Consider the following 288,358-nt stretch of genomic DNA (forward strand, 5'->3'; position numbering starts at 1 on the left):
CACACTCAAAGACTAAATCCATTTAGACACTTTTTGTTTATAACCAGGATTTCTTGTCAATTTTAACAAAGGAATAGGAATTTTAATTTTTTATAATTCCCTTTATACATTAAAAGAAGAAGGAGTATTCTTTTCTACTTTTGATTGATCTTGTGTTTGATATTGTTGTTGTGAAGATAAAGATTTTGCAGTCTTATATTGTGGCACATCAAAAGTAACGTTATTTGGTTGTCTAGCTGGATTTTGTCTAGGTCTTAAATCATATCTTTTATTAAATTGAGCAATTAGAAATTCTAAAAAAAGATTCATATTTGGAAACTTTAGAAGAACCACATTGTTGACTAAATATTGATTTTGGTTCACATGAACGATAGTACCATCAAAAGGACGAACAAAAAAACAATTTATATCATTTGCAACTTGTGTTATTTCCTCAATATTTTGTTCATCAATCATTAATGGAGGCTGAATTTGTTGATCTGTATTAGGTCTTTCTCTTTGTAGAATATGGGGTTGAAAAGTTGTTCTAAAAGGTCCTAAAGGTCTGTTCACATTTTGTTGTGTTTGTATAGGTTGATTTTTTATTCTAGAGATTTTGTTAGATAAGTTTATCATCATTCTAGTGATCCCATCAATTTTATGATCCTCTTCTTAGTTTTCGATGAGGAACCAACTTCTTCTTTTTCCTTCAACTTTCTCTTTTCCTTCTTGGCTTTTTCTCTCAACTTCCTTGATGTTTCTCTATTAGCCTTGAACTAAATTGTACTTGTCTAAATATCTGCCAAGGTAGCTGACTTTGTTTCTCTTAAAATTAAAGGAAAAACATCATCAAGGGATTTAGCAAATATCACTTTAGAAGAAGTGGTTGATGGCTTAACATCTAGTGGAATTTTATTGTAGATTTTGTTAAACCTTTTAATAAAATCAGATACTAACTCACCAAGGTTTTCATTTATAGTTTCAAATTTAGTCAAATAGTAGACAACGCCCTTTTTAATTCCCCATTAATTAATGAAGATGTTTTTAATGCTTTCCGGTGATGAATTGAATCTCGTTGAAACTATCTAAACCATATCCTGGCATCCCCTTCTACTGATTGCACAAATAATCTCATGCATACATCTTCATATTCTATGTTTAGATTATCTAAAAATCTAAGAAGGTTGACGAATGGTCTTCTGCATTTGTTCCAATTTCTCCCTTGAACTTCAATAAATGTTTCATCTATCCATCAGGAAAAGCATTCAGAACACCCAGTAGCCTCAAAGGAGCATACCTTGCATTCAAGATTAGTCCAATTCCAACCATTTTTTGTTGTGGAATGGAATGGGATGCTTAGGAGATGAAGGAATTTTTGGAGATTGTTTCTTGTTGGCATTATGAGACAAGTGTTGTCCTTGATGGCAAATCACACTGATAACAAATCATAGTGCAGAAGGATAGCAGCAAGGAATTGATGATCAGTCTACAAGTATGAAGAAAAATATATACACGCTGGTTCACTATATACCATGTCGCGTATACAAGCAGGTTCACTATATACCAAGTCGCGTATACGCAGGTTCGCTATATACCAAGTCGCGTGTACACGCTGGTTTGCTTCAGTAAAAGCGCGTGTATGTGGAAAACTTATCTTTGGTCCACGGCGGTTATTCCTTGGAAGTTGTGCCTATGGTTTTGGACCTTGGTGTCTCGACGGACGTGTTGATCCCTAGTTTTAAGGCTGATGGTATTGGATTTCTATGGTTTTGGCTCTTGGTATTGAACAAGGCCTAAGGCTATATAAGGAGAAGGAAATCATTAGGCAAGAGCATCTGAAAAGGTCTTGAATATCTGATGAAGTATTAGATCCAGTATGCAGGTTATTGGTTGATGAGGTATTGCTGGATCTGAGCTAAGGAGAGATCTCACCGGTTGATGGAGAACTAGATCTGAGGAGAGATCGGGATCAAATGGTTTGAAATGAACTATCCTTATATGGTTGATTATGCATATTTCTAGATCTGCATACTGACGCAATGTTATGTTCTGGGTATAACTGATATCTGGTACAGCTGCAAGTTATGAAAAGTTATTTTTAGATCTGTACGCAGGTTGTCTTTGGTAAAACCGCGTGTATACGCGGGTTGCCTTCATTGAAGTAGCGTATATCTTTTGGAGCTTGATTTTTGGGTTGTAGCTGGATCTGACTGTTATTGCAGAGTTCTGTAGTCTGCTCTGTGTTCTGGTGACTGGGTTTGACAGGGCTTCAGTGGTTCAGTGATTCAAAGATTGATGATGCTAGTATTGGTTGCTTTATGCTTCAATGATTTGTGAATGAATCATGGTCTTCAGATTGTAATGTTGTGCTTCAGGAATATCCAGTCTGAAAATTGATGAAAAGTGGTACCTGAAGGAAAGAAGATTGTAGGCCAGCACCTACGTACTAGTATCTTAGCTAGTACAAGAGCAAAGGGGGTTGGAGCTCCCTTCCAAGGAAGTTTGGAGAACGAGAGAAGGTTGAAGCCTTCTGCAGGTTGTAGCCTGCGTACTGGTATAAGGCTGCACCAGTACAAAATATTGTAAATTGAAGTTCTTATTAAAGAAAGATAGAGACGACTTGCAGCAGGTGGTTTTCACCCACATTGGGTTTCCACCTTATATCATGGTGTTCATGTGTGTGGTTTTTGTGCGATGATCTGTTCTGTTATACTGCATCTGTTTACTCTTAATATGGTGAATAATGACCTGATGCACTTAACTGAAGATAAACTAACAGAATTATAAGTTTTCTGGTTATACGCTGTTTTCTTTAGACACAGTAGCGTGTACACGCTGGTTCACTTAACTGAAGTAGCGTATATGTTTCTGAGCATTGAAAAAGTTTTATTGATCTGATAATACTGATTCACCCCCCTCTCAGTATTATTTCCAACAATTGGTATCGGAGCGGGTCCTTCAGAGAAGCTTGATCGCTTGAACGTAGATCGTTCATCATGAGCAACTACGAGAGAGAAGCATCAATCAGGCCACCGGTTTTCGATGGGACAAACTTCAATTATTGGAAGGTAAGAGTTACTGCCTATCTTCAATCTCTTGGTACAGAAGTTTGGGACATCATAGAAACAGGCTACGCTTTTCCTTCAGCTACTCCTACAGATGCAGCTGAGAAAAAGAAGTATGAAACAAATGCGAAAGCAGTCAGTACCCTATTAGGATGTATATCCCAAACGGAATTCATGAAGGTAATGCACTACAAATCCGCAAAAGAGATATGGGACAAAATTGTCACGAGCTATGAAGGAGATGAACAGGTAAAGCGTGCTAAACTTCAAACTCTCAGGATTCAGTATGAGACTCTCAAGATGTATAATGATGAAAGTGTGGCTAACTATTTTCTTCGGGTAGATGAGATTGTTAATTGTATGAAAAATTTGGGTGAAGAAATAAAAGAGGCTATAGTGGTTGAAAAGGTTCTAAGATCATTGTCCCCCAAGTTCGAATCTAAAGTATCTGCAATAGAAGAAAAGGAAAATCTACGAATTCTTACTATGTCTCAGCTACATGGAATTCTAACTGCTTATGAAATGAGAAAGGGAGGTCCATCAGATAGAAGAGAAGCCGCTTTCAAGGCATCAGGCAAAGAAGATTATTATGAAGCAAACCACGTCCCAGAAGAAGAGGAAGAAGAATCAAATTTTGTCAGAAATCTTCAAAGGGGTTCTGGAAGATTCAGAGGTAAGTTACCTTTTAAATGCTTTGCTTGTGGAAGAGTAGGTCATTATGCTGCAAAATGTCCTTATAAGGATAAAGGAAAGGAACCTGCTAGATGGAACAAGAAACAGAGTGCAAATAAGAAAAGCTACTACACTCATGAAGATAGTGATGGTCTATCGAATAGTGATGAAGATGAACGAGGTAATGAATATAAGTTGTTAATGGCATTTGAAGATGATGATTATATGGATGCTATAGATGTGGATAACCTTTATGATGAAATTACTAGACTCAAGAGATGTATAGAAGAAAAGAATATGATCATTGATACTCTACAATTTCAAATTGATGAAAAGGAAAAACATCTTGAAAAACTAGAAGGTGAAATTGTTGGCCTTAGAAAAGAGATTGAGAAAACAAAAGCTATTAATCTTAAATTTGTTAAAGGATCTGAAACCTTGGATGAGATTATCAATGTGCAGCGATCTCCTCTGATCAAGACAGGTCTTGGATATAATGGAGAAACATCTCAAGCCTCTACCTCTAAAAGTTATCTTGATGCAGCAAGGAAAAGCGAGCAAAGGCCAAATAAAAGTAATCAGGTGAATCAGGGACAGTTTACCTCAAGAACAAATAAAGACCATCAAGAAATTTGGGGACAAACTGCCTTAAGGACAAATAGAAGCTACAATCAGCCACAAGTAAAATCTTCCCAATTTGCTCCAAGAATAAATAGAAGCTACAATCGGTTGGATGATAGATCTGATTATCGCAGAAGTTTCTTTAATGGCCAATGTTTTTCTTGCCATAACTTCGGTCACAAAACAGCTCAATGTGTTGCATACAAGACAATCATGACTAGAGAAGCTCAAAAGCAAGGGAGAATGACTGAAACCATGAAAAAGACTTATAACAACTTTTCGGTTCTTGAAAATGAAGTTGAATGCTCTATTTGTAATAACTTTGGTCATGAAGACTCTGAATGCAGGAGCAGGTTCTGGAAGACAATTCAGAAGGAGCAAAACTCAAATGTCAGAACATGGAGAATAAAGGAACCACAACCAGAAAGATGTGGGATAGCCTTTTATGCAGAAGGTCAAGAAAGTCTATGGTACATTGACAGTGGATGTTCGAAGCATATGACAGGGGACAAAGAAAAGCTTGAGTCATATACCGCATTAGAAAAGGGGAAGAAAGTTTCTTTTGGAAACGATATCTCTGCAGCCATAAAAGGAAAAGGTGTGGCTCCATTGAAAGAGAAGGTCAAAGCTAGAAATGTTTTGTATGTTGATGGATTGAAGCATAATCTTCTGAGTGTCAGTCAGATGTGCGATCAAGGAACAGAGGTAATATTTAGATCAAATTGATGTTTTGTTCGTGATCTTGATACAGGTAAAATAGTGATCAAAGGAAGAAGGACTCCAAATAATCTATACATATTTGAAGAAGGACCACAACAATGCTATTTGAGCAAGGATGATGAACACTGGCTATGGCATCGAAGATTGGGGCATCTAAGCTTTTCACAAATAAGGAAAGCATGCAAATATCAGGCAGTTCGTGGTCTTCCAGATATCAAAATTCCAGACAACACTATATGCAAATCTTGTCAGTTTGGAAAGCAAACCAGAACTAACTTTCCAGAGAAGGAAGGATCAGCTAGCATGCCTCTTGAGCTAGTACATACAGATACATGTGGTCCATTCAGAAAAAGAACACCTCGAGGAGAAGAATACTTGATATTATTCATTGACGATTTCTCCAGGTTTGTCTGGTTAGGACTTATGAAGCACAAAGATGAAGCATTCGAAAAATTCAAATCCTTCAAAGCCTTGGTTGAAAATGAATCAGGACACAAAATTAAGTGCCTCAGATCTGACAGAGGTGGGGAATTTACCTCAAACGAATTTTTCGATTTCTGTGAAGAACATGGGATAAGAAGAGAATTCTCTACAGCTAGAACTCCTCAACAAAATGGGGTGGTGGAAAGAATGAACAGAACAATCCAACAAATGGCTCGTGCTATGCTTGATGAATCAGGTACTCCCACAACTTTCTGGGGTGAAGCTGCACATGCTGCGGTTATTATTCTTAACAAAACAAATGTCCGAGTAAACAGCACTCAAACACCTCATGAGCTCTGGAGTGGTGAGACTCCTTCGGTGAAGCACTTCAAAATATTTGGGAGCAAAATGTTATATTAAGAATACTGATGAGCAACTTGGAAAACTTGAACCAAGAGCAGATGAAGGCATTCTTCTTGGTTATTCTCCATATAGCAAAGCATAAAAGTGCTACAATAAAAGACTTGGCAGAATTGTTGACAGCATTGATGTAGTGGTTGATGAGAAGGGATATATTCCTAGGCAAGTTCATCATGAAGACATTGAAGAAGATGAAGGCTACACTCAAAGGCAAAATGATGAAGAAGAAGAACCTCAAGAAGAACCAGAGGAGCAGGCAAGAATAGAAGAGAAGACTCCATCCAGATATGTTCAAAAGAATCATCCAGAATCTCAGATTGTGGGGCAGAAAGAAGCAGGAATACAAACAAGAAGAAGAATTGCAGAAGCTTCAAGCTATTTGGCATTACTCTCTTCCACTGAACCAAAAAATGTGAAAGAGGCATGCAAAGATGAATGTTGGGTTAAAGCAATGGATGAAGAACTTGAGCAGATCGAAAAGAACAACACTTGGGAACTGGTTCCTAGACCAAAAGATAAGAATGTCATAGGGACAAAATGGGTCTTCAAGAATAAATTGAATGAAAATGGAGAAGTAATTAGAAACAAGGCCAGACTTGTTTGTAAAGGGTATGCGCAGCAAGAAGGGATAGATTTTGAAGAGACCTTTGCTCCTGTAGCAAGACTTGAGGCCATCCGAATGTTCCTTACTCTCTCAAGCTTTCAAAACTTCAAGGTATTTCAAATGGACGTGAAATCAGCCTTTTTGAATGGAGACTTAGAAGAAGAAGTATATATTGAGCAGCCAGATGGTTTCATTCTTGGGAATGATCCAAACCTTGTATGCAAATTAAAAAAGGCTCTCTATGGTCTCAAACAAGCTCCAAGGGCTTGGTACTATCGATTGGACAAATATCTTCACCAACAAGGCTTTTCAAAAGGATCAGCAGATAGCAATCTCTATATAAAAATTGAAAATAACAAATTGCTAATACTTGTTGTTTATGTAGATGATATTATCTTTGGCAGCAATGAAGAGACTATGAGTCAAAACTTTGCCTTGGTTATGCAGAAAGAATTCGAAATGTCACTACTTGGAGAATTGACATACTTTCTTGGATTGCAAATCCAACAAAATGAAGGAGGCATCTTCTTGTCTCAAACCAAGTACCTCAAGCAGATCTTGAAGAAGTATGGCATGGAAGATTCAAAGCCAGTATGTACACCTATGGTTACGGGATGCAGCCTCAGTGCAAATGATGAATCAGCAGTAGTTCATCAACCAACTTATAGATCCATGATTGGGAGTTTGCTTTATTTGACAGGTACCCGACCAGACATCATGCATGCAGTCGGAATAGTTGGGAGATTTCAGGCAAATCCAAAGGAGACTCATCTTCAAGCAGTGAAGAGAATCTTCAAATATCTTCAAGGGACACAAAATTATGGATTATGGTATCCTAGAGATACAGATCTCACACTTCATGCTTATACAGATGCAGATTGGGCCGGAAGCGTGGATGACAGGAAGAGCACAAGTGGTGGTGCTTTCTTTATGGGCTCCAGATTAGTATCTTGGTTTAGCAAGAAACAGAGTTCAATTGCCTTATCTACAGCTGAAGCAGAATATGTGGCTGCGGCATCTTGTTGCACACAACTTCTTTGGATGATGCAGACCTTGCAGGATTTTCAAATCACTTGCACTTCACCAGTCTCTATCTTATGTGATAATACAAGTGCAATCAGCATTTCAAAGAATCCAGTCATGCACTCAAAGACCAAGCACATACCAATCAAGTACCATTTTCTTCGGGAACAAGTGCTTGAGCAGAAGGTCAAGTTGGAGTATGTTTCTTCTAAGGAACAAGTTGCTGATATTCTCACAAAACCACTGCCCAGGGAAACTTTTGAATATCTCAGACAAAAGCTGGGAGTAGTTGATGCTTCATTCTGCTGTTGAAGCTTGTCTGTCCTACAGAAAATTTGGTATACGCAAGTTACGTAAGGGATATCCGCGTATATACGCCGATTTATGCTGGGAAAGTTGCGTGTATGGTGTACGCATGTTGCAGAAAGCATATCCGTGTGCATACGCCGTTTTCTGCAGGAGAAGTCGCGTATATGGAGTTCTGAACAACAAGGGCAGACTCCAGTCGGAGAAGGTCTGAGATGGGTATGCCAGAACTCTTCAGGCACAGGTTCAGGGGGAGCTGCAGGCACAGGTTCAGGGGGAGCAGATTAAAGCATTGTTGGCATTTAAATGCTTTTGGTTCTAGTACACAACTGTTGTTGGTTTCAGGAGAAGGAGCTCAGAAGGAAATCTTGGTTACTGATCTAAAAAATGTGTATCAGATGTTGCTTGTGACTTTCATAAGTCTTGGTCTAGATTTGTTGTCTCTATGTCATGTATCTCTTCTGTGATATCTCTTTTATGGTGTCAAGGTCATGTAACGGCCTATGTTGGTTTCCCCACTATGCCTGGGATGAATGATGTAATATAATTGGTTGTTTCTGATGTATCCCCTCTTGGTTGGGAGTATGGATGTATGTATTGAGTCTTTTGGTCCCTTATGGTGTATAAGTCTTGGTTTCTTTGAAGAACATCTTTTGCAGATCTTGCCTACAGTCAGAGGAAGCATGTTTCAGCACAGCCAAGCAAAGATATCAGCAGGCTGTACTCAGGGGGAGAACAGCCCTTTGCCCTTGATGACAAAGGGGGAGAGTGATTTGATTTGGTATTGTTGCCATCAAGTCCAAAGGGGGAGATTGTTGGCATTATGAGACAAGTGTTGTCCTTGATGGCAAATCACACTGATAACAAATCATAGTGCAGAAGGATAGCAGCAAGGAATTGACAATCAGTCTACAAGTATGAAGAAAAATATATACACACTGGTTCACTATATACCATGTCGCATATACAAGCAGGTTCACTATATACCAAGTCGCGTATACGCAGGTTCGCTATATACCAAGTCGCGTGTACACGCTGGTTGGCTTCAGTAAAAGCGCGTGTATGTGGAAAACTTATCTTTGGTCCACGGCGGTTATTCCTTGGAAGTTGTGCCTATGGTTTTGGACCTTGGTGTCTCGACGGACGTGTTGATCCCTAGTTTTAAGGCTGATGGTATTGGATTTCTATGGTTTTGGCTCTTGGTATTGAACAAGGCCTAAGGCTATATAAGGAGAAGGAAATCATTAGGCAAGAGCATCTGAAAAGGTCTTGAATATCTGATGAAGTATTAGATCCAGTATGCAGGTTATTGGTTGATGAGGTATTGTTGAATCTGAGCTAAGGAGAGATCTCACCGGTTGATGGAGAACTAGATCTAAGGAGAGATCGGGATCAAATGGTTTGAAATGAACTATCCTTATATGGTTGATTATGCGTATTTCTAGATCTGCATACTGACGCAATGTTATGTTCTGGGTATAACTGATATCTGGTACAGCTGCAAGTTATGAAAAGTTATTTTTAGATCTGTACGCAGGTTGTCTTCGGTAAAACCGCGTGTATACGCGGGTTGCCTTCATTGAAGTAGTGTGTATCTTTTGGAGCTTGATTTTTGGGTTGTAGCTGGATCTGACTGTTATTGCAGAGTTCTGTAGTCTGCTCTTTGTTTTGGTGACTGGGTTTGACAGGGCTTCAGTGGTTCAGTGATTCAAAGATTGATGATGCTAGTATTGGTTGCTTTATGCTTCAATGATTTGTGAATGATTCATGGTCTTCATATTGTAATGTTGTGCTTCAGGAATATCCAGTCTGAAAATTGATGAAAAGTGGTACCTGAAGGAAAGAATATTGTAGGCCAGCACCTACGTACTAGTATCTTAGCTAGTACAAGAGCAAAGGGGGTTGGAGCTCCCTTCCAAGGAAGTTTGGAGAACGAGAGAAGGTTGAAGCCTTCTGCAGGTTGTAGCCTGCGTACTGGTATAAGGCTGCACCAGTACAAAAGATTGTAAATTGAAGTTCTTATTAAAGAAAGATAGAGACGACTTGCAGCAGGTGGTTTTCACCCACATTGGGTTTCCACCTTATATCATGGTGTTCATGTGTGTGCTTTTTGTGCGATGATCTGTTCTGTTATACTGCATCTGTTTACTCTTAATATGGTGAATAATGACCTGATGCACTTAACTGAAGATAAACTAACAAAATTATAAGTTTTCTGGTTATACGCTGTTTTCTTTAGACACAGTAGCGTGTACACGCTGGTTCACTTAACTGAAGTAGCGTATATGTTTCTGAGCATTGAAAAAGTTTTATTGATCTGATAATACTGATTCACCCCCCCTCTCAGTATTATTTCCAACATTTCTTTGGGGTTATGGGATTTTTTTATAGATTGAGGATGGATAATTAACCTTTTAACCTAAGGAATGCTTATTTGTTGATCTCCAAATGCAAGGGATTAGAATAAAATTTAAATTCCTTTAGAGGATAATTAGAAACAGAAGGAAACATATGAATAACATAGTAGATAAAATCGGCTAGTTTAAGTTCAGGTAGTTGTAAATCAAGTTCAACTTATAAGTCAAATGATTCTGAAATTGACACGGGAAGTTAAAATGATTCAAGTTGGTTAACCAATAGATCCGTTTGTAAATATATTCCCTTATAAATAAGATCTAAGACTTTTGGAGGTAAATCAGATAATTTAGGTGGTGTTGGGATCCATTCTAGTTGATCACGTTGTGGAACTAACTCTAGGGGGAAACTAGAAGATGATGCTTCAAGTCTTCTTCTAAGAGAAGAAATCTGAATAAGTCTCTTTGGATCTGATAATGGTGGAAATAATTCAGGATTAGAATGAGATTTGGTATGCCTCTTAGTAGCTAGGTTTCTAACCAATGGAGTACGACAGGTGAAAAAATTTAGCCTACAAAACTCTTATTAACCATTAAGAGGAAAGATCGATTGTTGTCTATTGATGGTGTTGGACTGCCAAAATTCAGGGGATCTCCCCGATATGAAGTCCCAATCATACCTCACACTATTTGGTGTAGGAGTCACATCTCCTATAAAGGCCCAGTTTCCAAATACTTAAAGATTTGCCTCAGCTCTAGCTGTCAGCACAAGAGAGTGATGCAATGGTATTTTTGAAAATCATGGTGAGTGTGCAACACAACTATGTCTAGGTTCTCTTACTATGAAAGGGGGGAGAAAAGTGAGCCTATAAGTGAGAAGTAATAGTACCACCCAGGAAGAGACACACATGAACTAAAAATGTCTATCCAAAATCTAGCGCAATATTCCACAGCGGACACGACAGTTGTTAAAACCAATGAACAAGAGAAGATTCGTCTACCATCCAACAGAGTAGTGCACAATGGATGTGACAGTCATTATAACTGATAAGCAAGGAAATCTTGTCCAGTATCCTACAGAATAGTCTACAAGGATGAGACAACAGTGACAACCATTATAGAACATTCCCAACAAGATAAGCACTAAGATAACCGAAACAATTCAACTATCTTAGTATATGTGAAAGCAAACATGAAATACAAATGTTCATAGAATAGTCTTACAAATATCCATAAGTCATGCATGAAAATGTTCTGGCCTAAAAAGGATTCTATAATTAAGAAAAATTTCTAAGGCACATATTTACATTATACATCAGTAGCCCCAATAGTGGTACATTTAACCCACTTCTTTCTCCTCAAAGAACTAAATGATGTCTATGATTCTTTGCAGGAGGATCCAACTTGAAAATTCATTTGCTTATACAATGAGGGGGTTATATATAACCAAGGGTTGATGCTTACCCCTTGTGACCCTTTTACTACCCTCATGATTGTTCAACTTCCTTTGAATTTTCAACTTACATGACTCTTCATATTCAAGTGTGTCCATTGGACTTCCACTTTACAATACATTTGATTTACAATAAACATGGCCCACAATGGTGATGTGGCATATGAAAACTCATGACACGACTTGATGTGACATTGTTGAGATGGATTGGCTTGATGATGTGGCAATGTCAAATCACTAGTGCTGCTGAGTGGAAGATGTGTTCTTGGATGTACTTTCTCTTCTCCGCTGCATATCTTGATGATGCGGGGTCTTCAATGATCTTCGGTCTTGGAAGATGGTTGCACACTTATTTCATTTTTCTTGCTCTTGGTAGGTTCATTTTTCCATTTGACTACAAGTGAGTCTTTAGAAATGCTTCCTCTTTCTTCTCCTTCTTCATCATCTCGTCATGATTGGACAATGTACCTATTCCTGCAATTCACTCATGACGGGATGACATCAATCTGAAAACTCCCTAATCTAATATGATGCATTTTTATAGATGAATCGAGTGTAGTACTGATGACAGGCAGAGAGAGAGGGCCTAGTAACTGCGCATTGTGCAGTTCCAAGTGACAAGGAGAAAGGTTGATCATTGAGACAGCACAGAGTGTAGCTCAGGCTTGACTGGGGAACTTTTGAGCACAGTATTTAATAGGGAGAAAAATTGCGTAGTGGCCACTAGGAGTCAAGATTGCACATATCAGGAAAACAATGGTTGATGCAGAAGGGACGCTAGGGGAAAAATCTACGCAGTTTTCAAAGGCAAGGAGGACTAGGAAACATAGAGACTTGGAGCACAAATCTGCAAAGTTCTTGAGGTCACTGAGCTCCTTTTGAGGGAGGACACTGGGGAAAACATATTTGCAGTTCTAGAGGTGAAGGGAGGCTAGGTTCTCTGTGCATTGTGTTGTTCCAGGAGGCAAGGGGAAGATCTTGAGGACTAGAAGTGCGAAGTGTACAGTTCAAGTCAAACTGGGAGGAACCACTGTGCAATTTTGGAGGTCAAGGGAGACTACTAGGATCTAGAATTGCACAGTACAACTGCCCTGAAGGACAGTGATTGTGCACTGCAAAATTCCAGGTAGCAAGGCCACAACACTAAGGGTGCACAGTTTAGCTAGGGTCTAGTGCAACTGGGTTGCCTGGCCGAGAAGATTTTCATAAAATGGCTAAGTGCAAGAGGGAGATAGACTTGTTATGAACTTGAACTTGTGATCACACACTTAGCATACTTTGACGACATGACAACATAGACCACCAGATCAAAAATAAATTGTGTGATTGTCTCATAACAAGAAGCGACAAGTGCGCCACTTGAGATAGAATTTAGGATGATCGTGACGAAACTTGTGTGATAGTGCTTAAAACTTTGTGTATGAGTGCAACAGGTGTTTACATAGCTAGAACAACTTGTATACACAAAGACCAACCTTCGAAACGACCAGAAAAGGTTCGCAAACCTGACATATCAGTTACACATGCCAAAAGAAAAAAGCTCATCCAAAAAGAAAAAGGGGGTTAGAGGAATTTAGGAAATCTCATGAAATGAGCTTAAGTGTTTGCAACAATCAAGGGGAAGAACAAGGAAGGCTCCAAAATTTGAGTGCAAGAAAATTTTTTGGAGGTTGTTGCAACTGCTACAACACTTTGCGACACACTGGTTGAATTCCAGCTTCTCTGTCTTGGTTATTTTATTCTGTGCAAGGCCTTGGTCTTTTAGGGAGTATTGATTCATCGTGTAGATTACTTTGGCTTCCCCACTTACCCCATGGGAAAACATGGTCCATTGTGTACCTTCTTAGTTGAACACAACATAAGATCATCAAGAACACAATGTTTCGAATTAGGAAAGGTAGTTTAACTCGCGAGCTTAATATTTTCAGAGTATTGTTTTTCTTCTCTCATGTTTCTCCATTGCCAGTAGGCCTAGATAGTACCCCGATGGAGTCACATAGGAACACAAGCATTTATCCACTTCCAACGAGCCTGGACAGTACCTCGGTGGAGTTGCTTGTTTCACCTCTCTACGCAGGAAGCCTTTCTCTTCTTTCGCCTTTATTTATTTATTTAAAGAGAATTGTGCATCGAAACTTATTGATTTTGGGACGGAAGAGGGATCCCGACTTATTGACAGCAGGAGATGTTGTTCCTTCAAAGAAGCATATAAATGCCTCTGATTTAGGTTTGCTCGTTTTTATCTTTCCCTTCTCCATTTCTACAAGTTGGATAGTCTTTAACACACCAAAGAAGAAAACTAAGTATAGGCATGAGGTTTCCAGACTAGACACAAGTTCATTTTTGGACCAAGACTCTCCTTACGAATGGATCGTATTTTCTGTCAGAAATTCATCACCCAAAAGATAAAACCAACATAAGGAAGACACATAAAGGGCTTGCCAGTCATTATTGTTAGGCCCCTATACTACTAGTGTAACCCATTATTGTTATTAGTACAACCCCCTTATTATATTGTTGTACCCATGTAGTCCCCATATTGTTATTATTGTGCCCCATAGAAGCCCACTAGTGTTATTATTGTGCCCTAACATTATTATTGTTATGTTGGCTCTGATTATATTATGAACCCTTAGGCTCCTATATATAGAAAGGAGGTCTTGTCATTTGTATCATCCAAGAATTGTTCATTTTTTTAATGTAAAGGAGTTTGCCCCCTCGAAGAGGCTGAATTCTAAGGTGTTCATCTATCTTTTCTATCTTTTTCTGAGCTAGTTTCATAACATTTGGTATCAAAGCTTTGAATTCTAGGGTTTTGCTGCTCCAAACAGGTCATCGTGGCATTTGTGCTATAACTTTGTTTCTGTGATGTTTCAGGTGCTAAAAAAAAACCCATTTGGTTTGAAATCATTCTAAACCTCGGGTCCAAATTTCAGATCTTTTTGCACTATATTTGCAGAGATATGATTTGAGGAAATTGGCCTTTTTGCAGACTCCTGAATTACATTCCAAACAGGTGACCTAGGGAAAATAGTCATAACTTTCTCTCTGAGCATCAGATTGAAATTTTGTAAGAAGTTACAGAAAGAGGACAAACTATAGTTTTTTTTGTTTATTTTTCAGATCCAAAGGTTAACACAGTGACACGTGGCACGTCGTACAAGTTCGCTCTACTGAACTAGTATATAATCAGGTCACCGTGGGAGATTTGGCATAACTCTTCCTTGGAGAATCCAATTTGGATCATATTGGTGGCATTGGAAAGAGGACACAGAGGGCTACCGCAGGTCACAATTTTAGAACTGGAAGATCTGAAATTACAGAGTTACAGTCATTTCAAGATTGAGCTTCTAACATCAAGAAAAGGCAATATGACGAAGTTTGATGGGAAGGATCCGGTAAATTGGATACTTCAGATGGAGCAATATTTTGATCTGCATGTTGTACCACTATTAAAAAAGATATGTATTGCATCTTCATATTTAGAACCGGATCAATTTTTATGGTTTAAAGGGCTTTGTTCTCGTAAACAACTTATTACATGGTCAACTTTCACGGAGGAGATGATAGCACATTATGAGGATACAAAGAGAAACACCTTCTTTAGAGCAACACCACAACAAATGGAAAGAGAAAAAGGGTTTTGTTACAAAGTGTAAAGTAAAATTATGGCAACAAGGAAGTCTACCCCTCATAACTATAATAATGGAAGTGTTGTTTTTCCTAGCCTTCCACAACCTACAAGGGTTACACCACAACAATTGGAAGAAAAAAGAAAAAAAGGGCTTTGTTACAATTGTGATAGAAAATGCACTAAAGGTCATAAGTGTGCTGAGAAGAAATTATTTTACATAGAGTATGAAGAGGAGGAAGAAAAGGACCAAAAAACATCAAAAGAAGAGGATATGCGCCAAGACCCAACCCCAGAGAAAGAAGAAATGAATCCGCCCATATCTTGTAAAGCATTGGCAAGAATTACCACTCCTCAAACTCTCAATATAGAAGGACATATCAAGAAGAAAAAGGTTCAAGAAGTGAAAGATCACATAGAGAAAGAAGAAATGAATCCAACCATATCTTGTAATGCATTGGCTAGAATTACCACTCCTCAAACTATTAAGATAGAAGGACATATCAAGAAGAAAAATGTTCAAGAAGTGAAAGATCACATCGAGGATCAAGAAATGAATCTGACCATATCTTGTAAAGCATTGGAAGAAATTACCACTTCCCAAACTCTCAAGCTAGAAGGACATATCAAGAAGAAGAAGGTTCAAATAGTGAAATATCAGGAAGAAAAGTATCAAGAAACATCAAAAGAAAAGGATACTCACTAGGAACCAACACCAGAGAAAGAAGAAATGAATCCGACCATATCTTGTAATGCCTTTGAGTGTTTTTATTTTTTGATCTTTGGAACTCTCACCCTATTTACTTGACTTGCACTTGATCGGTTCTTAGATTACATTAGAATCATCTTGTGTTTGAGAATTCTCTTGCATAGATCACATTTGCATAATTAGAATTTTCCTTTTTAGAATATGAATGAAAAATGTTCATAGATTACATTTGCATACTTTTCAAATGAATTGTGCATAGATTACAATTGCATAGTTCACATTCTGAAAAATCAATCGTAGATTTAGATCAGTTTTCTTTGATTTGAATTTACATATTTTTATGCTTGTTTTTAACATACAAAAATAAAAATAAAATAAAATAAGTGTTTTGGAATTGATTTGCATTAGTTTTTCTTGATGAAATTGGTGCATTAGAGAATTTGTTATATTTTCTCTTAGTGGTCAATTTTTTGCATTGTTGGAAGTGAATGGAAACTCTCTCTTTACTTTAGTTAGGATTCATCAAATTGAAAAGATTACATTATCATATTCGATTGCATTCAGTTTTGGGTTGGGTCATAACACCATTGGTTTCATATCCATTTACCCTTTTGAGTAATAACAACCTAAATAACACAGCGCTTAATTAAAATTCATCTAGTAATTTTTACATTTTTAGGGCTCTTTCCGCCAATCTAGCTTAGGCTAGTATCTTGGAGTAGGGAGTAATTAACTCTCCAAGATAGTTAAAACAAACAAGTAGTCGATCTTGCGGTAGGAAAGAAATTCCAATTGTTACATCTATGCTCTGGGAAGCTCCTCTTAAAGGAGTCAAGCACGAGGTCATATCCGAACCAGTGTGGTAATCAATCCTTCCTCATTGGGAACGATAGAAGATATACACGTATTAAAAATGGTAAACCTCGGATTAACCATTGTCGAGGAGCCTGGGGTCACTTTTTGGTAAACCTTGGATTATGTCAAGGAGCCTTCAAGGGGATTGAGCTTGCTACTCTGCCCTTGCGTGTGTGTTGGATCACAGACTGTTCCCCCAGGTATATTTGTTTCTGTTGGTAACCATAGTGACCATAATCTATAGGATTCTTTCCTAAGGTGACGGTGGAGGGAAGATCCCACTGTACCTGGAGCAAACGTCAACTAGACTCACTTGGATTTTCTGGGGGGTTCTCTTCACTTGAGACGGTTTAGTGGAGAAACTTGTGCAAGTCTATTCATTAAGCAGGTTGTCGAGGTAATTGTTCCAACCGCCATTTCTATATTGAATTCTGCGACGTTGGATTTCATCACCAACTAGTGTTTTCAGTACGGAAAGTTACTATTTGTGTGTGGTTTGACCCCTAGATTTGATATCGCGTGTTAATTTGTTTGTTTTTACTTTTAGAGACCATATGTGTGAATTGTGAATTTTAATTGTTAGGTGTGAATTGTGAATTGTTAATTTTAGTTTTAAATTGTTAATAAAATTCACTGAAGTTGAATATAATGGCAACTATTCCAGAATTTACCAACCAAGGAACCCCTCTTAACGAGAATCCTAGTACTTTTCCTTTCTTTGGAAATGTTGGTCCTCCTTATATGGCTACTTTGTCATTACCTGGATTTACAATAGGTTTACCGATATGGTTATTTTCAACTTCGTTGGCCCCAAATACTCCAATTGTTCCACCTCAACCGAATGATTCACCTCAACGGAGTTCACCATCTCAACATCACCAACCTTCTGTTGACCCTTTACCTTCTTCGCCTAATTTTTCTTCCTCCATTTCTTCCTCTTCGCTTGGTAAAATCCTTGACGCTAGTAACCAGGTGGCTAAGAAGAAGAAGAAAGGGAAGAAGAAGAAGAAGAAGAAGAAGAAGAAGCAGGATAAGAAAGAAGTCAACCAACCAACCATGGCTGTAAGTGTTAGTTGTGTTGAGGAAACCTCCAACATGCATCGTAAACCCAAATACCCTTGCAGGCTTTGTAAGGGTGACCACTTCCTTATCAATTGTCCTGGTATTCCAAAGGTCTTGGAAGTATGGTCAAAAAAATCTCATCAACTTTCCATTGATACATCAACCAGTGATAGTTAGGTTCCTAGGAAAAAGGGTAAAGTTAGGTTTCCGTGTAAGTTATGCAAAGAGAGTCATCAAAGTCACATTTGCCCTCACATGGATGAAGCCTCAAAATTGTTGGAAAACCTTATTGTTCCACAACAAGAATTTTCAATTAGTTATCGTAACTTTATCCCAACCTACCGTCAACTGATGGGGTGATTGATCTATTTTCAAGTACAGTCAATCCCACTCTTCCATTGGAGAGTGAAACTCATATCACTCAGGTTGATGATCCATTAGTTGATCAAGTGGCCGATTCAATTTCATATTTCGTCGATCCCACTCTCCCTTTAGAGAGTGAACTTCATACCGCTCAAGTTCTTCTTGTTACATTAGATTCTTCTACGTCGGGGGGCATTTCACCTGTTTCTACAGAACCCCCTCCAAGTACTAATGTATTTTCCTTTGATTGGAATAGACTGACAGAACCTCGTCTTCCTTCCTCCATCCCTTTCCAAATCATTGTCAAGGCTGGTGGTAGGGACATACACCGCACACAGGTAGATGAAGATGCTTCGGTTAGTATTTTATCCTCAACTGCTTGGAAAGCTTTGGGTTCCCCTCAGCTTGCACGTATTACGCAGAATCTGAAAGCTTTTAACAAAACCATTAGTGAACCTTTAGGGATCCTTCCTAAGTTTTCTATTACCTGGGAAGGTAAAACTGTCTGTATTGATCTTATGGTAGTTCGAGGTCCCTTGGATTTCAATTTACTCCTTGGGCGAGACTATGTTTATGCAATGAAAGCTGTCGTATCAACACTCTTTCGCGTGATGTCTTTCCCTCACAATGGAAATATTGTGACTGTAGACCAGCTTTCGTTCCATAGTCTTGTTTAAACTACCAATAATATGACACCCCTAAATGTTCCTTATTCTAAAGTGGTATCTACCCCGCCACGGGTTAATTATGTGGCAATTGGTCCCATGTTTTCAATTACCGATGTAAGTGAGCCTCTCACTGCTTGCTCGTCTTCCTTTGATTTAGATCCGGTAATTGACATGGAAGACTCTATGGGATTACTTGAACATGATGTTCTTATCCCTTTTGAGTCCCTTGACATGTGTTCCTTCCAGAGAACTATTCTTCCTTCTGATGAAGACCTCTTGGAAGCCATGATCAAGTTGTGTCCATTGACATGTCTTTCTTCCAGTTGGAAGCCATGATCAATTGGTTCGAGGAAATTTCCTTTTACTGTGTCAACCTCGTTAAAAAATGAATTAGTGAGTGTGAGGACAGTTCTTTTCCTGTGTCAACCTCATTAAAAAATGAATCAGTGAGTTCGAGGAAAGTTCCTTTTACTGTGTTAACCTCGTTAAAAAATGAATCAGTGAGTATGAGGACAGTTCTTTTCCTGTGTCAACCTCGTTAAAAAATGAATCAGTTGGTCAGAGGATAGTTCTTGTTACTGAGTCAACCTCGTTAAAAAATGAATCAGGTATGAGGATAGTTCTTTTCCTGTGTCAACCTCATTAAAAAAAATGAATCAGTAGGTTATATAGGTAGATTGTACAGAGTAGTCATGAGCATAGTTCCTTGCCTTGTGTCAAGCTCGTTAAAAAATGAAACAAGGAGTCATGAGCATAGTTTCTTTTCCTATGTCAAGCTCATTAAAAAATGAAACAAAGGGTCATAGGTTGTTAGGTAGATTGTAGAGAGTAGACTTGAGCATAGTTCCTTGTCTTGTGTCAAGCTCGTTAAAAAATGAATCAAGGATTTTTAGAGCATAGTTCCTTGTCTTGTGTCAAGCTCGTTAAAAAATGAATCAAGGATTTTAGAGCATAGTTCCTTGTTAGGTAGATTGTAGAGAGTAGACTTGAGCATAGTTCCTTGTCTTATGTCAAGCTCGTTAAAAAACGAATCAAGGATTTTAGAGCATAGTTCCTTGTCTTGTGTCAAGCTCGTTAAAAAATGAAACAAGGATTTTAGAGCATAGTTCCTTGTCAGGTAGATTGTAGAGAGTAGACTTGAGCATAGTTCCTTGGCTTGTGTCAAGCTCATTAAAAAAATGAATCAAGGATTTTATGAGCATAGTTCCTTATCTTGTGTCAAGCTCGTTTAAAAAATGAAACAAGGGTTTTGAGGATACTTCTTTTCCTGTGTCAACCTCACTAAAAAATGAAACAACTCCCTCGAGTCTTTCCAAGATCTTGAAAGTAAACCTTCATTCCATCCACCTGGTTGAATGCAATGAAGCTTGGGGAGCATGTACCTCATTTTGCGTCGTTATGCTGGGGGCATGCGAACTTACACAAGCATATTTTTTCGTTTCAAGCTTGTGTAAACATGAAACCGAATCCAAGCAGAGTTATCTATGGTTCAAGCTTGTGTAAAAATGAACCTATACCTGATTTACATCTTGTGATTGTTGTTTTTATCTGTTAAATTCTGATAGATAAGCCTTGGTTGTTTTCATTCCATCGCCACCATCTCTTTGGTTGATCATATGCTTTCACTTGGTTGTTTACCCTTCCAAAGGGACCGCATCTATGAGTGGTTTTATTAGCCAGCCTCTTAACCATTACATGTTTAGAGCAGTTCCTCCATTGTTGGAACCAGTTGCTACCTTTATATCACTCGTTCCTCGAGGACGAGTCCTCTTTAAGTTCTTTTCTAACTCGTAAAATATGAAAAGATTGCCGAGTTTTTCTTTTAAACTCGTTAAAACGGAATTAAAAGGATGGTCCACTTACAACCCTTTTCTGACAGTAAAAACATGAAAAGATTGCCGGATTTTTGTCGTTTCAAATTCGATATTGTTTATAAAACGACGTGTCATTGATCGCTTTTTTACTTTTTTGGATCAGAGACACTAATATGAAAAGTACTCCTTGATCTTAATAATCAAGCGGTTATCTCAAGTATTATTTTATACTTTTTAGGGCTTGGGAGACACAAATTTACGAAAAAGGACAACCATGGAGTTTTCTTAAGTTTTTTCAGACTCCCTAAAATTGAAAAAGGCTGAGTTTCTCCTATACTAGACTCGTTAAAGTTTAACAACAAAGGACTTGTTCAATTACAAACAGGAACGGACCACTCCTTCTTAGGGTTCAAATTTAAACTAAGTTGGACTCATCCGAAGGATGAGCTTATAATCAAGCAAATTTTATCCTCCTCAAGCTTGTCAAAAATAAAGAGGTACTTGCCAGAAATGGTGGGGGAAAAGAGAGAAAAATGAGCCTATTTGTCATACTTTGTGTCTCAGAAAAACATTTAACCACTCTTGAACACGACACTTTTTATTCACCTGGGTTGGGAAATCCTTTACCTAACAGTTGATCAAACCATATTGAAAGTCTTCAGCTGGTTTCTGGGTATTACCTTTGGGTCAATTGTCACCAAACCATCTGCCATGTCGTTATGTGCTCATCTGCAAAATATCTATCATCCATCTTGACCATCCCTGAGTCAGTCGTTGCAACTATATTTCTTCAAACTTGATCTATGATTTCATGTTGTCGGCTTGCCTACAACAGATCGATTTCTATCGACTTCAGCTCATTATCTAGAAAGATGATCTAGAAATCGTCAGTACCTTGGAATCTTCATGCCTCAAAGGCAGGTTTCTCGCCTTTGAGGATAGGTTGCATCATTGACCTTCAATCAAAGGATTCAGTGACATGTTCGACATCAACACATTTATTCACATGTCATGGATTGTACTGAGTACTTTGAGAGCCATTGACATTAATGGTGGTTTCTCTCACACTTGTTAACAATTTACATCATTGACTGGTAATCAAGTGGTTTCTACCATGTTCAACCTCAACACATTCATTCACATGGATAGAATCATACTATTTCGGGAAGTAGAAATCAAGACCCTGGATCTAGTTTCCACCATCCAGGCTGCGAGGAATTTTGTATTCATTATACAGTGGACTATTCATAAATAGATGGCTGCATCCTACTGTGTCTACATGTGTCTATACTTGTGATGTATTACAAGATCATTCCTATATCAGAGCAGTTTAGTTAGTTTTCTAGTTAGTTTTGATCTGAGTATGGGGATGCCTACTGTTATCACCTAGAACTGCAGTCACATGTACATAAATTTTATCCAAAATTTCATTGTCAAAAATGGGTGTCAAATGGTTGTTGTCCTATGTTTACTACTTAGGGGTCATGTTTCTAAATGATATTGATGTGAATCATTTTCAAAAATCGTTAGTCATCCTCCATCATGATTGAATAAGACATGTCTTATCTTGTATACGTCACTGGTCCTTTTCGCATTTTCGCAGCGCAGTTTTATTGGTTGATTTTGCAGCGCAATGATGTTTTAGCCTTTTCGCAGCGTGTCAGTATCCAGCCATTTCGCAGCGCATTCTGCTAATTTATAACTATCTGCGCTACGAAATCGCGGATTCGGGGATTTTGCAGCGCAGATTCTTAAAATGTTATGTCTGGGGATGAGTCATTGTGTCCGTCCAGTTATTGTCAGTTGGCGTACCTTCTAAACACTTATGAGCCATCATTCCACCAGTAGGTTCATAGTCATGCACATTAAAATCATTCAAATGGTTTTGTCATGCATGGTCGTGTTATAATGTTTGTTAATAATGCATAAAGTGGTCAGCTTGTATGATAAGTTATTTGAATTGCAAATGAGCCTGAGCCTCTTCTTCAAAAGAGCCTGATTGCAAGCGAGCCTGTGTTCTAAAATTTGAATTTGCCATTTGAGTTGAGGCTGGTGGTGTTTCTCTGTGCGAAAGATTTCAAAGCGTAATGGAGAAGAAGGAGCATCGGTCTGGAAGGTGTCAGAGGGCAGAGCCTGAAGGATTGGATCTTGCATTGAGGGATGAAGGTGTAAGAAAAGCTTTCAAAGATGCTGGTTGCTGGAGTTTCTATGAAAAGCTGAAGGGTGGCCACACTCAGGTAACAAAATAATTTACCTTGAACTTTACAGGTTTAAATTCTAAAGTGTCTATGTTAGAATTCCCAGTATCTCCAGAGGCTATTGCTAATGTGACTGAAATTCCAAGAGGGGGGCAGGAGTGGTTTAAAAACTTCAAATTTGATATGAACCCCTGCAAAGAGTTCTTGAAAGAAGCCTATGTGAATGAAGATCTAACCAAGGCTGTGCCTAGAAGCTATGTTAAAGAACACTATGCTATGCTTCTTACCTGTATTCAAAAGTATTTAACCTGTGAGGGCAGATATAACAAAGTCTATTCCTATCATTTTAAGTTGTTGCTGCATTTTACGGGTAAAGCATCTATAGATATCCCATTTTACTTGTTTCGTAGCCTCAGCAAGATGTGTGACAAGGTTCAATTGAGAAAGGATGATTGTGAAACATCATTATTTCATCATGGTCTAGTCAAACTGTTAGTGTTGGATGCTCTTCAAAAAATTGGTAGGGATTGGAATTCTTTCATCTATATGGCTGGTTTCCAGAGTAGGACAGGCCTCACCCCACAGCCGGTTAGAGAAAGAGAAGAATTAATGGAAGAACCTACAATAGCTGAGCTTAGAAAGGAGGCTAGGGATAAAAAGAAAACCAAATCTCAGTTGAACAAGCCAGTAAAGCCCTTGGTTATTAAAGAGCCATCTCAGCCATCATCAAAGGAAAAGGTTAAGCACAAGAAAGATGTACCTGGATCAGCTGGGTCTGAAAGTGTATCAAGAGTTAAAACAAGAGGTCAATTAAGCAAAGAGAAGGGCAAATCAGTAGCTGTTGAGGAAAGTCCAATATCAAAGGCCAGCTTAAGTGATTTACTTGAGGCTATTGAATTTGAGCAGGAAGAACCGGTGCATCTTGAACCCATGCATATTGATTTAACTCAATCATCACCTGAGAGCACTAAGAAATCAAAAGCTTCGAAGAGACTAAGGTTTGATGAACCTAGTGAGGAGTTTATGTTCAAACCACGAAGGCCGGTTACAAGGAAACAAGTTAGAGAAGCTGAGAAAGTGCATAAAGAAGAGAAAGCTGTAAAGATGCCCAGAACAGAGGTAATTGAAGTATTGACCAGAACAGTGGAGGCAGTCAAGCATAAAGACAAGAACAGAAAGGTTATTATTACTCAAGGAGGAAATGTTATAGCCATAAAGAACCAAGGGGGAGCAGCAAAAGGTGAGGTTGCCCAGGTAAAGAATGTCACTAGGGAGCTTGCTGTCAGATATGCCAACTATCGAAGAGTTGTGTTAAAAGGTAGCAAAAACCTAGTGGGTCAGGTAGATTCAGTGGCTGATGTGTATACATGGACGGTTCCAGCCCTCAAGCAAGCTAAACTCATCAGAAAAATGAACGTGAGCCTGAGAGCTGAAAACAAGGCTTTGAAAAAAGAGGTTATAAATTTGAAGACGCAGCTAGGTCAACTAGCTCACTGATTTGAAGAAAAAGGTGACATTCTTAGTTTTGGTCAATTTTGTTTAAGCTCCATTATTTTGAAGTCATATAAGTCTTTGACACCTGTAGAAGAAGTCTGAAGAGTCATAAGTTCAAGCAAAAGACGCCTTAGTGCAAATATACTCTGTTTTAGCAAAAAACAGCAGTTTCGTAGCGCGCTACGAAACTGCTGTACGTGTTGTTTTATTATGAAAACAAAGAGTTTAATGATGGGACCAGCAAATTTTTGAAGAAAATGCCTAAGGAACATAAGGGAGACCACATAAGACTATCCTAGCTATTCAGAGAATGACAAGTGTACCTTTTTAAAAAGGTGAAATATTTTTGTCTTTAGTTAAACCTTGATAAAGGTACTTTATTACCGGTTATTAGGGTTCTGATAGGAAATGCATACGGAGATTTTGGTTTATACACCTGTTCAGTCAACAAGGCTTCCAGCACATTGGGGAATATGGTGATGCTCGTAATTTTTAAGGAATTAAAGAGCTGGGAACATGTTACTTAATTTGTGAAGAATGATGGGAGACAAGGACCGGGAAAACAGGGGACTTATCTTGAGGATTAATGAACCATCTACGCAGCCAGTATCCAAAGCCAGCTTTTTCATTGCATTCTCCTCCAAGATATCTCAGCCAAAACAGAAAGAAGACAGATGTCAAGAATCAAGAAGGAATCATGCTACGAGGAGGACAGATTTTGAGTTTTGATCAAATTAGGACTCTTTGTAATTACAGTTCAGTACTTATGTATTTAATGAGTTAGTTAAACAGAAGATAGGAGTAGTTAATAGCAACCTTCGAGCTCCCCTCATGCTGGAGGAGGAAGCTCAAGGTGGTTAAGAATGTATTCCTATATATAGATCAGACTTGGATGTAATTGGGGTTGGATGTTTTGATAAAAGACAAGACTATTTTGGTTTATGTATAGCAGATTTCAGTAATGCAAATGACTGTTGTTTCTTCTCAGGATTCACAATAGATCTAATGGTTCAAATGTATGATGGTTTATTCTCTTTAGTGTTCTTGTACAGTTTTGTTACTGCATAATCACTCAGAACTCATGTGTCATGCTCTGACTTCCTGTATGCTTTGGCAAACTGTGTTTTATGTAAGTTATGTTTGAACATTAGATGTAAAGTGCCCTGATTTCTATGAAAGGATAGTGTTTTTTGTTTGCTGAGATGTGTGAGACTCCATAAGCCCAATGGGAATCACTTTGATATTTGTCCAGCCAGCTTATTTTTCATGTGTTTTTTAAGAGTTAGCCATCTTTCCTTGTCATTAGTCAATATTCGTAGTCTGTGAGAGAACCCTCTCTGACTAAGGAGGCTAAGCCTTAGTCTAAAGCCTGGTTTGAAATAGTTACACAGAATCTTGCTGATTGGCAGCCTTCAGTACCTGATTTTGTGATAACACCTACCTCAGCGATGATATGATCTCATATATATATATATATATTGTATTGAATGTTTTTACAGGTTCCAACCAAGCTCTCCACAAGATGATCCTCGAAATGATAAAGTACTTCACTCTTATTAGATGATAAATGAAATCCTCATCTACTACAAACTTCGCACTTTAGGGGCAAATTTGTTACACAAAATATTGTCACCATGACTTTCTATAATCAATGTGGGTCTATCATCACTCATACTGACCTCCTATGCAAGTCTCAAACCTCGGCTCTTCATGTCAAAGCCTTGAAAATGAGAGAAAGTTCTTAAAAATCAATAAAACTCTAGTTCCGCACTTTCTCTTACCAGTACCTGCGGTCCCGCACCCATTGGTCATGTTACCAGCGGACCTGCCCACTCTGTCTCTAAAGGAGTGGGTGCGGACCCCTGTGAAAGTCAAAATGGCGCAAGTTTATTCTTAAAAAACTCACTTTGGGTTAATTCTGGATGTTTCTAGAAGGAATCTTGACGTGGTTAGTTCGCTCCTAGGTGGTTCGTGCATTCCATAACTAAAGGAGCTAACCCCTTGATATGAGGAGTTTATCCCTTTGAAGGAGGGATTTATCCCTTTGAAGGTGGACCTAGTAACTTCCCTCCTATATTCTATAAATTGAGGCATTGGGCTGGTTGCTAGAGAGGTTAAAAGCTGAACATTTTTGAGGGTAAATGTTGTTGGAATTGAGACTTCCTAGTTAAGCTTGAGAGGAGAGATTACATACCTTTTGGCTTCTTTGGGAAGAGATTGAAACTTGTCAAAGAAGAGGAGATTCTTGCTGGACCCTGGGAGGAGCTTGTATAGCATCAAGGCACCAAGGTTGTAAAGTTCTTCTTTGATTAAATTTAATACAATCAGATTCATTTTTCTCAATAAATTGTCTTCTATGGTTTATTTCATGAATTCCTTGATCATCATGATAAATATGGTTTATTATATTGGCTATGCAGGTGCTATTTAATATGTGTGCTTGTTTGTGTTTGCAGATTCTTTACAAAGGAGCTCATTTGGATCAATGGAGCGTGGCTTCCACAAACTAGCATTGGACCCGAGGTAGGCCTAAAACACCTAGTAACCTTTATTTATAAATCTCATATTTAGAGAAAGATATAATTTGTTTGGTTTGCTTGTCGCTAGATATCATTAGATACTAGGGAGATCGGTCTTGTCCGCAAGAACGATTCATCCGCCCGACACACTTGCAAGTTTCCTTGTGACTGAATTGAGCAGGAAATAAATGAAGGGAAAGGTAAAACAACTGACAAAGGGAAAGGTAAAGCACCTGAATCCACTCATTATGTTGTGGCACATTGAACCATTGGAGTAATTGAAGACTTATTCAATGCTTCACTTGCTTCATGAAAGGATGATTGGTTGCTTGATTCAAGAGCAACTTTCCACATGACGTTTAGGAGAGATTTATTTGAAGAATTCACTGATAATGTTGAAGGAGCAGTATACTTTGCAGAAAAGTCCAAAATCAAGCATCGGGGCTTAGTGCCATCATGCTCAAACTGGTTGTCTTCCCGAATTTCTTCTGCATGATGTTATATATCTCGCGAAGGTGAGGAGAAACTTGTTGTCTTTGGTCCACATCCACCATCAAGGACACTATATTCATATATTTGATGGCAAGGTTGAGGTCAGAAAAGCATCAGATCACTCTCTTGTCATGAAGGGGATAGAAGAAGAAATACTTTTGAAGTTGCAAGGAACCTCTTCTTGTGCACATAAATTTTCATACAATTCACACTATGATGAAGGTACATTTCCATCAAATCTTTTATGTCATACTAGATTTGGACACTTGAACTATGACAAACTTTGTTTGTTGAAGAAAAATGGTGTTACTAGTTTGTCTACAATTCCTAGGAAACTTAAGCAATGTGATTCTTGTATCTTAGGAAAGCAAAGAAAGCAGTCATTTCATGATTATTATTCCAGAACACATAGAAAAATTGAACTCACTCATTCTGATTTATGTGGCCCAATGCATGTTCCTTCTGTAAATGATAATAAATATACGATGGATTTTATTGATGACTACACGGGAATGTGTTTTGTTTATTTATTGAAGAGAAAATTTGAAGCTTTTGAAACATTCAAGAACTTTCATGCATGGATTGGAAATGATGAAGAATCTCATATTAGATTTATTCGCACTGATAATGGAAAATAATACACTTCAAATGAATTTGAAAACTATATTTTCCAGCATGGGATCAAACATCAAACAATTGTGCCCTATAATCCCCAACTGAATGGAGTCGATGAAAGAATGAATAGGACAATCTTAAATATGGCATGTTCTAGGATGTTTTTCAAGAATGTTAAACTGATGTTTTAGGTTGATGCAGTTTTATGTGTTGTGTATATAAATAATAGGTGTCCATCTAATGCTATCAAAAACAAGACTCCGTATGAAATGGAGTATGGCCACATTCCTTTGGTGTGGGATCTCAGAGTTTTTAGTTCCACCTGTTGTGCCTTGATACCTAAGGAACAGAGAAACAAACTTGGTGCAAGGAGGCATAAGTGTATCTTCATGGGCTACTCAAATACCTCCATAGCATACTATCTCTATGATGAAGTCAATAAGAATTTCATAATATCTAAAGATGTGATATTTCTTCAATCTTCCAAGGCTGACAATGTTTTTGAGTGACAACTTGATCGCTTGGATAGATTCAAACATGCAAAGTATTTTTCAAGAATTTGATAGTGAGATTCCACATCTTGGAGGGGGGGGTGGGGGGGGGGTTCCTATACTATATCAATCTGTGGAATATTCTTTTGCAACACTCTCTCCCCCACATGAAGCTCTAGCCACTGATGACACTTTGAGTGATGTGATTGAAAGAATTAGGAGACTAAATCTTGATTTGGCCCCAACTCAATCAACTGAGCAGTCTGGACCATCTCAAAAAGGTCCTCCAAAATGCCAGACAAAGACACTTGAAAGTGTTCATCCTGATGAGGTTGGAAAGACAGGAACAAGAATCTCAACCAGACAAAATGGAGGTTGTAATGTTGTCCTCCCACATCTACCCAAGTAAAAATCCAATTGAGGTATGTTGAAAATAGCAACAAGAAATGATAAAAATAGAATCCAGAATATTCCAATTTTAATTTGTCCTTGAATTAAAATTTGAATTTAGTCTCACCAGCTGCTTGGAAAATAATTGATTAATTCATCTTGAGTTAATTAGTTGGAGAAATTCAAGCTAGAAGTCTTGGTGAAGTCATGCAATAGTTATCCCTTAAATTAAGGAAGTTATCCCTTAATTAAGGAGATAAGGATGAGTTATAATTGAGTTGTAATTAGTTAGTTCAATTAACTGAGTTATGTCAAGTTAAATTAGTTCCAAACAATTTGAGGGACTAATTGTGAGTTCAATCAGTTAATGCATGCATGCATGCAACTAGTGTACTCCAAATAACTGAAGATTCTCTCATAAATAATTCATGCATGTCTATTCAGAGAAAGACCTAGTTGAGATTAAAGATAGGGACAGTGTACTATCAGTTGCTAGAATTTTCCTACAAGGGAAACTCTTGCATGCAGAAGGAATTCATTCCTTAAGGATTGCGGAGTTTTACAGGTGTGAGATCATTGTTACACATGGTAACTGCTGGATCACCCAGGGAAAACTGCGCAAGGAAATAGGAGGCTTGGAGGGCAGAGGAGAAGGTTTGTGAGAAGCCTTGTTTGTTTGTGAGCATCTAAGAGGATTGTACTGGGAGTTGGCTAGCCGTGAGAGCTAAGGCTTTGTATAATCTCTATGTATTTCCACCTTCATCTGTGAGGATTGTATTGAGAGATGGCTAGCTGTGAGAGATAAGGCTTTGTATAATTCCTATCTATGATAACACATATAGTGGAGTTTATAGCTAAGGTTTTCCCCTGAGTATTTTTTGTGTTTCATTTTCATTGATTCTTCTTATTATGGTTATATGTGTTCAACTCTGACTTAGCTAGATCTGTTAAGCTTCTGCAAAGCAAATTGATAGTAGAAGTAGATTATAGTATTTTGCTTTGGTATATTGCATTATCGAGTTAATCTACAACAAATTTTCTAAATTATCTCAGAGCGAGATTTGTAGAGAAACTTTCTACATGGTCTATGAGGTGGATGTGTAGAAACTTCTACAAAGTAAACATGTGAGGATAAGTTACTATGATATGATTTGACCTCCTAAGTCACCTTAAGGAAGTGGAACCGACAGAAAAAAAACCATACAAACCTTCAACATCAGCAATAGGACCCCTAGGAATCATCCCAACTTTTATGCTAACCAACCCTTGGGTCCCGCTGAGATTTTAGACGAATCAACCCTTGAACGCTCCAATGATATGGGTGTGACAACATCCAGGAGGCTCTGGATGCTCTCATTACAAGGCATGCCAACATTCAGGGACTATTTTTCTTATTGTTGTACCAACATCCCCAGGATTTGAGCCACTTTTTAGGCCCAAAGCCCAGGTCACTGCCTAGAATTGAATGACACCTTCAAAATAGAAAGATAAAATTGAAATAATGATGCAATTTCAAATACTTGAACAATCCCTTGACTGGACCCCTACTAGCCATGATAGGAATTTCGTCAAACATGTCACAAATATGTAATGTATAGGTGTTAATAACAAATCTAAGCATAGGGGTATCATACTCATCTGAGGATCGCTAAGAAGCATTGATTCCTCAACACATTAAATTCCATTTCATCTATTAGGTAATAGATACATTGTTTTTTCATTTACAATTGAAAACATGATGACATCCATACATAGCCATTGTCATAATACATATTCATATCCAGAATAATAGGGACAAAAATACCAAGGAAACAACAACCATCTAATCCACATATAAACCAATACAATACTCATAAAATAACAAGGAGAAATAACCTCTTATTAATGATGAAAAGGCCAACCAATTGTGGGACTTCCATGAACCACCCGACCATAGACATGGATAATCCAAAACTCTCTTCAGCCACTCACCCCCGTGCCATATTCCAAGCATGAATGTGGGATCTCGTAAAACACCTCAATCTAAAATCAGCCAGGGATTCTAGATTCCAACCACCTCAACCCATAAAACAGTGATTCCACCTTAGGGTCATACATCACCAAAACCATCATCAGATTGGTCTCTACCCAAGCCTTCGAGGGCTCTAGAGTGTTTGTTCCAACCAAGGCTTCCAAGACTAGTAACTCAACCCACAACTTATTCCGACCTTCCAGAGCGATTGTCCAACCATGTCTTCCAAGACTAGTAACTTAACCCACCTAGGGCTTCTAGTGTATTTGTCCAACCAAGGCTTCCACGACTAGTAACTCAACCCAAGTTGTTATAGGTGTTGGGTAGCAGAGGCCCTGCGTAACGGTTTTGGGGCTCAAAGCCCATAATTTTGGGTAAAGTTAGGGTAAAGGCTCCGCGAAATGTGCAGAGTACGAATTATAATGAGTCAAGTCAAAGGGATGTCCAACGAAATATAATGTAAAATAATGTAAGTTGAGTCGGCCATGTATAAATAGAGCAAGGCTCTAGAGTTAGGAGTCAGTTTTTGATATGCATTTTTGATCTGACATGTAATGGGTTTATGAGGCAAGAAGTTTTGGTGCGTCTGTAATTCTGAGTAAATGGTATTGGTAGATAGAGGCTCTACAGCTGTGTGCGCAGAGGCCTGGTAGAGTCTACAGCTGTGTGCGTGGACCCCTGCAGCTGAGTGCACAGGGTGGATCTGGGTGTACTGAAGAGAAGATTAATAAAGATAAGAACTTCTAAATCATTGTGTGTTTTCTGCGGATCTGTTTACTGCTTATGTTCTAAATTTGTGTATTATCTATTTATGTTTGTGCGCATCGGGTTTTATTATTAAATGTTTGCTTAAAGACTATTATAAAAAGCTCAGATCTGTAATAATTTCATTAATAAGCAAGTATACCCGCGCAGATCTACGCGAGAGTCTGATAACACTACAGAGTGGCGTGAGGCCACAGATCGGTGCGCAAACCCTCTAGACCACATCAAGACATCCCAAGGGTGCCGAAACCTGGTTCCAGCACCCTCCCCTACTAACTTGGGTGAGACCTCAATCGGTGCTCCGCAGGCTATTTCCGAAAGGGCTGGTAGCTACGGGATTTGTTTGGCTAAATAGCTCTTCGGAACCTGGGTCAGGCCCAAATAAGCTAACAAATGGTTCTGTTGCTGGGACTGGGATCTCCCTAAGGGATGTCTGATGCTGGGACACTGGAAACCTACGAAGAAAGAGCTTGAATATTGGTTGGATCAAAAGCTTCATGAGTTCGTGGTTCAGGAAAACAAAAATCCAGGGATATCAGAAGAACAGTGGTTGGATCGTTACATATACACAGATATCCACGAGATCTTCTTCGCGACATTACCGATAGAGTTGTATGAGTGGATCGAGAGGTTAGATGACAGCGTGGGAAGGTGCAGACTAGGTCAACCTACTATGTGGACCCCAGAAGTGGTGCGCAGGTTAGAAGCATCTGAAGACAAAATCGCATGCACAGTAGATTACCCGGTTGGATCGGGTAATAGGAGGGTTTATCACTGAGTTTGCAATAGACACAACTGTGAGTTACAGTGAAGCAGAAAGGCGCTTTCTTCAAGGGTCGCGGGATAAGTATATCAATTCATTGAATACATGGATTAAAATTTTGTTATGTGAAAAACAAATTATGTGAGCTTATTAATGTCTGGCGTAACGCGAAGCGGAGGAGGCTACCAAGGAACTGAGGGATTAGAGAACAGTCCCTTGATTTCTATTTCTTGAGAAAGCGAGGAAGAGCTCATGGGGTTCCCTCCAAGAAGTGCAATTTGGTTGATGAAGGGGCACTTTCCACTGATACCACGTCCACCCACACCATCACCTACTTCACCTATGTCAAATCCACCTTCACCGACCCCACCCCCGCCACCACCGAAGGTCTGGATGGCGAGCGCAGTCAAGTTTCTGGTATTTAGGGTTGTAGAAAATGAGGAACCAGGTTAGTTTTCGTTTATGGTAAAGGTTGTATGGGAAGCTCAAGGCATAATGGATGATAACATCAAAAAGGCTACTCTGATTAGCGCACTGCAAGACCGTGCGTTGATGTGGTATATAAAGTACTCAAGCGATCATCTGAATGCGGGAATAGCAGCGATCCAGGACGCATTGAACAGAGAATTTGGTCAACCAAAATCAAAGACACAGTCAGTCATCGGGTTCAAGGAGATCGCGATGTTACCTGGTGAAACCCCGTGGGATCTAGATCAGAGATTGAAAAGCACCATCTGTGAGGCTAACATGACATCGATGGATGCGCGTGGTTTGTGGCTTCTTTGACACCACTTTGGAGGACGGCGCTATCACAGCAAAAGATCTCAACCCAAGTTGAAGCATTAGAAACAGCAATGAGGTTGCATGAAACCCCAATACCAGATCTGGGGTTGGGAGTTCAGCAAATCCACGCACAGCTACAAAACCTAAGCTTAGAAATGCAAAGCTTGAAGAAAGAAAGGGCGACCCGACCAGAGGCACGTACAGAGGTAGAATACATTAAATGCAAAAGTCAAGGACATGACAAGGACCACTGCCCCGTCTTTGCAAACTATCTAGCGGAGGGGTCCCGATGCCATTAAAGTTGGAGGTACAAGCAGGTCCAAGTGCGGCACCCGCTCTCTGGTGCACGATTTGTCAAGTGGGTGGAAAGCATGCAACAGACAACTGCCACCTGTTGCAGAAGTATACCCAGACCCTGCAACAGTTGTATTGCAACTTTTGTAGATCAGTGGGTCATGATGAGCCAACGTGTCGAAGTTATGACTAAATTATGGAAAGGACCCCAGCCTACCGAGTGCGGACTGAAGCGTGAGGTTTCGACCCAGCCGTAGGGCGACATAGGAGATTTCAAGGACGTGGCCGAGGAACAAGAATGGGGCCTGGGCGAGGGCGCGGAAAACTGATTTTTTATAACTGCAGAGGACCAGGACACTGCACTAACCCGACGAGGATGTCTTGTCCATACTGTGAGCAGTTTGACCATGAAATGGTAGATTGTCGGATGTTAATTTCCCAGATGCGTGAAAAGGGAGTGTTACAGCCCACCAAAACTCAAAATGTCCAAATGCTGAGGTTGGAACCTCGCAAAGAAGACCCCAGCATAAACATGGTATGGAGGAGCGGCACGACCCCAGAAGGAGATGCGTGGAAATAGTTTACAGAAGATGCGAAGGGTCATGATGCCCCTACAAGGGAACCTGACTTTGAGATAGAACAGGGGAAGAAGACGCTTAAGGAAGCTCAGAAGAGTTTCATGGAAGTCTCTACTCCAGGTAGACGGGACCCAATTGAGCCAGGGATGGATCCCTCTATGATTACTACCTTTTTAGGGACATGTATGAAGTTGTTGCGCGACAGTAAAGCCGTTAAAGGACTACAAGAGTTGATCACTAAGTGCACAGGGTCGAGCGAGCTGCACATAGTCTGGAAACGGGGAAGACATGCTCTGCGCACTGGACGTGAGATGCGAATGACAGCACAAATCGGCGAGTACGAGATGGACCAGGTCATCTTGGATTTAGGGTTGGATGTGAATGTGTTGCCTAAGAAAACATGGGAATGCATGGGCAAGCCCGCACTGCAGTGGTCTCCGATTCAACAAAGGATGGCCAACCAACAAAAGATCTTACCGATGGGCCAACTGCAAGGGATGACAGTGGACATTGAAGGCCTAAGTACGTAGACCGACTTCAAGGTAATAGAAACTGTTGATGAGAGCAATCCCTACCCTGCATTGCTAGGAATCGATTGGGCCACAGACATGAATGGGGTCATCAACTTAAAAAGAAGGAAAATGACGTTCGAAAAGAAGTCACTACAGGTAATAGTTCCGCTGGACCTGGCTGAAGGAGAGCGCTACACCGAACTAGTGCGCGACGAGGACAGTGACGCTGAACTGGACTGCATCTACCAAATAACAGCGCAAGATCAGGATAGGGTGAATCCCATAGAGGATGGAAGGATCTCATGGGAGTGTGATAGTTCCTGCACATCGGATTCAGATGAGGAGACTGAACAGTGGCAGAACTGATTGCATGAAGTCACGACACTCAACTGTAATATGATGATTAGATCATTGCGACACGTGACCACTGAAGTAAGACAACAGCCAGCGGATAACGGTGCAACAAATGAGGGGCATTTCTTCAACCTTGGCACCTCATTCGTAGCCCAGAAGCAGCATGGTACGTCGAAAGAAGTGTCACGTGCACCAAGGTAGTGTGCGAAGAGGAAGGTGAGATGTAGAAGGCGGTTCCAGGTATGGATTGGAGGACGTGTGTGGAAGCCACGTTGGAGCAGGGTAGTCATCCATCGACAACGAAGGTTACGGTTGTATATTGCGCAACCATTGAACCAATTGAATCTGTGCAGAACAAGGATTCGTTGGGCCAATAAGGGAACTCTACATGGCTGGATGGGCCATTACCCCTACAGTCCGACCTAAACACAAAGACCTGCGCAAAGGGATTCTGCAGATATAGGAAGCTATTCGGCCTGGCAAAATGAAACTTCGCGAGTTAGAGGAAACGGGGGCCAAACTACGAAAGGAAAGTGCGAGGCTGGATGAAGAAATTGATAAAATAAAATTAGAACTCACCCACATGGGCCACGCGAAAGAGTCATCGGGGGGACCAGACATGGCTGGCTCTCCTACACTACTAGGACAAGCCGCGACCCTACTAGCATGGTTGCGACTGCACCCGAGGGCATAAGGGAGCACAGACCGCAATCTGCTATCAGACTCAAAGGAACGCGAAGGGTGCCCGCAGCCCAGGCTAGTAAGGAAGTGGAAGACTCGTACAATGGGTGCGACCACCTGACTATCCGTAGGAGGCCTAGTCTTAGCACTCTGCGCATTTGGAAGAGGGCGCAGGACTATAAAACAGGCTGCAAGAAAGATGCACGATTTGGCCACGACGCGCAAGGCCGGTCAAATGCATAGGATGCATCCGCGTACCAGGGGTTGCACTGCCGTGGGAGAGGATGGAAGACTACCATTGCAGGTACTGTTCATGATAAGATGTCCCATTTAAGACACGAAGGAGTGGGTGGTGAGAAATTAAGGTGTAAGGGTAACCGCCAAAATCGCATTAATGAGCCATGAAGAGGGCGGGCGGCCGACTTCGAATTTGAAATCATCTATAACATGCAAGTAAAGGGGCACACAACAAAGAGTGATCATTTGAAGAATAGGATGCCCTGGGTTCAAGCCGAGCGGAGCAAGATGAGTGACAGACTAATAAAAGAAAGCCCGTGGTTTTAGGTAATGCCAAAGTAATTTCGAGAGTCATTCCTCAGGTCGATAAACCCCACCAAAGAGATTCCACAGAATCCCTCACTGTAGGTAGCAGAACTCCCTAAATCACCCAGGATGTTGCGGACCAAGAAGGACCCCCAGATACTAGGAACCATAAGGAGGTCACCGTGAAATTCGTGCTTTAGAAAGCTCACAATGGAAAAAAAGGGAAAAGTTGTTACAATTGAAAGCAATGAGGAGGAAGAGGGACCTTCGACATATGTCAAGGAAATAGACCCCGACGAGGAAACTATCCAGCCCGTACGCTGACCCAAGTATGTTCCTCCAAGCAAAGGGAAGGCTAAGGTCCCTACCAATCTGGATGAAGTTGACAATATACTCATCACCCCATCTCTCCCAAAAGGGGTTACAGTTGAAAGCACGGTGACTGGCCATATTGCGACAATGAAATTTGAAGACTAGGGCCTTGTAGATACAACAAAATTTCCCCATTTGGTGACTAGTGAACTGATGGAGCAGAGTGCGGAAGGGACGGTCACAACACTTCAGTAGAAGAAATGGCTGCGAAAGGTGGAGAAAGCTGGATTGTGCTATCTCCTGGCCATTCCCCACTTTCTCTAGCCTCCTATTACAATATTGGTCATCAGGCAGTTGCTCTATCTAGTACATGATGGATAATTATGGATCGACCAACCCATCCCCATCACGGCCGAACTCGTTCATAGGATCTCACAGCTTCCCTGCGAAGGAAGAGACCCCAGGGAAATTGTCGATAAGAGTGGCAATGTGACAATGAGAGAAACCATAAAAAAGAAATATCAACTGGAGAAAGGGCAGTGAGGCTATGCTATCGATATTATTTTGAACAAAGCAGTCCACGTTGCTACCTAGTTGCTGGTAGGGAAAGTGATGTGGAAATGTCGTGGCAACGAGGTTCCAGCGATAGTCATTGTGCTAGCTGAGGAATGCGCAGCTGGAGAACAGTTCAATTGGGCGTAGTTCCTTTGTGAATAGTTCCTGACCAACTATAGGGAGGTCCAAGAGGAGGGAAAGACCTTCCACTATGCGTTGTTGTTGTTGTCCATTGTGCTGGTTACCACTGAATTACCCAAAGACAATCAATTTCCCTCCTTGGACTAGGATTGGCCAGAAGCGGCCAAATATGCGTCACTCTGGGTGACAAGGGATGCTACAAGAATCCAGGGCATCAAGATTTTCTGGATACTGATGGATGCAAACATTTGACAATGGATCACCCAGCAACCCCGTCTGTCCAACAAAATATATGACAGAGTGAAGCACATCGTCAAGTTTAAAGCAGACATTCACTTTGTCTACATCCAGGCACACAAGGACCCTAACCAGATGTCGACCACACTTCCTTTCCTTGCCATTGAAAAAGCTATCGATGCGGTATTGGATACCTGGCCACCGGAATGGCACGGACCAGATGCGGTGGGGCGCAATGAGGCCGCTATCTAAAAACATAAAGTTGAAGCTAAGAGCGAAGCACAGCAAAAGAAGAATGAACAACAAGCTACAGAGGTTCCGGTGGCCTGGGAGGAAGCACAAACTTCGACATACAAGGCACCAGCAGGAGGGGCTACGACGAAAAAGGACGAGAGTGGTCAGCAGGAGCCCACACAGCTGGCCACGGAGATAGGGATGAAAGGAACACCATCAACTACCACGGGTGCGCCATTAAAACAGCTGCCACCAATATAACGGACGAAGTCGTTGAAGAAGGCTAAGGCGTCGAAATGGGACGGAGAACTGACCACATTAACTGAGGGCGACCTAGGTGACATCAGGGACACAGTTCACGAAGTCACCTGGGAAGCAATTGACGAGGCCATGTCGGAGAAACAGATTGTGTTGGGGGAGCTCCGCGTGCAAATGCAGGAACTTGGGACATGGGCAGCGCAGATGGGAACCAACGCTACTCATGGGGTTACGGGTATGTCAGCCACTGAGCAGCTTCTGAAGGCCCAAATGGCTCATACTATCGTGATCCCAGCAAGAGCATTGATAACAGAAAATGCAAAGGACAAAGTTATCGTAGGACGGCTTACGGGGCTTGAATTAAACTTGGCTTCCCTCCTGGGTGAATGCTTGTACCAGCTCTAGGACAACACCACGATGGAGCTCTGCGTGAGGGAAGGACACGCGAAACAAGTACTCAGCGAAAAAGAATTAATATAAAACAGTTGAGCCTCTAATGGGATGAAGCCGTCGCACAGAGTCAGCAGTTGGAGAAACTTGTAGGGGAAGCATGTTCGTGTGCCCCTGAGCTGGAGATTGCGGCCGAGTTGCCTGTTGGCATACGAATCCACAAGCTGGCTAGTGGGTTCCGTGAAGCAAAGGAGGAGGCCGCGAGGATTCAGTTGGATCTCAGCTTGCAGATCGCAGAGCTGAAACTACAGGTACAACCTTCGACACCACCAGAGGTCACCGAGCAGCACAAAAGCATCATTAACTCCGGGCAGGAAATGATCACACGTTCCATGAAGGAATGCACCGACTTGTTGGCTCAGTTTCTTATTACGCTCACTTCACTCCAGGAAGATCCAACCTTACAGCGACTGGAAATAGAGGCAAGGGAGCTCCAGCAAGCCTATGATACTGTCAGAGGGACCACGCAGACGGTTGCTATTACGTAGTGCTTGGCCAAGATGAGGGAGGCCCAAGCCCTGAAAATACAAGCTGATGCTGCCCGACAGAAGGAAGCGTTGATTAAAGCACGTCTCCAACCATGGATTGATGAGGCATTTGTACTTTCCACCGCAATTGAGCGTAAGGTGGAACATATGTAGGCAGAATATGCACTGGGGGAAGCAGTTGGGACAGAGACTGATGTGTCAGTGACATGTGTTGAACAGGTGCAATAGATGGCGGAAGAGTTTGCTACAAGTACAAGTGAAGCACAAAAGTTGTTCACTGACCTCCGCGCGAATATTGTCACACCAGCCGAGTGACTTGGGACAAGTCACAATGATTTTGTTGGGGGACTGTTGGGTAGCAGAGGCCCTGTGTAACGGTTTTGGGGCTTAAAGCCCGCAATTTTGGGTAAAGGTGGGGTAAAGGCTCCACGAGATGCACCGAGCGCAAATTATAATGAGTCAAGTCAAAGGGTTGTCTGCCCAAAGATAATGTAAAATAATGTAAGTTGAGTCAGCCATTATAAATAGAGCAAGTCTCTAGAGTTAGGAGTCATTTTTTGATATGCATTGTTGATCTAACATGTAATGGGTTTATGAGGCAAGAAGTTTTGATGCATCTGTAAGTCTGAGTCAAGGGTATTGGTAGATAGAGGCTCTGCAGCTGTGTGGACAGAGGCCTGGTAGAATCCGCAGCTGTGTGTGCGGACCCCTGTAGCTAAGTGCACAGGGCGAATCTGGGTGTACTAAAGAAGAGATTAATAAAGATAAAAACCTCTGAATCATTGTGTGTTTTCTGTGAATCTGTTTACTACTTATGTTCTAAATTTGTGTATTATCTATTTATGTTTGCGCACATCAGGTTTTAACATTAAATGTTTGCTTAAAGACTGTTATAAAAAGCTCAGATCTATAATAATTTCATTAGTAAGCCAGTATACCCACACATATCTACACGAGAGTCTGATAACACTGCAGAGTAACGTGAGGCCGCATATTGGCGCGTGAACCCTCCAGACCACATCAAGACATCCCAAGGGTGCGGAAACCTAGTTCCAGCACCCTCCCCTACTACCTCAGGTGAGACCTCAGCCCGCACTCCGTGGGCTATTTCTGAAAGGGCCGGTAGCTGCGGGATTTATTTGTCTATATAGCTCTTCCGAACCTGGGTTAGGCCCAAATAAGCCAACAATAGGACTTTCAGAGTGCTTTTCCAAACAAGGCTTTCAGGAACTAGTAACTCAACCCAAACTAAGGAAACATGAGAACCAACTAGAAAAAGGAGGAAATAAACCCACAACACCATGGCTATCCAGAAAATGGAAAGGCTAGGCAATCCACTATCAATCCAGGAAGTCCTCCATGCTAGTGACAGATCATGACCAATAAACCACATGCATATGCCATGCATGCCAAAAATAGTGAGGAAACATACATGAAACTCAGTATCTACAAGAAAAACACGTTGTAGTTGCTGATCCTAATGTCCTCTTGCACTTTCCGACTCTTCCCTTGCATTCTTGCTCCAAAACTCCAAGTATGCCACACCCTCCAAGAGTTCTCCAAGAAAACTCTAATTGTTCAAGAGTGAGAGAGAGAGAGAGAGAGAGAGAGAGAGAGAGAATAATGAGAGAGCTCCAAAACTGAACTAACAAAAGGTTACAAACTGATCCTCAAAAACCCTTTTATCAATTAGGCCTCTATTTTCTTCATTTTCCATTATTTTCGTTCAATTTCCTCCTCACATGCAACATGTGACCTTTCACCTCCCTTTTCTCTTCATTTGCCTTATTTTCAAAAATAAATGTGCCAAAAATTCCATTTTCCTTTTCCAATTTCGTTAGCCATTAATAAACCAATGAACACCCACACTAAGATGTTTTGCGCAACATTCAGCTTGGAATAAGTGTTTGTAACAGCCTCCCACATCTACCCAAGCAACCGTCCAGTCTGGGTAAACATGCAACGAGAGGCCACTATGATATGATTTGACCTACTAAGTCACATTAAGGAAGTGGAATCAATGGAAACACACCATACATACATTCAACACTAACATTAGGACCCTCAGGAACCAATCCAACCTTTCTGCCACCCAGCCCCTGGGTCCCACTGATATTTTGAACCACTTGACCTATGGATGCTCTCATTCTATGGGCATACCAGCATCCAAGGATCTTTGGAATCTCTCACAGGCCTGCAAGCCAACATCCAGGGACTCTTTTTCACAATGTTGTGCCAGCGTCCCCAAGATTTGAGCCACTTTTTCAGGCCTAGAACCCAGGTCACTGCCCAGAATTGAATCACACCTTCAAAACAATAAAATAATAAGGAAATGACAGTGTAAAGGAAATCACTTGAATGAGACCTTGACCAGACCCCTACTAGCCATGACAAAAATTTCATCAAATATATCATGAATATGTAATCTACATGTGTAAATAACATATCTGAGCATAGGGGTCTCATACTTAGCTAAGAATCACTAAGATACATTGATGCCTCAACATGTTAACTGTCATTTCATCCATTAGGTCATAGATACGTTGATCATTCATTTACAAGTAAAAACATGACGAGATCCATACATAGCTACTGTCATAAAACACATATATAACCAACATAATAATAGGAGAAATACTAATGAAGTCGCATCCATATAAACCACATATAATCCAGTATAATACTCATAGAAATACAAGGATAAATAACCTCATATTGGTGATGAAAAATCCAAACCCAGGATGGGACTTCCACCTTCCACCCGACCGTAGAATGGTTGGGCCAAATCTCTCTTCCGCCATTCACCCCCATGCCATATTTCAAGCATGAATGTGGGATCTAATAAAACACAGTGATCCAAAACCATCCAGGGCTTCTAGAGGTCATCCACCTAAACCCATCAAACTATGATTCCATCTCACGGTCAGACATCACACACTAGGGGAATTTTAAGGGCTAAAATGGGCCTTCTAAGGAAACCATAAAATAATAGTGGAAATAATAAAATAAGATTAGATTGCATCATCAAATTTTAGAGGGAAAAACAGAAAAAACTATTGTTTCAACTTATTTCACTATGGGTTTACTCAAATTTTAAGCGGAAACACTTGTTGGATGCAGAATTTGATTCCTCATCTAAGGAATGCCCATGTTTCATAATTTTGATGGAACCCACTATACGAAAAATGAGCAATACATGAAAATCATTATTGCAATTACGTTTTTTCATGTATTTCACATTTTTCGTGTAGTAGGGTCTATCGAAAGTATGCAACATGGGTGCTCCTTGAATGAGGAATCAAATTTTGCATCCAACAAGTACTCCCACTCGAAATTTGAGTAAAACCTTAGGGAGATAAGTTGAAAATATGAGTTGAAAAAATAGTTTTATTATTTTTTAATATTTTTACTTTTTTACTCAAAAAATGATGAATCATCACCCATGGTTGACATCATCATCTTGAATCATGTTAGTTATTATAAATTTTATTTTGGTTGTTCATTTTTCTTAGGAGGCCCATTTTAGACCTCAAAATTCTCCCAATGCCATCATCAGATTGGTCTTTATCCAAGCCTTCTAGGGCTTCCTGAGCATTTGTCCAGCCAAGGCTTCTAGGTGTTGGGCATTGGATACCCCCACAACATGTTTATGGGGCTCAAAACCCAAGTTTTGGTCAAATGCATTGTAAGAATCCATGAAGTATGGGTGCCGAGCGCGATATGTATGGTTGAGTCATAGGGTTGTCTGCCCTAAGTCATGTAAAATAGTATAATGTAATGTTGGCCTACCCATGGTTCGTGGACCATGGGATTGTATAAATAGAGTGAGGCTCTACATTGTAAAGTAGCAATGAGGAAAAGCAAGAGATGGAATAATCTATACGAGATAGCTCTGAGTCTATAAGTCCGAGTCTTGGGTTGTAGTAGTAGGAAGAGGCTCTGCAGCTGAGTGCACAGAGGCCTAGTAGACTCCGCCGCTGAGTGCACGGACCATTGCAGCTGAGTGCGTAGGGTAGACTTGAGTTTGTAATTGAAGAAAGTTATAATAAAGAGAAGTTTGATTCCAATATTTTGTATCTGTTCTTATCTTACTTTTTATGCATTTAAGTTGTTTGTTTATCGCGCGCACTTATATGAATGTTGAACACTGTTAAGTATGCTTGGGCCCGCACAAATAAATTAAGTAGCTGAATAATAATAGATTAAGGATAAGGAATTGGCGTAATAACTTCATCACATCACAATCAAGGCTGCGCTAAGGCAGCATCGCAAGCCGCGAGGGGTAGATAGTTGCGTGAGGCAACGTGCACACAGGGTCAAACCATGAACCTCCCAAAAAAAATCAGACATCTCTAGGGTGTGGAAACCTGGTTCTAGCACCCTCCCATACTACCTCGAGTGAGACCTTTGTCCGCACACTGTGGAATATTGCCGAAAGGGCCGGTAGTTTTGGGATTTGTTTGACTAAATCATCTCCGAACCTGGGTCAGGCCCATACAAGCCAATAAATGGTTCCGTTGTCGAGACTAGGATTTGCCTAAGGGGTGTCTGATGTCGAAACACTGGAATCCAATGAAGAAAGAGGTTGAGGAGTGGTTGGACAAGAAGATTCACGAGTTCGCGACACAAGAAAATAGGAATCCATGAATAGCTAAAGAACAGTGGTTGGAGCGCTACTTATATACAGAGATCCACGAGATTTTCTTTGCTTCCTTTCCATCTAAGCTATATGAGTGGATCACGAAGTTAGCAGTCAATCAAGGAAGGTGCAGGCTTGATAAACCGATCGCATGGACTCCAGAATTGGTGTGCATATTAGAAGCCTCAGAAGAGAAGTTCGCGCGCGCTGTGTACCATTGGATCGACCGAATTATAGGTGGATTTATCATTGAGTTTGTGGTAGATACGAGTGTCAGCTACAGTGAGGCGAAACAACGCTTCCTCAAAGGACCGTGAGGTAAGTATATCAAGTCTTTGAACACTTGGATTAAGATGCTATTGTGTGAAAAGTGGGTTATGTGGATAAATTAATGTTTGGAACTACGTGAAGTGGGAAGACCTATAGAAACGAAGGTAGCACAGGGATAGAGAATAACCCTGTGATTTCACCGCGAAGAGAAAGCGAGGAAGAGCTCGCGGAAGTTTCCCTGAGAAGCGTGGTTAGTCTGATAAGACAACGGATCCTGCAATTACCACCTCCACCCACACCACCACCCATCTCACCATTTTCACCTCCATCTCCACCCACCCCACCTCTGCCACCCTCACAGTTCAGTATGGCGAGCGCAATCAAACTTTTAGTATTCAAAGGAGTAGGAAATGAAGACTCAGACTAGTTTTGGTTTGTTGTGAGGGCAGTATGGGAAGCACAAGGTGTTGTGGACGAAAATATAAAGAAGGCTACATTAGTAACTACGTTATAGGATCACACACTAACGTGGTACATTAAACACTCTAATGATCATCCAAATGCAAGAGTTGCAGAAATTCAAGCAACGCTGAACAAGGAATTTAGTAGGCCAAAATCGAAGACACAATCGATTATTGGATTTAAGGAGATCACGATGCTCCCAAGCGAGACAACCTGGGATCTGGATCAAAGGTTGAAGAGTATGATTCATAAAGCCAATATGGCATTGACGGATGCACAGCACTACACATGTTTTGTAGCATCACTATCACCGCATTTAAGGACGACGTTGTCCCAATAAAAACTTGATACATAGGATGAAGTTTTGAAGATGGTAATGAGATTGCATGAGACCCCTAATAAGATTCTAGGTTGGGCGTCCAAAAAATCCACGTGCAACTACAAAATTTATGTTTGGAAATGCAGAGTCTGAAGCAAGTCAGGACACCACGGTCGAAGGCGCGCGAAGAAGTATGGTGCGTGAAGTGTAAAGGTCAAGGGCATGATAAGGACCACTATCTAGTTTTCGCAAACTACTTAGTGACAGGAGGACCTATGCCATTAAGACCAAAGGTGCAAGCAGGACCCAGCACGACGCCTGCATTATGGTGTGTGATCTGTCAGATAGGAGGAAAGCACAATACAAATTGTCACCTGTTACAGAAGTAAACGCAGATGTCCCAATAGTTGTTCTGTAATTTTTTCAAGTTAGTAGGACATGATGAGCGCACTTGCCGTATCTACGAATTAATGATAGATCAGATTCATTCCTATAGAATGCAGACCGAAGCGCAAGCCATTGATATGAATGCAGGGATGGCGCGTGCTGGATTTCAGGGGCGCGGAAGAGGGAGAGGAGGAATGGGACCAAGAAGGGGTCACGGACAATTGATTTTGTTACAATTGTGGAGGGGCTGGACACTACGGTCGCGATTGTACGAATCCGATGGGAATATCATTTTTGTACTGTACCCATTTTGATCATGAGAGGGAAAACTGCCCTACATTGATAACTAAGCTGCGTGACAAAGGGGTACTCAGCCCTCCCCCGACTCAGAATGTACAAATGATGAGGTCTGAACCGCGTGAAGAGGACCCAAATATAAACATAGTACATAGAAGTGGTATCACGACAGGAGTTAACAAAGGTAAGTCACCTGAAGAGAGTGTGTGGGTTCACAAGGCTCTTGCGAAGGAACCTAAATTTGATTTAGAGCGTGCGAAGGAGAAATTCATGGAAGCTAAGAAGAGATTCGCAGAGGCCTCCACTTCAGGTAGTAAGGATCAACCAGAATCAGGGATGGATCCTTCAATTCTCACTACCTTTCTGTAGACATGCATGAAATTGTTGCACGACAACAGGGCGGTAAAAGAACTACAGGAACTAATCACTAGGTGCGTGGGGGAAGCCGAACCGCGCATGGTCCGGAAAGTTGGAAAGCATGCATTGCGCACAGGGAGGGAAATGAGATTGATTGTGCAGATCGAAGAATATGAGATGGATGAGGTGATTCTGTATTTAGGATCGGACGTGAATGTATTGCCAAAGCAGATATGGGAACACATGGGCAGGCCTGCATTGTAGTGGTCTCCTATTCAATTACACATGGCTAATCAGCAGAAGATCATACCGATGGGGGGACTGCAAGGGATAATAGTGGATATTGAAGGTGTGAGAGCACTGGCGGATTTTGAAGTGATAGAGATTGTTGATGATAGAAATCCCTATCCTGTGCTACTGGGCATAGACTGGGCCACTGATATGAATGGAATCATAAACTTGAAGAAGCGCAAAATGATTTTTGAGAAAAAGGCACTATGTGTCATAGTACCGATAGACCCTTCCGAAGGAGCACGATACACTGAACCGGTGCACCACAAAGATAGTGATGACGATCTCGATTGCATCTATAAGATAACTGCACGAGAACACAATTGGGTGAATCCAACTGTAGATGGTAGGATTTTGTGGGAGCATGAAATCTCCTGCACTTCGGATTTGGATGAAGAAATAGAACGTTGGCAAAGTCAGCTGCATGAAGTGACAACACTCAACTGTAATACAATGATGAAATCACTGTGTTGTGTAACAACAAAGGTACGCGATCTGCCAATGTATGATGGGTTGATCGCGGTGGAGGAATTTTTGAACAAATTTGAGAACACAGTACCAGAACAGTAGTGGTTCAATGTGTTGAAATGGGCACTACGCGCTATGCCCGCAATATGGTGGGGTACGCATCAAGTAAGTTTCGAGAATTGGTACGAATATCGAAGAATGATGAGCTTACGATTTGGAAAACCCCAGTTAGTAATAAGAACTAGTTGTAAGGGATAAAATAACTTGTGCACAGACTTTCCCAATGGAACTAGACCTATAACATGCAGCTTGCCCCAAGCACACCAGTCTCAAAATAGAAAGACGGAACAAGATGCAATGGCAAAAAAGGCGGGTCGCACTGCTGACTATCTGCGGAGAAGTGTTCAACATTGTGTGCGAAGTAATAAACAGGGTAACAGGGTACACCAGGTACGATGTACAAACTGGGACCTGCACATTCCAGTGATCCAATGGGCCTATAGGACAATGTGAAAAACCCTAACCACGGAATAAATCCTAAGGTTGTGGAATGAAGAAAGGGTCGTAATCTCTGAAGAACCTTCACAGAAGACCCCGCATGAAATGGTACCTGCAGAAGGGATAGCGCGCGAAGCCCCAAAAGAAGAAATCACATAGCTACATGAAAGTCAGCAGGTAAGACTTCAGGAAGCTATTTGGCAATGGGACCAAAGACTTCGCGAACTTGAAAGAGACTGGGTACTGCTAAAAAAGAAGAGCATGTTGCTGGACGCAGAGGTCAAGAAGTTGGAAAATAAAATGAAGAAAGTTGTTTTCATCGAAAAACCCAGGGTGATACAACAATATGCACACACCCATATTGATAAATGGGAGGACTATCGCCAAGAACTAGTCAGTCTGATGCTGTGGCTTGGACCACATATCGTGCAACACAGAAATCAAGGAAACGCGCTACCACCAGTAGAGCGCGCGGCGAGACCAACAGAGGAATTTTTGTGGACTATCCTGTGGGGTGAAATAAAGCTCTGCAAGGGGGGTGCAACCACCTAACTAGCCATCGAAAGAACAGTCTCACTATTCCAGGCAGTTGAAAGAGAGTGTGGGACTATAAAACAACCTGCTAGGGAAATGCGTGAAGATGGAGGTTCACGGAGAGCCAGTATGTCCCAAGGTATGGGCCCGCGCACAAGGAGGTGCGCTACTGCACGGGTAAACTGGGAAGTGACCATTGGTGTCACTGTTCATGACGAGATGTTCGAATTAAGGAAAAATGGAGCGAGCGGTGGGCAATTAAGACAACAGTTATGGATAAGATTTTGGAAAATCTGCCGCCAAGGGAGCATTGATGATCCAAATTTGGGGGAACGGTTGCATTCAAATTCAAAAAATGCTATAAAACTCCAAGGACTAGCGACGGAACAACACTTGGTCATTTGAGATTTGAGCAGTTGTAGAGTGTTGAGTGTCGAGCATTCTTAAACTCCTTGAGTGCATGATATAACATATCCAGTGCAGACACGATGACTGTTACCAGGCCAGGGGTAGGCTTTGTAGAAGATACTGTCAGTAGGGATGTGTAGCCCCATCTGGTTCGCATTGATCCCACAGATGCAGGGGTTGCGCCAGAGATTCCGAAATCACCTCGGACGCCAAGGCCAAAGAAAGACAAACAGACAATGGGGCCAGTTTGTATGTCCCCAAGAAATTCGCGGTTCGGTAAACTATCCATGGAAGAGAAGGGAAAGGTTGTCACCATTGAATCAGAAGAGGAGGAGGAGGACTTGTAGGACCTAATTGCCAAAGTAGAACAAGGAGAAGACGTGGAGGAAGACGTCCCGCTGATGAGGTCTGCAACAAAGTTACCCGCGTATGCCCTCCATGGAAAGGGAAAGCTAGGGTACCCATGGACCTGGAGACCATGAAGAGTGCGCTCCAGACCCCACTTCTCCCTGATGGAATTACTTTTGAGGGTCTGCTGGTAGGTCGTGTTCCTACCCTCAAATTTGAAGATTAGGACCTGGCGTACAGCGTGAAGTTCCCCCACTTAGCAACGGAGAGCCTCATGAAATAGAAATCAGAGGGGCCTGTTAGTGTCAATCTTTGAAACCTTCCACCAGTGATCAAATATGCTCTTAAAAAGTGGTCTTAGGGTGTCAAAGTCAATTTTTGTCATTTCAGTGAGTTTTCAAGTAAAATTTGGTCACCAGGTATTAAGTCTAGGATTTGTTTTCACTCCTTCCAAAGTTTTCCAAATGTCAGTCCATGTCACCATTCAGCTGAGTGTACCATCATCTAAAGGGTTTTCATCATCATTTCAGGTTCCAATGGGTCATTCTACACCTTGTTCATGCTTCAGTTGTACTGGGTAAGGCTCATTTCCCTCTCCTAGGGTTTTTAAGGTAATTTCTCTTGGATGGTCGAATCATCAACAAAACTTGTGTCCTGATGTTCATACACCTTCCTCTATCCTTAATTTACTTTATTAAACACTTCCTGTCACTGATATCCCTCAAATTCTTCATTTTCCCACAAACCCTAGTTTCTTGCTACAATTTGACAATTTTCTAGGCTAGGCCTGTGTTTAGCCCTTTTGGACCCCTTCCCTCACTCAATCTTTAAAATTCCACTTTTCCATATTTCCTAACATCCCTCCCTACATTCAAAAATTTCCTCAAGAATTTAGAAGCCCCTTATCCCCTTCATTTCTCTTCATTTCTACAAAACCCCTGTTCCACACATCGGGGTAGGTTTTACTCAAATGATGTTTCTAAGAAATAGAAGATGAATTTGACAAAAGTGAGAGAGTTTTTTTTCCATAATAGGATAAGGAAGAAAAACCTCCTTCACTTTTTACACAGGTGTCATGGTTTTAGAGAAATGTCAAAAATAAAGTTGCCTCAGGAGGGTTGTTGCACCTTTGGAGTGTCCTTGGGAAAATCAATATTTCTCCTAGCCCGGTTAGCCAAATGACTTTCTTGATGATTTAAATGATATCAAGTCAGAGAGAGATTTCCAATGAGCTATCATGAGCTCCATTTGGAGTTAAGAAAGACCTTTAATAGTTGGCTGCAACAACACTTTGCAATTAGGCAGCCTCATTTTGCACATTTTGACCAGTCTTGGGAGATTTGACTTTTGGCAGGGAAAATGACCTCTAAATTGGAAAATTCAAGATGTTCTGGAAAGTAGACTCGATAATATTTCCAACGAGATATCCCAAGCCCAATTTGGACACCGATAAAACCTTCAAAACTGGTCTACAAAAAGGTGCTTCACACCTAACAGTCGGCGCTGTGTATAGAAAAGGCATTGCGCTTCTGTTGCAGGTTTTCTATTGAAATTTAGTCTGGCGCTACGCATAGCAAGTGTGCTACGCACCTGTTCCTTGGCGCTAAAAACCTATTCCAAAAGCAAAAATGCATCAAAACTCCTCCAAACATTCAAAAAATCAAATTAAATCTTGTTCCAAGTAAGTAAAACATTCCTCCTTGCTCAGGGGAGTTGTGTTTGGTGCCTTGGATGTTTTTGGGTTCCTTTTAGAAAAACCCTAGATAAATAGCTAACAAAAACCCTAGCTCATTCCTAAATCCTCTCTTGCAAGTTTTTAAAGGTCATTGCTCTTCTTTTTCACTTCATCCATGTTGAGCTTGGCAAATACCATGCCCTTTCCCTAACATCATCAACATTCACTCCCTAAACCCCACTCCCCTTTACCAAACCCTAGCCCTATACCCTAATTCCTACATCCTATTCCTTCACTACATCCACTCCATTATCAAACCCCTCATCCACATTCATAATACCATTCTCTCCCCACATTTCCCAAAAAGAAACCCCTCCTCCTAGCATTCACTTCCTATATACACTACTCACCTCATATTTTAAAATCTCTTCATACTCATATGCTTTCACTTCAAATTCATAAGCATGGAGACAGATTCAGATTATGAGAGGGAAGAGGAAACTCTCAGTGATTCTTCCAGAGAAGCTTATATACCAAGAAAGCCACACCAAGGGGGAAAGATCATCCAGGAGGAAACTATCAGTCTCAAGAGTTGCTTGCTTGTCCTCTTGCTATATCTAGTTTTAGACATCATTCTTGCTATGAGCTTGCCTGGTTGTTTTTAACTCATCTACATAATAGCAAAGTGAACCTTGATGGTTTCTCCTTCACCTTGTCACCTACCACTATCTTAGAAGCAACAGGCATTCCAAATGTTGGTGAACAATGGAACAAAGGACAGTATGTTGATAGTATAATGAAGAGGCTTAAGGCTAAGTTGAAAAAGGGCCTTAAGAAATAAAAAATAGCATGATAAACTCAAATCTCTTAGCTGAAACATCATTGGCTCATCAAACCACTTAACAAGGGTCAATCATGCCAAATTTCAAGAAATTTGGAGAAAATTTTGACATTTTTGAATTTTTTAATCTAAAAAACAGGCTTTTGCTTTTGTTGGGGGCATCCATTTGTAAAAAGGTTTGTATTTTTGGAATCAACATGAAAAAATATGCATGCTTAGAAATGGTTGAGAATTTTGGACAAGTTCTAGGTCTCCAAAAGGGCAAAAACCACCCAAAAAGTGCCCTCTCTACCACTTTTTTGCCACACAGGAAGAAGTCTTGGGAGATTCCATTTTTGGAGGAGAAAATGGACTCCAAATCTAGAAATTCAAATTGTTCCAAAAAGTCGACTCACCAAGTTTTCCAATGAGCTATTCTGCACCTCATTTGGACTTCGGAAAGCCTTCCAAAAGTGGCCTAGAAAAAGCGCTTCACATAGGATCAGTGGCGCCGCACATAGGAGGAATTTTTATAATTTTTGCCTAATTTTCCAGAATTTCGCCCAGTTTGACTATCAATTGACTTTTTCTCTTCTCCTTGGTAAATTTGTAATAGTAAATCATGTAAGATGATGAAAATTTGATGAAAAATTACTTGAGGGGGTAGATACATTAGTTAGAGGTAGTTTGGGGTTGAATGAATCAGTTTCCATAATTTTAGAGGCAAGTTGTTCCACTGCCTATTTTCTAGTTCCTAGTTTAGATGTTGTTGAAACAGCTCCTTGACTCATGGATTCGAACCCTGATGGCTAGCATAGGTGGTTTGATGCCTATATCATGTACTTTCTTAGTTATTTGTAAAGGTTGGACTCTTGTGGATGCTTTGAGCTTCATTGTAAATCACTTTTGCATTTTGGCAAGGAAATGAACTAGGCTTTTGCAGCATTTTGTGGGATTCTTGTGGTAATGTCTCTTGGCATTGTTTCTTCCTTTATTATTTATTTTCTCTTCTGTGTATATGTGCCAGCATCTACTTCTTTCTTCGCAACTAAATGAATCAAGATAAATAGGTGGAATCCATTGATATTCAGTGCTCTGCCTTGAGGATACATTTAGTTTTTTTTAATGTTTTTTGTTGCTTGAAGATGACTCATGAACTTTGCATGCCCTCTCCAACTCCTCACCACTCTTTAGACTTACCATCACATCCAATCAAGGATAATTTTAGGGGCGAATGTTCGCCCTTTGGCGAAATTAAGGGGTTTTAAATTTTTAGTGGGCGCATATTTTGTATCATAGTACATTTTTACAAATCACCTCAAATAGCCCACCTTATTTTAAGGGAGAGGGTAAAAAAGGTATATTTAGCCCTTGAAATTAGGACTTACAACCTTCCATTCGCCCATTTTCAAGAATAGGTTTTATTTAAGTGAATCCATTCGCCAATTTTCAAGAATAGGTTTTATTTAAGTGAATCCTATGGGCCAAATACCATATTTATAAAAGAGGTATGGTAAATTAATAAAAATATAAATAAATGAGAGGTATGGTAAATAAATAAAACATTTTTTATATTTACTCCATAAGTCACCTTATATACACGTAAGGGTGTAAACAAATAAAAATATAAGTAAAGTGGAGGTATGGTAAATAAATAAAACGTCTTTTTATACTTACTCAAAAGTTATGGTAAATAAATAAAAATATAAATAAACTAGACGTATCGTAAATAAATAAAACCTCTTTTTATATTTAGTCCATAACCCTCGTTCTATTTATGAAGGCTCAAGAAAGAGGTTTTATTTAAGTGAATCCTATGGGCCAAATACCATATTTGTAAAAGAGGTATGGTAAATTAATAAAAATATAAATAAACGAGAGGTATGGTAAACAAATAAAACATTTTTTTATATTTACTCCATAAGTCACCTTATATTTATGAACACTCAAAAAATGGGTTATATTTAGGTGAAACCTATGGCCAAAATACTATGGGACAAATACCATGGGCTAGATTGTTATTAATACCATGCAAAAAACCATTATTAACCCTAATATTAGAATTAATAAAAATAAAAATGGCACATGGTATTGACCCATGGTATTCACCAAAATGGCATGGTATTCACCTGGAATGTAGCCTATTTAAATGGGGGAATTAAACCAGCATGTAGCCTATGCTAAGATTCACTAGGACTTTACAAAGCTTTATTATTTAGTGAAAGACTCGACAAGATCTTACAAGATTTTATAATTGAGTAAAATATTCTAATAAAAATAAAAATGGCACATGGTATTGACCCATGGTATTCACCAAAATGGCACATGGTATTGACCCATGGTATTCACCTGGAATGTAGCCTATTTAAATGGGGGAATTAAACCAGCATGTAGCCTATGCTAAGATTCACTAGGACATTACAAAGTTTTATTATTCAGTGAAAGACTCGCCAAGATCTTATAAGATTTTATAATTGAGTAAAATATTCGCCATGCCTGGTGAGAGATTCGCCAAAAAATTATATATACATATTATATTATTGATAAAATCGCCTTCCATTTTTCCTATATACCATGGAGATTCGCCCATTTATTATATTTATAAATTTAGGGGGGGTTCTTAAAATTTTCCCTGCATCCAATTCAAAGTGCTAAAACACTTGTCTACCTCACCCCATAGAAACCTCTACAAATCTGAGTTGATTTCTTGAAACCAAAGCTGCCTTCCTCATTTGATCCAGCAACCAATCATTAAAATCAATCAAAATCCTCTGAAAAAATATACCTAGCCTAAAATCAGCATTAATTTTCAATCATCTCAAGCCCTAGTTTCCATAATTTAATCAATATTTACAAGGAGAGAGCCTAGTGCATGATGGGTACTTATGGCTGGAGGAGCCTATTCCCATCACGACCAACCTCATTCATAGGATTTCTCGGCTTCCCTATAAGGGAAACGACCCCACGGCGATAGCAGGAAAAAGCAGCAACTTAGCTCTTGCGGAAGCCATGAAGACCAAGTATAAGCTGGAGAAGAAGAAGAGGGGTTATGCAATCACCAGCATCAAATATAAAGGGGTGTCCATGGCCACCCAGCTCTTGGCTGGCAAGCTGATGCAAAAATGTTGCGTCGATGAAGTACCAGTGCCAGTGGTTGCATTGGCAGATCAATGCGCGGAGGGGGTCCAGTTTAACTGGGTTGAGTTCCTCTGTGAAGAATTTTTGACAAACTTCAAGGAGGCTCTGCAGCCGTGTGCACAGAGGCATGGTAGAGTCTGCAGCTGTGTGCGTGGACCCCTGTAGCTGAGTGCATAGGGTGGCGCTGGGTGTACTGAAGAAGAGATTATTAAAGATAAAAACTTCTGAATCATTGTGTGTTTTCTGTGGATCTGTTTACTGCTTATGTTCTGAGTTTGTGTATTATCTGTTTATGTTTGCGCACATCAGGTTTTAACATTAAATGTTTACTTAAAGACTATTATAAAAGGCTCAGATCTATAATAATTTCATTAGTAAGACAATATACCTGCGCAGATCTACGCGAGAGTCTGATAACACTGCAGAGTAATGTGAGGCCACAAATTGGCATGCGAACCCTCCAGACCAAATCAAGACATCCTAAGGGTGCGAAAACCTAGTTCTAGCACCCTCCCCTGCTACCTCGAGTGAGACCTTAGTCCGCACTCTATGGACTATTGTCGAAAGGGTCGGTAGCTGTGGGATATTTTTGGCTAAATAGCTCTTCTGAACCTGGGTCAGGCCCAAATAAGCCAGCAATAGGACTTTCAGAGTGCTTGTCCAACCAAGGCTTTCAGGAACTAGTAACTCAATCCAAACTAAGGAAACATGAGAACCAACCAGAAAAAGGAAGTAATAAACCCACAACACCATGGCTATCCAGAAAATGGAAAGGCTAGGCAATCCACTATCAATCCAGGAAGTCCTCCATGCTAGTGACAGATCATGACCAATAAACCACATGCATATGCCATGCATACCAAAAATAGTGAGGAAAACATACATGAAACTCAGTATCTACAAGAAAAACACGTTGTAGTTGTTGATCCTGATGTCCTCTTGCACTTTCTAGCTCTTCCCTTGCATTCTTTCTCCAAAACTCCAAGTATGCCACACCCTCCAAGAGTTCTCCAAGAAAAATCTAATTGTTCGAGTGAGAGAGTGAGTGAGAGAGAGAGAGAGAGAGAGAGAGAGAGAGAATAATGAGAGAGCTCCAAAACTGAACTAACAAAAGGTTACAAACTGATCCTCAGAAGCCTTTTTATCAATTAGGCCTCTATTTTCTTCATTTTCCATTATTTTCGTTCAATTTCCTCCTCACGTGCAACATGTGACCTTTCACCTCCCTTTTCTCTTCATTTGCCTTATTTTCAAAAATAAATGTGCCAAAAATTCCATTTTCCTTTTCCAATTTCGTTAGCCATTAATAAACCAATGAACACCCACACTAAGATGTCTTGCCCAACATTCAGCTTGGAATAAGTGTTTGTAACACCCTCCCACATCTACCCAAGCAACCAGCTAGTCTGGGTAAACATGCAACGAGAGGCCACTATGATATGATTTGACCTGCTAAGTCACATTAAGGAAGTGGAATCAATGGAAACACACCATACATACATTCAACATTAACATTAGGACCCTCATGAACCAATCCAACCTTTCTGCCAACTAGCCCCTGGGTCCCACTGATATTTTGGACCACTTGACCTATGGATGCTCTCATTCTATGGGCATACCAGCATCCAAGGACCTTTGGAATCTCTCACAGGCCTGCAAGCCAACATCCAGGGACTCCTTTTCACAGTGTTGTGCCAGCGTCCCCGAGATTTGAGCCACTTTTTCAGGCCTAGAGCCCAGGTCACTACACAGAATTGAATCACATCTTCAGAACAATAAAATAACAAGGAAATGACAATATAAATGAAATCAATTCAATAAGACCTTGACTAGACCCCTACTAACCATAACAAGAATTCCATTAAACATATCATGAATATGTAGTCTACACGTGTAAATAACATATCTTAGCATAAGGGTCTAATAATTAGGTGAGAATCACTATGAAACATTGATGCCTCAACATGTTAACTGTCATTTCATCCATTAGGTCATAGATACGTTGATCATTCATTTACAAGTAAAAACATGACGAGATCCATACATAGTGTTGTAGCTCTGATACCACTTGTTATAGCTCTGACCCAAGAAATATTATGATAACAGAAATAAACCCAAGAATAATAAGATTGAAATAGATAGAAATGATTTTCTTTATTGATCAAACCCTTAAGGTAGGGAAAACACCATACATTCACTCCTTAAGGAAGGAGAACACTCCACAAGCCATATGCATGTTCATACAATAATCCTTGACTATATCTCCATGTGGAGTCTCTAGCCTCTATATAGGCCTCATACATATAATACCATGGGTCATTACCATGGTTCCCTCATACCATCAACTAATACCATGGGCCCATTACATTATTATTAACTACTTGTGGTCCCTTACATGATATGGGTTAACCACCTTATTTATTACTATGGCCCATCCCATTATTACATTATTACCTTGGGTACCTCCCTTAGTACCCCATATTATCCCCCCTAGGTATATAACATTCCACCCCCCTAAGCATGTTTCGTCCCCAAAACATGGGAAGAACACAAATAATAAGATCTACTCAAAATAGTAGTCCACTGGTACCATGCACATGCATCTAGCCATCCAAGAGAAAGGTGAGCCCTCGATCTCGCTGGTGCCTCGCTCGCTTGAGATGGAAGTTGACCGTGGCAGCTCTTCTGTGTTGATGTGTAGTAGGTGGATCTAGGCTCCTTGCTATCCATCATACGGGGGTTGTTGTCCTTGTGGCTAGTTGGTTGCCATCTTGTTGGTTGTTTTCTTGCGGGGTGATGTGGGTGATGATATGTTGAAGTTTTAACCCACGGTGTCTTTTTCTTTAATTCACCCTGTTGTGGTGCCTATTGTCGTGTCTTCTTTTCCAATATGACTTCAACCACTGAGCCCTCCTCTGATGTATCAGTACCTGTAACCTTTTCTGCTTTAGCTTCTATTTGTGTTTGATTATCTATCATCATTAGCTCATCATATAATATGTCAGACTCTGGAACATCTTCTGCTTCCGCCTCCTTGGACTCTACCTGTTTATTAATGGAAATATCCTGTAATGTAATTTTCTTCTTTTTATACCAGAGCTTCAGGAACTTCTTTTGTACATTAATATTGATAGTACCCACTAATTCCATCCAAGGGTATCCCAAAACAACATCCATGTTATCCATATCTGAAGCATAAAAATCACCATGGAACACATACTTATCCATAGAAATCTTCAAATCCTTGTACACTTGAACATCATCATCATCAACATGTGTGTTTTCAATGTGTTTTGCTGGCACTTGCAATTTTTTTGCCAAGTTGACATTTATGAGATTTTGCTTGCAACTCGGATTTATAGACACAATGATTTTCTCCTTCTGAATCAATCCATGAACCTGCAATAAGGAGACACATGTAGCAAATAACCCCTTATGTGTCTCATTCTCCTTTTTTCTAGCCCGAGAAATCGGCCGAGTGTTGAGCCTCAACCTTGCACTCATTTACCTGTCCTCCCAACAGCTTTTCCCTATTCACTTCTCTCTTCTGACATCATTTCCTCCATCAACTTGTTCAATTCATTGCATTATATGTCTTTTAACATGATTTTTTGACTGTGCTAATGATTGACTGTTTGTTTAGAATTTTGGTACATGTTCTGCAATTCCGCAGCTACTCAGCAATTCCGCAGCTGTTCAGAGATTCCGCAGCCTTTTTGTTGTTTTCTATACTCCACGTGTCTTCTCCAGGAACGAGCCACATGGGCACGTTGGTATGAATGTATACATGGATCGTATGCTATTGGTTGGGCCAACTCAGTCACGTATGCCCCTAGTCAACGCAGGAGTACCCACGGTCAAACAGTTAAGTTCCAGACGGTGGCACGGCTCTGCGTGAGCAACTGAGACACGGAACCACAGCTGGCACTTCCTCCACGCCACGAAGACAGCAAGGGACAGGATCTAACCATAGATTTACTCCCCATGATGACCGTTTCCTCCAAACGTGCACGGAGTTGCCTGCGTGTTGCTGCGTAGTTAATTAGTTAAGACTGTAGTTTCTTAGTTTACGCAAAGGACAGTTTGTCCCTGTGCCTATAAATAAAGCGTTTGCCAACTCTTAGAGATTAGCTTTTGGATATTGTAATTGCTGTAATTGTTTTAGTTATCAAACTTCGTTTTAAAGACTGTTTCTACAGCACTTTTTGACTGTATTTTGACATGTTGATTTAATATAAGAAGACTGTTTTTGCTCATCTCTGTGTAGCTGATCTTTAGCTGGTTGAGTGGATGGAGGGCCCCCATCTATCGCAACCTATGTACAGTAGCATTTAACTTTATTTTCCTGCCTTTCTTTGTTTTCATTTTCACATGTACAATAATGTATAGTTTGATTTCTGCAGTTTTTCGTTTCTTTGAACATGTATAATAATGTACAGTTTGATTTCATGCCTTTACATTTCCAACACTTTTCAGAACTGATCAGTTTGCTTATGCAGGTGTGTTAGGAACCCGGGATAGTGTGTTTTTATTTCTTTTTATCACTGATGGTATTTGAAGTTGTCTTGTCTTAGCTGCTGGTTTTTACCTTGCTTACGCAGTTTCATTGCTAGTTTACTTTATCAAGTTTTTGACAAGTTGCTTACTAACCTTTTGATGGTCTTCTCATCATAATTGCCTAACTTTTATTGGACCAAAATATCATTGAGTGACAGCTTGGTTTGATTAGCTTTTTGACTCATATTACTGATTTCTTCTTAACTGTTTTTCACATGAACAATTACAGCTAGAGGCAGAGTGTTAAGAAAGAATGAAGTGTTATGATTTGTCATTTAAGTTTTGCAGTTAAAGTAGTGTTTTTCACTTTCCATTAAGTTAACATAGATGCTATTTTTCTTATCAGCAGCATAGATAGTGGACTAGTGCCATTAGTCACTTTGTTTAAAGCTTTGCTTTCATTTGAAGTTTCAATTCCATTGCAAGTCACTTTTCAAGCTTTCTCTTTAAAAAGTTCTAGAAGCATTTAGTAATCACCATATACACACACACACACTCATCTATTTATAAATCCACCACTCCATCTTAAGAAGTTAAATCAACCACAAACATCATCTAAAAACGACAAAAAGAACTAGGAAAGGTTACTTAAGTACATACTGTACATATCACTTCATCAGCTTACGAGCCCCGGGTTGACAATTAATGATAGCAATTTAGACAACACTAAATTGACCAAACATTTTGGTGCCGTTGCCGGGGAAGTGAAATTAGGTAGCCAATTCTAAAAAAAAAAATTAAAAAAATTTCAAGAAAGGGAAATTGATAACCTCTCAAAGTATGCTCTCCTCTTGCACCTAGAGTGATCTGGAGGATCAGAAAAGAGAAAGTTATTGGTTTAATAGTTTCTTAAGTATGCTCTCTTCTTGCACCTAGAGTGATCTGGAAGATCAGAAAAAGAATTATTAGCCTGACTTGAAGAAAAAATTAAAAAAATGACATGCATAGAGCTAGAGATTCTAGGGGAAGGTTTTTAGCTAGAGCCAAGAGTTCGATTTTTACAAGTCCATCTACTTCAAGGGATAGACAAGAGACACCTCCCTTATCTCCAACTGATACTCCTAGCCCTAGGGTTCCCGGAATTCAAGAAGCAAGAGTTGACTCTCCCATACCTTCCATCGAGTCTGAAAGAGATCCTTTCCTTCTTTCTCCAGAGAGGCAAATCATAATTGAAGAAGTAGAAACACCTGAAGAAGAAGTAGGGAATCCTTCTCATACACCCTTAGTAGAAGAACCAGAAGACTCTGAAGTCTCTGGGGAAACTACCATGGCAGAAGAAGAAGCACCCGGATTTGGTAGAGGTAGAGGTAGAGGAGGAGGAGGAAACAATGGAGGAGGTAGAGGTAATATTGGAGGAAATAGGGATGGGGATAACTCATTCGGATTCCCTATAGTTGATGAGGATTCCCGAGCCACCATGAAGAACATCTCACCATCTGTCCTCCCAAACTTTCATGGATCAAGAAATGAGGACCCTGAAACATTCTTATTTGAGTTTGAAGTCGTATGTAGAACTTATGACTATTTGGATGATACTCAAAAACTCAAATTGTTCCCTTCCACATTGAAAGGACAAGCTTTGAAATGGTTCATGGGGTTAGTCACGCAATCCATTAGGTCTTGGAATGATATGAAACAGACATTTTTGGATAGGTACCTGGACTATTGTATGCCCACCAACCACAAGGATGAGGTATTTAAAATGGTACAAAGAGAAGATGAGAATTTGGAGGAATTGATTGAAAGATTTCAGTATAATTTGAAAAGAGCAAAAATGAGTAACTTGGATGAAGAGACCTTGAAAGCCCTATTACTAAAAGCCATTAGAGATGAATGGATAGATCTTTTGAATATGATGGAGAAGGGAGATATAGCTCAGCTTCCACTTTCTGATATAGCATAATTATGTGTCCATCTCTCAAGGGGCAAATCAAAAACTCAAAAAGGGCCTAGAGATCCTTCTCTCCTCAGAGCAAATAAATCTGCAACTGGATCAGTAAGTAGGGCTGAGATCGGCAATATGCTTGATGAATTCAAAACTGACATCTTAGGGAGTCTGAGTGAACAATTAGACACCCTTAAGATCCACAATAAACAGAAAGCAGAAGCCGAGGCCTTGGCCATCTTTTGCCCGAAATGTAGGAAGAAACATGCTTTAAGGGAATGTCCCTTGGAAGCACAAGTTGTGGAAACATGTGTAATTTGCTCAGAAAACCATGAGACCAAGGTTTGTCCTTCAATCCCTGGGCTCAAAGCAGTCTTTAAAGAAGATCCAAATACACTTGAATCTCTCTGTTTTGTTGCAAGGAGACCTTGGCAGGGGCAACAAAATCAAGGGTTTAACAACTCTATGAATTTTCAACCCCAACCAAATTGGAATCCTTGGCAACAACCTTGGCCTCAACCTCAAAATCCTTTTCAAGCATGGATGCAAAGCATGCAAAATCCTTATGGGAGATTTGCTCAATTCTATCAATATCCTCCATCTTTTCAGAATCAGCAAGCTCCACAACTTCCAAATCAAAATCAACAACTATCATTACCATTCCCTCAACAACAACAACCTTCTCCACAAAATCAAAACTCTCAACTCTTACTCCAATCCCAACAAAAGTCAAATCAACTTCCTTCTCAGCCATTGCCAAACCCCAATAATAGGAACCCTCAAAATGCTTACATGATGGAAGGTCAACCATTCCCTACCTATATGATTGTTCCTCTCAATGAAGTACAACTCAGATCAGGTAGAATCTTAGATCAACCTTCTATAAATGTTCAACAACCAAGCATTTCTGAGGAAGAATCTCTTAGAGCTAATAAGGGTTCTGAAGCATCCCTTCAACACCCAAACACTCAAAAAGAAAAAGAAAAATAATCAACCCCCACAACTCCCATAGTTGAGCAACCTACATCTGTGGCCACACCTCCTTTTCCTGAAAGGTTACAAATCGACAAAGGAGTGGAGAAGCAAATTTGGTTGCCTGACTATAATTTTCTAGATGAATTGAAGAATGTCTGTATCAAGATTCCCTTGTTACAAGCCATTAAAGAGATTCCCATTCTAGCAAAAACAATAAAGGAGTTGAGCCTTAAAAGACCAGGAAGGAAACCAAGAGATACCAGAAGGATCCACCTGGTAGGAAAAATTGCAGACATTATGATGGGAAAGATTACCATGCAGAAATATGTAGACCCCGGTAGTCCAATTGTCAAAACACATATCAATGGGGTAGAAATACCAAATACTTTGATTGATTTAGGGGCTTCTATCAACATTATGAGTAGACAGACCATGGACCAGTTAAAACTTCCTAACCTTCTCTTTACACCTACTTTACTGCAGCTTGCAGATAGATCGATCATTAAACCTGATGGTGTATTGGAAGACATTCCAGTCTCCCTAGACTCTTGGGAATATCCAGTTGATTTTATGATTTTAACTCCCAAGAACAATCTAGGAGGACATCCTCTTATTTTAGGAAGACCTTGGCTGGCCACAGCTGATGCTTTCATAAGTTGTAGGTCTGGGGATATGTATATTTCTGATGGCAATTCAACAAAGAAGTTCAATTTGTATCCTCCAGCGAAAGCAATTACAGAAATAGGAGATAATGAGTGGGTTGATGATGAAGATACTATACAACCTGTCTTTACCATTTCTGAGATTAGTGAAGATAGTCAAATTCTGAATACATTAGAAAATTTTGAACCATCTTCAGAATATGACTCTACACAATTTCAGTTGGATTCTGACATAGAGTGTCTATCATCTAGACAAATGTCTCTTTTCTCTATGGAAGAATTTGGTAGTTCTGCCATCGAAATCTTTCCAGGAAAAACATTAAACATTAACAAAAACTTGGAAAAATTCCAACAGGAAGAGCTAACCAAAGTCTTGCAAAGACATTCTACTGCTTTTGCATGGGAGTATACCGACATGAAAGGTATTGACCCTAAGACTTGCATTCATCACATCTACATTGAGGAAAACAGTAGACCAATCAGACAACCTCAAAGAAGGATGAATCCAAATCTTAGGGAGATAGTGAAAGAAGAGCTCCAGAAGTTACTCAATGTAAACTTCATTTACCCTATTTCAGATAGCCAATGGGTTTCTCCCTTGGTCATAGTACCTAAAAAGAATGGTAAATGGAGGGTTTGCATTGACTACAGAGAATTAAACAAAGCAACCTTGAAGGATCACTTTCCTTTGCCCTTTATTGATCAAGTATTAGATACTTTAGCAGGTAAAAAGTTTTTCTCATTTTTGGATGGTTTTAGTGGTTACAATCAAATTCAGGTAGCACCTGAAGATCAAGACAAAACCACATTTACTTGTCCTTGGGGAACTTTTTCTTACCGAGTACTTCCTTTTGGATTATGCAATGCACCCGCTACATTTCAAAGGGCTGTACTAGGAATTTTTTCAGATCTAATTCATGATTTTGTAGAGGTCTACATGGATGATTTCACAGTTTATGGTAACACATTTGAAGAAGCATTAGAAAATTTGGAAAAAGTTCTAATTAGATGTAAAGAAACAAATCTTTCATTAAGTCATGAAAAGTGTTTTATGATGTTTACTGAAGGAATTGTTTTAGGACATCATATTTCAGGAGATGGAATTAAAGTTGATAGATCCAAAGTAGAAGTCATCTCCAAGTTACCTGTTCCAAATTGCCAGAAAGATGTTAGAAGTTTTCTTGGGTTTACTGGATATTATAGAAGATTTATTGAAAACTTCACTAAGATAGCATCTCCTCTTTTCAAATTACTTACCAAAGACTGTGAGTTCAAATGGGATCCTGAATGTCAGTCTGCCTTTGAAACTTTAAAGACTAGAATATCTGAAGCACCCATTTTGAGAGGGCCAAATTGGAAACTCCCTTTCCACATTTCTACTGATGCTTCAGATACAGCTCTAGGAGCTGTTTTGGGACAAAAATATTTGGTCCCTTATGCCATTTATTACACCAGTAAAAATTTGACTCCCACCGAGTTAAATTACACTGTGACTGAAAAAGAATTCTTAGCCGTTGTTCATGCAATCAACAAGTTTAGACACTACATAACCGGCTATGAAACTTTTGTCCATACTGATCACTCCGCAATTAGATATCTCATGAACAAACCTATTACTAATGGCAGAGTTACAAGATGGCTTTTACTTTTACAAGAATTCAACATTACTGTGTTAGATCGACCAGGAAAACAAAACATAGTAGCTGATTTCTTGTCTAGAATCCAAAACACTAATGAATATTCTCCTGTAGAGGATAAGTTTCCAGATGAATACTTGTTTGCAGTAACTACCAAGACCCCTTGGTATGCAGATATTGCTAATTATCTAGTTACAGGGAAGCTACCTCCACACTTATTTCCTAATGAGAAAAGGAAAATCATTCAGGAGAGTTCACATTATTCTTGGATTTCTAATGAATTTTTCAAAACAGGGCCATATTGTATGATCAGAAGATGTGTTCGGGAAGATGAAATGCCTGACATCCTTAAGGCATGTCATGATGAACCATGCGGCGGACACTTTGCTGACAAGAGGACAGCCTATAAAATCCTTTCTTTAGGATATTATTGGCCTTCTCTCTTTAAAGATGCAAAGAAGTATGTTAGAAGGTGTGACAGCTGCCAAAGAGTTGGGAGACCAACTCCTTCAAATGAAATGCCACTACAGCCACAGGTATGCATCGAACCCTTTGAGAAATGGGCTCTAGATTTCGTTGGACCTATTAATCCACCATCTAAGCAAAAGAAGTACATATTGGTTTGCACTGATTATGTTACTAAGTGGGTAGAAGCCAAGGCATTGCCTTCTGCCACTGAAAATTCAGTTGTTCAATTTCTTTTTGAGGATATTTTTACTCGTTTTGGTGTCCCAAGAGAAATTGTGACAGATCAAGGAAGCCAATTTACATCTAAATTGATGGAGAAGCTAATGGAGGAATACAAAATCAAACACAGAACATCTACTCCATACCATCCGCAATCAAATGGTCAAGTGGAATCTACAAATAAAGTCCTTGAAGGCATTATCACCAAGACTGTTCATCTTCATAGAAGAGATTGGGCAGAAAGGCTTCCTGAAGCCTTATGGGCCTATAGAACTACATGGAGGAACACAACAGGACATTCTCCATATGAACTTGTTTATGGGAAAGAAGTCCTGCTCCCCATTGAGTTCCAAATCAATACCTTCAAGATGGCAGTTCAATTGGGGATGAGCCTATCAGAAGCTCAAAAACACAGAATGGACCAGCTAAATGAGCTAGATGAAATAAGACAAGATGCAATTCTAAGGACCGATCTAGTTCAGCACCAAAGAACTAAATGGCATGATCGACACATCAAAGAAAGAAAGTTTCAGAAGGGAGATTGGGCACTATTGTTTGATTCCAAGTTTAAGGACTTCAAAGGAAAATTTCAAAATCATTGGCTTGGGCCATATGAGATTGATGAAGTCTTTAAAAATGGAGTAGTTCGAGTGAAGACCATTGATGAGCTTCAGACTCCTCTCATTGTGAATGGCCATAGATTGAAAGTCTACCACAAGCCACTCTCAAGGGAGGAATTTGTTAAGTTGTTCCAAGAAGATTCTGCAATGAGGCTAGTGGAGAAGAATTCTTCTCCTCCATCAGCCTGATCTTTGTTTCTTTCAGTTAAAAAAAAAAAAAAAAAAAAAAAAAAAAAAAATCTCTTGTATAAGCCTGAAAACCAATCTTGGATTGGCAGTCTTATGCAGAAAATATGAAGTGAAAATCAGGGTCACCTGACACTTTATATTTTCTCTTTTTCTGTCCATCTCATCCATCTCATCCATCTCATCATTTTCATTCCACTTCATTTTCTTTCAGTCCATTCATCCCATCTCATTTTCACCAATAAAGTCCCTCTCAGGACTATTCCATTCAGTCAAGTTGTTTTAATCCTCTTTGTGCAGGCAGAAAAGTGTTGCTGCAATTTCCACAGCTAGGAGCCAATTCCGTAGCTGATATCAAGATTCCGCAGCTAATACACTCTGTTCCTGCAACAAAAACAAACTCTGTTTCAAAAAGAAAAATCTGCAGTCAAAAGCACCAGCATCATTAAAGAGCAAGGACACATGGCATATACAAAGGCAGCAATAAATCAAAGGTTAGGGATCAAAATGTAAATACATGAAGGTATGTTCTAAATTTCTAACTAACAGTTATATCATTTATGTATGGTTTTCGGATTATGGTAGGAGGCACGTAATGTAATGATTGACAAGATCCCCATCCACTCCTCATAATCCTCATCCATTATGCTGCGTAATCCACCTCACCACCTTCCTAACGGTTCCCTAATCGCTGTGATTTGAACTTAATACAGCTTGCTCTCTCTCATTAATTCTTCGTACCAGAGTGACGTGTACTGTTGTACCACGGCTCTCCAATTGATCAGTCCACAGCCAAGTGTACGCAGCCACCCGACGTTCAGGGATTTGGCCGTTGTATCCTCTACCCATAACTCCGCTTCTCGCATGCATAACCTCATCTTCGCATTGTTATCTACGCCCTCACCATTTTCACTCTCGGTTTCATTCATTACGCTGTTTCACCGTGAACATACTCTGTTCTATTTTCCTCACCTCTCCGCTCAAAACCCTGACCACCAGTCTCGTAATTGCATCACGGCCATTCTGTTGTAGCCGTAATACCACTGCTGACCATTCTGCTGTAGCCGTAATACCCACTGCTGAGCACTGTTTTTCCCGTATAGCTCTCTCTCCAGTATTCAAATAACGCTGCCAGAGCAGCAAGAGAGCTGGTAACCGAAATGGGCAAGTTATTAAGAGCAGAGCCGGAAGGTTCTAAATTTTTAGACGGTTACCCACAAACGAAGAATGCCCTGCAGAAGGCCAAGTGGTTAAAATTTATTCAGAAGTTCAAAGGATATCACAAGGAAGTTACCAAGGCCTTTGCTCGGTCGTTTGATGGAAAAACAAATACTGTGGAGATTGGAGACCTACAATTCACTGTCACAGAGAGCAGCTTGGCTCAAGCAACTCCTTTGCCTCGTACTGGGGAACGTTGGTTCAAAAATCGAACTGTTGAAGGCCAAGAGTGGAAGAACATGTTGAAAAATCCATGTATGGATACCACTATCTTCACCAAAGGAATACCTGTAAGTGTCATTAAAAAGGAATGGACTGCCTTACTTTTGCTAGTTCAGAAATTTTTAACATGTGAAGGCAGATTTGGTATAATGTATGTTTATCATACAAAGATAATGATGCATTTTATGGGTGAACATACCATCAATCTTCCTTATTTCTTCCTAGCTAGTCTAAAAAAAATGAGTGCCACTGTTCAGAAAAACGTGGGAAACATTGAGCCCCACCTATATCACCATGGACTCATTAAAATCTTGATTGAGGAGCAGTTAAAAATCAGAAAGGATACATGGGAGAAATTCCTTGTTAGAAACCATTTTCAAGAGGTAGCAGAAGCCTCTAGTAGCTCTCCTAGTGTGCCAAAAAGAAGTAGAAGAAAAGGGAAAGAAATAGTTACTCAAGAAGAGACTGCTGCCCAAGACACTACTGTAGAAGTTGAAGAAACTGCCCAAGACACTGCTGTAGAAGTTGAAGAAACTGCCCAAGAAATTGTTACAAAAACTCTTCAAGAAATTGCCCAAGAAACTGTTCAGGAAACTATTCAAAAGGAAAAGAAAAAGGGAAGCAGAACAAAAAGACAAAAGGAGGATAAAGGGAAAGCTATTTTGCAAGAGTCATACCCTTCACCTGAACCTTCAAGTGAAGAAGATACCCAAACATTAGCTCATAGGCTTGCTCAGCTTCATGAAACTGCCAGCTCCAAAAAGAAACAAAAGCAAAAACAGCAAGAACCAAAAAGTACTAGCCTACAAGTAAGGAGAAGCAGTAGACTTATACAGAAGAAGAGTGTGACTAAAGAGAAACAGTCCCATTTCATTGATTTGGGCACACCTGAGAAGACTCCAATTCAGCTAGCTATTGAGCTAAGTCCTCCAAGAGAGGAAAGTCCTTTCCAGCAAGAGAGAGAAAGCAGTTTTCAAGGATTTGAATTTAGGCCAAGACAAACACCTGACATTGACCCTGTCCAGCAGGAGGCATATGATTATTTGGAAACATTAGAGCAATCTGTTGCTGGCCCTAGTACTGTCTTGCCCCTTGAACAACAGGTTCAATCTTTGAAGCAAGAAGTATTTGAGCTAGAGGTCCTAAACCGCCACATCAAACAGGAAAACGAAGCACTGAAAGAACAGAGAAACGTGGACAAGATGATCCACGATAACACAATGCTTCATTTGGGTCTTTGGCAAAGAAAGAACAGGAAATTGAAGAGGAAATGCAGGAAATTGAGCAGAGCCTTGGTCAACTTGAAATTCAGGTGCTTGGTTAGGAAACCAAGAACAAATTTGGCAACAGGAAGGAAAAGGAGAAGGTTGGATGTCTTGGCAGAGGCATCTCAACGTATGAACTGAAAGATTATTACAAAATTTTGGTTGCATGAGGACATGCAACACCCTCGCAGTGGGGGTATGTTGAGCCTCAACCTTGCACTCATTTACCTGTCCTCCCAACAGCTTTTCCCTATTCACTTCTCTCTTCTGACATCATTTCCTCCATCAACTTGTTCAATTCATTGCATTATATGTCTTTTAACATGATTTGTTGACTGTGCTAATGATTGACTGTTTGTTTAGAATTTTGGTACATGTTCTGCAATTCCGCAGCTACTCAGCAATTCCGCAGCTGTTCAGAGATTCCGTAGCCTTTTTGTTGTTTGCTATACTCCCCGTGTCTTCTCCAGGAACGAGCCACATGGGCACGTTGGTATGAATGTATACATGGATCGTATGCTATTGGTTGGGCCAAATCAGTCACGTATGCCCCCGGTCAACGCAGGAGTACGCACGGTCAAACAGTTAAGTTCCAGACGGTGGCACGGCTCTGTGTGAGCAACTGAGACACGGAACCACAGCTGGCACTTCCTCCACGCCACGAAGACAGTAAGGGACAGGATCTAACCATAGATTTACTCCCCATGATGACCGTTTCCTCCAAACGTGCACGGAGTTGCCTACGTGTTGCTGCGTAGTTAATTAGTTAAGACTGTAGTTGCTTAGTTTACGCAGAGGACAGTTTGTCCCTGTGCCTATAAATAAAGCGTTTGCCAACGCTTAGAGATTAGATTTTGGATATTGTAATTGCTGTAATTGTTTTAGTTATCAAACTCTGTTTTAAAGACTGTTTCTACAGCGCTTTTTGACTGTATTTTGACATGCTGATTTAATATAAGAAGACTGTTTCTGCTCATCTCTGTGTAGCTGATCTTTAGCTGGTTGAGTGGATGGAGGGCCCCCATCTATCGCAACCTATGTACAGTAGCATTTAACTTTATTTTCCTGCCTTTCTTTGTTTTCATTTTCACATGTACAATAATGTATAGTTTGATTTCTGCAGTTTTTCGTTTCTTTGAACATGTATAATAATGTACAGTTTGATTTCATGCCTTTACATTTCCAGCACTTTTCAGAACTGATCAGTTTGCTTATGCAGGTGTGTTAGGAACCCGGGATAGTGTGTTTTTATTTCTTGTTATCACTGATGGTATTTGAAGTTGTCTTGTCTTAGCTGCTGGTTTTTACCTTGCTTACGCAGTTTCATTGCTAGTTTACTTTATCAAGTTTTTGACAAGTTGCTTACTAACCTTTTGATGGTCTTCTCATCATAATTGCCTAACTTTTATTGGACCAAAATATCATTGAGTGACAGCTTGGTTTGATTAGCTTTTTGACTCATATTACTGATTTCTTCTTAACTGTTTTTCACATGAACAATTACAGCTAGAGGCAGAGTGTTAAGAAAGAATGAAGTGTTATGATTTGTCATTTAAGTTTTGCAGTTAAAGTAGTGTTTTTCACTTTCCATTAAGTTAACATAGATGCTATTTTTGTTCTTATCAGCAGCATAGATAGTGGACTAGTGCCATTAGTCACTTTGTTTAAAGCTTTGCTTTCATTTGAAGTTTCAATTCCATTGCAAGTCACTTTTCAAGCTTTCTCTTTAAAAAGTTCTAGAAGCATTTAGTAATCACCATATACACACACACGCACTCATCTGTTTATAAATCCACCACTCCATCTTAAGAAGTTAAATCAACCACAAACATCATCTAAAAACGACAAAAAGAACTAGGAAAGGCTACTTAAGTACATACTGTACATATCACTTCATCAGCTTACGAGCCCCGGGTTGACAATTAATGATAGCAATTTAGACAACACTAAATTGACCAAACACCGAGATGTTAGCCAAAGAAGCCACCAGGGCCATCAAAGATGAGGAGAGAGATTGGTTGCTCAGAGGATGAGCAACACTTTCAGTAGGGGGGTGATGATGAGCCCCAAAAATGTACAATTATTTGGGCTCATTCAACCTCCTAATTTGACTTAATCCACCATTCTCATTAGTTTATTGCATGTTTTTTATTATTTTTATGCTAATAGAATGAATTTTGTTAGTCATTATGCCAACAAGTCTAATGGGTGCTTTGTGTAGCCTTTTTGGTCAATTTGGAGACAAAATTGAAGGTCTTAATGAGCACTTGGCAACCAAATTCGTGGGAAGACAAGCTAGAGGATTTGTAGGAAGGTGTCCCCTTCATTTATGGGCCCTTGCCTCGAATTCTCCACCATTAGCTCGGAGTTCAAGGGCCACCGAATCAATCAACACAAGGGCAGCCAAGCAAGTCAAGTAGGACTGCTGTTAACTCCAAGTTTTGGGCAGCCGAGTCCCTAAATTTTAGGAGGACTGTTGGGTCCTCAAATTGTATAAATAAGAAGGCTTAGGGCCTCATTTGAGTTAGCCAGTGTAGCCAGTGGATGTTAGCTAGTTAGCCAGTAGATAGTAGTTAGTCATTTCATAGCCTTGTTGTAGTCATTTTGTAATTCGATTTGTATGCAATAGATTAGCTTTGCTTTCAGCTCATTCTCAAGCTCTCCTTGTGGACAGTTTTGATGTAACTCTTCATTCTTGATTAATAAAGATGAATTCAGCTTTGCACCAGCTCTAAATCTCTCTTGGGAGGCTGTAGCTCTTGGGGTTGGGCCCATCTCAAGTGCCCAGTACCTCCCCTATTTATCTTTATGTGTGTTCGCTGCGTTCTTAAAATAAAATCTGCTCTTTAGATCTTGCTTTGTTATTTTGGTTGTTTTTGTTGGTTAAAGTAGCTTTTTATGTTTTGGAATTGATTGGTAGGAGTTTGTCATGCATTTAGATCTTTCGAAATGTTCTTGCTCACGTGATGTACATGGTTCTCTTTCCAAACGAGGCTGATGTTTATTCATTTCATTGACAGTTAGATTAAGTTAGCTAGGACTTAGTTTGTTTGCAAGAATTCATTGATTCGGTTGAATGTGCATTGTGCAGGGCATCTCTATCACTCACTCACATGGTCAAGCTTCATCAGAGCCATCTGATTCATCCCATATCTAGGCTTCTCGCTTCACACCCATCCTCTTGCCCACGTAACCCTACCTTCTTCTCCATTGTTGTCTCAACTACCTTAAAGCCAAATCAGCCTTCCACATATCATCTCACCACTCCATCCATCAGTTCCTGGGTCACTTCAGACCCCCATCCTACCTCCATAACCATCCATGCATCTTCCATCAATCACCCATCCTCAAAAATCCCATTTCGAAACATCCTGTAGAAGAATTACAGAACATCCTGTAGAAACCCCTGCAGACTTCCTATAGAAGTTCATAAACACGGTTGCATGGCATCCTGACTTTGTGAAACTCTCTGAAAGGATGATAGGGATCCCTTAGACCCTCTCCGAGTCTTCCCAACCTTTTCCAAGCATTTCTCCTCGATCCACCCCTGCACAGTGAAAAGCCAGTTAAAAGCACATGCATGATAATTCTAATAACTTAAACAAAAATACAAAAAGATGTTTTCTTCAGATAGTGATAACTTAGACACATGCATTTTACCTTCTTAGAAGTAATGGCATCTCTTTCGGTAGTTTGCATGCTCTCCTTTGCATCGGTAGGACTAGCTGGTAGAATTAGGGTTTGCTAGGGTTTGTGTTTCTTTTTGGCTTTCAGTTTCTTTCCGCAAGTAGATTAGCTTCCTTTGAGTTAGCTTTCATCCATCAGTTAAAAAGCTTCTTCTAAGAGCTCATAGAAGTTGGCTTGAGCCCCTAGCAGACTTGTGCCAGCTGACCAAGTGACAGCTGCGGCAAGAGCTAGTACTTGTGCATACAGCACCGTCGCTTCCAAGTTTGTTACGAACTACCAGGTTGATAAAATTAAAGAAGGGAGTTCCAGGAGTTGTAGAATTATTGCTACAATACTGGGGCCCACCATCTTTTTGGCGCCGTTTCCAGGGAAGTGTCAGAGTATTGGTGATTGCCGCTTTTCTTCTATTTTCCACTACAACCTTCTACTAAGTAGTTTATTTCATTTCCATTATGAAATTTCATTTATGCAAAAGTAGATTAGAATTTCCTGCTTTCATAGATTAGCATTTCAATTCTGCAATTTCATTTCTTCAAGCGTAGGGTAGCATTTCAATTCCGCAAGTGTAGCCTAGCATTTCATTCTTGCAATTTGATTTGAGCAAAATAGATTAGTCCTTTCCTGCTTTCATTTCAATTCCGCATTTTCATTTTAGAAAGATAGTTAGTTGCAGTTCAATTTTTTCAGTTTTGCATGTAGAAGTAGAAAGAAGCAAAAATCAACCAAAAAGATTTCATTTCATGCCTTGTAGGAGTAGAGATAATTTAGAAAATTATTTGCACAACACCCCCCACTGCTTCACACAGCCAACCTTCTCTTTTCTTCGATGGTTGTGACTAAGAAGAACCCCTGGGTGGACATCAAGGCATATTTAAAGAACCTCTAGGGGAGAAGAAGAAGGAACCATTCCTCTGGAGCAAATGGCTACAAGCAGAAATGTTGGGAGCAGTCCCTTATCCAAAGATGAATTTGAAAATCAGATCGAAGGTTTCAAGAGTGATATGAGGTAGTTTCTTGCCATGCAATTGGATACCTTGTGGATCCACAAGAAGCAAGAGGAAGCCAAGAGGGCTTTGGTCATCTTTTGTCCTAGATGCACTAGAAAGCATCCTAGGAACGAATGTCCAATGCACTCCCTAGAAGTGTGTTTCATCTGTGAAGAATACCATCCTATAGATCAGTGCCCTTCCTTACCCAGAATCAAAGTTTCATACCAGAGAGCCAAAGGAGCCACTGAATCACTCTATTATATGAACCAAAGGAGGCCGCATGGACCTAGATCTTATCAGCAAGAACTGCAAGGGACACCTGAGACCTATTATGACCCCTACCAAGCCACTTTCATGCCTTCTTGGGGTCCCCCTGCTCATCCTTCCTGGTTCACACCTCCTCCTTGTTCCTTCACAGATCCATATTATGCCCAACCAGTTGCTCATTCATTTCACTCTTGTGCTCAGCCACAGCCTCAGTGGAATGCACCTTATCAAGAGTGGAGGCCCCAGTACAACTCTCATCCCGCTCATTTTCCTCCACCACCTGCTCATCCACAACCATCGCCTCCTCCTCTGCCAAGGCAACCCCAAATGCCTACCCAACCACAATGCCATCCATCTCCATCCCAATTTCACACCTCCACTCAACTACCCGTACCATTTCCAAAGCCATACAATGGAGTAGCTCAACCCAATTGCAAAGCTGAGGCACAACATGTGCAAATGACTCCTTTTGAGCTCAATGATGTTCACCAAAGCTCAGGAAGAGTGTTGCAAAAGAGAGGATCTATTGACAACATTGAAGGACCGAAGGAAAAAGAAGATTCAAAAGAAAAGATCATAGAACCATGGGCTGCACTTGATGAAGAGAAGGCATCAAAATCAGAGCTCGAGAGAGATCCCTCATGGTTACCATCAAATCTTCCATGTATTCAAGAGAAAGATCAGCAAAAAGAGGAAGATGAGAAAGTCATGTTAGAAGGTGACATGTAGAATGATCCAAATCAGCAAGATGACCAAGGATATCAAAGCTATATTGAGATATGGTTTCAGAAGGTCACTAAGTTGCAGCAGTACTCTCCTCCTCAGCTATGTTTTGTACTTTCAAAGTCAGATCATTTTGTCTCTGAAAGTTGGATAGTTGTCAAAGCATGCATTCCGAGCCTTTACATCATCTTGTCTCTAATCTCAATGTGCACATGGCTCTATTGGAAGTATTCTTATACTTGAAAATGATTTTGTTTTTCAAGTAGGGTAGGGTAGAAAAAAGAAAAAAGAAAAAAAAGGAAAAAAGTAAAGAAATGAAAAAAAATGAAAATAAGAGGAAAATAGAAATCTAAGGTGAAAACCTCCTCGGAGGCGCCTTAGATTGGCTCATTGATTGAAAACCTCCATGAGGCGGTCAATGGGTTGAAAAAAAAAGAGAAAATAAAAGGGAATAAGATCTTTGGGTGAAAACCTCCCTTGGAGGCGCCCAAGGCAGGCAATTAGGGTGAAAACCTCCATGAGGCGCCCTAGTTGTTTTTCAAAAAAAAACAAAAGAGAAAAATAAAAAGAAAAATAAAACTAATTCCATTGCATAATTGCAGGTTGCAAGAAGGACGTTTCATGACAGGAGGAGCACTCAAATCAAGATCAAAGGAATTTTTCTTGTGCCTTCTACAGGAAGCTCTGTATTTCTACAGGAAACATCCTGCAGAACCTTTGGACGAGCCAAATCCAATTTCAAAAGTGAATCTAATGGTGGGAATCTGTTGATTAGGCCTACAAGCACTTGTGTGTCCATCCCTTGCCTTTCTCCATCATTTTTTCCACCTCCTTGTGCTTCTCATTGTGCTTCTACAGGAACTTCCTGTAGAAATTATGGGAAACTAGACATGGATTTCAAAAAGTGGTTTGGCGAATGTTAACACCCAGGTTGTTCCCTTTGACTCTAAGGGAATACGGCCGGGGTAACCACTAACCAATCTTTGGATTACAGTGCCTAGCCACACTATAATCAGAGAGGGCTCTCTCTTTATAATTTGTCTCTGTTCTGTGGAGATTTTAGGCTAGCTATGAAATGAGGGTGTCTAGTTTTGTGCTTTGGTTGAAGGATGTCTTTCTGTAGTTGGAGTGTGCAATCTGCAGATGAGTTTATTTCATTAGGCAATGGAGTCTGTGGCTACAAGTGTTTAGAAACCTTGAGATGATTTACTGAAATTACAGGGCCATTTAAATACTTCATATAACAAAGTTAGATTATGATGGTGACATGTGAACAACCAGTGGAAAGCATTTAAGAATTTTCCACTAAAGCTGGGGTGTGGGAAAGAGATAGATGCCTCAGGAGCGAACTTGAATTCCTGAAAATATCTATCACAGTGAGAGATATAGCTTGAAAGTGTAGCAATTAAGAATTACACCTTATTTACTCTATCTGGAAGAAAACATTTATAACAGCTTAGATTGAGTTCAGGGTAATCTATGATTAAATCCTGGAACTATTCTTTTACTTTGCCATTAAGTGTAAAACTCACAAACATGAAAGAAAATGAAAGACTAGAAAACATTTAACGCAGAGGTTTAAAGAAGACTTATTGTGCTATGAAACATGCAGGAATCCTGTAACATTCAGCCAGCCACCACAGTGCATCAAGGAACACAGAGCTTTGGAAATTCCATCCACCTTTTGTATTATTTCTCTGAGAGTTGTACAGCAACAGAAATATAGAAATGAAATCAACAACAACCCCTTGCAAACTCATGCGAAGGGGACTTTATAGAAATGTTTATACAAAATATCTCAGGCATTGAGTCATCTGAGAGAGAAATATCTTCATTACTTCGTACAGAAAAGTAGAAAAGAAGTTATTACAGCTTTGAATACAACATAACTGCTCTTTAAGTCTGTCAGAGGATATTTTGACCTTTGGAGGTCACTGAGTCGGTTGGAACGCTTTGCTTTAATGCTGGAAAATGTGTCTTTACGTTTGCTGCGCTGTATCTTCTCGGCCCTGCCACCTGTGACTGTGCTTGCTGCTGTGGTGACCGAAAAACCCATCTGAGTTGGCTCAGCCTTTCATCCTTCCTTTGTATGCTTATCTACCAAAATTTTCCGTGTGTATGATCACTTATAAATTTGAAAAAACTTAACAATACAGGTTCTGGCTTGATAATATTAGTTGTGTCAATCTATTCCAGACTTCCTGTGTGGGCAATTGGTGCTTCACAATTGCCTCTATGGTTTCATCTGCTTCTGTATATTTAAAGAAATTTGGAGGCACATCGAACAGATGATTGATCTCGTTCATGATGAAAAACAGGTTTTCCACCCTATTGTAGAGAGTCTGCCCTGATGCTGGCCCTGATTCTGCTGAAGTGCTGGGCTGTCCTGCAATTTGACTTGCAGTAAAGGCATTGACCCTTTTAGCATAATTTTCATGGGTAAGCAGTCTTCCCACACTGCTTAGTATGCTGGGGAGGCCTCTGTTTTGTAATACCTGAAACCTGTCCATGAACCTGTTGATTTCGGTCTGCATATCTTGGGTTCTCCTTTCTAATGTTCCAACCAGGTTTCTTAATGTCAGGACCCTTTTAACCATTGAGATTGTCTCAGTCCTGTGAGCAATTCCCATGGTGGTCAGTTGAGAGCTTGTCCTGTTATTTAATATGTTGATCATCCTATTGGCAGCATCAGGCATGTTGCCAAGGCTTGCTCTTGCTCTGTGTATCTCCCTATTGCCTTTGTAATAAGCGCTGACTGCTCATCTATGGTCTCAATGAATTGCCACTGATCAGTAATGGACTGGCCAATATTGGACCACAGGACTGTTTTGAGCTCTGCTGTCACCTTATCTAGTGTGAGCTCTTTCTCAAGCTCAGTTATTCTCTTTTTGAGAGCTTTTATATCTCTTTCCTTCTCAGCCACATTCTGTTTGCTCTTATCATACCTTTCATTTACTTTAGCCAAAGATTCCTTGGCTTGATTAAGCTCTAACATTTGAGCTTCCAGGACTTGAATCTCATTCTGAAGCTTCTGCATATCCAGACTATGAGTCTGCTCTGTTGTTGGTGCAGCTGTCGATGTAGTTGGTGCTGTTGGTTCTGTTTGTTGAGGAGGAGGAGCAGTAGTTGGAGCAGCTTCCTCAAGGTTGATTACTTCAGGAGGTGGCTGGGAGGTTTGACCTTCTTCTCTTTGTTTCAAGGCTGCCTGTAATGCTGCCTTTGCAGCCTCCGATTCTCCCAGCTTTTCTTGAGTTTGGATTAGCTGCTTGTACAGAGATACCAACAAGGTTGTGGCCTCTTGATCATGTCTTTGCTGGGCAACATCATCTGTTTGAGGGTGAATTGTGGCTGGGAGTTTGATCTTTCTCCTCAAAGCTGCCATGTCTGCATCCCTCAACTTTAATATCTCTTGTATGCCCTTGATATCTTTGGGATCATGCCCAATCTCTATGATGATGTCTTCTAAGGACCTAATTCTGTTGTCCTTTGCTTGAGAGGATGCTTTCTCCAACTCAAGCTGAGCCGCTGTGTTGTTAAGGCTACTTTGTAGCCTGTAATTATCCAATGTTTGGTCTGCTAGGGAAGCATAGACCATCTCACCCGTTTGCTTATGCAATTCTATTTTGTCCATTGGGTGGATATCCTTGGCAAGGACCTCCAGGTTGGTCCTCAAGTAGTCAGAGGTAGATTGGGGCTGCACTGCTGTTGGCATAAAATGACTCATGATCATTTTGCCTTCCTGCACATCATATGCAGACATGAGTCTTTGTTGATTGGTGGGAGCCATGTTTAACAGATGGTTATACAGCTGTATTTTGATGGGCTCATTTCTCCTCTTAATGTCGATGAACTGTTGTTTAATGCTGAGTCCACCTTCCCTTTGCTGATTTGAGGAACTCACTTCTCCTCCCATTGCTCTATCCTGTTCCTGTTGAAAGGAACTTGCTGATGCTTCCCTGCTGGGTGGGACCATACCAAAAGACTGTCCCATTGGCATTTCTTCCTCTGAGAAGGGATTGATTCTCTGTCTTTTCTCCCCATGAGTTGTTGATGTTGTAAGGGGAGTCTCTTTGTCCCTTTTCCTGCTTGTATCCTCCTTTTGTGGAGTTTGGAGAATTGATGCCTCAGCTGAAGTTTCTTGCCTTGGAGGCACAATTTGTTCAGTGGATTTAGGGGCTTCCACTGTTTGCTCTCGCTGGACAGGCTGCTCCTGTCTTTGTTCTTCTTGTTGTTGGTGTTGTGTTTGTTGCTGCACTTCCTGCTGCATCATTTCTTCTTGTTGTTGCACTAATGTTTCCATTTGCTCTTCAGTCATAGGAGGTGGCAGTTCCATCTGCTTTTCTTTGCCTTTGCTGGATGTCTGTGTAGTATTCATGGCAGCTTACTGATGTGTTGTTGAGGATGAGGCAGCTGCTCCAAGTTGTCTTTGATATGAGAGGGGAACCTGTCCACAAGTTTCCAAGTCAGCTTCTTTTTGAATATTTCTAGCCTCTCTTTCTAGCAGCTCTTCACTAGTAATTTCCTCTTCTAGGGTGCCCTTTTTCCAGCTCAATGCATTGGCATACTGCTCAATCTCAGGAAGCCTCCTATGTGCATAGGTACCCAATTTGTATTTTATCCTCCTGAGGGAAACAAAATGATTGGGGTCATAGGGTATCCATTCAAAACTAGTTTGCAGTTTGAGGGCCTCTAGGATACTATTTGCCTCTTTCCATCCCTCCTCTCTTTTGTTATATAGGAAAGGGCCCAGCTGGCTCCTTACCTTCAACTGTGCCTTCTTGTTCTTGCTTTGGAAGTGGAGGTAGTCGGCAATCCCAAATTGCCTGAAGTATTCTAGGGCAAAAAGTCTCATAGGGACATACCTTGGCAGCCTATAAGGCTTCAACTCACAGCCATATATTCTGATCACTGTGTGGTGTTGGTAAAAGTACCAATTACCAATGCTGTAGGTTTTGGAGAGATGGAGAACTCTCCTCATGTCATCAATTAACCTTGGAGGAGAAACACCATACAATAATGTCATAGCTGGATGAATGAACAAGTCTATGAACTCACAGTATGTGTATGGTGATACAGAGGTGCAATGAAAAACTGAGGTCCAAAACACAACTGACCTTGGATTCCCCTGGGCATTAACTTGCTTCAGGGGAATGAGGAAGCTGCCTGGTTGATAAAACAAGAATAGATGGTAAATGTATGAAGTGTATCTGAACAGTCTTTCCCTTTGCAGATTCATTAGCTGGTCATGGATCCTATCTGCAATATATGTGGCATAGTCATAATGTACAGCTGGAGGCTTTCCAGGAGAGAATATAGACAGAATTGCCATTATACTATCATCCACGTCCTCCACTCCCCTGAACCCTAGGACATAGCTGATCAAATCCACTAGCATTCTGCCCAATTCATTTAAGTATGCATATCCAATAGGAGGAGTTCTGATGGCTTCAGAGCTTGGTTGTATGAACAGCTGATTGATTTTGATGATCTGGTCATTTGACAACTTAGTCCCCTTCTTTATAAAGTTCTGCATGTAGAGGGGGGTCAATGGTTTTGCAGTGTGGAAATGCAGCATCTCATTTATGCTCTCTGGGGTGATATGGAACAGAATTGAGCCTGTGGGGCTGAGAACAGCTCTTTGGCATGGATCATAGCACTCCTGGCATCTGTGGATCAATTCTGGCATAGGATTTACCTGGGGGAGGTTGTAGATGGGCAAGTTTGAGTCCCAAATGCCTAGGATATCAGCTCCACTAAGGTGCTGGGCTTTCAACTCATTTAGCATCTGAATATTATATTTAGAGCCTAATGGAAAATAGTCTAACATCTGATAATCCACATCTCCCAGAGCTTTCCATTCTAACTCCCTTTGAGGGGTATTGAGAGGCTTGATGTTCAGTGCAATTGGAGTTTCCATGGTCTATTAAGCTTCTGACTTGCAGGTGAACTGGTTGAAGTAAGCAAAACAACACAGAGGTGATTCCTTTCAATGGAAGTGTGAATTTCAAGGACCAGAGGGTGAATTGAGCACACAGCAATTGAAATACTGTTTAACGGATTGATAAAAATAAATAGCAGGGCTGACCATAACTTTTCTAAGGTGAATTTAGCCAGCAGAGGTTTCTAGCTCACGATTGCGCGAGCTACCTGCGAATTCAGGTTGATTCAGTCAAATGCAGGTTTCGTAAACTGTTTGTTGCCTTGCCAGAGGGAAATAGGTATAGGTTACTGGATACTAGACGGTGAATTCAGTGTTTTAACACTCCCTTAACAGTTTGTTTGTAGAAATTTGGATAAAAACCAGGTGCAGAGAATAATTTCGAGAAATACCTTGCGGATTGCCACTAACAGTTGCAAATGCAGGTACGACGGAGGCGCCCGCGGTTTCAGAGTCGAACGGTGCAGGTTGGCGCTGGTATGGTCGTCAAATACATGCAGGAACAACAACAGTCTCTTTCGGAAAAAGTAGAAAAAACACGAAATTTTGGCCTAAAAATAGATTTTTTTCATATTGGTGCCTTTTTGGGATGACGTCAGCATGATGTCATCGGGTGGGGTCGGAGTCGGATGACGTCAGCATGACGTCACCGGTGATGTGGCAGGTCCTGGTTGGTCCATGGATATGCTGAAGTGGCGAACATGTCAGCGAAGAGACGGATGAATGAGGTGATGCGATGGCGGGGTGGCAGCGACGTGGCTCTGACGTGGGCATGACATGGGACCAGCAAACCGGGTGGTAAGTGAAACAGTGGTAACGGTTTTCTCGGACCGCTTACAATACGGCCCCGGTTTTGTCAGAGGCCGACTCGAGAGACTGAGAATGTGACGCGTGGCCGAGGACTGACGTAACCCTTCGTCAGTTTCTCGGGTACTAACTTTCGGGCGTGGGGACCAACCCGATATGCATAAAGGCCGTCCGATCAGAGGCGCTCGATCGGACGACTGACGGGTTGATGAAGTGATCGAGCGATACGGAAGGGGGGCGGGATATAAAAATATATTTTTTGGGATGCGCGCTTAGCGGAAGACCATTGGGGTATGAAGGATTTCGATGGTTTTTTAATATATTTTCAATAAAACCAATATAGCGCCCGAACCATTGGATAACATAAAAAATGGGTTTTTATGAATCGTTTTGTCCAAATGCGCCCGGTGCTTAGACTTTGGATAAAGGAGAAAAAGTGGGTTTTTAAAGTATTTTTGCCAATGAAGTAGGTTAAAGGGACAAAAAGGGGTTTTTAGCAAGGTTTTTTGGGTTTTTCTAAGCAGAGGGAAGGTGAGAGCTTAGGGGAAAGGTTGTTGCTCATAAGCAGAGGTTAGAGCAGCCCTAGGAGAGGGTTGACCACAGTCCCAGGTGGACTAAAGTCTCCCTTTAGATAGACATATTTAGCTATAATGCTAAAAGGAGGATATTTATAGAATGTTTTGGGGTTTATACACCATGGTGTTAATAATACTAGGGAAAGGGTAACATAGGGGAATTACATAATAGAGTTAGAGTTAATATGGGGGAATATGTGAATGAAGGGGAAAAACTACTAAGTTTACTTGAAACTTACTTAGTTTTAGGGAGTAGATCAAAATGGAAAGAATTTTAGACAAGAAATGTGGCTTTTCAATGAATAAAACCACCATCAAACCTCAAGTTTTCTAAGCAATTCAATTGATGAGGGGATGTTAGTAATGAGTGGGAAAAGGGATAACTGGGAAGTTAGACATGCTTCTTTGTTTTTCTTTTCTCATCTTGACCATGAAGGTTAAATCTGAAATGAATACCACTTCTGCAACCCCATCTACTTACCCAGCTATTTTGCCTAGCATTTTTTGTTTCTTCTTGGAGGGTGCACTTAGGCTTGCAGACCCTTACTTGCCTTTTCTTTTCTTTGGCTTTTTCTTTTGTTTTTCTATCTACTTCTACCCTTATTTCTTCCAAGGTCCCAGATTAAGCTGTTGGGAGCCTTTTCTTCTCTACCTGAACTACTTGTCTGCCAAGATTAAACAGTTTGGACAGACTCCTTTCTCTATTCTACAACTGAAAATTTAAAACATGACATGATCCAGTTTAGACTGTTGGACCATCCATCATAATTTGAGTCCCCATCAAGCTATAAGCACAGATTGTATTCTTATGGAAATATGTGATCTTTGCATCATCAAAGCAGAGCATATTTGGACCTTTTCATTGCCAATCATGAAATATGAAACCTATTGGTATAGGTAGCTAACAGTGAACATGGTAGCTTCCTCAAGGGTTCAGAAGTCCTCATGCAATCTTCCAACTCCTCCTCCATCATCTCCATACCTGCATCACAGCCCAAGCTCAGTTTTTCCTTCCATGCAAACATTTGCAAAAAGCCTTGAGGCAAAAATCCATAGAACAAAATTTGTTTTTGCCATAACTTGAAAACCATGCATCCGTTTGACAAACTGTTTTATGGGGAATTGTACAAGGGTGATGGAAACATGCTTGAGCAGTTTCAGCCAATTCCGGTGCACGGTTTCCAAGAAATCAGCCTCCATCACCATCAGCCATTTTTGCATTTTCTCCATAACCATGCATCCGTTTCAAAACCTGTTTCATGGGGATATGCATATGAGTGATGGTAACCTACCCAAGCAGTTTCAGCCGATTCCGATGCACGGTTTCCGAGAAATTGATCTCTGAAATCTTCAGCCATTTTCCATTTTTCTCGAAATCCGTGCATCCATTGATCACGATTTGCTATGGGAGATGCATAATGATGATAGGAACATGCTCGTCGAGTTTCAAATCAATCCGGTTTACCGTTTGAGAGCAATGGCGAAAACAAGTTCTGGTTTTGTGACCATGCAGCAGCAGCAGCTTGAAGGTGCAGATCTAAACGTGGAAACAATTGCATGCAGCTCAGATCCGGCCAAAGGACACCTGCACAAGGAAAAGCAATCAAAAATCATCAGTCAAGCCCTCATGCAATCAAAGGATCCAAGCATGCAGCAGCAGAATCAGAGCATGCAACAGCAAAAAGCTTCACAAGCAGCCGTTTGACTTCAGGTACGTGACTAAACCTTGTTCATCTATTACATGAATCTAGTCTAAGCATTGCATGAACGAATGGAATGGCGAAATTAAGCCATGAATGTAGCAAGACACCCAGTTCTCTAGCACTCACGAGAAAGTCACGCAGCATGCACGGGTCAGTCATGCACGTGAAATTTAAAAAAAAAACAAAGACAGTGTGGGCAGTCTAACTCCAGTGCAATTGATGGATGAGATTACAGGCAGAGCACACACAGTTAACCACTGCGGTTCATGATAGCACAACAGTTGCATGGGCCAGCACACGTCATTTCCACCTCACTCCACCAACAATCACGCAGACATCAATGAGCGCTCAGCTGTTAGTCAACTTGCACACAACTGGAAGTGTGGATTTTGTTGGTAATTTTTATTAGCACAAGAGCAGCCGCCATCAAGATTGCTACAGAAAGCTCTGATGCCATTGCAGAACTACAGTTTGCAAAAACACACAAATGAGGGGGCTATGGAGCATATACAGCGGAAGATTGCCAGAACAGTAAATGCAGATCCATCTGCAAAGTTTTGTTCAATAGCAATGGAAAGTTCATCTGGAACAGAAGCAAGAGAAGCTAGAGCCGTTGATTTTGCAAACAAAAATGTGATGGCTATGACTGGTGCAAAGGTTGAGGAAGAAATTTCTGTGAAACAAGGGCCGGTACTTATTTGACTGTTGAAGAAAAGAAGAAATTGAGATCCGGTGTTAAAGTGAATTTTGACTTTCTTTCTAACCACAAAAAACTGCAGTTTACACTGACTTAGGCATTCAGCCTTCTTCCTCATCACTTGGAAGCAGTAAAAGTTAGATGGATTTGATTAAAGCAGAGAGCCTCCCTGATTTGAGTACTTTATCTATTATTCAGGCAGGTTATAATGTCATATCAAGTATCTGGTGGTTCTATTCTTTCATTTCTTCATAAAAGTCTCTTTGAAGTATCAGCACAAAAGGATGAACCCGCTAGAAAAGGCAGTACAAGCATAAAGAAGCATCCAAAGTAACTGTGAAGGATTTCCACAGAGATGGTGCAAAACATGCCATGAAAGATCAGGCTGATGACAGATGTTAAGAAAGAAGTCAACGTGGATGCTGCAAGGATACCTTGAAACAAGCCAAGTTCGAGCGCTTTGACAGAGAGCGTTCAAAGGAAACAAAAGGGAAATGAACAGAAAGCTTGTCAAAATCTAATTTTAAGAAAAGAAAAAATGCCTCTGAGCAAAGACTGCGTTTCAAATATTGTTGATACACAACTTTTTCAAGACCAAACTGCAGGAGTATTATGTCGGTTTACAGTATCCACAGACCCCGATTTACAACTCAAAGCTGCTGGAGCTGATGTTATTCTTGTAAGGGTTCTTCAATCTGATACTCCTTTAGCAAAGTGCAGGGCAGCCATTTCACTTGAGCAATTTTCACAGAATTCAGGAAATTTGAGCCCACCAGTCAAGAAAAAGCAAGGTTTTTTATGTTTCTTACCTTCTTCTGTTAGGCGGTGTAGAGTTCATAGAGGTGTCTGTTCAGATTAGAACCTCTTTCTGTCTTGTTGAGGCAGAGAAACCAGTTAAAGGCCTGGAAACACTTTTTCCCATCCAGCTTTGGCATGCAATATCTATTCTCAGGCAGTTCATTGTACTTGTGTGCTTTTATAATACATTAGACTTGCCATTTGTGTTGGATTCGTCAGCTTTCAGGTAGCACAGTTCAAGGAGAAAGCACCCTCATCCAAGCAGGCTAAGACAGTGCCGACTGTTTCTACAGGAAGTTAGCAGACTGTTTCTACAGGAAGTTAGCAGACTGTTTCTACAGGAAGCCAACGAACTATTTCTACAGGAAGTTTGAAAAGAGGGAAGCCAAAGGAGAAATCGGCCGAGATGTTAGCCAAAGAAGCCACCAGGGCCATCAAAGATGAGGAGAGAGATTGGTTGCTCAAAGGATGAGCAACACTTTCAGTAGGGGGGTGATGATGAGCCCAAAAAATGTACAATTATTTGGGCTCATTCAACCTCCTAATTTGACTTAATCCACCATTCTCATTAGTTTATTGCATGTTTTTTATTATTTTTATGCTAATAGAATGAATTTGGTTAGTCATTATGCCAACAAGTCTAATGGGTGCTTTGTGTAGCCTTTTTTGTCAATTTGGAGACAAAATTGAAGGTCTTAATGAGCACTTGGCAGCCAAATTCGTGGGAAGACAAGCTAAAGGATTTGTAGGAAGGTGTCCCCATCATTTATGGGCCCTTGCCTCGAATTCTCCACCATTAGCTCGGAGTTCAAGGGCCACCGAATCAATCAACACAAGGGCAGCCAAGCAAGTCAAGTAGGACTGCTGTTAACTCCAAGTTTTGGGCAGCCGAGTCCCTAAATTTTAGGAGGATTGTTGGGTCCTCAAATTGTATAAATAAGAAGGCTTAGGGCCGCATTTGGGTTAGCCAGTGTATGTTAGCTAGTTAGCCAGTAGATAGTAGCTAGTAGTTAGTCATTTCATAGCCTTGTTGTAGTCATTTTGTAATTCATTTTGTATGCAATAGATTAGCTTTGCTTTCAGCTCATTCTCAAGCTCTCCTTGTGGACAGTTTTGACGTAACTCTTCATTCTTGATTAATAAAGATGAATTCAGCTTTGCACCAGCTCTAAATCTCTCTTGGGAGGCTGTAGCTCTTGGGGTTGGGCCCATCTCAAGCGCCCAGTACCTCCCCCGTTTATCTTTATGTGTGTTTGCTGCGTTCTTAAAATAAAATCTGCTCTTTAGATCTTGCTTTGTTATTTTGGTTGTTTTTGTTGGTTAAAGTAGCTTTTTATGTTTTGGAATCGATTGGTAGGAGTTTGTCATGCATTTAGATCTTTCGGAATGTTCTTGCTCATGTGATGTACATGGTTCTCTTTCCAAACGAGGCTGATGTTTATTCATTTCATTGACAGTTAGATTAAGTTAGCTAGGACTTAGTTTGTTTGCAAGAATTCATTGATTCAGTTGAATGTGCATTGTGCAGGGCATCTCTATCACTCACTCACATGGTCAAGCTTCATCAGAGCCATCTGATTCATCCCATATCTAGGCTTCTCGCTTCACACCCATCCTCTTGCCCATGTAACCCTACCTTCTTCTCCATTGTTGTCTCAACTACCTTAAAGCCAAATCAGCCTTCCACATATCATGTCACCACTCCATCCATCAGTTCCTGGGTCACTTCAGACCCCCATCCTACCTCCATAACCATCCATGCATCTTCCATCAATCACCCATCCTCAAAAATCCCATTTCGAAACATCCTGTAGAAGAATTACAGAACATCCTGTAGAAACCCCTGCAGACTTCCTGTAGAAGTTCATAAACACGGTTGCATGGCATCCTGACTTTGTGAAACTCTCTGAAAGGATGATAGGGATCCCTTAGACCCTCTCCGAGTCTTCCCAACCTTTTCCAAGCATTTCTCCTCCTTGATCCACCCCTGCACAGTGAAAAGCCAGTTAAAAGCACATGCATGATAATTCTAATAACTTAAACAAAAATACAAAAAGATGTTTTCTTCAGATAGTGATAACTTAGACACATGCATTTTACCTTCTTAGAAGTAATGGCATCTCTTTCAGTAGTTTGCATGCTCTCCTTTGCATCGGTAGGACTAGCTGGTAGAATTAGGGTTTGCTAGGGTTTGTGTTTCTTTTTGGCTTTCAGTTTCTTTCTGCAAGTAGATTAGCTTCCTTTGAGTTAGCTTTCGTCCATCAGTTAAAAAGCTTCTTCTAAGAGCTCATAGAAGTTGGCTTGAGCCCCTAGCAGACTTGTGCCAGCTGAGCAAGTGACAGCTACGGCAAGAGCTAGTACTTGTGCATACAGCACCGTCGCTTCCAAGTTTGTTACGAACTACCGGGTTGATAAAATTAAAGAAGGGAGTTCCAGGAGTTGTAGCATTATTGCTACAATACTGGGGCCCACCAACAGTTTCGTCAATATTGCTCAGAATCCCTATAATGACCTGTTTCCAGAAATGGAACAATTATTCTGCATCTACCCATGTGATAGTAATCTTGATCCCGACACTTAAAATTTCAAATCTACGCTGCAACTCTCCCACCGTCACCAAAATTTCTGCAAAAAAGAGCTGATTTTAAATCAGCGATATCTCCCTCATCCGGACTCCGATTCGACTGATTTTTTTTTTTTGAAATTGGGTAATTTTTCTCAAACAATTCAGATCTACAATTATATTTTGAAGATCTTGCACCAGGATGTCCAGATCTGTGCCGCAAACTCGCTGCCCCGAAAAATTGTCAACAACACCACTGATTTTTGGATCAGCGATATCTCCTTCATCCGGACTCCGATTCAACCGATTTTTTTTTTAAATTGGCTATTTTTCCACAAAGAATACAGATCTACAATTATATTTTGGAGATCTTTCACCAAAACGTACAGATCTGATCTACAAACTCACCACCCAAAAATCCCTGCAAAAAATAAAAAATAAAAATAAAAAATAAAAAATTCCACTTTTGTGCCCAAGAAAGTGCTCTGATACCACTTGTTGTAGCTCTGATACCACTTGTTATAGCTCTGACCCAAGAAATATTGTGATAACAGAAATGAAAATATAAGATAATGCAAATAAACCCAAAAATAATATGAAATGACTCTTTATATCCCCCCTAGGTATATAACACATAGCTACTGTCATAAAACACATATATAACCAACATAATAATAGGAGAAATACTAATGAAGTCACATCCATATAAACCACATATAATTCAGTATAATACTCATAGAAATAAAAGGAGAAATAACCTCATATTGGTGATGAAAAATCCAAACCTAGGATGGGACTTCCACCTTCCACCCGACCGTAGAATGGTTGGGCCAAATCTCTCTTCCGCCATTCACCCCCATGCCATATTCCAAGCATGAATGTGGGATCTAATAAAACAGATTGATCCAAAACCATCCATGGTTTCCAGAGGTCATCCACCTCAACCCATCAAACTATGATTCTACCTCACGGTCAGACATCACACACTAGGGGAATTTTAAGGTCTAAAATGGGCCTTCTAAGGAAATTATAAAATAATAGTGGAAATAATAAAATAAGATTAGATTGCATCATCAAATTTTAGAGGGAAAAAAAAAACTATTGTTTCAACTTATTTCACTATGGGTTTACTCAAATTTTGAGCAGAAACACTTGTTGGATGCAGAATTTGATTCCTCATCTAAGGAATACCCATGTTTCATAATTTTGATGGAACCCGCTATACGAAAAATGAGAAATACATGAAAAACGTGATTGCAATCACGTTTTTTCATGTATTTCACATTTGTCGTGTAGTAAGGTCCATCAAAAGTATGCAACATGGGTGCTCCTTGAATGAGGAATTAAATTTTGCATCCAACGAGTACTCCCACTCGAAATTTGAGCAAAACCTTAGGGAGATAAGTTGAAAATACGAGTTGAAAAAACAGTTTTATTATTTTATTATTTTTTAATATTTTTACTTTTTAACTCAAAAAATGGTGAATCATCCCCCATGGTTGACATCATCATCATGAATCCTGTTATTTCTTATAAAGTTTATTTTTGTTGTTCATTTTTCTTAGGAGGCCCATTTTAGACCTCAAAATTCTCCTAATGCCATCATCAGATTGGTCTTTATCCAATCCTTCTAGGGCTTCCTGAGCATTTGTCCAACCAAGGCTTCCAAGTGTTGGGCATCGGATACTCCCACAACATGTTTTTGGGGCTCAAAACCCAAGTTTGGGTCAAATGCATTGTAAGACTCCGTGAAGTATGGGTGCGGAGCGCGATATGTATGGTTGAGTCATAGGGTTGTTCGCCCTAATTCATGTAAAATAGTATAATGTAATCTCGGCCTACCCATGGTCTGTGAACCATGGGATTGTATAAATAGAGCGAGGCTCTACATTGTAAAGTAGCAATGAAGAAAAGAAAGAGATGGAATAATGTATGCAAGATATCTCTGAGTCTGTAAGTCCGAGTCTTGGGTCACAGTAGTAGGAAGAGGCTCTACAGCTGAGTGCACAAAGGCCTAGTAGACTCCGCCGCTGAGTGCGCGGACCCTTGCAGTTGAGTGCGTAGGGTGGAGTTGAGTTTGTAATTGAAGAAAGTTATAATAAAGAGAAGTTTGATTCCAATATTGTGTATCTGTTCTTATCTTACTTTTTATGCATTTATGTTGTTTGTTTATCACGCGCACTTATATGAATGTTGAACACTGTTAAGTATGCTTGGGCCCGCACAAATAAATTAAGTAGTTGAATAATAACATATTAAGGATAAGGAATTGGCGTAATAACTTCATCACATCGCGATCAGGGCCACGTTAAGGTAGCATTGCAGGCTGCGAGGGGTAGATAGTTGTGCAAGGCAACGTGCGTGCAGGGTCAAACCACGAACCTCCCAAAAACCATCAAGCATCTCTAAGGTGCGGAAACCTGGTTCCAGAACCCTCCCATACTACCTCAGGTGAGACCTCTGTCCGCACATCATGGAATGTTGCCGAAAGGGCTGGTAGTTTCGGGATTTTTTTGGCTAAATCATCTCCGAACCTGGGTCAGGCCCATACAAGCAAACAAATGGTTCTGTTTCTGGGACCGGGATCTGCCTAAGGGATGTCTGATGTCGGAACACTGGAATCCAACGAAGAAATAAGTTGAAGAGTGGTTGGACAAGAAGATTCACGAGTTCGCGATGTAGGAAAACAGGAATCCACAAATAGCTAAAGAACAATGGTTGGAGCACTACATATATACAGAGATCCACGAGATTTTCTTTGCGTCCTTTCCATCTGAGCTATATGAGTGGATCGCGAAGTTAGCAGACAATCAAGGAAGGTGCAGGCTTGATAAACGGATAGCGTGGACTCCAGAATTGGTGTGCAGATTAGAAGCCTTGGAAGAGAAGATTGAGTGCGTTGTGTACCATTGGCTAAACCGAATTATAGGTGGATTTATCACTGAGTTCGCGGTAGATAGAGTGTCAGCTATAGTGAGGCAAAACAACACTTCCTCAAAGGACTGTGAGGTAAGTATATCAAGTCTCTGAACACTTGGATTAAGATGTTATTGTGTGAAAAGCGGGTTATGCAGATAAATTAATGTTTGGAACTATGCAAAGTGGGAAGACCTATAGAAACGAAGGTAGCATAGGGATAGAGAATAACCCTGTGATTTCAGCGTGAAGAGAAAGCAAGGAAGAGCTCACAGATGTTTCCCCAAGAAGCGCGGTCAATCTGATAAGACAACGGATCCCGTGATTACCACCTCCACCCACACCACCACCCATCTCACCATTTTCACCTCCATCTCCACCCACCCCACCTCTGCCACCCTCACAGTTCAATATGGCGAGCGCGATAAAACTTCTGGTATTCAAAGGAGTAGGAAATGAAGACCCGGACCAGTTTTGGTTCATTGTGAGGGCAGTATGGGAAGCACAAGGCGTTGTGGACGACAATATAGAGAAGGCTACATTAGTAACTACATTGCAGGATCGCACACTAACGTGGTGCATCAAACACTCTAATGATCATCCAAATGCAGGAGTAGCAAAAATTCAGGCAACGCTAAACAGGGAATTTAGCAGGCCAAAATCGAAGACATAATCGATTATTGGATTTAAGGAGATCGCGACGCTCCCGGGCGAGACCACTTGGGATCTGGATCAAAGGCTAAAGAGTGTGACTTGTAAAGCCAATATGGCGTTGACAGATGTGCAACACCGCGCATGGTTTGTAGCATCACTATCACCACATTTAAGGACGACGTTGTCCCAATAAAAACTTGCTACACAGGATAAAGATTTGAAGATGGCAATGAGATTGCATGAGACCCCTATATAAGATTCTAGGTTGGGCGTCCAGAAAATCCACGTGCAACTACAAAATTTATGTTTGGAAATGCAGAGTCCGAAGCAAGAAAGGACACCATGGCTGGAGGCACGCGAAGTAGTATGGTGCATGAAGTGTAAAGGTCAGGGGCATGATAAGGACCACTGTCCAGTTTTCGTGAACTACTTAGCGGAAGGAGGGCCTATGCCATTAAGATCTGAGGCGCAAGCAGGACCCAGCATGGTGCCTGCATTATGGTGCACGATCTGTCAAATAGGAGGAAAGTACAATACGGATAATTGTCTCCTATTACAGAAGTATACGCAAACATCCCAACAGTTGTTCTATAATTTTTGCAAGTTAGTAGGACATGATGAGTGCACTTGCCCTAGCTACGAATTAATGATGGATCAGACTCATTCCTATAGAATGCAAACCGAAGTGTAAGCCCTTGATCTGAATGCAGGGATGGTGCGTGCTGGATTTCAGGGGAGCAGAAGAGGGAGAGGAGGAATGGAACCAGGAAGGGGTCGCGGACAATTGATTTTTTTTACAATTGCAGAGGGGCTAGACACTACGGTTGTGATTGTATGAATCCAACGAGAATATCATGTTTGTACTGTACCCATTTTTATCATGAGAGCGAAGACTGCCCTACATTGATAACTAAGCTGTGCGACAAAGGAGTACTCTAGCCTCCCCTGACTCAGAATGTACAAATGATGAGGTTTGAACTGCGTGAAGAAGACCCAAATATAAACATAGTACACAGAAGTGGTATCACGACAGGAGTTAACAAAGGTAAGTCACCTGAAGAGAGTGCGTGTGTTCGCAAGGCTCCTGCGAAGGAACCTGAATTTGATTTAGAGCGTGTGAAGGAGAAATTCATGGAAGCTAAGAAGAGCTTTGCAGAGGCCTCTACTTCAGGTAGTAAGGATCAACCAGAATCAGGGATGGATCCTTCAATGCTCACTATCTTTCTGGAGACATGCATGAAATTGTTGCACGACAGTAGGGCGGTAAACGGACTACAGGAACTGATCACTAGGTGCGCAGGTGCAGGAGAACTGTGCATGGTCCGGAAAGTCGGAAAGCATGCATTGCGCACAGGGAGGGAAATGAGATTGACTGTGTAGATCGAAGAATATGGATGGATCAGGTGATTCTAGATTTAGGATCGGACGTGAATGTATTGCCAAAACATACATGGGAACACATGGGCAGGCCCGCATTGTAGTGGTCTCCTATTCAATTACACATGGCTAATCAGCAGAAGATCATACCAATGGGGAGACTGCAAGGGATAATAATGGATATTGAAGGTGCGAGCGCATTGGCATATTTTGAAGTGATAGATATTGTTGATGATAGAAATCCCTATCCTGCACTACTGGGCATAGACTGGGCCACTGATATGAATGGAATCATAAACTTGAAGAAGCGCAAAATGATTTTTGAGAAAAAGGCACTACGCGTCATAGTACCGATAGACCCTGCTGAAGGAGCACGATACACTGAACTGGTGCACGACGAAGATAGTGATGATGATCTTGATTGCATCTATAAGATAACTGCGGGAGAACACGATTGGGTGAATCCAACTGCAGGTTGGTAGGATTTTGTGCGAGCGCAAAATCTCCTACACTTCGGATTTGGATGAAGAAATAGAATGCTGGTAGAATCGGTTGCATGAAGTGACAACACTCAACTGTAATACAATGATGAAATCACCGTGCTGTGTAACAATAGAGGTATGCGATCTGCCAATGTATGATGGGTTGATCGCAGTGGAGGAATTTTTGAACAAATTTGAGAATGCAGTACCAGAATAGTAACGGTTCGATGTGTTGAAATGGGCAATGCACGCTACGCCCGCAAGATGGTGGGGTACGCATCAACTAAGTTTTGAGAATTGGTGTGAATGTCGAGGAATGATGCGCTTACGATTTGGAAAACCCCAGTTAGTAATAAGAACCAGTTGTAAGGGACAAATTAACTTGTGCACACACTTTCCCGATGGATCTAGACCTATAACATGCAGCTTGCCCCAATGCACACCAGTCTCAAAATAGAAATACGGAAGAAGATGCAATGGCAGAAAAGGTGGGCCGCGCTACTGACTATCCGCGGAGAAGTGTTCAACATTGTGTGTGAAGTAATAAACAAAGTACACCAGGTATGATGTACAGACTGGGACCTGCGCATTCCAGCGATCCAATGGGCCTATAGGACAATGTGCAAAACCCTGACCACGGAATCAATCCTAAGGTTGTGGAATGAAAAAAGGGTTGTAATCTCTGAAGAACCTGCACAGAAGACCCTGCATGAAATGGTACCTGCAAAAGGGACAACACACGAAGCCCTGAAAGAAGAAATCACACAACTACATGAAAGTGAGCAGGTAAGACTTCAGGAAGCTATTCAGCAAGGGGACCAAAGACTTCGTGAACTTGAAAGAGACTGGGTATTGCTAAAAAGGAAGAGCATGTTGTTGGGCACATAGGTCAAGAAGTTGGATAATAAAATTAACAAAGTTGTTTTCATCGAAAAACCCAGGGTGGTACAACAGGATGCACACACCCATAGTGATAAATGGGAGGACTATCACCAAGAATTAGTCAGTCTGATTCCATGGCTTGCACCACATATCGTGCAACACAAAAATCAAGGAAACACATTACCACCAGTAGAGCACGCAGCCAGACCAATGGAGGAGTTTCCGTGGACTATCCTATGAGGTGAAATAAAGCTCCACAAGGGGGGTGTGACCACCTGACTAGCCGTTGGAAGAACAATCTCACCATTCTAGGCAGTTGAAAGAGAGCGCGGGACTATAAAACAACCTGCTGGGGAAATGCGCGAAGATGGAGGTTCACGGAGAGCCAGGATGTCACAAGGTTTGCGCCTGCGCACAAGGAGGTGCGCTGCCATGCGGGTAGACTGGGAAGTGACCATTGGTGTCACTTTTCATGACGAGATGTTCGAATTAAGGCAAAATGGAGCGGGTGGCAGGCAATTAAGACAACAGTTATGGACAAGATTTTGGCAAATCTGCTGCCAAGGGAGCATTGATGATCTGGATTTGGGGGGAACAGTAGCATTCAAATTCAAAAAGTGTTATAAAACTCCAAGGACTAGACACGGAACAACACTTGGTCATTTGAGATTTGAGCAGTTGTAGAGTGTTGAGCACCGAGCATTCTTAAACTCCTTGAGTGCACAACAGAACATATCCAGTGCAGACACGATGACTGCTACCAGGCCAAGGGTAGGCTTTGTAGAAGAAACCATCGGTGGGGATTGTTATAGACATTTTTGGGCACTACAACCCCAATCATGAAATGTCCATAAACCAAGGGCTCCTAAGTCCCTAAAAGTGTTGTTCTAACCCCTAAAGGAACAAGGTCAACAGATTGCAGCTTCTCCCAGAAGTTCTCCATGAAAAACTGCTCAGAATTGGTCAAAACAGGATCATTTCAGTTGCTCCACTGGCCAAGTGCGTTGCATCTCACCTAAATACACTATGTGGGTGTGTTGCATTTCAAAAATACCTTCAATGGGTGCGATGGGCGAGAAATGACAAATGGCAGTGTCATTCCGTGAGGTGGAAAGGCAATGGAAGCTTCCAGAAACTTCTCCTGTGACACTTGCCTCACTGAATTTGACCAAGGATGAGTAAGAGATCATCAATCTCCAAGTGGAAGAAAGAACTATCAGAGGGAAGACACTAATCAAATCATAAGCTGACTCATCTCCATTACAGATGTCTATATATGGATCCCTCATCCCAGAGATCCAAAGACTGGAATTTTGCATATTGTAAGGAATTGTTGTTGGTTTCTTGAGACAAACATCAGATTGTTGGGTGATCTAAGCTTTGTATGAGGTGAAGAGGGGCTTCTTTTGCTGAGAGGTTGATGCTGGGTCAGAACAACTGGTTGTAACTCCTCTTGGCTCTTTCTTGTTTATCAATAAAAGCTATTCCAGTTTTCCTCCATGCTCTTGTGTCATTGATGTTTGCTACATTTGTATGGTCAATTTACATCTGATCCTAGATTGTTTATGATTATAGATCCATGTCTTTGTATAGTGCTATGCTACTGTGATCTTACAGGTACTTTGTGAAGCTGGGCGTGCAAGGGAGCAGGTAGCTAAAGACTATCAAAGAAGAGAGGAATCAAATCAGGAGATTAGCGCAAGACAGAGGTTGGTCTTTCTGTTCCTCTCTATCTATAATTCATAAAGGAAAGACGAAAGTAGCTTTTCTCTGTTTGTTTCTAAGGCAGCTGTCACACCTTAGTGGGATAGAGTAGTTCTATATAGACACTTTTCCCTGTAACAGGGATGCATAGCCCCATCTGGTTCACGATGAACCAGCAGATGCAGGGGTTGCGTTGTAGATTTCGAAATCACCTCGGATTCCGAGGCCAAAGAAAGAAAAACAGACAATGGGTCCAGGTTGTATGTCCCCGAGAAATTTGTGGTTTGGTAAACTATCCATGGAAGAGAAGGGTAAGGCTATCACCATTGAATCAGAAGAGGAGGAGGAGGACTTGCAGGACCTAAATTCCGAAACAGAACAAGGAGAAGACGTGGAGGAAGACGTCCTGTTGATGAGGTCTGCAGCAAAGTTACCTACGTATGCCCTCCATGGAAAGGGAAAGCTAGGGTACCCAAGGACCTAGAGGCCATGAAGAGTGCGCTCCAGACCCTGCTCCTCCTTGATGGAATTACTTTTTAGGTTCCGTTGGTAGGTCGTGTTCCTACCCTCAAATTTGAAGATTGGGAACTGGCGTATAGCTAGAAGTTCCCCCACTTAACAACGGAGAGCCTCATGAAACAGAACTCAGAGGGGCCTGTTAGTGTCAATCTTTGAAACCTTCTACCAGTGATCAAATATGCTCTTACAAAGTGGTCTTAGGGTGTCAAAGTCAAATTTTCTCATTTCAATGAGTTTTCAAGTAAAATTTGGTCACTAGGTATTAGGTCTAGGATTTGTTTTCACTCCTTCCAAAGTTTTCCAAATTTCGGTCCATGTCACCATTCAGCTAAGTGTACCATCATTTAAAGGGTTTTCATCATCATTTCAGGTTCCAATGGGTCATTCTACACCTTGTTCGTGCTTCAGTTGTACTGGGTAAGGCTCATTTCCCTCTCTTAGGGTTTTGAAGGTAATTTCTCTTCGATGGTCGAATCATCAACAAAACTTGTGTCTTGATGTTCATACACCTTCCCCTATCCTTAATGTACCTTATTAAACACTTCTCGTCACTGATATCCCTCAAATTCCTCATTTTCCCACAAACCCTAGTTTCTTGCTACAATTTGACAATTTTCTAGGCTAGGCCTATGTTTAGCCCTTTTGGACCCCTTCCCCTCACTCAATCTTTGAAATTCCACTTTCCCATATTTCCTAACGTCCTTCCATACTTCCCAAAATTTCCTCAAGAATTTAGAAGCCCCTTATCCCCTTCATTTCTCTTCATTTCTACAAAACCCCTGTTCCACACATCGGGGTAGGTTTTACTCAAATGATGTTTCTGAGAAATAGAAGATGAATTTGACAAAAGTGAGAGAGGTTTTTGTCCATAACAGGCCAAGGAAGAAAAATTTCCTTCACTTTTTACACAGGTGTCATGGTTTTGGAGAAATTTCAAAAATAAAGTTTCCTCAGGAGGGTTTCTGCACCTTTGGAGTGGCCTTGGGAAAATCAAGATTTTTCCTAGCCTAATTAGTCAAATGACTTTCTTGATGATTTAAATGATATCCAGACAGAGAGAGATTTCTAATGACCTATCATGAGCTCAATTTGGAGTTGAGGAAGACCTTCAAAAGTTGACTACAATAGCACTCTGCATTTAGGCAGCCTCATTTTGCACATTTTGACCAATCTTGGGAGATTTGACTTTTGACAGGGCAAATGACCTCCAAATTGGAAAATTCAAGATGTTCTGGAAAGTAGACTTGATAGTATTTCCAACAAGCTATCCCAAGACCAATTTGGACATAAGAAAGGCCTTCAAAAATATTCTAAAAAAATGCACTACGCACCTGGCAGTCGGCGCTGCGCATAGAAAAGGCGTTGCACACCTGTTGCAGGTTTTCTATTGAAATTTGGTCTAGCGCTGAGCACAGAAAGTGTGTTGTGCACCTATTCCTTGGCACTTCACACATGTTCCAAAAGCCAAAAGCGCATCAAAACTCCTCCAAACTTTGAAAAAATCAAATTAAAGCTTTTTCCAAGTAAGTAAAACATTCCTCCTTGCTCAGGGAAGTTGTGTTTGGTGCCTTGGATGTTTTTGGGTTCCTTTAAGAAAAACCCTAGCTAAATAGCTAACACAAACCCTAGCTAATTCCTAAATCCTATCTTGCAAGTTTTTAAAGGTCATTTCTCTTCTTTTTCACTTCATCCATGTTGAGCTTGGCAAATCCCATGCCCTTTCCCTAACATCATCAACATTCACTCCCTAAACCCCACTCCCATTTACCAAACCCTAGCCCTATACCCTATTCCCAAACCCTAATTCCTACATCTTATTCCTTCACTACATCCACTCCATTATCAAACCCCTCATCCACATTCATAATACCATTCTCTCCCCACATTTCCCAAAAAGAAACCCCTCCTCCTAGCATTCACTTCCTATATACACTATACACTACTCACCTCATATTTTAAAATCTCTTCATACTCATCTACTTTCACACCAAATTTATAAGCATGGAGATAGATTAAGATTATGAGAGGGAAGAGGAAAGTCTCAGTGATTCTTCCAGAGAAGCTCATGTAAAGCCACACAAAGGGGGAAAGATCATCTGAGAGGAAACTATCAGTCTCAAGAGTTCCTTGCTTTTCCTCTTGCTGTGAGCTTGCCCAGTTGTTTTTCACTCATCTACATAATTGCCAAGTGAACCTTGCTGGTGTCTCCTTCACCTTGTGACCTACCACTATCTCATAAGCAACTGGCATTCCAAATGTTGGTGAACAGTGGAACAAAGGACAGTATGTTGATAGTATAATGAAGAGGCTTAAGGCTAAGTTGAAAAAGGGCCTTAAGAAAGCAAAAAGAGCATGATAAAATCAAAGATACTATCTAAAACATCATCATCTCATCAAAGCACTTAACAAGGGTCAATCATGCCAAATTTCAAGAAATTTGGAGAAAATTTGACATTTTTGAAATTTTTAATGTAAAAAACAGGCTTTTGCTTTTGTTGAGGGCATCCATTTGCAAAAAGGTTTGCATTTTTGGAATCAGCATGAAAAAATATGCATGCTTAGAAATGGCTTAGAATTTTGGACAAGTTCTGGGTCTCCAAAAGGGCAAAAAACACCCTAAAAGTGCCCTCTCTGCCACATTTTTGCCACACAGGAAGTAGTCTTGGGAGATTCCATTTTTGGAGTGGAAAATGGACTCCAAATCTAGATATTCAAGTTGTTCCAGAAAGTAGACTCACCAAGATTTCTAATGATCTATTCTACACCTGATTTGGACTTCGGTAAGCCTTCCAAAAGTGGCCTAGAAAAAGAGTTGCACATAGGATCAATGTCGCTGCGCATAGGAGGAATTTTGCCAGTTTTGCTTGATTTTCCATAATTTCGCCAGTTTGACTATCAATTGACTTTTTATCTTCTCCTTGGTAAATTTGTAATGGTAAATCATGTAAGATGATGAAAATTTTATGAAAAATGACCTCAGGGGGTAGATACATCAATTAGAGGTAGTTTGAGGTTGAATGAATCAGTTTCCATAATTTTAGAGGCAAGTTGTTCCACTGCCTATTTTCTAGTTCCTAGTTTAGGTGTTGTTGAAATAGCTCCTTGACTCATGGATTCGACCCCTGATGGCTAGCATAGGTGGTTTGATGCCTATATCATGTGCTTTCTTAGTCATTTTTAAAGGTTGGACTCTTGTGGATTCTTTGAGCTTCATTGTAAATCACTTCTGCATTTTGGCAAGGAAATGAACCAGGGTTTTGTAGCATTTTGTGGGATTCTTATGGTAATGTGTCTTGGAATTATTTCTTCCTTTTTTATTTAGTTTCTCTTATGTGTATATGTGCTTGCATCTACTTCTTTCTTCATAACTAAATAAATCAATATAAATAGGTGGAATCCATTGATATTCAGTGCTCTGCCTTGAGGATACATTTAGTTTTTTTTAATGTTTTCTACTGCTTGAAGAGGACTCATGAACTTTGCATGCCCTCTCCAACTCCTCACCAGTCTTTAGACTTACCATCACATCTAATTCAAAGTGCTAAAACACCTGCCTACCTTGCCCCATAGAAACCTCTGCAAATCTGAGTTGATTTGTCGAAACCAAAGTTGCCTTCCTCATTTGATCCAGCAACCAATCATTAAAATCAATCAAAATCCTCTCAGAAAATATACCTAGCCTAAAATCAACATTAATTTTTAGTCATCTCAAGCCCTAGTTGCCATAATTTAATCGAGATTGACAAGGAGAGAGCCCTCTCCCGACGTAGTAGGGCTAGCTACCAGGTTAAGCATGGTTTGATGTTACCCTAGACCTGCCTTCCTTCAGCCTGAGGTAGATTTAGGCACTAACAGGGCCGATTATTACTTTGGAGCTGCGAAAATAATTGCATGGTGTAGAGAAGGCTGGGTTGCTCCGTCTGCGATGGATACCTCATTTTCACCGCGCGCCCATCACCATTTTCATCATCATGCAGCTACTTTGCCTAGTGCATGATGGGTACTTATCGCTGAAGGAGCCTATTCCCATCACGGCCGACCTCGTTCATAGGATTTCTCGGCTTCCTTATAAGGGAAACAACCCAGCGGCGATAGCAAGAAAAGGCAGCAACTTGGCTCTTGCGGAAGCCATGAAGACCAAGTATAAGCTGGAGAAGAAGAAGAGGGGTTATGCAATCACCAGCATCAAATATAAAGGGGTGTGCGTAGCCACCCAACTCTTGGCTTGCAAGCTGATGAGAAAATGTTATGCCAATGAAGTACCAGCGCCAGTGGTTGCATTGGCAGAGCAATGCTCAAAGGGGGTGTAGTTTAACTGGGCTGAGTTCCTTTGTGAGGAATTTTTGATAAACTGCAAGGTGGCTCAAGAGCAGGGTAAGACCTTCGACTATGCGTGGTTTCTCTTATCAATTTTGTTGGTTGTAGGACAACTACCTGAGGACAGCTAGTTCCTGACCATTGAGTGTGGCTTGCCAGAGGCCGCGAGGTATGCCTCGCTCTGGGTCACGAAGTACGTGAAAAGGATTCATGAAGCTAAGGTCTTCTGGGTGCTCATGGAGGCGAGCATTCGACTATGGATTAATAGGAGGACACGCCTGTCCCCCACGGTGTATAACAGTCTACAGAGCTTTTCATATTTCAAAGCGGACATGCACAACATATATGTTTGGGCGCGAAAGGATCCAGTAAAGCAATGGACGAAGCTCCCGTTCATCGCCACTAATGACATGATCTTCGCGTTGTTAGAATCTTGGCCTCTTGAATGGCACGCCTCGGACTTGGCCAAATTAGAAAAGGCAGTCGCACAGAAGTAGAAGGAAGAAACCAAGCTCCGCGTCACGAAGCTGGCCGAGAAAAGACGAAATGAAAAACAGCCGCGGAGGTCAGGGAAATTTGAGAAGCGACAATGGCGTCCGCAGAATAGAAAAAGGTCGATGAAGCAACAATAGCTGCAAAGACCGTAGAGACCATAACAGCGCCACTAGATGAGGCAGGTGAGGGCCCTGAGATGTCTAGTGGGTAGGAGGCAGAGGACATCAACATGGAAGAAGAGAGCGCAGATCCAGGAACCACATCAACCTAACTCAAACAGCTGAGTGTCTTAGAGAGATCGGGTCCTAGGAAAAGGGTCAAGGCATCCAAGCTGGCCATTGCCCCGATCACCTTGACAAATGGTGATCTGTATGAAATCATCGAAATGGTTCATGATGTCATAAAGGAGTACCTCCAAGAAGTCATGACAAAGTAGCATATTGTGTTGGGGGCACTAAGAGCGCAATTGCAGGAACTACAGGTTCGACCCCCACAGGAAGGAACCGTGGCTACATACGTCGTGGAGGGCATAACAGTGGTAGAACAGATGCTGCACACACAAATGACCAACATTGTCATGTTACTGGAAGGTGTGCTGAGAGCAGAAAATGAAGTTGACCAAGCTGCGGTAGGAAGGATCAAGGGACTGGGCTTAAACTTGGCTGCCCTTCCGTGAGAGACATTGTACCAATTACAGGATGGGATCACAGTCGAGCTTTGCGCCAGCGAAGGTCGCGCGCTACAGGTACTGAGTGAACAAAATATTAACATCGAATAGATTAGCCTGCAACGTGATGAATTGGTCGTGCAGAATCACGGACTGGAATAGGTGGTAGACGACGCTTGTAGAAGCGTCCCAGAATTAGCCATCTCGACAGGTGTACCCGTAGCAGAGTGGATCCACAGGCTAGTGAGTGGCATCCGCAAGGCCAAAGCAGAAACGACCAAGGTTCACCTGGAGCTGAATCTACAGATTGCCGAGCTGTGGTTGAAGGCGCAACCCTCCATGCCCCCAGACATTAGAGAGAAGTGTGCCAGCGCTATCCAAACAGGGCTGAAGGAAATTGGATAGGCGGTACAAGACTGTACCGGTATGTTCGATTAGGCTTTTGACATCCTTACATATTTGTAGGAGGATCCCAACATACAGCACCTGGAAATAGAGGTGCGCAAACCGCAGGAGCAATACAAAAGTGTCTGAGGGACTACGCAAACAGTCACCCTCACTCAACGACTCACTAAAATGTAGTTGGCAGGGGCACTAAAAGCACAGGTGGACGCTACGAGATAGAAGGAAGTAGTTCTTAAACCACACATCCAACCATGGATCGATGAGGCCTTCACCATTACGATAGATATTGAAAGCAAGCTCGCATAGATGCAGGGGGTGTACGCGTTGAGACAGGGGTTCGGGCCTACCCACGAAGCTTCAGAGGAACGCTTGCAGCAGGTGCAACAAACAGCAGAACAGTGTGCTGCAAACCTCCGAGCAGCGCGGGACCTAATAGAAGGACTCGGTGCCAAGATCTTCGTGCTGATAGAGTGACTCGAGGGTGAGTCATGATGTTTGTGTTGGAGGCCTTTTTGGCATCGGATACCCCCACAACATGTTTTTGGGGCTCAAAACCCAATTTTTGGTCAAATGCATTGTAATACTCCGCGAAGCATGGGCACAGAGCATGATATGTATGGTTGATTGATAGGGTTGTCTACCCTAAGTCATGTAAAATAGTATAATGTAATGTTGGCCTACCCATGGTCAGCAGGCCATGGGATTGTATAAATAGAGTGAGGCTCTAAATTGTAAAGTAGCAATGAAGAAAAGAAAGAGATGGAATAATGTATGCCAGATAGCTCTGAGTCTGTAAGTCCAAGTCTTGGGTCATAGTAGTAGGAAGAGGCTCTGCAGGTGAGTGTGCAGAAGCCTAGTAGTGTCTGTAGTTGAATGTGCGGATCCCTGTAGCTGAGTGTGCAGGGCGGAGTTGAGTTTGTAATTGAAGAAAGTTATAATAAAGAGATGTTTGATTCCAATATTGTGTATTTGTTCTTATCTTACTTTTTATGAATTTATGTTATTTTTTTATCGCGCTCACTTATATGAATGTTGAACACTGTTAAGTATGCTTGGGCCAGGATAGATAAATTAAGGAGCTGAATAATAACAGATTAAGGATAAAGAATTGGGGTAATAACTTCATCACATCGTGATCAGGGCTACGCAAAGGTAGCATCGCAGGCCTCAAGGGGTAGAGAGCTACACGAGGCAATGTGTGCACAGGGTCAAACTGCGAACCTCCCAAAAGCCATCAGACATCTCTAGCATGCGGAAACTTGGTTGCAACACCCTCCCATACTACCTCAGGTGAGACATCACTCCACGCACCGTGGACTATTGCCGAAAGGGCCGGTAGTTTCAGGATTTGTTTTGCTAAATCATCTATGAACCTAGGTCAGGCCCATACAAGACAACACCAAGAATGTTAACTCAACCCACATATTTTACTGGGATTCTAGAGCATTAACTAGGGATTTCAGGACTAGTATCTCAACCCATTAAGGGCTTCCAGAGCATTTGTCCAACCAAGGCTTCCAGGACTAGTAACTCAACCCAAGTTGTTATAGGGCTTCCAGAGCATTTGTCCAGCCAAGGCTTCCAGGACTAATAACTCAACCCAAGCTAACGAAACCTGAGGACCAACGAAAAGAAAACAAGGAAAATAAATCCACAATCACCATGGATATCTAGGAAATGGCAAGGCTAGGAAATACACTGTCAATCACTACCATCCTCCATGTCCATGACAGATCACAACCAACAAACCACATGCATGTCAAAACTAGTGAGGAAAGCGAGGAAAGCATACATGTAACTCGGTACCTGTTATCGGGAAATCTAGTGTCTATGCAGAACTGCTAGTCCCACTAAGGCTGGTAGCTACTTTAGAAACAAAAAAACTAAAACTACTTTCGTTTTCCTTTATAATAAATAGATAAGAGGGGAATAAAGGAGACCAACCTCTGTCTTGCGCTTGGTTCCTTGCTTGATTCCTCTCCCTTCTGGTAGATCTTTGCCACTCGCTTCCTCATCTACCCAGCTTCAAAGAGCACCTGTAGAATCAAAGTAGCATAACACTATCCAAGAACATAGATCTATTATCATAAACAATATAGGACTAGATATATATTGACCACACAAATGCATATATTATCAATCATACAAGAATGTGGAGGAAAACTTGAATAGCTTTATTGATAATCAAGAAATAGCAAAGAGGATTACAACCAATTGTTCTGAACCAGCATCATCCTCTCAACAAGAAAGCCCTTCTTCACCTCATGAAAAGTTTAGATCACCCAAAACTATGATATTACACCAAGAAAACAGTAGCACTTCCTCACAAGATACAAAATTCTAGCCTCTGGATCTCTGGGATGAGGGATCCATATATAGATGTTTGCAAGGGGGGTGAGTCAACTTTTGAGATTTGATTAGTGTCCTCTATCTGATAGTTCTTGATTCCACTTGGAGATTGATGATCTCTTACTCATCCCTGGGCGAATGAAGAGAGGCAAGTGTCATAGGAGAAGTTTCTAGAAGATTCCATGATCCTCCACCTTGCAGATTGACCCTGCCATTTGTCCACTCTCGCCCATCACACCCCATAGAAGGGCTTTTCAAGATGCATCGCACCTCCTGTGTGTATTTAGGTGGGATGCAGCACACTTTGACCATGGAGCAGGTGAGATGGTCCAGTTTTGACCAGTTCTGAGCAGTTTCTCATGGAGAACTTCTGGGAGAAGATGTAATCAGTTGACCTTGTTATTTTAGAGGTTGGAATAACACTTTTAGGGACTTAAGATCCCTTGGTTTATGGACATTTATGATTGGGGTTGCAGTGCCCAAAAATGTCAATAACAATTGCCCCCTAAAGCATGAGGTCGTTAATCTGTTCTGATGTCGGGTGAAATGCTTTATCATGAGGATCTGAAGTTCTTTCAAGCTGGAAGGCGACCTGTAATAAGATAAAATACAATACATTATCTTCATAATATTTTCATGATCTAGCTGGGGCAGGCATTCCCATGCTCAGCTTTATAAATTCATTTTCATGTACATAAGACAGACAATCGTCTAAGTGTAGACTGATGATTTTGGTAGAGCCATCATCCCTTAGGTTGGATGATTATCTGTGCAATAATGATGTACATTTGATGTCTTTATTTTCCTGAATATATATCGTAGCTCGAATAGATGAAACTAGATCTGGGGTCTTCAATCTCATTCGATCTTCACTCAAAGTACAAGTCGATCCATGTGAGAGATGTTCTGGAGTCGAACATGGAAAGACATCACTTGATTACCAATCAATGATGTAAGCTCTTAATAGGCGCAAGAGGAATCACCGATAATGATGATGACCTTAAAGGTACTACAGTACAATTAACGTGGTGTGAATAAGGGACTTGGCGTCGAACACCATGCAAAATCTTTCGGTCGAAGGCCGTTGATGTAAACCTGTCGTCGGAAGTGAGAAACTTGCCATTGAGGCATGCAAGCTTCAAAGTACTGAAAGGGTTGTTCCTAGATCGACTTCTTGGATAATGAGCTAATGTCAACAAGAAGCGATCCATCATAGGATGGCCTTAGTGAATCCCACATCAATGACACGGAACGAAGCAAATGATTTAATGGAGGTGAAAATGATCTGGTGATATAAGGTTCAGGGTGGCGGTCATGAAAGAATGGAGTGTAAATGTATTGCAGTGGGTGAGACACAGGTGAATTCTCTGAGCGACTTCTCTTGAACATATTGGTGACACTGACATGATGGATTGGTAGCATTAACCCCAAATATGGATGGTGTGACGGAACCATGGTGATGTGACCAGTGAATGGAACAACCCAACCCGACTCGGATGCGGAGTGAAAGTGTCATGTTCAAGAGCGACTTGCTACCAATAAAGTTTCTTTAGGTTTTCTTCCCAATTTTTCCCCAGTCATTGCTGACTAGTACCTCTTTATTTTTGTCAAGCTTGAGGAGGATAAAATTTGCTTGTTCTATAATTTTCCCTTCAGGAAAACCCATCACTATGTTTTAACGAGCCTAGCGATAGTGAAACTCATTCTTGTCTATATGGACAAGTTTGTCGCTATTCGGTTTTAACGAGTTTAATGACAAGGATAACTCGGTCCCTTTCAATTTTAGAGAGTCTGAAAAAGGGATGTAAAGAAAACTCCAATAATCCTTTTTCATCATATAATCCCTTGAGTCTGAAAAAGTATAAAATAATACAAAAGGGATGAATTTTCGGTACTTTTAACGAGCCAAAAAAAACAAGCGCTCGATCTTTTTGTGTAATAATCCATCAAGTCCAAAAAGATTAAAATCTAAAGGAGGGATAGCACTTCCGGTCACTTTAACGAGCTGGAGAGGCCAATGGCTCGGCAATCATTTCATATTTTACAAGTCAGTTGAAAAGAGCTTAAAGGAGACTCGTTTTTTTAGGAACGAGTGATAAATTCGGGTAGCAGCTCATTCCAGGTAAGGTTCGGAATTTTCCAATCACGGCAGTGTCACAAGGAAGGCTAACAGGACCACTCTTCGCAGCTATTCCTCAAAAAGGGTAAACAATCAAATGGAGGTGAATGATCGGCCAATACAGAGTGGAGGTGATGATGAGAACACAACCAAGGCTTCAAAGGCTGGTGATAATACATTCACGATGGTTATTTACCGGAAATTGGTTCATTTTTTAATGAGCTTAAACTCTGGGGGAACATTTTCTCATTGCTTATGTTTTTTTTTTAACGAGCTTGAATTCCGTGTTAAAACTGCTCGATTAATCCAGTCGTATAATAAGGATGTCTCATATATAAAACGACATTTTTTCAAAGCTTTGCCCCGCATCCTTTCTTTATGCAAGTTAGGAAACGACCAATCCTACGAGTTTAAAGGGTTAGAGGACCTATAAATTTAAAAAATAAATGGTCGCTATTTGCTTGCATGTCAAAAGGTTTGCATGCCCCCAGGTATAGTGAAGCAGAGTTTCAATGTTACCCCTCAATTTGCAGACAAAACATTTGTTTTATCGGGAAAGGCCTACCTTTTCCAGGTTACCCTTCAATTTGTAGACAAAACATTTTTTCTATTGGGAAAGGCATACCTTCTAATGGAGGTATCTTTCCAGTCTAATCCCATTTTCCAAACTGGATGGGTGTGTCAGCCAGTCATATATCCTTCGCAGAAACCTACCCTATACCCAAGGCTTTCCTGTCGAAACAGGCCAGGGTGCATGCCCCCGGGGTTTCAGTCATATCCTCCGGATCACTCACACTCATCAAGAGGACAGACTGGGGATTGATGAGACATTCCTTGCGTGAAAAGACCATTCAGGGTTGGTGTATGACTGTTTGCTATGTGTGAACCGGGGAATGAAAGTTGGTATATGAGCTTGACCACTCTTCCTTCATGTGGAAAACACATTACTCTAAAGAGTGAGGAGACAATGGCTCCCATGCAATAAATATAGTCTCTTCCAAGGAGTAGATTATAATCTAGGGGTCCTTAGACTACCATTACGTTCATGTGAACGGTTTTCCTTCTCAATGTTATCAGCACATTGGGAAGGATCCCTAACAGTCGACTAGTTCCTTTGTCAAAGCCTGTTAGATTTCTCATCTCAGGCAAAAGCGATGGTGAACCAAGCGCTTTCCAAGCAGTTGATGAAAGGATAGTCACAAAAGCCCCTTCATCTATGATGGTACCGGCCATGACCATTCTATATATTTGAGCAATGATTCAAAATGGTACACTAGCCAGTAAGTGGGGTCTTCCTAGTAGATTCCAATCGAAGGAAACAACTAGGTTGCTTGGAGGTGGGACCGAATAGATGGCTGGATACGACTCTGACGAACTTCCTTCCTGCGGTAAAGGAACGGGTAGACTTCCCCCATGTTCATCGGAGTCTGTGCTTACGAAAAGAATTTGGACGGTGTCATCCTTGTTCTCTTCGGTGACTGTATCATCTGAAGATGGATCCTCTGAAGGCAAGACCGGGTCAATTGCCGCCTCGACCTTTTGACTTTCGTCTGGTGTGGATTCAGATGGTTTATCTTCAATGGTAGATGCTTCGGCCGACCACAAGGGCGTGTCAGCCAGATTTTCAACTAGTGATGGACTCGGCAAGAGCTTCTTATATCCAGGAGGAAGTCGTAACGGTGAAACCGAACGGTCGTCCAAAACTCTTTTAGCCTCATCTAAGAAGGGACAATGGTGGATGGCGTGATTGCCTTCACACAATTTACAAGGGAATTTACATCTTCCTATTTGTCAAGGGGCTTCACTTTCACTAGTTGACGGTGTACCTTCAAACATGATCATCAGAGGTTGACGACACCGGATTGTGCAAACGAGGAGACTAGTCCCTTAAGATCTAAGGAATGCAAGGAAAATCTCGATGATAGTGGTATCCTTTGCAAATGACACATGGCGATTTAGGCCTGGATGGTGCAGTGTGTGGATTTTTGCTAGACGATGCCTAGTCCCCCATTTTTGCCTTTGGCTCCTTCTTCTTCTTCTCTTTCTTCTTCTTCTCCTTCTTCTTCTCGGTTACTTGATTTTTGGCTTTACCAGCTTCATCAAGCGAAGAGGAAGGAGGAGAGGAAGAATTGGAAAAAGTAGAAGGTTGGGGGGCAACTCTGGTATCGTTTAGTTGCTGACTTAATTGTTCAGGAATCACGGTGTTCTGAACGACAGAGGTTGAGAAGAGCCATACAGACAAGCCAATTGTCACTCCTGGAAGCGACAATATGGCCATATGGGGCGCACCAACATCTCCCCAAGAAGAGAAGGGACTAGGATTTCCCCCAAGGGGAATTCCTTGGTTGGTGGGCTCCATTTTTCTCAACCTAAGACCAACGTAGGAAAGGTGATATTTATTCCGATTAAAATAAATTTTAGACGCTTTGACACAACTTGTTGTTTCAATTTTTAAGAGTCGAGAAAAAACAAAAGATGACTCTAGTCGCCTTTGATTTTTAATGAGCCTGAAGTGACAAGTGCTCAGATGGACATTTTCCTTTAAAGAGTCTAAAAAGGAATGAAAGAGACTAATCTGGAAATCTAGACAGAGGGATTACCAAACCAATCACAAAACTGCAGAATAATTTTTACGTTACAGCAGTCAATCTTCCCGAATGCTATGTTCAGTGCATTGTGATCAATAGGGCGGCAGACACGGCTTCCTATGGATAAAGGATAAAGCCTATTGTGGTCTCCCAATATATACTTGACAGTACGTGGGAGCACAAGTCCATACTGGCACTTATCGTCTCAAAGTGGAGGAATCACCCAACCAACAATGAAAACAACAGTTACCAGGCTTTACGACACCAGAATACGTCTCTAGCCTAGACTTCTAAATGTTGTGCGTTAGGTTCCAAAGCATTTTTAGATTCATTAAATTTATTTTACAGTTGATCTTGCTTAAGAAATTTTCCTTTCAGGTTCACCGCATGATGTAGATGTACAATTCCTAAAATGCAATCTAAGATGATAAACAGTCATTTAGTCTTCTTTTTGCAATGAAAATCCTAGCTACTAAGGAATGAGAGATGACGTTCTTTCAACATAGAGTAGAAAGCACACACTATATGCTCTGTCCTAAATCAAACCAACAAACATTCTAAATGCAAATGCACGTGCATGTATTTGTTTTTAGCCTTCTTAATGTGTGAATGGTAAAAAGAAAGCTAAGCGCAAATCTGAATTATTTTTCATAGCGACATTACTAGCAAGTTTCTTTTCAAGACAAAATGAGGACAATGACGACACTTTGCGATTTGGAATTGAAAACTTGCTTTCGACACTTGAAAAACTACTAATTCAAATCAAATACAAGAGTAACAGTGTAATCAACTATCAAGAACAATCAAATTCTCTTCTATGACTGAAAACGACACTTGCGACACTTTCAAATCAAGAAACGACAGTACGATTACGCTACTTCTTTGTAAAAGAGAACTAAAAATGGCTCAAAATACATAAAAACATTTACAGTCCTTTGCAAAATGGAGGCAGAATAATGGCAAGGAAGGGGATTTCAACAGAGGTGTACTAACTACAGGCAGCAAAACTCTTGAATAGAGCTAAAAAGAGTGAACACAAAAACCAAAATCTAGGAGCAGGAAAGGCCTTGTCTGATTAGCGCACATGTAACACGGTGAAAAAGAGATGCAGCGCACCTAGTACACTTGGGAAGTGCGATGCATCTAGAATTCACAGAAGAGACAGTGCGTTGGACCAGGGACGAGACTTTAACTGGGTTCTGGGTCACAGTTTGCAGTTCAGTTCAGGGATTTAGGCCGAGCAAGTGGTAATCAGTAAATCAATCATAGGGGTAGATCTAAAGAGGTTACTAGAGCCACCACAAGGGAAATTAGAGAGCTTGTAAATCAATTGTTCAATTCATAAACAAAACTCGGAGATAGACTGAAGCAGCATTGATCTACTTTGCACTTGCATAGAAAATGCAGTTCGAAGGCTAGCTGGCTTGACTTTAGGCTCCGTCTGTAAGTTTATAAAGCAAACAAATGTAGATAAACAAACAATCTATTCGCTCCCCAGTATGGTCACCATTTTGTTATCAGGAAATCTAGTGTCTATGCAGAACTGCTAGTCCCACTAAGGCTAGTAGCTACCTTAGAAACAAACAAACTAAAACTACTTTCGTTTTCCTTTATGAGAAATAGATAAGAGGGGAATAAAGGAGACCAACCTCTGTCTTGCGCTTGGTTCCTTGCTTGATTCCTCTCCCTTCTGGTAGATCTTTGCCACTCACTTCCTCATCTACCCAGCTTCAAAGAGCACCTGTAGAATCAATGCAGCATAACACTATCCAAGAACATAGATCTATTATCATAAACAATATAGGACCAGATATATATTGACCACAAAAATTCATATATCATCATCATACAAGAATGTGGAGGAAAACTTGAATAGCTTTATTGATGATCAAGAAATAGCAAAGAGTATTACAACCAATTGTTCTGACCCAGCATCATCCTCTCATCAAGAAAGCCCTTCTTCACCTCATGAAAATTTTAGATCACCCAACACTATGATATTGCACCAAGAAAATAGCAGCACTTCCTCACAAGATACAAAATTCCAGCCTCTGGATCTCTGGGATGAGGGATCCATATATAGATGTTTGCAAGGGGGTGAGTCAGCTTTTGAGATTTGATTAGTGTCCTCTCTCTGATAGTTCTTGATTCCACTTGGAGATTGATGATCTCTTACTCATCCCTGGGCGAATGAAGAGAGGCAAGTGTCACAAGAGAAGTTTCTAGAAGATTCCATGATCCTCCACCTTGCAAATTGACCCTGCCATTTGTCCACTCTCGCCCATCGCACCCCATAGAAGGGCTTTTCAAGATGCATCGCACCTCCTGTGTGTATTTAGGTGGGATGCAGCGCACTTTGACCATGGAGCAGGTGAGATGGTCCAGTTTTGACCAGTTCTAAGCAGTTTTTCATGGAGAACTTATGGGAGAAGATGTAATCAATTGACCTTGTTCTTTTAGAGGTTGGAATAACACTTTTAGGGACTTAAGAGCCCTTGGTTTATGGACATTTATGATTGGGGTTGCAATGCCCAAAAATGTCTATAACAGTACTTACAAGAAAAATCCATTGTAGTTGTTGATCCTGCTATCCTCTTTCACTTTCTTGCTCTTCCTTTTCCTTCTTTCTCCAAAAATCCAAGTATGCCACACCCTCCAAGAGTTCTCCAAGAAAACTTCGTGCCTCCAAGAGTATGAGAGAGAGAAAGAATAATTAGAGAGCTCAAAAATTGAACTAAAAAAAGTTTACCAACAGATCCTCAAAAGCCTTTTTATGAATGAGGCCTCTGTTTTCTTCATTTTCCATTATTTTCCTTCAATTTCCTCCTCACGTGCAACCTGTGACCTTTCACCTCCCTTTTCTCCTAATTTCCATTATTTTCATAAATAAATGTGCCAAAAATGCCATTTTTCCTTTCCAAAATCCTTAGCCATCGCCTTTTCCAATTTCCTTAGCCATAATAAACTAAAGAACACCCACACTAGGATTTCTTGCCCAACATTGAACCTGGAATAAGTGTCCCATCAATCGTGGTTATTATTTTTCCTTTATTAAATTTTATTACATGGAATTTTCTCTAGGGCTATTAAAGTGTCCCATCAACTGTGGGTATTATTTTTCCTTTATTAACTTTTATTACATGGAATTTTTCACTAGGGTTGTTACAGAACCCTACCCCTTAGGGGAACACCATCCTCAATGTTCAACAACACCTATAAGCACAAGACTATTGTAAGCAAAACATATTGTCGATGCATCTTTATAACTTAGCTCTTTGCAGTATTTACAATAATCAACTTGCTGAGAAGCAAACAAACATCCATGGAGGAATTTACATCCATATACATGTGTACATATACCAATCATCACCAAAACATGTACCAAAAGAAATACCAAGACATATACCAAAACACCATACCAAAGTTGCTTTGCCTCAACTGGAAAACAATGAAGAATACTTAGCCCCCATCTAATCTGCCATCTCCCATGCAACTTCATTGAACCAAAATTTCTTCCATTTGCACCTTAACTTGCTCAATTGCTTGGTTTTGGAGCATGAGCACCTTTTGTTGCAATATACAATGAGGCTCCAGCTAGAATTCTCCATCTGGTTCCACCTGCAATACAGACCAGTCAATCACATTATCAACATCTTTAGCATACGTCTTAAGTAATGACACAGGGAAAACATCATGGACTTTCCATTTCAGAGGCAGTGTAAGTTGATAGCCTACTGGCACAATCCTCTCAATAATACTAAACGATCAATAAAATCGTGGTGCCAACTTGGCACATCATCCAATTGATAAGGATATTGATCCAAAATTAAATAGGAATGAAACAACTTACAAATATAATCATAAACACATAGATGCAGTAGAAAAACACTTCATTTCATTAATAGAAAAATATTGAACTTTGCTTACAAACAAAATGGAAATAAGATAGCTCAAGCGATGGTAGCTTATCTCTGAGAAGAGATATGGTGGATACATCCTCTGAACTATGTTACAATGAGGATCAAGGGCCTATTTATTATTGGAAAACATGAGAAACCCCTAAACAACCAAAGCCCTAACCCCAGAAAATGTAAAACCAAGATTTTTTGGGCCCCGTTAGGGTTAGTTGGGCAACCAACTTCCCTGGGTCATAACTTGGTCATATTATTTTTGTTTGGCGCGTAGGATATCTTGTTGGAAAGGTCTCACCGAGTAATACAATTTTCTCCATAGGCCCCTACCTATGACTATGGGCCTATCACAGACACCCAAAAAATGGCGTTTAGGGGGTCAAAACTGATCCAGAAGTTCAAGACCCGAAAAACGGCTAAAAATAGTAAATGTTGAAATGAACAAGGAAACAGATGAAACTGACTGGGGGATCTAGTTGGAATAGGCGGGTGGACGCCAATATCCACATGGATCATTCCTCCCCCCTTAGGAAGCAATGGTCCCCATTGTGTACAGAGCCTCCATGAGGTGAGGAAATTTCTATTGAACCTGGTCCCTGGTGAACCACTTGCCCTAGTGAAGGAGTTCGCCTGCTTTGACAACTTGATATAATTGTATCCTTTGTTGGCGAGTGTTCATGATCTGTGTGTCCATAATCTAATCAGTTGTGGACTGTTCCATGCAGTCTGGGTTGAGCTATGTTGGTGTGAGTTGTTCTGCAATGTATGATGTGTCCAAAAATGGTGGAAAATATGGTCGGAGGCGATCTACATTGAACATTGGGTGTAGACCAAGGAACGGTAGGACGCTGAGCTCAAAGGAATTGTCACTGATGGCCTTGGTGATGGTGTATGGCCCATATCAGAGTGGGCGAAGTTGGTTATGGGGTCCAGCCAAATGCGCTTTCTGCAAATGTAGCCAAACTTTTTTACCCAATATATCATGGACCTGTTGGCGAATGTGATAAATGCACTCAATGAATTTGTTAGCACTTTGAGCTTCACACTGAACGTTATTTGAATCTACCTGAGTGGTTGCAAATGGTATGGCCACATCAATGGGGCATAATGGCTAAAATTCCAGCCCTACCTGAAAGTGGCTATGGCCTATTGAGCTATGGAGAGCTCTGTTGTAGTTGTTTTGGACATAGGGTAGACTTTCATCCCACGTGTGTGGATGCTTCGAGTTGTACATGCACAAAATGTGTACGATCATCCTATTGAAAACCTTTGTTTGGACTTCATTTTGTGGATGGAAAGTCATGGAATTAGTAAGTTTTGTATCTAGCATCGACTAGAGACTTGACCAAAATGCACTCAGGAATCTGTTGTCCCGATCTGAGACAATGGACTGTGGGATCCCAAAGTGAGGTCCTGTACAACTTATTAGCCAAATTAATAATCATAGAGTGAGGTCTAGACTCATATGAAACATGTCGCTTCCATAAGTATGGTTGTCCTAACAATAAATCACAAACCTGAAGAGGAGCAACATCACACAATACCTCAGCCATGAAGGGATCGACGTTGTAGGGAAGGCGACACTGCTGGCTGAGCGAAGATCTCATCCTTGGTGAAGTCACCCGATGGTGTACAACTATGGATGCGTTGTAGTCTTTAGTGCCAACCACTTCATGACCTATGCTAAAATGAGGTTTCTCTGGCTCCCACTGTCGACAATGAACTACAGTGGAGAACCCTTCACCCACATATGTGAGTGGAAGAGGTGTTCCCCATCCTCTAGATCTTCAAGCTCAATCTTCTTGATCTTGGTGGTGGCCACGGTGGCACTAAGCTCTGTATCAATGATCTACTTCCCTTTGTCAGTTCCCTTATTGTGTTCTAATTCAGAGATGGAACTTGTGTCTAATTCGGAAGCCTTCAGCTCAGACACCAGTGACTTCTTGGCCTGAAACTCACTTGTATTATGAGTGAAGATCTTATGGAACTCACACCATTTTCCCGTGTCCTATTTCATTTTCATGGTGTTGTTATTTTCTTGCATCTTCGGCGAGCTACCCCGGGTAGCCTCGCCTTGGCTTGGTCCTTTGTTTTTTGGTTTTGCGGCACCTTTTCCTTGCTTTGGATTTGTAGATCGAAAGTACCACTTCTTCTATTTAAACTTATGCTCAATCTTGATAGCGTACCGATCCACCATGCCCAGTGAGGAAATGTCCAGGAACTCCATCTTGTCCTAGATGTACTTGTGTAGAAATCCGTGGTACTTGAGCCCCAAATGTCACTCAGTATCCTTGATACCAAACTTCGTGTGAAGGTTATGGAAAATATTTGTGAACTCTAGCACATCTTCATCCCTTCCCTATCATAGCGTGGTCCTGTTGGCTTGATGGGCCCTGACCCACGTTCAACGTTAGTCAACCAAGCAAATGCCTACACTACTGGCCCTTTCTACATCAGTCTGTGGAGCACGGAGTAAAGTCTCACTTGAAGCAGTATGAGGGGATGCAGGAACCAAGTTTCTACACCCTGAGATGGTTGTGATGTCGGTTTTATACCTTAAACCCTTCCTTCACGTAGATCGATAAGCCTTTAGGGCTTATCGATGTAATTTATCTCCCGTCTATTAGAACCTTCGAGAAGGTATACGATCATCCTTCATGTAACCTTAACCAGCAACTTAGGCACTTACGTGCCTTTGTTATTGCATTATTGTATAATTTCCCGAATTACCTTAAGTGTTCGCTAATTTTACCATGCAATTAATATTACCTTTGCATAAACATATATCCTTATTTGTGTTCATATAGCAGATAGAAACATATATATTTGTGCATCAAATTAGCATTATAACATAAATCTAGAAGTTAACATAACATAATCGCATGCAATCTACAGAGGCAAAATACCTAGTAATTTCATAATACTTCTCTTTATTGATAATTCATATTTCCAATACAGACTCTATCTGCCCTGTGCACACAGTTGCAGGGGTTTGCGCACTCAGCTGCGGACTTCTACCCTAGGCCTCTTGTCACTTAGCTGCAGAGCCTCTTACTACGCTAAGACTCTCACTCTTAGCTCTTCACAAACTCATCAAGAACTCAAAGTTACTTAGAACTCTCCTAAGACTCCCTTTTTATACAATCCCATAGTCCGCATACCAAGGGCAGATCTCTAAAGCTGACACAAGCTATGTAAACTAAGCACAGAAAACGCTTTTTGACTCTTGATATCTTCGCTCTCCGCGACCACAAAATGTGGAGACTTTACATTCCTTTATAAAAAATTTAGACATTTTTCCCAAACTTAGGCTTTTAGTCCCAAAAGTGACCCTAGGGGACCTGTTCCCAACAGGCCCCCAACACAAGCATGGTGACTCACCCTCGAGTCACTCAGTTGGTGGGGAGATCTTGTCGCGAAGAACTCATAGCTCGACTTGGACTATTGTAGCTTTGATGATACACTGTGCTTCTGCCTGCTTCAGCTCCTTGACCAGCTGCTCCATTGCTTGCCCTACACTGTCTGACTGAATCTTCTGTTGAGTCTTCTGCAGACTAGCCAGCTTACCTTCAATAGTGGTTATGATCAAATAGGCCTTGTCCAACCAAAGTTGTAAGCTAGCCTTCAGCACTGCTTCCTTGTGTTGAGCTACATCTACCTGCTCTTTCAAAGCCTTGGCCTCCTGTAGCTTTTCCAACCTCTGTGTGATGGCAAAAGTGCACGCTATCGCTTTAAATTCGTCGTAGCATTGCTGCAGTTCCCGTGCTTCTATTTGCAGCCTCTACACAATGGGATCTTCTTGCACACTGGTGACCACCTCGAGCAACTGCTCAAAGAGTGTCATGCAGTCCTTTACTGCATTGTCCACTGCTGCTACGACGTCTTTCATAGCTGACTCTCACTGTTCTTTGATTTCTGGCGGATTTTAATTCTGGACCTTCAACTACAACTCTGCGATTTTGAGGTTCAGTTCCAACTGGAAATTTTCCAATTTTGAGAATCCTTCGCATACTCAAGCAGTGAGCTTCCAAACCCGCACATCTACTAGCTTAGCCTTAGGAATGTCCAGCTCCAGGACAAATCTTCATGCCTCAACCACGACCTTAGCTATGCGTTGATTCTTGTCCATAAGGTCTTTCACAAGGTCAATGGTGGAGTCTCGTTGTACAACCATATGGGAATTTTTTATCTTCTTCTCACTGATTACCTATAACACGCATTGTTCACGGGCCCACAGTTCTGCGATCACACCATCATGCAAAAGGTGAAGCACCTCATTGGGAAGCGCGACCAAGTTAAGTCCAACTCCCTTAAGGGTGCTGACAGCGAGCCTGTCATCTCTATAGTCAGTGATCCATACAAAAGCACTATTTCTATGGGATCTCGTGTGCGCAGCATCCCTCCAGCTTCGGAGGTACCAGGTGCCAAACTGGTTAACGCCTTGTCGATTTGTACCTGTGATGCATGGATCTGCACCTCATGCAAACCCGTCTAGATAGCAACAAAAGCATGTTGTTGTTGCTGCTCGAACTTCTATAGAAGTTCACGGTGGCATCCCTCACTATATCACCTATGTCATCCAAGTCCCCCTCCATTAGGGTGATCGAGTCGAGAGATGTCTTGCTAGCCTTGGACTTCTTTTGTGGCCCTACTCTTTCTAGATCTCTATTACGCTTGGTGTCGAATGGAGTCATATCCGGGTCCACTCCTCCCTACTCCGTCTATTCATCCTCTTCTTCTATCTCCACTCAAGGCGACTTCTAACTCCGGTCAGAGCCGCGCTCCTCTTCCTCCGCTTTCCCACCCATCTACTTCGCAACAGCATGCTTGGCCTTGGCCTTATCCTCGAACTCCTTTATTCTCTTCGTGGCCAACTAATCCATCTTTATCTTGGCTTGTTCCTTCTTTCGTTGTGCAGTGGACTTGCTATATCCTGCTGTCAAGTCCGTGGCAATGCGCCAATTTGTCAGCTAGCAATCGAGGACTACTACAATTGCATCATCTATGGGCAAGTATGGTAGGTCATGCCACTTCTGTTCAGGGTCCTTTCGCACACGTATTGATACATGGTGGAAGTCGGCCTTGAATTCCACGTACTTTTGCAGCTTATCAAAATTTGTTGGTGACAATTGTAGCTTTCGGTTGATGGCCATATGGATGCTCATATCCATCAAGATCCAGAAGATCTTGTTGTCCTTGATCTGCTAAGGATCCTTCATAGCTCACAGCAAAGTGAACTTCGTTGCTTCCTGTAGGTCTAGCACAACTAGAGGTAACTGGCTATCCTCAGGTATCTCCCACACAACCAGCACTATGAATAGTAGTAGCAATGCATAGTGGAATGTTTTACTATGATCCTACACCTCGCGGTAGTTTGCGAGGAACTCACTGCAGAGGTAGCACACCTAGTTAAACTATACGCCCTCCACGCACTAAGCTGCCAAGGGTATCACTAGTGCTGGCACTTCATCTACACGACACTTCCTCATGACCTTTCCTGCCAATATTTGCATCGCAACTTTGACCACAGGGTTGCAGATACTCATGATTGTGTAGCCGCGCAACTTCTTTACTAGCTTGAATTTTTCCTTCATCGCCTCGACAAGGGCATGCTCGTTGGTATTTCTGCCAAGCGCCACGGCGAGGTTTTCTACTGAGTGTGCTAGGCATGTGATCCTATGGATCAGCATGTGAGTGATGGGTATCGACTCCCCCAGCCATAGACACCCATCATGCACCAAGTACAACAACTACTTGATCAAAATCATCGTGATGGCCACGCGGTTGTAATGCGACACCCACAGTAGTTTTAGCAGGCCTGCCTTGTCCACGCCTTTAAGCCACTTCCTCAACTCCAAAGCAGTCACTCCAACATTTTTTTGGAAGACAGAGTGCATAAGTCGGTATTTTGCTAAATGAGGGAAACGCTCTGTGTCAGCCAAATCCTAGTCTTCCAATTTTAGAAGGGGGACACGCCCCAAGAGCGGTCCCTCAAAGACAATTTGCTCGGGCAATAGGGGTGTGTGCAGGTTGACCTTACTCTCATCAATATCCTTCGACACCTTCTCTTTTCCCTTGCGTGGAGGAATGCACTTAGGTAGTTTAGAAATGGGGTCAGACCCCTCAACCTCAACAACCTTAGTTTCCATCGCAATATCCTCATCATCCATGGGGATTTCTTCGACCTCTTCTTCCGGCTCTAGGTCAACCACCTTGTACTTGTCCTGCACGATGGGCCTATCCTTCTGTGGATGCTTTCTAGGTGATGCGTGCACTGGCTACAGTGTCACGACCTGCGTGCCTTTCTTTTTGTTCAGACCCTCCTTGGTCGGGGTAGGCCTCGGCCTAGGTGACCGTGTTGACTTAGGTACTTCAGCTGGTACTTCCACAGTTGCAACCTTTGGGATAGCTCCCTCGGCTGCCATGGCTACCTCTAGAACAGCTCCTTCGGGTGTCATTGCTTCCCCAACATGTACAGTCTCATGTGGCATCGACATTATGATATTCAACAAATCCTATGTCTCCATTGGCAACTTCTCAAATGCTAAACTCGCTATCAAAGCTTCAAAGGATTCACGGTTCATGTGTGCCTAAGAGCTCAATACCTCAATTCTCAAAATGTCGAGTGTTTTCCGCTAGGCAACCCTTTGTAATTTATACGCATTTTCAAATTCAAATCTGACCATTACTGCTACAATCGGTTCATTAATGCTAGATTGGCGGCAGATTTTCAAAGATATGGTCCATAAATTCCAACTTAAATGTCGCCCCCTGATCCATTTGGTTGTTTTTTCATCATCAAATCATGAACAGTGACTTTAACAGTCACTTTCTGGCTGTCTTGTGCGGTTTTTCCTTTGGTAGCACAACTGCGTGCGTTCTTTTGCGGGCTCTGTGACATTTATTCATTTCAAGCAGTTCCCCAATTGTGCAGCTCTCCGACCCGGGAAATGTATTTTATAGTCTTACGCTTCCTTTCAGCTACCTAGAGCGCTAAGACTATACTTCCCTCATATAGTCACCTAGCTGGATCACTGGTGTATGGCTTCAATTGGCTGCCATTCACCTTCCCTAGGAAGGGTTCTCCATTCAATTTGACCAGCTGAACTGCTCCACCATCGGTAATCTCCTTGATGACATATGGCCCTAGCTGGTGCATCCTAAATTTCCATAGAAATTTATCATACTTGCTGTCATATAACGAGACCAGATCATTTACCTTGAAGGTGCGCAATTTGATGTGTCGATCGTGCCATGCATTTTTGCGCTCCTTTTGAACATGTTGATGAAATCCAACTAGAAATTGGTCCTCCTCAAGATTCGCTAGCTATGCGAGCCTCTCTTCCAGGGCTCCGTGATACTCCATTCCTATGAATGTTGCTACGTGTAGACTAGGTACAATGTATTCCATTGTCATCACAGTTTCTATGCCATACACAAGCCTGAAAGGTGTTTGTCCAGTCATGTTCTTGCAAGTCGTTCTATAGGCCCATAGCACCAGGGGTACACGCACATCCCAGTCATTTCTCTGAGCATTGAAAACCCTCGTTAGTGCACTCCACGGTATCTTATTGAACGCTTCCATGTCCCATTAACCTGTGGATGATAAGACGTACTTTTCTGATGATACACCTGAAATTCTTTTGTCAATTCACTTATTGTTTTTTTAAGAAAGTGCGTACCATGATCGCTCATCAAAATATTTGGACACCTAAATCTCGTCAGGACATACTCAAAAATAAATTTTGCTGCTGTTGCACCTATGCAGTCTTTCACAGGTTGTGCCTCCCCCCATATGGTCAAATACTTAGTTGCGGTGATGATGTATCGCGCACCCTTTTTCTTTAGTTGAGGTTGAATTGGTCCCACAAAGTCAATTGCCCTTTTTTTGAATGGTTGTATCATGACCTACAGTATCATAGGAATCTCATCCCTCCACGACAACTTGCCAGTCCGTTGACATGCATCACATGCCCTACAATATGATTTCGAATCCTTATGTAGGTTCGGCCACCACAACCCAGTGCGTAGAATATTTTGTGTTGTTGCTTTCCCTGCATAATGTCCTCTTGCAGCTCCTCCATGAACCTTAGTGAAGATGCTTCTTCGTTCAAAGTCAGGCACATAACATCACAATATTTTGTCTGATACCATTTTGTACAAATGCCATGCAATGATAGAAAATTTTGTCGTGCACACTACCAGTTCCTTCTTCTATTGAGTTGCATAAACTTCCGAAGCCATTCCTGTCATCAAGAAGTAGATAATAACTTCAAATTGATTGTCCGCGACACGCACTACAAAGAGTTGTGCATCAGGCAGTCCTTCCTCTAAATTAGTAGGTTCGTCTCTAGTTTCAATGTGTGACAGATGATCAAGTCTCGCATTTAGTTGTCCTGGCTTCACAATAACTTCGAAGTCATACTCCTGGAACAACAGTAGCCACCTACATATCCCCCCCCCAACATAGGCTTGTTGACTAGGTACTTCAACACAGAATGATCCGTATACATCTTAAAGTGTCCACCCCAAAAATAGTGCTTGAACTTCTGGAGCACGTACACCATAGCTAGTCCTTCACGCTCTGTCGTGGAATAATTTTTCTCCAATTTAGACAACTTCCTACATGTGAACACTATAGGATGATCCATTTGTCCCTCACCAACTTGTGTCAGTATGGCTCCCAATGCAATATATGATGCATCCATGTGCACATGAAATTCCTTCTTCCAATCCAAGAAGAATATAATTGGCGTGGTGACCATTTTCTCTTTCAGCGCATCCAAGCTCTTTGGAAATTCATCATTCCAACATAACGTAGCATCCTTTTTCAACAATTTCTCCATAGGTACGGTGATCTGGGCATAACTCTTGATGAACTTCCTATAGGATCTGGTATGCCCCAGAGTTGTGCACAGCTATTTCACACTCCTCAGCACCTCCAAGTTGATTATCACCGTGATCTTCACGGGGTCTACCATCAATCCTTCTCTGCATACCACATGACCCAGCATGATCCCAAAAGGGACACAAAGAAAACACTTCTTCAAATTGAGCACGATTTGGTATCTCCTACATGTATCTAGCATCAATCGTAGACTTGCCACATGGCACTTGACCAATCCAAACATTTTCCAATCATCAAAGTATACCTCCTAAAATTTATGAATGAAGTCTTTGAATGTCACAATGACTACAAGCGAAAAGATCGCTGGTGCATTCTTCAGCCCAAAAGGAATTATGGTGTACTAAAAACATCCCCATTCAGTTATGAAGGTTGCCTTACTTCTATCCTCAGATGTGATTTAGATATGATGGTACATAGAGAACCCATCAGTGAAAGAGTATGCTTCTTGGCTGCCTACATTATCCAGGACCTTGTTGGTGAACGGGGTTGGGAAGGGATCATGCATGCAAGTGTCATTCAATTTCCTAAGATCTACGCATATCCTTATTTCTTCCTTATGTTTCTTTTCCTGAACCACTATTGGGCTTAGCCAATCAGATTCTTCAACTGGTTCAATAATATCGACCACGAGCATCTTATCTAACTCAACATGGACGCTTTCCTTATACTTCAGGTTGAGGTGGTACGGTCTTTGTTTCATAGGTTTCGGGTCCAGATTTAGGGTGATCTTCATGAAACCCGGGTCTCCTATGATCCCTTCCAGATTAGAAAACTTCGTGGGGAATAAAACTGATATTCGCGGAGCATTTTGGTGACCTTATCTACTGTTGCATCGTCCCAATAGTCTCCAATATTTGAAAACTTTGTTTCTTCCTCCATACCAATGTTCACCTGCCTATTCTTGAGTGTCTCAATTATGTCTGGGTTCTCTAGCTGCGGACCTTCAACTCCATGACGACCTTGAGTCTCCAAGATATTAATCTTTCTCGAGTCTTCGTCTTCCTCTTCCACTGTTACATTATAACATTCCAGTGCGTGGCTCAGCTAGGTAGTCCAATCAAGTTGAATCAGGTCTAGAGGATCTTGTGGTATCCTAAAGATGGATGTCTTAACCTCCTGCAACGCTTCATTGATGGACTCAAATCCATCCTCAAAACTGAACATCATCAGAAATCCTTGGCGTAAAACATCCCATTCTTCAGTGCCATGACAAAGCTTTGTCTCCAAGTACCAATTCATTGGTATAACCTCCAAGCTATGACAAAACAGATAGACCCACTCCAGCTAAGGCTTCGCTCCATAAGCTTCAGTCAATTTGGTTAAATTATCGTGTGGATCATTCCTCCCGTCATACTTTTCTGTTAGTCGTACCTTCAAGTGGCCAAAGCGTATCCTCATCATCCTACTATATTCGCGCCAATCATCAAAACTACCTTTGTATGTACCCCACCACCTTGCAAGTGTAGCGTGTAGCACCCAATCTAATGCCTGGAAGTGATGCTTCTCGGGCACTTCCCTTTCAAATGCATCCAAAAAGCGATCAACATCAATTATCCCATCATAGTGAGGCATATTCCTTACCTCTGATGATACGCAGCGCAACGACTTGGTCATCATATTATAGCATAGCGTAGATACTTCATGCAGCCAGTTCTACCAGGGCTCTAGTTCTTCATCCGAATATGATGTGTAGGAGCTCTTTCGGTCCCATGCAATATGCCCATCTTCCATCGGATTCACCCAATCCTGGTCTCATGCCATTATCTTGTAAATCTGGTCCAAATCACCACCACTTTCATAATCATGGACCGGTTCTTATAGCACGGTCCTTCTGTAGGATCTAGTGGCACCACTATAAGGAGTGATTTATTTTCAAATATCATCTTTTGCTTCTTTAGGTTGATTAACCCATTCATGTCAGTGGCCCAATCAATCCCAAGGAGCGTAAGGTAGGGATTTCTATCATCCACAATCTCTATTACTTCAAAATCTGTCAGTGTGCTTGCACCTTCAACATCAACTGTTACCCCCTGCAGCCTCCCCATTGGGATGATTTTCTGTTTATTCACCATCCTTAACTGGATCAAAGACCACTAGAGAACAGGTATCCCCATTCTTTCCCATGTTTTTTTTGGCAAAACAATCACAACAGACCCCAGATCCAAGATAACTTGGTCCATTTCGTATTCCCCTATCTGTGCAGTGAGTCTCATCTCACAACCAGTCCTCACCTTATGCTTACCAAGATTTCTGACTACGTGTGGTTTTCCAGTAGCACTCTCCTTTCCAGCACACCGATTGATCAGTTCCTACAGTCCCTTCATAGCCTTACTATCATGGAGTAGTCTCATGCAGGTCTCAAAGAATGTGGTAATCATCGATGGGTCCATTTCTTCAAACATTTTCTCCTGACTTCCTGAGGTAGAGGCCTCAATGAAGATTTTCTTTGCTTTCATAAATTTTTATTTTACGCACTCCAGATCAAACCCAGTCTCCTTTTCTAGTGCTTTGCGGACCCACTCACCTTCTGCAGGCTGCTTCCCTTTATCCTCACCAATCGTCGTTGCACTCCGTAGCATAATGTTTACCTTAGGGTCTTCCTCACGAGGCTTAGCCCTCATCATCTATAGGTTCTAAGTCGGTTGTGGAGGCTACGCCCCCTCCTTGTGAATCTTAGCCAATAATATAGGGCAATCCTCAGCCGCGTGGGAAAAATGAGTACAGTAGCGACATGACAGTCGCATCGGATTCAGGCAGTCTCTCGCATAGTGTCGTGGTCCTCCACAATTGTAACAAATAAGCTACCCTCGACCTCTACCAAGCCCCCCCTCCACCTTGGCCTCGGCCACGCCCCTGATACTCACCTCGTGCTCCCTCAGTGCCTTGGTCCAGAGGCCACATTTCTGCCTGCACCCTGTATGCAAGTGTCCTATCCATCATTAATTCGTAACTACGTGAATTACACTCGTCATGACCTACTGATTGACACAAATTGCAGAAGATCTATTGTGGTGTCTATACGAATTTCTACGGCAAATGGCAATTGTGGGTTGCATGTTTCCCAACTACCTGGCATATAACACACCATAGCGTGGGCCATGTACTTGGCCCTGCCGTAGCCTCCAGCCTTAGAGGCATTGATCCCCCTGCTGCAACATAGTTCGCAAAGACTGAATAGTGATCCTTGTCATGCCCCTGACCTTTGCATTTGAGGCACTAGGCTTCTTCACGCGCCTCTAGTCGAGTTGTTCTGTCTTTCTTTAGACTTTGCATTTCGAGGCAAAGGTTCTGTAACCATGCGTGAATTTGTTGAATCCCCATATTAGCATCCTGCATTGGTTTCTCATGTAGTCTCATTGCAATTTCCAAAGCTTCTACCTGGGTCCCAATCTTTTGTTGTGATAGCGCAACCCTTAGGTGAGGCAAGAGCGAGGCCACAAACCATTCGTGGTGTTACCCATTAGTTAGGTTCATGTTGGCTTCATAGATCGTACACTTCAATCTTTGATCCAAATCCCAAGGTGTCTCCCCAGGCTTCATCACAATCTCCTTGAATCCCACAATGGATTGTGCTTGAGTCTTAGGTCTATTGAATTCCCTATTTAGCGCAGTTTGGATATTTGCCAATGTGGATGTCGGGTTATTAGTATTGTACTTAATGTACCACATTAGTGTGTGGTCCTGCAAAGCCCTAACCAATTTCACTTTCTTCATTTGATTGTACGTGATACCCTGAGATTCCCATACAGGCTTTGCAACGAATCGAAACTAGTCTGGATCTTCATTTCCTATGCCCTTGAATATAGGCAGCTTTACGGATTTTTCCATGTTCAACAGTGGTGGAGGTGGCGGTGGTGTGGGCGATGGGGCAAGTGGTGGAGGTGAGGATGGAGGCAGTGTGGATGGATGGGATGAGGATGGAGGTGGTGTAGGTATTCGCGGGAACCTTTGTCTTATCAACTAAATGGCGCTCAGCGGAGAAGCCTGCGCTGCTCCTTCGTCATCACTCAAAGGAGGCTTAATCAACGGGCTATACACATGACCTTTTCTCCCTCCATCCCTAAAATACCTTCCACTTCATGTATCTCCAAACATCAAGGTAACTGCATGACCCACTTTTCACACAAGGGCATCTTAATCCAAGTATTTAGTGATTTCAAATACTTACCTCACAGCCCCTTGAAGAAGTGATGCTCTACTTCGCTGTAACTCACCAAAGTATCAACCGCGAACTCTGTCACAAACCCTCTTATGATAAGGTCGAGCCAATGATCCACAACAGGCACGATCTTATCTTTAGAGGCTTCCAATCTCTACACTAACTCTGGGGTCCAGACAATCGGATTTTCAAGCCTCCACCTTCCCTAGCCATATGAAAACTTCGTGATCCACTCGTATAATTTAACTGGGAAATAACATAAGAAGATTTTGTGAATTTCTGTGTATATATATCTGTCCAACCACTGTTCCTTTGTCAATCACGGATTCTTATTTTCTTGCACCATGAATTTGGGGATCTTTCTATCCAACTAGTCTTCAATCTCCTTCTCAGTTGGATTCCAATGATGCGACATCACGGATCTCGTTATGCAGATCTCGGTGCCGGTAATGGAACCATTTGTTAGCTGATGGGCCCTAACCCAGGTTGAACATTAGTTAGCCAAGAAAATCCCTACACTACTGACCCTTTCGGCATCAGTCCACGGAGCGCGGACCAAGGTCTCACCCGAAGAAGTATGGGGGGATGTAGGAACCAGGTTTCCGCACCCTAAGATGGTTGTGATGTCGGTTTTATACCTTAAACCCTTCCTTCATGTAGATTGAAAAGCCTTTAGGGCTTATATATGTAATTTCTCTCTCATCTCTTAGACTCTCCGCGAAGGTATACGATCATCCTTCACGTAACTTTAACCAATGACTTAGGCACTTATGCGCCTTTATTATTGTGTTATTGTATAATTTCCCTAATTATCTTAAGTGTTTTCCAATTTTACCATGCAATTAAGATTATCTTCGCGTAAACATATATCCTTATTTGTGTTCATATAGCAGATAGAAACATATATATTCGTGCATCAAATTAGCATTATAACATAAATCTAGAACTTAACATAAAATAATCGCATGCAATCCACAGAGGAAAAATACACAGTAATATCAGAATACTTCTCTTTATTGATGATTCATAATTCCAATACAAACACTATCTGCCCTGTGCACATAGTTGTAGGGGTCCGCACACTCAGCTGTGGACTTCTACCCTAGGCCTCTACACACTCAACTACAGAGCCTCTTCCTACACTAAGACTCTCACTCTTAGCTCTTCACGGACTCATCAAGAACTAAAAATTACTTAGAACTCTCCTAAGACTTCCTTTTTATACAATCCCATGGTCCGTGGACCAAGGAAAGATCTCTAAAGCTGACACAAGCAATCTAAACTAAGGGCGGAAAACCCTTTTTGAATCTTTATATCTTCGTGCTCTATGGCCACAAAATGTGGAGACTTTACATTCCTTTATACAAAATTTGGACTTTCTGCCCCAAACTTAAGCTTTTAGTCCCAAAAATGACCCTAGGGGACACGTTCCCAATAGTTTCACTATATGTATTTGTCTTCATAGCTCCCGATAGGGTAAGATTTTTCCTTGATGGCATCTCAAAAATAATTTCAAGTGGGTGAGGCTGAAAATAACCAGGGTTCACTCTCTTCCTTTTGCTCACAGTAGATTTCCCACCAAATCCTTGACGTGTGGGGTGACTTTGAGAAGTGAAAAAGTAATCTTTTCTCGATTGGAAAACTCATCAATTGAAAAATATCCTTCCAACAGATTTAACCATTTATCTATGATCTCTACATTTATTAGGACTTCGAATATGGGAATATCTAAGTTAACTTTTACCTTAAAAGAAGTGGCGCATCTAGAGTGATAGTCGGATGAAGATGCATAACCTGTGGGCAGCCTTCAAAGGATATGGTTAAATTTATCTAGCATCGCATCCCTCTCTTGCTCGATGACTTCCTCGAGCAACATTTTGAAAGGATCTCGTGCCCCCTTGTCTTATTTTCTTTTTCCATGAGAGGTCGTCGGGTTTTGCGAGGCTGATCTTGCAATGGTTCAACCAGATCAAGGCCAGACTCCTTATACCCTAACCTTGTTGGGGACATGCAAAGAAAAATAGAGAAAGAGAAGACCACTCTGATACCACTAATCCTAACTTAAAAAGGAATGCCACAACTTACAAAATATAATCATAAACACAAAATGCAACAGAAAAACACTTCATTTCATTAATAGAAAAATATTGAATATTGAACTATGATTACAAACAAAAAGGAAATAAGATAACTCGGGTGATGGTAGCTTATCTCTGAGAAGATATATGGAAACTACATCCTCTGAACTGTGTTACAATGAGGATCAAGGGCCTATTTATTATTGGAGATGTAACACCAAAAGTTTGTCGGCCCCGTTGGGGTTCGTTGGGGAGTCAACTTCGCGGGGTCGTAACTTGGTAATATTATCTCAGTTTGGCACATATGGTACCTTATTTGAAATGTCTCGTCGATTAATACAAGTTTTGACACATGCCCTTACCCATGGTGACGAGCCTACCACAGACCCAAAAAAATGTCTTCTAGGGAGTCAAAACTTATTCGAAAATTCAGGAGCCAAAAAACTACTAAAAATAGTAAATGTTGAAATGAACAAGGAAACAGATGAAACTTATTGGGGGTCTAGGTGGAATATGCAGGTGGCGACCAATATCTACCTAGATCATTCCTCCCCCCTTAGGAAGCAATGGTCCCCATTGTGTGCAGAGCCTATATGAGGTGAGGAAATTTCTAGTGAACCTGGTCGTTGGTGAACCACTTGTCTTGGTGAAGGAGATGGCCTGCTTTGACAACTCGTTACAATTGTATCCTCTGTTGGTGAGTGTTCTTGATATGTGTGTCCATGATATGATTAGTTGTGGCTTGTTCCATGCATTCTGGGTTTAGCTCTATTGGTGTGAGTTGTTCTGCAATGTCTAGTGTACCCAACAATGGTGGAAAGTATGGCCAAAGGCGACCTACATTGAACACTGGGTGTAGACCAAGGAATGGAGGGATGCTAAGCTCGAATGCATTATCACTGACGAGCTTGTTGATTGTGTATGGACCATGTTGGAGTGGGTGAATCTTGCGGTGGGATCCAGCAAGGCACTACTTCTGCAAATGTAGCCAAACTTTGTCGCCCATTTGCAACTTGTGTGGTACTCAATGTTGATCATGGTGCTGCTTGTACTTACCATTGGCAGTGTCCAATATATCATGGACCTATTGGCAGATGTGTTGAATGCGCTCAATGAAATTGTTAGCCCTTTTAGCTTCATATTGAACATGAGCTATGGAGACCTCTATTGTAGTTATGTTGGACATAGAAGATACTTTCATCCCACGTGCGTGGATGCTTCAAGTTATACATGTGCAGAATGTGTACGATCATCTTGTTGACAACCTTTGTTTGGCCATCAGTTTGGGGATGGAAATTCGTGCACTTATTAATTTTTGTATCCAGCATTGACCAGAGACTTCACCAAAATGCACTCAGGAATATGTTTTATTGATCTGAGACAATGGATTGTGGGATCCCAAAGTGTACCCACACTCGCTCAAAGGAGTGATTAGCAGTGGCCTCTGTTGTGATACTCTTCTTGCAGGCTGCCATGATGGCCATCTGAGAGAATCTGTCGACGACCACAAAATGAAATCCTTTTCATGCTTAGTAGAAGGAAGGTCTGACATCTAATCCATGGAGACAGATTCCCAAGGTCGGTTAGGAGAAGGTAGAGGAGTATACAGGTGTTGGTTCTTGATGGTTGGTTTGGAAATGGGGCAGAAGGTGCAGAATCTAATGTATTTCCCAACATCCTAATGGATTTTCGGTCAATAAAAACACTTCTGCAATACTACCACTATTTTCTCTACTTCGAAATGTCCACCAACCCAGTTATAGTGCTCCTCCTAAATCATCTTGGCACGCTCACTTGAGGGAACAAAGATGTGTCCCAGGCATCATAATCGTGCATCCTTAAGGTGAAAATTTGGAACTATCTTCCCTTCAAGTGTGTTTGGTATATGCTTCATTATCCTAGATTTCTCTTGCAAAGATGTAGCCACCTCGATGTCTCATGCTCACAGGAGTCGAGCACAGTGATCAGTGCCATGACCGGTGCTTGGTTGAGGCAATCAACAATGTTATTGGTGCTTCACTTCTTATACTTAATGTTCAAATGGAATTTTTGCAGATAGGTGGACCATTTCTGATTGTGATTGTTCTACAACTTCCCTTGTGTATGTATGAACTATAGAGGTCGGTGGTCTGTGTGGATGTCTGTTTCCTTCCCAGAATGTAATGCTTCCATTAACGACATTCCTGCACAATGAAATACATTTTTTTTCATAAGTGGGGTAATTTTGGACTGTGTCTAAAAGTGTCTCACTATGGTAAGCCATCGGATGCCCATGCCGAGTAAGAACCGCACCAATATCATAGTTGAAGGCATTTGTCTCAATCTCAAATGGCTGTTGTAGGTCTTGTAATGTGAGCACTGGTGCAGAACAGAGGCGATTCTTCAACTCAGAGAACACTTTTGTTGGGTGAGGCAAAAATATCCCTATACTCAGCCATGACCTTGTCCATTTGTTTTTGATGTGCAGAGGAGCCCTGGCTCGAAGGTGTGGTTACAACCTTCTTCTTGCCTTGGGGATGAATCATAAAGAAAAAAAATTCCTGGTCTGGGAAATGATCTTACTACATTCCTTTGCAATGATCAAAGAGATGTCAGTAGGTTGGGCTACCTCTGATATCCTGTACAACTTATTAGCCAAAGTAATAATCACAGAGCGAGGACTAGACTCATATACAACATGTCTCTTCCATAAGTACGGTTGTCCTAACAATGCATCACAAACTTCAAGATGAGCAATGTCACACAATACCTGATCCGTGAAGGGCTTAATGTTGTGGGGAAGGTGACATTGTTGGCTCACGCGAATATCTCGTCCTTGGTTAAGCCACCTGGCAGTGTATAGATGTCGATGTGATGTAATATTTAGGCCCAAAAACTTGAAGACCTATGCTTAAATGAGGTTCTTCTAGCTTCTGTTGTTGATAATGAACTACAACGAAGAACCCTTCACCCACATCAGTGAGTGGAAGAGGCATTTCCCCTCCTTTGGACCTTCAAGTTCAATGTTTTGGATCTTGGTGGTATCCACGGTGGCACTGGGCTCCGCATCAACTATTTGCTTCCTTTTGTTAGTTCCCTTATTGGGCTCAGATTTGGAGTCGGAATCTGTGTCTGCTTTAGAAGCCTTCAGCTTGGCCACCAGTGACTGCTTGGCCTGACACTCACTTGTATTGTGAGTGGAGCTCTTATGGAACTCACACCATTTTCCCATGTCCTTCTTTGTCTTCATGGTATTTTTCTTTTCTTGTGGCTACGATGAGTTATCCTCGGTAGCCCTGCCTTGGCTTCATACTTTGTTTTTTGGTTTGGGGGCACCTTTTCCTTGCTTTGGATTTTCAGATCCAAAGTCCTGCTTCTTCTATTTAAATTTTTTCTCAATCTTGACAGTGTACCGATACGTCGTGCCGAGCGAGGAAATATCTAGGAACTCCATCTCATCTTGATGTACTTGTGTAAAAGTGGCGGTACTTGAGCACCAAATGTGGCTTAGTATCGTTGATACCCAACTTTGTGCGAAAGGTATGGAAAATATTTGTGAACTCCAGTAGAGCCTGGTCCCTTCCTAACGTAGCGTGGTCCACTTTATGTATTTGTCTTCATAGCTCTCGACAGGGTCATATTATTCCTATTAGCTCTGCTATGCACTTGTGCGTTTGAAGAACCAAATTAGTACCGTGGTCGTGTGTTTTTGCAAGAAGGGAGCTCACAGTAGTTTATTTCATCCTTCCCCTTTCATTTGCTTTATACCCTTATAACCTTACTACCTCCGTTCTTTCCTCCAAAATTCCTTGGTAGCCCTGTTTTGTAAAGCCCCTAAGCGCTAAGCTTTAAACTCACATAACCATGCGCTTTTACAAAATCCTTGGCCCGCTAAATCTTTCCTTGTCACATCAATCAAAAAACACATGCTTCTAATCCCGTCGTCCGATCACTTGCCGCGAGATCCGACGGCATTCACGCCTCCCGCTCCCGTAAACTGCACGCACGATAACTCGCAGGAAAAGTGGTTTGTCGCCGGTCCCATCTGCCACGTGTTGGCCAATTATTCGCATCGTGCGCCTACGTACGAATACGGTTGTAGCTCCATAAGTGGTGTGGGGAAACCACTTACCGCTATCCCTCCCATCCCCGCTCGTTAACCCCCGCGTACTTTAGACCCCCGATCACCATTAGATCTGCCCGTATAAGATCTAACGGCCCTCGTGATACTCCTTATCAAATGTTCCCCACCGTCGATCCATGTGATCCAACGGCTGAGTTTTGTCCCCATTATAGTCGTGCCTCCACCATACTGTCTGTGCCACCCTTGAATGCTCTGCGCTGCCAAAGGATGAAGGTGATCATCTACCAGCTCTCTGCGCAATTAAGCTTCAACCACTGCATTCAACACATTGTACACCCGAAGGAAGAGAAGGACAGCCTTGAGCAAATAAACACATTTACCAGTTATGGAACTTTTTCCATACGGCATTCCACCTGTTTAAGAAGGACAACAAAGTACCAAAGAATGTCAAATTAATTTATTGAAGCAAGCAGAGTGTAGCAAAGAATCCATCAAAGAGTTAAGGTGGTTGGTGGTCCATTATGACCCCTCCACGCATTGTATAGCAAAACATTTTGTAATCAACCTCTATATATACCCAGAAACAAGATGAAATGAGGGTTGATGGTTGTAATTTTGATGTAAGGTTCAACTTCTGGAGATTGTAACTACTATGATACCTGCAGCGTCTGGTATTCATTTTCAGCTAATACAAGCTTCTTTTGCTATTAATTGCTTACTTTCCATTTCTGTTATGTTCTAGGCTATGCCTATTATGCATTTTTCATGTGCTCTTGATATTTAGCATTAGAGGGGCTATCATCCCACCTCTGTGTTAGAATCTAGTATGTATCATTGAATGTGTATGCAGGTTTCTGTTATTTTAATGCCAGAGAGTTGTCATCCTATCTGTGCATTAGGAAATAGATTTGCAGACCTCTTTACTGGTTGCAGCTAGACATCACATGGTCTTGCGCATCTGCTGGTGTGGTTAGTATTCTCCATGTTCACTTAATCCTCAAACTGTGAGTAATTGGTGGTCTAAAGCCTTGTAGTCTGGGGGTGTTCACCCTTTTATGGGGTCAAGCATAGTAGAAGTGGTTATCTGGCTTGAATATGCATCATTCCTTCTATTCATCCACCTATTTCCAACAATTTTTGTTGAGTTTGTAATATTCCCGAGCATCTCTGAGATACAACCTAGGAGAGTTTCTTGGGGTGATAACATTAATTGGCGCCGTTGCTAGGGAGAGGAGATTGAAGCTCAGCTTCCCTGGGAGAACGACACAGTTCCATATTTTGATGATAGACGAGGTTTGGGCACATTTTGGTTGTAATCATCTATCTGGCAACTCCATTGGAGGAGGACCAACCTTTGGCGACTCCACATTGCAGTTCTGGCTCAGTTTGTGAGGCATACTCGAAGAAATCCTCAGAAATCACCAGCTGAATCAGTGCCTGGCCCTGAGAAGATTGTCAAATTGAAGAAAAAATCTCAGAAAGGGGCATCAGGATCAGGTAAGCCTAAGAAATCTCATGCATCTCTGAAAGATAAAGTTATAGCTGAAGATATACAGTTTGAAGATTTAGAGCCCAGCATTGTTAGTAAGGAAATTCCTTCAGAGATTAATACAGCCCCTTGTTCAGTTAGTTCCCCTTTGAATCTCAGTCCAAAGAAAGTTTCCCATACAGTCCATAATATCCCTTTGTCTTTTTCATCCATTTCATTGTTGCAAACTACTCAATTTGCCAGTGTCCTTCCACATACCCCAGTCATGGCAGGACAGCAAGCACCTACGAAGATGGAAAGAATTATTGCTGCTAGGTATGGGCCCTTAGTTTTGCCTGCTCCTTTGAATGCCATGCCTGCAGGAGAATATCAAAAATATATGCCCAAATTCACTAGTACAAAGGGAGTAACATCAAAATAACACCTTGAAGCTTTTTATAGTTATGCTGATAACTTAGACATAAGTGAAAGTGATGTGTGGATGAGAGTTTTTGTCCAGAGCCTTGATGGAGAGGCCAGAAAGTGGTTCAGAGAACTAGCCCCTAGATCTATTACTAGTATTGAAGCCTTAAATGATGCATTTTTGAAGCACTGGGGAGATAAAAAAGATTTGTTATATTACCATACTGAGTTTGGTAACCTGAAGAGGGAAAATGGGGAGTCATTGCCTGATTTTAATAAAAGATTCAATCGTATGTATAGTAAGATACCAGCTGAGGTAAAGCCTACCCCCACCTCTGCCAAACTCACTTATGCCAATGCTTTTGACTCTGATTTCTGCCTGTTGTTGAGAGAAAGAAGATGTGATACTCTAGCCAATATGCAGGATGCAGCCCTAGAGGTGGAATCTAATATTATGGATGCAAAAAAGCTCAAAAGTCAAACTGACAGAAGGAGGCAGAGAGGTCAGGCTTCTACTTCATCTGCCTGATCTTCAGAACCCAAATTAGATAAAAAGATTAAGATGATAGAGTCATTGGCTGCTGAAATATCTAAGTTGAAAGATGAGCAGAATTCAAGAAAGACAAGGCAGCAGAACACATTTTCTCCTAGAAATCAGAATCCATTCAGAAGAGCAAATGAACAGTTGCAAATCATCCAGAGGGGAAAATAAACAAATGAAGAATAGAAGGTTAAAGCTCCTTTCCAAAATGTTGTCATGGAGGAGGAATAGTTTGAAGATGAGGATGAAATTCATTGCATGGAAGAAAAAGGTAGTGCTTCCTTTTTGACATTGGCTGCATATCAAGAATCATTGTTGTAGGAACAAGACAGTCAGGAGTGGGATAGAGAGGCTGTTCTGCAAACTGGTGAAAAGCAAATATATAATCTGAGATCAAATGCAAAAAATTTCAAGGAGATTCCTACCCAAAGAGATGCTATCCAAACAGAGTCACAGAATATCTGACAGAGAATACCAGTAGCTGATCCAGTCATCCTCAAAGCTCCAGTTCAAGAGGTAAGAGATTCTGATAAGTTACCTTCCTCTTTTATCTTTGAGTCAGAAGTTCAGAAGTTGAAAATAGTTGTGCCTCTGGTAGAGTTGGTAAAGAGTGAAGTGTTTAGAAAGCCTATCCTTGAAGCTCTTGAGCTGAAAACCACACAGACCTCCACTGACTCTATCAATTTGCAAGATGATAAGCCTGCAAATGTGCTTAGCCCCATGATTGAGCCTACTGATAATAATTCTCCATCTTTTTATGTCTCCTTGACCATTCATGACAAAACCCTCCACAATTTCCTGCTAGACACAGGGGCCAACCACAATTTGATGCCTAAAGCTGTCATGGAAGAGTTAGGCCTTGACATCACTAGACCATATCATGATTTATTCTCTTTTGATTCAAGGAAAGTGAAATGCCTAGGATTGATCAAAGACTTAGCCATTACCCTAACTCAGCTGCCCATGAAGAGTATGATAATGGATATTATGGTAGCAGATGTCCCTCCTAAGTTTGGCATGTTGTTGTCCAGAGGATGGATTAAGAGACTAGGTAGGACATTACAGAATGATCTATCTTATGCAACTATCCTAGTTTTTGGAGGAGAAAGCAGGAGATTATACAGAGAAGCACAGTTGGCATACATCATCAGTGATGAAAAGAATCCTACTAATCATCCCATATATGCGGTGGACACCAATTTCAGAGCATGTATTCTCCAAATGGAAGAGTCTCAGAAGGCCTCAATGCAGCTCAGGAAACCAATAGTCTAGGCCGAAGAAGAGCAAGGAAGTCAGGTTTAGGAGATGTTCTTTGATGGAGCATGTTCCAGGGAGACTGCAGGAGCAGGGGTGGTGCTGGTATCTCTAGAGAAAGAAAGCACACATCTGTCTTTCAAGCTGGCTTTTCAAGTCACAAACAATATAGCAGAGTATGAGGCTATGTTATTTGGCCTTAATGCAGCAAAAGACAGAGGAATTAGGAACATAAAGGTGTTTGGAGATGTTGATTTGATCATTCAGCAAGTAAATAAGACATTTCAGTCAAAGCACCCAAGGCTGAAAGCATACAGAGGTGAGGTATGGAGACTCAAAGATTCCTTTGACTATTTCTGTATTTCATATATCCCTAGAGCCAAAAATCAGCTTGTTGATTCCCTTACTGTCTCTACTAGCATGTTTATTCCTCCCACACCTCCCAGACTAGTGTATGAAGTCCAAATGAAATATAGACCATCCTTGCTTGATAATTTCCATCATTGGAAAGTTTTTGAAGATGATGATGAATTAAATAGGTTCCTTCAAGTCATTGATGAATTCTCTGAAATGAAAATTGACCAAGAGAATGAAGCCTTGGAAGAAAACCCTCAATCCCATCTTAGAAATAAAATTGGTAGAGATAGCATTGTCCAGCTTCCCAACAATCATATTCCTAAGGGTTTAATTCCTCTAGAAAGGTTGTTTGACCGGAATGATGTGTCTTACAAGGCTGCCCAGAAAGAAGACCAATCTGCAGTCTGTAAGCATGACATAGGGAGTCCAGGTCATCCTAGATACATAAATTTGTCCACCCATCTATCTGCTTACCAAAGTTCTGAATACTGCAATTTAATGAAGCAATTTGCTGATGTCTTTTCCTGGGAGTATAGTGACCTGAAAACCTATGATAAAAATATTATTCAGCATAAAATCCCCTTAGAGAAAGACATCATTCCTTTCAGCAGAATTTGAGACCAATAAATCCCTTGCTCCTTTCTTTGATCGAAAAAGAGATTAAAAAATTGTTGGCTGCCAAAATCATAGCCCCTCTCAGATATTCAAAATGGGTAGCCAACTTGGTGGTAGTGAGGAAGAAAAGTGGAGAAGTCAGATTGTGTGTTGATTTCAAAAACTTGAACAAGTGCTCTAAAAAAGAAAACTATCCTCTACCTAAGATGGAGAATTTATTGCAAAAGGTATCAGGAGCCAAAGTAATGTCTTTCTTGGATGGATTTTCAGGCTTTAATCAGATTGTTGTGTATCCATATGACCAAGAGAAGACTACATTCACCACTCCTTGGGGCACTTTTATGTATGCCAAGATGCCTTTTGGGTTGATGAATGTTGGAGCCACTTTTCAAAGAGCTATGGATATAGAATTTGTGGGGGAGAATGATAAGTTTGTCCTCATCTACCTTGATGATATAACAGTATACTCCAGCAGCCATCAAAACCATTTAAAACATTTGAATAAGGTGTTCTTGAAGTGCAGGAGGTTTGGGATTTCAGTTAATCCTAAAAAATCACAATTTTCTTTAGAAGAAGGCAAGTGGTTGGGACATGTTGTTTCTGTTGTAGGTGTCTGAATCGATCTAGAAAGAGTAAAAGCAATACAGACCCTGTCTGTCCCTAGATCAAAGAAGGATATTCATTTCTTTCTGGGAAAAATAAATTTTGTGAGGAGGTTTATACCCAATTTTGCAGAACTGGTCAAGCATGTTACCTCCATGTTGAAGAAAGGTTTAGAAATTAAGTGAACTGATTCAGCAAGAAAATCCTTTGAGTCCATTAAGAAGGCTATTATGGAGGCTCCCACTTTAATAAGTCCAGATTACAGCAAGGAGTTCCATATATTTTATTTTGCCTCTAAAGACACCATTGCAGCAGCTTTAATGCAAGAAGACGAAGAAGGTTCAGAGCATCCAGTGGCATTTTTCAGCAAAAATTTAAGGGATTTAGAACTGAGGTATGACATTATTGAAAAACAAGCATATGCTCTTATCAAATCCTTGAAATCTTTCAGAGTTTACATTCTGCATTCCAAGATAATTGCATATGTACCCTATGCTGCAATAAAAGATGTCTTAACACAACCTGATGCTGATGGAAGAAGGGTTAAATGGATTGCTAAGTTGATTGAATTTAATATAGAGCTAAAGCCCACCAAACTTGTCAAAGGTCAGGGTCTTGCCAGATTTTTAGCTGAAGAAAATTGCAGATCATTGGATATTGATTTCCTGTGTACAAATGCAGAAATTGGTCAAACAAATGAAAAAGAGAAAGCAGTTGAACCAGAGAGAAAGCAGCCAGTGGTAGAAAATATAGCTTCTTGTGACTGGTATTCTGCAATAATTAATTTCTTACTGAAGCTAGAAATTACTCAGAGTCAAGCCAGAACTATCAAGCTTAGGGCAGCAAAATATTGTATCCATGAAAATCTGCTTTACTGGAGGGATCCATCTAGAGTGCTTCTGAGGCGTCTGGACAAAGAACAGTCAATGGAGGCTATGCAGAAATTTCATTCCAGCATGTGTGGAGGGCACCATTATTGGAAGACTACTACCCATAAAATCCTTAAAGCTGGGTATTACTGGCCCTCCTTATTTTCTGATGTATTCTCATTTGTTAAATCTTGTGACAAGTGCCAAAGATTTGAAGGAAAATAGCATTTGAAGTCCATGCCCTTAAAACCAATACATGCACAAGGACCTTTTCAGCAGTGAGGCTTGGATTTCATTGAAGAGATCAATCCACATTCTAGTGGCCAGCACAGATGGATATTAGTAGCCACTGGTTATTTCACCAAGTGGATTGAAGCAATCCCTACCAGGAAAGCTGATCATAATGTGGTCATGAAGTTTTTGACAAAAAATATCTTTACCAGATTTGGTTGTCCACATAAAATAGTCACAGATAATGCAACAGCCTTCAGGACAAAAGAATTGGTGGACATGTGTGACTCAATGGGTATTAAACTGGTTCATTCCACCTCATATTATCCTCAAGGTAATGGTCTAGTAGAATCCTCTAATAAAAGCCTGATAAGAATAATTAAGAAGCTGTTGGAGGACAATAAAAAGAATTGGGATTCTAAGCTCAAGTATGCACTGTGGGCTGACAGAGTGACCATTAAAAGATCCACAGGGAATTCTCCTTTCAAGTTGGTATATGGTACTGAAGCTGTATTCCCAATTCAGTTAACTGTCCCTGTGGCAAAATTCCTTCAAACAGAACAGAATGAAGAAGAAGACATCGCACAAAGGATCACTAATTTGGCAGAGATACATCAAATCATAGAACAGCTGGTTGAAAAGGCTGCAGCACATCAGAAAAAGATCAAGCAAGCTTTTGACAAAGGGACAAAATCAGATAATTTTCAGGTTCGAGATCTGGCTCTAAAGTGGGATGCACTAAAGGAAAAGAAGGGAAATCATGGGAAGTTTGATGCTTTCTGGACAGGGCCTTTCATCATCTCTCAAATTCAAGTGAACAATACCTTCATACTGAAAAGTATGGGGGGAGAAGTAGTTTTTGATGGCCTAGTTAATGGGCATTTTTTGAAATTTTATGTGATTTAAGGTCTTTTGGCCTTAAAAGTTGTAAATATTTTGTTTTATTAATCTTTGTGTAGGATCAGTCGGACTCCATGCCCAATGGAACACTAGGAATTTTGGCTAATTTGTTTTCATCGGAAAGGCATTGATTTGCAGGTTCTTGAGAGCTCACAGGGAGGATCTCATCCCCAGAAGGAGCCAATGTTAGCTCTGCTATGCACTTGTGCGTTTGAAGAACCAAATTACTACCGTGGCTGTGTGTTTTTGCAAGAAGGGAGCTCGCAGCAGTTTATTTCATCCTTCCCCTTTCATTTGCTTTATACCCTTATAACCCCACTACCTCTGTTCTTTCCTCCAAAATTCCTTGGTAGCCCTGTTTCATAAAGCCCCTAAGTGCTAAGCTTTAAACTCACATAACCATGTGTTTTTACAAAATCCCTGGCCCGTGAAATCTTTCCTTGTCACATCAATCAAAACACACATGTTCTATTCCCACCATCCGATCACTTGCCGCGAGATCCGACAGCATTTGCGCCTCCCGCTCCTATAAACTACACGCACGATAACTAGCAGGAAAAGTGGTTTGCCGCCGGTCCCATCTGCCACGTGTCGGCTGATTATTCACATCACGCGCCTGCGTACAAATACCCCCGCAGCTCCATAAGTGGTGTGGGGAAACCACTTACCATCATCCCACCCGTCCCCGCTCGTTAACCCTCGCGTACTTTCGACCCCCGATCACCGTTGGATCTGCCCGTATAAGATCTGATAGCCCTCATACATCCCGATCCCATACCCTCCTGATACTCCTTATCAAATGTTCCCCACTATCGATCCACGCGATCCAACGGCTAAGTTTTGTCCCCGTTATAGTCCTGCCTCTGCCATACTGTCTGTGCCACCCTTGAATTCTCTGCGCTACCGAAGGATGAAGGCGATCATCTACCAGCTCTCTGCACAGTTAAGCTTCAACCATTGCATTCAACACATTGTACACCCAAAGGATGAGAAGGACATCCTTGAGCAGATAAACACATTTACCAGTTATGGAACTTTTTCCATATGGCATTCCACCTGTTTGAGAAGGACAACAAAGTACCAGAGAATGTCAAATTAATTTATTGAAGCAAGCAGAGTGTAGCAGAGACTCCATCAGAGAGTTAAGGTGGTTGGTGGTCCATTATGACCCCTCCATGCATTGTATAGCAGAACATTTTGTAATCAACCTCTATATATACCCAGAAACAAGATGAAATGAGGGTTGATGGTTGTAATTTTGATGTAAGGTTCAACTTCTGGAGACTGTAACTACTGTGATACCTGCAGTGTCTGGTCTTCATTTTCAGCTAATACAAGCTTCTTCTACTGTTAATTGCTCACTTTCCATTTCATTTATGTTCTAGGTTGTGCCTGTTATGCATTTTTCATGTGCTCTTGATATTTAGCATTAGAGGGGCTGTCATCCCACCTCTGTGTTAGAATCTAGTATGTATCATTGATTGTGTATGTAGGTTTCTGTTATTTTAATGCCAAAGAGTTGTCATCCTGTCTGTGCATTAGGAAATAGATTTGCAGACCTCTTTACTAGTTGCAGTCGGCCATCACATGGTCTTATGCATCTGCTGATGTGGTCAGTATTCTCCATGTTCACTTAATCCTCAAACTATGAGTAATTGGTGGTCTAAAGCCTTGTAGTCTGGGGGTGTTCACCCATGTCTAGGGTCAAGCATAGTAGAAGTGGTTATCTAGCTTGAATATGCATCATTCCTTCCATTCATCCACCTATTTCCAACAATTTTTGTTGAGTTTGTAATGTTCTCGAGCATCTCTAAGATACAACCTAGGAGAGTTTCTTGGGGTGATAACAATTCCTTGATGGCGTCTCAGAAAGAATTCCAAGTGTGTACGATTGAAGATAGTGAGGGTTAACTCTCGTCATTTTGTTCACAGTAGGTTTCCCACCAGTCCTTGACGTGTGGGTTGGCTTTAAGAAGTGCAAAAGTAATATTTTTCCGACTGGAAAATTCATGAACTGAAAAATATCCTTCCAACAGATTTAACTATTTATCTATGACATCTGCATCTATCAGACCTTCAAATATGGGAATATCGAATTTAACTTGTACCTTAAAATGAGTGGTGCCACTAGAGTGGCTGCAGGATGAAGATACATCACATGTGGGTAGTCGTCGAAGTATTTGGGTAAAGTTATCCATCATCACTTCCCTCTATCGCTCGAGGGCTTCATCGAGAAACATTTTGAAAGGATCTCCTACCCCCTCGTCTTTCTTTTCTTCCACCATTTGAGGTCGTTGGGTTTTGTGAGGTTGATCTTGCAATGGTTCAACCAGATCAATCCCTAACGCCTTATACCTTGACCTCATTGGGGACATGCAAACAAAAACAAAGAAAGAGTAGATTGCTTTGATACCACTGATCCAAACTTAAACAAGAATGAAACAACATACAAATATAATCATAAAAATAAAGATGCAACAGAAAAACACTTCATTTCACTAACAGAAAAATAATGAACTATGCTTACAAACAGAATGGAAATATGATAGCTCCGATGATGGTAGCTTATCTCTGAGAAGAGATGTTCCAACTACATCCTCTGAATTGTGTTGCAATGGCGGTCAAGGGCCTATTTATTATTTGAAAACATGAGAAAACCCTACAAAACCAAAAACGTAACCCCAGGAGATGTAACACCAAGACTTTGTGGGCCCCGTTGGGGTTAGTTGAGCAGCCAACTTCTCGGGGTCATAACTTGGACATATTATCTCTGTTTGGCACGTACAATACCTTTTTGGAAAGGTCTAGCCAAGTACTACACATTTTTCCAAAGGCCCTTAATTATGGCCAAGGGGCTACCATGTACCCAAAAAAATGTCAGTTAGGGGGTCAAAATTACTCCAAAAGATCAAGACCCAAAAAGTTGCTAAAAATAGTAAATGTTGAAATGAACAAGAAAACTGATGAAAGTGACTAGAGGGTCTAGGTGGAATAGGCAAATGGACACCAATATCCACCTAGACCATTCCTCTCCCCTTATGAAGAAATGGTCCCCATTGTGTGCAGAGCCTCCATGAGGTGAGGAAATTTATGTTGAACCTGGTCCTTGGTGAACCACTTGCCCTGGTGAAGGAGTTGGACTGCTTTGAAAACTCGATATAAATGTATCCTTTATTAGCGAGTGTTCTTGATCTGCGTGTCCATGATATGATTAGTTATGGCCTATTCCATGTAGTCCAGGTTGAGCTCTATTGGTGTGAGTCTTTATGCAATGTTAGATGTGTCCAACAGTGGTGGAAAGTATGGCCAAAGGCAATCTACATTGAACACTAGATGTAGACCAAGGAACGGTGGGATGTTGAGCTCGAAGGAATTGTCTTCAATGGCCTTGGTGATGGTGTATGGCCCATATCGGAGCAGGCGAAACTTGCGGTAGGGTCCAGCAAGGCACTCATTCTGGAAATGTAGCCATACTTTGATGTCCACCTAGAACTTGTGCGACACTCAATGTTGATCATGGCACTACTTGTACTTAGCATTGGCTCTATCCAATATATCATGGACCTATTGTCAGATTTTTTGAATATGCTCAGTGAAGTTGTTAGCCCTTTTAGTTTCAGACTGAACGTGAGCCGAATCTACCTCAATGGCTACAAATGGTATGGCCACATCAATGGGGCATAATGGCTGAAATCCCAGCCCTACCTAGAAGGGATTATGGCATGTTCAGTTGTGGAGAGCTCTGTTGTCACTGTGTTGGACATAGGGGAGACTTTCATCCCACGTGTCTAGATGCTTTGAGTTGTACAAGCGCAAAATGTGTACGATCATCCTGTTGACAACCTCTGTTGGGCCATCAGTTTGGGGATGGAAAGCAATGGACTTAGTAAGTTTTGTATCCAGCATCAACTAGAGACTTGACCAAAATTCACTCAGGAATCTACTGTCCCAATCTGAGACAATGGACTGTGGGATCCTAAAGTGTACCCACAGTCACTCAAAGAAGAGCTTAGTAGTGGCCTCTGTTGTGATACTCTTCCTGCAGGCTACCATGATGGCCATCTTAGAGAATCTATTGACGACCACGAAAATGCAATCGTTCTCGTTCTTAGTGGAAGGAAGGCCCGACATGTAATCCATGGAGACAAATTTCCAAGGCTGGTTGGGAGTAGGTAGAGGAGTAATAGGCCTTGCTTCTTAATGGTTGGTTTGGAAATGGCGCGAGTGGAGCAGGATCTAATGTACTTCGCAACATCCTGATGAATTTTTGGTCAATAAAATTACTTTTGCTATATGGCCACTATTTTCTCTACTCTGAAATGTCCAGCGACCCAACAGTAGTACACCTCCCAAATAATCTTGGCACACTCACTTGAAGGAACACTGATGTGTCCTAGGTCACATAATAGTGCATCCTGAAGGTGAAATTTTGGAACTTGCTTCACTTCCAGGATTTTTTGTTATACGCTTCTGAATTTTGGATCTCTCTTGTAAAGATTCGGTCATCCTGATGTCTCGTGCCCATAGGGTTTGAGCACAATGATCAACGCGATTACGGTGGTCTGTTGAGGCAACCAGAGATGTTATTGGTGCTACCCTTCTTATACTTAATGTTCAAATGGAATTGTTGTAGATAGGTGAACCATTTATGATGGCGATCATTCTGCAACTTCCCTTGTGTCTTTATAAACTATAGAGGTCATTGGTCTATGTGGATGACCATTTCCTTCCCCATAATTTAATGCTTCCATTGATAGCAACACTACACAATGGAATAAATTTCTTTGTCATAAGTGTGATACTTTCGGACTGCGTCTGAAAGTGTATGACTATGGCAAGCCATTGAATGCCCATGTTGAGTAAGAACCACACCAATAGCATATGTAGAGGCATCTGTCTCAATCCCAAATGGTTGTTGTAGGTATCATAATGTGAGCACTGGTGCAGAACAGAGGTGATTCTTCAACTCAGAGAACACTTTTTGTTAGGTTTCGGATTAAAAAAACTTTTCTTTCACTCTGGCCTTGGTGACTTGACTTAAAGGCCAAGTGATATGAGAGAACCCCAACACGAACCTACAGTAGAAATTGGCGAGATCCAAAAAGTTGAAGAGCTCTGTTAGAGTGGTTGGTTTTGGCCAATCCCGAATGACTTGTATCTTGGATGGGTCCACATGTACACCCTTCTCATCAATGATGTATCCTAGATATTGAACCTGGGTTAGGCCAAAGGTCCATTTCTCCAAGTTACCACACAGCTTGTGTTGTCGAAGGGTTTAAAGGACCTATTGAATATGGTGGAGATGCTCTTCACAACTGTGGCTGAAGATCAATATGTCATCTAAATACAACACCATGAATGCATTGGTGAAGGGTTTCAAGATGTCATCCATTAGTCTCATGAAGGTTACAGGGGCATTCGTCAATGTGAACAACATGACTAACCATTCGAAAAGGCCCTCCTTGGATTTGAAGGAAGTCTTCCACACATCGGAAGGTTTTATAGGCACCTGGTGATAACCTAACTTCAAGTCAATCTTGCTAAAATATTTATCCCCTTTGAGCTAGTCTATAAGGTCATCAATCAGCGGGATTGGGTGCCTATTCCGGACAGTGATCTTTTTCAGCACCTGATAGTCAATACAGAGCCTCCACGTCCCATCCTTCTTCTGTGCCAATATAATCGAGCTCCCACAAGATGATGAGCTTGGCCTGATGTTCCCTTTCTACAATAGTTCTTGAATCTACCTCCTGATCTCATCGTTCTCCATTAAAAAGTGTCAATATATCAATCCCTTAGGCAAAAGCATGCCCAAGGTCAGATCGATGGAGTGCTTGACCTGATAGTGTAGAGGCACCCCTGTGGGTGAGGCAAAAATATCCCTGTACTCATCCATGAACTTGTCTATCTATTGTTGTTGTGCAAGGAGCCCTCCTTGGAAGTCGTGCCCACAACCTTCTTCTTACCCTCATAAGGAAAAAAAAATTCCTAGTCTGGAAAATGTTGGCTTGAGGGGTCTTGAACTAGGTTCAGAGTTACCTACTCCAAGCAACAAAACCCTAACTGTTGGCCCTTTCGGAAACAACTCGCATAGAGCAGGTTGCAGTCTCACCCGAAGCAGTATTGGGGGATGAAAGAACCAGGTTTTTGCATGTAGAGGTTAATTTGATGGGTTCCAGTGGCTTCTAGGGCTACTTTAAATGTTCATGAACCCTAACTCTTAAATGATAAATGATTGCAGTGACTCGCTAAAACAAAATCTTAACCTTTACGAAATGCTTTAGTCATTTATAACAGTTAGTAAAAATGTAGATCTTCTACTTTCACGCATTAATTAAACATTACTTCATATAAATTCAGAATATCAGAGTGAATACATAGAAATTGCATAAGTAAAGATAGATGCAGAGGTACACAAGTGGAGCTTCAAAACAATCTTTTATTGATATAATCATTTAGTTATAGACTCTTCTTCCCTACACACTCAGCTGCAAGGGCCTACGCACTCAACCTACGGACTTACCAAGGTCTTCACGTAGTCATCTGTAAGACCCTTCCCCTTCACCTAAGTACAGGAAACAAACTTTCTTGACTTAGCTTAATTTCCCATAAAATGATATTCTATATCCCATTACTTCCTAAAATTGCTGACTCTTCTATATATTTCCTTTGATTTTATAATACCATGGTCCACGGACCATTGGCGGGTCACAAAACTCCCTATCTTCTAGCACATTAAGGGACTAAATCCCCTTTTAAATCCTATGACCATCGCATTGTGCTCCCTCAAAATGGGGATACTTTACAACTATACCAAAATTTATTACAAAACTTTACCCAAGGGGACCCTATCCCAATAGGCCCCCAACACAATTTCGTGACTCATCGTCAAGTCACTCTACTAGTGCTTCGATCTTGGCCTATAGTTCGTGGAACTCCAATGTCAAAACTTGCAAGTTAGCAGTTCCCTATGTAGCAACCAGTTGTACTTCTTCGACCAACTTTTCAGTAGTTGGGCCTTCAACTGAAAGGCCCATGGTCCTCTGAGTCTGTTTTATCCCCTTCAGCTTACTATGTATAGATAGAGTCAACTAGTTGGCCTCTTCTGTTGATGGTTTCGTCCATGCAGAAAGAATTTCTTCTTTGTGGCGCATCTCTTCAATTCCATTTTGGATTATCTTCCCTTCCTGCAATTGTGTGAACCATTGTACTGGTTCCAGTGTTTGCGCAGTAGATCAGATTTAATCGAACTGCCGCTACTTCTCTCTGATATCTACTCTGATCTTTTGCAGAGTGGTATCCTCCTACAGCAAGGTCCACATTTCCATGGCTTGCTCAAAGAGCTTTGTGCAACGCTTTACTGCGTCTTCTATCATTTCCATGCCTTCTTTGATAGCAGCTTTGTAATTCTCTCTAACATCTGGGGGAGTTGTGGGTTGTAGCTTCAATCGTAGCTCTAATATCTGCAACTATAGCTCTAACCGAACTTGATCGATTTCATCTTTAGACTCCTTCACTACAGTAGCTAGCTTTTGGATCTTCTCCACGGAGGCTGTTTCAGCTGGAATATTGAGCTCTAGCAGATCACTGCAAGCCTATGTAATGGCTTCTTCCAACTGTTGGCTCCACACAGTGATTATTCTTTCTCCTTAAGTGACTGCACCTTCCCCTAAAAAAAAAATTGGTTGTTTTTTTTTACTTCACTGATTACGAGCAACACACGCTACTCCCTAATCCACAGCTCATTGGTGTTGGGTTGTGTTATATTCTTTCCACAACTAGCCCACATAGTTAACTGGCCGCCCCCCCCTTTGTTGCGTAGATTGCGTAGCAGGGGGGTCACATGGGGTTTGAGTAGTGGAGGTAGCCCCCCTCTATGCGGTCCGGGGCGGACCTACCTATGGTTTTGTGCATGGTTTTCACACATGGTTTTGGACGCGATGATTTTTGGTCCATGGTTTTGGATGCGATGGTTTTCGTTCCATGGTATTGGATGCTTCGGCATGTATAAATATGTATTATAACATTGAAAGGAATATAATGAAAAATCAAGCTGGTAGTCCCGGTTTTTGGATCTATGGGAAAATATATGTGTATATGTGTTTTATTTGTTATGCTCTCGCACTGTTTATTTTCTGTGTTTTAGAATTCATATGCAGGTAATTTTTGTACAGGTTAAAACCTACATTTGTTATCAGAGTTGTTTTGGCTTCAAGGGGATGCGTTTATTGCTGAGGGGTTTCGCTCGGGCCTCTGGTAAACCATGTTCAGTGGGAGATTTGCGGGATCGATTCTAGTGGTGAAAGAAGATGGCGAGTAGTGGAAAGATAGAGATCGAGAAATTTAATGGTCAAAGTTTTGAGTTATGGAAACTCAAGATGGAGGATCTGTTGGTGGATAAAGATCAGTGGGTCGCAGTAGATCCAGGTACTAAACCAATGGGAGTGTCCGATGAAGAATGGAAGAAGTTGGATCAGAAGGCTAAGAGCACAATACGATTGTGTGTCTCATATTCAGTATTGTTGAATGTATCAGGGGAAGCTATGGCGAAGGCTTTGTGGGACAAGTTAGGGACTTTGTACCAATCTAAGTCTTTGGTGAATAAATAGTTCCAACGGAAAAATCTGTATAACATGAGGATGAAAGATGGAGACTCGGTGACAAAACATCTGAACACATTTAATACTATGGTAAGTTAGTTATTATCTATTGATATTAAAATTTCATATGAATATAAGTGCATCAGTTTGTTGTATTCTCTACCAGATTCGTGGGATAGTCTGGCTATTGCAATAGGTAGCAACGCAACTGCCTTGCAGTTTGATGAAATAGTCTCATCCTTGCTGGCGGAGGAGATGAGACAGAAAAATATGGAGAGACAGAATGGTGATGCCTTGTTTGTACGAGGACAGTCCCAGAACATAAATAAAAATAAGTCATCGAGTGGGAGATCTAAATCTAGAGGGAGATCTAAATCTCCAGGAAAACCTGTAAAGGTGGTGTGCTAGAAATGTGGAAAGGAGGGGCACTACAAAAGGGATTGTAAATATAAAGCTCCTGACAAAGGAAAGGGATCTAATGATTCTCTCTCTGCAGAGGCGAAAACCACCTCAGATGAAGGTGGGGATGTGTACTTGGCTTCTTCAAGTACACATGTAGATCACGAGGCATGGTTGATTGACTCAAGTGCATCCTTTCACTTCACTCCCCATAGAGAGTGGTTCTGTGAGTATGATAAATATGATGGTGGTAATGTCTTCTTGGGGGATGACAGGAAGGCTAGAATCATTGGTCGTGGAAAAATAAAGTTGAATTTGCAAGGTAGAAGGGTTAGAACACTTCTGGGTGTTCTGCATATTCCTGCATTGGCCATAAATCTAATTTCCATAAGCAAGTTGGATGATGCAGGTGTAAAAACAGTGTTCGAGAAGGATACCTGCAAAATGGTTCAAGGATCACTGGTATTGATGCAGGGTGTTTGGATTGGAACTCTATACAAGCTGCAAGGTAGCACTGTTATTGATGGGTGCAACAATTTTGTGGTTCCTGAAAGTGGAGCAGAAAATCTAGTGGTCTCTGGAGAGAAGACCATGTTGTGGCATCAAAGGCTTGGACATATTGGAGAGAAGGGCCTTCGAATACTTCATGGTAAAGGTATGGTAGAAGGTATGAATAATAACTCTCTGGATTTTGATTTTTGTGAAAATTGTGTATATGGGAAGCAGAATCGAGTGAGATTCCCCTATGGTGGTAAGAGGGCGAAACATATATTAAAACTTATTCATAGTGATGTGTTTGGACCTGTGAAGGTTCCATCACTGAGTAAGTCTGTGTACTATGTATCATTTATATATGAATTCTCAAGGAATACATGGATATATTTCCTTAAGAAGAAATCTGAAGTCTTTGACAGGTTTAAAGAATTTAAGGCTTTGGTGGAAAACCAGACAGAGAAGAAGATAAAGGTGTTGAGGACAGATAATGGTGGAGAGTTTTGCAGTAAGGAATTTGAAGAATTCTGAAAGAAGTGTGGTATATCACGACATAAGACTACTCCATACTACCTAAGAAAAATGGAGTCGCAGAAAGAATGAACAAGACGTTGATGGAAAGGGCAAGAAGCATGCTTAGTGGTGTCGAGTTAGGATAGGAATTATGGGTAGAGGTGGTGGAGATGGCATGTTACTTGGTCAACAGATCACCTTCATCAGTGTTGGAGGATAATGCTCCACAAGAGGTATGGACTCATAAGAAACCCTCTCTTTCACATTTGAGGGTATTTGGATGTGATGCATATGTACATGTTCCAAAGGAGAAAAGAACCAAGTTGGATAGTAAATCTGAAAAGTGAATCTTTATTGGCTATAAGGATGGTTTAAAGGGTTATAAGCTTTGGAACCTAGTAACAAGGAAGGTTGTGTACAGTCGAGATGTGGTGTTTAGAGAGGTGAAAGATGTTATTAAACATGAAGTCCAACCAAAGGAACCTGAGAAGATATAGTTTGAGCTGAAGGAGGAAGAATTAGACTCTACAGAAGACGAGGAATCAGAATATGAAGAGCCACAAACTCCAGGTGTGAGAATATCAGTTCTAGAAAGAAGGCAGCTGGAAAGGTATAGTCCATTTGCTTTCTGCTCAAATTTTGCTTTATTTGTTACTCATGATGATCTAAGAACTGTGAAGGAAGCAGTAGATTCAGAGGATGGAAAACTCTAGAACGAGGCCATGGTTGATGAAATGGCATCTTTGCACAAAAATGAGGCTTGGGATCTAGTGGAGTTTCCGGCTGGAAGGAAACCCATTGGTAGCAAATGGGTGTTCAAAAATAAGACAAATGCAGAAGGAAAGGTGGAGAAATACAAAGCTTGGTTGGTAGCAAAATGTTATTCCCAGGTGCTGGGAATTGATTTTGGTGATATTTTTTCTCCTGTTGCCAAGGTAGCTTCTATTAGATTACTTTTATTTGTTGTTGCTGCTTTTGATTTTGAGGTAGAACAGATGGATGTGAAGACATCATTTCTTCACAGGGATCTGGAAGAGGAGATATACATGAAGCAACCTGAAGGTTTTGCGGTGAAGGGTAAGAAAGAAATGGTATGCAAGTTAAAGAAGTCTCTATATGGGTTAAAATAGTCACCAAGGATGTGGTATCAGAAATTTGATACATTTATATGGGGACTTGGCTTCACCAGAAGAAAAGCAGATCATTGTGTGTATTTAAAATTAATTGGTGACTGTGTTGTTTATCTAGTCTTGTATGTGGATGATATGTTGCTGGTTGGAAATGACAAAGAAATTATCTAGGATTTGAAGACCCAATTGTCCTCCAAATTTGACATGAAATATCTTGGTGTTGCAAACTATATTTTGGGCATGGAAATTAAAATAGACTGGGCAAAGAGGAAGTTCTAGTTAAACCAGAGGAAGCATGTCGAGACAATACTACAGAGGTTTAATATGCAGGATAGTAAATCGGTGAAGGTTCCTATCCATGTAGGTGTGAGGTTATCTGTTGAACAGTGTCCCAAGACACAAGAAGAGGAAGAGGACATGTCCCATGTTCCATATGCAAGTGCAGTCAGTAGCCTGATGTATGCAATGGTCTGTACTAGACTAGACATTGCACATGCAGTGGGAGTATTGAGTAGGTTTATGTTAAAACCAGGGAAGGAGCACTAGACGGCAGTGAAGCGAGTTTTTAGGCATTTGCGTGGCACTAGTGATTGTGGTTTGTGCTACCAAGGAAGACCAGGATTGGACAGAGTGTTGGATATTCGTGGCTTTGTTGATGCAGACTTGGCTGGAGATTTGGATCAGAGAATATATACAAGTGGGTATGTGTTTAACCTATTTGGAGGTGCAGTCAGTTGGATGAGTAAGAAACAATTTGCAGTGGCACTATCAACTACAGAGGCAGAATACATGGCAGCCACTCATGCAAGCAAGGAAGTTGTTTGGTTGCAAATATTGCGTTCAAGTATGGGGTTAGTACAGGGAGCTATAAGGATAGACTATGACAACCAAAGTGCAATTTTCTTGGTAAAGAACCCTGTATATCATTCAAAGACAAAGCACATTGATGTTCAGTATCACTTTGTGAGGGACATGATAGAAGACAAAAATGTGTTTCTAGTTAAGGTGGACACTTTGAAGAATACTGCAGATGCTTTGACAAAATCTGTGAGCTTTGAGAAGTTCCCTTGGTGTAGAGAAACAATGGGCACTGTAGGGCTGGATAAATGACTAAGCTCTCTTGTGGCCCCCTGTGGAAAGACAACAACAAGTGGAAGAATGCTGGGTTGTGTTATATTCTTTCCACGACTAGCCCACGTAATTAATCGGGGGGTTAGAGGGGGGGCGGAGCCCCCCCCTTTGTTCATAGATTGCATAGTCGGGTGGGGGGGGGGAGGGGGGGTCACATGGGGTTTGAGGGGTGCAAGTAGCCCCCCAAAATTTTGTTTTTGGACCTATATTAGGTTGGGTGGACCTACCTATGGTTTTGTGCATGATTTTCTCACATGGTTTTGGATGCGATGGTTTTCGGTTTTCGGTCCATGGTATTGGATGTTTTGGCATGTATAAATATGTATTGTAAGATTGAAAGGAACATAATGAAAAATCAAGCTGGTAGTCTTGGTTTTGGGATCCAGGGGAAAATCTCTGTGTATATGTGTTTTATGTGTTATGCTCTTGCATTGTTTATTTTCTGTGTTTTAGAATTCGTATACAGCTAATTTTTGTATGGGGTTAAAACCTACAATTAGACACCCCTTGGTGTAGTTCATGCAAGGTCTGGATAGGGAGTGCTGCAAGGTTTAAGCCCAGGGTCTTTATTTTCATTAGTTGGGTCCTTTGATCATTTATTTCGGCACGCAAGGATCCTTCTGGAAATTGAACGATGTGGAGATCCAAAGACTTGTATGAATCCAGAACTGACTCATTTGCTTGATTTAGGCTCGCTTGCATCCCGCTCGCCTGGCCCACGCTTGCCTGTATCCTTCCTGTTTCGATCTGCAACTCGCGAAAATCCTGTTGAACCTTTCCCAATGCCTGCTAGTATTGTTCCTTAAAGTGGCCCCAAATATTAGTCGTTGTGTCATGGACCATGTCACCTATCTCATCTAAATCCTGTTCAGTAAGGACTAAAGGGGTCATGCCTACTGATTGGTTCGAATTTTGTTTCTTGCGCGACCTAGTGGAGGTTTGCCTCTTCCTTGTCCAAGCTACGAAGGGGAATTCTAAATATGCATCCCCTACATCGCGTTCCTATGTGTCTTCCTCCTTCGGTGTTTTTTCCTTGTCCAACTCCTCAACATCAATTGTGGACTCTGACGTTAGTATCTCTTGGGCTGCTCTTTCTTTGGATGTCGCTTCTGTTTTTGTAGCTTCTTTTTTTGTTGCAGCTTTCTCCCGGGCAGTAGCCTACTGTTCTACCTTATTTGTCTTTATTGTCATCATTTATGCAGTAAAACCCTCCATGGCCTTACTAGTACCTATATCGGCATCGGACGGGGTGAGACAGTCACTTAGCCACTTGCTGACGACCGCTGCTATGTCCCCCTCGGCTACCAAGGAAACTTGTGCCATAGCTTCATGGGATCCCTCCTTGTGTGAATATATAGATTGTGGAAATATTATTTGAAATCGGCTATGGTCTCGTACTGCTCTTAGAGTGTGGGTCATAGCCTCGGCCTCTGGCTAATCACCATTCTCAAATCCATCTCAAAGAAAACCTAGAATATCTTCACCTTTGTTATGCCTGTGGGGTCCTTTGTAGCCCAGAGTGAAGCAAACTTCGTTGCCTCCAGAAGGTTCGGGTTGTGGGAAGGAAACTGACTATCCTCCAAAGTTTTCCATGCCACTAGTGTTATCAGTAGCAACAACCAGGCATAATGGAACACCTTTCCCTCATCCTAGGCCTCCCTGCAATTCTCCATAAATTCCTTGCATAAGTACTGAACCCAGTTATACTGGACTCCTTTGGCACACTACGTTGTCAAAGAGATTACCAATGTCAGTACTTTGTCTATGTGATACTTACGCATTATTTTCCATGTTAATATCTCCATGAAAAATTGCATTGCGGGATCCAAGATAGAACAGATAGAGTATCCATGTGATTTATTTATTGGGCCAAACTTGCTCTTTATCTGGTCAACAAGCTTCTTTTCTTGCATTTTACCTCCAAACACTTCACAAGGATCTACTCCTTGGTATGGTAGTAAGGTGATCTGGTGGATCAACATGTCCGTAATCAGGATTGGTTCTCCTAGCTAGAGACACCCATCATGCACTAGTGTGAGAAATTGGTGCACACAGATGGTTTTTATGTTGCCGAGACTAAAGTGTGACACCCAAAGCATGTTCAGGAGCCCTACAACCACAACATCAACTACCCGCTTCATTGGTTCCAATCACATAACCTCTAATTCTTCATAGTATACTTTGGACAGGTATTTGTGGGGCACCAACTGAAGGAACTTCTCATGATCCCCTAAGTCCCAATCCTCCATATTCAGTGTCGGTATGTAGGCAAACAACACACCCTTGAACACCACCTTCTCTAGCAAAAATGGTGTGGACACCATAAACTTTGCATTGTCTAGATCTTTTGGCACATTAGTTGTGGACGTGCACAATGGAATATACTTCGGTAGTCGAATCATCGACTCACCCTCCTCAACATCAATCTCCTTAATGCCTCCACATAGTTATTCTTCATCCAAATCCATCAGATATATCAGCTGTTGGGACCGATCCATCTTCCCCTTATGGTAGACTTCTGTGGCGTTTTTCCGTGGTGACTGCCTCACTAGGACCTACTGAGGTTTCTTCTACTTCTTATCTGTCGCCTTGGACACAGAAGGTTGATATACATAAGGCTTAGGTCTAGGAGACATAAGCATCATAGTTAGAAATATTCCACAAACAGATGGAGCTTCTCTTGTCTCGGGGGGTTGTAGTCATTCTATCCAGAAAACTCTCGCAAATAAATTCAGGTCAGGTATGTCAGTGAACCCTGGTCATGAAAAGAGATCTTCCCAATCTAGCCCATACATACAGTTCTACACTTGGCACACAAAAAGGTGAACAATCTCAATACAAAATCTTAGGAATCAAAGTGTTCGAATGTGGGGCAGCATATCGGGGCCATTTATTGGCTTGAAGGGTCCTGACCCAGGTTAAGAGTTAGTTGCGCTAACCAACAAAACCCTAACTGTTGGCCCTCTCAGCAACAACCCGCGTAGTGTAGGCTGAAGTCTCACCTGAAGCAGTATTGGGGGATGACAAAACCAGATTTCTGCATCCAGAGGTCAGTGTGATGGGTTCCAGTGGCTTCTAGGGATTCTTTCAATATTTGCGAACCCTTACCCTTAAATGATAAATGATTGCAGTGACTCACTAAAAGAGAATATTAACCTTCGTGAAATGATTTAGTCATTCATAACAGTAAGTAAAAACGTACATCTGCAACTTTCATGCATTAATTAAAAATTACTTCATATAAATTCAGAATATCAGAGAAAATACACAAAAATTGCATAAGTAAATATAGATGCACAGGTACAAAAGTAGAGCTTCAAAACAGTCTTTTATTGAGATAGTCATTCAATTACAAAATCTTCTTTCCTACGCACTCACCTAAAGGGGTCTGCACACTCAGCCTACGGACTTACCAAGGTCTCCGAGCACTCAGCTACATGAGCCTTCCCCTTCACCTAAGTACAAGAAACAAACTTTCCTTCCTTAGCTTACTTGCCCATATAATGATGTTCTATATCCTGTTACTTCCTAGACTCGCTATGACTCTTCTATATATACCTTTGCTTTTACAATACCATTGTCCACGGACCATGGGCTGGTCACAAAACTCCCTATCTTCCAGCACATTAAGGAATTAAAGCCCCTTTTGACTCCTATGACCTTCACACTCCCCTCCCTCAAAACGCAAAGACTTTACAAGTATACCAAAATTTATTACAAAACTTTACCCTAGGGGACCCTATCCCAATAGGAAATGATCTTAGTGCATTGTTTTGTAGTGATCAAAGAGATGGCAGTAGGTGGGGCTAACTCCGGTATCCTATACAAATTATTATCCAAACTAATAATCACAGAGTGAGGTCTAGACTCATATACAACATGTCACTTCCACAAGTATAGTTTTCCTAACAATACATCACAAACTTCAAGAGGAGCCATGTTAGACAATACCTCATCTGTGAAGGGCTTGATGCTATTGGGAAGGCGACATTGTTGGTTGATGTGAAGATATCGTAATTGGTGAAGCCACCTGATCGTGTTAGGATGTGGATGTGTTGTAGTCTTTAGGTCCAACCACTTCACTACCTCTATTAAAGTGATGTTATTCTAGATCCCGTTGTCCACAATGAACTGTAGCAGAGAACTCTTCACCCACATCTGTGAGTGGAAGAGGCATTCCCCCTCCTCTAGATCTTCAAACTCAATCTTTTGGATCTTTGTGCTGGCCACAGCAGCATTGGGCTCCAAATCAATGATATGCTTCCCTTTATCAGTTTCCTTATCGGGTTTTGATTCAGAGATGGAACTTGTGTCTGATTCGAAAGCCTTCAGCTTGGCCACGAGTGACTGCTTGGCCTGACACTCGCTTGTATTGTGAGTGGAGCTCTTATGGAACTCACACCATTTTCCCGTGTCCTATTTCATCTTCGTGGTGTTTTTCTTTGTTTACAGCTTCAATGAGCTGTCCTAGGTAGCCGCGCCTTTACTTGGTCCTTTGATTGGTGGTTTGGGGCACGTTTTCCTTGCTTTGGATTTGAAGATCCAAAGTACCACTTATTCTATTTAAACTTCTACTCAATCTTGACATTGTACTGATATGCCATGTCGAGCGAGGAAATGTCTAGGAACTCCATCATGTCTTGCATGTACTTGTGTAGACAATTGCGGTACTTGAGCACCAAAGGACACTCAGTATCCTTGATACCCAGCTTCGTGCGAAGGGTATATAAAATATTTGTGAACTCTGGCACATCTTGGTCCCTTCCCTATTGTAGCATGGTCTACATTATGTATTTGTCTTCATAGCTCCTCACAGGGTAATATTGTTCATTAATGGCGTGTTGGAAAGAATTCCAGGTCAGTGCGGTTGAAAACAATGAGGGTTCACTCTTGTCCTTTTGTTCACAGTAGGTTTCCCACCAGTCCTTGTGAAGCAAGAAAGTTCCCTCTGTGGACAAAGGCAACCCCTCTAGCCCTAGAGTGGGTCTAGTCATAGCAAAGACAATATCAAAGAAAATTTCCCTAGATAGTTGATGTCATGAAGGCTTACCTTCAAATCCACATTTGGTGAAGTTATCTTTGTGTTGCTTTAGTTCTCATTCTTATTCTTCTCTTCTAATCACTCCTGTACCTGAAATAACATATAGAGAACAACAACAAGAAAAATAGAATAAAACAAAAACGATCTACTTAAAGAGTCAAGGAGCTTCAAGCTATCAATATGAAATTCGACATACGATATAGGAAATAAACCATTGATTTTTATTAATATGAATTGAAGTAAAACTTACAACCATTCCTTGACGTTGTAGGTCTCCTTGAAAGGTCCTGTCAGCATGTCTCCATAAGCATTCACTCATGAACTGTCTCCCAAGAGGATGAACGACTCTCTCTCCTACCCAAAAAGCAAAATTATGATGCTAGAACATTCATACAATCAAGCTAATTTCAACAAGACCATCCCAAGCTATGTTACATAAGAGGCTACTTCCAAACTCTAAAAGCTACTGCTGCTCTAACTTCAATTTTCACTACAAAAACCTACCAATGCTTGCTAGCTGATCTCAGCCATGAAGGAGACATTTATAGGAGGATCCTCCATAAGATATGGGAGAAAGAGCTTATCCCTTTTGGAGGTTTCACAAAAGGTGGAACAACCATCCCAAGGGAGAGGGTTGAGCTCATCTAATCAAACAACCAACCCCAAGACCACTCATTGACAATTTTTTGAAACAAACTCACCAAAAGAAACTCGTCGCAAGTGAAACACAGAGACAGAGTGATGACATCGCTAGGCTTAGTTCAATCTTGGCCATCTTTGTGGGTGGAACAACTAGTGACCCGTGACGACCCAAAAACATAGGTTAAAAGGGGTCTGCTCCAGGAGTAATGAACTGAGGTTTTCTTCTTGACATGACAAGGAAGACACTGACACATATTTTGCAACATGACACTAAGTAGATGTCAATAACACGGACCAACAATGTCTGAGAACAGGGGATGCGGGGTCACTGACAAAATACTGTGTAACAGATGCCCCTAAATCATGAAGGCTGACAGAGTGGGAGGGGTGAAATGTTTTACAAATCCATAACTGAAATAGAAAACCATCGCGGAGAACCCGCAAATGCAAGTATAAATGATATCTCTGATACATGACTACATAGTGAAAGGAAATCCATGTGCATAAGGCATGGGCGCAGCCATCCAAAAGATAAACATAAATGATCTATGGAATGGACACAGCCATCCAATCAGATTGACCATATGAAAGACTCGGGTATGGTCATAGCCATCCAATCAAAAGAGTCATGTATATAATCATGAACCAATCTGCGCAACCTGGACTTGTGTGATCTAAGCCCAGGGTCTTGAATCCCAACCCGATCAAGGGACAAGTTCTAATATGCAAATAGATGCGCTGAAGTCGAGCATACTAGAAAATCGCTTGATTACCGGTCAATGATATAAACCATTAACAAGCGCGAAAGAGACCACCAGTAATGTCAATGGTTTTCAAGGTACTGCTAGTACAATCCACAAAGTGTGAAGAATGATCTGAAGTAGAACATCCGTGAAATAATCCAATCGAAGGCCAATAATAAAATCCTGTCGTTGATTGCAAAGAACTTGCCATTAAGGCATGCAAGCTCAAGGTACCAGAAAGGAGTCTCTAGATCAAATTCCTGGATAATGAACTGAAGTTGAAAGGAAGCGATCAGTCGAAGGAGGGCCATAATGTTTCCCACGTCATCGATGCGAGACAAAGGAACAAGAGGAATGTGGATGAAATAGAGAATCTGAGGAAGGTGTGTAAGGAGACAAACTGCATAAGGATTAAGCTCTTGAACATATCGGTGACATGACTCCGGAGTTTGACAGCATTTTGGTACCAAGGGATCAAAGTTCATGATGATGCAGCAAGGATTAGATGGAATGAGGCAAAATGGATAACCCAAAATCCGGAAGGCCAATGATAAAGCGAGGATATCCCAACCTAACATGAAGCAGAAAGAGTGTCGATATTAAAGAGCAACAAGTTGCTGTAATAATCAATACAACCGATGGAATACTTCCAAATTTTTCCTCCACCATTTCTGGCGAGTACCCCAATTATTTTTGAAACACAAGCTTGAAGGGGATAGCATATGCTTGTAATATAAATTTTTCCTTTAGACAAATCCGACCTAGTAAATTTTAACGAGCCCTAGCAAGGAGAATCTCGATCTCATCATAAAGACAAGTCCAATGTCGTTAGGTTTTAATGAGTCCATCATAGGTAAAACTCATAGTCTTTTTCATATTTAGAGAGTTTGAAAAAGAGACGGAAAATAAAACTCCAAAGGTACCTTTTCTTAAATTTGTGCCTCGAATCCAAAAAGGTCGAAAACAATACCCAAGGGAACCACTTGACCATTTTAGTCAAGGAGTAAATTTTTCGTAAACAGTGCCTCCCATCTCGAAAAGGGGTAAAATTATACTGGGTGCATGACGTTTCGCATCCATTAACGAGTTCGAAATGAAAAGGACTCAACCATCTTTTCATTTTTAAAGGGTCGAAAAAGAGCTAAAAGTGGACCCCCATTTTTATTCTCTTTAACAAGTCAAAAAGGAAAAGTTTGGTAGCATTTTGGTACCAAGGGATCAAAGGTCATGAAGATGCACAAGGAGCATATGGAATGAGGCAAAATGGATAACCCAAAACCCATAAGGCCAATGATAAAGCGAGGATATCCCAACCCGACATGAAGCAAAAAGAGTGACGATGCTCAAGAGCGATAAGATGCCATAATAATCAATACAACCGATGGAATACTTCCAAATTCCCCCCCCCCCCCTCCCACACCATTTCTGGCACGTACCCCAATTATTTTTGAAACACAAGCTTGAAGGGGATAACATATGCTTGTAATATAAGTTTGTCCTTTAGACAAATCTGACCTAGTAAATTTTAACGAGCCCTAGGAAGGAGAAGCTCAATCTCGTCATAATGACAAGTCCAATGTCATTAGGTTTTAGCGAGTCTGACATAGGTAAAACTCATAATCTTTTTCATATTTAGAGAGTTTGAAAAAGACACGGAAACTAAAACTCCAAAGGTCCCTCTTTGTAAATTTGTCCCTCGAATCCAAAAAGGTAGAAAACAATACCTAAGGGAACCACTTGACCATTTCAGTCAAGGAGTACCTTTTTTGTAAATATTGCCTCCTAGCCCAAAAAAGGGGTAAAATTATACTGGGCACATGACATTTCACATCCGTTAACAAGTTCGAAAAAACAAGGGCTCGACCATCTTTTCATTTTTAAAGGGTCGGAAAAGACCTAAAAGTGGACCCCCCATTTTTATTCTCTTTAACGGGTCAAAAAGGGAAAAACTACTTGATAATCTTTTCATTTTTTACGAGTCAGAAAAGAGCTCAAAGGTGACTTTTCCTAGAGGAACGAGTGGTATAAAGGGTAGCAACTGGTTCTGGTAATGGTAGAACTGCTCAAAACATGTAATGGTCAAGAAGCTGGCTAACAAAACCACTCATCGTTGTGATCCCTCAGGAAAGGAAAAACAACCAAGTGAAAACATATGATCGGCCAAAGAGATGGTGGCAATGGAATGAAACAACCAAGGCTAATCTAGCAAAAACCAGCTGACAAAAACAGCAATCACGAGATGTAAATTGGGCATGGGTTCATTTTTACACAAGCCTGAACCATGGAGAACTTTTCTTGGATTCGGTTTCATGTTTACACAAGCTTGAAACAAAAAAATATGCTTGCTATAAGTTCGCATGCCCTCAGCATAATGACTCAATCGAGGTACATGCCCCCCAAGCTTCATTTCAATCAACCAGCTGGATGGAATGAAGGTTCACATACGATATCTTGGAAAGACTCGACTGGGATTTTACGAGGTCTTAATCAAAGACTCGATTTGGAAAAGGGAGTTTTTTCATTTTTTAATGAGGTTGGTACATGAGCAAACTATCCTCGGACATTTGTTTCATTTTTTAAGGAGCTTGACACAAGAAGAAACTATTTTCATCTCCTTGTTTCATTTTTTAGCGAGGTTGACACAAGACCAGGAACTATCCTCATAGATCTATTCATGAAATATACGAGAACATGGCTCCCAAGATTCTTCACTATAAGGAAGAAACATGCTCTGAGAGAAATACATGTCATTTCGTACCAAAGACAGATCGGGTTCCAAGGCCCCTAGTACATAATGTACTATATCATCTACATGATCATCAGCAAATGTGGAAACAAATTGGGTAGCCACATAATTGACCTGTGGCAGGGAAGGTACTACTTGAAAACCAGAGCCGATAAGGGATGATGGTTGCAAAGGAGGCGCCTGGTGACTAACGAACAACAATTAATCAAGAGTCACAATTCTCCCTTCGTGCGGAAAACAAACCACATGGAAAAGTGAAGAAACAAGAGCTCCCATGATATAAACATAGTCGCATCCAAGGAGAAGATTGAAATCTAAGGGACCTTGGACTACCATCACGTCTATATAGATGGTCTTTCCTCCCAAAGTAATAGGAAACTTTGAAAGGATCCCTAAAGGTTGACTGGTTCCTCCGTTGAAAGCCAAAAAATTCTGGGTGACAGCCACAAGCTGTGGGGAACCCAGGACTTGCCAAGTAGTAGAAGACATGATGGTAACAGATGCACCTTCATCTAATATAGTGCCAGGTAATACCATATTATAGGCTCGTACTGTAATTTGGAAACGCACATAAGATGGGAGGCAGAAGGAAATCAATTAAGTCCAATCAAAAGAGACGACAAAACTAATTGGCGAGGGTATCATATGATTGCCCCCATGCTCTGCAGGCATAGAAGAAGGACTCTCCTGAACAACTGGGATGCGAGGGTCACTCTTTGATCCATGAGAATCTGAGGATACAAGAAGAACATGAGTAGTATGATCACAATGCTCTTCTGAAACAGAGTGAGTAACTGGTGGCAGAGCCAAGTCGACACTCTTTTCGACCGATGGTTGGTCAGGAACAAACACAAAAGAGTCTCGCTCGGGAAGAGTAGGACCAAAAAGAGATGAATCCAAGTCAATCTATTTACCCACTGAGAGAGGGTTAGAAGAAAACCTCCGATAACCAACAGGAAGTTGGGGTTGAGGATCTGTAAGGTTTTCCAAAACTATGGAAGCTTTATCCATAAGAGGACAAAGGTGAAGAAGATGCTCTCCTTCACATAACGTACAATGGAATCTAATCTTCCCTTTCTTCTTACCATCACTAGCCAAGGGTGCAGCATCGACATGATCTCTAGAGATCGATGGTCGATCCAGATTTTGAGACCATACCTCTAAGACTTTGGGAATGCTAGGACAGTCTCAAAGGAGATGGTCACCATTACACAGCCTGCAAAGTAATTTTACCTTCCGAGAAGGATCAGAAGTTTTTTCGACAGGGGCTGCATTTGGATTACCAACAACACAGTTGACATCTTGCTTAACTGACTTCTTCTTGTTCGTCTTCTTCTTCTTCTTCTTAGCCTCCTGGTTACTAGATTTCAAACTTTTACAAGGCGAAATAGAAGAGGAGGGTGAAGAAATGAGGGAAGAAGGTGAGAGGTCAACCTTAGAATCATTGTGACATGATTCAAATGAAGGAGATTTTTGGACAAGACTAGGGACACTCGAGACCACTGAGGTCAAAAACAACCAGACAGGTAGACCAATGGCTAACCTAGGAAGGGACAACATTGCCATATAGGAGCACCAACATTTCCAAAAGAAGAAAAAGGACCAGAATTCCCATCAGAGGGGAACCCTTGACTAGTGGACTCTAGGAATGTTTCCATTGGAATCGAACCTAAAGAGTTACTAAGGAAGATAACTTTAACCAGGAATATTTTTCATGGGTAGTTAATTTTAAGACACTGAAACAAAACATTGCCTTTTCATGTTTTAAGAGTCGAGAAAAGGATGAAAGGTGACTCTATCACTTTCGATTGGAAATGAGCTCAAAAGGACAAGCGCTCGGATGATCCTTTTACTTTTAAAGAGTCGAAAAGCAAGAAAAATGACTACTCTGGAACTCTAGGAAAAAGGTTTATCAGACAAATCTTAAAATTGCATATACACCTTGGTAGTGAAATGAAAGAGAAATGACCAAGGATTTCCCATATAGGAGCTAATATTCCTGAATGTTGTTTTCAGTGGGTTATGATTCGTAAGGCGGTAGACTCGACTTCCTATGGATAATTTGATTCCAACCTAGTGGGGTCTCCCATCATATACACGTCGGTACAGGGAGCACAAGTCCGTACTAGCACTTATCGAATCACAAAAGGAGGAATGACCCGACCTTAGTGAAAACAGCAGGCGCTAGGTTTAAAGATGCTGAAACACATCTCTAGCCTAGACCTCTAGATATATGAGCATTAAGTTCCAATGCATTTTTAGATTAATTATGTTATCACTCAGAACTCTTCCCTAGAAGTTATAAAAAGAAGGAATAATCCGAGGTAACCACAAACCTAATCTTTTAGAATCAGGTTCTAGCCAACCTAAGTCCACAGAGGGCTCTCTCTTTATAATTTAACTTTGTTTTGGGTGGGATTTCAGGATAGTTCTTAGTGCTCATGATGTTTTGATTTTGATTTGGTTATGGACTTCTAGGAACAGATTGGCAGAACAAGTCTTCAAGCCATTGGGCTATGGATTCAATCAAAGAGTGGCTTCACTGGATTAGATCAATTACTAAAGGAGGAGTTCACAGGGCAGGGTAGCACAAAAAAAAGAAAATCTGCAGGTTCAAATGGATGAGGTAGTCCTAACCAGGGTAAAAGGGCAATGAAGAATCCTTAAACTGGGATCAAGATGAAGAATAGAAGGAGATCAGTAGCAAAGGGCAACTAAGAATACTTTACTATGGACCTAAGGGGGGAAATTACAGAAGGGAGCAATTAAGAATTCCTAGACTAAGATAGTTTAGCAGAAAATAGTGAGAAAGTAAACAGTCAAGACAGAGAGCATTTAAGCTAATTTTGAAATATCATTAGTTGTTTACCATTCATATTTCATAGAGAAACATGTGAATATTTATAAACATGAAGAGAAAACATTAATAATCATGAATAGATAATACTTATTTGATTTCCACTATGCACAAGAATCCTGTGAAATGTCTTTAACTTTATTTCATGATCCAGCAGCCAATCCAGTCTTGATTACAATAGCTCTTTAACTTGATATGAAATGTCTACAGAAATGTCTTTGAATCCACCCTAATTACTTCGAAATGTGGAGTATTTATACAAAACATATTACAAAATATCTTGTAACAGTTTGAGAATTATTCTAGGAAATCAAAAATATCTTCAAGAATGAAGATAGAGACAGATGGAACGCTGCCTTCTTGATGTCCCTTTTATTGTAATTGTGTTGGTTGTTGTAATTCAAATTTGGCTCTTTTAGTTGCTTGATATCCGTGTACTGGAATCACTTTATGTCTTCAACCTACTGATACTCTTTACCTGCTACCCTTTGACCCTGTTTCACCTGTTTTCCCTGGCTGCCATATGGATTTATTGCAGTAACTTTATAGTAAATCTTTTAATTTTACCCACCATTCATCTTCAGGTAATTTCATCTTTAGCATCTTTCTATATGTCTCATCAGCTTCTGTGTACTTGGAAAAATTTAGCTTGTTAACAAACAGGTGCTTTACCTCATGCTCTAGGAAGAAAATTTTTTCCAAATTATCATACAATACCTTTCCTGTGGGCAAAGATTTTACCCTTGAAGTACTAGCTTGGTCATTGGCCAACTTGTTTAGTCTTCCAACGTAGTCCTTTTGGGTCATAAGCTTGTCATGAATAACCATACGACTAGGAAGGCCTTTTTCCCTCAAAGTACCAAACTTTGTCATGAATCTATCAATATCAGCTTGTATTCTTTGGCATTTTTTCTCAAGATTGTGCATAAGGTTCCTTCTAGTAAGAAGCTTCTTAATTTCTATGATGGTCCCTGTCCTATCTTCTATGCCTAGTTCATCTAGCTGATACCTGTTCTTGCTGTTCAAAATTTTTATCAGTTGGTTAGCCTCCTCAGGCTTGTATCCCAGCTCTTCTCTTGTCTTTTGAATTGCTTTGGTGGCCACTTTTACTAGTTCAGTCTACTCAAAAATTACTTGAATTGATGGCCAAACATCATTGACAGAGTCAATGATGTTGGCCCAGATCATCTCCTTTATATCTCCTAGTGGTTGTTACAATTTTAAGCCCTTTGCAAGGATTTTTATCCTTTCACCCATTCTTTGACTCTTCTGACCTTCTTCTTTCTATTGAATTTCTGCAATTTTAGAGTCAGCTTCAAAACTTGACACTTTTTCTCTAAGCCTCTTAAGCTTTGTAGCCTGGATGGTCATTTCCTCCATGGCTTTTACTAATTCAGTTGTCTTCTCTGTAGATGTATCTATGATAGGCATGGTTGTAGCTGGTGGAACTGTTGGTGCTAAGGAAGCAGCCAATGTAGAGGGCACTATTGTAGAGACTGTAGGAATGACAGTCTGTGGAGTGGTGGCCAACTCACTCTGATTAGACTGAATCAATCTATCTAGCTCTTTCTCTGTTTCTTTTAATTGATCATTTAGCTTAAGAAATAAGTCCATAAGCTACTCCTATTCCTTCTGGGTTTCTAGTACTTCAACTATTTGTGGATGATGCAATGAAGGATTTTGAGTTGCTTTTTCACGGCAGCTATGTCATCATTTTTCTTTTTGATTAGCCTTTCTGCAGCCTTTATATCCTTGGGATCATGCCCCAACTCTATGATTGAGTCCTCTTAGGACTTTATCCTGGTATCCTTGGCATGTGGAGAGGCCTTTTCTAGTTGGAATTGCACTGATATATTATTCAACGAATTTTTTAGTTGATGTGCTGCAATGGCCTTGCTGGTCAATGTGGAATAGACCATTTCTCCGGTCTGTTTATGCAATTCTATTTGGTCGATAGGATGTATATCCTTTGCCAGAACCTCAAAATCTGTCTTCAAGTAATCTGTTATAGACCTGGGCTACTGTATGGTAGGCTTCATGGAAGTCATTTGCATCTTACCTTCTTTTACATCAAAGGCTAACATTAGCCTTGTTTGATTAGTGGAAGCCATTTTAAGGTATTGTGCATAGCTCTAGGCCTTCAAGCTTTCATTGCTGGCCTTTATCTCCTTGTATTTCTCTTTAATGTCCTGGTCCTGGCCAATTGGAGCCCTGAATGAGGATACTTCCACACTCTGTTGCCTTTTTAGCATTTGAGCCTGTGTAGTGGAAGGTTCTTGTGTTCCTCCAGAGGGAGTGGCCTGCCTGCTCTCTGCCCTTTTTGTACCTATGGTTCTAGTTGTTTCCTCTGTAAACTCTTGTTCTGAAAAGGGATTTAACCTTTGCCTTTTGACATAAGTCTGTGCAACGGGTTTGCTAGTAGGATTGGCTTCCTCCCTATCTCTTTTTGGATTCTTCTCCTCATTTAGAGGAGTCTGTACAATAGAAGGAGTACTCATGATGTGTTCTGGTTGAGCCAGCTCTTCTGATATATCTGGTTGCTCTTATTCTTCTTGCTCTTGAGGTCCTTCTTCTGCTTGTTGCTCACTGTGTTCTTGTGTTTCCCTTTGGGACAGGGATTCTCCTGGCACCTGTACAAAAGAATCTTCATCAAGTCTCCTTTCTAGATCAATCAACACATTATCAACAACAACTTATGTGCTATCTCTGTCTACTAAAGTGTTCTCCACCCATTCTAGTTGATTTTCATATTGTTCTATCTCAGGAATCCTGTGATGGATATAGGGAGATAATTTTTTCTTTTGCCTTCTATTGCAGATGAAATCAAAAGGGTCATATCTCCATATGAAGCTTTGTTTCAACCTGAGCCTTTGAAGTATTTCTTCTGATTCTCTCCCAGCTTCCCTACTGTTGCATATAAAGGGGCTAGGCTGGTCTTTTATTCTGAGCTGAGCTTTCTTCTTGGCCTTTACAAAATTTACCTCATCTGAATTAAATATTTGCCTGTAGTACTCTAGAGCAAACAATCTCATGGGGAGGTATCTTGGTAGTTTGTAGGGTGCTAACTCACAACCATATATTCTAATTTCAGTGTGATTTTGGTACAAGTACCAATCTCCCACTCCATATTGTTTGGATAGCTATAGAACCCTCCTGATATCTACACTAATCCTGGGGGGAGGACTTCCTAACAACATAGTTGCCACTGGGTGCACAAAAAGATCTATGAAATCTGTATAAGTATATGGAGAGTCATATTGGTGGATTAATGGGGTCCAGAAGACTACTGATATAGGGTTGCCTCTGGTATCAAGCTTTTGAAGTGTAAATGGGAATTTATTAGCTTGATAGTACAGGAAAAGATGATATAAAACTGATGAGTACTTGAATACTCTTTCATTGTCCATTCTCATGAATTGATCATGCATTTTATCTGCAATGAATTTGGCATAATCAAACATGATGGTAGGGGGTTGTCCAGGGGTGTAAATGGACATGAAGGCTATAATAATCTCATCAACAAACTCACTGGTAGTCTGGCCTAAAACACTAGATATCATTGATATAATGTCTCGGCCAAGTTCAGAGAATATGGTCCACATGTATGGGGGAGGGTCCTTTGGAATGTATTTCTCTTCCACAATGAAGGTCTGGAATAATTGAGCAAGTTTGATGGAGGTGATTCTAGGGAATCTGTCAAGTAGGTCTCCAACAGAAATGGGGGTCAGGTTTTGGCCTAGTTGCAACTGCAGTATTTCATTGATGGATTCAACAGTGATGGTGAATAATACAGTATGGTCAGGAGTCATCACTGCTCTTTGGTTGGGACTGTAGTTCATATGGCAATAGTGGACAATTTTAGGGAAGATATGAACTCTAGGGAATTGGTACTTGGGAAAACCTAATTCCCAAAGACTTATTTTGTATTTTGTCTGCATGGTTTAAGTACTGGTCTCTATACGTGCATTATAACTTCAGTGGGGATTCATGGACAAAGGTGTCTTTGATTTGAAAGTCTTTATCTGCCAAAGGGAGATGGTCTAAGTCCCGGTGAGGAGTAGTAATTGGCAGGACATTCAGTGCAACTGGAGTAGCCATCCTTGGTTCTTGTGGATTCAAGAACGGGGCACACTTGGGGAGGTGACTGAGAGGGATTTACCTGGTGCTTTTTTAGTTGGACGACTTGAGATGTTAAGTGAGCATGAGATGTGCAGGATAGTATTCCTTTTTGGAAAGATGATGCCTAGGCTTCTGCCAGTACCAGGGCACATCATCAGGAGCTGGGATAGAAGATCTCGCTCGGTGATTTTGTAGACACAAAGCAGTTGGATATTTTCAACACAGGTTCTTGATGCTCGGTGCCTACCTATTGGATACCTACAAGAGGCAGAGACAGGGCACAGAAGGGTCCCAACAACTAGCAACATATCACAATGGCAGACAGAGAGGATTGGGGGTTATGGACCTCTACTATGGTTTGGATTCAGGGATACAATGGATTGGGGGGATCCTCCACTCCTCGGTGAGCATGGTCGAGATAACAAGAAGACTGATTCATTCACAGATGTACACATGGGGGATCACCGAAGCCTTGACCACAGGACGAGCTAGATTGTTGCTTAGGATTTGGGTTATCCATGGAGAGATAGGCACTTCCATTGCTGATTCACTTTGGCAAGATTGACCTAGCCTCAATCATCACATAGATTATCACTGAGAGTTATGGGAGAGGAGGCTCCAGTACGAGCATGCTAGGAAGTCATTCATGACCAGAGTGTCATGATGTCAGCAATATAGGTGAAAAAGGTTTTTAGTTAAACTGGGGCAAAATGGTTCAATTCAGAGTGGTTTGGGGTTGTTGGGCAATCATTCTACTTAATTACTTAATAACTTTAAAGCAATTGAGTAATAGGTTTGGGAATTAAATAGGTTTTTTTAGTGATTTTGGGTAAATACCTGGTTTTGGCTCTGAACGGGTTGATGGGCGACTGTGCACAGTTTGGAGGAGGCATACGTGACTGAAGAGTGGTCTGGAAGTTTAGTAGCTTCAGCACATTGGCAGTTGGACATGGGTTGACGGTTACACATACTCTGGCACTTGCATGGAGGTATGAGCACCTTTTTCACAATAAAACTAAAAGCAATGAGCTTTTTAGTTTTATTTGTAAATTCAACCAATTTGGCGGGTACACGGGGAAAGGTGCATTTGGCATTAAGTGGGGGATGGGACGTTTTTGTCGTCTAGGGGGAGGTGGTAAGCGGGTTTGGGTCACACTGCTTTTGGGCCTAAGGTGGTTTCGAAGGGAGGTCACCCGATGCCATTCATCGAGTGCCACGTAGCAGTGGGGAAAATAGTGAAACCACCCATATCGGGTGGGTAAAGTTCGATCTTCGGAGGCCACGCGATATGATCATCAACTGTCAGATCTAAAGAGGGCAGATCGCACGGTGATCGAGGTGGGGGTTTCGTCACAAGGTTAAATGGAGGGGCTTGGTGGAGTTTTAAAAGTGACAAGATTAAGTTAATCAGGGATTATGGTGTGGTTAGGGCGTCGGGGGTGATTTCATTAGCGGGGTTGACTATCAATTAACCGCAGATCGGTTAATTGCTTTTTTTTTTTTAATAGGGTTTTTTTTAAGTTTTATATTTCAAACTTTTCGGGGCGGGATATTAATATAAGGGTTTTATATAACTATAGGGGAAGGGTTTTATTGATTTTTTGGGATTTAATATACATATAAGTGTTAGAAGTTAATATGATATTGGTGGAGAATGAATAAAACACTAAGTATAATGCATTTCTTTCTTTTGTTTTGTCACAAACATTATACTTAGGTTAAAGTAGTTTTTTGGTTTTTTATGAGAAAAAGGGTCTTTTCATGGGGGAATGATCACTTTTTCTAGGATAACAAAGTTTTATCCTTAGAGAAAGGGGTTTATTAGGGGAAAATGATTTTTCCTTAGGAAAATGATGTTTTTCTTAGGAAAAGGGATTTGTTGGGGAATATGAGTGAATTTGAAGGGGGTGAATGTCCATGAGGAGATTTTTAGTACTTAGGACCTATAAGTTATTGGACCAAGGGTCCAGTCCCTCCAAAAGTCAGAGAAATTCTCTGAGCCCCTTTAACTTAAGGTTTCAGGTACTTTAAGACTTTTCTTGGAAATTAGTTAAGTGGCAAATGTAATGAATGAGGGAGGTTAATCAATTGACTTTGTGTACTTTGTTAAATGCTCAATTTTCATCCGTACTTTGAACTTTGATGATAAAGGTGAATAATATGATCTTGTCTAATCAATCATCATAATTCTGCGACCATTCATCTACTTACCCATCTACTCATCCTACCATTTTTACTTCTCTTTATTAAGTGCACTTAAGCTGGCAAGCCCTTTATCAAAACTTTTCTTTTCTTTTACAAAAGTAACCTATCTAAGTCTAACCTTATTACATCCAAGGGCTCAAATTAAACAGTTGAGCTCCTTTTATTTACTCTACCTAATCTAATTATCTGCCAAGATTAAACAGTTTGGTCAGATTTTATTCTCTATCTATAAGCTTGAAATAGCCAAGTTTAAATATTTTGACCATCCATGGATTGTGGCAAAGGAAATAAGCTGCACACAATCTTTTATTTTGCATCAAAAGTAAATAGTAGTGGCATTTTGACTTGCACACTTTCATGGTCTTTTTCTTTCTTAGGGTTCATTTTTATCTTTTTTGACCTTTTTATTCTTTTTGGCCTCCTTTGATTTTTATTTTAGGACATGCCCTCTTTACATTTTTTAATTTTATTTTTTATTTTTTTGAATATGGAAAACATTTTTAGAAAGCAAAGGTATGTACATATTACATATTTGACCTCAGCCATTCAAAAATTATGACTCCTATTGGTATAGGAACATAACAAATTCGATAAATTTTAGCGGTTTATCTTGAATTAGATCTCAGTTTCAAGGCCCTACCGAATGTATCTTCAACTCCTATAATGCAACTAAATGAGCAAAGAAACCATTTCTTTTCAATGAAAAACTAACTAAAGAAAAGTGAGAGGTTCATTTCAAAGCTATCAAAGCGACAAGCAAGAAAATGCAAGAATGGTACTTTCATTATCTCACAAGAAAACCAATCAAGAGGAAAGAGAAATGCTTCTATCTTTTACTAACTTACAAGCAATCTAATTAAGAAAATGAAAAATACATCTTATTCTTTTCAACTTCTGAATGTCAAGAATTTACTAATGCAAAAGAACATTATCATTCCCTAATGCACAATGAATGCAATATTTTGATTTTCGAATAGATGACAAGCAACCAAATGCAAAACTCACAACAATTCTAGTTTTAAGTCCTTTTCAAATGAAAACATTCAACAAATAAAGAGAAAAATTCCACTCATAACTAATCAAAGACTTAAAACAAAGAATATATTTCTTTTCGAAAAAACTTGAAAGCTTTCTAACTGACCGGGAAGTAATGTGATCTATTCCAAAGTGACATAAGGAAAGAAAACAACCAAGACTTGAAAGCTTTGATGACCAAACGTCACATCCAATCATGAAGACGAAAGAATAGTCAATAAGGAAAAGCCTCAAACAAAGCAAGGGATATTTCCAAACCCAGCTCAAAGGCCCAAGAGAACAAGCAACCCGAGGAACCCTAAGGTGAACAGGTCACACAGTTCAAAAGGAGAAATCTCAAGGGAATGAAACAAAGAGTCGAATATTCCAGCAAACAACAATTTGACACACAATAAATAGGCAGAAGACAAGCTCAAAAGGATAGGAAACACAGGCCAATCAACAAACAAAACCTCAAAATTGAAACCTACAGGAATCTTCATGAGCATCAAATTGACAACATACGCCGACAATGAAACATTGCACGCCCTAACTAGCAACTTTGGGATGTCGTCACAGAAGTACACCAGATAATAGCACCAAGCATATTTCAGAGCCCTTCACAACTATGAGGCAATTTAATCATGCCAAACAGTAGGAGGCGCAACTAAATAGATAGAGTAGACGTGCCTATCTTCACGACTGTCATAAAATAAAAGGCGATGACCCCAAATCAAAGGAAAAAATTAGAAATTCAGCTAAGGAAAGGCCATACCTATCACTTATGATAGGAGGAAAATTACCAAGAGTAATCAACCAACCCACAATATGGAGAATTCTACCCGAAAAATAAAGGAAACAATAAATAAGCAAAGCAAGATCAAATCAAGAGTCAAAAGACAAAGGTCCCCAGTATGGTCACCAACTTGTGAATTAGGCAAGTTCCCTTTGTGGACAGAGGCAACCCATCTAGCCCTAGAGTGGGTCTAGTCACAACAAAGAAAATATCAAAGAAAATTTCCTTAGATAGTTGATGTCATGAAGGCCTAACTTCAAATCCATGTTTGGTGAAGTTCTTGTTGTGTTGCTCCAGCTCTCATTCTTCTTCTTCTCTTCTGACCACTCTTGTACTTGAAACAACATACAGAGAACAACAACAAGCATAATAGAATACAACAAAAATGATCTAATTAAAGAGTCAAGGAGATTTGACATACGATATAGGAAATAAACCATTGATTTATATTAATATGAATTGAAGTAAAACTTACAACCATGCCTTGATGTTGTAGGTCTCCTTAAAAAGTCCTGTCAGCATGTCTCTGCAAGAATTCACTCATGGACTATCTCCCAAGAGGATGAAAGACTTTCTCCCCTACCCAAAAATCAAAAGTATGATGCTAGAACATTCATACAATCAAGCTAATTTCACAAAAGACCATCCCAGGCTATGTTATATAAGAGGCTACTTCCAAACTCTAAAAGCTACTGCTACTCTAACTTAAATTTTCACTACCAAAAGCTACCAATGCTTGCTAGCTGATCTCAACCATGAAGGAGACATTTATAGGAGGAGGATCCTCCATAAGTGATGGGAGAAAGAGCTTATCCCTTTGGGAGGTTACACAAAAGGTGGAACAACCATCCCATGGGAGAGGGCCAAGCTCATCTGATTCAACAACCAACCCCAAGACCACTCATTGACAATTTGTTGAAACAAACTCGCCAAAAGAAGATTGTCGCGAGTGAAACACAGAGACAGAGTGACGACATCACTAGGCTTAGTTCAATCTTGGCCATCTTCGTGGGTGGAACAACTGGTGAACCATGATGACCCAAAAACATAGGTTAAAAGGGGTATGCTCCAAGAGTAATGAACTAAGATTTTCTTCCTAACATGACAAGGAATACACTGACACATATTTTTCAACATGACACTAAGCAGATGTCAATAACATGGACAAGCAGTGTCCAGGATTAGGGGATGTGGGGTCAATGACAAAATACTGTGTAACAGTCCTTGACATGTGGGTCATCTTTGAGAAGTTCAAAAGTAATCTTTTCCTGATTGGAAAAGTCATGAAATGAAAAATATCCTTCCAACATATTTAACCATTTATCTACGGCGTTTTTGTCTATCAGGTCTTTGAATATGGATTATATCAAAGTTAACTTGTACCTTAAAAGTAGTGGTGCCTCCAGAGTGGATATTGGATGAAGATGTATCACCTCTGGTTACTTGTCGATGGATCTAGGCAAAGTTATCCATCATCGCGTCCCTCTATCACTCGAGGGCTTTCTCAAGCAAAATTTTGAAAGGATCTCTTGCCCCCTCATATTTATTTTTTTCCACCATGGGAGGTCATCGGGTTTTTCAAGGTTCATCTTGCAATGGTTCAACCAGATCAAGCCCTAACACCTTATACCCTGACGTCGTTGGGGATATGCAAATAAAAACAGAGAAAGAGAAGACTGCTCTGATACAACTAATCCGAAATTAAACAAGAATGAAATAACTTAAAGATATAATCATAAACACAGAGATATAACAAAACAACACTTCATTTCATTAATAGAAAAATATTGAACTATGCTTACAAATAGAATGTAAATAAGATATCTCGGGCGATGGTAGCTTATCTCTGAGAAGGGATGCGGAAGATACATCCTCTTAACTATGTTACAATGAGGCTCAAGTGTTACAGATCCATTTGGGCACATCACTCCCATCATCCAGATCGGTGTTTTAGGGCTCATCAAACCCTAATTTTAGTTGCTACATGCCTTAAACAAGTCACCCTTTTGAATGCCTCCTTTCCAGACAGTTTCATGACATGAAGACATCCTAAAATGACCTCTAGAGGGACCAGCACAGGTAAGCCCATGTAAGGGTGCGCTGCAGAGCAGTTGAGTCGATGCCAGGGTGCTCCGCAGAGCGCTTAGGCCCTCTTTCACCTGCAGTGGGCGAGATTGAGTGAAATTCATGTAGGGTTTGGGGAATATTCTTATCTTTTGGAGTCATCTAAAAGGTTCCCTCACTTATCAACTCCTATGAGCTCTAAAATGGATGAGGACTGAGTTAATATGCATCCTATCCTCTCATCCCTTCCTCCATGGAACTAATTCTAAGTATGGAAGGCCATTCAATACCACCATTTATGACAAAACTTCATTCATCTCCCTATAAATTGACCACTCATCTAAGTTATCAGGGGATGGACTATGTTGAATTGTAAGGAGACAATGTTGTTATGAGAATTGGCTTTGAAGGAAGTATTGTAATGCTACAAGTTTGTCATGCTTTTGATGTGATGTGGATGGGATCCAAGCTGGAGGCATTACTTTGAATCGGGCACAATTGTTGTAATTCCTTCTTCTATTCAATAAAGTATTTGAACCTTTCTCCCATATGTTTGTATTGTTATATGATGCTTATATGTGTGAAATGTATCTGATTCCATTTACTTGAATTCAATAGATCTTTTGTTTTGATCGGTTCTTTGTCTTCTGTTAGTGTTTACAGGTACTTCTCAAGCATGTTAAGTACGAGAAGGAGCGACGGGATCGATACAAAGGAGACAAGAGGAAAGCGGAACTACGAGTAGGTATTCTCATCTTATTTGTCTTATTTATTGCTTATAGGAAAAGGCTAAAGTGCTTTAAATTGTTGTTCTCGATATGGCTACTTATCTAGGGAATTAGTATTTATCCGTAGATACCAAATTCTCCAAAACAAATTGGCAACTTTTATGGGGAAGATCATCCTTCCTAGTAGCTTATCCACCTCCTAGGACACTCTTGCAGACCCTACTTGTGTTCATTGATTGTGTTTTAGCTCTTTTAAATTGAATTTTTGGTCAAAATTGTGTCAAATTGCCTTTTGAAATGCCTCACAACCACCAGCACAGGCTTGTGAGGGACACAGTGCACTGCAGAGCACCCTTGTCTTAGGGACAGTGCTTCGAAGTGCATTTTCTCCCATTCAGGGCTACGCTAATCCTCCTCGGGTCATTTTCCTGCCTTTGGAATGAGTTTTTGCCAACTTTTCTCTGTTTGTTTGCTTGCTGATTGATTAATGAATGTCATGTCTTAGACAACAAGTTTCTCTCTCCTTTTCTAGCCCTACTTTGACTTGATTGATTAATGTTTCTTAAAAAATTTCTTTGTCATTATCGATCCATAGTCAAAGTTATAATATAGTTGATTAATATTTTTTCGAAAGAAAGTGTCGTAAAATTCTTCTTTTCCTTCAAAACAAAATTGTCGTAAAGTATTCATTCTTGTTAAAGATTGATTCATTATATGTTCACAACTTTCCTTTTTGTTCATATTCACATTAAGGAAATCAAAAATAAATGCATGCATGTTGCATCGAAAAAGTTTTTGTGTGCTCATAGGAATAGTGTAGGGAAATTACATTAGATTGTGCTCTTTGCTCTTTGATCGAAAGAAATTTGATTGCTCTATCCTTAGTAGCTAGGATTTTCATTATTAAATTGAATGGAAAGACTGCTTATCATGATAGTTGAATTCCTAGGAATTTCATAATACATCACGTGGTGAACTTGAAAGGAAAATTCCTAAGCGAGATCAACTTAAAATTAACATCAATTTACCTAATGGACCATTGTCATTAACGAAAAACATTTGGTGGTTTTGGGCTAGAGACATGTTCCGGTATCATAAAACAAAGCAGTTGTCGCTAATTTGTTTGTAATACATACTAAGTGTGATACCTCATTCCACGTACATGATTATATCGTAGCTCATCCATGTACCTTCGGATATATAGGGTGGTGTTACAGTACGTAAAGTATATGGGAATGCTCTCATTCTGTGGTTTTGCATTAAACAACACTTATACGGATTGGGCCTCCACGTACTTTTGGGTATATATGGGAGGAAAACACTAGGTTTCTCTCCATCCTTAGGTAACATAGTCGGCCACCTGATACACTGTGATACACAGAAACACAGCATTCGGGGAGATTGCCTGCCTATACTTCTTCATTCACCAGGAGGTATTCTGCAGTTCACAGTTGCTTGGTAAACCTTTTTACCTAGATTACCCCTTTTTGTTTATTTCTTTTTTGATAATAAAATTAATCAAAAATCGTGGAGGAACATCAACCCTTACCTCGTCGTTCGCGAAGAATAGTGATTAAACCACCTTTGTCACCCAAAGCTACACCTATTCGGTCAAACAGGTCTTGCTTAACTGAGTCAAGCACATCAAGAACTCCTAGTTCTTCATCTAAATTACCTAAATATTCCATTTTGGTAAGTACTGAGACTATTACTCCAACTATTTATGGTACATCCGTTTCTAAAGAAGAAGTTTCACAATTACGTGAGGATATTATCACTGATATCAGTGAAACAATAATCGAAGTTGTTCAACAACAAGTTGATCCTCAACTTGAAGTTTCTCAACAAGAAATTACTTCTGAAATTTAATCAGGTCAACCAAAAGTTAATCTGGAATCTATCATAGTTCAAACAGAAGTTACATCTGAACCTGAAGTTGTTCAGAAACCTCTCTCTAAAACTGTTGTTCTTTTACCCAAACATTTGGACTTCAAATTTGAACATTCAGAAGTTGTTACTTTACTAGAAGACAATCAATTGGTTAACCCTCAGACATCAGTAACTACTGAAACTTCCACTTTATCAATACCAGAATTCTTTTACGGATCAGATGGCGGAGTTCTTCCACCTGGTTTAATTACTGTCGAGGAAGAATTGGAAGAAGATTCTACACCTGGAACCCCTTTCTATTTTGGAACCAGGATTTATCTTTACCATCATACTCCTCATTTTACTACTCCATTTGATCCTGCTTCTTTTCAAGTACCCGTCAATTCTTTAGGACAACTTTTGGGTCAGTTAACTATTGCTGAACAACCATCAACATCCGAGACTGTATCATCTGATGCAACTGTGGCAGAATCTTCTGTCGCAACCTCTTCAATGTTTTCTACTACACCTGAGTCACACCTACATGGTGAATTGTCCGTCCCAGTTGGTTACCAATCTTTATCTAGAACCCACTCAGGGGTTTCTTCTACACCATGGTCATCACTCATGTCCTCAACTAGAATTCTACCTGGTTCTTCATTAACAGTAACTCAACAGTTTGATCTTGCATATCATTATCAAACTAGGCAATCTAGTCAACAAAGACCTATGTATCCATTACATACTGGATTCCTGCTATATGGAGAGAAATATGCTTATTCACCTTATCCTCTGTATCCTAGAGGACCATCATATGGTAGTATCTCACAGTATTCAGGTCAGCCTGGAATTCAAGTTTGTCAATGGCAACCAACAATGCGAGTTCAACCAAGGCTTGTGTATCCAACACAACCAATGCAAATTGTGTTAGTTATTCATACTACACCTATTGTTACCACTATACCATAGTCACAAGTTCAAATAGTTGTATCTCAACCTGTACAAAATGGTCCTTCTACCTTGCAACCACAAGTTTCGGATCAAGAAGTTCAAGTTTCTTAAGTTGTTGTACAACAACTGCTTGTGTCTAGGGTCCAACAACCTCGAGTTAGTATACCTTTATCCGAATTGACTCAGGCTTACACTGGTATAGTTTATTCACAACCTGACCAACCTTTCGTTGTTGGGCAACAACAACTATCAAATCAACAACAGTTGTACCAACAACAACAACAGTTGATTCAACAACCACGGCAGCCTCAATATCAAGAGCCTCAATTCTAGCAATTCCAACCCCAATTTTGACCTACCCAACAAGCTCAACCTGGTTTTGGACAATATCAAGCTTACCAAGGTCCTGGTCAACAAGGCTTTGCAAGTTATGGACAACGTAAATTCAACCTGGTTATCAGCAACCACCTTATGACGGATTTTTTCAACAGCCACCTTATCAAGGTTACCAAATGCAGATGCCCTATGTTGGTATGCAAAGACATATTTCTTAGGAAATTCCATCATATCCTGGGTATGCTCAACCTGACATGAATCGACAGTTGTCGTTTGTAGCAACTATAGAATTACCAGATTTAAAACGGCTCACTAATGATCCAATCTTATATGCACCTTGGTGGCCGGTAATTCCGCATAAGTTACCTTCTGACATTCTGAAATTCAATGGAAATCCCAGAGAAGACCCATCAAATCATGTCATGACCTTTCATTTGTGGTGTTCATCAAAATCCTTAAATGATGATTCAGTTAGACTTCGTCTTTTCCAAAGAATGCTTACTAGTCCACCTGCTAAGTAGTACATTGAGTTACCACGAGCTTCTTTCGACAACTTTACGACTCTATCCACCACATTTCTAACCCACTTCTTGTTACCTATCAGATATGAGACTAGAATAGAACTCCTAACCAACTTTAAACACACTACTACTACTCATATATCAGATCATATTCATGAGTGTCGACGTCGTCGTCGAATGGTTAAGACATATGTTCCTGATAAACTTTTTGCTGAGTGGTTCATAAAATCCTTGTTGCCATCAATCATCGAGGATGCTGCAAAAGGTGGTGTTGTCATAGAAGTGCAAGTGATTTCTCGTGCCCAATATTTGGATTTGATTTACGCACAATTTGGCACACTCTGTGACAAGATTCCCAATGCACCCCGACCAGCTTTCATTGTTCCTCCTCCTCCACAATCGAGTAAGGACTCTCATGCCGATGACGGTGTGATTGGTTTTTCGAGCATGAAAATGGTAGGTAGACCATCTGGTTAAACACTTGACATTTCCAATCAAACTACAAATGCATCAGAAAACAGTCTTGCTTCTAAAGTCAATGTTGTGTCATCTGACAAACGAAAAAATCAAAAGCAACCAAGAAGCAAGAAGAAGGGGAAAAACAAGAAGAAACAAGATAATTCCCCTCAAGAGAAATCATTTGATTCCTCTACTCGGTAAGGAAACCTTGTTATGCATGTCTAATCTGTAATGACGAACATTTTACAAGAGATTGTCCACACTGCTTAGAAGTCTCTAAACTTCTAAAGACTTCTAACACATCTGCAGTGTTGACTGATCCATTTCCAAACCCAGAGACACATTTGGTTGCGACAGACCATGCTTCCACATCCCAAGTACTTATGTTATCCATCACAAAGCCTCAAAACAAAGTTTTGGTGTCAACAAGAAATAAATATTATGGAAATCCACCATCATCATCGAATAATCAGGCCACTGATCAACCTAATCCTTCGACTTTGACTTCATCTGAAAATATTCCACCACCTATTGCGCCAGAATTGACAATAAAACCACCAAAGGGAGTTGTGCATAAATTGACATTTAACCCTCGAGCTCGAGTAGCTCAGAACTATAAAATAGTAGAAGACCTTTCTCAATCACCTTATGCTATGTTGACACTCAAGGTGTTACAAAATTGTCCCTCCCAAAAGCAGGCTTTACTGTCAGCAATTGGTTGAATAGACCCTATGGATTCCAATCTTGTGTTTTTTAACCATGCGGGATATACACCACAGTTACTGGCTCAATTAGCTTTCCTAATTCAAGTAAAAGCTCTCAATAATAATTTTCACTGAACTATTATTGACGAGGGGGAATCTACTTGCATTATGTCAATGAGACGCTGGAAAACACTTGGTTCACTATCGTTGTCACGATCACCAACCACGTTAAAAGCTTTTGACGAATGAACATATACACCTTGTGGGATTTTGAGTAACCTGCAAATTGAACTAGGGGGAAAAATAGTTACTGTTGAAGTTGAGGTACTTGATGGACCCCCCCCGACTACAACATTTTACTAGGAAGGCCATGGGCATATGCTATGGCTGCTGTGGTTTCCACATACTTTCATACTATTGCATTCCCTCATAAGGGTCGAATCACAGTTATCGATTAGCTTGCCTTCTTTGCATCTAGTTCATAGGCTACAGGAAGCATTCCATTGGTACATGCACTCCCGTTGTCACTTCAAAGTGTTGGTGTAGGTCTCTTTAAAGATCCTTCCCTAATGGGTACTTTTATGCTACCGTCACCATCTGATTTTGCGGAAGTGGCAAGAGTAGAGACTTGCAACATGAGTTCCTCCACCTCATCTGATTTAAGGAGGATTACCAACAATTCTGAAGTTGATAGTAATACTAAAGTTATGCCACTAAGCTCCATTGAGCTAGCATGGCAATCAATTTTACTAGCTTATGCGGAAAACCCAAATCCACTTTCACCAATTGTATGGGTAGATCGTTCATTAGAATATGGTACTTGTTAAGATCCTTTTTCACGTACATATTCTACGGATGAAGGAATCGTCCAATAAATGATGATATGAGAAGAACCTTGGGAAGATTATCATCAGCGTTCCCATCTTCCAGATGACATCAAATATTATTCAACCGAACCAAACCACGCTTCAATTATTGATTTCCTTTCGAATTTATTTTTCATAGATATAGTAGCTTCCGAGCGAAACCTGTCAAATATTGAAGAAATGATTTCTATTAATATTTCGACCAAGCCTAATGTTGTAGAAAACATTCATGTCAGAAAATCTTGTTCTCCTTCAGAACTTCATAATTACCGTACTCTCTTTCGTGAATTTCGAGATATGTTCGCATGTTCATACGAGGAGATACTAGGAATTGACTCTAGTATTGTTGAACACGAAATCAAAATGTACCTTGATGTCAAACCAGTACGACAGTGGCTTTGACCTATTCATCCAAAGAAAGCCGCTGCCATTAAAGAAGAAGTTAGAAAGCTTTTTCATGTTGGTTTAATTTACCCTGTACCTCTTACTGACTGGATTTCCAACATTGTTCTTGTTATGAAGAAACAAGGGACAATTCGAGTGTGCATCGATTATAGGGATGTAAATCAAGCATGTCCAAAGGACGATTATCCTACTCCTTTTATTGACCATATTATTTATGAAAGTGTCAGATGCAAAATATTCTCATTTATGGATAGTTTTTCTGGCTACAATCAAATCAATATCCGCCCAGAGGACCAATCAAAAACAACTATTTTTTGTCCATGGGGCACATTTGCATATAGGAAACTCCCATTTGGTTTGAAGAATGCAGGGACTACATTTCAGAGGGCAATGAACTATGCCTTCCATGACATCAAGCACATTGTTCAACCTTACCTTGACGATTTACCTGCTCATTCACGAAAGCGAAATAATCACCTGCAACATTTGAGAGCAATATTTTTATGGTGCCGACACTATAAGATACAACTCAATCCACACAAATGTGTTTTTTTTGTTGGTTCTGGTCGATTGCTTGGATTTGTATTGTCTAAAGATGGAATTCGACTCGATCCATTAAAGGTTCAAGTAATTTTCGACTTGCCTCCACCTTCAAATCTTTTACAGTTACAAAGACTCCAAGGGAAGGCTAACTTTCTGAGGAGGTTCATTCCTAATTACGCTAAAATGGCTAAAGGTTTTACACATCTTTTGAAAAAGTGGATACCCTTCCATTGGGATTAGGTTGCGCAAGCTTCCTTTGATGCTCTTAAAGATACCTTGATTAGAGCGTCATTAATGTATTCTCCAAATTATCAAAATGACTATTACCTGTATCTCGCCGCTACAGATATAACCATTAGCATGGTTTTAGTCCAAGAGGAAAATGGAATTGAACATCTGATTTATTATTTGAGCCGCAATCTCAATGATACAGAAAGTAAGTACTCTTACGTCAATAAACTAGCTTTGGCAACTGTGCAAGCTGTTCAGAGATTTTGCCATTACATCCTGCTCCAGAAGACCACTTTCATTTCAGATTGCAACCCTATGACATACATTTTGTCATGTCAATTGTTGGGGGGGAAATACTCAAAATGGATAGTCTTTTTTTAGGAGTTTGATCTAGAATTCATCAAGTCCAAATCAAAGAAATCTTTAGTTTTCGTTGAGTTACTTTGTGACCTTCCCTCGACCTCCATTGATTCAATATTTGAACCATCGATTTTGGATGAGTGTCTGTTTTAGATATTGTCATCTAACCTTTGCTATGGAGATATAGTGACAAACCCAAACTTTTCAGCCTGATACCTCTTTCTCCCAACAGCGTCATATTTGATACCAAGTCAAATATTATCTGATCATTGGTGACACTATTTACTGTTGTGGTATCCATATGATTTTATGAAGGTTCCTCACACATGAGGAAGCCGAGAAAGAATTGAATGATTTCCATTCAGGTGCTTATGGTGGACACTTATCTGGATATGTTATCGCACAGAGGATTCTCCGTGCTAGTTACTTCTAGCCAACTATATTCAAAGATTGTATTATTGCTATTAAAAGTTGTCACGCATTCCAGATATATGACCGAAAAACTAGATTACCACCTGCACCATTGCATCCAGTTGTTGCTATTTGACCATTCACCAAATGGGGCATTGACGTCATGACATGTAACCCCAGCTCAGCCGGGGGGCATGGTATATTATAGTCACCGTTGACTATTTTACCAAATGGGCCAAGGCGATGCCAACATTAAACAATAGTGGCGAAATGGCTACTCGTTTCTTTTTTAACCATGTGGTTGCTTGGTTTGGTGTACCAAAAGCCATAGTTACAGATCATGGGTCACATTTTCACAATCACATGATGGCTGAGTTGACTGCTAAGTTAGGACTATCACATTATAGTTCTACCCCTTATTACCTGCAAGCGAATGGACAGGTTGAGGCCTTCAACAAAGTCCTAAAGCGGATGTTGCAAAGAATGATATGAATTCATAAAAGAAACTGTAATTTAATCCTGTACTCTGCCTTGTGGGCATATCAAACCTCGATCAGAAATGCAACTAGATTCACACCCTTTCAGTTGTTGTATGGTTTGGAAGCAGTCTTACCAATACAATGTGAAATTTCATCTCTCAAACTCGTGATTGACCTATTACCTGACACTTTTGATGAAGAAGCGCATTGCTTGGAACTAATCCATGTGTATGAAACCCTTCGTGATGCTGCATTGGCTAACGAAGTGCATAAGAAACGAATCAAGGTGCAATATCATAGAAATGTCAAGCCTCATATCTTCTCAGAAGGAGACCTAGTCTTGCTTTATGATTAGGAAGCTGATAAACTTGGAGCAGGGAAATTTGAACCAATGTGGATGGTTCCTTATATTTCCAAGTGTGTTCTGGCAAAAGGTGCCTATGAGTTAGTATATTATGATGGGATTCCATTGTCGCAGCCCCGAAACAGGTTGTACCTGAAACATTACTATGCTTAATTGAGTGTAGTAAAACTCACTGTATATATGCTTTCATTTCATGTGTGTGTGTCAGTGTGTGCCTTTTAGAGTTTTTATCTATTTAGTAATCCGCTTTGCATTTGTTGCAGATGTCAGAATCTTCGGAACCATTTGTTGGTTACGTCGATGGTGCTAGTCGTAGTACGCAGAACCTATCTTCTGCAGCATGGGCTATTTTTGCTCCAAGTGACGAGTTAGTGAGTTTTGAAGGGATTTGTATCGGTTGATCGACGAACAACATCGCTGAGTATAGCACGTTGATTGAACTTCTCTCTGATGTCATTTCACTTGGCATTTGTTGAATCATCATTAGGCTGGACTCACAACTCATTGTACTACAACTTACAAGTGTGTATACCGTCTGAAACCCAACAATTATTCGTATGTTCCTTAGAGTTCGTATTTTGGAAAGGCATTTTGAATACATTCAATATCAACATATTTCTAGAAACTTTAACACATTAACTGATTCTCTAGCGAATTATGTGTTAAATGGACATATGCGACACATGTAAAAGTAATATTTTAAATTCACATCATCAGTTGAATAGGGTTGCACATAACCATAGAAAACTCTGAAAGTAAAATAAATAGGTGTTTTAAATTTTTTACAAAATTTGTGTCCAAGACACGTTTGGTCATCTGACCCAAAAACTCAAAATGCATGCAAAAACATCCTAAGTAGATCTAGTGGTGCTCATGATAACAAGTCACAACCTGTGCTATCATGCAAAAGCCTCACCCAGTGGCTAGGAATACCAATAGTGTGGCGCTGCAACCTCATAGATAACTCCTCGATCCAAACATCTGGAATACAAAGGGTAAATCCCTCTATGTGATCATGTAATTCTGCCAAGGTCTTGTCCAAGTCCAAGTCCTGGAGAACTACTCTCCCAATGTTTCTTCACGCTGGCCCACCTGCACCCTATTGGTGCCCCACAGGCCGAACAATACCCACATCTGCATGCATGAGAATGATTTTAGTTTAGTCTCGGAAACATTAAAAACACAAAAAACATGTAGAAACTTGAAAAAAATCAAAAAACACTTTGGTTAAAAAATTTACCTATAGCACTCCATTATGCTCCAACCGGTAGAATCAAATCTGGATCTCCACAAAAATCCATCCCTGAGTATGGATTCTCCTTAATGACAAGGTGTTGTCGATCGAAGCAACTGAAGAATGTAGTGGAAAAAATGATTGTTGACTGGACCGCATGTCGAGCCATCAGTTCGACCCACCTTTGCATACGTGGATCTCTAGGAATAGCTACACACAGTGATACATGTTGTGGTTGCATCAATGGGATTCTCTCTAAGGTAAAATCAATTAAGATCGAACCATAGCAGAAATTCTTTGTCTTACCACTTTTTACCTTGGTCAGTTGTTCTTTCAGTGAAGAAAGCACAGCTTCACACCAGTTGAATACTTTTGGTTCTAGACACTCTAGTGCATACTGCATATATGATCTGTTCGCCATATGTAGTGTCACACTGCCAACCAATTTTGTGATTGTGAAGAGGATCATTCTCAAAGGCAAATCACCTACATCCCTGATGTTTATATTCCCATCCTTGCTAGGCTATCTACCTGGCTAACAAAATTGTCGAATATAATCTCTCATAGATTCACCTCCACGGGCAAATCCAGAAAGTGATATGGGGGCACCTCGCCTTGACAGTCTGGTAAGAAAGTAAATATCATAAATGGTAATAGGGACCACCTTGTCCCTTATGTGAAAATTCTGATTTGTCGGATCCCATGCATGAACAAGGAACTGCAATAGTTCTATTTGTTGCCTCATTCTGGACAATTTGAAGTATTTTAGTAACCCACAGTTCTTGAGGGCCTCAACTATACCCGGATTTTTTAGGAAACCATCTCTTGTTCTTCATGCTCTCTTTCTCTCCATGTAATCGACATTCTGATCTGATGAAAAACTAAAACACAATCATAATCTTAGTTAAGATCCTTTCCATGCAAAAACAGGTCAAATTTTGAAACAAACAGCTAAAAAAAATTGGGGAAACTCACCCATCACAGCCCAAGCATAGAGATAGGGTGGTGCAGAGCAGGAAACCTTCCATTTGGGTGCTCTTTAGTGCAGTTTTCAATGTGAAAGCCTGCGTTGATCCCAAGGTGAGAAAATGAAACCCCAGAGGCCCCAAAAGACCCTAAAATTTACATGAAATGACAAAATAATGACCTGAAAATAAAGAGGAGGGGTAGATCTCCTACCTGGTCTAGATAGCACGAGAAATGGTCCACAGACTCTCTCGCAATCAATTGATGAAGTTCAAGGTAAAAAATAGCCCAGAGCATAAAACTGAATGGTAAGTTCCAAATGGTAAAAATGTCATGGTAAAAAATTGTTTCATGTTTATTTCATGTTCATTAATTGAGTAAACATTACTATTTTCCTATTTTTTCCTATGAAACAGATATTTTTAATCCAATTGGTGGTGTTTTGAGCAGGTTTTACAGCTAACTTACAGAATTCGACGTGCTCGATTGTAAATTGTACCTTTGACCACAGAACATACTTTTATCTCTTTTTGGATCTATGTTAAAAACGAAAAAGGAACCCCCTTGGAGTCCTCTTTAAGCTCTTTTCGGACTCTCTAAACATGAAAATATTGTCGAGCACTTGTCCTTTTCAACTCATTAATAGATTGGAAATGACATCTCTCTCGTATTGTTTTACGCTTTTTCGGGCTTGAGAGATAAATCTATGAAAAAGAGCTTGTGGAGTTTTCTTTTTGTCCCTTTTCAAACTCTCTAAACATGAAAAGGACCAAGTTATCCTTGTCATTAAACTCGTTAAAACATCAAATAGCGACAAACTTGTCCATCTAGACAAGACCTAGTTTCACCTTCGCTAGACTCGTTAAAACATCAAATAGCGATGGATTCACCTAAAGGGTGGAATTATACAACAAACATATGTTATCCTCCTCAAGCCTGATAAAAATAAAGAGGTATTGGTCAGCAATGACTTCGGAAAATGGGAAAAAGGGGAAACTACTTTATGGTAGCAGGTCGCTCTTGAACATGACATTTTCACTCCTTCACTATGACTATTTGGGTTGGGTTATCAGCTTGATGGTTATCATACCATTGGTTTATCATACCATTCATCACCTTGTTTTGGGTCAATGCTTCTAATTCATTTCAGTGTCACCGACATGTTTAAGAGAAGTCATTCAGTCAAAATTCATCCTTTGCAATACCATAAACCTTCATTTTCATGACCGCCATTCCTGAACCTTGTGTCGTCAGTCAAATTCCATCTCCAAAATCATTACACTTGTTTCGTGTCGTTGATGTGGGATACTTAAAGGCCCTCCTGCGACGAGTCACTTCTTGTCGAAATCAGCATATTATCCAATAAGTTCACTTAGAAACACCCTTCCAGTACCTTGAGGCTTGCATGCATCAATGGCAGGTTTCTCGCTTCCAGTGATAGGTTGACATCAATGGCCCTCGACCGAAAAAATTTGTATGGTGTTCGACATCAAATCATCCATTCACACCATGAAAAATGTACTGCAGTGCCTTGAGGATCATTATCATTATCAGTGATTTCTCTCGCATTTGTTAAAAGCTTACATCATTGGCTGGTAATCAGACGGTGTCTTCCCATGTTCGACTTCAGATCACATATTCACATGGTTAGACTCATACTTGAGTGAATGATTGAATGAGATAGAAGACCCCGGATCTACTTTCATCCATCCGAGCTACAATTTCAGGAGTACTAAATCATATGTAAAATGGCTTTACATGAATGGTCATTCCGATCATGGGTCTATATCTGTAGACGACTGTTTATGTACATGTAATGAAAGTTTATATGTTGATCATGGGTATGCCTTCCCTCAACGATTCATGTGAAAATCAAAATATCATGATATATGTATTGTAATTAATGCAAGTCAGCCTCCACTTCAAAATCTCCTTATCACATCGTAAAGCATTTCATTCGACATTTTCATTTTTTGACATCATGCTTTAGGGGGTAGTTGTTACAGATCCATTTGGGCACATCACTCCCATCATCCAGATCAGTGTTTTAGGGCTTATCAAACCCTAATTTCAGTTTCTACATGCCTTAAACAAGCACCGTTTTGAATTCCTCCTTCCCAGACAGTTTCATGACATGAAGACATCCTGAAATGACCTATAGAGGGACCAGCACAGATAGGCCCATCTAAGGTTCCATTGCATAGAAGTTGAGTCCATGCCAGGGTGCTCTGCAGAGAACTTAGGCCTCTTTCACCTACGCTGGGCAACATTGAGTGAAATTCACATAGGGTTTGGGGAATATTCTTATCTTTTGGAGTCATCTAGAAGGTTCCCTCACTTATCAACTCCTATCAGCTCGAAAATGGATGAGGAATGAGTTAAGACGCATCCTATCCTCTCATCCCTTCCTCCATGGAATTAATTCTAAGTATGGAAGGCCATTCAATACCACCATTTATGACAAAAACTCCTTCATTTCCCTATAAATTGACCACTCATCTATGTGATTAGGGGCTAGACTATGTTGAATTGTAAGCAGATAATGTTGCTATGAGAATTAGCTTTGAAGAAAGTATTGTAATGCTACAAGTTTTTCATGCTTTTGATGTGATGTGGATGGGATCCAAGCTGGAGGAATGACTTTGAATTAGACACAATGTTTGTAATCCATTCTTCTATTCAATAAAGTATTTGAACCTTTCTCCCATATGTTTGTATTGTTATATGATGCTTATATGTGTGAAATGTATATGATTCCATTTACTTGTATTCAATAGATCTTTTGCTTTGATCGGTTCTTTGTCTTTTGTTAGTGTTTACATGTACTTCTCAAGCATGTTAAGTACAGGAAGGAGAGACAGGATCGATACAAAGGAGACAAGAGGAAAGCAAAACTACAAGTAGGTCTTCTCATCTTGTTTGTCTTATCTATTTCTTATAGGAAAAGGCTAAAGTGCTTTAAACTATTGTTCTATATATGGCTACTTATCTAGGGAATTAGCATTTATCTGTAGATACCAAATTATCCAAAAACCCTAGAAAACATGAGAAAACCCTAAACAACCAAAACCATAACCCCATGAGATGTAACACTAAGATTTTGTGGCCCCCGTTGGGGTTAGTTGGACATCCAACTTCCTGGGGTCATAACTTGGTCATATTATCTCTGTTTGGTGCATACAATACCTTGTTGGAAAGGTCTCATCACGCACTACATGTTTCTCTACATGCCCTTACCTACAAACATGATCCTACCGTGGAACCCAAAAAAACGTTGGTTAGGGGTTAAAAACTACTCCATAAGTTCAGGACCCGAAGAACTACTAAAAATAGTAAATGTTCAAATGAACAAGGAAACATATGAAACTCAATTGGGGATCGAGGTGGAATAGGTGGGTACCAATATCCACCTAGATCATTCCTCCCCCCTTGGGAATAAATGGTCCCCATTGCATGAAGAGCCTCGATGAGGTAAGTAAATTTCTGTTGAACCTGATCCCTCGTGAACTACTTGCCCTGGTGAAGGAGTTGGCCTACTTTGACAAATCGTTATAATTGTATCCTCTATTGGCAAGTCTTCTTGATATGTGTGTCCATGATCTCATCATTTGTGGCTTGTTCTATGCAGTCTGTGTTTAGCTATGTTGGTGTGAGTTGCTTTAGAATGTCATATGTGTCTAACAATGGTGGAAATTATGGACGAAGGTGATCTAAATTGAACATTGGGTGCACACTAAGAAATTATGGGATGTTGAGCTCAAAGGCATTGTCAGTGATGGGTGATGGTGTACGGCCCCTATCAGAGCGGGTGAAGCTTGTGGTGGGGTCCAACAAGGCGCTTCTTCTGCAAATGTAGCAAAACGTTTTCACCCACCTACAACTTGTGTGGCACTTGATGTTGATCATGGAACTGCTTTTACTTAACATTGGCTCTATCCAATATATCATGGACCTGTTGGAGGATATGTTGAACGTGTTGAATGAAGTTGTTAGCCCTTCGAACTTCAGACTGAATGTGAGCCAAATATACCTGAGTGGCTGCAAATGGCCACATCAATGGGCCATAATGGCTAAAATCTCAACCCTACCTGAAAGGGGTTATGGCCTATTGAGCTGTGGAGAGCTCTGTTGTAGTTGTGTTGCACATAGGGGAGACTTTCTTCCCACGTGCGTGGATCCTTCAAGTTTTACATGCACATAATGTGTATGATCACCCTGTTGACAACCTTTGTTTGGCCATCAGTTTGGGGATGGAATGTCATGGACTTAATAAAAATTTTATCCAAAAACGACTGGAGACTCGAGGAAAATTCACTCAGGAATCTGTTGTCCCGATATGAGACAATGGATTGTGGGATCCCAAAGTGTGCCATAGTTGCTCAAAGAAGAGATTAACAGTGGCCTATGTTGTGATACTCTTCTTGCAAGCCGCCATGATGGCCATCTTAGAGAATCTGTCAACGACCACAAACTATAATTATTGTCGTGCTTAGTAGAAGGAAGGCCTGACATGCAATTGTTTTGGGAAGTCTTAGTGTCTATGGATAAACGCCTAAACCCCTAGACTAGTAGCTAAGTCTAGAACAACAGTGTAAAGCATTCTCTACTTTTTCTATAACCAGCAGATTAAATAAGATAGTAGGAAGCCTACCTGCAAGTTTCGCTTACTCCTTATCTCCCTTGACCAATTCTGTCACTCCTTTCCATACTTAACTTGCTTGAAACGTACCTGTACATAGATAGAAGACAAAAACCGATCAAAGCATATGATAATGATCTATTAATTAAACATAAAATGGAATCAAGTGCATAATACACATATGAGAGCATCAATAAACAATACAAACATATGGAAAAAGATTTGAACACTTTATTAGTAAAAGGAAGAGTTACAACCCAATTTGCTTGATTCAGTGTCACTCCTCCAGTTCAGCCCCATCCTCTCCTCATAAAATGCAAGACATTTTAACATCATTACAATACTTGAAACCAACTCAAGTCTCATGCTAACAGCATCTCCCTATAATTCAATGATTTCCATCCCCTGATCACTTAGATGAGTGGTCTTTTTATAGGTGAATGAAGGAAGTTATGCCATAAATGGTGACAATGAATGCCCTCCCAAACTTAGGATTTAGTTCCATGGAGGAAGAGATAAAAGGATTGTTGTTCCTTAACTTCCTCCCTCATCCAATTTCGAGCCCAAAGGAGTGGATAACCTTGGGAAACTCCTAGAAGCATCCTATGGATAAGAATATTCCAAAACCCAATGCATATTTCGCTCAAATTCGCCCAGCGCAGGCCAAAGAGGGCTCAAATGCGCTATAATGCACGCTGACAGTGTACTGGGATGCATTGTAGTGCACCTTGATAAAGGCCTACCCACGCTGATCTTCTTAGAGGCAGTTTTTGGATGATTTCAATCATGGAATCTCTTGGGAAGGAGGCATTTTGATGATTGACTTCATTAGGGCATGTAACAACTGAATTAGGGTTTGATGGGCCCTAATAGTACTAATCTGTAAGTCGAGGTTGATGTGCCCAGATGGATCTGTAATAGTTTCCCCCTAAAGCATGAAGTCGTAAATATGTATGTCGAGTGAAATACTTTACTATGTGGAGAGGAGGTTTTGAAATGGAAGATGACCTGCATCAATTACAATACATATATCATGATAATTTGATTTTTATCATGAACTTGCTGAGGGAAGGCATACCCATGCTTAGCTTATAAACTTTCATTACATGTACAGATATAGTCGTCTACATATATAGACCCATGAATGGATGAGCATGAATGTAAGGCCATTGTACATTTGATTTAGTAGTCCTGAAAATATAGCAGCCTGGATGGATGAAACTAGATCCGGGGTCTTCAATCTCGTTCAATATTTTGTTCAAGTACAAGTATAACCTGTTAGGATATTCTGACACATAGGAAGTTAAGTATAACTTGGTCTAGTGTAGAGTTAGGTAAAGTGTGTTTCTTTACTATGTACTTTTGTAACTTACAATCCGACAGTCACGATATGTAGTGATCCGACGGTTCATTCTCTCCTCGTTATTACCGGCACTTGATCCATTCTCTCCTCGATATTACCGACACTTGATCCATGGCTTAACACCGGATTGGTCCATGATCTCTATTTAAAGAGCATGGAGGGTCATTTGTAGGGTAAATGTTCATGAGAGAAGATTATGTAAATTTTCATTCTTTTATTAATAAATTGCCTGAAGTGGCTGCGTTGGGTCAGGTCGTGGACTGTTTCCCTCTTTGTGGGTTTTAACCACGTCAACAATACTAGTGTATTGATATGTGATCTGTTTGTGAGCGGTGTCCTTTGGTGTTCTGTCTGAGGAACTTACCTTGTAAATTCCTACATGGTATGATAGATCTCTTAGTGTTGTAGGGACTGGAACTGTTCATATAGACAATGGTCAATTTAATGATGTATTATGTGTTCCAACCTTATCCTCCAACCTTCTATCTGTATATCAGATAACTCATTCAAGTGAAGGTGAAATCATTGAATTTTCACCTCACGATGTTGTAATTAAGGACCTAAGAGATCCTAGACAGATTTTAGCTACTAGCATTGCTGATGATTATACAAGGTTGTATAAGTTTAACAACTTTGGGTCATCAAATCTTCCCTCGGTATTTGTTGCTCATAATGATGACGTGAGCAAACTTTGGCATGAGCGATTTGGTCACTTAAACTATCGCTCCCTTTAGAATCTATGTAAAGAAAATATGGTGACAGGTTTTCCAATGGTATCTTGCAGAGATGGTGTTTGTTCCGGATGTATACTCAGAAAACATCATCGGGATAGTTCTAAAAAATGTGCCTCTTGGCACACCTCAACCCCTTTACAGCTTGTTCATAGTGATTTATGTGGTCCACTTCCAGTTGTTTCATTCTCTAGCTACAAGTATTTCTTAACTTTCATTGATGATTTCTCTAGACGCACTTGGATATACTTCTTAAAACTCAAGAGTGAAGTATTTAACATGTTCTTGGCCTTTAAGGCCTTTGTTGAAAAACAATCTGGACATCAAATTCTTAAGCTAATATCTGATCATGGCGGAGAATATGTTAACAACAAATTCATCAACTTTTGCACTGAGAATGGAATTCAAATGCAACATATTGTTCCATATACTCTACAACAAAATGGTGTAGCTGAAAGGAAGAATCGCACCTTAAAGGAAATGGCTAATTGTATGATTCAATTTAAAGGACTTAGTCTTAATTTTTGGGCAGAAGAAATTAACTGTCAAAATTACATAATAAATTGCACTCCTACTAAGGTTTTAAAGAATATCACTCCAGAAGAAGCATGGAGCTCAATTAAACTAGATGTAAGTCACTTTCGAGTTTTTGGAAGTGAAGCATGGGCCCATATTCTAGATGAGAAACATAAAGCTTTGGAACCTAAGAGTGAAAAATGTATTTTTGTTGGATATTCTGAAGATGTCAAAGGATATAGACTTATTCCACTTAAGTCCAAAAATGTTATCATTAGAAGAGATGTAAAGTTTGTTGAAAATATATTGGCCTACGAGCCTAGTTCAGCGGATGTGCCACCTCTCTCTATCTCTTCTACTTTTGAAAATATTTCTTCTTCAGATGATGAAATTGAGGATGACAATCCTCCCCCACCTTCTCAGGATCCTCCTTCATCTCCTCAGCTTCCAAAATGGGTCCGTGCTACTCGGGATGCGGTAGGTGATCTTGCCGGTGATCCTACAGATTAACGATGTACACGTTCTCAGTTCGATAGAGCCTCTTCTTTATTGGCTCAAGCTTCAGCGAATTATGATCCTGACACATTTGCAGAAGCTTCAAGCCATCCAGATTGGGACACAGCTATGAATGAAGAATATAGTTCATTATTGGCAAATGATACATGGGATCTTGTTCCTCTACCAAAGGGACGAAAACTTGTTAGATGCAAATGGGTTTACAGAACCAAGTATGGACCAGATGGAAAAGTTGATAAACATAAAGCTCATCTTGTTGCTAAGGGTTTTTCACAAGTAGAAGGCATTGACTATACTGAAACCTACTCCCCTGTTGCCAAAATGAACTCTATCTGCCTTGTTCTTTCCCTTGCTGCCTCTTTCAAATGGGAAGTCCATCATATGGATGTTAAATTTGCCTTCTTGCATGGGGACTTCCATGAAGAAATATATATGGAACAACCTATTGGCTTTATACAAACAAACTCTAGCCTTGTATGTCGGCTTAAGAAATCCTTTTATGGTCTCAAGCAAGCACCTCGGGCTTGGTATGCCAAAATGGATAGCTTTCTTTTAGAAACAGGCTTTTCTAGGTGTCATTCTGACAATACTGTCTACAACAAGAAAATGGGCAAGTCTCTTATCATTCTTGTTCTTTATGTTGATGATCTTATCCTCACTGGTAGTGATCCCAACCTTATAAACCATGTGAAGCCCAGCCTTAAAAATAAGTTTAAAATGACAGACTTAGGACACTTGCATTATTTTCTTGGTCTTCAAGTCTTGCAATCCAAGGAAGGTATTTTCCTTTCCCAGTCCAAGTATGCCTATGATCGACTACGCCATTTTCACATGGAAGACTATAAGTCAGCCCCTTCTCCCTTTTAGTCTGGAGCCAAAATTTTAGTCACTTGTACTTCACCAGAAGTTGATGCTACCTTATACTATCAACTTGTAGGAAAACTTTTGTATCTGACCCATACTCGTCCTAACCTTTCCTTTGCTATTGGCCTTATTGCTCGGTTTATGAAAAAACCACAAGAAATTCATTAGAAAGCAGCTAAAAGAATACTTCATTATGTTCGAGGTAAAGTTTAGTTTGGGATTCATTACAGTGCCAAAGCATCTCCTCTATTGGTTGGTTTCACTGATTCCGATTGGGCTGGTGACCCTGATGATCGGAAGTCTACTACAGGTTATGTGTTCACTCTTGGTTTAGGACCTATTATATGGGCTTGCAAGAAAAAAATTTCCATTTCTCTTTCTTCAGCAAAAGCAGAGTATCGTGGTGTCGTCGAAGCTAGTAAGGAAGCCCTGTGGCTTTGTCAGATCCTGTCAGAGTTTGGCTTTCAGTAGCAGCATGCGACTACACTATGGTGTGATAATCAAAGTGCCATTCAACTATGCAAAGATCCAGTCCAACATCAGCGCAGCAAACACATTGAAATGCACATGCATTTCATCAGAAAACTCATTCATGACCATGTTCTTGAAGTGCAATATTGTTCAATAGATGATCAAGTTGCAGACATCTTTACAAAGGCTCTCACAGAGGCAAAGTTTACTAAACTTTGATTTATGGTTGGAGTTCAGGAAGCTGTCACTAAGGGGGGATAGGCTCTAATGCCTCCTTCCTTCTCCTATTGTGTCATATTTTTACATCCATCAATCCTATCCCAAGTTGTTCTTAAGGGGGGATGTTAGGATATTCTAACGCATAGGAAGTAGTTAAGTATAACTTGGTCTAGTGTAGAGTTAGGTAAAGTGTGTTTCTTTACTATGTACTTTTGTAACTTACAATCTGATGGTCACGATATGTAGTGATCCCATGGTTCATTCTCTCCTCGGTATTACCAACACTTGATCCATGGCTTAACACCTGATTGGTCCATGATCTCTATTTAAAGAGCATGGAGGGTCATTTGTAGGGTAACTGTTCATGAGAGAAGCTTATGTAAATTTTCATTCTTTTATTAATAAATTGCCTGAAGTGGCCGCTTTGGCTCAGGCCGTGGATTGTTTCCCTCTTTGAGGGTTTTAACCACGTTAACAATACTAGTGTATTGATCTGTGATCTGTTTGTGAGCAGTGTCCTTTGTTATTCTATCTAAGGAACTTACCCTGTAAATTCCTATATAACCATGTGAGTAGATGATCTGAAGTCGAACATGGGAAGACATCATCTGATTACCAGCCAATGATGTAAGCCATTAACAGACATGAGAGGAATCACTGATAATGATAATGACCCTCAAGTTACTATAGTACATTTGACATAGTGTGAATAAATGATTTGATCTCGAACACCATACAAAATATTTCGGTCGAAGACCAGTGATGTCAACCTGTCGCCAGAAGAGAGAAACCTGCCATTGATGTATGCAAGCCTCAAGGTCCTAAATGGGTGTTTCTAAGTCAACTTCTTGGATAATGTGCTGATGTCAACAAGAAGCGACTCGTCGTAGGAGGGCCTTGATGTATCCCACATCAACGACACGAAACAAGGTAAATGATTTTGGAGATGAAAATCGACTAACGATAGAAGGTTCGGGAATGGTGGTCATGAAAATGAAGGTTTACGGTATTGCAAAGGATGAAGTTCGAATTGAATGAATTCTCTTGAACATGTCAACAACACTAAAATGAATCGGTAGCATTACCCCAAAACAAAGAGATGGATGGTGTGATAGACCATAGGTCTGATAACCATCAAGTAGATAACCCAACCCAAATAGCCTAAATGATTTGGCAGCATTGACCCAAAACAAAAGTTATGGATGGTGTGATAGACCATAAGTATGATAACTGTCAAGAAAATTACCCAACCCAAATAGTCACGGAGATGAAGTGAAAGTGTCATGTTTAAGAGCGACTTGCTACCATAAAGTGTTCTTCCCTTTTTCCAATTTTCCCCAGTCATTGCTGACCAGTACTTATTTATTTTTATCAAGCTTGAGGAGGATAACATATGCTTGTTGTATAATTCCACCCTTCAGGTGAATCCATCGCTATTTGATGCTTTAACGATTCTAGCGAAGGTGAAACTCGGTCTTGTCTAGATGGGCAAGTTTGGCGCTATTTGATGCTTTAACGAGTCTAGCGAATGTGAAACTCGGTCTTGTCTAGATGGGCAAGTTTGGCGCTATTTGATGTTTTAACGAGTTTAACGACAAAGATAACTCGGTCCTTTTCATGTTTAGAGAGTTTGAAAAAGGACAAAAAGAAAAATCCACAAGTTTTTTTTGTAAATTAATCTCTCAAGCCCGAAAAAGCATAAAATAATACTAGAGAGATGTTGTTTCCAATCTGTTAACGAGCTGAAAAGGACAAGAGCTTGGCAATCTTTTCATGTTTAGAGAGTCTGAAAAGAGCTTAAAGAGGACTCCATTTTGAGGAAGGAGTAGTGTCTAGGGTAGCAACTAGTTCCAATGATGTTGGAACTTCTCAAAACTTGTTGATTGATGTGAAGAGGCTGGCTAATAAGATCACTCATTGTAATTGTTCCTCAAAAAAGGGTAAAACAACCAAGTGAAAGCGTATGATCGGCCAAGCAAATAGTGATGATGGAAGGAGAAAAACCAAGGCCCATCTGACGGAAAAGGCTGATAGAATGAAAATCATGAGGGTTAAAATGGAAATGGGTTCATTTTTACACAAGCTTGAACCATAAGGAACTATGCTTGGATTCAGTTTCATTTTTACACAAGCTTGGAATGAAAAACTATGCTTGGGATTGGTTTACATGCCCCCAACATGATGAAAGGGAGAGTCTCCTATAACTGGATGGAAGTCATTGCGGTGAAGCAGGATGGTTATCCAACACCTTTTTGGCTTTGTCCAGATATAGACAAAGGTGAATGGGGTGATTCCATTCACATAACCTAGAGGAAAACTTAACTTTACTTCTAGGTGGATGCCCCCCAAGCTTCATTACATTCACCTAAGTAGACTACTCATGGCTATCAGGGGGATGGAATGAAGGTTATTTTATGAGATCAAGTGAAATAATCGATTGGGATTTTACGAGATCTATTCAAAGACTCGACTTGGAACTTTTCTTCAGGGGACCTTGTTTCATTTTTTAATGAGCTTGACACAAGACAAGGAACTCTGCTCAAATTCCTTTTTTCATTTTTTAATGAGCTTGACACAAGACAAGGAACTATGCTCATACCCTTTGTTTCATTTTTTAATGAGGTTGACACAAGACAAGGAACTATCCTCATATCCTTGGTTTCATTTTTTAATGAGGTTGACACAAGACAAGGAAGTATCCTCATGGACCAATTTCATTTTTTTAATGAGGTTGACACAGTAAAAGAACTATCCTCTTACCGTCTGTTTCATTTTTTAACGACGTTGACATGAGACAAGGAAATCTCCTCATTGGCCTATTTCATGTTTTAAGGAGGTTGACATAGTAAAAGAACTATCCTCATATCTTTGGTTTCATTTTTTAACGAGGTTGACACAAGACAAGGAACTGTCCTCATACCCTTCGTTTCATTTTTTAATGAGGTTAACACGAGACAAGGAACTCTCCTCATTGGCCTCTTTCATTTTTTAACGAGGTTGACATAGTAAGATAACTACCCTCATATCCTTGGTTTCATTTTTTAACAAGGTTGACACAAGACCAGGAACTGTCCTCGTTGACCTGTTTCATTTTTTAACGAGGTAGACACAGTAAAAGAACTATCCTCATATTCCTTGTTCACGACTCATAAGAGGTCATGACTTCCAAGAGGTTCTCATTAGATGGGAGAACAATGCTTTGGAAGGAGAGATCTGGTTCCAATGCCCCCAGTACATAATGTACAACATCACTGAATTGATCATCGGTTCATGTAGGCATAGGATGGGTTGCCACATAATTAACCCATGGCGGGGATGATACCATTGGTATAAAAGGACCATTTAGGGAAGATGGTTGACTGGAAGCCATATTTGGACCAGGAAATGAAAGCTGGTCAACGATGACAATTCTGCCTTCATGCGGGAAACGCGTCACTCGAAAGAGTGTTGAAACAATAGCTCCCATGTCATAAACATAGTCGCGCCCAAGAAGTAAATTGTAATCTAAAGGTCCTGGGACTACCATCACATTCAGATAAATGATTTTTCCTCCCAAAGTAATAGGTAACTAAGGAAGGATCCCTAATGGTTGACTAGTTCCTCTGTTAAAAGCCAACAGATTCTGGGTAACAGGCACAAGCGGCGGTGAACGAGCGCTTGCCAAGCAGTTGAGGAAAGGATGCTCACTGATGCACCTTCATCTATAATAGTGCCAGATACAATCATATTACAAACTTATACTATGATCTACAAAGGCACATAAGAAGGAATATGGAATCCTGCCAGTCGATTCCAATCAAAGGAAGTGACCAGCTACTTGGAGGGGGTACCGTAAGAACGGGGGAATTAACCCCTTGAGTTACAAGAACAGGAGGATTTTCCTCATGTCTTGATGGAACAGGACGATTTCCCCCAAGCTCATTTGAATCTAAAGAAACAAAAAGAACCTGAGTGGTATCATATTCATTCTCTTTGGGAAAGGTACGATTAACTGAAGGTGAAATCTAGTCAACTGTTTCCTCGACCTATTGATTTGGGTCGGGAATAGACTCATAGGATTCACTTTCAGAGAGAGTGGGTTTTACCGATGGTTTATTTGAACCAATCACATCATCCTGTGTCATCAACATCTCGAGATCATGCTGGTGACACACCATCAACTTGTGATAGTAAAGTTCATGGAAAGAAGGGTAAAGTTAAGTTTCCCTATAGGTTATGTGAAGGGAATCACCCCATTCACCTTTGTCCCTATCTATACGAAGCCAAAAAAGTGTTGGATAACCATCCTACTTCACCATATGTGTCTAACAATGGTGAAAATTATGGACAAAGGCGATCTAAATTGAACATTGGGTGTAGAACAAGGAATGATGGGATGTTGAGCTCAAGGGCATTGTCAGTGATGGCCTTGGTGATGGTGTATGGCCCTTATCAGAGAGGGTGAAGCTTGCGGTGGCATCCAACAAGGCGCTTCTTATACAAATTGTTGTTGTGCTTAGTAGATGGAAGGCCTGGCATGTAATGGTTTTGGGAATTTTTAGTGTCTATGGATAAACGCCTAAACCCCTATACTAGTAGCTAAGTCTAGAACAATAATGCAAAGAATTCTCTACTTTTTCTATAACCAACAGATTAAATAAGACAGTAGGAAACCTACCTGGAGCTTTTGCTTACTCCTTATCTCCCTTAACTAGTTCTATCGCTCCTTTCCGTACTTAACTCGCTTGAAAAGTACCTGCACACAGATAGAAGACAAAAATTGATCAAAGCATATGATAATGATCTATTGATTAAACATAAAATGGAATCAAGTGCATAATACACATATGAGAGCGTAAATAAACAATAAAAACATATGGATAAAGCTTTGAACACTTTATTAGTAAAAGGAATAGTTACAACCCAATTTTCTTGATTTAGTGTCACTCCTCCACTTCAATCCCATCCTCTCCTCATAACAAGCAAGACATTTTGACATCATTACAATACTTGAAACCAACTTAAGTCTCATACTAACAGCATCTCCCTATAATTCAATGATTTCCAGCCTCTGATCACTTAGATGAGTGGTATTTTTATAGGTGAATGAAGGAAGTTATACCATAAATGGTGACAATGAATGCCCTCCAAAACTTAGGATTTAGTTCCATGGAGGAAGGGATAAAGGGATTGATGTTCCTTAACTTCCTCCCTCATCCCATTTCAATCCCAAAGGAGTGGATAACCTTGGGAAACTTATATAAGTATCCTATGGATAAGAATATTTCAAACCCCAATGCATATTTCGCTCAAATTCACCTAGCGCAAGCCAAAGAGGGCTCAAGTGCGTTGCAATGCACCCTGGCAGTGTACTGGGATGCATTGTAGTGTACCCTGATAAAGGCCTGCTTGCACTGATTTTCTTAGAGGCAGTTTTTGGATGATTTCAATCATGGAATCTCTTTGGAAGGAGGCATTATTATGGTTAACTTCATTAGTGCATGTAACAACTAAATTAGGGTTTGATGGGTCGTAAGAGTACTAATCTGTAAGTCGGGGTTGATGTGCCAAAATGGATCTGTAATAATAATCCATGAAGAAATATTCCCAAGGTCAACTAGGAGTAGGTAAAGGAGTATACTTGCCTTGCTTCTTGATGGTTGGTTTGGCAATGGCACAAGTGGTGTAGGATCTAATGTACTTCCCAACATCCTGACAAAGTTTCGGCCAATAAAAATACTTTTGAAATAGAATGTCATATGTGTCTAACAATGGTGGAAATTATGGACGAAGGCGATCTAAATTGAACATTGGGTGCAGACCAAGGAATGATGGGATGTTGAGCTCAAGGTCATTGTTAGAGATGGCCCTAGTGATGGTGTATGGGCCCTATCGGAGTGGGTGAAGCTTGCGGTGGGGTCAAACAAGGTGCTTCTTCTGTAAATGTAGCAAAAAAATTTCACACACCTAGAGCTTGTCTGGAACTGAATGTTGATCATGGCACTGCTTTTACTTAACATTGGCTATATCCAATATATCATGGACCTGTTGGAGGATATGTTGAACGTGTTGAATGAATTTGTTAGCCCTTCGAGCTTCAGACTGAATGTGAGCCAAATATGCCTAAGTCGCTGCAGATGGCCACATCAATGGGGCATAATGGCTAAAATCCCAGCCCTACCGAAAAGGGGTTATGGCCTGTTGAGCTGTGGTGAGCTCTGTTGTAGTTGTGTTGCACAGAGGGGAGAATTTCATCCCACGTGCATGGATCCTTCAAGTTTTACATGCACATAATGTGTATGATCATCATGTTGACAACCTCTGTTTGGCCATCAGTTTGGGGATGAAAACTCGTGGACTTAATAAAAAATTTATCCAGAAACGACTAGATACTTGAGGAAAATGCTCTCAGGAATCTATTGTCCCGATATGAGATAATGGATTGTGGGATCCCAAAGTGTGCCCACACTTGCTCAAAGAAGAGCTTAACAGTGGCCTCTGTTTTGATACTCTTCTTGTAGGCCGCCATGATGTCCATCTTAGAGAATCTGTCAATGACCACGAAATGCAATTGTTGTTGTGCTTAGTAGAAGAAAGGCCTGACATGTAATTGTTTTGGGAAGTTTTAGTGTCTATGGATAAACGCCTAAACCCCTAGACTAGTATCTAAGTCTAGAACAATAGTGCAAAGCATTCTCTTCTTTTTCTATAACCAAAAGATTAAATAAGACAATAGGAAGCCTACCTAGAGCTTGCGCTTACTCCTTATCTCCCTTGACCAGTTCTGTCACTCCTTTCTGTACTTAACTTTCTTGAAAAGTACCTGCACATAGACAGAAGACAAAAACCGATCAAAGCATATGATAATGATCTATTGAGTAAACATAAAATGGAATCAAGTGCATAATACACATGTGAGAGCATAAATAAACAATACAAACACATGGAAAAACCTTTGAAACTTTATTAGTAAAAGAAAGAGTTACAACCCAATTTGCTTGATTCAGTGTCACTCCTCCAGTTCAATTCCATCCTCTCCTCATGACAAGCAAGACATTTTGACATCATTACAATACTTGAAACCAACTCAAATCTCATACTAACAAAATCTCCCTATAATTCAATGATTTCCAGCCCCTGGTCACTTAGATGAGTAGTCTTTTTATAGGTGAATGAAGGAAGTTATGCCATAAATGGTGATAATGAATGCCCTCCCAAACTTAGGATTTAGTTCCATGGAGGAAGGGATAAAGGGATTGATGTTCCTTAACTTCCTCCATCATCCAATTTTGAGCCCAAAGGAGTGGATAACCTTGGGAAACTTCTAGAATAATCCTATGGATAATAATATTCCAAACCCCAATGCATATTTCGCTCAAATTCGCCCATCGCAAGCCAAAGAGGGCTCAAGTGCGCTGCAATGCACCCTGGCAGTGTACTGGGATGCATTGTAGTGCACCCTGATAAAGGCCTGCTTGCACTGATCTTCTTAGAGGCAGTTTTTGGATGATTTCAATCATGGAATCTCTTGGGAAGGAGGCATTTTATGGTTGACTTCATTAGGGCATGTAACAAATGACTTAGGGTTTGATGGGCCCTAATAGTACTGATCTATAAGTTGGCGTTGATGTGCCCAAATGGATCTATAATAGTAATCCATGAAGAAAGATTCCCAAGGCTAACTAGGAGTAGGTAAAGGAGTATATAGGCCTTGCTTCTTGATGGTTGGTTTGGCAATGGCACAAGTGGTGTAGGATCTAATGTACTTCCCAACATCCTGATGAAGTTTCGGCCAATAAAAATACTTCTGCAATACCACCATTATTTTCTCTACTCTGAAATGTCCAGCGACTCGACTGTAGTGCACCTCCCAAATCATCTTGGCACACTCACTTGAAGGAACAAATATGTGTCCCAGGTGGCATAACAGTGCATCCTGAACGTGAATATTTGGAACTTGCTTCCCTTCTAGGAGTGTCTGGTATATGCTGTCGAATTTTGGATTATTCTTGTAATGATGTGGCCACCCTGATGTCTCGTGCCCACAGGAGTGGAGCACAGTGATAAGAGCCATGGTCGGTGGTCAGCTGAGGCAATCAACAATGTTATTAGTGCTTCCCTTCTTATTCATAATGTTAAAATGGAATTGTTGCGAATTGGTGGATCATTTCTGATGGCGATATTTCTGAAACTTCCTTTGTGTCTATATGAATTGTAGAGGTCAGTGGTCTATTTGGATGATTGTTCCTTTCCCAGAATTTAATGCTTCCATTAACAGCAAACCTGCACAATGGAATACATTTATGTTTCATAAGTGGGGTAATTTCAGACTGCTTCTTAAAGTGTCTCACTGTGGTAAGCCACTAGATGTCTATGTTGAGTAAGAACTACACCAATAGCATATTTGGAGGCATCTGTCTTAATCTCAAATTGTTGTTTCAGGTCTAGTAATGTGAGCACTCCTACAGAATAGAGGTGATTCTTCAACTCAGAGAACATTTTTTTTTGGGATTCCGACCAAAAAAATTTGCTTTTGCTCTGCCCTTGGTGACTTGACTTAAAGGCCAAGTGATATGATAGAACCCCAACATGAACCTATGGTAGAAATTGGCAAGACCCAGAAAGCTGCAGAGCTCTATTAGAGTGGTTGAGGCTGACCAATCTCGAATGACTTTTATCGTAGATGGGTCCACATGTACACCTTTCTTATCAATGATGTATCCCAAATATTAAACCTGGGTCAGGCCAAAGGTGCATTTCTCCAAGTTAGCACACATCTTATGTTGTCGCGAGATTTGAAGAACCTGTCAAATATGGTGGAGGTTCTCTTCCCAACTCTGGCTGAAGATCAAGATGTCATCTAAATACACTACCACGAAGGCATTGGTTAGTCTGAATAGCATGGCTAACGATTCGAAAAGGAACTCCTTGTATTTGAAGTTAGTCTTCCACACATCAGAGTGTTCGATAGGCACCTGGTAATAACCTAAATTCATGTCAATCTTTCTGAAATATTTGGCCCCTTTGAGATGGTCCAAAGGTCATCAATCTACGAGATTTGGTACCTATTCCCGACAGTGAGCTTTTTCAGTGCCCGATAGTTAATACAAAGCCTCCAGGTCCCATCGTTCTTCTATACCAATACAATCAGGCTCCCACAAGGTGGTGAGCTTGTCATGATGTGCCCTTTCAACAATAGTTCCTAACTCTGCCTCTTGATTTCATCGTTCTCCAAAACAGAGCGTTGATAGATTAGGCCATTGAGCAGTGATGTGCTCGGGGTTAGATCGATGGAGTGCTTGACTTGGCAATGCATAGGTACCCCTGTGGATGAGGCGAAAATATCCCTGTACTCCTCCATAACCTTGTCCTTTTGTTGTTGCTTTGCATAGGAGCCCTACCTGGAAGCCATGGTTAGAAACTTCTTCTTGCCTTGGGGACGAATCATAAGGAAAACAAATTTCCTCGTCTAGTAAATGATCTTACTACGTTGTTTTGTAGTGAGAAAAGAGATTGTGGTAGGTGGGGCTACCTCTGGTATCTTGGATAACTTATTAGCCAAAGTAATAATCACAGAGTTGGGTCTAGACTCATATGCAGCATGTCGCTTCCACAATTATGGTTTTCCTAACAATACATCACAAACTTCAAGAGGAGAAATGTCACACAGTACCTCATCTATGAAGGGCTTGATATTGTAGGGAAGGTGATAGTGCTAGCTGATGTGAAGATCTCATCCTTGTTGAAGCCACCCAAAAGGTGTACGGTTGTGGATTTGATGTAGTCTTTAGGCCCGGCCACTTCACGACCTCTGTTGAAATGAGGTTCTTTTGGCTCCCTCTTTTGACAATGAATTGCAGCGGAGAACCATTCACCCACATCTGTGAGTGGAACAGGCATTCCCCCTCCTATGGATCTTCAGGCTCAATCTTCTAGATCCTAGTGGTGGCCACGGTGGCACTGGGCTTTGCATCAATTATCTACTTGTTAGGTGTGGAGCCTGATTATCTTCTGTATTAAAAGGTTTCAGCTAGATGTATATCCCAGGAAGACTGCACACCCCTCCACGCGGGGGGGGCTTGTCCCCCCTGCGGGGGTCTAGAAGGGTAAACCCTCCCCCTCGGTTGGGGGGTCCGGGGCCAGTGGTCCCTCGGCGGGGGTTCGGGGGTAGTGCCCTGAAGCTAAAAATAGATGTAAAATTGCCTTGTAAAAGTCTAGTAATTTCTAGTCAATCTGGGCCATTCATTATGCAGATGATCTGAAGGTAGAAGTTATGTTTAATTTAGGGTTTTTTTCCCTAGAAGGAAACCCCTCATTATATATGAGGGAATTGTATTGCGTCTATATAGATCTGTATTCTGAGTGAGGAAGAGAGAGGAGATTGAGAGCGAAGAGGGAGTTACAGCGGGTATGTTGTAGGTTGTATCTCTTCAGTTTGCTAGATAATATAAAAGGAAGGACTGGTTGTTTCTCCGTGGACGTAGCCCAAACTGGTTGAACCACGTATATCTGTGTCTCTCTTGTTTTATGTATTTTCTGTGTTTATATTTTTGCAATATTTTATGTGTTCCATTGCTCTGTAATATATAATTTTCTAACAACTAGTATCAGAGCCGAAGGTCTATTTGGCTGATAAACTCATAGGAGAGAAGGGTTCCTAGTTCGAGTGGGAGCAATGGCAGAAGATGGTAGGTTTAGGGTCAAAAAATTCAACGGCCAAAACTACCAGCTGTGGAATATGCAGATGGAAGATTATCTGTATCAGAGAGATTTGTACCTACCATTGAGCGGAAAGACAAAGAAGCTGACGAGTATGACAGACACAGAATGGGATATTCTCGACAGAAAGGCACTTGGAACAATACGGCTGTGCCTAGCAGCATCGGTAGCGTTTAATATTTCAAAGGAAACGACAACACATGGTTTAATGTCGGCATTGGCCAAACTATATGAAAAACCCTCGGCATCAAATAAGGTATTTCTTATGAAGCATTTATTTAATATGAAGATGTCGGAGGGTGGATCTGTCGCTGATCATTTAAATGATTTTAATACAGCTACCAGTCAGTTAAGTTCTGTAGGGGTAAATTTTGATGATGAATTTAGGGCTCTGTTATTTCTGTGCTCATTGCCAGAAAGTTGGAATGGTTTAGTTATGGCCCTTAGTAACCCTATCTCTGGATATAGTACTTTAAAGTTTGATGATGTTGTCGGTACAATCCTTAGCAAGGAAATGCTTCGGAAAAGCTCCGGTGAAACATCAGGTAATGCTTTGACTGCAGAGACTAGGGGAAGAAAATGGAAAGAGCTCATGATATCGCAGTAAGTCAAGAAAAGGTAGATCCAAGCCCAGATCGAGGATAGTGTGCTGGAAATGCGGGAAGAAAGGACACCTAAAGAAAGATTGTAAGTCTTGGAAGGGAAAAGAAGGAGACGCACAGCAAGAAACTAATCATGAAGCGAATGTAACAAGTGATGTGTTGCAAGATGCTTTGATTCTTTCTTTAGAAAATATTATTGATGCTTGGGTGGTAGATTTAGGGACCTCATTCCACGCCACACCTAATAAGAAACATTTTCATGATTTTGTTCAAGGAGATTTTGGACAGGTTCGGTTGGGTGATGATAAACCCTATAAAATCATTGGAATGGGTACAGTTTTCATAAAACAGCAAAATGGAAATTAGTGGCTATTGAAGGAGGTAAGGCATGTTCCAGATCTGAAGAAAAATCTGATTTCAATAGGGCAGTTGGGAGGTGAAGGTTGTGTTACTACTTTCACAGATAAAACCTGGAAGGTCACTAAAGGATCCTTGGTAATAGCAAAAGGAGGAAAGGTTGGTACATTGTATTTATGCAATGGTATTTCTAATTATGTTAATGCTTTAACCTCTACAGAAGAAGATATGGCATTGTGGCATCATAGGCTTGGGCACATGATTGAGAAGGGGATGCAGATTCTTCACTCAAGAAATTTGTTGCCGGGTTTGAAGCATGTTGATTTAAAATTCTATGAGAATTGTGTTTATGGAAAATAGAAGAGAGTCAGATTCCTTAGAGTTGGGAAAGAAAAGAAGAGCAAAAAATTAGAGCTTGTGCATACAGATGTATGGGGACCTACTCAGGTATCATCTCTTGGTGTCTCTCGTTATTATGTTACTTTTATTGATGATGCAACAAAAAAAACCTGGATTTATTGTATTTGAAATAAATCTGATGTATTTGATACTTTCAAGAAATTGAAAGCTTTGGTTGAAAATGAGACAGGAAAAAGGTTGAAGTGTCCCAGATCAGATAAAGGAGGTGAATATTGCAGCAAAGAGTTTGATAGGTATTGTTCAGAGAATGGAATTCGTAGAGAGAAGACAGTTCCAAGAACACCACAAGAAAATGGTGTGTCAGAAAGGATGAACAAGACAATCATGGAGCGTGCAAGGTGCATGAGATTGAATGCAAGATTGCCTTTACAATTTTGGGTAGATGTTGTAGATACTGCTATTTATCTAATAAATAGAGGGCCTTTAAGTTCCTTGGATGGTGGTATTCCAGAGGAGGCATGGACAGGAAAAAGGTAAACTACTCAGTTTTAAAGACTTTTGGCTGTGAAGCCTTTGTCCACATTAACAAAGAAAATAAAACAAAGCTTGAGGCAAAATCAAAGAAATGTACCTTTATTGGATATGGTTTTTATGATTTTGGTTATCGCTTATATGATTATGAAAATCACAAAATCATTAGGAGCAGAGATGTAATATTCAATGAAAAGTTCTTGTATAAGAATCAGTTGCAGGAAAAGAAACAAGAAAAAGAAAACAGAGAATACACAGTGCTTGACAATATCACAGGAAAAGTGATGGTGCCTGAAAATCATAATGATCAACAGCCAGAACAACAACCACAACAAAACAAGCACTTCAAACACCTGAAAGTGGTGTTAGAAGATCTACCAGGATAAGTAGACCCCCTGAATGATACTCTCCTTCATTATATTATGTATTGTTGACTGATTCTGGTGAACCAGAATGTTATGAAGAAGCAGTGCAAGTAGAAACCAGGAAGAAGTGGGAGCAAGTCATGAAAGAAGAGATGGACTCCTTGGCACATAACCAGACTTGGGACTTAGTCAAGTTTCCTGCAGGTAAAACAGCATTGTAGAATAAATGGGTTTACAGGCTGAAGGAAGAAGATGGAGGAAAATAGAGGTACAAAGCTAGACTTGTAGTGAAGGGGTTTGCATAGAAGAAAGGTATTGATTTTGATGAAATATTTTCTCCTGTTGTTAAAATGACTTCAATCATAGCTATTTTAAGTCTAGTAGCAGTTGAAGATTTGCATCTTGAGCAGTTAGATGTAAAGACAGCCTTTCTCCATGGGGATTTGGAGGAAGAGATATATATGCAACAACCACAAGGATATGAGGTAAAAGGGAAGGAGAAACTAGTGTGCAAGATGAAGAAGAGCTTGTATGGCTTAAAACAGGCTTCAAGGTAGTGGTATCTAAAATTTGACAGGTTTATGTCTGAACAAGGTTAGACTAGATGTCACTTTGATCATTGTGTTTATCTCAAAAGGCAAAATGATGGCTGCTGTATTATATTGTTATTTTATGTAGATGACATGCTTTTTGCAGGTTCTAACATGCAGGAAATAAATGTGCTCAAAAGGAAATTGGCAAACTCGTTTGCAATGAAGGATTTGGGTGCTGCAAAACAAATCCTTGGTATGAGAATAACTAGAGATAGGAAGAATCGCAAATTAACATTGTCTCAAAGTGAGTACATAGAAAAGGTGTTGAAAAGGTTTAATATGCAGAATGCAAAACTAGTTAGTATACCTTTGGCCAGCCATTTCAAATTAAGTAAGGGGGCATTTCCCAAGACTCGAGAAGAAATGGCTCATATGTCTAAAGTTCCATATGCATCAGCAGTTTGAAGCTTAATGTATGCAATGGTCTGCACAAGGCCTGATATTGCACATGTAGTGGGAGTTGTAAGCAGGTATATGAACAATCCAGGAAAAGAACATTGGATGGCAGTGAAGTGGATTCTCAGGTATTTGAGAGGTACCACAAATCAAGCATTATACTTTGGTGGTTCAAACATTGCTCTACAGGGATATGTTGATGCAGATATGGCAGGTGACAGAGATAATAGGAGGAGCACTAAAGGATATGTATTTACTGTAGGTGGAACAATTGTCGTTTGGGTTTCAAAAATCCAAAGTGTTGTTGCACTTTCAACAATAGAAGCAGAGTATGTTGTTTCTATAGAGGCTAGTAAAGAAATGATTTGGTTACAGAGGTTTCTGGATGAATTGGGTAAGAAGCAGGAGTTGGGCAGGTTATATAATGACAACCAGAGTGCCATACATCTTGCAAATAACTCTGCATTTCATTCCAAGACTAAACATAGACAGCTCAAGTACCATTTCATACGGTCAGCATTGGAAGATGGACAGTTGAAGCTAGAAAAGATACACACTAGCCAGAATCCTGCAGATATGTTAACAAAAGTTGTAACCAGGGAGAAACTGAGAATCTGCTCAGTTTCAATTGGTCTTCAAGTATGATGAAGAAGATGAGAAACAGCCAGTTCCAAAGTGGAGTCATTGTCTAGTAAATGAAGCAGCGGTGGAGTTGCTATAATCAGTCTCCAAGTGGGAGATTGTTGGGTGTGGAGCCTGATTATCTTTTGTATTCAAAGGTTTCAGCCGGATGTATACCCCAAGAAGACTATACACCCCTCCACGCGAGGGGGTGCGGGGGGGACTTGTCCCCCCAGCGGGAGTCCGAGGGGGTAAATCCCCCCCCCTCCCCCGACTGGGGGGTCCGAGGGCCAGCGGTCCCCTGGCGGGGGTTCGGGGGTGCTGCCCCCGAAGCTAAAAATAGATGTAAAATTGCCTTGTAAAAGTCTAGTAATTTCTAGTCAATATGGGCTGTTCATTAGGCGGATGATCTGATGGTATAAGCTATGTTTAATTGAGGGTTTTTTGCCCTAGAAGGCAACCCTTCACTATATATGAGGGAATTTTATTGCGTCTATATAGATCTGTATTCTGAGTGAGGAAGAGAGAGGAGATTGAGAGAGAAGAGGGAGTTGCAGCAGATCTGTTGTAGGTTGTATCTCTTTAGTTTCGTGGATAATATAAAAGGAAGGACTGGTTGTTTCTCTGTGGACGTAACCCAAACTGGGTGAGCCACGTATATCTGTGTCTCTCTTGTTTTATGTGTTTTCTGTGTTTATATTTCTGCAATATTTTATGTGTTCCATCGCTCTGTAATATATAATTTTCTAACACTACTTCTCTTTGTCAGTTCCCTTATCGAGTTCTAATTTAGAGTCAGAACCCTCATCCGATTCAGAAGCCTTCATATTGGCCACCAGTGGCTACTTGGCCTGATGTTATCACCAAAAATTGATCATCTAGCCGTAACCTACTAAATGGATCGATGTACACCATGTAGGGCCAATTTTACCATAGTAAAATTGCTTTCACTATAAGAAATTACTTAATAAGCCACATTTGTTAAGTTATTGCTGGCTAAACCCATGAAGAATAAATAAATAAATCATTATTTTATGTATTCAAGATTCTGTGATCGATAATGAATTAAGAAAGTCTTTCGATAGAAATGACATAAGAAAAAATTTGGCCATTATTTATTTAATTATCCTCTAGGAATAATTAATTAAACCATTTTTTATCTAATATTCCTAGTTATATTTGACCCAATCATGAGAAATAATTAGATAAATCATTATTTATCTTATTGTTCTCTAGGAATAATTAATTAATCATTATTTAGTTATTATTCTTTGTCAATTTTGACTGAATCCTCTAGGAATACTTAAACAAATAATTATTTGTTTATTATTCCTTAACCACATTCCTTGAGATGATAAATAAATCATTTATTTATTTATTATTTCTAAATAAAAGTATTTAACCAACTTAAATACTTTTTCCCTCCAACCAAATATAATAAAATATTTGAAATGATTATTCCAGAAGAACCTAATATTTTGTTATAAATTGGAGGGTTTTACATCCATTATTTAGTTTGGATCATTTTCATTGTTGCATTCACTGTTGTAACTTTGATTATAATCATTGTCACTTACCATTTGATTTTTCCATTTGAGTTCCCATTGAGCTCAAACATTTTTTGCTGGGTTTACACATTGTAGAGAAGAGAGACTCTACAGAGCTGAAGACATTGAGGATAGCCAAGAACCCATCCTAGAGAGGGGTACTGGTAGCATCATTTGTTCCCTTCCCAAGTGTCATATAATAAAATCTATTCTTTATATCTAGTTTCAATTGAGTTATTGGAGTTATTTGCGCTTAATTCCTTATTTCGTCTTGTTGTTTAACTATTGTTGTTGCATAGATCATGACTTTGGCAGGTTTTTTTTCTACCATTCTTTGCAGATCCACATGGTTTTACAACCATTTTTATTGTTAATGTTGTTTGTCATCTGCAGTCTAAAGTGGTTTCTTTTCGTACACTCTGATAAGAATATCATATAACATATGGAGATTCCACTGCATTTTTAATTCTAATTCAGAAGCTTGGTTGAACTTCAATTTTCAGCCTTTTTTTTTCCAGTATGTTAATGTTGTGTACTAGCTTTCTAGCCCTAGATCATTCAAATTTCTAACTTCCGAAAGTTTTCTGGTTATGTCCGCAGGTGACAGGAACTGGCCACAACAAAAATGACAATTTTTTCGGTCAGTTGTCGTCTGAGAACTAAGGAGCAGAAATCAAACTTTCCAGCCCCAAACCTGTGATCTAGATGTCCAATGTGCACTTCCTGGGCTGAAAAGTGTAATCTCCCCTAAAAGAGGTCAATACCTACGATTTTAGGGTTTTCCAGGATTTTTTCTGATCATTTTCTGGGTTTTTCCGAGAGCATTCTGCTAGGTTGGTTGACCACTGTCTTAGCCCGCTTAGGCCTTGATCTACTATATTTTTCTCGTCAAAGTGGAATTTAGCCCCCTAGGGCTTCTAGTACGGTTACACGTTTGTAGGAGGAGTTCAGTTGAGTAAGAAGTACGAGCTTTTGCAGAGCTTTCATCCATACATTTCATATTTGTAGCTTTCTTTTTCAGATCTTTAAATATAGGTTTTTTCCATCCAAAGTTCCCTCTTGAACCTTGTTTGGTCATTTTCCTTAAGGTTCCACTATTTTCCCTAAGTTCCATATCCATTTCCCTATCATTTGCAGCAATTTTCCTCACTGATTTTTTGTTGTTACCGCACCACTTTCCAACAACATAGTGTCATTTGATCCCATTCACACTGACGTTTAGATCTCTTGGCCATTTTAATGTGTGTTTTAGTTGATTTCACCACCAACTAGCACAGTGTTTGCAAACCTAGTTTGTGTGGGGTTTAGATAGTTGATTTGTTATTTATTTTATGCTTTTAATTTCATTTTATTTACAATATTTCGACAATCTTTTTATTTTTCTTTTTTCAAACATGATATGGGATTAATTAATAAACACACATATTTTCACACATAAGCACACCTTAAGAGAAAAGCGCTTGGTTAACATTGCCAAGCCAAGAATTAACTTAATTAATTAATCTCCCCAACAAAGACAGAGATAGAGACATTTTGTTTATCTCCCTTAACAATTTCTGTGTCACTTGTGTCTTGCAACCATTGCACCACCAAGGTGTTTGTCGCGGAGACTTTTAGGTATTCATCTCCATTTTCTACTTGGATGTATTACTCCTCGCTACAGGGTTTGAGTTAGTCCTCCGCCGAGTCCCCATACCGACTCTTCTTCTAGTTCATCTGATTCAGCATCCGATTCTGAGCCTCCTTCATTGCATAACATCATCATGTTAGGACCCATTGTAAGTGTAGGAAACCAGCCTGGTGGTCGCTCTGGTCCTACCCCAGTAGTTACATCTAGCAGAACCATTATAAGAACCATCCCGGTAGCTCCTTTGCTACATTTCATGGCTCAATTAAGTCTCTCATATTTTAGCCAGTTGATTAACAACCCCATACACCACAATGTTGGTTTTCTAGCTATGCTAACTAAGATTCCCTTAGACATTCCTAAGTTTGAGGTTAATTCAGGAGAGGACCCCACTAATCACGTCTACTCCTTCCATAGGTGGTTTTCATCTAATTCTATCACCGATGACTCTATCCGTCTTCGGTTGTTCCAATGCAAGCTCACTGGAGATGTTGTGAAGTATTACATTGACCAGTCCTCCACTTCTCACTCCACTTTTGTGACGCTTGCTAAAGAGTTCATTTCATATTTTCAGTTACCTCTCCGATACGACACTAGTACGAAGCTCTTGACCACATTTCATCAGTCCTCTACCACCCATCTTTCTGACCATGTCCAAGAGTGGCATAGAAGGAGGAGCATGTGCCATGCTCCTTCCTTTGAAGACTCTGTCTACCTCAATTGGTTTCTTAGTAATCTTTTAGCACCCATTTCCAAAGATACCACATCTCACTTTCCTCAAACAGAGGAAGAGGTTCTCCAGACCGCCCTGAGATATGACTTGATTTATGCTCAATCCGGTTATGTCTATACTAGACCTCCCTCATCCTGGTGGTGCCAATGCACCAGGGGCAGCTCACGTTGTTGACAACATGGTTGGAGCTATTTCACATCCTTCATTGTATACTCAGCAGAGTAATGGCTATCTGTAGGGGGACACCAGTTCCTCCAACACTTATCTCCCTCCTGCAAGCAACGTGTATTCAGGACAAAGCACATCTTATGCATTCACCCAACCACATCAGTAGATGTCAAGGCCAACTAGTGCTCAACTTGTCTACCAGACCATTTCCCCTTCATCATCTTACACATATGCACCACCAATCACTCCAACCCCTCAGGGATTAGAGTCGTAGCCTCCCATCTATCCTCAACCGCGGCAGACATCGCCCCCTTAGGGTCAAGTGTATGCATATCAGAGTGCAACCAATCCCAAAAATTAGAAGAAAAAGGATGAGGGGAAGGGTAACAAGGATAACCAGGGTAATCAACCTAATCAACCCCAGGGGAACCAATCTAACACCAGCAACTAGCAATAGGGAAACTAGCCCAAGCCAAACAAAGTTGTTCGTATGAAAAAGCCTTATGCATGTTATGGTGTACATGGCCATTATACTCATGAGTGTCCCATCTTACCTCAGATGCACCAAATGTGGGAAGCCCAAGTAGCTTCTAGAGGTCATCTGCCTCAGAATCCTAAACCATCTCAACAGGTCGTGCTTACAAATCCTTTCCCTCAACAAGGATTTGTTGCTGCTCAACCTTAGCAAGGTCGAGTAGCCCACCCTCCCCAAACTTTTGGTCTTGGTGACTACCATATTCTCGTGATAAATTCTTACGGGGTCAATACCTTCGATGTCAACTTGCAAACTAATTCACGTCAATACGACAAGCCATCGACTTCGTCTGCAACCAAGCCCAAAACCAAAGAGTCTACTGAGTCTCTTACAGCATCAAATGGTCCTTTACAAATCCCTCAGCCCATGTTTGAGTCAATTACCAAGATCCCCAAAGCGCCATTGCGTCGTAATGTGGCTTCTAATTGAGCTACCCACACGTACAATATAGTAGAGGACTTGGTGCAATCACCTGCCACCAAGTCGATGCTGGAGGTCCTCTAGTCATTCCCATCTTAGAAGAAATCTCTACTAATTTATTTGGGCGCAGTAGATCCTTTAGCCGATCATTTGATTTCCTTTCCTATTGATGCATCAGAACATCCTCCATTACTATCATCTATTTCTTTCCAGATACCAATTTGAGTCTGTAATGCCATAATCTCCCAATGCATTATTGACAAACGCACATCCACCTATGTGATGTCCACTACCATTTGGAAGCAAATAAAGTCACCTGAATTTTCCCTATTCACCATCACTTTGTGTGCTTTGGACGATCACCCCTCCCAACCTCTCGACATGTATCGAAATTATCCAATGACTCTTACGGGGAAGACTATTTCTATAGACATTGAGGTTATCGATGCCCCTCTAGATTACAACATTCTATTGGGTCATAGTTACACTTATGCCATGTGAGGCATTACATCTGTGGTTTTACACAAGATGTGCTCCCCCCATGAAGGGAAGATCATCACTATCAATTAGTTGACGTACTACAAGTCGTCATCCTTGACCTCCCCTGAGTCCATTATCTCATCAATGTCTGACAAGCATTCTACCACCTCTCTCGCCGGTGTTTAACCTAGAGTCTACAAATATTCGACCTTATTGGGTGCTTACCCTGGTCCTCCCCCTCCCATCTCTAAGCTTAGATCATCGACTATTTTCATGTTACAAGTGTCACGAGCTTGTCAAAAGCAGTATGGTATCCTTGGTCAACAGTCAATTCCATAGCACCCTGCTATTGAAACTGCAGCTGAGCCATCACAATATAGCCCTCCAAGACCTCCTTTTGTGGGTGCCTCTCCTTGTTCCCACCAGGAACTCTTCCTCCAAGTCTTAACCATTCAGGAACCATTCCGTCGGGACATTATCCTATAGGACAGATACCTTTCTTGTTTCCTCCTCCTGGAATCTATTTTGTCCCTATCATCACTTCGTTGAGTCTCCCTAATATGACTCTGGGGATCCCAGTCTCGTACATTGATCCTCCAGTAAGCACTCTATCTGGTCATCTCAGACCATATCATGCTTTGACCCCAGTTCAGATGGTCCCTACAATCCTTGTTGTTGCTCTAGTTCCATCGCAACCTCAACCGAAACCCACTCCTGTTGTGAAAGAATCCAAACAGAGGGGCAAAGCCAAGAAGAAGGAACCTAAGGACAAGGCTCCCTAGACAACGCTAGCTACCCCTAAGCCTACAAAGTCGACACCTCATTGCGCTTTGTGTGAAGTTGTCGGGCATGCCACCGATAACTGTCTTGAGCTCCCTCGCCTCAAGTATGTAGCCAACAATACGTTTCCTGATTCTAACATCTCGATGTTCAATGTTACCTTACCTGACTCTAGAAATAAACTTAAATCGTTGCGCACTAATCACCCTTGTTCTTTATGTGATAACTATGGCCATTATACCTGTCATTTTCCTTGTCTCGACAAGTTTCATGGATACTTTCAGGAATTTTGTGAGTTCAAGGCCACTCGTAGTGGGTCATCTGGTCCTCTACTTGTGAATTATGGTCCCACTCTTGCACCAGAATAGGGGGACTCTGGTCCTACCATCGTGATCACTCCCCCCGATGTTGAGATGATGGACTCCATGTTCCATATCCTTTCCCTATCATCATCCTTGAGATCCTCGCAAGAAAACCTCTCTGAGGTTCCCTCGCGCACTTCTGTTGAACCTCCCTCGTCAGAAACCTGAGTCTCAACATCAGTAGATCTTCTGTCTACTTGCTCATCGTCTTCCATTTAATATGATGTGTATGTGAACCATCTTTCTCAAGATGATGCACCAGGTACTATCATCGGATCATGTAGTCAATATTCCTCCCATCCACCCATCTTCAATTATGATGAGGAAATCATGGAAGCCATGACTACCCCTGATTACCCTTGGGATGATATGCACCTTCGTGTATACTTCATCACATATTTTTGAAACCAAAAGATTTCCCCCCATCTTACTCGTTATAATAAACGACATATCTGATACTAGAAACCTCACTATCTTCTCATCGGGGATGACCTTTATCATCGCAGTGTTGATTGTATCCTTCGTCATTGTCTCACTCATCATTATGGCTAGGACCTTACATCATTCGTAAGGACTTGGGTAAGGGGGAATATCTCCTAGAGGATTTCAAAGGCCAACTTCTTCCTAATCCTTGCAATGCACTCTACCTAAAGAAATTTTACCCATAGCATATCCCATTGATTTTCATTTATTTATTTCTATCATGCATTTAGGTAGGTTGCATCATATCATTTGTTTTATGTTACACCTTTCAGATGGATCCAACATCCACATTGTATATCGGTTATGCCGACGGTGCAAGTCGCTTCTCTAGGAATCTAGCCTCGAAAACATAGGCCATTTTCACCCACTTTCATACGTTAGTCCATTCTAATGGTGTGTGCATTGGATCTGCCACTAATAACCAGGCCAAATATGATGCAGTGATATTTTTTTTAGTTGATGCCCTTGCTTATCGCATCCTTCATCTTCATGTTCATCTAGATTTCTTGCTACTTGTCATGCAATTAAATGGTGTGTATCATGTGCATAACCAAGTCCTATTTAGAAAATATCAATGAGTTAAGTTGTTGGTACGTGTTACACAACATTTTGTCATTATCCCTGTACTCCCTATTCCTTGATCCTGGAGGACCTCTAGAGTGAACCCTACATGCTTCCCCTTCATGAAGAAACTCCCATTGTGTCCCTCTTCATGAGCAGAACAATTCCCTTTTGTACCATTTCCCAAAATCTTCTGTTTTTCCCAGTTTACAAGACCGACACTAATGACCCTTGTCCTCCTCGCACTGATATGCATGGATTAACATTGTCCCTAGCGCCGAACGGAGGGACTGATATTTGCTTCAGTCGCGTCGATCCTCCTTTGGAAATTTTTTTAAATGAGCTAAAGCTTCCAACTCTAGAAGCTTCATAATGAAAGTATGGTAAATGGTTGATCCAGATGGAGTCGAGGATGTCATTTTTAGCTCCTTTCCCCTATAATGGATGGAACTACCTCAAGAGATAAGACCTTCTCCCATGAGAAGAGGAACCATCTCCCATCCATTCATGCTATATAAACCTCCATTTTTCCCAAGCACAAGCTAGTATTAAGTGTTAATGTTGGTGTGCTAGTGCTAATTAAGTTTGGAGTAAAAAGAAAACTATTCATAGTTGTAGCTCTCTATTTTTGCGTGAAGGAGAAGTGTGAATTTGGTTTAGTATGAAGTATAAAGGGAAGATCCTTAAAAATATCATTGTTGAGGCCATCATGGAATGCTAATGGAAGTGTGTGGGAACCTAGTTTTGTCAGAGGAGAACAACAACATCAAGACAATGGTTGTAATCTCTTCTTGATTTAATATATATGAAACTATCAATTGATTTCCTACATAGTGTGTTATCTCAGATATTTATGGCTTAATGTTTCTTGACTTGTTAAGTAGGTTGAATTACAATTTGTTTATTATCACGGTTGTTGTTTGTTGTTGCTTACTCATTTCAGGTGTTCTAAGAGGGAAACAAGAAATAGCTGGAGCAAAAAAGCAAGGTCATCACCAAACAAGATAAGCATACTAAGAGTTAGGGCCTCTTAATTAGTTCTAACCTAAGGAAATCTTCCATAGAATGTCTTGTTAGTGGCTAGACCCACTATCAAGCTAGAGTAATTGTTTGTGTTAGCACTCATAATTTTACTTCACCACAAATTGGTGACTCCACTGGGGAACCAATCCTTCTATTTGTTTGCTTGTAATTTCATGGTTTTGTGTGAACTTTTCTAGTTTCACCACTTCCCTTTAGTTCTATTTGTTTTCCTTTGCTTACTGCTCTATGTTTGAAATTCATAGTAGCAAGTCTGGTCCCAACTTTTGAATTTTTTTTTTCTTTACATCCTTGCTCAACATGCTTAATTCGCTGACAGTCACATTGATCAGTGCAATATGCTGAGAAATAGTCGCTCCGACCCCCTTCTGGCGCTTGTTTTCAGTTAGGCAATCGCGCTGATACCTGTAAGTGAAGATTAGGGTTTACCCCAGATCTTGGCCAGTGTGTTTTGCTCTCATGATTTCAACCCTGTAAGTTTTTTAGACCATCTTCTCCCTTACTAGAAAGTTGCTTTTCATTTTGTTTGTTTGCTTGTTGATTTTTCATATTTCCACTTGATTTCTTGGGTCATTAGATGGTTAGTGTCACTAGGGCATCTAGATTGTCTTCCACTCAGCGGATTGTGAACTCAATGAGTCAAGTTGTTGGTACATTTACTCCTTGCATTTCGTTTATGGTCCTTCTATGGCTTTGACCTCCATTACACAAATTTGAAAAGTTTTCGTTTGCTTGTCTAAACGTCTCTTTTCTGGCATAGATTACATTGCTTGTATTGTTTTCGGCAAAGTCGTTGTGTCACTAGTTTGAAAGAGATTCTCTTTTTGTGTTTCTCATTTTCTTGAGAATCAATTGTCTTGAAAACTTTTTCATTGAAGTGTTTTATGAGAAATTCATTTTTTCATTTCAAGAAAAGTACAAAATTCTAGTTTTCTACATCAATATGTTACGGTAGTTAGCATCATTGAAGACTAGGATTGCATTGGAATTTGAAAAGAAAAGAATTATCTTTGCTTTTGAAAGGACTGTTAGAGTGTACTCGTTAGGAAATTCGGAATTGGAATGTATTTTTCATTAGTTTATTTTCTCAAAAAATGTAGTGAAAAATCATTTCACTTTTAGTTGCTTGGTTGTTTGCATTTGATTGTGTTTTCTACCCTCTCTAGTGTAAACAATTCATCGAATTGAAAGGGTCTTGTCTCATTTAGCTGCATTTAGGGTTTTTCGAGTCACATCGCTAAGGCCTAAAAACTGATATATAACACAAGAGAAACTTTAAAATGAACTCAATTAACCTAAGGCGCATTTCAAACCTAACGATCACGTCTAGAAGGTCTAGGCTAGAGACGTGTTCCGACATTTTTAAACCTAGCAGTTGTCATTAGCTTCAGCACTAGATAGCGCTAGCACGGATTTTTGCTCCCCATACCGTCGATTATATAACGAGAGACCCCTATAGGTTGCAATCCTTCATCCATAGGAAGCCGAGTGTGCTGCCTTGTAAACATGATGCACCGAACACAGCATTCGGGGAGATCGCCTAGCCGTATTTCTCGGTTCATCGGGAGGTTTTCTGCAATTCACAGTTGCTTGGTAATCCTTTTTATCTAGATCATCTAGAGTAGCAATTTGATCTTTTTGATTCATTAAAATTAAAATATCATTCGAGCGCTTGTCTTTTTGAACTCGTTTCCAATCGAAAGTGATAGATTCATCTTTGTTTCTTTCTCGACTCTTAAAACATGAAAGAACACCAGTTTATTTATGCATCTTAAAAAATTGATTGCCCATGATCTTATAACATCATGCTAGTATTTTCTAGACCAAATCATGAGTTTTCCCAAAAAAACATTTTAAAGCCTTGAATTTTATCTCTCTTTTCCTGTTAACTAAGACAAGGTCATCGTGGTTGAACCATCTGGTTCACCTAGTTCCTCTTCCTCTCTTACGTATGAAAGATTGTCTGAGGAGCCTTTTCTTGAATTACCAGAGTCACTCGAGGACCAAGGTGTTGAACTCAGAATTGTTCTAAGAATTCAAACTTTGTCATCTCGTCCTTTGCCTACTTCAGATACTGGGTCACCTACTGGTATTGGCCCGGAATCTCCAGACAATCCTGTCCAAACTCCTGAGAGTTCGCCGACTACTGACGGTTAGCTTGGAATGATTATATATCCTCTGAATCCTTTGTTCAACACTATTGTGATATCATCGTAGCGTCCATACAGTCCATATGATCAGCTCGGTGTTCCTTTGTAATTATCCCCTCGTACATCTTCAGTCGTTCGTCGTGGTTTGTTCCCAGTTATGGAACCCGAAGGTGATGCTCCAGCTACCTCTTCGAATGAGTTAGAATTTTCTACTCCACACACTGTCGAGGAGGAAGAACATCAATTTCCTCTTGAAGGTTTCCCCTATATAGGGAGCATTCCCATCAGTGTGTATCAGGATTTACTGCCTAATTATGTGACTTTGGCACAATTGTTCTTAGGTACACCTAGTGCCTCATCACTTTACCATAACCATGTTTGGGTGTCTGAAGCCATGCCTACTACAAGTCTGTTCATTGCAAAACCAACCTCCCAATAGTCTGTTACCTCAATCCTGGTGCAACCCACCGTTATGAACCCTCTTGTATCATCCATCCCAGTCACACGTTCGATTCAACCAACGATCTCGAAGAATGTTACTCTCAGTTCTTCGATCCCTCCAGTAAGTGGAAAAGTTATGCCACCGCATGGGGGGAAGAATCTGAGTGTTTCTATGGTGTCGGGCACCACCAATGTGAGTAGCTCACAAGCTCTTCTGGCATTATCCAAAACCTTGTTGGTCTTGCTAGATCAAGAAATGTCCAGTACCAACAGGTTCAAAATCCCATTGGTCCATCTGGGTCAAGAAATTTCTAGTATCAGCAGCCTTATGAGGCTCAGGTTCAATACCAAACTCCTTACGTTCCATATGGTTCTCAAGGAATGGTCGATTCACCTTACATCCTTTCGTCTGGGTAGTACATTCAGCCTGACCCATCCTCTTCTCAGGGTGGCTATGGAAAAATAAAATTCAGAAATTTTCTGAGAACGGTTCAAGTACCCTTGCAACAGCAAGGACAACCTCTACAACAACAAGGGCAACCTTTGTTGTAGCGAGGGTCCTCCACGCAACAACAAGGGTAGATGATACAATAATAGGGACAAATGCAATAACCGCAGGGGAAACCCTCACAACCGTTGCAACAAACCATGCAGCAACAAATGCAGTATGCTCCATAAACCTCCTAGCCTATGTCTTCGTAGGGCCAACCTCTGCAGCCGCAAAGGCAACCTTTGCAGCCTCAAGGTTAACCTTTGTAGTAGGAGAGCCAACCCAGGCAGCAGCAACCCTTGTATACCTATCAACAGGGTCAACCCTTGCAAGGACAAGACCAGGGTCAAGTCCTGCAGTAGTAGGCCCAAAATCCTAATGTCCTAGGGCAATAGGCCCAAAATCCTTTTGCCCAAGGACAGCAGGTCCAGAATCCCTATGTCCAAGGGTAGCAAGTGTATAATCCCTATGTCCAAGGATAGCAGGTCCAAAATCCTCTTGTTCAGGGGCAACAAGTTCAAACCCCGTATGTTCAGGGACAATAGGTGCAATATCCATATGTCCAAGGTGAACAGGATCAACAGCCTCTTAACCCATATGTTGCTTATCAGCAACCTATGACCAGACAGTTTCAAGGTGTTCAAGGTCAAAATCCTCCCTATGGCCAAGGTAGCCTATAATGGGGGCATAATCATATGCCATATGGCCAAAATCCCCACTATGGGGCCAAAATCCTTACCACTAGGGATGGCCTCCTCCGGTTGGACCCGCTTATCGACCTCTAATGCCTTCCAATACTCAATTGCCATTCTTGGCCACACTAGAGTTGCCAGATGTGTCTCACCTTACGAATGATCCAATTCTTCATTTGCCACACTGGTCTCTGATTCTGTCCAAGACCCTAAGCGGTTGTCCTAATTTCAATGGGAAAGCAAAAGAAGATCCTCAAGACCATGTGATGACATATCACCTTTGGTGCTCTTTGAATTCTTACGTTAATGATTCTATTCATCTCCATCTTTTCCAACGAACCCTGAGAGGTGCTGCAAAAAAGTGGTACATCGAGCTTCCTCGAAGTACTTACCATGACTTCAACTCTTTAGCCATGGCTTTCCTCACGCATTTCCAGTTTCTGGTTCGCTATGAAACTGACACCTATTTTCTCACATCGCTTAAGCAAGATACTATGACACACATCTCCGATCACATCCATGAATGGATATGTAGAAATCGCCTAATCAAATTTGAGATTGTTGATCAGTTGCTCACCGAATGGTTTACCAAGTCATTTGTCACTCCAATTTCCCGCGATATAGATATGGTTGGATGTGTTACTAAAGAACAAGCCATTTCTCATGCCCAGTACTTAGATCTTGTTTATTCTTAGTATGGCACTTTGTATGAGTTATTACCCGATGCTCTATGGCCATCATCTGATCCCATGACATCAAAGTCAGAGGCTACAACTCTTGTTGATGGAATAATTGGTTCAGTGTCCGAGAACCCTTCCAAATATTCTTCCAAACAGAAGTCGGTCTCAAACACTACTTCCAATAGTTCCTCCTAGAATCCACCTAGCCCTGGTAAAACCTCAGAGTTCCACGTTGTCCAGTCTACCACAGCAGACAAATCCTCGAAAGGTAAGAAGAAAAGCAAAGGCAAGGGTAAAGCAGATGCCCCAAAACAGGGTCCTCCTAAGTCATCCACTGGTGATTCTTCACAACGGAAGTCTAAGTATCTGTGCCTCATTTTCGAGGAGGATCACTATACCAAGGATTGTCCCCGACAGTTTGAAGTTAGTCGTTTCCTCAAAGGGACCCCAGGTGTCTTGAAAGAGTTGTTTCCATCTCAGCAGACTCAAATGGTAGACCAACCTCAATGATATGCTTCCTCGGGATCTCAAGTTTTCATGATGAGTATGCCTATTACTGTGGCTACTAGATCAAAATATTACCAAACTCCTGCTTTGATAGCTGGGAAAGAGAAAAAGGCCACCCCTTCTTCTTCTGCCATGAGTTCTGGCCCTCTTCATATCGAGTGCCCTAACCCTAATTCCTCTATTCTTCCACTTTCTCGAGGCATGCTAAGGAAATCCTCATACAATCCCAATGCTCGAGTTGCTCAGCACTATAATATTTTTGAGGATTTGTCTTAGGCATCGTCATCTATGTCAGCTCTTGAGGTACTCCAAAGCTATCCGTCTCAGTGGAAATCCTTGTTGTCAATTATCGGGTGTATTGATCCTACCGATTCCAATTTGACATGTTTTGATTTAGAGAACCAGGTTCCATGCCTACCTCATCAAATTTCCTTTCTCATTCATGTAATCATCAATGACAAAACTATTCATAGGATTGTCATCGATGAAGGTGCTTCTCCTGCATCATGTCAATTGCTTGCTGGAAGGAAATTGGGTCTCCTACTTTGAACCAATCCCCTAACACTTTGGAAGCTTTCGATGGGAACGATTTGCGACCCTTCGGTGTCTTACCTAACCTTGCCATTACTTTGGAGGGCAATACAGTACAAGTCAAGGTAGAGATTGTTGACGCTAATATCAATTATAATCTTCTACTCAGACAGAGTTGGACCCATGCCATACATGTTGTAGCCTCCTCCCTATTCCATGATTAGTTTTCCCCATCAAGGGAAGATCTTCACTGTCGAGGAGTTGTCCTTCTTCGCCTCCTCCTCCTCAGATGGCAATGTTCCGTATTTCAAGCACACTGGTGCTCCTTATGAAAGTGTGGGGACAGGTCTTTTTAAGGATGTTGTCTTGATGGGAATTTTTCCGCTCCCACCTCCTCATGTTGCCTCTGTCAACATGATCTCGATCAAATATGATCATGGGGTCATACCTTCACCGCATCTTGTTGATACCTGGGGCAAGTTTATGCCACTTAGTCCTATCGAAATCAATTACATGGAAATTGTTTCTGCCTCATATGCCATATCCTCTGATTCTCTTGTTTCGAGGACTTCTCTCGATACGTATTTTCAATCCCCATGGCTTGGTGCTTTGGAATCTCCAGATCCCTTAGCCAAGACTTTTCTTGTTGACAAAAGTATCATGGAAGTAATGTCTCTCAAGGAACTACCTTGGAATGATACTCATCATCGTTCCTCGTTCCTACCTCGCCTGGCAGTCATGTCTACTAGTCTTGAGGAGTTCTCTTCTTAATTTCCTTCCCTCCCACTTTCGACACCGATCTCGACTCATGAAGTATGGTCGAAAGGGAATTTCAGTAATATTACCCAAACGATGCCAATTGATATTTTTGTCAAACCTGGTATCATTAAACATGTCCATGTTAGGGTAACTTGTTCTCTTGATGAGATCAAGACCTATACTCATCTGTTTCAAGAATTCTATGATGTGTTCGCGTGGTCATATGAAGAAATGCCTAGCATTTATCCTAGCATCGTTGTGCACGAAATCCCAACTTATCCTCATGCGAAGCCCATTCACCAACGACTCCCCCCTGTGCACCCTAGGAAAGCCGCCACAATCAAGGGTGAAGTTGGAAAACTTCTCAAAGCCGGATTCATCTATCTAATCCCTCTTACAATGTGGGTGTCAAATATTGTCCCAGTGACAAAGAAACAAGGCATGATACGCATTTGCATTGATTACTGTGATCGCAATCGTGCATGTCCTAAGGATAACTCTCCTACTCCCTTCATTGATCAGATTATTGATGAATGTGCTGGGAGAAAAACAAATTCCTTTATGGACGGTTTTTCTAGTTACAACTAGATTAACATTGCGCCAACCAATCAAGAAAAGATAGCTTTTATCTGTTCATGTGGTACTTTTGCATACAAAAAAATCCCTTTTGGCCTCAAAAATGCTAGGGATACATTTCAGCAGGTGATGTCCTATGCATTTCATGATATTCACAACATTGTTTAAACTTACTTGGATGACCTTCCTGCTCATTATCATAAGTGCCAAGATCACCCTGACCATCTTTGGTATATTTTTCTTCGTTGTAGAGACTACAACGTTCGATTAAACCTGCATAAATTTGTTTTCTGCATAGAATCTGGATGACTCCTCGGCTTTATCATTTCCAAGGATGGTATCCACCTTGATATGCTTAAAGTCGATGCCATTGTAAATTTACCCCCTCCATCTTCATTGCACCAACTTCAAAGCCTGCAAGGAAAGGAAAATTTCCTCCATCGTTTCATTCCCAATTATGTTGGGCTAGCTTTAGGATTTACTCGGTTGCTTAAGAAAGGAATGCCCTTTGTCTAGGATGAGGTTGTGCAAAAGTATTTCATGACCTCAAGGCTGTCCTTGTACATGCTCCTTTGTTGCATCCACCGAATTATCATCGGGATTACTTCCTTTACCTACCTGTAGCCCTTAGCACCATTGCTATGGTATTGGTACAACACGATCATGAAGGAAATGAACATGTTATCTATCACCTTAGTTGTAATCTCTTCGATACCAGAACACTTTATACCCATGTCAAGAAGTTGGCTTTGGCTACCGTACAGGTTGCCCAACACTTTAGGCACTACATTCTATTATGCACTACTACTGTGACTTCTAAATGAAACCACATGACCTACATCCTAACTCGTCAGTTACTGGGGGGGCAAGTGTTCCAAATGGATTTTCATCCTGCAAGAATTTGATTTGGTGATTACCACTGCCAAATCTAAGAAGTCACTACTTTTCATCGAGTTGATTTGCTCCCTTCCTTCTATGTCTCTCCCCACTTGTGCAGATGAATAGCTTCCAGACGAGACCCTTTTCCTTATCAACACCCTTGACTCGTGGTATGGTGATATCATTGTGTATCTCCAAACGTCCACGTTCTGGTCCGCGTTGACTAAGGATGATCGCCGACGGATTCGGAATCACTCCCAAACCTACCGTATTATTGGCGATACTTTATATTGTGTCGATGTCGATTCAGTTGTTCACCGATGTCTTACTCTCGAGGAGGCTGAGAGAGTTCTCAATGACTGCCATTCTGGGGCATGTAGTGGTCATATGTCTGGCTATGCTACCGCACAAAAAATCCTTCACGCTGGTTATTTCTGGCCATCCATTTTTAAGGACTGCATCCTTGTTGTTTACAAGTGTCATGAATGCCAAATATACCAATGCAAGATGCGCGCCCCACCTGCTCACCTACACCCCGTCATTATCGTTGGTCCTTTTTCCAAATGGGGCATTGACTATATGACATGTAACCCTCATTCAACTGGGGGGCATGGTTATATTATCATTGCTATGGATTATTTCACCAAATGGGCCGAAGCGATGCCTACATACTCTGCAGACGGTAAAACAACAACTCAATTTCTTTTCAATCATGTTATTTTTAGGTTTGGCATACCTCAAGCCATTGTCATAGACCATGGCTTCCATTTCTAAGATTACATGATGGTTGAGCTGACCTCTATGTTGGGTTTGTGCCGTGACGGCTCAACCCCGTATTACCCTCAGGCCAACGGTCAAGTTGAAGTTGTGAACAAAGTTTTGGTTACAATGCTTCAGTGTACTATTGTGATGCACAAGTCAAATTGGCATCTCATGCTCTTTTAAACTCTGTGGGCTTAGGGAACCTTGACCAAGGACACAACTGGTTTCACACCATTCCAGCTTGTCTACGGTCTGGAAGTAACATTACCTATTTAATGCGAAATTCCTTCACTCAAGCTAGCTATCGAACTTCTCCCGAAAACATCACCTCAGGAAGAGCCCCTTGTATATTTAGAACGACTAGATGAGACTCGTCATCTCGCTGCTTTGTTCATCGAAGCACAAAAGAAGCGAGTCAAGTCCCATTCCGATTGGTCAGTCTCGCCTCGCACGTTCTTTGAGGGTGATTTGGTTGTACTATGCGATCAAGCTAATGATAAGTTGGGGGCAAGCAAGTTCGAACCCATGTGGCATGGGCCCTACATTGTAAAACACATTTTGCAAAACGGGGCCTATGAGCTAATTGATTATGAAGGCAATCGTTTGGAAAAGCCCCAAAATAGGCTTTATCTCAAAAAGTACTATGGTTAGGTCATCTTGCATGGTTACTTGTGTACATTAGTGTTTTATTCATTTTTGTGCAGTGTGGTTTGGTGTGTCAGTTTTCAAGCAACTTTCCTATTTACTATGTTTTTCCTTGCTTTGCAGATGTCTGTGACTCCTCACATTGGTTTCATTGATGGTGCTTTCTGCAGTAGCCAGAATCTATCCTATGTGGCATGGGCCATTTATGACCCTCAGGGTGAGTTGATTGATCTTCAAGGTATTTTTTTAGGTCGCAAAACTAATAACATTGTTGAATACATCGCAGTCATCGAATTGTTGTCAGAAGCCATTGCTCTTGACATTCGGGAATTGGTTGTCAACCTAGATTCACAGCTTGTTGTCCTTCAACTCAACGGGCAATATTCCATCTGAAACCCTTAGATATTGAGAATGTATCTACGTATTCATCTACTGGAAATAATTTTTTATTACATTACATATCATCATATTCCTAGATGCATGAATACATCGACAGATGCATTAGCTAATTATGTGTTGGATAGACATTTACGAAACATGTGAAAAGACAAAACAAATCATTTGTACCATAGTAAGCAAGAAAACACAACATATATATATATATGGTGATAATTTTTGATACCTCAAAACCCCAAAAAATAATATATGTGTTCAAATAACATCGGTGGCTTGCAGGCCTCATATATCCGTGGCACGTGGGCCTCAAAAATGTAAAATACTAGACATAGGAGCTAATCAGCATGGTGATCATGATAGCATGAAACAGCTCATGCAACACGAGTCAGCAATTGGTAGATCCGGTCTGATACTCCCACCATGTGTCTTTGGTACTGGCGAGGGATGTCTCCCACCCGAGCATACTCTGGGATACCACGAGTCAACCCCTCAAGGTTCCTCATGATCTCCTCGTTGTCACTCCCCTCTTCATAAGGAGTGACATGAAACTGGCGGGCGACGCTCCTGGCTATCAGGGACATCCCCGCAGGATTATCTTGTCCAACATCTGCATTGATAAAACAAAAATGTTATAAACACATATTAATCAAAAGAAACTAAAAAATCACAAAATTAAAAATTGATTTTTTACCTCCACCGTCAAAATCCTCCCCATCTGGAAGGGGCATGTCTGGATCTCCATGGAAGTCGGTATAGCTATATGGCCAATCCTCCATGATGATCAGCTGTCACCGTAGCCATGAAAAGAAGGTGGGCCTGTAAGACATATGCTGGCCCCCAGTAGTCCTAGGCATCAAACGACTCCAACGGGTCATCTGTGGGTCTCGTGGCATCAATGGATCTACCTCAGTCAGTGTTGGGCATGGAATCCCCCCCATAGCGTGTTTTAGGGCTCAAAGCCCAAGTTTTGGTCAAATGTTATTGTAAGACTCCACGAATTACGGGAGCGGAGCGCGAAGTGTATGTTGAGTCATAGCGTTGTCCGCCCTAAGTTTTGTAATGTAATGTAATGTAATGTAATGTAATGTCGACCTACCCATGGTCTGCGGACCATGGGATTGTATAAATAAGATCGAGGCTCTAAGTTGTAAGGCAATTTGGAAAAAAAAAAAAAGAAACGGAGACGAAGCATGAGGAATTTAGTCGGCTCTGTAAAGTCTTGGGTCGTAGTAGTAGGAAGAGGCTCTGCAGTTGAGTGCACAGAGGCCTAGTAGAGTCCATAGCTGAGTGCGTGGACCCTTGCAGCTGAGTGCGTAGGGCGAAGTTGGGTCTGTAACCAAGCAAGAAGAATAATAAAAGACGTTTGATTCCAAATATTATGTATCTGTTTTTGTCTTACTTTCTATGCCTTTATACTATTTTGTTTATTACGCGCACTTATATGAATGTTGAACACTGTTAAGTATAATTGGGCTCATATAGATAAGTTAAGTAATCGATTAATATCATATTAAGGGTAAGGAATTTGGGTAATAGCACGGATCACACCTCAAGCAGGGCTGCATGAAGACAGCCTCGTAGGCTGCAAGGGACTGATAGTTGTGCGTAGCGACGTGCACGCAAGGTCAAACTGTGGACCACCAAAAATCATCAGTCATCTCTAGGGTGCGGAAACCTGGTACTAGCACCCTCCCATACTACTTCGAGTGAGACCTCAGTCCACGCTCCGCGAACTATTTCAGAAAGGGCCAGTAGTACCAGGATTTGTTTGGCTAAATCATCTCTGAACCTGGGTCAGGCCCATACAAGCCAACAGTTAGCTGGTACTGGAAGAGCAACACCTGTTCCAAGAAAAAAGGTCACTAGTACCGATCCGAAGCAAAATTTCTTTAGATTCCCAACTTAGCTTTTTTTAGCTCGCGTTTTATGTTGATCTTCATGGCTTCTGCCCAATTGAAGATTGTCAGTGTTGTGCAGTCAATAGCGTATAGAAATTTTGACATATTAGTCTAATGCACTGCTTGGGACCCCACCACTCTATTAATAGTCAACAGTAGCACTCTTAGTGGCAGATCTTGCATAGTGGTTATCTCAATCTTGCCGCTCTTGGATTTGAGGGCTTTAGGGAAATGTTTGGCAAGTAGCATGGATATGCTTGCCCCAATCAGTTGTGACCCATATAGGTTGAATGGTTCCCCTCTCCAGCACAGTCCTGTGATGAAATATATGTCTGAAGTTTCTAACTCCAGATCCTGGTCACCAATGATGAATATTTCCCAATTTATGTCCCAGAGACTAATCAGGTATCAAAGCAACTCAGGTTGGGCTTGCATCCCTTGTGTGAGAAAGAACTTTAGGAGCCCATAGTTCCTCAAAGAATTCAGGAAATTTGGATCATTCAGTTCCTAAATCTCCACATCTCCGTGCTCATGTTCTTTCTAGTCTACCATTTTTGACGATTCTTTCATGCAAAAACCATGTATTCAAGTTAGTAATCATATTTGGCCAATAAAATTTGGATTCAAACATTGGTTTTGGGAGGAAAAGAGTTTTTTTCCTAGTTGATGGTGCCGATGTGAATGTTTTAAAAACAGTTGCACCGATGGTGCAATTAAGCATTTTAATTACCCTTGGCCAGCGCGATTACATGCCCAGAACTTGCATCGACCGAGGGCGAATTTTTGGCCAGAACCTCCCTCAAAAATCCAAAAATGGATGAAAATAGGAATAAATAGTATGGAAATGGAGCTTAGGGCCTTGGCTCTTACTTGCAACTAGTGGCTCGGTGAATTTCCTCCTGGACCTCCTGCAATCTGCTTCTGAAAAATTAGGGCAAAAGTGGGTGAAAATCTTTTCACAGCAAGGTGAAATGGTAAATGGACAAAAATATTTACCTTTCCCTCCTTTTATTCAGTTTTTCATGAAATGTAAGGGTGTTTTAAGTATTTTGGCATGTTTTGCCTGAAGAACTGGATAATGCACTTTACCCTTTTGTGTAGTGATAAGTGATGGATGTTTGATGATGATTCCGAGTCACATTTCAGCTCTTTTCTCGACTCATAAAACTCAAATGAAAAGATTGACAAGTATTTTTCCCTTTTGACTCGTAAAAGAGAATAAAATGGGGGGGTCCGCTTTCAATCTCTTTCCCGACCCTTTAAACACGAAAATATAGTCAAGCCCTTGTCATTTCAAACTTGTTAATAGATTTGAAACATCATGTGCCCAGTATACGTTTACCCATCTTTCGGGTTGGTATGCACTATTTACGAAAAAAGGTACTCCTTGACTAAAATGGTCAAGCGGTTCTCTCAAGTATTTTTTTCTACCTTTTCGAGCACCAGAGACACAAATGTACAAAAAGGGACCATGTGGAGTTTTCTTTTTCATGTCTTTTTCAACCTCTCTAAACATGAAAAATAAACTAAGTTACACCTTTGTCGGACTCGTTAAAACATACAAATGACATGGGATTCGTCACCATGACGAACATGAGCTTCTCCTTCCTAGGTCTCGTTAAACTTACTAGGTCAGATTCGTCTGAAGTATGAACTTATAGTGCAAGAATATGTTATCCCCTTCAAGATTGCAATTAAAAAATAATTGGGGTACCTGCCAAAAATGGTGGGGGGGAATTTCGAAATTCAAGCAGTTGTGTCGGCAACTCACTCTTGAGCATGACACTTTCTGCTTTGTGTCGGGTTGGGATATCCTCCTTTTTATAGTTGAACTTCCTGGGTTGGGCCATTTATTTTTTCCTTCCATTCAATCTCTGCCATGTCATCATGACTACTGATCCTATGGATCCAAAAGCTACCAAACTTCTAGTCGTGTCACCGATATGTTCAAGAGTTGTCCTTCTGTAGTTACACTTACCCCTGATTCTCTGTATCATCCAAAATATTTGTGCATCCCTTTGTCTCGTGTCGATGATGAGGGATGCATTATGGCCCTCCTTCGACATGGTTTCTTCCTGTCGACTTCAGCTCATTATCCAGGAAGTTGACCGAGAGACTCCCCTCCAGTACCTTAGAGCTTGCATGCCCTACTGGCAAGTTCTTCGCACTCGACAACAAGTTCACATCATTGGATTTCGATCGAGTGATTTCACATCATTTTTGTTGTTGATAGTACCTTGAGGACCATTGCCATTATTGGTGGTTTCTCTCATGCTTGTTAACAATTTACATCATCGGCTAGTAATCAAGTGATTTTCTAGCATGTTCGATGTCAACAAATCTATTCACATGTTAGAATTTGTACTTTGATCGGGTCGAGTTGGAGCGCAAGACCCTAGGCTCAGATTAAAAAATTCTAGGTTGCAAAATGATGTGACACGATTATGTTGATATGCATGTCTCTCTCAGATGGATGACTGCAAGCATACCATGAGTTATCATATGTGGTCCTTCTCATTATTGGATGGTTGTGACCATACCTTGGTTTCATTATGATCCTCTTTATCAGATGGTTGCACCCATGCTTGGATCCATTTACATGATCACTCTCTGGATGGTTGTATCCATACCATGATTCATGTATCATTTAACAGAGTTTTCAGTTATTTATATGTATCTGTACTTGCTTTTAGGTTTTCTGACGACAGACTCTGGTTCCCTACACTGTTTCATAAAGTATTTCATCCCTCACTCTAGTTCGGCCTTCACTCTTTAGGGGGAATCTGTCACACAAAAAAATTTCACTGCCCCTGTACTCCCCATTCTTTGATCCTGGAGGACCTCTACAGTGAACCCTACATGCTTCCCCTTCATGAAGAAACTCCCATTATGTCCCTATTCATGAGCAGAACAATTCCCTTTTGCACCATTTCCCAAAATATTCTATTTTTCCTTGTTTACAAGACCGACGATAATGACCCTTGTCCTCCTTGCATCGATATGCAGCGATTAAGACTATCCCTAGCGCAGACTGAAGCGACTGAGCTTTGTTTCAGTTGTGCCAATCCTCTTTTTGAATGTTTTTTAAATAAGGAGCCAAAGCTTCCATCTCTAGAAGCTTCGTAACAGAAGTCTGGTAAATGGTTGAGACGGATAGAGTCGAGGATGTCAGTTTGGGCGCCTTTCCCCTATAATGGATGGAACTACCTCAAGAGATAAGACCTTCTCCCATGAGAAGAGGAACCATCTCCCATCCATTTATGCTATATAAACCTCCATTTTTCCCAAGTGCAAGATAGTGTTAATTGTTAGTGTTGGTGTGCTAGTGCTAGTTAACTTTGGAGTAAAAAATAAGCTATTCATAGTTGTAGCTCTCTAGTTGTGTGTGAGGGAGAAGTGTGAATTTGGTTTAGTGTGAATTCTAAATGGAAGAGCCTTAAAATTATCATTGTTGTGGCCATCATGGAATGCTAACAGAAGTGTGTGGGAACCTGGTTTTGTCGGAGGAGAACAACAACGCCAAGACAATGGTTGTAATATCTTCTTGTTTTAATGTATATGCAACTATCGATTGATTTCCTACATAATGTGTTATCTCACATGTTTATGGCTTAATGCTTCTTGACTTGTTAAGTAGTTTGAATTACAAATTGTCTATTATCACGGTTGTTGTTTTTTGTCGTTTACTTGTTTTAGGTGTTCGAAGAAGGAAACGAGAAATAGCTGGAGCGACCAAGCAAGGTCATCACCAAACGAGATAAACGTACTAAGAGATAAGACCTCTTAATTGGTTCTAACCTAAGGAAATCTTCCATAGAATGTATTGTTAGTGGCTAGACCCGCTATCAGGCTAGAGGAAGTATTTGTGTCCGCACTCATAATTTTACTTCACCACAATACGTGAATTTGAAACCATTACTTTCAGTTATGTTCCTCAAGCCCAAGATAACTATGTAGATACCATTGCAAATAGCATTCTAAATTGGAATTTATCACATGTATACCATAGAAGACAACCATAACCAAAATAAATGGTGAACCATAATTTTCATATAAAATATGCATAACCACATTATGTATCGACATATAAAAATAAATGTGTTTGGAGTCTACCACTCTAAATACATCTGGTACACCCGTAGCACTCTGGGCAGCACATAGGCCCCTACATCTCCTTATCATCATTTCGAGTATCTCGTGCCAAGTTGGGCTAAGATGCTTGAATCCATTTTGCAATCACTCGGAACACAATTGCGCTCCACAAACTCCTCCTGCTAGGGGACGTCATTCCCACCTTTGCATACCAGATCAGTCCCCTCCATAACATATGCTTGCGGGTAGTATCCCATGCTTGGGGGCATGATGGTTTTCCCCTAGCCATCTTCTCAATTGATTAACATAAGTCTCGACCTAGATCCCATCGAATCTAGGTATGGTTGATTATCCTCCCATTCCTTAGATAACTTGTCCTACCGGCTTCTCCAGCAAGCTATATTCACATCGCATATCATAGACATTTGATATCATATCTTCAAATATTCTACTCTATGTCATACCATATTTACCACATAGTCCTCATGTTTGACTTCGTGGGTGAGGATGATTCTAGACCTCCTCTAGTAGTTCATTCTTGTTTACTCTTCCCTTATTCTTCACCGAGAACCATCGTTCGAAGAAGCATTAAGGCCATCTTTAGACAAGTAAGAGCACTTGCCTAAAATTCACAGATCCTGATTCTGATGGTTGGTTTGTCTGCTATGATCTCCAGAAGATTTAGGGCCTTTTACTCCTCTCCAAATTCACCAAAGCTCAATGTGCAAATGAATTAAATTGGAGGGAAAACGCCCTTTTATAGGAAAACCCCCAGTTTTTTTGTTGCTCATGACCAAATTGTAGCTCAGTTTGATGAACCGTTAGTACCATTGGAAATATCTCATCGAGAACTATAATGGGTCTCTCTTCATTTTTTATGATTTGACACTTCACCCAAAAGCCATTTTTCCAAGAAGGGTCGCCTCGTCGCCTCTCAAAATCGAATTTCTTCATATGTGACTCTTGTACTTTTGGGACCACCTTCCCTTGGTGCTTTTCATCTCACATGTCGATTTTTGTGATGATAAACCATCATTTTCTCATCTTTTCATGGTCCCCACCAGGTCTATTTTGTGTGGCAGCATCATTGAGTCAACCTTGTTCAGAGCATCCGCGATGAGTCATCTTTGCATCCATGGAGTCTATTTCACGTCCCATCATATCATGTCACAGTATTCCATCCATATTTGCATACCATTCATCGCGTGTTGCCCATTTTGGCCTTCAATCATACTGTCCACCATCCCCTCCAGAGTCAAGTTAGTGACCGCCAGGTCAACCATGCACTTTATGCTCTAACAAGGGAAGTCATTTGTTTGTCACTCAGTCCCATTTTCCCCATTTCCATGGTGTCAGTCCATCAGTCACATTACTATTTTCCCTCATTCCTTAGTTTAGGGTCCTTATTGCCTCACCTATGGCGGGCCTTATTCTGTCGACATCAACACATCTATTCCAGAAGAACGGCCTAGAGGGCAGTGTATCTTGGTTCCATCTTCCACTCTTGTTCGGTGCCTCAGATCAAGCAAAGGGAATCATAATTTTCCTTTGACTTGATTGTTTCATGCTTGTGATTCATACAGTTGATGGTTCAGTGATGCAGCAGATTGTACTAGTGATTCCTTGGTGTGTGTGAGATGTTTTAGACCTCATGAGGGGGTGTCCCTTCAAATAGCCGCCCACATGCCTGCATGAATTCATATTATGCTACAAGCTCAGATGTAGTTCCATAGATTTGATGGGTTCAGTTCCTATCGCTTGCAGCGCTCACAGCATGCATGTCTCCTTCAGATTATCCATTCAGTTTTGCAGATCCCTTTCCTATTCAGCAGGGCTTATTTGGTTGTTATACCCTCCCTCCCACCCATTTTTTGAAGGAAGGGCCATTATGTCTCATGTAATCAGATGTTATTGTATTAATTCCTGGCTCATGTTTTTCCAGGCACATTATGTATATGGAATACATTGTATTATTCCCTGCCTCATTTACGCCAACATGTCATGTACCATTCAGCATGTACTTTAGTGCTCAATTTCATTTTTCTGCGAGAACCATTATCATTTTTACCTAGTTATCTCGGTGGGTATGGGTATGCCTCACCCACGTCATTTGATATCAGGTACCACAAAATAAAGGAGACTTACATTAGTTAGTTAGTCTTGCCCCCTCAGTCATTATCCTCCTTCGATTCAACTCCATTAGTCTCTCTCTCTCTCTCTCTCTCTCTCTCTCTCTCTCTCTCTCTCTCTCTCTGACTCCCTTCGGTGTCTAGTGATTGTGTCCTTACAACATACTTCGGTCATACGTTTTGCTCCTAACACTCGTAGGTTGGGGGGAAATATGTTATCACAAAAAATTGATCATCTAGCCATAACCTACTAGATGGATCGAAGTACACCATGTAGGGCCAATTTTACCATAGTAAAATTGCTTTCACTATAAGAAATTACTTAATAAACCACATTTTTTAAGTTATTTCTAGTTAAACCCATGAAGAATAATTAAATAAATCATTATTTATTTAATTATATTCTAGGAATAGTTAATTAAACCATTGTTTAATTATAATTCCTTGTCATATTTGACCCAATGATGAGAAATAATTAGATAAATCAGTATTTATCTTATTGTTCTTTGGGAATAATTAATTAATCATTATTTAGTTATTATTCCTTGTAAAGTTTGACTAAATCCTATAGGAATACTTAAACAAATCATTATTTGTTTATTATACCTTAACCACATTCCTGGAGATGATAAATAAATCATTTATTTATTTATTATTTATAAATAAAAGTATTTAACCAATTTAAATACTTTTTCCCTCCAACCAAATATAACAAAATATTCCAAACGGTTAATTCTATCATTTGGTTGATAATATTTTATTATTTTCCATTATTCGAGAATAACCTAATATTTTGTTATAAATTGGAGGGTTTTATATCCATTCTTCAGTTTGGATCATTTTCATTGTTTCACTCACTATTGTAACTTTGATTATAATCACCGTCTCTTACCATTTGATTTTTCCATTTCAATTCCCATTGAGCTCAAACATTTTTTGTTGGGTTTACACATTGTAGAGAAGAGAGAATCTACAGAGCTGAATACATTGACGATAGCCAAGAGCCCATCCCACATAGGAGGACTATAGGCATCATTTGTTCCCTTCATAGGTGTCATATAATAAAATCTATTCTTTATATCTGGTTTCCATTGAGTTATTGGAGTTATTTGCGCTTAATTCCTTATTTCATATTGTTGTTTAACTATTTTTGTTGCATAGATCAGGACTTTGCAGGTTTTATTTCTATCATTTGCTACAGATCCATATGGTTTTACAACCATTTTTACTGTTAAGGTTGTTTGTCATCCCCAATCTAATGTGGTTTCTTTGCGTACACTCTCTATAAGAATACCATATAACACTTGACACTCACTTGTATTGTGAGTGGAGCTCTTATGGAACTCACACCATTTTCACGTGTCCTTCGTCTTCGTGGTGTTATTTTTTGCTTGTGGATTTGGCGGGCTGTCCTCAGTAGCCCCACATCCTTGGTGCCCTTGTGTAGACAGTCACAATACATGAGCACCAAATTCCACTTAGTATCCTTGATACCCAACTTTGTGCGAAGCGTATGGAAAATATTTTTGAACTCTTGCACATCTTGGTCCCTTCCCTGCCATAACGTGGTCCACTTTATGTCCTTGTCTTCAAAGCTCCCGATAGGGTAATATTGTTCCTTGATGGCCTCTTAGAAAGAACTTTGAGTAGGTGCAGCTGAAAATAGCAAGGGTTCATTCTCGTCCTTTTGTTCACAGTAGGTTTCCCACCAGTCCTTGACGTGTGGGGCAGCTTTGAGAAGTGAAAAAAGTGATATTTTCCCAATTGGAAAAGTCATCAACTGAAAAATATCCTTCCCACATATTTAGCCATTTATCTATGACATCTACATCTATCAAGCCTTCTAATATGGGATTATCAAATTTAAATTGTACCTTAAAAGGAGTGGCACATCTAGAGTGGTTGCTGGATAACAATATATCGCATGTAGGTAGTTGTCGAAGGATCTGGGCAAAGTTATCAATCATCGCGCCCCCTCTATTGTTCGAGGGCTTCCTTGATAAAACTATTGAAAGGATCTCCTACCTCCCTGTCTTTATTTTCTTCTTCCATGGGAGTTCATCAGGTTTTATGAGGCTAACCTTGCAATGGTTCAACCAGATGAAGCCCTAACTTCTTATACCTTGACCTCGTTGGTGACATGCAAAGAAAAACAAAGAAAGAGGAGATAGGTCTGATACCACTAATCTAAAATTAAACAGGAACAAAACAACATATAGATATAATCATAAACACAAAGATGTAGAAGAAAAACACTTCATTGCATTAATAGAAAAATATTGAACTATGCTTACAAACAGAATGGAAATAAGATAGCTCGGGTGATGGTAGCTTATCTCTGAGAAGAGATGTGGAGGATACATCCTCTTAACTATGTTACAATGAATCTCAAGGGCCTATTTATTATTTGAAAATGTGAGAAAACCATAAACAACCAAAACCCTAACAACAGGAGATGTAACACCAAGAGTTTGTGGGCCCCGCTGGGGTTAGTTGGGCAGCCAACTTCCCGAGGTCGTAACTTGGTCATATTATCTCCGTTCGGCACATACGATACCTTGTTATAAAGGTCTCACCAAGTACTACAGGGTTCACTTCAATGCCTTTCCTATGGCAATGGGCTTGCCGCGGACTCCAAAAAAAAGTCGTTTAGGGTGTCAAAATGCTCCAAAAGTTTAGGACCCAAAAAACTGCTAAAAATAGTAAATGTTGAAATGAACAAGTAAACAAATGAAACTAACTAGTCGGACTAGGTGGAATAGGTGGGTGGAAACCAATATCCAATTGGATCATTCCTCTCTCCTTAGTGTTACAGGGAAAACTAGTGTCTTTTCGATCTGCTAGTCCCATTAAGATGGGTAGCAATCCTAGAAACAAACAATCAAAGCACTTTGCAATTTCCTTTATATATGATAGATAAGAGAGAAGCAAAGAGGGCCAACCTGGTTCTCCCGTTCGACTCCTTGCTTGATTTCTTTATCCCTTGATAGAGCTTGCAACTCCTCTCCTACTTGTCCCACTTAGAGAGTACCTGTAGAGACAAAGTAACAAAACACCATCAAAGCATATCGATCTATAATATCATAAACAATGTAGAATCAGAAATACATTGACCATAAAATTACATTCACAAATAACAAGATTCACAAAGACACGATTATATGGAGGAAAACTCAAAGAAATTTATTAATAGTAGAAGAGAGGATTACAACCAAACTGTCTGATCCAGCATCATCTTCCTAGTATGAAAGCCCTCTTCACCTCATGAAAAGCAAGATCACCCAACAATACAATGCTTCTTCTCAAAGACAAACTAACAGCACTTCTTTACAAATTACAAAGTTTCAGCCTCTAGATCTCTCAGATGAGGGATCCATTTATAGATGATTGCAAAGGTGTGAGTCAGCTCTGGGTTTTTTATTAGTGTCATTCCACTGGTAGTTCTTGGTTCCACTTGGAGATTTCATTGATCTCTTACTCATCCCTGGGAAAATTCTGAGAGGAAAGTGTCATAGAGGAAGTTTCTAGAAGATTCCATGAGCATCCACTTAGCAAACTGCCTCAAACATTTGTCCATTCTCGCTCATTGCACCCCATAGAAGGCCTTTTCAGTATGAATTGCACCTGGCTAGTGTAGGAGCCAGTATGCATCACACCTTGACCAAGGAGCAATCAGTATGGTCCAGTTTTGGCCAGTTCTGAGTGGTTTTTCAGGTGGAACTTCTGGGAAATGATGTAATCAGTTGACCATGATCCTTTAGGGTATGAAACAAAACTTTTAGGGGTTAAAGAGCCCTTGGTTTATTGACATATATGATTGGGGTTGAAGTGCCTAAATATGTCTATAACAGTTTCCCCCTAAAGCATGAGGTCGTAAATCTTCTGATGTCAGGTGAAATGCTTTATCATGAGGATCCGAAGCATTCAAACTGGAAGGTGACCTGTATAAGATACAATACAATACATCATCATCATATTAATTTCATGATCTAGCTGAGGTGGGCATTCCCATGCTCAGCTTTATAAATTCATTTTCGTGTACATAGAGTAGATAATCATCTGCAGTTATAGACTGGTGATTCTTCATATGAAGGGTCATTGTCCCTGGCTTGGATGACCATCTATTCAGCTTTTGTGTACATTTGATGTCTTTATATTCCTAAATATATCGTAGCCCGGATGGATGAAACTAGATCCGAGGTCTTCAAACTCGTTCAATCTTCGCCCAATGTACAAGTCAATCCATGTGAAAAGATGTTCTGAAGTCAAACATGGAAAGACATCGCCTGATTACCAGCCAATAATGTAAGTTATTAACAGACGCGAGAGGAATCACCGATAATGATGATGACCCTCAAGGTACTACAGTACAATTCACGTGGTGTGAATATATGATCCAATTTCAAACACCACGCAAAATCTCTCAGTCGAAGGTCATCGATGTAAACCTGCCGCCGGAAGTGAGAAACTTGTCATTGAGGCATGCAAGTTTCAAAGTACTGAAAGGGTTGTTTCTAAGTCAACTTCTTGGATAATGAGTTGATGTCGACAAGAAGTGACCCGTCGTAGGAGGGCCTTGATGTATCCCACATCTACGACACGAAACGAAGCAAATGATTTTCTGGAGGTGAAAACGATCTGATGATACAAGGTTCAAGAATGGTGGTCATGAAAAGTGGAGGGTGAAGGTATTGCAGTGGATGAGGCGTTAACTGGATGGTAAATTCTCTGAATGGCTTCTCTTGAACATGTCGGTGACACTGAGATGGTTTGGTAGCGTTAACCCCAAAATATGGATGGTACGGAGGACCAATGGTGATATGACCGGTGAACGGAATAACCCAACCCGACTCAATCATGGTGATGGAGTGAAAGTGTCATGTTCAAGAGCGACTTGCTACCAATGAAGTTCTTCAAGTTTTCTTCCCTTTTTCCCCAATCATCGCTGACTAGTACCTCTTTATTTTTGTCAAGCTTGAGGAGGATAACATATGCTTGTTCTATAATTTGCCCTTCGAGAAAACCTGTCGCCATGTTTTAGCGAGCCTAGCGACAGTGAAACTCGTTCTTGTCTAGGAAGACAAGTTTGTCGCTATTGTTTTAACGAGTTTAATGACAAGGATAACTCGGTCCTTTTCATGTTTAGAGTGTTTGAAAAGAGACGAAAAGGAAACTCCAGCAATCCTTTTTCATGGCATAATCCCTTAAGTCCGAAAAAGTATAAAATAATACAAAAGGGATGACTTTTTGATCGCTTTAGCGAGCCGAAAAAGACAAGCACTCGATCTTTTTGTGGGATAATCCCTTAGGTCCAAAAAGATTAAAATGTATAGGAGGGATGGCGCTTCCCTTTACTTTAACAAGCTGGAAAGTCCAGTAGCTCGGCAATCTTTTCATATTTAACGAGTCTAAAAAGAGCTTAAAAGAGACTCATTTTTTGAGGAACGAGTGGTGTTTTCGGGTAGCAACTGGTTCCAAGTAAGTTTGGAACTTCTCAAAACATGGCAGTGTGAAAAGGGTGGCTAATAGAATGACTCATCGCAGTTGTTCCTCAAAAGGGTAAACAGTCAAGTGGAAGCGTATGATCGACCAAAAGAATGGAGGTGATGGTAAGAACACAACCAAGGCTCAAAAGGTTGATAGTCATGGCAATCACAAAGGTTGTTTACTGAAGGCAGGTTTATTTTTTAATGAGCTTGAACCTTGTGCCAACATGTGCTCAGTGGCAGGTTTATTTTTTAACAAGCTTGAACCTTGCAGAAACATTGCTCATTGGCAGGTTTATTTTTTAACGAGCTTGAACCTTGTAGAAACATTGCTCATTCCAGTCGTTTAAAGATGTCTCTCATTGGTAGGTTCATTTTTTAGTGAGCTTGAACTCTGCGATAAAATTGCTCATTTCCTTTTTTATGTAAGCTAGAAACGACCAAACTACAGAGCTAACTATGTTATGAGCTAAGGAACTATTGAGGTTAGGTAGGACAGTTTTTTCTTCTTCAGACAAAACACTTCCTTTGGTCCGTCTGGTGTATAGATATTTTTGGACCAACTGCCTAACTTGAGAAGTTGAAACTAAAAAGCTAAAAAGCTAAAAATGCTAAAAAGCTAAAAAATGAAATTGGTCATTTTTCACTTGCATCTAAAGGTTTGCATGCACCCAGGTATGGAGAAAAGGAGAGTCTCCAGCTCACCATATGGAAGTCCTTGTGGTTAAGCAGGATTGTTTTGTCTGCAGAGCTGACAAAACATTTCCTTGGCTTCGTCTACAGCGCAGACAAAGGTGAATGGTGTGTTGGACCAATCACTTAACCTACAAGGAAATGGTGTTTCAGACCGATCACATAACCTACAAGGAAATGGTGTTTCAGACCGATCACATAACCTACAAGGAAATGGTGTTTCAGACCAATCACATAACCTACCAGAAGACCTTCTTTTCACCGAACTGCTCACCACAATCAAGGAAAATTTATCATTTCAACTGGGTTCATCTGTATGGACAAGGGTGCATGCCCCCTAAGCTTCGTTACATTCACCAGACTACTCGCCGCAATCATTTGGATGGAATGAAGGTCGAAGAGACACTCTTGATGCAAAGAGACCATTTAGGGATGATTTTTGACTTGGAGCTGTGTTTGGACTGAGAAATGAAGGCTGGTCGATAAGCTGGACAATTTTGCCTTCATCCAGGAAACACATCACTCGAAAGAGTGTGGAAACAATAGCTTCCATGCTATATATATAGTCACGTCCAAGAAGTAGATTGTAATCTAATGGTCCTTGGACTACCATCACGTTCAAGTGAACAATTTTCCTTTTCAAAGTTATCGGCAACTTTGGAAGGATCCCTAACGGTCAACTGGTTCCTTTGTTAAAACCTAACAAATTTTGTGTAACAGGCATAAGCGATGGCGAACCAAGTGCTTTCCAAGGAGTTGAGGAAAGGATACTCACTGAAGCCCCTTCATCTATAGTGCCAGACACGATAATTTTGTAAACTTGTACTATGATCCAGAATGGTACATCAGATGGAAGGCGGGGTCTTGCTAGTTGATTCCAATCGAAGGAAACGACTAGATTGCTTGGAGAGGGTACCGGATAAAAGGTTGAATGAACCCCTTGAGTAGCGGGAACTGGGGGGTTCTCTTCTTGTTGTGAAGGAACGGGCAGGTTGCCCCCAAGTTCATCGGACTCAGAATCCACTGTATTTACAGTGTTTGATTAAAAATCAAAAACTGAAGGATGATTAAGGTCACTTGAATAATCTTCATTGTTATCTTGAAGGTGGGAATGATGTTGGTAATCTTCCCATGGTGTCTCTCCTATCATCATCGACTGAATGATTCCTTCGTCTAGAAAATGTATACGAGACCAAGGATCGGAAGAGGTACCATACTCTAGAGACCTATCTATCCAAACACTCGTTGAGTGTTGATATGGGTTTGCCACCCAGGCCCAGAAAATTGATTGCTACAAAGATTCTATGGGGTTTGGGGGTAATACCTTGCGATGATCCACACTATCAAAAGGGTCAGAGTTCTTCTTAATCTTTGATGATGTAGAAGATATCATATGATAGGTTTCCTCTGTGGCCACTTCTGCCAGATTACTTGGTGGCAGGAGGGCAAAAGTACCCATTAAAGACGGGTCTTTTAGGAGACCTACTCCGACATTTTGAAGCGATTGAGAACTTCCATGGATCAATGGAATGCTTCCAGTAGCTTGTGAACTGTTGGGGAAAAAGGTTAGTTGGTCAACGATTGTAATTCCACCATGGAAGGGAAATGTAATCTTTCTAAAATATGTTGACACAACGGTGGCCATAGCATAAATCCATGGCCTTCCCAATAAGATATTGTAGTCAAGGTTTCCATTGATGACCTCGCCTTCAATTTCTATTGTCTTGCCCCCCAGTTCAACTTGCAAGTTACTTAAAATCCCATATGGTGTGTATGTTCTTCCATCAAATGATTTTAATGTTGTTGATGATCGAGACAAGGTTGGTGAACCTAAATTTTTCTAGCAACAAATTGACATAATACAAGTAGATGCCCCTTCATCAATAATTGTTCGATGAACAATTTTGTTGAGGGTTTTTACCTGTATAAGGAATGCGAGTTGGGCCGGTAACTAAGGTTCATATCCTTTATGGTTAAAGGCCACAAGATTTGAATCCATTGGATCAATACCACCTATTGCTGATAACGAAGCCTACTTTTGGGAGGGGCAATTCTGCAGTACTTCAAGTGTCGACATAGCAGATGGCGATTGAGCCAGATCCTCCACTATATTATAATTCTGTGATGCTCAGGCACGAGGATTAAATGTTGATTTATATACTACTCCCTTTAGTGGTTTTATAGTCAATTCAGGAATGATGGGTGGAACAACTTCTGGCGAAGTTGTTGTCAAACTACTGGGTTGATCTGTAGCCTTGTTGTTCGACAACTGTGGATTTCCATAATCTTTATTCCTTGTCAATATTAAAGCATCATTTTGTTGTTTCGAGATGGATAGCATAAGCACTTGGGATGGGGAAGCATGATCGATAGCAACCAGATTAGTTTCTGGGTTTGGAAACAGATCAGTCAACATCACTGAGGTACTTGAAGTCTTTAAAAATTTTGCGACCTCAGCTCTATGTGGACAATCTTTCATCCAATGGTACTCATTACATATGAGGCATGGTTGACTAGGTTTCTTTTGCTCATCAAGGTTTCTAGAAGATTTCTCAGGAGTCGAATCTTCCTGTTTCTTCTTTTTTTTTTCCCTTTCTTCTCACCCCTTGGTTGCTTTGGTTCTTTGCCCTTGTCAGGTGACATGGCATCAACCTCCGAGGCAAGAAGTTTGTCATTTGCTTTTTGACTAGAAACTGCAAGGGCTTTACCAGATGGAGCCTTTGCAGTTTGCGTGCTTGAGGTACCGATCACACCATCACCGGCATGAGAGTCCCTGTTTGATTTAGAAGGGGGAGGAATGGAAAATTTTGGTCTAGAAGCATTAGGAATTTTGTCGTAGAGCATGCCAGATTGAGTATAGATCAAGTCTAAATATTTTGCATGAGAAATGACTTGCTCTTCATTGACAACTCCTCCCTTCACCACATCTTCAGTAATAGAAGGCAATAATGACTTTATAAACCACTCAACTAGAAGCTGATCAGGAACATACGTCTTTACCATTCAATGACGACGTCATTTTTCATGAATATGATCAAATATATCAGTGGCTGTTGTCTGTTTAAAGTTGGTAAGGAGTTTTGTTCCTGTTTCGTACCTTATGGGTAACTGAAAGTGGGTTAAAAAAGTAGTGGCGAGGGCACTGAATTTATTGAATGAAGCTCTAGGCAATTCAATATACCATTTTGCTTCTGGACCAGTTAGCGTTCGGTGAAAAAGGCGAAGCCTAATTGAATCATCATTTAGGTGTTAGATGAGCACCATAAATGAAAATTCATTACGTGATTCGATGGATCTTCACCTAGATTTCCATTGAATTTAGGAATATCATAGGGAAGTTTATGAGGAATCAAAGGCCACCAAGGGGTGTAAGCAATTGGATCATTTGTCAGCCGATTCAGATCTAGTAATTCTAGAGTTGTTACAAAAGGCAATTCTTCATTCAAGTTTGGTGAAGCATACCCAGGATACCATGGGATCACCTAAGCAATAGGTCTTTGCATACCAGCATAATGTATCTGATGTTGGTAACTTTGATATGGTTGATGGGCATAACTGTTATAGTATGGTTGTTGATAACCATTTTGAAAATGCAGTTTTCCATTACCTACAAAGCCTTGTTGCTCATGTCCTTGGTAAGTTTGTTGGAATTGTGGTTGTTGATATTGTACCATCCATGGTTGTTGGGCCATTTTTTGTTGCCCAATACTGGATGATTGACCAAGATGCAGAGTAATAGTACCCGTTTGAGCCTGATTCGTTCCAACTAAGGAAGCACTAACTTGAGGTTGTGGTTGAGTCATAGAGACAAGAGGTTGTTGTATTGCGACATGAGAGACTCGAGGTTGACATACAACAAGTTGTGCTTGTATTTGCGACACAGTCACAATAGCAGGTGTAGTGGTAGTATTCGACACAGGTTGGGTTGGTTGCATTGAATATACAACCCTTGGTTGTTGAGGTAGTATTGGTACCCAACCACTGGATGTAATTCTAGTTTGACCTGAATTTTGTTGTGAACTCTCATATGGTTGTTCTCCAGGAAGGAACAATGAAAAATCATACTGCCCTCCATATGGAGGCAATCCAGTGTTCAAAGGATAGATCGGCCTTTGAAGACTGGGCTGCCCAAATTGAAGTTGGTATGCAGGATCAATTTGCTGAGTTTCAACATAAGAAATACCAGATAGGATCCCAGATGAACAAATAGGAACAGACCATGTCATCGAAACAGTCCCTGGGTGGACTCCATCTAATGATTGTTAACTAGTTGGGACAAATGGTATACCAGCAAACATTGTAGGAGTCGCAACAGGAAGTTTTGTTGTGGCTATATCAGACGACATAGTCCTAGATGTTGATGGTTGCTCAAACATATTTAGTCTATCCAAAAGATTTCCTAATGATTCGATAGGAACTTGCGATTAAGGATGATCAAAAGAATTAACTTTAAGAGTAGAAGGATACAAGTGGATCCCAGTTCTAAAATGGAATGGAGTACTAGATGGAGGATCCTCTACTATCTCTTTTATAACAATCAGTCCAAGTGGAAGAGGTGGACCTTCAGTTCCGTAAAATATTTCTGGAGTCGAAGAAGGTATAGCTTCTGCAGTGACAGATACTGGAGGGGTGACACCTTCTAAATTCTGGAACTCAACTTCCAGATGTTCATGTAAATGAACTTCAGTTTCTGGATCAGCTCTAGATGGAGTTGTTCCAGGTATAGAAGTGTCTACCGTTACACTAGGATCAGTTCTAATGTCCTATTGTAACTGCGGGATTTCTAGTGTAAAGGAAGATGTACCAGAAATAATTGGAGTAACTGTAGTCTATGATGATGTTGAAACACAAGTTTCAAATAAACCAGGAGAATTGGACTCAGTTAAACGAGACCGTTTTTCCCAGAATGGTTTCGTTTCTAGAGTCAAAGAAGGTTGACTCACTAGTCTCCACAAACGACGGGGTTTTGATTGACTTTCTTCCACGATTGCGGATTACTTAATCAACTCAAAATTAAAAAGGGGAAAATGTTATTCCGAATTAGATAAATTTTAATGACGCTTTGACACAACTGTGCTTTTTCAATTTTTAAGAGTCGAGAAAAAACTAAAGATGACTTTACTCCCCTTTGATTTTTAATGAGCCTGAAGTGACAAGTTCTCAGATGGACCTTTTCTTTTAAGGAGTCGAAAAGGAGCGAAAGTGACTACTCTGGAAATCTAGATAGAGGGATTACCAAACCATTTGAAAAACTGCAAAATACGCCTTGGTGGTAAATTAAAGAGAAATTACCAAGGACTTATGTATGGCGGTCAATCTTCCTTAATGTTGTGTTCAGTGCATTGCGATTAATAGGGCGGTAGACACAGCTTCCTACGAATAAAGGATATGAGCCTATTGTGGTCTCCTAATATATACTCAATGGTAATGGGAGCATAATTCCGTACTAGCAGTTGTCATATCAAAGAGGAGGAATCACCCAACCTTCAATGAAAATGATAGTTACCAGGTTTTACGACGCCGGAACACATCTCTAGCTTAGATTTCTAGATGTGTTGCGTTAGGTTCCAAAGCGTTGTTAAGTTCACTGAAATTTATTTTGGAGTTGATATTGTTTAGAAGTTTGCCTTTCAAGGTTCACCATGTGATGTAGATGTAAAATTCCTAAATATGCAATCTAAAATGATAAACAGTCATTTATTTTTTAGCAATGAAAATCCTAGCTACTAAGGAAAGAAGATAACGATTCTTTCAATAGAGAGCAAAAATCACACACTAAATGAACTTTTCCTAAATCATTTTCGCACACAGTCTAAATGCAAATGCAAATGCATGTATTTTTTTTCGTTTCCTTAATGTGAGAATGCCAAAAAGGAAAACTAAGTACAGATCTGAACTATTTTCTTCAAAGCGACACTTCGACAATTTCTCTTCAAAATGAAAGGAAGACTAAAACGACACTTTTCGCTTTCGAATAGAAAATTGCTTTCGACACTTCAAATATTAACAATTCAAATCAAATACAATGGCAAAAGTATAATCGACTATCTAGAGGAGGAAGACTTTACGACACTCTTCTTTTTTACTCAAAATGACAGTTACGACACTTTTGCATCAAAAACGACAGTTCGATGTAAGCTACTTTTGACGAAGGACTGTAAATGATGGACAAATACATAAAAACATTTACTAATCCTAATAAATGGAGGCTGAACAATGTAAAGGAAAGAGGCTTCAGCAATGAGATATTAATCATGAGCAGCAAAACAACTGAATAGAGCTGAAAACAAGGAGGAAAAACCCAAATTTCAAAGAGAGAAACAGTATCACTTAGTCATGGCACCCATCCTTAACAAAAACATGGATGCATCTCACCTTCTACACACGGGAGGTGCGATGCATACTGGTTTCCAGTTACAGACAATGCGATGGGCCAGGAAGCGAAACTAAGTTGGATTTTTGCTCAAAATTTGCAGCTAAGTTCAATGATTTAAGCTGAGCTATGATGGACAATAAAAACAAAGTACAGGGGTATGATCTTAAGAGTTTATTGAGCTACCACAAGGGTGTTTAGGATGCTTGTAATTCAGATGTTCAGTTCATAAACCAACCCGGAGATTGACTGAAGCAGCATTCATCTACTTTGCAATTGCATAGCAAGAGCAGTTCGAAGGCTATCTAGCTAACTTCAGGCTCCATTTGTGGTTTATAATGCAAAAAAAAATAATAAACAAACGAGCTATTCATTCCCCAGTGGAGTCACCATTTTGTTACAGGGAAAACTAGTGTCTTTTCGATCTGCTGGTCCCACTAAGATGGGTAGAAATCCTAGAAACAAACAATCAAAGCACTTTGTGATTTCCTTTATATATGATAGATAAGAGAGAAGCAAAGAGGGCCAACTTGGATCTCCCGTTCGACTCCTTGCTTGATTTCTTTCTCCCTTGATAGAGCTTGCAACTCCTCTCCTACTTGTCCCACTTAGAGAGTACCTGTAGAGACAAAGTAACAAAACACCATCAAAGCATCTTGATCTATAATATCATAAACAATGTAGAATTAGAAATACATTGAACATACAATTGCATTCACAAATAACAAGATTCACAAATACACGATTATATGGAGGAAAACTCAAAGAAGTTTATTAATAGTAGAAGAGAGGATTAGAGCCAAACTGTCTGATCCAGCATCATCCTCCCAGTATGAAAGCCCTCTTCACCTCATGAAAATCAAGATCACCGAAAAATACAATGCTTCTTCTCAATGACAAACTAACAGCACTTATTTACAAATTGCAAAGTTTCAGCCTCCAGATCTCTCAGATGAGGGATCCATTTATAGATGATTGCAAAGGTGTGAGTCAGCTCTGGTTTTTTTATTAGTGTCATTCCATTGGTAGTTATTGGTTCCACTTGGAGATTTCATTGATCTCTTACTCATCCCTGGGCGAATTCTGAGAGGCAAGTGTCATAGAGGAAGTTTCTAGAAGATTCCATGAGCATCCACTTAGCAAACTGCCTCAGACATTTGTCCATTCTCGCTTATCGCATCCCAAAGAAAATTACATAAGAGGCTACTTCCACACTCTAGTAAAAATCTCTACCTCTACTCCTCAATCCCTGAATTCTGAAGCTACCAAATTACATCAAATTCCAATCCAGCTAGCTGATCTTAGTCATGGAGGAGGTATTTATAGGAGGGGGGAGCTTCCACAAGAGATGGGAAAAAGAGCTTATCCCTTTGGGAGGTTGCACAAAAGGTGGAACAACTATCCCAAAGGAGAGAGTAGAGCTCATCTGACCCAACAACCAACCCTAGGACCGTCCATGAAGTTGTTACACTTCGAAGCTTCGACGAGTTGTTTAAAAAACTTGCTAAAAGTAGCTCGTCGCGGGAGCAACACAAAGACAGAGTGACAACTTCGCTAGGGCTAGTGCAATCTTAACCATCTTTGAGGGTAGAACAACTACTGACCCATGACGACCCAAGAAATTAGGTAAAAAAGGGTCTGCTCCAAGAGTAGTGAACTGAGGTAGTCTTCCTGAGATTACAAGGAAGGTATTGACACATAATTTGTAACATGACGCAAAGTAGATGTCAGTAATATGGATCGGCAATGTCCAGGATCAGGGAATGCAGGGTCGGTGATAAATTACTATGTAACATATTCCCCCTAAAGCATGAAGGCTGAGAGAGTGGGAGGGGTGAAATGCTTTACGAATCCATAACTGAAACAGAACACCATCGCAAAGAACCTATAAACGCAAGTACAATTGATATCTCTGATACATGAATACTTAGTGAAAGGAAATACATGTTTATAAGGCATGGGCACAACCATCCAGAATATAAACATAAATGGTCTATGGTATGGATGCACCCATCCAATCAGAAGGACCATAAAAAGACTCAGGTATGGTCACAGCCATCCAATAAAAAGGGTCATGTATGAATCAATCCACGCAACCTGGACTCCTCTAATTTGAGCCCAGGGTCTTGAATCCCAACCCAATCAGGGCACAAATTCTAATATGCGAATAGATGTGTTGAAGTTGATCATACTAGAAAATCGCTTGATTACCGGCCAACGATGTACACTGTTAACAAGCGTGAGAGAGACCACCAGTAGTGTCAACGGTTCTCAAGGTACTGCTAGTACAATCCACGAAGTGTGAAGAATGATCTAAATTCAAACACCCATGAAATCACCCGATCAAAGGCCAATAATGAAAGCCTATTTTCGAATGCGAAGAACTTGCAATTAAGACATGCAAGCTCCAAGGTACTAGAAAGGAGTCTCTAGATCAACTTCCGGGATAATGAGCTAAATTCGACAGGAAATGACCAGTTAAAGGAGGTCCATGATGTTTCCCACATCATCGACACGAGAAAAAGGAATAAGATGAGATGGATGAGACAAAGAATCAGAGGAAGGTGTGTAAGGATAGAAACTGTAGAAGGATTAAGCTCTTGAACATGTCAGCGACACGACTCCAAAGTTTGGCAGCATTTTGGTACCAAGGGATCAAAGGTCATGAAGATGAAGCAAGGATCAGATGGAATGAGGCAAAATGAATAACCCAAAACCAGGAAGGCCAACAATAGAATGAGGATATCCCAACCTGACACGAATCAGAAAGAGTGTCGATGTCCAAGAGCAACAAGCTGTCGTAATAATTAAACCAACGGAGTGTTTCTAAATTTTCCCCCACCATTTTTGGTGGTTACCCCAATTATTTTTAAAACACAAGCTTGAAGGGGATAGCATATGCTTGTAATGTAAGTTTTTCCTTCGGAAAAATCCAACCTAGTAATTTTTAACGAGCCCTAGGAAGGAGAAGCTCAGTCTCATCATGATGACAAGCCCAATGTCGTCAGGGTTTAACAAGTCTAACATAGGTAAATTTCTCCCTCGAATCCGAAAAGGTAGAAAACAATACCCAAGGGAACCTATTGACCGTGATATATTAACATATACCTCTTTCGTAAATAATCTATCCTAGCCCGTAAAAGGGTAAACTTATACTGGGTAGATGATGCCTAGTAACCTTTAACGAGTTCAAATTGACAAGAGCTTGACAATTTTTTCATTTTAAAGGGTCGGAAAAGAGCTGAAAGCGGACCCCCCATTTTTATTCTTTTTAACGAGTCAAAAAGGAAAAATACTTGGCAATCTTTTCATCTTTTATGAGTCAAAAAAGAGCTTAAAGATGACTCTTCCTAGAGGAACGAGTGTATAAAGGGTAGCAACTAGTTCCGACAATGGTGGAACTGCTCAAAACATGTAATGGTCAAGAGGCTAGCTAACAAAACCACTCATTGTTGCAGTCCCTCAGGAAAGGAAAAACAACCAAGTGAAAGCATATGATCGACCAAATAGATGGTGGAAATGGAATGAAACAACCAAAGCTCATCTAGTAGAAATTATCTGATTAAAATGGAAATCACGAGATGTAAATCGGGCATGGGTTCATTTTTACACAAGCTTGAACCATAGAGAACTCTACTTGGATTCGTTTTCATGTTTACACAAGCTTGAAATGAAAAACTATGCTTGTTATAAGTTGGCATGCCGCCAACATAATGACTCAATCGAGGTACATGCCTCCCAAGCTTCATTTCAATCGACGAGGTGGATGGAATGAAGGTTCAATTACGAGATCTTGGAAAGACTTGACAGGGATTTTATGAGATCTTAAGCAAAGAATCGATTTGGAGAAGGGAGTTCTTTCATTTTTTAATGAGGTTGACACAGTAAAAGAACTATCCTCATGGACCTTGATTCATTTTTTAACGAGGTTGACACAAGACTAGGAATTATCCTCACTAATCCTTGTTTCATTTTTTAATGAGGTTGACACAAGACCAAGCTCTATCCTCATATATCTTGATTCATTTTTTAACGAGGTTGACACAAGACCAGGAACTATCCTCATAACTGCTTGATTAATTTTTTAACGAGCTTGACACAAGACAAGGAACTATGCTCAGCATCTTTTTATCAACCAAATGAGAACATGGCTCCCAAGAGGTCTTCTTTAGATGGAGGAAACATGCTCTGGGAGGAATACATGTCATTGGTACCAAAGACAGATTGGGTTCCAATGCCCCCAATACATTATGTACTATACCATCTTTGTGATCATCAACAGATGCAGAGACAGAACAGGTAGCCACATAATTGACTTGTGGCGGGGAAGGTACTACTTGAAAACATGAGCTAATAGGGCATGATGGTTGTACAGGAAGCATCTGGTGACTAATGAATGACAATTGATCAAGAGTCACAATTCTCCCTTCGTGCGAAAAACAAACCACACGGAAAATTGAAGAAACAAGAGCTCCCAAGATATAAACATAGTCACGTCCAAGGAGAAGATTAAAATATAAGGGACCTTGGACTACCATCATGTCTATATAGACGATATTTCCTCCAAAAGTAATAGTCAACCTTGGAAGGATCCCTAAGGGTTGATTGGTTCCTCTGTTGAAGGACAATAGATTTTGGGTGATGGGTACAAGCTGTGGGGAACCCAAAGCTTGCCAAGTAGTAGAAGATATGATGCTAACATAAACACCTTCATCTAATATAGTGCCAGGTACTACCATATTATAGGCTTGTACTATGATCTAGAAAGGCACATAAGACGGGAGGTGGAAAGCAATCAAGTGACTCCAATCGAAAGAAATGACAGGACTACTTGGGGGGGGAATTATATGATTGCCCCCATGCTCGGCAGGAATAGAATAAGGACTCCACTGGATGGCTGGGACGGGAAGGTCATTCTTTGATTCATGAGACTCTGAGGAGACAAGAAGAACATGAGCAGTATGATCACTATGCTCTTCCATAACAGAGTGAGAAACTAGAGGCAAAGCCAAGTCGACACTCTTTTCAATCAATGATTGGTCGGGAAAAGACGCAAGAGAGTCATGCTTAGGAAGAGTAGGATTAGAAAGAGATGAATCCAAGTCAATCTCTTTACCCACTGGGAGAGGTCCAGAATAAATCCTCTGATAACCAACAGGAAGTTGGGGTTGAGGAGCTGCAAGGTCTTCCAAAACTTTGGAAGCTTTATCCATAAGCGGACAAAGGTGAAGAAGATGCTCTCCTTCACATAACCTATAGGGAAATATAATATTCCCTTTCTTCTTACCATCTATAGCCAAGAGTGCAGCATCGACATGATCTCTAGAGGTCGATGGGGATGGTCGATCCAGATTTTGAGACCATACCTCTAAGACTCTGGGAATGCCAGGACAGTCTCAGAGGAGATGGTCATCCTTACATAATCTACAAGGGAATTTTACCTTTCGTGGAGTATCAGAAGGTTTGCATATAGGAGGTGCATTTGGAGTAACAACTGCACGGTCGACCCCTTTCTTAGCTGACTTCTTCTTCTTCGTCTTCTTCTTCTTCCTGGCCTCTTGGTTACTAGATTTGAAACTTTCACCAAGCGAAGTAGAAGAGGAAGGTTAAGAAATAGGGGAAGAAGGTGAGGGGTTGAACTTAGAATCATCGTGACATGATTCAAATGAAGGAGATGGTGGGGTCGGAATTGAGACACTCGGGATCACTGACGTTGAAAATAACCAGACAGGTAAACCAATGGTTAACTCAGGGAGGGACAACGTTGCCATATAAGGAGCCCCAGCGTTTCCAAAAGAAGGAAAAGGACCAGGATTCCCATCCGAAGGGAATCCTTGACTGGCAGACCCCGGAAATGTTTCCATTGGAATTGACTCTAAAGAATTACTAAGGAAGACAATTTTTACCAATAATATTTCACGGGAAGTTAATTTTAGAACACTGAAATAAAACTTTGCATTTTCATGTTTTAAGAGTCGAGAAAAGGACGAAAGGTGACTCTATCGCTTTCGATTGGAAATGAGCTTGAAAGGACAAGTGCTCGGATGATCCTTTTACTTTTGGAGATTTGAAAAGGAACGCAAGTGACTGCTCTAGAACTCTAGGAAAAAGGTTTACCAGGCAAGCGTGACATGTAGAATACCTCCCGGTGAACCAAGAAGTACAAGAAGGCAATCTCCCTGAATGTTGTGTTCGGTGTATCACGTCTACAAGGCGGCTGACTTGGCTTCCTATGGATGACAGGATTGCAACCTAGTGGGTCTCCCATCATATACACGATGGTACAGGGAGCACAATTCTGTACTAGTACTTATCGAATCAAAAAAGGAGGAATCACCCAACCTTAGTGAAAACAACAGCCACTAGGTTTAAAGACGCTGGAACACGTCTCTAGCCTAGACCTCTAGATATTAGTGTTAAGTTTCAATGCTTCCTTAGGTTAATTCAATAAATTTTAACAATTTATCTTCAATTAGATCTCAGTTTCAAGGCCCTATTGAATGTATCTTCATGAACTCCTAGAATGCAACTAAATGATAAAGGAGACCATTTCTTTTCAATGAACAACTAACTAAAGAAAAGTTAGAGATTCATTTCAAAGCAATCAAAGCAACAAGAAAGCAAATTCAAGAATGGTACTTTTCATCATTTCTCAAGAAAACCAATCAAGGAGAAAAAGAAATACTTCTATCATTTACAAACTTGAAATCAATCTAATCAAGAAAATGAAAAATACATCTTTTGCTTTTCAATGTCTAAATATCAAGAATTTACTAATGCAAAAGATCGTCCTCAATGCCTAATACAAAATGAATGCAATATTTTGATTTTTCAAATAAATGACAAGCAACTAAATGCAAAATGAATCAAAGACTCAAAACCAAGAAGATATTTCTTTTTGCAAAACTGGAAAGTTGTCTCACTGACCGGGAAGCAATGTGATCTATGCCAAGTGAAGGAAGGAAACCAAACAAACAAGCCATGTAAGTTTGGCAACCAAACGTCACATACCAATTAGGAAGATGAACAAACGGTTAATAGGAATAAGCCTCAAACAAAGTCAAGGATTATGCCAAATGGAGTCCAAAGATCCAAATGAATAAGCGACTTAATAAAACTACCGTTCAAGAAACCCTAAGGTAGGTAGGTCACATGGTTCAAGAGGAAGAGTTTCAAGAGACTTGGAACCAGGAATTGAAAATTCTAACAATCAACAATTTTGATATAGTGAAGAGGCAGAAAGCAAGCTCAAAGGGATAGAACACAGTAGCTAATTAACAAAAAAACTTCATCATTGAAACTTACAGGAATCGTTGCAAGTGTAAAACTAACAACATGCACCAACAATGAATTATCACACCTCTCTAACTAGTCACTTCGCGACGTCATTGCGGAAGTACACCAGTTAGCAACACCAAGACAATTTCATAGCTCTTCGCAACTGTGAGGCGATTTAATCGTGCCAAACAGTAAAAGTTGCAACCCAACAAATAGCACAGACACGAGTACATCGCGATTTTCAGAAAATAAACAGCGATGACCTTAAATCAAAGGAAAAAATAAACGTTTGGCTGAGGCAAGGCCAGATCTATCACTAATGCTAGTGGGAAGACTACAAGAGTAGTCTAACAACTTACAAAATGGAGCATGCTACCTAAATAGTGAGGGAGACAATAAACAAACAAAACCAGTCAAAACAAAAGACAAAAGACAAGTCCCCAGTATGGTCACCAACTTGTGACATAGGCAAGTTCCCTCTACGGATAGAGGCAACCCCTCTAGCCCTAGAGTGGGTCTAGTCACAACAAAGATAATACCAAAGAAAATTTCCTTAGAAAGTTGGTGTTATGAAGGCCTACCTTCAGATCGTCATTCGATGAAGTCCCCGTCGTCTTGCTCCAGCTTTCATTCTTCTAATCACTTATACTTGAAAACAACATATAGAGAACCACCACAAATGCAATAGAAAATGACCAAACAATCTACTCAAAGAGTCAAGGAGCTTCAAGCTATTGACATACGATACAACATACGATATAGGAAACAAGCCACTGATTTGTATTAATGTAAATTAAAGTAATCCTTACAACCAATCCTTGACGTCATAAGTCTCCTTGAAGGGTCCTGTCAACATGTCTCCGCAAGCATTTACTTGTGAACTATCTCCCAAAGGGACGAATGACTCTCTGCCCCTACTCGAAAGGTTGATGCTAGAAAACTTTTACAATGAAGCCCACTCTACTCAAACATATCCCAAACCAAATTACATAAGAGGCTACTTCCACACTCTACTAAAACTCTCTACCTATATTCCTCAATCCCTAAATTCTGAAGCTACCAAATTACATCAAATTCCAATCTAGCTAGTTGATCTCAGTCATGGAGGAGGTATTTATAGGAGGGGGGAGCTTCCACAAGAGTTGGGAAAAAGAGATTATCCCTTTGGGAGGTTGCACAAAAGGTGGAACAACTATCCCAAAGGAGAGAGGTGACCTCATCTGACCCAACAACCAACCCTAGGATTGTCCATGAAGCTGTTACACTTCGAAGCTTTGACGAGTTGCTTGAAAAACTTGCCAAAAGTAGCTCTTCGCGGGTGCAACACAGAGACAGAGCGACGATTTCGCTAGGGCTAGTGCAATTTTGACCATCTTCGTGGGTAGAACAACTATTGACTCGTGACGACCCAAAAACATAGGTAAAAAAGGGTCTACTCTAGGAGTAGTGAACTGAGGTAGTCTTCCTGAGATTACAAGGAAGGTATTGACACATAATTTGCAACATAACATAAAGTAGATGTCAGTAATATAGACCGGCAATGTCTGGGATCAGGGAATGCAGATTGGTGACAAATTACTATGTAAAATATGGTGTATGGCCCATATCAGAGTGGGCGAAGCTTTCGGTGGGGTCTAGCAAGGTGCTCCTTCATCAAATGTAGCCAAACTTTGTCGCCCACCTAGAACTTGTGCGACACACGAAGTTGATCATGGCGCTTCTTGTACTTAGCATTGGCTCTTTCCAATATATCATTGACCTTTTGGCAGATGTGTTGAATGTGCCCAATTCCCTTTCAGCTTCAGGCTGAACAAGAGCCGAATCTACCTAAGTGGCTACAAATGTTATGGCCACATCAATGGGGTTGCCAGATGTTGATCTGTTGAGGGCTTTGTTGTAGCTGTGTTGCATATAGGGGAGACTTTCATCCCACATGTGTGGATGCTTCGAGTTTTACTGCACAAAATGTGTATGATTGTACTTTTGACAACCTTTGTTTGGCCATCAGTTTAGGGATGGAAATCTATGGACATAGTAAGTTTTGTATCTAGCATCGACCATAGGCTTGACAAAAATGCACTAAGGAATCTGTTGTCCGAATCTGAGACAATGGATTATGGGATCCCAAAGTGTACCCACACTTTCTCAAAGAAGGGCTTAGCAATGGCCTCTGTTGTGATACTGTTCTTGCAGGCCGCCATGATAGCCATCTCGTAGAATCTGTCGACGACCACAAAAACGTAATCGTTGTCATGCTTAGTAGAAGGAAGGCCCGACATGTAATCCATGGAGATAGATTCCCAATGCCATATAGGAGTAGGTAGAAGAGTATACAGGTCTTGCTTCTTGATGGTTGGTTTGGAAATGGTGTAGGAAGTACAGGATCTAATGTACTTCCCAACAGCCTGACAAATTTTCACCCAATAAAAATACCTCTGCAATATAGCACTATTTTGTCTACTCCAAAATGTCCAGCAACATGACTGTAGTGTGCCTCCCAAATCATCTTGGCATGCTCACTTGAAGGAACATAAATGTGTCCTAGGTGGCATAACAGTCCATCCTAAATGTGAAAATTTGGAACTTGCTTCCCTTCTAGGAGTGTCTGGCATATGCTGCCAAATTTTGGATCAGTGCCATGACTGGTGGTTGGCTGAGGAAATCAATGATGTTATTGGTGTTACCCTTCTTATACTTAATGTGAAAATGGAATTGTTTTAGATAGGTGGACCATTTTTTATGGTAATTTTTCTACAACTTCCCTTGTGTCTGTATGAACTGTAGAGGTCAGTGGTCTATGTGGATGACCGTTTCCTTCCCCAAAATTTAATGCTTCCATTAAAGGAAAGCCTGCACAATGGAATACATTCTGTGTCGTAAGTGGGGTACTTTCAGACTGTGTCTAAAAGTTTCTCACTCTAGTAATCCACTGGATGCGCATGTTGTGTAAGAACCGCACCAATAACATAGTCGAAGGCATATATCCCAATCTCAAATGGTTGTTGAAAGTCTTGTAATGGGAGCACTGGTGCAGAATAGGAGTGGTTCTTCAACTCATAGAACTTTTTTGTTGGGTTTCTGACCCAAAACACTTTTCTTTCGATCCACCCTTGGTGACTTGACTTAAAGGCCAAGTGATATGAAAGAACCCCAACACGAACCGATGGTAGAAATTAGCAAGACCCAAAAAGCTGCAAAGCTCTATTAGAGTAGTTGGGGCTGGCCAATCCCAAATTACTTGTATCTTGGATGGGTCCACATGTACACCCTTCTCATCAATGAAGCGTCCCAAATATTGAACTTGGATCATGCCAAAGGTGCATTTCTCCAAGTTAGCATATAACTTGTGTTATCGCAGGGCTTGAAGGACCTGTCGAATATGGTGGAGGTTCTCTTCCCAACTCTAGATGAAGATCAAGATGTCATCTAAATACACCACCATAAATGCATTGGTGAAGGGTCACAAGATGTCATCTATCGATATCATGAAGGTTGTAGGTGTGTTCATCAATCCGAACAACATGACTAACCATTCGAAAAGGCCCTACTTGGATTTAAATGCAGTCTTCCACACATTGGAGGGTTCGATAGTCACCTAGTGATAACCTGACTTCAAGTCAATCGTGCTGAAATATTTGGCCCCTTTGAGTTGATCCAAAAGTTCATCAATGTGCGTGATTAGGTACCTATTCCAGATAGTGATCTTGTTCAACCCCCGATAGTCAATACAGAGCCTCCAGGTCCCATCCTTCTTCTGTACCAATACAATCGAGCTCCCACAAGGTGATGAGCTTGGACTAATGTGCCCTTTCTGCAATAGTTCCTGAATCTGCCTCTTAATCTCATCGTTCTCCAAAATAGAGCATCGATAGATTGGTCCATTGGGCAGCGGCACACCTGGGGTCAAGTCGATGGAGTTCTTGACCTGACAGTGCAGAGGTATCCCTGTGGATGAGGCGAAAATATCCTTGTACTCCTCCATGGCCTTGTCCATTTTTTGTTGCTGTCCAGAGGAGCCCTCACTAGAAGCTGTAGCCAGAAACTTCTTTTTTCCCTGGTGGCGAATCATAAGGAAAACAAATTTCCTAGTCTAGGAAATGATCTTACTGAATTTAGTTGTAGTGATCAAAGGGATGGCGGAAGGCAGGGCTACCTCCGATATCTTATACAACTTATTAGCCAAAGTAATAATCACAGAGTGAGGTCTAGACGCATATATAGCATGTTTCTTCCATAAGTATGGTTGTGCTAACAATATATCACAAATTTCAAGAGGAGAAACGTCACACAGTACCTCATCCGTGAAGGGGTTGATGTTGTAGGGAAGGAAACAATGTGGGATGACGTGAAGATCTCGTCCCTGGTGAAGCCACCCCAATGGTGTACAGTTATGGATGTGTTGTAGTCTTTAGGCCCAGTCACTTCATGACCTTTGCTGAAATGAAGTTCTTTTGGTTCATGTTCTTGACAATGAACCATAGCGGAGAACCTGTCACCCACATCTATGAGTGGAAAAGGTGTTTCCCCTCCTATGGATCTTCAGGCTCAACCTTTTGGATCTTGGTCATGGCCACAAAGGCACTGGGCTCTGCGTTAATGATCTGCTTCCCTTTGTTAGTTCCCTTATTAGGTTCTGATTCAGAGTCTGAACTTTTGTATGATTCGGAAGCCTTCAACTTGACCATAAGTGACTGTTTGGCCTAACACTCACTTGTATTGTCAGTGGTGCTCTTATGGAACTCACACCATTTTCCCATCTCCTTCTTCATCTTCATGGTGTTTTTCTTTTCTTGTGGCTTTAGTGGGTTATCCTGGGTAGCCCTACCTTGGCTTGCTCCTTTGTTATGTGGTTTGGGTGTGCATTTTCCTTGCTTTGGATTTGTAGATCCAAAGTTTTGCTTCTTCTGTTTAAACTTCTACTCAATCTTGACATCATACTAATACAATGTTCTGAGTGAGGAAATTTCCATGAACTCCATCTCATCCTGGATGTACTTGTGTAGATAGTCACGGTACTTGACTACCAAATTTTGCTCAATATCCTTGATACCCAGCTTCGTGCGAAGGGTATGGAAAACATTTGTGAACTCTTGCACATCCTGGTCCCTTCCTTGCCACAGCGTGGTCTACTTTACATATTTTTCTTCATAGCTCTTGACAGGGAAATATTGTTCCTTGATGGTGTCTCGAAAAGAATTCCAAGTGGGTGCAGCTAAAAACAACAAGGGTTCACTCACGTCCTTTTGTTCACAGTGGCTTTCCCACATGTCCTTCATGTGTGGAGCAACTTTGAGAAGTGAAAAAGTAATATTTTCCCAATTGGAAAAGTCATGCACTAAAAAATATCCTTCCAATAGATTTAACCATTTATCTACAACATTTGCATCTATTAGGTCTTCAAAGATGGGAATATCGAAGTTAACTTGTACCTTAAAGGGAGTGGCACCTCCAAAGTAGCTTCTAGATGAAGATGCATTGCCTGTGAGTAGTCGTCGAATGATCTAGGAAAAGTTATCCATCATCATGTCCCTCTGTCACTCAAGGGCTTCCTCAAGCAACAATTTGAAACGATATGCTTCCCCCTTGTATTTTGTTTCTTTCGCCATGGGCGTTCATCTTGTTTTGCAAGGTTGATATTGCAATGGTTCAACGAGATCAAGCCCTAACTCCTCATACTTTGACCTCTTTGGGGACATGCAAAGAAAAATAGAGAAAGAGAAGACAACTTTGATACCACTGATCTGAACTTTAACAAGAATGCAACAACTTATAGATATAATCATAAATACAGAGATGCTGTAGAAAATCACTTCATTTCATTAATAGAAAAATATTAAACTATGCTTGCAAACAAAATGGAAATAAGATAGCTTAGGCGATGGTAGCTTATCTCTGAGAAAATATGTGGCAGCTACATCCTCTGAACTATGTTACAATGAGGTTCAGGGGCCTATTTATTATTGGAAAACATGATAAAACCTTAAACAAACAAAAATCTAACCCCAGGAGACGTAACACCAAGATTTTGTGGGCCCCGTTGGGGTTAGTTGGGCAGCCAACTTCTCGGGGTCATAACTTGGTCATATTATCTTTGTTTGACGCATATGATACCTTGTTGGAAAGGTCTTGCCAAGTACTACAGGTTTTTTTGTAAGCCCTTGCATATAGCAATGGGCCTATCAAAGACCCCAAAAAAGCCATTTAGGGGGTCAAAACTTCTCCGGAAGTTCAGGACCCAGAAAAATGCTAAAAATAGTAAATGATGAAATGAACAAGGAAAAAAATGAAACTGACTGTTGGGTCTAGGTGGAATAGGCATGTGGCCACCAGTATCCACCTGGATCATTCCTCCCCCCTTAGAAAGCAACGGTCCCCATTGCGTGCAGAGCCTCCATGAGGTGAGGAAATTTTTGTTCAACCTAGTCTCTAGTGAACCACTTGCACTGGTGAAGGAGTTGGCATGCTTTGACAAATAGATATAAATGTATCCTTTATTGGCAATTGCTCTTGATCTATGTGTCCATGATCTAATCAGTTGTGGCATGTTCCATGTAGTCTGGGTTGAGCTCTATTGGTGTGAGATGTTCTACAATGTCATATGTGTCCAACAATGGTGGAAAGTATGGTCGAAGGCAATCTACATTGAACATTGGGTTCAGACCAAGGAATGGTGGGATGCTAAGCTCGAAGGATATTAGCAACAACCTTGTTGATGGTGTATGGCCCATATCGGAGCGAGTGAATCTTGTGGTGGGGTTCAGCAAGGCACTTCTTCATCAAATGTAGTCAAACTTTATCGCACACCTGGAACTTGTGCAACACTTGATGTTGATCATGGCACTGGTTGTACTTAGCATTGGCTCTATCCAATATATCATGGAACTGTTGGCAGATGTGTTGAATGTGCACAATGAAGATTTTATCCCTTTCAACTTCGGACTGAACGTGAGCTGAAGCTACCTGAGTGGCTGCAAATGGTATGGCCACATCAATGGGTCATAATGGTTGAAATCCCATCCCTACCTGAAAGGGGTTGTGACCTGTTGATGACCCAAAGTTAAACAAGAATGCAATAGATTATATATATAACCATAAATACAGAGATACAAAAAAAATAACACTTCATTTCATTAATAGAAAATACTGGAATATGCCTACAAACAGAATGGAAATAAGGCTAGCTTAGGCGATGGTAGGTTATCTCTAACAAGAGATGTGTTGGCCACACGCCTCTGAACTATGTTACAATGAGGCTCAAAGGCCTATTTATTATTTAGAAACAATGGAAAACCTTAAACATCCAAAAACCTAACCCTAGGAGATGAAGTGCCAAATTATGGGCCTCGTTTGGGTAAATTGGTACATCAATTTCCCGGGGTCGTAACTTTGGCATATGATTTCCGTTTGAGGCACAAAATACCTCATTAGAAATATCTATCTGAGGAATACAAATTTCTAATGGCCAAAATTGGTCAAAATTTGAGGTTGGCCCTGGTTTTCCCAAAAAATGTCGTTTAAGGCCTTAAGACGGCTCTGGAAGTTCAAGACTCGAAAAACTGCCAAAAATAGTAAATTGTGTTACAAATGAGGAAACTGAAAAACTGAAAGAAAAAATGGTGGGGGTCCAAGTGGAATAGGTGGGTGGCCACCAATATCCACCTAGACCCTTCCTCCCCCTAGGAAGCAATGGTCCCCATTGCATTTTTCTCCATGAGATCAGGAAACTTCTGCTGAACTTGGTCCGTGGTGAGTCACATTCCCTGGTGCAGGAGTTGGCCTTCTTTGACAACTTGATATAGTTGGATCCATTGTTTTTGGGTGTTTTTGATCTATGTGTCCATGATATGATTAGTTGTGGCTTGTTCCATGCAGTCTGGATTTAACTTTATAGGTGCGAGTTGTTCTGCAATGTATGATGTGTCCAGCAATGGTGGAAAGTATGGTCGAAGGTGGTCCACATTGAACACTCGGTGTAGGCCAAGGAATGGGTGAATGTTGAGCTCAAATTCATTGTCTCCCACTGCCTTAATAATGGTGTAAGGAACATATCGAAGTGTTCTAAGTTTTCAATAAGCTCCAGTAAGGCGTTCCTTCTGCATATGCATCTAGACTTTGTCGCCTACCTGAAACTTGTGTGGCACCCAATGTTGATCATATCGTTGCTTGTACTTGCCACTTGATTTCTCCATAATTTCATGGATCTACTAGTGGGTGTGTTGGATGTGCTCAATGAAGTTTTTTTCCTTATCAAACTTGGACTAGACATGATTCAAATATACCTGAGTAGCTGCAATTGGTATGGCCACATCAATGGGACATAGTGGTTGGAATCCCAAGCCCACTTGAAAAGAGTTGTGGCCATTCGAGTTGTGGAGAGCTTGGTTATAGTTGTGTTGGACATAGGGGAGGCTCTCATCCCATCTGCATGGATTCTTTGAGTTTTACATGAACAGAATGTGTACGATCATCCTGTTGTAGACCTTTGTCTGGCCATCAGTTTGGGGATGGAAAGTTGTGGACTTAGTGAGCTTGGTGTCCATCATCAACTAGAGACTGGACCAAAATGTACTGAGGAACCTGTTGTCCCAATCTGAAATGATAGCCTATGGGATCCCAAAGTGTACCCATACTTGTTCAAAGAATATTTTAGTAGTGGCTTCTGATGTGATATTCTTCTTGAAGGTTGTCATAATGGTCATCTTCGAGAATCTGTCAACGACCACAAAAACCCATTCATTGCCATGCTTAGTAGAAGGAAGCCCAGACATGTAATCCATTGAGGCTGTCCAATCCCGAATGACTTGGATCTTGGTTGGATCCACATGCACCCCCCATTCATCAATAATGTATCCCAGATACTGAACCTGCATCATGCCAAAAGTGCATTTCTCCAAACTGGCACACAAATTGTGTTTCCGCAATGTTTGGAGAATCTGTCGGATGCGGTGGAGGTGCTCTTCCCAACTCTAGTTGAATATTAGGATGTCATCCAAGTATACCAATACAAATGAATTGGTGAATGGCTGCAATAGCATTCATCAACCCGAAAAGATTAACCAACCATTCGAAAAGGCCCTCCCTGGCTTTGAAGGTAGTCTTCCACACATCGAAGGGTTCGATTGGTACCTCGTGATATCTGGACTTCCAGTCGATATTTCTAAAATATTTTCACCCCTTGATTTGGTCCAAAAAATCATCAATCCATCGAAACAAGACCTATTCTAGATAATGATCTTGTTCAATGCCCGATAGTCAATACATAGTCTCCAAGTCCCATCCTTCTTTTGTACCAACATGAACGGGCTCCCACAAGGCGATGAAATCGGCCGGATGTGACCTTTCTGTAGTAGCTCTTGAATCTGCTTCTTGATTTCTTCATTCTCCATAACATAGCAACGATAGATTGGTCCATTGGGCAACGATGCTCCTGGGGTCAAATCGATGGAATGCTTGACCTGATAGTGTAAAGGCACCCTTGCGGGGAAGGTAAAGATGTCCTCGTACCCCTCCATGACCATGTCCATCTATTATTGTCTTGTGGAGGGCCCTGTCTGGAGGTTGTGGCCACCGTCTACTTCTTTCCCTAAGATTTATCATTAGGAAAATGAATTTCTTGGTTTTGGAAATGAGCTTACTCCATTGTTTTGCAGTAACCAAAGAGATGGTGATAGGTGGTGCTACATCTGATACATGTACCATGTATTTCCCAAGGTAACAATAACAGTGCAACACCTTGATTCATACACAACATTTCGCTTCCACAAGTATGGTTGGCCTAATAATACATCACAAACATCAAGGGGAGAAACGTCACATAATACCTCATTTGTTAAGGGCTTGATGTTGTTTGGAAGGCGACATTGTTGGCTCGCGTGAAGATCCCATCCTTGGTGAATCCACCCAATGGTGTACGGTTGTAGGTATGATGTGGTCAGTAAACCCAGCCGCTTGATGACCTCTGCTAAAATGAGGTTCTTTTGGCTCCCGATATCGATAATGAATTGTAGCGGGGAACCCTTTACCCACATCTAGGAGTGGAAGAGGTGCTCCTCCTCCCCTAGATCTTCGGGTTCCTCCTTTTGGATCTTCATTGTCGTAATGGTGTCATTGGGCTCTGCATCGATAATATTCTTCCCTTTGTCATTCCCCTTGTCAGGTTCTAACTCAGAGTCAAAACATGAATCTAATTTTGAAGCCTTCAGGTCGGCCACTAGTGACTGCTTGGCCCGACACTCACTTGTATTGTGAGTGGAGCTCTTATGGAACTCACACCACTTTCTCGTGTCCTTCTTCAACTTCACAGTGTTGTTCTTTTCTTGCAGCTTTGGCGGGTTTTCCTAGGCTGCCCCACCTTGGCTTTGACCTTTGTTCTATCGTTTGGGGTTTTATACTCCTATACCAATAGGTGTCATATTTCATGATCGACTTGTTGAGCTCTGTAATATGTTCATTCATTTCCTTGTTGCAAAGGTTTCCATATTATCAAAAATTTCAAAAAATGCAAAAAATGTAAAGAGGGTATACCCTAAAAGAAAAATCAAAGGGTAAAAAGAATAAAATGGTCAAAAAAGTGAAATAAATGAACCCCAAACAAAAATAGACCAGGAAAGTGTGCAAGTCCAAAATTCCACTAATTTTTCATTTTCTGTAATAAGCATTGTGTGAAGCTTGTTTAAGCCACAATTGATGAACGGCCAAACAGCTTAATCTTGGCTAGTTCATATTTGAATTTCCTGTTTTAGAGATAGAGAATAAAATCTGACCAAATTGTTTAATCTTGGCAGATAAGTAGATAGGTAGAGTAAATAAAAAGGAGCTTAACAGTTAAATCTGAGCCCTTGGATGTAATAAGTGCAAACTTAGGTAGGCTTGCCATGAAAAGAAAAGGAAATTTGATAAGGGTTTTCCAGTTTAAGTGCACCCGAATAAAGAAGAAAAAATGCTAGGCGAAGGTAGGCAGGGTAGGTAGATGGTGTTGCAGAATGATACTTGTGATAGATTATGTCTCTAAATGTGTTAATATTTATCTCTATCACAAGTACAAGGCAGACATTATAATTGGGGCAGCTCAAGCAAGACAAGATTCAATAACTAACTCCCCTTCATACTTTTCCCTAAAGATTTCACTAATTTCCCCAAAGTATTAAGATTTGTGCTTAATATCACTCATAAACCATTCAGTCCATTTCATAAAGTTTCGCTAAGTAAAAACCCTATTTTACTTAGGAAGATGTATGATATCACCTTAAAAAAACCCTTTCTTATCTCTAGCCTAAGTTTGAATATAGGCATAAAATGTTTTAACTTAGCACTTTATTATTTCATTTCATATTAACTTCTAACTATTATTATATAAATCCCGAAAACATTAACCCATTCCCCGTATTATTTAATTATGTAAAACCCAGACACTTTGTATAAATTCTCGCCCCTATGGTATATAACCATTATATAATAAACGAAGATTAATAGGTTTATTTTAAACTTGTTATATCTTACCGCCGCACATGGGATTAATTAACCACCCAAGTTAATTAATAGTCGTTACCCTAACCAATCGCAGTTCCCCCGATATGATTTATTAATGTTAATTATATTGGGCCCGCACAATTAACTCCCCACCAAGTTCACTTCCCGTCAGTCGTCTGATCCCCGCTCGCTCATCCGACGGTTGATAACTATATTGCGACCACCCTAACTACCGAGCGTTAACTCGCAGGGGTCCGGCGGTTTTCTGTCGTACCTCTGCCATGCGTCGCCCATCCAGTATGATTGCTCTCCCTCCGTCCAATACCGCCCAGCCCCAAAAGCGGTGCGGGCAAAACCGCTTACCGCCATCCGCTAACGTCATCTGCCACGTCACCTGCCATGTCATCCGCCCAATGAAATCAAAAAATCCCGCCAAAACTTCATTTTGTCAAATAAAAGGGTAAAATTTCATTTTTGCTATATTTTGCTGCAAACTACGCTTCCTGCAAAACAAACTTCCAAGCCAGCAGTTCAGTTACAAACAGGCACCCGACCACAAAGACACTAGCACCAAGCCCGCAGCTTGTCGGCCAACCCGTATTTGTATTGTTTTCCTCTTCAACGCAGAAAGCACAAATTGACAGAGATGAATAGGGTAAATATGGTCAAAGTGTATCAGATCAGAGCAGTTAAAGAGTATCAGTGAAAACATGGCAACCAACGCAGAGTTCCTAAAGAAGACAGCTGCAAGCCAAATCACAGGGCCTGCTTCCAGCACATTCAACGAAAACAAGACCAGCACAACATCAGTTCATCTTTTCCCTATTTTCAAGGCTAGTTGTTTCTATTTTCTTGTAAACTATTATTAGTCATCCTAGATATTATCTCACTGAGATATTTGTTGTATAATTTTCTACATAAATACCCCCTCAAATGGAGTATTGAGGGGGGATTCCTAGACTTTGTTGTAATATTGAATTTTTGGAATAAAGAGTTGTTGGAATCAACTGTTGTATGGCCTACTGGATGAAGAATTGAAGCAGAGGACTTGTCACAGACTTCTTGAATCAACCACTGGATCAATAAGTCCTCTATATCTTGTGTTTTAAAGTTTTCTTAGTTTATTATATCATCTGTGTTTCACAATCTGAATGATAAAGGAAAGATTTTATTTTAGAATATGCTTGATTACACTCTGTTTTCAGTCATTATTGTTCTCTGTGTTTTCTTCAGAATTAGGATAAGAAGTGAAATCTTAATTGCTCATGTTTCTTAATTCTTTCATGTTGATTATTTGTTAAAGAATACTTCATTGCTCCTTATCAGTAATCATCCAATTTCCCTCTTTAAATAGGTTGAAGGATCCTTAACTGCCCTTCACCCAATTTGAGCCCATTCCATCTGTTTCAAGTCTTTATTTGTTCCATGTTCGACTACCTTGCTCTGTGAAGCCATCCTCTGTTAAGAAACCAAATCCAGAAAGCCATCTTCTTTGACTCCATTAGCCCAATGGACTGAACTACTCTGTCTTACCTCTCTGTTCTATTGAATATCACCACCCAAACTCAAACAAAACCCCTAAACTTCATAACTAGCCTAATACCTTTAAAAACAAAGCTAAATGATAAAGGGAGAGTCCTCTCTGGATACAGATTGGCTAACTTCTGTATCTAAAAGATTGGTCTGTGGTTACCTCGGCCTCCTTTCCCTTTCTTACAACTTTTGGGAAAACCTGAGTGATAACATCAATGGCGACTCCGCTGGGGACCTGAATAATTTGTTTGTTACTACTGTTTTCTGTATAAGCTACAGACGGAGCCTGAAGTTAGCCAGGTAGCCTTTGAAATGCTTTTGCTTTGCAATTGCAGAAGTAAATGAATGCTACTTCAGTCTATCTCCGGTCTAGCTTATAGATTGGACAGTTGGTTTCAAATACTTGATCAGTTCCTCTTTTCAAATAAGTCTTTAAGAAAATTCAAAACTCCCACATCTAAAACCTCTTAAAGAGATTGTTAAAGTTGTATTGTCGAACCTATTTCAAGAAAAAACCAAAACCACACCTAGAAACCTGGCTTCAGAAAGGGTTCATTACACCAAATCAAATCTTGTTCCTAATCCCCCACCTATGTTTGAAAATCCTAATCTGATTCCTAGGATTCTTAGAAGACAAGAGAGCCAAGGAAATTCTGCTAGTTCTTGGCCTCTATACAGATAAAGATCTTGTCTGTGAAGTGGATCTACCCTGAGGACAAACCTTTTGATGAGTATTTTTAAAACCCTTTATTTGTGACCTTTTCAGAATCTGGGTTAACCCACACAGTTCAAGATCCAATATTCATTGAAAATTTGAAAATTGAAGTTGTTACTTCACACCTTGACAAAAAATTTTAGAACTCCATTCAGTCTGAGGTTACCTCTGAAAGAACACCAAACCTTTCTATGATTACTACAGCTTCTCCAAGTTTACCATCAACCACCCCTTCCACTCCTCCATTTACAACACACATTCTCATTGTTATCCCTACTCCTCCAGTTGTCACATCTATTTCTGCAACCATGGCAAACCAATATACTCCCCTGCACTTACTTGCCAATCCAAGGGCTATGCCCCAAGACTATCAAAGTAAAATCACTTCCCTTGAAGGTATTGTCACTTACACAGCTCAACAACATACCAAGAAAATGACCGACTATTTTGAAATATATGAGGTTGATGCTGATGATGTTAGAATGAAAGTATTTGTTCAAAGTTTGACTAGAGATGTTAGAACATGGTTTAGAGCCCTCCCTGCAAACAGTATCAATGACCCACAAGATAATTATCATACCTTCTTGAACAGATGGGAAAAGAAGAAATATCCTCTCCACATTTCATCAGAATATGAAAACCTAAGAAGAGGCACACAAGAAACTGTCCAAGATTACTGTACCATATTCAATAATGTCTACAATGCTATTCCTCAAAATCTCAGACCTCCTCCAAATTTGGCCTTGATCAAATTCCCTGATGCATTTGATTCTGATATGGCATACCAACTTAGGGAAAGAGCTCCTTGAAACTTAGAAGAGATGAAAAGTATAGCTGTCAGCGTTGAGGCCAACTTGATTTCTAAACAATCTAGAGCTAGAGCTGAAAGGAGGACACCTTTCAAAGAAGAACCTTCTGCCTTTGAACAGAAATTAGATGCTATTATTAAAGGAAAGGATAGACTTGGAGATAGAGTAGAAACAATCAAGAGAAAATCCCCTTGGGATGGTCAACCGAGCAATACTAGGAGAAATCCAAATTTCAAGAAGAACCAAAATCCTAGCACTGGAAATACAGGACCTGACCAAAATATTAGGCCCCTATTTCAAGAAAATTATGCTGAAGCCTCAACTTCTAATGAACCAATAGAAGACACTCAAATTAATTTGATGGGACTCAACAATGAACAAGAAGTTTTCTTGACCCAAGAGGATCAAGAAGCTCACATCCTTAAACAATTCCAAACTCAGTCAGGTGAATCATTTGACTTTAGGGAGGGATATGACACAGCCATTTATGAAGTCCACAAATAATACAATCTGAGGAGCAGAAGAATAGATGTCCCTGAAACCAGTAAATAGAAACATACCAAGCAGCCTAACAAAGGTAAGATCAGTGCCCCCCTTGTACATATTCTTTCTAGAACAGATCCTAACCCTAATAACCCAATTGTTGAAGATGTATCAGATAATCAGCCAAAGAACAGACAACCTTCCACTTCTATTCCTTCTAAAGGAAACGTAGAAGAGCCTCTAGAACTTGATTTGGAAAAAGCTTCAGCCCATAATCCCACTCCTGAAGAGGAGAGAAACGAAGAAAATCCAGTTGTCCGAAATACAAGAACTCAGACCGAAAAACCTTTTAATCTTGAGAGAAAAGTAGGCAAACTAAAGATAGTTGTTCCATTATGAGAATTAGCTAAACATGATGTCTACAGAAGTCAAATCAGCAAATCACTCAAAATTTCTGTGAATGAAAATTTAGTAAATGTTTTTGATGACCATCCTGAATTGATATTTGGCCCTGGAGTAAATGGAAAAACAGTAGAGGGAGAAGTTCCTCCTTTCTATGTAAGTTTAAACATACATGATAGAATACTTCATAATGCCATGTTTGATTATGGTGCTTCTCATAACTTAATCCCTAAATCTGTAATGGAGAGACTAGACCTTGACATCACCGGGCCATATAAAGACCTTTTCTCTTTTGATTCAAGTCAGGTCAAATGTTTGGGTTTATTCAAAGACTTATGTGTGTCACTAGTCCAATATCCTACCAAGACCATCTTAATGGACATAGTAGTAGTTGATATTCCACCAAAGTATGGCATGTTATTGTCTAGATCTTAGGGTGCAAAGCTTCAAGGATCCCTACAGTTAGACATGTCTTACGCTAATATTTTAGTGTTTGGTCAACCTAAGAAACTATATAGAGAAACCTTAATGAAGTATGTAGTAAGTAGTCAAGAGAAACCTCAAAATTTCCCTATCTACTCAGTACATTAAAATATGGATTCTTTTATCCTTTACAATGCTGAAATTGATCCCCCACATGAAATAAAAGTTTTAGCAGATGAAACAGAAAAAACAGCAAATGAAAAGTCTAGTGTCTGAATCCAAGAAATTTCTGAAAATCATGCAACATCAGATAAACCAGAAGAAACTGAAAAACCAAATCGCCCTATTAAACAGATCCCTGAAACTCCAGATACTAATTATGAACATAAAATCCTTTGGTACTTAGAATATGATGGTTCTGTGAACAAATTAGGAGCAGGAGCAGGAGTCTAGGTGCACAGTCTTGAAAACAATCATGCTGAAGGCCATGCCTACAGATTAAACTTTAGATGCACTAATAATATGGCTGAATATGAAGCTTTATTGCTAGGTATTAAACTGGTCAAGAAATTGGGAGCAACTAGAGTGTCAGTCCTAGGAGATTCTGATTTAATCATTCAACAGATAAAAGGGAAGTTCTTAACAAGTGATTCCAGATTAAGAGAGTACAGAGGAACAGCTATAGAGATCCTCAATACATTTCTAAAAACTCAGCTTGCCAAAATCCCGAGAAAACATAACTTGCAAGCTCATAGCCTGGCAATGCTTGCCAGCACCTGTAAATTACCATTTGAACCAAACCATCAATTCACAGCTGAGATTAGACACAAGCCAGCCATACCTGATAATGTAAAGAACTGGCAAGTGTTTGACAGTGATAATCAGATCAACAATTTTTTAACCTTAGAAGAAGAATTTTCTAGCACTAACATAGATGTAGATATAGTTAGTGAGTTTGATCCAACAAATCAGATAGAAACAGACATTTCAGCAGAAAATGCAACTCAAATGCTTCATCCAACGAAATTTACCAAAAAGGAAATATAGGATCTTAAAGAAATAGACATTGATGAGATTATTGAAGGAGAATCTAAAGTTATCAATTTGAAAGACAATCATTTTCCCAAAGGATTAACTCCTTTGGAAGATCTCTTTAATTTCAATGATATTCCAAAGAAACCCAAGATGGAACCTCTAAAAGCAGACATTGAAGACTACAACATAGGAACTGAAGAGAATCCAAAAATGGTAAAATTATCCAAATCTTTGCCCCCTGATCAAAAACTTATGTTGAACTAATCAAAGAATTTCAGGATGTTTTTGCCTGGAGCTATGAAGACCTGAAATCTTATGACACCTCTGTAATTCAACATACAATACCCCTCAAGGAAAATCAAAAACCATTCAAACAAAAGCTCAGAAGAATTAACCCTGTATTGCTTCCTTTAATTGAAAAAGAAATCAAACGAATGCATGATGCAGGGATAATTGCTCCAATCAGATTTTCAGAGTGGGTGTCTAATTTAGTGCCTACAAGGAAGAAAACAGGAGAAATCAGATTATGTGTTGACTTAAGAAATATAAACAAGGTTTCTTTGAAAGACAATTACCCTTTACCTAAGATGGATCATATTTTACAAAGGGTAGTAGATGGATCAGTTTTGAATGGGTTTTCAGGTTATAATTAGATCTTGGTTCATTCTGATGACCAAGAAAAGACTGCATTTACAACACCATGGGGTACGTTCAAATATGTTAAAATTCGATTTGGACTTAAGAATGCAGGGGCAACTTTTCAATGAGCAATGGACATAGCTTTTTCAAAAGAAATTCACGATTTTCTGGTTATATATCTAGATGACTTGACTGTATTTTCTGAATCAGATCAGCAACATTTAGATCATCTAAGACAAGTGTTTTTCAAATGCAAAAAGTATGGTATTTCATTAAATCCTAAAAAGTCTTTATTTGGTCTAGAAGAAGGAAAAATGTTAGGCCATATCATCTCCAAAGATGGCATCAGAATTGATCTTGCTAGAATAGAAGCTATTCTGCAAATACCCCACCCCAGAAATGTCAAAGAACTTCAAGCTTTCCTAGAAAAGATTAACTTTTTAAGAAGATCCATATCTAATTTGGCTGAATTAAGTAGATTGCTGAACAATATGTTCAAAAAGGATTCAAAGGTTAAATGGACAGTAGAAGCCAAACAAGCATTTGAAGAAATTAAAATGGCTTTGACCAGAACACCAGTCCTTACAAGTCCAAAGTTCGATAGAGACTTCATAATTTTTTCATTTTCATCTGAACACACTATAGCAGCTATTTTACTGCAAAAGATGATCAAGGATGTGAAAAACCCATAGCCTTTTTTAGTAAAGCACTTAGAGATGCACCTCTAAATTACAAAATCATGGAAAAACAGGTTTTTGCACTTGTGAAAGCTATTAAAGACTTCATAGTCTATATATTGTACTCCCATGTAATAGCCTATTTACCAAATGTTGTTTTCAAAGGAATCCTGACTCAGGATGGAATTGAAAGCAAACGAGGTAAATGGATAGCTAATATATTGGAGTATGATATTGAAATAAAACCTACAAAGCTTATAAAAGGACAGGGATTGGCTAAACTCATGACTGAAACAAACTTTCAAGCCCTGGATATTAATGAACTGGATAATGAACAGGAGATGGTGACTCCACAAATCAGCCAGGCCTTCTTAGAATCACCTTGGTATGCTGATATAACTCATGTATTATTAAACCTGCAAGCTCCTCCAGGGTTATCCAGAACAAAGAAAAGGTTTTTAAAGATGAAAGCTTCAAAATTCTGTATTTTAGATAATTCTCTCTTTTGGAAAAATCATGAAGGTATTCTATTGAATTGTTTAATAAAGGAAGAAGCTGACAAGGTTCTCAAAGAATTTCATGAAGGGGACTGCGGTGGACACCTTTACTAGAAATCAACTGCAGACAAAATCCTAAGGGCTGGATTTTACTGGCCAACCTTGTTTGCTTATATCACTGCTTGCCACAAATGCCAAATTTTTGAAGGCAAAAGGAAATTGTTACCCTTACCCTTGAGACCAATTTCCACTTAAAAGCCCTTTCAACAATGGGGTTTAGACTTCATTGGAGAAATACACCCTCCCTCTTCTAGCCAACAGAAATGGATCCTCACTGCCACAGACTATTTCACCAAATGGATAGAAGCCATTCCTTCTAGACAAGCCAATGATATAGTGATTATAGGATTCTTAGAAACCACCATATTGTCTAGATTTGGTTGTCCTGAAAAGATCATAACCGATAATGTTGCTGCCTTCAAGTCCAAGAAAATGATAAATTTCGATAACAAATACCATATCACTCTAGGACATTCCACAGCATATTACCCTCAAGGTAATGGTCTAGCATAATCTTCCAATAAAAGCCAGAGTAATATTATTAAGAAATTGTTGGAAGAGAACAAGAAAAACTGGCACAAGAAACTTACAAATGCACTATGGGCAGACAAACTTACTTCAAAGAGATCTATTGGAACTAGCCCTTATGAGTTATTTTATGGCATGGAGGTTGTATTTCCTTCATCGTTAGGAGTTCCTGTAATGAAATTACTGCAAGAAGCTCAGGTGGAACCCAATGACATTCAAAGGAGAGTAAATCAAACCATCCATTTGCAGTAGACCAGAGAAGAAGTGCACTAAAGATCCCAAGTGTTACAAGAAAAACTCAAGAAAATATTTGATAAAAGGACCAAAGCAAAAGACTTCTACCTTGGAGACAAAGTTCTAAGATGGGATTCTATGAGAGAAGACAAAGGAAAACATGGGAAGTTTGACTTCTTGTGGAAAGGGCCATTTATCATCCAGGCATTGCAAGGGAACAATACTTACTTTCTTAAGAGCCTGGATGGTACAGAAACAGAAGAAGGACCAGTGAATGGTCAAATGTTGAAACATTACTTTGATCCAATTTTTTAATGTATTCTGACTCTAACATGTACATACTATATCCTTAATAATGTCACAGTTTGGATTGGATAGTAACTTGCTGCAGTTGAAGCCCGAAGAGAAGACCCTAAGCTTCACAAGTGTGTTGTCATATATACAATAAAAAAACCAACAAAAGGAGATTTCAGAGCATATTCTTAGTTATTTAGAAGGCCATCTCACCTGTTGTTCTTGACTTTCCACCAGGAAACGCCATCCCCAAGTGGAGCCACTGTTATACTCCTATACCAATAGGTGTCATATTTCATGATCGACATGTTGAGCTCTGTAATATGTTCATTCCTTTCCTTGTTTCAAAGGGTTCCATATTATCAACAATTTCAAAAATGCAAAAAATGTAAAGAGGGTATACCCTAAAAGAAAAATCAAAGGCTAAAAAGAATAAAATGGTCAAAAAAGTTAAAGAAATGAACCCCAAACAAAAATAGACCAGGAACGTGTGCAAGTCCAAAATGCCACTACTTTTTCATTTTTTGTAATAAGCATTGTGTGTAGCTTGTTAATTTATGCTGCAATTGATGAATGGCCAAACAGCTTAATCTTGGCTAGTTCATATTTGAATTTCCTATTTTAGAGATAGAGAATAAAATTTGACCAGACTGTTTAATCTTGGCAGATAAGTAGATAGGTAGAGTAAATAAAAAGGAGCTCAACAGTTAAATCTAAGCCCTTAGATTGTAATAAGTGCAGAATTAGGTAGGCTTGGCATGAAAAGAAAATGAAAGTTGATAAGGGTTTTCCAGTCTAAGTGCACCCGAATAAAGAAGAAAAAATGCTAGGCCAAGTTAGGCAGGGTAGGTAGATGGTGTTGCAAAATGATACTTGTAATAGATTATGTCTCTAAATGTGTTAATCTTTATCTCTATCACAAGTACAAGGCAGCCATTATAATTGGGGCAGCTCAAGCAAGACAAGATTCAATAACTAACTCCCCTTCATACTTTTCCCTAAAGATTTCACTAATTTCCCCAAAGTATTAAGATCTGTGCTTAATATCACTCATAAACTATTCGGTCCATTTCATAAAGTTTCCCTAAGTAAAAACCCTATTTTACTTAGGAAGATGCATGATATCACCTTAAAAACCCCTTTCTTATCACTAGCCTAAGTTTGAATATAGGCATAAAATGTTTTAACTTAGCGCTTTATTATTTCATTTCATATTAACTTCTAAATATTATTATATAAATCCCGAAAACATTAACCCATTCCCCGTATTATTTAATTATGTAAAACCCCGACATTTTGTATAAATTCCCGCCCCTATGGTATATAACCATTATATAATAAACGAAGATTAATAGGTTTATTTTAAACTTGTTAAATCTTACCACCGCACATGGGATTAATTAACCACCCGGGTTAATTAATAACCATTACCCCAACCAATTGCAGTTCCCCCGATATGATTTATTAATGTTAATTATATTGGGCCCACACAGTTAAGTCCCCGCCAAGTTCACTTCCTGTTAGTCGTCCGATCCCCGCTCGCTCATCAGACGGTTGATAACTATATCGCGACCACCCTAACCACCGAGCGTTAACTCGCGGGGGTCCGGCAGTTTTCTGTCGTACCTCTGCCACACATCGCCCATCTAGTATGATCGCTCGCCCTCCATCCAATACCGCCCAGCCCCAAAAGCGGTGCGGGCAAAACCGCTTACCGCCATCCGCTGACGTCATCCGCCCTCCACTGATGTCATCCACCACGTCACCCGCCACGTCATCCGCCGTACAGCTGACGTCATCCGCCCAATGAAATCAAAAAATTCTGCCAAAACTTCATTTTGTCAAATAAAAGGGTAAAATGTCATTTTTGTTATATTTTGCTGCAAACTACGCTTCCTGCAAAACAAACTTCCCAGCCAGCAGTTCAGTTACAAACAGGCACCTGACCACAAAGACACCAGCACCAAGCCCGCAGCTTGTCGGCCAACCCGCATTTGTATTGTTTTCCTCTTCAAGGCAGAAAGCACAAATTGACAGAGATGAACAGGGTAAATATGGTCAAAGTGTATCAGATCAGAGCAGTTAAAGAGTATCAGTGAAAACATGGCAGCCATAGCAGAGTTCTTGAAGAAGACAGCTGCAAGCCAAATCACAGGGCCTGCCTCCAGCACATTCAACAAAAACAGGACCAGCATAACATCAGTTCATCTTTTCCCTATTTTCAAGGCTAGTTGTTTCTATTTTCTTGTAACCTATTATTAGTCATCCTAGATATTATCTCACTGAGATATTTGTTGTATAATTTTCTACATAAATACCCCCTCAAATGGAGTATTGAGGGGGGATTCCTAGACTTTGTTGTAATATTGACTTTTTGGAATAAAGAGCTATTGGAATCAATTGTTGTATGGCCTACTGGATGAAGAATAGAAGCAGAGGACTTGTCACAGACTTCTTGAATCAACCACTGGATCAATAAGTCCTCTATATCTTGTGTTTTAAAGTTTTCTTAGTTTATTATATCATCTGTGTTTCACAATCTGAATGATAAAGGAAAGATTTTATTTCAGAATATGCTTGATTGCACTCTGTTTTGAGTCATTATTATTCTTTGTGTTTTCTTCAGAATTAGGATAAGCAATGAAATCTTAATTGCTCTTGTTTCCTAATTCTTTCATGTTGATTATTTTTTAAATAATACTTCACTGCTCCTTATCAGTAATCATCCAATTTCCCTCTTCAAATAGGTTGAAGGATCCTTAACTGCCCTTCACCCAATTTGAGCCCATTCCATCTGTTTCAAGTCTTTATTTGTTCCATGTTTGACTACCTTGCTCTGTGAAGCCATCCTCTGTTAAGAATCCAAATCCAGAAAGCCATCTTCTTTGACTCCATTAGCCCAATGGACTAAACTACTCTGCCTTACCTCTCTGTTCTATTGAATCTCACCGCCCAAACTCAAACAAAACCCTTAAACTTCATAACTAGCCTAATACCTTTAAAAATAAAACTAAATCATAAAGAGAGAGCCCTCTCTGGATACAGATTGGCTAGATTCTGTATCTAAAAGATTGGTTTGTGGTTACCTTGGCCTCCTTTCCCTTTCTTACAACTTTTGGGAAAACCTGAGTGATAACATGGGGGCACCTTTCCCTTGCTTCGGATTCGCAAATACAAATTCACGCTTCTTTTGTTTAAACTTCTACTTGATCTTGATGGCGTATCGATATGTCATGCCGAGAGAGATGTCTAGGAACTCCATCTCATCTTGCATGTACCTATGTAGGTAGCCACGGCACTTGAGTACCAAATATTTCTTAGAATTCTTGATACCCAACTTTGTGCGAAGGGTATGAAAAACATTAGTAAACTCTGACACATCTTGGTCCCTTCCCTGCTCCAGCATTGTCCATTTTATGTATTTATCCTCATAACTCCCGAAAAGGTAGTACTACTCCTTGATGGCATCCTGAAACGAATTCCAAGTGGGTGCGGCTGAAAACAATGAGTTCGTACTTTCATCCTTCTCCTCACAGTAGCTTTCCCACAATTCCTTCACGTGGGTTGCGGCTTTGAGAAGCGCAAAAGTAATATTTTCTCGACTGGAAAAATAATGAACAAAAAATTATCCTTCTAGTATATTTAACCATTTATGTACAACATCTGCATCTATTTGTCCCTCAAATATGGGAATGTCAAAGTTTACTTGTACCTTAAAAGGAGTGGAGCCTCCAGAGTGGCTGCTGGATGTGGATGCACCGTCGGTGGCCAACCATTGAAGAATCTGGGAAAAGTATTCCATCAACACATTCCTTTGTTTCTCAAGGGCCTCATTAAGAGATATTTTAATAGGATCTCCTGCTCCCTCATCTTTATTTTCTTCTCCCATGGGTGGTTGTCGAGGTTTGCGAGCCTGATCTTACAAAGGTTCAACCAAATCGAGCCCTGACTGCTTATATCCCGACCTCGTTGGGGGCATGCAAAGAAAAACAGAGAAAGAGAAGTCTAATCTGATACCACTAATCTGGATTTAAATAGGAATGTAATAAATTACATATATAACCAGAAATACATAGATACAACATAAATAACACTCCATTTCATTAATATCAAATATTGAAATATGCTTACAAACATAATGTAAATAAGACTAGCTCTGGCGATGGTAGCTTATCTCTAACAAGAGATGTGGCGGATACATGCCTCTGAACTGTGTTAAAATGAGGCTCAAATGCCTATTTGTTATTGAGAAACAATGGAAAACCCTAAACATCCAAAACCCTAACCCTAGGAGATGAAGCACCAAACCATGGGCCCCATTTGGGTAAATTGGTACATCAATTTACCGGCATCGTAAGTTTGGCATACGATCTTCGTTTAACGCGCACAATTCCTCATTAGAAAGATGTATATGAGGCCTACAAATTTTGAATGTCCAACATTAGTCATCAACCAATGTGGGCCACATTTTTCCCAAAAAACGTCATTTAGGGCCTCAAAACAACTCCGAAAGTTCAGGAACCGAAAAACTGTCAAAAATAGTAAATTGTGCTAAAAATAAGGAAACTAAAAAAACAAAAGAAACAATGGTGGGCATCCAAGTGGAATAAGTGGGTGGCCACCAATATCCACCTAGATCATTCCTCCCCCTTAGGAAGCAATTTTCCCCATTGCATTGAGTTCCTCCACGATATGAGGAAAATTCTGTTGAACTTGGTCGACTACCCTAGTCGACTAGGGGTAGGCAATGATATGAGGAAAATTATGTTGAACTTGATCCCGAATGACTTGGATCTTGGTTGGATCCACATGCACCCACCTTTAATCAATAATGTATCCCAAATACTGAACCTAGGTCATGCCAAAAGTGCATTTCTCCAAATTGGAACACAACTTGTGTTGACACAGTGTTTGGAGAACCTAACGGATGTGGTGGAGGTGCTCTTCCCAACTCTTGGATAAGATCAGGATGTAATCCAAGTGTACCACTACAAATGAGTTGGTCAATGGCCACAAGATGTCATCCATCGGCCTCATGAAGGTTGTAGGAGAATTCTTCAATCCGAAAAGCATAACGACCATTCAAAAAGACCCTCCTTGTCTTTGAAGGCAGTCTTCCAAACATAAGAGGGTTTGATTGGTACTTAATGATAATCTGGACTTCAAGTCGATCTTGCTGAAATATCTTTGCCCCTTGTGTTGGTCCAAAAGGTCATCAATCCATGGGATTGGGTACCTATTCTGAACAGTGATCTTTTTCAGCGCTCGATAGTCAATACAAAGTCTCCAAGTCCCATCCTTCTTATGTACCAACATGATCGGTCTCCCATAGGGTGATGAACTCGAATGGATGTGACCTTTCTGTAGCAGCTCCTGAATCTGCTTCTTGGTTTCGTCGCTCTCCAGAGCAGAGCACCTGGGATTAGGTCGATGGAGTGCTTGACTTGATATTGCAAAGGCACCCCGTAGATGAAGATGTCATCGTACCCCTCCACGACCTTGTCCATCTGTTGTTGTCATGTGGAGGGGCCCTGTCTAGAGGGCGTGGCCACTATCTTCTTCATTCCCTGAGGGCATATCATTAGGAAAAAAAAATTCTAGTTTTTCAAATGAGCTTACTCCATTATTTTGCAGTAACCAAAGATATGGCAGTAGGTGGTGCTACCTTTGGTATCTGATGAGCCTCAATATTGCAACAAGAATGCTACAACTCCCAGGGCTATAGACTTTAATTATCAACCCGGGGTTCGTACAAAATTAAGAGGTATAGACACTATATTTTTAGCATACAATGTGTCCTTCCTTTATTGTCATGATGTAATGGAGTGCATGTACTGAAGTAAAACCCTAAACTAATTACAGAAAATGAAATGATTGAAATGGAAACCTCAACCTACTGCAAGAAAGAAAGTACAAGGAAATAAACCTAATCTAATTGCATAAATTAAATATCATGAACTAAATTTGAACCATTACATTTCAAAGACTTTAGATCCATTAAAAAATTTCATTGGATGTGGCAATCAATAAAATCATCATTGTATAACCCATTTCATAAATCTATCCATTAGCCCAAATCGTTGAAATGTTTTGCATGGATAAAGAGGCAAGTCCCAAGTGTCCATAAGTCTTCCCTAATAATTGATTTAGAGCCTAGGGGTATTCATTCAACCCTAAGGGGAAATAACTAATATTCTTGAGGGAATCTAGGCAAGTATATGCATGTTGGAAGGCTACTACAGGGTTTCCTGTAGTGCTACTACGGGGTTTCCTGTAGTGCTACTACAGAAAGCAACATATTTCCTATAGGGAGTTATAATTCATTGAATGACCATCCAAATCAAATCAAAAATGGATGGGACAAATGTTTTTTATTTTCTAGGATGTCTTAGGTCTCCATTCCAAGTAGAATCACTCAAAAATACTTTTGTTAACCCGTGCTAAAAAATGGTAGAAACTTACTAGTCTAAAATCTAGAAATTCAAGAACTAGTGAGCTAGTAAATCTATCAAATGCATAACCTAATCAAGTGTGAATGAAATGGGGTGATTTTTATTGTTAATTAGATTTTTTTTCTGGATCTAATTCAATTGGAACCAACTTGATTGAAGCTCGTTAGCATGCTCTAAAAAATAGCAGAAATATATTATTATTTGCCACAAAGGTGTTCCAGAAATCTAGATTTGGGAATAATAAAACTAACCCAAGTAGCTCAATGATTACTATGACCTTTGAAATATTTTATGAGGATGAAATGATTCTTGTGATCCTGAAAAATAACTTACATAAACCATTTAACCCAATCCTACAACAAGAAATCATTAATACTAAATTCAGAAATAGAAAGAAACAAGAACAAGAGATGCATGTGAATAAGAAGTGAAAAGAAGAAAATAAAATGATACAAAAGGGCTCTTAGGCTCATGGGATGGCCAAGCCAAGGAAAATCAAATTCCTATGAAGGAGACCAAGATTTATAAGCTTAACATATCACCAACATTTATTATTTCCATCAATATTATTATATCCCTACAAGTAATGAAAGTGGAGCTGCGAAAATATGAGTTCTCTCCACAAGAAGACTAATAAAAATCCACCCCTAGGGGAAAAATTGATTTGGCACTTATACAAAATGATTAGGAATTATTCCCCATGAAAGGAGGAAGCTTTCCCCACCAAATTCCCTTGATTAGTGGATCTGGCTCCCAATACTAGGAATCTACATTAAATGGCAGGGAACGCATTCCTAGATTTTCTCAATCATTGGAGCTCCACAATTTGTGGCATAATTCGAGAATATCTTATTGATTTATTATTTAATATTGATCTCCTGTAGTAGCCAGCAAGTCCCTAAATTATCTCCTCCTCCAAATCTTCATACTCTGCCCAATATTCTCACAATATTCCACAAAAATAAATAATATTAGGCACAAATATGCAATTATCCATAAACCTTCCTAATGAACATATTAAAGTTAAAAATACATTATCTAATGCAAAAAGAGAGGTTTAATGTGCTGAAGGACGGTCAGATGGGCCTTAATTTATGTTTAATTTAGAAGCACAGACCTTAATTTATGCCTAATTTAGAGGCCCATCATACCCCCTTGCTGAAAGTGTTCTTATCCTCTAAGTAACCTAGTGACCTCATTGTTCCTCATCATGGCCCTGGTGGCCTCTCTCTTGTGCATTCCTTATTCCTTTCTCTTAAGAATCTTGGTTGTAAGTTCTGCAAGGACAAGCACAAAAATGTAGTTGTTCTTATCATGATTGTTTAACTGTCTTTCTGACAAAAACATAACTTTCTTCTTTGCAAGTGAACTCTATTGGCTTGTAGATCCATTTCATTCATATCTTCTCCCTTGAAAACTTCATTCCATTTTCACTCATTTCCAAAATTGTTTATGCATAGAAAAAATCACAGTGTTCCTTGAGACCATTAGCCTACCTTCTTCCCCTTATTCAAGATGGGTATTCAATATTTTTAAGTTTGGAAAGGTTTTCCACATCCTTTTCCAACCTTCTTTTACATTTTTCTACCATTTGGACACCTCTAAAACCTTCAAAATGCCTTTAAATGCAAACTAGGACATCCTGTAGTAATTCCTATAAAAACTACAGGAAAACCTGTTAAAATTACAAAAAACCCTGTTGAAACTATAGGAAACCCTGTTTACCTGTTTTGAATAGAAATGATAGTCTAAGCCTAGGTAGGCCCTCAACTTGACTTCCATGCCTTTCTCCCATTTCTACAACATCTTTTAGGCCTTGGAAAAAATCTAGAAAAATATTTGAGACCTCTTGGAAAGTCTCTTTTCATCACTGCAGTTTGAGTTTTGTTTTGATGGTGAATGCCTTATTTACTTTTGTTGCCTTCTTCTCTTTTTTTTCCCTAGATGATTGCTTAACGGCCTTGGAGTTCTCAGTTTTGATTAGTTCTCTCTTAGGCACTGCCATTTTTGGTTTTAGCACCATTTGTTCCTTTCTTCCTTCTTGTAGCAACACTCTGTCTTCCTGTAGAAGCCATTCCTTCTCTTTTATAGTCTTCTAACTGTATGGGAATAATGAAAAATGATGTAGAGGTTTTGGAAGATAATGCTAGGGCTCAGAGGGAGTAGTGTAGGTTTGTGAAAATGGAGAGGATGTGATCTGTGTGTTTTTTTGAGAAAGTTTCAAGGTGAGACAGAGTGTAGGGTTTGTTCTTGGAAAATATCATTTTTTTATTATGAAATGGGATGGATGAATGATCGATAGATAGTGAATATGAAGTGGATGGAGGGCTTGGCATATTGTGGTGACTTGAACTTCGCAGAAATTTCTTCTTTTAACTATTGTCCCCATTCCTCGTAATCATAGCCTTTCATAATTTGGCTTTTCCACATTACATGAGTGAAGAAGTGAGCTGCAATGAAATAGTAGAAGGTAGCTGAGACTGTTGACCCATCCTTAGCTTATAAAACCTCATCTCTCATGCATTGACAACAAATTTCTAACTATAATATGCTCAAGAGAAGAGGTCAATAATATTGCATACCTGTACCTACCTGATGGTTTTTGGAGAGGTATGCATGTTGCTATTGAGTTGATAATTGATCCCTTCTTCCTTGGAGGTGCTAATTTTCTTTGATTGCTTCTGCATAGGTCTTCATAGCTTGTTGATTCTTTGACTGATAAGGTTGTTGTGTGAAATTTTATTTCAAGTGTTCAATATTTTGTTGGTGGATTGGATGGACTGCTTCCTAAGGAGGTGGTTCCCCCTTTTCAATATTCAGAAATGGCTTCATGTTGCTTAAGGTGGCTAAATCTTCTATTGTGTGAGTGAAAAAACAATTGATGTTGGAATCCGTTGTAACTGTGCAGGTTGCTTACAGGAGGAATCCCCTTCCTGTAGCAGTCATTTAATTCCTCTTAGAGACCTCATTGATGCATTTGGGATTGATGTAAAGTCATAAGAGGTATAAGGACAGGGTTAAAATCATCAAGAGGTGGTGTAGGTGGTGGAAACGTTGATGATAATTTTTTATTTTATTTTTTCATGTAAGGAATGTAGGAATTTACAGGGTAAGTTCCTCAGAAAGAACACCAAAAGGACACCGCTCACAACCAGATCACTGATCAATACACCAGTATTTTTGACGTGGTTAAAACCCTCAAAGAGGGAAACAGTCCACGGCCTGAGCCAACGTGGCCACTTCAGGCAATTTATTAATCAAAGAATGAAAATTTACATAAGCTTCTCTCATGCACGGATTACCCTACAAATGACCCTCCATGCGCTTTAAATAGAATTCATGGACCAATCGGGTGTCAAGCTACGGATCAAGTTTCAGTAATACCGAGGAGAGAATGAACCGTCGGATCACTACATATCGTGACCGTCGGATTGTAAGTTACAAAATGTACAACGGTAAAGAAACACACTTTACCTAACTCTACACTAGACCAAGTTGTACTTAACTATTTCCTATGTGTCGGTATATCCTAACATCCCCCCTTAAGAACAACTTGGGATAGGATTGAAGGATTTACAAATATGACACAATAGGAGAAGGAAGGAGGCACTAGAGCCTATCCCCCCTTAGTGACAACTTCCTGAACTCCAACCATACATCGAAGTTTAGTGAACTTCGCCTCTGTGAGAGCCTTTGTGAAGATGTCTGCAACTTGATCATCTGTCGAACAATATTGCACTTCAAGAACATGGTCATGAATGAGCTTTTTGATGAAGTGCATGTGCAGCTCAATGTGTTTTCTGCGCTGATGTTGGACTGGATCTTTGCATAGCTGAATGGCACTTTGATTATCACACCAAAGTGTAGTCAGATGCTGCTGCTGAAAGCCAAACTCTGACAGGATCTGACGAAGCCACAAGGCTTCCTTACTAGCTTCTACGGCACCACGATACTCTGCTTCTGCTGATGAAAGAGAAATGGCACCCTGTTTCTTGCAAGCCCATGTAATAGGTCCTGAACCAAGAGTGAACACATAACCGGCAGTAGACTTCCGATCATCAGGGTCACCAGCCCAATCGGAATCAGTGAAACCAACCAATAGAGGAGATGCTTTGGCACTGTAATGAATCACAAACTAAACTGTACCTCGAACATAACGAAGTATTCTTTTAGCTGCTTTCCAATGACTTTCACGAGGGTTTTGCATGAACCGAGCAACAAGGCCAACAGCAAAGGAAAGATCAGGACGAGTATGGGTTAGATACAAAAGTTTTCCTACAAGTTGACGGTATAAGGTAGCATCAACTTCAGGAGAAGTACAAGTGACTGAGAGTTTGACTCCAGACTGAAAGGGAGAAGGGGCTGGCTTACAGTCTTCCATGTGAAAATGACGTAGAATATCACAAGCATACTTGGACTGGGAAAGGGAAATACCCTCCTTGGATTGCAAGACTTGAAGACCGAGAAAATAGTGTAAGTGTCCTAAGTCTATCATTTCAAATTTCCTTTTGAGGCTAGACTTCACATGGTTTATAAGGTTGGGATCACTACCAGTAAGGATAAGATCATCAACATAAAGAACAAGGATGATAAGAGAGTTGCCCACTTTCTTGGTGTAGACAGTATTGTCAGAATGACACCTAGAAAAGCCAGATTCTAAAATAAAGCTATCCATTTTGGCATACCAAGCCCGAGGAGCTTGCTTGAGACCATAAAGGGATTTCTTAAGTCGACATACAAGGCTGGAGTCTGTTTGTATGAAGCCAATGGGTTGTTCCATATAGATTTCTTCATGCAAGTCCCCATGCAAGAAGGCAGATTTAACATCCATCTGATGGACTTCCCATTTGAAAGAGGCAGCAAGGGAAAGAACAAGGCGGATAGAGTTCATTTTGGCAACAGGGGAGAAGGTTTCAGTGTAGTCAATGCCTTCAACCTGTGAAAAGCCCTTAGCAACAAGAAGAGCTTTATGTTTATCAACTTTCCCATCTGGTCCATACTTGGTTCTGTAAACCCATTTGCATCTAACAAGTTTTCGTCCCTTTGGTAAAGGAACAAGATCCCATGTATCATTTGCCAATAATGAATGATATTCTTCATTCATAGCTGCTTCCCAATCTGGATGGCCTGAAGCTTCTACAAAGGTGTCAGGATCATAATTTACTGGAGCTTGAGCCAGTAAAGAAGAGGCTCTATCGAACTGAGAACGTGTGTGTCGCTGATCTGTAGGATCACCGGCAAGATCACCTGCTGCATCTCGAGTAGCACGAACCCATTTTGGAAGCTCAGGAGCTGAAGGAGGATCCTGAGATGGTGGGGGAGGATTGTCATCCTCACTTTCATCATCTGAAGAAGAAATGTTTTCAAAGGTAGAAGAGATAGGGAGAGGTGGCACATCCGCCGGACTAGGCTCGCAGGCCGATATATTTTCATCAAATTTTACATCTCTTCTAATGATAACATTTTTGTACTTAAATGGAATAAGTCTATAGCCTTTCACATCTTCAGAATATCCAACAAAAGTACATTTTTCACTCTTAGGTTCTAAAGCTTTATGCTTTTCATCTGGAATATGGGCCCAAGCTTCACTTCCAAAAACACGAAAGTGACTTACATCTGGTTTGATTGAGATCCATGCTTCTTCTGGAGTGATATTCTTTAAAGCCTTAGTGGGAGTGCGATTTATTATGTAATTTGCACAGTTAATTGCTTCGGCCCAAAAACTAAGACCAAGTCCTTTAGATTGTAGCATACAATTAGCCATTTCCTTTAAGGTGTGATTCTTCCTTTCAGCTACACCATTTTGTTGTGGAGTATATGGAACAGTATGTTGCATTTGAATTCCATTCTCAGTGCAATAGTTGATGAATGTGTTTTTAACATATTCTCCGCCATTATCAGATCTTAACTTAAGAATTTGATGTCCAGATTGTTTTTCAACAAAGGCCTTGAAGGCCAAAAAAGTGTTAAATACTTCACTCTTGAGTTTTAAGAAGTATACCCAAGTGTGTCTGGAGAAATCATCAATGAAAGTTAAGAAATACTTGCAACCAGAGAATGACACAACTGGAAGTGGACCACATAAATCACTATGCACAAGCCGTAAAGGGGCTGAGGCGTGCCAAGAGGCACGTTTTTCAAAACTGTCCCGATGATGTTTTCCGAGTACACATCCGGAACAAACACCATCTCTGCAAGATACCATAAGAAGACCTGTCACCATATTTTCTTTACATAGATGCTGAAGGGAGCGATAGTTTAAGTGACCAAATCACTCATGCCAAAGTTTGCTCACTTCATCGTTATGAGCAACAAATACTGAGGGAAGATTTGATGACCCAAAGTTGTGAAACTTATACAACCTTGTAGAATCATCAGCAATTCCAGTAGCCAAAATCTGTTTAGGATCTCTTAAGTCCTTGATTACAACATCATGAGGTGAAAATTCAACGATTTTACCTTCACCTGAATGAGTTATCTGATATACAGATAGAAGGTTGCAGGATAAGGTTGGAACACATAATACATCATTAAACTGACCATTGTCTAGATGAACAGTTCCAGTCCCTACAACATTAAGAGATCTATCATCACCAACATATATATTTTTGGTGTTACAATCATTTAAAGAAGAAAACATGGCTTTGTTTTTGGCCATGTGATAAGAAGCTCCAGAATCAATGAGCCACTCATGAGAATGAGAAGAAGAAGATACATTTAATGCATAGCCAGACCGAGATGCTTGACAACCACAAGCAGAAAGTGCCATTCCTGAAGATGAAGTTGAAGTTGAAGATTGCCCCAAATGGATGTTATGCTTCTTCATTGTTGCTTCCAAGGCTTCCATCTTCTTAAAGCATTTTGATTCTAAGTGCCCATATCGATTACAAAAATTGCAATGTCTATCAGTCTTCTTCCCTTTGTTTTTATTTGTCTTATCATTTTGTTGAAATGATTTTTCATTTTGGGGCTGAAATTGCTTAGGACCCTTGTTTGGTTTAGGACCATTCTTTTTAGGATATGACTTCTTAGGATTCTTTGAATTTGGTTGCTGTTGGGCGGCTAACGCTTTCTTGGAAGAGTTTCCAAGATTAAGAAGACCAAGGTGTAAGAGTTTTTCTTGTTCTCTTATTAAAGAATCACAAAAAGAGTCAAAGGAAGGGGGCTTGTAGTCTTTTCCTTGAGAAATGAAGGCTTCTCTTGTAGAATGGAAGGTGGAAACAAATACAGAGTAGGCTGGTCCCAACTTAGTAAGGATGGAATAAATAAGGTTACTATCTTCTTTCTTAACCTTAACACTTTCCAAGAGATATCTAAGGGTCTTGAACTCGGACAAGAAATCTTCAATGCAAGAAAAATTATTAGGGTCCAATGTAAGCAACTCATTTTCAAGTTGATGGGCTCTAATTTCATTTTTAATCCCAAAAACTTTAGTGATTTGTTCCAATGCTTCATTAGGAGTATCAAGTTCTGCAATATGGAATCTAAGATCAGGAGAGATAGACATCCCTATCAAACCACGTGCTTGATCTTGTCTATTTTCCCATTTAGCAACCTTATCTTCATCCTTTGGTTTCTTCTCTTGGCCTGTGGCTATTCTGTAGAGACCTTTACTTCTAAGTAAATCCTCAATGTAGGACAACCATTGGAAGTAGTTGGTGCTGTCAAGGGTAACTTGGTATTGACTTTCCATTTCAACAGAAACTGAAGCTGAAGATGCTGAAAGTAAGTGTTCCAATGGATAGATCTCGAAAAATTAGGCTGGTTTAAAAAAAACGAAAGCTCTTTTTCCCTACAAAACAAAAAACACAAAACCCAACACGGACA

This window comes from Pinus tabuliformis, chromosome Q, assembly GCF_031772625.1.
Source record: "Pinus tabuliformis cultivar Carrire ecotype Pingquan chromosome Q, CPIR1, whole genome shotgun sequence".
Lineage (NCBI taxonomy): Eukaryota > Viridiplantae > Streptophyta > Pinopsida > Pinales > Pinaceae > Pinus > Pinus tabuliformis.